The 237,039-nt window shown below is 37.3% G+C and overlaps 18 protein-coding genes, 1 non-coding gene and 2 pseudogenes across 23 annotated transcripts; 13 read left to right on the forward strand and 8 right to left on the reverse strand.

The window, feature by feature from the left end:
* Positions 1–89,709: 89,709 nt before the first annotated feature.
* LOC137749219 (uncharacterized) lies at positions 89,710–94,132 on the reverse strand. Its single transcript, XM_068489330.1, has 4 exons — positions 93,694–94,132; positions 92,771–93,006; positions 91,851–92,586; positions 89,710–91,445 (listed from the first exon to the last, which is right to left on the reverse strand). Exons 2-4 carry the CDS (start codon positions 93,002–93,004, stop codon positions 89,737–89,739), a joined length of 2,679 nt encoding a protein of 892 aa, XP_068345431.1. The 5' UTR covers positions 93,005–93,006; positions 93,694–94,132; the 3' UTR covers positions 89,710–89,736.
* A 4,210-nt stretch (positions 94,133–98,342) lies between these two features.
* LOC137709255 (uncharacterized) lies at positions 98,343–99,112 on the reverse strand (annotated as a pseudogene).
* An 18,102-nt stretch (positions 99,113–117,214) lies between these two features.
* On the reverse strand, positions 117,215–118,484 carry LOC137708423 (uncharacterized). Its single transcript, XM_068447501.1, has 2 exons — positions 118,213–118,484; positions 117,215–118,123 (listed from the first exon to the last, which is right to left on the reverse strand). The coding sequence occupies exons 1-2, from the start codon at positions 118,322–118,324 to the stop codon at positions 117,363–117,365; spliced, it is 873 nt and encodes a 290-aa protein (XP_068303602.1). The 5' UTR covers positions 118,325–118,484; the 3' UTR covers positions 117,215–117,362.
* A 402-nt stretch (positions 118,485–118,886) lies between these two features.
* LOC137708424 (pentatricopeptide repeat-containing protein At3g29230) lies at positions 118,887–121,257 on the reverse strand. Its single transcript, XM_068447502.1, has one exon. It carries the CDS (start codon positions 121,150–121,152, stop codon positions 119,335–119,337), a length of 1,818 nt encoding a protein of 605 aa, XP_068303603.1. The 5' UTR covers positions 121,153–121,257; the 3' UTR covers positions 118,887–119,334.
* Positions 121,258–123,363: 2,106 nt separating this feature from the next.
* LOC137708052 (chorismate mutase 1, chloroplastic-like) lies at positions 123,364–126,776 on the forward strand. Its single transcript, XM_068447031.1, has 6 exons — positions 123,364–123,666; positions 124,636–124,861; positions 124,947–125,033; positions 125,808–125,951; positions 126,120–126,212; positions 126,302–126,776. The coding sequence occupies exons 1-6, from the start codon at positions 123,485–123,487 to the stop codon at positions 126,539–126,541; spliced, it is 972 nt and encodes a 323-aa protein (XP_068303132.1). The 5' UTR covers positions 123,364–123,484; the 3' UTR covers positions 126,542–126,776.
* Positions 126,777–128,696: 1,920 nt separating this feature from the next.
* LOC137708456 (early nodulin-like protein 17) lies at positions 128,697–130,308 on the forward strand. Its single transcript, XM_068447541.1, has 2 exons — positions 128,697–129,012; positions 129,637–130,308. Exons 1-2 carry the CDS (start codon positions 128,838–128,840, stop codon positions 129,972–129,974), a joined length of 513 nt encoding a protein of 170 aa, XP_068303642.1. The 5' UTR covers positions 128,697–128,837; the 3' UTR covers positions 129,975–130,308.
* Positions 130,309–132,596: 2,288 nt separating this feature from the next.
* Positions 132,597–133,990, forward strand: LOC137749313 (early nodulin-like protein 20). Its single transcript, XM_068489406.1, has 2 exons — positions 132,597–132,872; positions 133,535–133,990. Exons 1-2 carry the CDS (start codon positions 132,701–132,703, stop codon positions 133,879–133,881), a joined length of 519 nt encoding a protein of 172 aa, XP_068345507.1. The 5' UTR covers positions 132,597–132,700; the 3' UTR covers positions 133,882–133,990.
* Positions 133,991–136,666: 2,676 nt separating this feature from the next.
* LOC137708594 (uncharacterized) lies at positions 136,667–138,333 on the forward strand (annotated as a pseudogene).
* A 4,606-nt stretch (positions 138,334–142,939) lies between these two features.
* On the forward strand, positions 142,940–146,391 carry LOC137708072 (probable WRKY transcription factor 3). The gene is made up of 4 exons (XM_068447055.1): positions 142,940–143,663; positions 144,387–145,084; positions 145,179–145,337; positions 145,783–146,391. Exons 1-4 carry the CDS (start codon positions 143,211–143,213, stop codon positions 146,063–146,065), a joined length of 1,593 nt encoding a protein of 530 aa, XP_068303156.1. The 5' UTR covers positions 142,940–143,210; the 3' UTR covers positions 146,066–146,391.
* Positions 146,392–149,645: 3,254 nt separating this feature from the next.
* LOC137708111 (cyclin-dependent kinase C-2 C-like) lies at positions 149,646–154,250 on the forward strand. Its single transcript, XM_068447104.1, has 9 exons — positions 149,646–150,450; positions 151,044–151,328; positions 151,417–151,734; positions 151,856–152,083; positions 152,219–152,316; positions 152,495–152,597; positions 152,712–153,128; positions 153,219–153,354; positions 153,456–154,250. Exons 1-9 carry the CDS (start codon positions 149,929–149,931, stop codon positions 153,488–153,490), a joined length of 2,142 nt encoding a protein of 713 aa, XP_068303205.1. The 5' UTR covers positions 149,646–149,928; the 3' UTR covers positions 153,491–154,250.
* Positions 154,251–155,387: 1,137 nt separating this feature from the next.
* Positions 155,388–158,838, reverse strand: LOC137708107 (uncharacterized). Of its 2 annotated transcripts, none has more exons than XM_068447099.1 (10): positions 158,749–158,838; positions 157,931–158,312; positions 157,747–157,830; positions 157,159–157,590; positions 156,932–157,067; positions 156,658–156,820; positions 156,437–156,565; positions 156,143–156,337; positions 155,932–156,054; positions 155,388–155,829 (listed from the first exon to the last, which is right to left on the reverse strand). In XM_068447099.1, the coding sequence occupies exons 2-10, from the start codon at positions 158,229–158,231 to the stop codon at positions 155,716–155,718; spliced, it is 1,677 nt and encodes a 558-aa protein (XP_068303200.1). In that variant the 5' UTR covers positions 158,232–158,312; positions 158,749–158,838; the 3' UTR covers positions 155,388–155,715. The 2 variants fall into 2 exon arrangements, with proteins under 2 accessions (XP_068303200.1, XP_068303201.1); XM_068447100.1 differs by having other exon boundaries at positions 158,745–158,836.
* Positions 158,839–166,561: 7,723 nt separating this feature from the next.
* On the forward strand, positions 166,562–168,568 carry LOC137708437 (uncharacterized). Its single transcript, XM_068447516.1, has 3 exons — positions 166,562–166,775; positions 167,401–167,687; positions 168,223–168,568. The coding sequence occupies exons 2-3, from the start codon at positions 167,423–167,425 to the stop codon at positions 168,300–168,302; spliced, it is 345 nt and encodes a 114-aa protein (XP_068303617.1). The 5' UTR covers positions 166,562–166,775; positions 167,401–167,422; the 3' UTR covers positions 168,303–168,568.
* Positions 168,569–169,600: 1,032 nt separating this feature from the next.
* On the forward strand, positions 169,601–174,465 carry LOC137708215 (SNF1-related protein kinase catalytic subunit alpha KIN10-like). 4 transcript variants are annotated; one of them, XM_068447239.1, is made up of 11 exons: positions 169,601–169,694; positions 170,926–171,124; positions 171,257–171,441; positions 171,519–171,701; positions 171,818–171,949; positions 172,191–172,376; positions 172,813–172,902; positions 172,970–173,053; positions 173,384–173,524; positions 173,649–173,891; positions 174,051–174,465. In XM_068447239.1, exons 2-11 carry the CDS (start codon positions 170,935–170,937, stop codon positions 174,162–174,164), a joined length of 1,548 nt encoding a protein of 515 aa, XP_068303340.1. In that variant the 5' UTR covers positions 169,601–169,694; positions 170,926–170,934; the 3' UTR covers positions 174,165–174,465. The 4 variants fall into 4 exon arrangements, with proteins under 4 accessions (XP_068303340.1, XP_068303342.1, XP_068303339.1 ...); XM_068447241.1 differs by having other exon boundaries at positions 169,648–169,796; XM_068447238.1 differs by having other exon boundaries at positions 169,651–169,808.
* A 971-nt stretch (positions 174,466–175,436) lies between these two features.
* LOC137709256 (ethylene-responsive transcription factor ERN1-like) lies at positions 175,437–176,705 on the reverse strand. The gene has a single exon (XM_068448348.1). It carries the CDS (start codon positions 176,703–176,705, stop codon positions 175,437–175,439), a length of 1,269 nt encoding a protein of 422 aa, XP_068304449.1.
* Positions 176,706–181,959: 5,254 nt separating this feature from the next.
* Positions 181,960–187,811, reverse strand: LOC137707862 (CSC1-like protein HYP1). Its single transcript, XM_068446791.1, has 10 exons — positions 187,394–187,811; positions 187,052–187,210; positions 186,397–186,460; positions 186,081–186,290; positions 185,247–185,435; positions 184,589–184,887; positions 184,231–184,507; positions 183,568–183,843; positions 182,744–182,977; positions 181,960–182,498 (listed from the first exon to the last, which is right to left on the reverse strand). Exons 1-10 carry the CDS (start codon positions 187,675–187,677, stop codon positions 182,340–182,342), a joined length of 2,151 nt encoding a protein of 716 aa, XP_068302892.1. The 5' UTR covers positions 187,678–187,811; the 3' UTR covers positions 181,960–182,339.
* A 1,410-nt stretch (positions 187,812–189,221) lies between these two features.
* Positions 189,222–192,218, forward strand: LOC137708268 (vesicle transport v-SNARE 13-like). The gene is made up of 6 exons (XM_068447309.1): positions 189,222–189,339; positions 189,462–189,573; positions 190,572–190,630; positions 190,721–190,909; positions 191,474–191,644; positions 191,909–192,218. The coding sequence occupies exons 2-6, from the start codon at positions 189,480–189,482 to the stop codon at positions 192,056–192,058; spliced, it is 663 nt and encodes a 220-aa protein (XP_068303410.1). The 5' UTR covers positions 189,222–189,339; positions 189,462–189,479; the 3' UTR covers positions 192,059–192,218.
* An 812-nt stretch (positions 192,219–193,030) lies between these two features.
* LOC137709438 (pentatricopeptide repeat-containing protein At5g15340, mitochondrial) lies at positions 193,031–195,034 on the forward strand. The gene has a single exon (XM_068448527.1). It carries the CDS (start codon positions 193,091–193,093, stop codon positions 194,987–194,989), a length of 1,899 nt encoding a protein of 632 aa, XP_068304628.1. The 5' UTR covers positions 193,031–193,090; the 3' UTR covers positions 194,990–195,034.
* Positions 195,035–195,710: 676 nt separating this feature from the next.
* TRNAA-UGC (transfer RNA alanine (anticodon UGC)) lies at positions 195,711–195,783 on the forward strand. Its single transcript has one exon. It is a non-coding gene; the product is annotated as a tRNA-Ala (tRNA).
* Positions 195,784–199,082: 3,299 nt separating this feature from the next.
* Positions 199,083–202,023, reverse strand: LOC137708400 (pectinesterase 31-like). The gene is made up of 6 exons (XM_068447463.1): positions 201,661–202,023; positions 201,474–201,578; positions 200,774–200,851; positions 200,433–200,620; positions 200,002–200,175; positions 199,083–199,533 (listed from the first exon to the last, which is right to left on the reverse strand). The coding sequence occupies exons 1-6, from the start codon at positions 201,901–201,903 to the stop codon at positions 199,371–199,373; spliced, it is 951 nt and encodes a 316-aa protein (XP_068303564.1). The 5' UTR covers positions 201,904–202,023; the 3' UTR covers positions 199,083–199,370.
* Positions 202,024–203,383: 1,360 nt separating this feature from the next.
* LOC137749350 (uncharacterized protein At5g39570-like) lies at positions 203,384–204,772 on the forward strand. Its single transcript, XM_068489447.1, has 2 exons — positions 203,384–203,818; positions 204,152–204,772. The coding sequence occupies exons 1-2, from the start codon at positions 203,438–203,440 to the stop codon at positions 204,200–204,202; spliced, it is 432 nt and encodes a 143-aa protein (XP_068345548.1). The 5' UTR covers positions 203,384–203,437; the 3' UTR covers positions 204,203–204,772.
* A 363-nt stretch (positions 204,773–205,135) lies between these two features.
* On the forward strand, positions 205,136–207,484 carry LOC137707729 (uncharacterized protein At5g39570-like). The gene is made up of 2 exons (XM_068446639.1): positions 205,136–206,424; positions 207,175–207,484. Exons 1-2 carry the CDS (start codon positions 205,210–205,212, stop codon positions 207,256–207,258), a joined length of 1,299 nt encoding a protein of 432 aa, XP_068302740.1. The 5' UTR covers positions 205,136–205,209; the 3' UTR covers positions 207,259–207,484.
* Positions 207,485–237,039: the final 29,555 nt, after the last annotated feature.

Genomic DNA, 237,039 nt, shown 5'->3' on the forward strand with positions numbered 1-237,039 from the left:
TTGAATTTTGATTTAAACTCTAATCTATTTCCATCTATTGCCACATGTAAGGCAGAGATGAATTGTACTGTTGATGCGCTATTGCCGCATGTGGGGAACAATAATCCAAAAGGAAATATTAGAAACTCTCTTCATGAAAAACTTGAGCTGCTCTGTTTCTTTTCATCTCTGCCACTGTTTGCTTTCTTTGAGATATTCTTCTTTTTATCATCTTTATGTTGGAAAATATTGACCATGTGGATGTTACTTCTATTACAATAAATCACATTAGATAAATATTAGTATATGATAATTTTTATTACCACAATCAATTACATAAAATGAACAAAATAAGATAAAATACTTATCTTTGATATGTAGATAACGCTTTTCGTCGATCCTTGATTAGAACAATATTTTAGGTTAAGACGTGTAAGTTCATTGTCCTTAAGAGTAGATTTCGCCCCTCTAAGACAATATCTCGGTGTAACAGGTTATAGCACCCTACTCTCCAGGATACAACAACCTATGATCCTTGTAAACGTACACTCGCAATACTTGAATCGAGCGAACAACTCGATTCTTCCATTGGTACAAAACAATCGAATAACATATCAACAATTGAAAGAATGAGGGATCCATAGACGAGAAAGGAGAATTGGAGAGAAAGAGAAATAGATGAAAACATAAAAGTGGTCTGCTCCAATTTGCCACAACGTAAGGGGAAGTTTATATAGGACAATGGGTGTTAAATATTAGACATATAATTACTAATTAAATGAGGAGAGTGTTACTATATAATTGTATGATTCCGCATCTAGAATCAGATTGCCTTGTCCTTCGAAGTATTAACCAAATAAACAGTTAGGATTGATTGTAAGAAAGCTTACGAGTGTTGGGGTAGTTAGAAGATAAGAATTAGTTGAGAAGGGCAATATTGTAATTCAGCTCAATCTAGTCTCTATGTAACCATTGTTTTGTTGACTTGGATTTTTATTATGAAATCATTTTTCTGTTAGAACAACATAATTGAAAAGCTCCTCTCTCTCTCTCTCTCATCATTCTCTCTCTTCAATTTCTTCAGTTTCTTCATTCATTAGAATTCATTGATCTTGTACTGTTAATACGAAGGAGTTCAATTCCTCCAAAACATTGAATTCTTTTTTTAACACGCCATATTCCACAGTAGTTTTCTTTATGAAGAGAAAGTCGGTACTATAGTTGTAATTACATTTTTACTGTTTTACTTTTTTTCTTTGGTTGAAATTAGTCCATACTAGTATAGAGCAATCTCCAAACTAACAAGAAGTCTCGGAGTTTTTTTAGTACCAAACGGATTGCTGTATAAATAAACGGATTTGAAAATTAGATTAGATTTTTCCTTTTTTGGCAAAGGAAAAGAGTTGACTTGCCCTGATTAAAAAGAAGTTTAATTAGGTTTTTTTTTTAAGAAGAAGATTACGATATTTCATTCATAGATAATAGAGCATTACAAATACATATCATGCAGAAATCGGCCCCAATATCTTCCAATTCATAAAATAAGGAAAAAAATAACAAGTAAAAGTAATACCCTAAACCTAAACCTAAACCATGGTAGAATTTACTTCAGGAAGCTCATCAGTTTGTTCTTCGGGTTCTGCTGCGAATCGTCGAATGATCATGTTCAGATGCTCTTTCAATTTGCCAAATGTATGAACAACTGATGCAACTACACTTGTATACAACGCTTCAAGGTATTTGCAGGCATACTCAGCTACAACACTCGCAAACCAAACAACCCAAAAGAATACTGCGGCTAGCCCTAAACCTGGCACAAGGATCACCACTTCTAAAATCAAAGTAAGAGTTCCAAAGAGGAGGCTAATCTTATTGATGATTGATTTTGCCAAATCCGAATTAGGGCGAGCTTGGATGTGGAGTATTTTAGAGCCAATTAGTGATCCGCTATAAGCGATTAGCGCAACGATAAGGGACACCATAGTCGGGTAGTCTGTGTCGAACAGAGACACATTGCCGGCTCCCTGCTTCAGTTGGATGAAGACGCCTAGCATGGTGATGAGGGAACACAAATATTTATGCAAAACCTTCGTAGAACTTTCTTCGCTTGTGCTGTTATACATATATAGTTAGCGAGAAAATTAAATGGAATTGCACTAATGAATTATCTAGAATATATTTTGTACTCGTAACTAATAAGAAAATGTAAGAAAGACCACATTTTTGTACCTGTGATTTGAGAAATGATGTGTATATATCACGTGTGGTATAAGTATGAGGTCTCGCTAATATTAATCAAACTAATAAGAAGAATGGGAACGTATGTATGATATAATACAAAAATTAATCAAGCCAATATATCATCTTAAGTACGTAAGCAAGTTGTAAAAATAGCAGCTCCCTGTTACAACTAGCTGCTATTCTTTCAATGTTTGTTAAAAACGAATCGATCTTGACATTCGACGCTCGAAATTTATAAAAAAAAATTCCTAGACTTATCAAGAGCTGAGTTCGATAGATTAATCGCTAATTAATCAGTTCTTTATAGTCTCCCTATCATTCTCCGAAAGAAAAAGAAAAGAAGGCAAGCAAAGTAAACACTTACCCTTCCAGTTCCGGATGTAGAGGAACGCTAATAGCAATGTCTGAGGCACGATCCATCTGCATAGACATGAAAATTCTGTACAGAGGAATACAAAAACGAAATTCAGATCAAAGACTCGTCACACCTTCATACACACACAGAGACACGCAAGAGCTCTGTTTTTTGTTTTTGAAATTCCGGCAAAAGAGAACACTCCAAAACAGAAATTCGCGACGAAGAATAAGGCCAATAGCATCCGTGAAGCTTAAGACAGAACTTAAGATGGGAAGCAGATATTCAAACGGTACCGAGTGAAATGCGAGCTAAAAAAACGCTGCCCTGTTACTTTGGAACTAGACTCACAAAATGAAGGCACAAAGAATAAAAGGGCACTTACTTTTGTGAGGAGACGAGGGTAGAAGAATGGAAGGAGCTCTGTAGAGTGTACGTCGGCTGCAAATGCAAATTACTGAACCAGAAATATGATCTTCTGAAAAAATGCAAGTGGTTGGTGCGGGGATGTTGGGCAAGAAGAGAAGGCCTCTCTGATTATCTTTATAAGGAATGAGAACCAGCGTTTTATCAAAATGCCAACGCCCTTGATACGACACACACGTAAGCCAAAGGTGCAAAGGTGCAAAGTTGCAAAGGAGCAAAGCAGTATTACCGGATTGCCATTGCGCCAATGGCCACGTAAGCCAAATGTGCGTAAGCCAAGGGTGCAAAGGAGCAAAGCAGTATTACCGGATTGCCATTAGTATTACCGGATTCCCATTGCGCCAATGGCCACGTAAGCCAAAGGTGCGTAAGTCAAAGGTGCCAAGGAGCAAAGCAGTATTACGGGATTCCCATTGCGCCAATGGCCACGTAAGCCAAAGGTGCGTAAGTCAAAGGTGCCAAGGAGCAAAGCAGTATTACGGGATTGCCATGTAAAGGTGCTCACGTAATCCGAGCAAAGCAGTATAGGAGCAAAGGAAAGCCAAAGGAAAGTGTCCGCGCAGGACAGCGCTAGGGTTTGACTGACCCACACCCTATATACAATTACGGGACCCACACCCTATATACAATTGCGGGACCCACTCCCTATATCGCATCTGCCCGGATGCCAACCCCCCATTTACAATTGCGGCAAAATGCCAAAGTTCCTAAGTTACCCTGGATACAATCATAGGCTAAGGCGACACAATGGCCTACCATCTACAACACCTCTAGACTGGAAAACTTGACCAGTATTTAAAAAGAATTGTTATTTGCATTATAAACATTTTGAAGTAAATCTCAGTTTACTATTCTCAAATTTCATGGTTTTTAACATTTGGTACATGAAGTTTTTCTCGTCCCAGAGTCATACCTAAAATGTTAATTTTGGGACAGTCTCATACATCCGTTAGTCTGGCTGTTAAGTCTCCCGTTAACTTATGATGTGGCACTCATGTGGACAATGATTGGACGCCACGTGTCATTAAGGGGTCCATGTGGAAATTAAAAATTCAAAAAAAAAAAAAAAAACACTCATCTTCTACCTTCCCCCAATCCCCTCCCTTTCTTTTTTCCTATGCAACCCATACCCTCCATTCTCTCCTCTGCAGCCCCCAACCAACAAGTTTTCGAAAACGAGGAAATGACCGACCAAGAACCCAATGAGCCGACTTCGACGGCGACAGGGATGATCATCGACCATACGTACGAGTTCTCGGCTCCACGCTTCTTCGACTTCATAAAAGACGAGAGCGAAGATGACAGGTGCAAGGTCGAGCTCTGGTTCGATTGCACTCTCGTCTATGCTCCTTCACGTACGTTTACTTCCCTAATGCTTCTTTCTATCTTACTTTTCTTCTATTCCAGTTGTGCTTTATAGCTTTACACCTGTGTGTTTATTTCGTCTTCTTTGTTAGGGTTTCTCTCAGAATTGTTGATTCGGATTTTAAGGCTTTTTGCTTTTCTTCTCTCAATTGTTTAAAATTTCTATAAAATTATTGTATTTTGAGGGTTTTAGTTTTGGTTTCGTGGCCAATATTGTCACAATTCCAAACGTTTCTTGCAATTGAAATAGATTAGGAAGTGATACCACAATCTGGATGCTTGCTCTGCTTTTTGAAGTTTGATTATCAAAATTTTTTACTACGTTGTGTTTGCTCGCAGAAAATTAAGGGTTGATATCTTTTTACTTTGTCTGTTGAGATAAAGAAATAAGACTCTAAGAGAGACCAAGAAAGTTCTCAATTGGGAAACAATCTTAGGCATTTGAGGGAGGGTACGGGCAAAGGAAAGAATAGAGGGAGGGGGTTGGGGGAGGTAAAAGACAGGTGGGTTTTTTTTTTGAATTTTGAATTTCCACGTGGACCCCCTTAATGACACGTGGCGCCCAGTCATTGTCCACATGGGTGCCACGTCATCAGTTAACGGAAGACTTAACAGCCAGATTAACGGATGTATGAGACTGTCCCAAAATTAATACTTTAGATATGACCCTGGGACGAAAAAAACTTCATCTACTAAATGTTGAAAACCATGAAACTTGAAGGTAGTAAACTGATATTTACCCAAAATTTTATTTTGTATTTCAAATTTTCTATAATTAAAAGATTAATCATACAAGTTCATTCAGAATACCGGAAACAAAGTTAAGGATTGTGTACAATTACAACTCCACGGTTTAAAAAAATCTGAGGGGAAGATCCATGCATGTTAGCTTTACTCCGATGGACTTCTGTTTCTATTGAAACTGACCGGGTATGAGCATGCAAATGTCTACTTGGGTCTATGTTGGAAGGTTGCTCAAGGCACATCATAACTCATCAATGTTCAAGTTGCAACTGCAACTCTAGCCCTCATTCTTGGGTAGAGTTACAGCTGCTACTAAACCGTCATTTTTTGTTACCAACTGTCCCTTAATTCTAGGGTTTATGTCTTCTAGTATCTCAGCTCTAGCTTTCTTGTAACTTGCAACTAGGGCTAGCCTTTTTATCTCTTGGTCTCTTTCTTGTTGCTATTTTTTTGTAATTGTTCAATGGATTTTTTACCCAGCTCGGTCTCTCTATAAGAGCCCTCTCTTGTAATACCAATATACAATGAAAAATACAAACAGTTTTGTTAAACTGAATATCAATATGATATCAAAGCAGGAACCATAGGGTCCTATCTCTGCAGTCCGATTCATTCAAAAAAAAAAAAAACTTTGTTTATTCTGTTCTTCATTCACCGTAATGGTAGAAGATCAGGCTTCAAGCCAAGAAGTTATAAGCTCTTTAAACACTCTACCTCGTAGTATAATTCATGGTGAGATCAATCCAAATCAGCATATGTGCTCTGTGTTGCTAAACGAGTTCAATTACCTACCTTAGTCCCGTGCCATTTCTCTTGCTCTAGGTGGAAGATCGAAGCTAGGGTATGTCAATGGAAGCATTGAAACACCTCAACCATCCTCTGTATCGTATGGTGCATGGCATGCAAATGATCAGCTTGTTATGTCCTGGATACTTAATTTAATGGAACCTAAGCTATCTGAGTTCTTCAACTACTCATAATCCTCTCGTATTTTGTGGGAATCTATCAAAGTCTTTTTTTTTTTTTTTTTTTACATTTTCTGCGCAGGTGTTTGCTATGAGCTCACAATCTATCAGGTAAAAGTTATTTGTCAGTTTTCTTTTAGTTTCTCTTGTTGGCACTGATGTGGGAACACGAGTCTTATTGTACCTGATATTTTCCTAATTATCATATTGATTACATACGAATGAAAGTGCATCTGTTTGTATCTGTTGATTTTGCACTGTGTATATCTATTTAAGTCTTTATTGGTTTTTTTTTTGGCACCATATGCTTATGTCTATGCAGATAGAGACACGCAATAATTTTTTAGGCTCACGTTTTTTTGCACTGTGTATACCTATATGATTACTGTTACATTTTTTTTGGTGTCATATGCTTATGTCTATCAGGTAAAAGTATTTTACTCTCAAAGTCCTTTGTTTGGAGGTGCTCAACAAAATGTGAAGTCTTCAAGTGATAATGACCTTGTTATTAGGGGTCTATTTTGTAACATCCCACATCGCCCAGGGGAGTGGATCCTGTAAGCCATATATATGTATTCCCATCTCTACCTAGCGCAAGGTCTTTTGGGAGCTCACTGGCTTCGGGTTCCATGGGAACTCCGAAGTTAAGCAAGTAGCGCGAGAGAGTACTCCTATGGTGGGTGATCCACTGGGAAGTTCCCATGTGAGTTTCCAGAAACAAAACCGTGAGGGCATAGTCAGGGCCCAAAGCGGACAATATCGTGCTACGGTAGTGGAGCGAGCCCGGGATGAGCCTAACCCTGGCCGCGTGTATGCCAACGAGGACGTCGGGCCCCTAAGGGGGTGGATTGTAACATCCCACATCGCCTAGGGGAGTGGATCCTGTAAGTCATATATGTATATTCTCATCTCTACCTAGCGCGAGGCCTTTTGGGAGCTCACTGGCTTCGGGTTCCATGGGAACTCCGAAGTTAAGCGCGCGCGAGGTCACTCCAATGATGGGTGACCCATTGGGAAGTTCTCTTGTGAGTTCCCACAACCAAAACCGTGAGGGCGTAGTCGGGGCCCGAAGTGGACAATATCGTGCTACGGTGGAGTTGGACCTGGGATGTAGTGGGGGCCTGGGCCGGGATGTGACATATTTGGTACTTCGTTGATGGTTTGGTATATAATTCAGTGGTTTTGTTGTTAAAGTGTACAACTTGGAATATTTCAATCTGTAATTTTTCATGTAAATATCATATTGTGGTAAATGTGCAATATTTTTGTTTATTCTGTTATAAATATTTATATATATATATATATATATATATTTCTTAAATTGTTTTTTTATTTGTGAAAAAAAAAATAACGGGCATTGGTTGTGTTCAATTAGTAATCCACAACGGCATAGCATGTGGTGTTAGATCCTAATTTATCTCAGACACAATTCATGGTTATATCGCATTTGACAACGGGCATCGTCTGTGATAAAAACTAAGGTTTTTTTACCTAGTCAATATTTCTAACAGGCATAGTGCCCATGGTAAATGATCTTTTGTCTTATAGTGTGCGTAAGCAAATAAATCAACAATCAATATCACACAAGTGTTGTGGTTTGGCAAGTGGCTATTTACAACAGTAGTGGAAATGTATTGAGTCATTGCATGACGTCGTGAGTTCAAACAGCTAATCTAACAAAAATTTATCGTTCGAAAAAAAAAAAAAAAAAAAAAAGAAAAAAAGAAAAAAGGTGTTGTGGTCTGCGACAAATGGAAACTCAAATCTCCAGTCGCACGCTTCAACTGGAGAACTCCTAGCATGGCGAGGAGAAAGGATCTACGTACCCTCCTCCCTTGTGCTGCTATTTTATAAACAACGTATAGGATTAGGATGTGAAAGTTGCATGGAAATAAGTGGCATTGTGCTAATATTAAATTATTAATGGATAAACAGGGGTTTCTAATTTTCAATTTCTACCATATTTAGTTAATTAAGAATATGAGCTTATTCAAGACCCCTTCTTCGCTCTTCTTCATTCGTCATTTCTTTCATATATTTATATATTTCTTCTCTATTTATTGCATACAAATAATAAAAACGTAACAGTAATCATACATGTACTAATTCAATTCAACAAAAACCTATCTAATGAAGTTAAAATGTCAAAACAACCCACAATCTAAGATTTTAGACTTATTTAGCCTTCAGTTTTCTTGGACTCACTCCAAAATTACAACGGGTTGTAAGCAGAACACATAAACTTCTTTTCCAATTGATAATGAAAGATCAAAAATAAAAAGGGAAAAAAGAGCTTTCCACAAAACTATCAAGAAATATGAAAACAAAATCACAACATACCACATACATAGATGGCGATGTATACGAATAAGGAGCAAACGGCCGGGCTAAAGGAAAGTAAAGGAAAATGTAGTAACGGTTGTTAAAGTTAATACTCTGCTTGTTTGTCCAGTAACCAGTTTGGTAAATTGAATTTTGATTTAAACTCTAATCTATTTCCATGTATTGCCACATGTATGGCAGAGATGAATTGTACTGTTGATGCGCTATTGCCACATGTGGGGAACAATAATCCAAAAGGAAATATTAGAAAGTCTCTTCATGAAAAACTTGAGCTGCTCTGTTTCTTTTCATCTCCGCCACTGTTTGCTTTCTTTGAGATATTCTGCTTTTTATCATCTTTATGTTGGAAAATATGGAAGATGTGGATGTTACTTCTATTACAATAAATCAAGTTAGATAAATATTAGTATATGATAATTTTTATTACCACAATTATTTAAATATTATATAAAAATGGGACCCGCCCTAACAATTTTCTCTCTCTCATCTCTTCTGTCTTCGTCCTTCCCTTTCCTTCGCTTTCCTTCCTTCCTCCATTCTTCACCTTCATCCGCCAAATTTCACTACCCATTTCATCTTTTTCCCAGAAATTCAAATTGGCAATTCAAAAATTCATCACAATTTAAAATCCAAAAAAATCTAGTCTATTGTTTTTCAAAATGTTCAGGCACCTACTTCCTACTCCGTACGATTAATTTCAGTACCCGAGAATCAATCCAATTCCAGTGCTCCAGAAACCACCGGAATACCGAGACCTACATCAACTGGGCCGATCCGTACCAGGACCACCACCACGGAAACCCAATCTCCCCCATTCCTTCCCCCCAAAGCACAGCCGGAGGAGCAGCTGCTGCCGTGTCTTTTGCGCCTTCCTCCTCATCGTCATCATTCTCGTCGACCTCGCCAGCGGCATCTTCTACCTCTACCTCGACCCCCGGATCCCGGCCTTCTACCTCATCTCCTTCCAGATCCCCAAATTTGACCCCGTCCCCAAGCCCGACGGGACCCACCGAGGAAGGGATGGCGGAATCTGGGTTTGAAGATTGAGCGCATGAATGGAGGTCGTGAATGGAAGGTCGGTCTCCTGCCAAACACAAATCTGGGTTTTTTTCTTTCAAACTTTAATTTTTTTTTTCTGGGGAAAAAAAAGAGAGTAGTGGACACTCTTGCGAGAGAGGGGGAGAGAGACAGGTGTAGGGGTGGGTTCCATATTTTTTAAATAAAAAGTTATATACGATTTTATTTATTAATTTATTAATTTATTAATATTTTATTCAATTGGGTGGGGGAAGGACGTTCCGTCTCAAGTCACGTTAGTATTTAACAGAAAAAATTGACAGACAAACTGATGGAGGTTTACCATTGCAATAAATTTGTAAGATAAAGTATGACATTGTTATTTTTAAAACTTGAGATATAAGATTGTGGTTCAGCTTATAGTTGAGGTATTTTTGCGTTATTTACTCAAAAATTTAATACTTGTTACATGACTTCTTCAATAGTACATGACACTTCTGAACGAATCTTCTCAAGATCTCAAATATATAACGAGTTAGACAAACTAATGTAAGAATGTATACGATGAATTTATGCACTTTCTTCCAGATGGATGTTCACATATATATATGTATGAACTCATGATGTATATGCAGCTGTCCATGTGATTTTTAGTGTCCTTCAATTAGATGTTTCATCACATATGAAATCACGGCTATATATTGTTGTTGTCTAAGCACCCTCTTAGCTTTACCCCACATTTCCATGCATTTCAACACCTGCAAAAAGACTTTTCCATACAAGGGCTCTCCACCCCCACAATTTGGAAAGGTGTATAAGACCTGAAAAATTAGCACTAACATAGTTCTACCGCTGAGGTAGATAAAAAATCATACCTGATTTATTGTCATATGTATTGTACCTACTTCCACATATAGTGTAGTAATTTTTATCCCAGTATTTTCTAAACTAATATGCAGGGCAAAACTTTACACAATGAAGGTCAAATACGGTGGCTTGATTCATTAAATGAGGCTTCCTTGAGGTGTTGGTCATCCCAAGCACCACACCACCATTCCTAAGACCACTCTTATTGTTGCAGCTTCACTATTGAAGACAAACACAATACGACTCTATAGATATTGCAGACAAGTCAAATATATAATTGACAAATAATAGTCCATTAGAATTTGGAATGAATAATATGTCTTTCATAACTAATTAAGGAAACAACTCAAGACTGTATGTGTGTGTATTAACTTTATAACGCATATGTTTTCCAATTTGAGTTATTTGATTAAAAAGTGTACCACACAAGGAAAATCAACAAGTTATGCAAAAACTAGCTCACCATGAACCCCATAAATTAAGGGAAATTTCAAGCAAATGTGGGACTTACAAACTTTAGACTGCAAGCTCATATCACGAGGTTGTCTTTAGCACATCACCGCTTTTCAGCATAAGCACGGCAAGATTGTGAGGTACATGACTGATATTATAATAGATTACTAATAAATTGACTATGCTTATTCTCACATAATAAATTACTAATAATTTTAAGTTATAAAAAGAATAAATCGATAACTAATTAAAATAATGTGTCACTTATTTGTAAACTCCATGGAAATGGACTTCAACCCCTTTGGAACTCTCCATATAGCCGACGGCAAGCTAATAGCGTCACCCTTACTACCAGTTTGTCTTATTTGTTTCTTCAACTCTCATTTGAATAAAAACTTTCCATGCTGACATAGTTGTTAGTCTTTTGAGAGAGCTCAACTCATGCACAATAAGAATCACTTGCTCTCACAACAGGAAAAAGAAAAATATTAGTTCATTTATTTGCAGTTCTTCATATGACTGAAGTTGAATTTGAGAGAAGTAATTAACTGAAATAATCAATAATAAAATTAAGTAATATAATCTTGTACTTCTGAGTCGTCTGAGTAAGAGCTAGGAGACTTTTCGAGATAACTAACAAAATCTGGGATGTCATTCAAGTTATATAACTCACGATTACAGTGCAGAAGAAAACTCCACAAATTAGAATATTATAAAAAAAGATATGCAATTATCTGATAACCTTAAACACGTTTAAGATTGGAATGTAATCTAGTAGGTTGGACAATTTAGACAAATATAACCATTGTTATTGAAAACTAAATAAAATTAAAACTGAATTAAATTGCCTGCTAATATCACTTGGATCAAAACTGATGCCAAAAACATTCCTTATTCAAATCTCTACAAGAAACGGTCCAACTAAATTACATTGGTATACTGAAGGCAAGACAATATAGCGGCAACCAAAAAGTTAATATAAAGACCAACGGATGATAAAACATAAATTAATCGAATTATATATTGCTAACCAATGTGACATAGCCATCAGTAAAATCAAAGAGAATAAGGTAACAAGATGGATCTTACTTGTCAAAGTTGCTTTCCTTTCTATCATAATTTTTTGAAGTGTGTATGTGAGAAAAGGTACCACCATAAACTCGCATTTTCGCCAAGAGTTATATCCTTTCCTCTTGAAAGGATTAGAGGAAATGCTCAACCCCTTTCTTTGGTCCATAACAATTCCCAGTGCCTTATGTTACGAGATCATTTACATGATCAGTTACAGTTTCACCTTCTTCTACGAACATCGAAATCTGACCACTATGAATATGTGATTGACGAATGGTGGAAGTAGCAACCAAAAAAATCTACTCTTAAGAATGTTGAAAAATATTGGCGATGTGGATGCTACTTCTTCTACAATAAATCATATTAGATAAATATTAGTATATGATAATTTTCATTGTCACAATCAATTACATAAAATGAACAAAATAAGATAAAAAACTTATCTTTGATAGGTAGAGAACGCTCTTTGTTGATCCTTGATTTAAACAATATTTTAGGTTAAGGAGTGTAAGTTCACTATCCTTAAGAGTAGATTTTGCCCCTCTAAGACAATGTCTCAGTGTAACAGGTTATGACGCCCTACTCTTCAAGATACAACAACCTATAATCCTTATAAGCGTACACTCACAATACTTGGATCGAGTGAACAACTCGATTCTTCCATTGGTACAAAACAATTGAATAACACATCAACAATTGAAAGAATGAGGGATCCATAGACGAGAAAGGAGAATTGGAGAGAAAGAGAAATAGATGAAAACATAAAAGTGGTCTGCTCCAATTTGCCACAACGGAAAGGGAAGTTTATATAGGACAATGGGTGTTAAATATTAGACATATAATTACTAAATAAATGAGGAGAGTGTTACTATATAATTGCCCAATAATGGGTTAATCAAGATAGCAACTTCAAGGACAAAATGTGGTTAAAACCCCAACATTATAACCCCTTTAATGCGTCAGTTTTGGTTTGCAGACAAAACTGAAATTAAGATTAAAAGAAATCATTAAGAATGATATTAACATGATCAAAGAGGAGTTGTATTTTGAAATACTCAATAAAAATTCCAACACTTTATATATTGATTTGATAAACATGGAAGATTTTCTAAAACCAACATGGTATTTCTTTTATGAGAGGTTTCCTCTAATCAAGCATTTGTTTATCTGCCTGTGACGCATGATATTTTAATCTACATCTACCATATCTTTGAATTTTTGTTGGGTTTCATTTCTGTCTTAGATTAAATGTATTTATGTGCATGTATCATTTTTTTTTAATCTACTTCTGTCACAGGTTGTTTTTGTGTTTGTCAACGTAATTTACCTCCCTCTATTACAAATTTTATTTTCTACCTATAGAGTAGGCAAAATTTGGGTTTTTTGTGCTTACCCTGTAACGTAGGTATATTAGGAGGAGGATTCTCTCCCCTCCTAATCTCTCTCATCTTCCCTCCCCTCCTACTTAAACAGTTACGAATAAATCACGTCAACATATTATATTGATTTTTTTATAGAGACAATAAGATGAAAAGTAAGGTGTGAAAGGAGGGGAGGGAAGTGGATGAGAATAGAAGGGGAGAGAATCATATTTCGGTATATTATACATGTTGTATTTTAACCCTAAATTAGAGGTATCATTATTCTTTCATCGTTTATAGGTATATACAATATTTCTTTAAAACTATTTTATTTATTTAGAAAAAAAAAGAAAAAAAAAGTAATTTCCTAGATAGGATGGAGAGACTAGTGGGGCCCAAACCCCTTTTTATCCTATATATGGTGGTTGGTGTTAGGTCATCTCTAACTGAAGGGTCTAGAGGGCTAGAGGGCCGAAAATAGCCGAAAATTGTCTCCAACCGAGGGTTAGGCTAAAGGGCTCGTGGACCCACGGGACAAAAAAGGGCTAAAGGGCCAACCGGTTGGCCCACCTCAGCCAGCCCCAGGCTGGACCTGATTTTTCATTATTTATGTCGGTTATATCCGACAGCATTGTAGGGTCTAGTGTCGGTTATAACCAATAGGAATGGTAAGCCACAATTTCAAACACAATGGCTAGCTGACGTCAGCTAGTCGTTATTTTTTATTTTATTTTCTGTTTTTTTAACAAAATTTTTAAATTTTGTTTTTTAAAATTATTATTTTTTTCCTATAACTTTGTAAGACATTAAACAACATTAAATTAAATTAAGTAACATGAAACAACATTAAATAACATTAACCAACATAAAAAAAAAAACATTTAACAACATGAAACTTAAACAACATTTTAAAAAATATTTAACAACATTAAACTTAAACGCCTACTCCATGCTTCTTTTGGCCCAAAGATGTGCAACAAGATCCTGTTGTAGGTACTTATTTGTGGCACGGGAATGTATCATCCTATAGCCTCATGTATTCATTTATAGAGATACTACTAGTTCTTGGGTTGAAGGGCAAATTAGGCCCATCATATATTTTTGCACGAGCCGTTCTTGACCTATTTGGATCCTCTTGGTTGTCATCAGACTCTTCATCAATATACTCATCTCGCTCATCCTCCACAATCATGTTGTGTAATATGATGCAAGACATTATGATGGAGTCCAAATTTTCTCGACTCCACCCTCTTGCCAGTTCCTTGATGATCTTCCACCATACTTGTAGAACACCAAAAACTCTCTCAATATCTTTCCAGTATGCTTCTTGGTGTAAGGTAAAACACTTTTCGACGTCATTTTTAGGGTTTGGAATTGCTTGGACAAGTGTCGCCCACTCTGGGTAGATGCTATCTGCTAAGTAATACCCCATATTGTACTGACAATCGTTGATGTAGTAGTCAAGTTGAGGTGATTTACCTTCCGTCAGGTTATTGAAGAGGGGTGAACGCCCAATAACTGTAATGTCATTTTGGGATCCAGGGACTCCAAAGAAAGCATGTCAGATCCATGTGTCATACGAGGCAACTGTCTTTAACACAATAGTTGGATTTCAAGCAAATGTGGGACTTACAAACCTTAGACTGCAAGCTCGTATCACAAGGTTGTCTTTAGCACATCACTGATTTTCAGCATAAGCACGGCAAGATTGTGAGGTACATGACTGATATTATAATAAATTACTAATAAATTGACTATGCTTATTCTCACATAATAAATTACTAATAATTTTAAATTATAAAAAGAATAAATCGATAACTAATTAAAATAATGTGTCACTTATTTGTAAACTCCATGGAAATGGACTTCAACCCCTTTGGAACTCTCCATATAGCCGACGGCAAGCTAATAGCGTCACCCTTACCACCAGTGTGTCTTATTTGTTTCTTCAACTCTCATTTGAATAAAAACTTTCCATGCTGACATAGTTGTTAGTCTTTTGAGAGAACTCAACTCATGCACAATAAGAATCACTTGCTCTCACAACAGGAAAAACAAAAATATTCGTTCATTTATTTGCAGTTCTTCATATGACTGAAGTTGAATTTGAGAGAAGTAATTAACTGAAATAATCAATAATAAAATTAAGTAATATAATCTTGTACTTCTGAGTCGTCTGAGTAAGAGCTAGGAGACTCTTCGAGATAACTAACAAAATCTGGGATGTCATTCAAGTTATATAACTCACGATTACAGTGCAGAAGAAAACTCCACAAATTAGAATATTATAAAAAAAGATATGCAATTATCTGATAACCTTAAACACGTTTAAGATTGGAATGTAATCTAGTAGGTTGGACAATTTAGACAAATATAACCATTGTTATTGAAAACTAAATAAAATTAAAACTGAATTAAATTGCCTGCTAATATCACTTGGATCAAAACTGATGCCAAAAACATTCCTTATTCAAATATCTACAAGAAACGGTCCAACTAAATTACATTGGTATACTGAAGGCAAGACAATATAGCGGCAACCAAAAAGTTAATATAAAGACCAACGGATGATAAAACATAAATTAATCGAATTATATATTGCTAACCAATGTGACATAGCCATCAGTAAAATTCAAAGAGAATAAGGTAACAGGATGGATCTTACTTGTCAAAGTTACTTTCCTTTCTATCATAATTTTTTGAAGTGTGTATGTGAGAAAAGGTACCCCCATAAACTCGCATTTTCGCCAAGAGTTATATCCTTTCCTCTTGAAAGGATTAGAGGAAATGCTCAACCCCTTTCTTTGGTCCATAACAATTCCCAGTGCCTTATGTTACGAGATCATTTACATGATCAGTTACAGTTTCACCTTCTTCTACGAACATCGAAAGCTGACCACCATGAATATGTGATTGACAAATGGTGGAAGTAGCAACCAAAAAAATCTACTCTTAAGAATGCTGAAAAATATTGGCGATGTGGATGCTACTTCTCCTACAATAAATCACATTAGATAAATATTAGTATATGATAATTTTCATTGTCACAATCAATTACATAAAATGAACAAAATAAGATAAAATACTTATCTTTGATAGGTAGAGAACGCTCTTTGTCGATCCTTGATTAGAACAATATTTTAGGTAAAGGAGTGTAAGTTCACTATCCTTAAGAGTAGATTTCACCCCTCTAAGACAATGTCTCAGTGTAACAGGTTATGACACCCTACTCTCCAAGATACAACAACCTATGATCCTTATAAGTGTACACTCGCAATACTTGGATTGAGTGAACAACTCAATTCTTCCATTGGTACAAAACAATTGAATAACACATCAACAATTGAAAGAATGAAGGATCCATATACGAGAAAGGAGAATTGGAGAGAAAGAGAAATAGATGAAAACATAAAAGTGGTCTGCTCCAATTTGCCACAACGTAAAGGGAAGTTTATATAGGACAATGGGTGTTAAATATTAGACATATAATTACTAATTAAATGAGGAGAGTGTTACTATATAATTGCCCAATAATGGGTTAATCAAGATGGCAACTTCAAGGACAAAATGTGGATAAAACCCCGACATTATAACCCCTTTAATGCGTCAGTTTTGGTTTGCAGACAAAACTGAAATTAAGATTAAAAGAAATCATTAAGAATGATATTAACATGATTAAAGAGGAGTTGTATTTTGAAATACTCAATAAAAAGTACAACACTTTATATATTGATTTGATAAACATGGAAGATTTTCTAAAACCAACATGGTATTTCTTTTATGAGAGGTTTCCTCTAATTAAGCATTTGTTTATCTGCCTGTGACACATGATATTTTAATGGGGCTTTTCAATCTAAGTCCAAAAACATAGGTAGTTTTTTAACTAAGTCCAGTTATCCAATTACATATTTTTATACCAATTTTGCCCTTTTAGATAAAAATATTTAAATTCTTTAATTTTTGTATCATTTATTCAGTTTTTAATTTTGAATATTTAAATACTAACTAAAATATTATCTAGTAACCACCTAATGATGTTTACCTACAAAACCGATATAATTTAGTATCTACCTATTGTATAGGAAGAAAAATACTTTATACCAACAAAACATATGTAATCTACTGCAAAACAAAAATAAACTACCTATTGTATAGGAAGAAAAATGCTTTATACCTACAAGATAGATATAATCTACCAACAAAATAAAAATAAACTACCTATTGTATAGGAAGAAAAATGCTGAACCTTCATGGCAGAACATTAGAATAGAAATATGATATAATATACCTCCATTAAAGGAACAAATACTAAACAAAAAAAAGGAACAAATACTAAGTTTCAGTTTACCCTTATGATACGCACAAAAATATAATAGAGCAAATATAAATGCATGATACTGTATTATTGCTTGCAATTGATACTGTATTGCCGAACGAATATGTAAAAAAATTGTGAAAGCTATGTAAAAACTGAAATTGTCATGAAGGAATTTGGAGGGAGGAACACAAAATATCACCCATGAAAGATGATAGAAGAAAGAGGATGATTGATTCCATGATCCAACAAAGGGAATTGTTTAGAAGAAGGAAAAAAAAGGAGGGATAAAACAGACTGGGGGTTGAGATTTTATTGCTATAACTAATCCTACAATTAAGGGATTAGTTAAACCACAAATAATCATATAATTAAGAAATTTTGAATATTTACTACAATTTATAAGTCTAAGGGATAAATATGGTACAAATTATAAATAAGCTTACGTGGAATATCAATTATTGGACCTATTTCAATGCAGTGGACTAATTATAGTAATGGCTCACAAAATTGGATCTATATCAAATTATCCCTATTTTAATCTACATCTACCATATCTTTGAATTTTTATTGGGTTTCATTTATGTCTTAGATTAAATGTATTTATGTGCTTGTATCATTTTTTTTTAATCTACTTCTGTCACAGGTTGTTTTTGTGTTTGTCAACGTAATTTACCTCCCTTTATTACAAATTTTATTTTCTACCTATAGAGTAGGCAAAATTTGGGTTTTTTGTGCTTACCCTGTAACATAGGTATATTAGGAGGAGGATTCTCTCCCCTCCTAATCTCTCTCCTCTTCCCTCCCCTCCTACTTAAACAGTTACGAATAAGTCACGTCAACATATTATATTGATTTTTTTTCTTTATAGAGACAATAAGATGAAAAGTAAGGTGTGAGAGGAGGGGAGGGAAGTGGATGAGAATAGGAAGGGAGAGAATCATATTTCGGTATATTATACCTGTTGTATTTTAACCCTAAATTAGAGGTATCATTATGCTTTCATCGTTTATAGGTATATACAATATTTCTTTAAAACTATTTTATTTATTTAGAGAGAAAAAAATAAAAAGGTAATTTCCTAGATAGGATGGAGAGACTAGTGGGGCCCAAACCCCTTTTTATCCTACCTATGGTGGTTGGTGTTAGGTCATCTTCAAACGAAGGGTCCAGAGGGCCAGGGGGCCAAAAATAGCCTAAAATTGTCTCCAACAGAGGGTTAGGCCAAATGGCTCGTGGACCCCACGGGACAAAAAAGGGCTAAAGGGCCAACCGGTTGGCCCACTTCGGCTAGCCAGCCAACCAGCCCCAGGCTGGGCCAGATTTTTCATTATTTCTGTTGGTTATATCCGACAGCATTGTAGGGTTTAGTGTCGGTTATAACCAACAGGAATGGTAGGCCACAATTTCAAACAGAACGGCTAGCTAACGTCAGCTAGCCGTTATTTTTTTACAGTTTTTTTTCTTTTCTTTTTTTACAAAATTTTTAAATTTTGTTTTTTAAAATTATATTTTTTTTTCCTATAACTTTGTAAGACATTAAACAACATTAAATTAAATTAAGTAACATGAAACAACATTAAATAACATTAACCAACATAAAAAAAAAAAAAAATTTAACAACATGAAACTTAAACAACATTTTTAAAAATATTTAACAACATAAAACTTAAACGCCTACTTCATGCTTCTTTTGGCCCAAAGATGTGCAACAAGATCCTGTTGTAGGTACTTGTTTGTGGCACGGGAATGTATCATCTTATAGCCTCATGTACTCATTTATAGAGATACTACCAATTCTTGGATTGAAGGGCAAATTAAGCCCATCATATATTTTTGCAAGAGCCCTTCTTGATCTATTTGGATCCTCTTGGTCGTCATCAGACTCTTCATCAATATACTCATCTCGCCCATCCTCCACAATCATGTTGTGTAATATGATGCAGGACATTATGATGGAGTCCAAATTTTCTCAACTCCACCCTCTTGCCAGTTCCTTGATGATCTTCCACCATACTTGTAGAACACCAAAAGCTCTCTCAATATCTTTCCGGTATGCCTCTTGGTGTAAGGTAAAACACTTTTCAGCGTCATTTTTAGGGTTTGGAATTGCTTGGACAAGTGTCGCCCACTTTGGGTAGATGTCATCTGCCAAGTAATATCCCATATTGTATTGACAATCGTTGATGTAGTAGTCAAGTTGAGGTGATTTACCTTTCGTCAGGTTACTAAAGAGGGGTGAACGCCCAAGAACTGAAATGTCATTTTGGGATCCAGGGACTCCAAAGAAAGCATGTCAGATCCATGTGTCATACGAGGCAATCGCCTCTAACACAATAGTTGGCTTTCTCGACCTTTTGCTAAAGCCTCATTCCCATCTGGTGGGACAATTCTTCCAATTCCAATGCATGCAATCTAATGACCCTATCATGCTCGGAAACCCACGGTCTTCATCTTTGCGAAGGAGTCAATCCAGATCTTCTTGATTTGACTTGCGGAGGTACTTGTCTTTGTAAAGCTGAACAATTGTGTCACAGAATTCAATAAAAGTATCAAGGCATGTAGACTTAGACATACCATGGGTTTCATCCATCGAATCAGTTAGGGAGCCATAGGCCATCATTTGGAGTGCAACAGTAACCTTCTGATTAGGTGAAAAACCAGGGCGGCCTGCACTGTCCCGCTTCTGTCGAAAGTATGGATTGACCTGCTAGGCATCACGAAGTAAACACTCGAAGACATGACGCCTTATCCGAAAGTGACGTTTGAAATCCTTTTTTGTGTACACCGAGTTGGGGTTGAAGTAGTTGTTTATCATATTGGCATGCGTCATCACTTTGTTTCGTGGTTTGTAAGAGCAACCAGAAATAGAGCCACCCCATTGAGGTTGTTCCTCAATTGGCTGACACACCATGGCCACAACCATTGTTGTCATATATTGTGTGTTGCATCATGCTTCATCTTCTTCATTAGACTTCTCATCTTCTCGTCTTATCTGCACCAATTTTTCTTCCAGTTTGGAATTGGATGAGGACCCCCAGTTGGAATTCATTCCAAACTTGAATTGAAATAGATTGAATTAAAAGGTGTGTGAATTATAGCCCAATATCCACCCTATTTATAGCCCAAAAAAAAATTCAAATCCAATGGCTAGCTGATGTCAGCATGATTTCACTTAGCCGTTGGATTTGAATTTAAGTTGTAGTTTTTAAATAATAAAATATGTTTGGCCCTTGGTTGGAGATGGTTTTTTGTCAAAAAGCTATGTTTGGCCTATAGCCCTCTGGCCCCTCGGTTGGAGATGATAAGAAATATGGCCCTGCACTGTTCATAAAAGTATTAATTTCTTGGAGGGCCTCGATTGGAGATGGTAAGAAATATGGCCTTGCATTGTTCATTAAAATATTAATTTCTTAGAGGGCCAGATGGCTAAAACGAGCTTTCTGGCTAGCCTTCGGTTAGAGATGGCCTTAAGAATGTGTAGAGGTGGTTCTTGGCATTCGCCTTCGTCAAACAAGGGATTTGTACATTGTATAGGGATTTGGATCCTCTCCAGACCTTAGTGTCCGGAGCTTTCTCATCCATAAATTTAGCCGCTGATTAGTGTGCAAGTCAAATCAGGGCCGTTAGTTGTGTGTGGTGCACCAGGAAAATGAATTAATTGAGACCGTTGGATTCAATTTGTGCAGCCCAGATTTATGAATGAGGAGACTGCGGACACTAAAGTCCAGAGCGGATCCAAATCCCTTGTACAACACGATATATGAATATGATGTGAAAACCAGTTGAGAATCTCCCTTTTAACTATGAGCAGCACTACTGTCACATCCCAGATCGGCTTCGCCATAGCACGATATTGTCCGCTTTGGGCCACGTCCTCACGGTTTTGTTTCTGAGAACTCACAAGCAACTTCCCAATAGGTCACCTTCATGGGATTGCACTCACTCAAACTCGCTTAACTTCGGAGTTCCCACGGAATCCGAAGCCAGTGAACTCCCAAAAGGCCTCGCGTTATATGGAGGTGGGCATGTACATATAAGGTAAATCACCCCATCTCCGTTGATCGATGTGGGATATTGCAATCCACCCCCTTAGAGGTCCGACGACCTCGTCGGCACACTCGCACCACAAGGCAAAATGGCTCTGATACCATTCTATCACATCCCAAATCGGCTTTGCCATAGCACGATATTATTTGCTTTGGGTCACGCCCTCACGATTTTATTTCTAGGAACTCACGAGCAACTTCCCAGTAGGTCACCCATAATGGGATTGCTCTCGCTCAAACTCGCTTAACTTTGGAGTTCCCACAAAATCCAAAGCCAGTGAGCTCCCAAAAGGCCTCGTGCTATATGGAGCTGGGCATGTACATATAAAGCACATCACCCCTCTCCGTTGGTCGATGTGGGATGTTACAATCCACCCCCCTTAGGGGCCCGACGTCCTCGTCGGTACACTCACACCACACGGCAAAGTGGCTCTGATACCATTCTGTCACATCCCAGATCGGCTCTGCCATAGAACGATATTGTCCGATTTGGGTCATGCCCTCACGGTTTTGTTTCTGGGAACTCACGAGCAACTTCCCAGTAGGTCACGCATCATAGGATTGCTCTCGCTCAAACTCGCTTAACTTTGGAGTTCCCACGGAATCTGAAGCTAGTGAGCTCCCAAAAGACCTCATGCTATATGGAGGTGGCCATGTACATATAAGGCACATCACCCCCTCTCCGTTGGTCGATATAGGATGTTACAACTACCCCTTCTTCTTCATCTCATCATGCGTAAGTACATCCTATATCTAGCTTCCTAGCTGTTTTTTATACTTGAAGCTACTCTTACTTTTCGTTATCAGCAAGTACTTTTTAGGTTTACAGTTTTGATACTAGGCTTACTTTTCTAATCATATATTTATAATATATCACAAGCAGAGTTCAATATATTTTCTCTTTAAATTATTATTATTATGGAAAGGAGGGAGAGTTTGAAACTATTATAATGATTTTGGGAAAGAGAGTTTAGAAATTATTACAATAATTTAGGAGAGGGGAGTTTCAAAACTATTACAGTAATTTAGGGGAGGGGGAGTTTCAAACTCGAGACGCATGGGTGAAAACCCAACAACCTATTCAATATAATCTAACTCAACAAAATAAGGAAAAAAAATAACGAGAAAAAATAATACCCCAAAACCTAAACCATGGCAGAAGTTACTTGAGGAAGCTCATTAGTTTGTTCTTCGGGTTCCGTAGCAAAACGTCGGATGATCATGCTCAGACAATCTTTCAATTTACCAAATGTATGAACAATTGATGAAACTGCACTTTCATACAACATTTTGGGGTATTTGCATGCATACTTAGCTACAACCTTCACAAACCAACCAACCCAAAAGAATAGGGCGACTTGCCCTAAACCTAGCACGAGGATCACCACTTCTAAAATCAAGGCAAGAGTTCCAAAGAGGAGGCTAATCTTATTGATCATTGATTCTGCCAAATTCAAGTTAGAGCGAGCTTGGACGTGGAGTATTCTAGAGCCAATTAGTGATCCACCATAAGCGATTAACGTAATGATAAGGGACACCATAGCCGGATAGTCTGTGTCGAACAGAGATTCATTTCTAGGTCCTTGCTTCAGTTGGAGGAAACCGCCTAGCATGGCGCTGAGGGAACATAACACATTTGTATAACGTTCTTCAATTGTGTTGTTATATATATATAGTCAATGAGAAAATTGAATGGAATTGCATTAATGAATTATCTACAATATATATTATAATCTTAACTAATAAGAAAATGCTAGGGAGGCCATATTTTTGTATCATATTTATGTACTAATATGATATGGCAAGTTTGTTTAAAAAAAATGATATAGCAAGCAATGTGTACATACCATGTCAATTAATTAATTTATTTCATTAGATGTTTGGTTGTATACACCACATGCCAATATATCTATAAAGTAATCAAGTTAATATATCATCTAAAATCAACTAATTGAGAACGTATGATATATCTATAAATTAATCAATTCAATATATAATACTAATTGAGAACATATAATATATCTATAAATTAATCAAATTAATATATCATCTGAAATTAACTGATTCAATATGTAAGTTGTAACAGGGTAGGTACCTAGCTAGCTGCTTTTTTCTTCAATGTTTGTTAATAACGAATCGATCTAGAGTTTTAGACATTCGACGCTCTTAATTTCTCAAAAAAAAATGCCTAGACTTTAACAAGAGCTGAGTTGTATAGATTACTCGCTAATTAATCAGTTCTTTTTTGTCTCCCCATCATTTTCCCCAAGTAAAAGGCAAAAGAAAAAAATGCAAGCAAAGTATACACTTACCCTTCCGGTTCTAAACGTTGAGGGAAGCTAACAGCAATCTCTGCGACGCGATCCATCTGAGTGTATATGACACTTTTGTACGCAGAAATACAAAAACAAAATTAAGATCAAAGACTCGTCACACCTTCACACACACAACCGCAAGAGCTCTGTTTTCTCTTTACGAAAAACAAGAGCTCTGTTTTTTGTATTTTTTTTTTGGATTTATTTTAAATCCGGCAAAAGAGAACTCCAAAACAGAAATCCATGTCGAAGAATATGGCCAATGGCGGTCGTCAAGCTTAAGAGAGTACTTAAGATGGCAAGTAAATGGTACGGTGACCGGTGTGGCGGTTAGTGCGATTTGAGATACGCTCACAAAATGAAAGCACAAAGAAAAAAAGGGCACTTACTTTGTGAGCACAGAGGGTGGCGAGAGGGAAATGAATTGCCTAAAGTGAATAGTGTATATTACTAAGCTGAATTGCTCAAGTCAATAATCTATATTGCTACAGGAATAATTAATTATGAATAGTTTCAATACTGCTACAGGAATAGATAGAAGTCGTATTCAGAACGTGTATGAATAGTTTCTAATCAAGCTGAATGAATCGAAAGAAGTCGGACACTTCGTTAGAACAGCATTTTGCGCCAGTGGATCCCAACAGGGGATAATCTTGCTAAACGGAATTGCTCGAAATCCCACCACAGAAATGGAAGTGTCCCACCATAGATATGGAAGTGTCCGACATAAAGTCCTTCATGTCCCTTGCTATACACAAACGACACTTCCCACCATAGAAATGGAAGTGTCCCACATAAAGTCCTTCATGTCCCCTGCTAGAAGTGTCCCACATAAAGTCCCACATGTCCCTTGCTATACAAACGCTTCTAAGGAATGGAAGTGTCCCGCCATAGAAATGGAAATGTCACACCATAGAAATGGAAGTATCCCACCATAGGAAGTGTCCCACATAAAGTCCTTCATGTGCCTTGCTATATACAAACGCTTCTAAGTGAATCTATTTGTCAGAAGAAAGGGTTTTGGCTTGAACAACACTATGAATATGATTCATCAAGCAGCCGGAGCTGGCAACCTTCCTGTGACAGGGAGGAGTAGTACTCCTTCATCTCCATCTCATCATCCGTAAGTACTTCCTATCTAGCTAGCTTCTTAGCTGCTCTTATGTAATTTAAACCACTCCTACTTTTGCTCATGAACAAGTATTTTTGCCCAAGACCACCCACATGTTGTAGTTGTTGTCGAAGAACGTAGCAACAAATCTATCCACATGTAGTAGTTGTTGTCGAAGAACGTAGCAACAAATCTATCTAGCTTCTTAGATGCTCTTATAGACTTGAAACTACTGTTACTTTTGTTCATGAACATGTATTTTTCCCAAGATCTTGTAGTTGTTGTTGTTGCAGAAAGTAGCCTTGTGGCCATGAACTTTTCAACAACATTAATTGGATCTGCGATTATTTTTATTACAAAAATACTTGTCCCTTAGAAAAACACTTTAACATATTTATTACTGTATAAATTTCAGAATCAGACAATTCATTTTTTTAACCATCATATAATGATCATTTTTACAAAAAATCAATCAAATTAGAAATCTTGAAATGATGCATATAAATGATAAAACAATCTGCATATAAATGATAAAACAATCTTCAGTTTATTTATTTATTTATTTTTATATAGATGATCCTTAAATGATAATTAAAAAAATAAACGATTTTGATTATAAAATTCATGGCAAAAATATGTTAATCTCAAAAGATAGATACGATGATGCATCACTCATACTTTGTAAACCCCACACATTTGATGCGTGGTAGAGTACATAGATAGGCGTAACCAAACTTCCACTCACACTTTATCACCACATCAAGCTTAGATTTTTGTCTGAGAAGGGCTTGAAATGTGGAATTACGAAGTATTTTCAACAAAACAAAATGTTTAATTATAAAGAATAAGTACAACTTTTTTTCTTTCTCGAAAACAAGTGGAAAGTTCCAAACTTGCCATTTGCTTTCTTCAGTCAATGTTATTTTAACATACAATGTTAACGCACAACTTAAGTACGTTCCCACGTATAATAATAGTATGACTTTACCTCTATTTTTGTACAAGGAAGGCCATCACTATATCTAAGCTGCAGGCATGCTTTAATTATTAGTTGTTTCTATTATTTAAATTATTTGTCAAAGTCTCAAATTGGAAAAGATTTCATTTCTAATATCACAAATGCCTATTATGATAAAACATAATACTTAGTAATATATGCTTAAGTTAGAATCATGTCGATGACATTAATGGTGAACTATGTTGCGCCTAAAATGTTTATCACCTATATCTAGAAGGAAAATGCTTATAACCCAATATAATTTTCTAACCATATATTTGTAATATAGCACAAGCGAGGCTGGGGAACATTATCGTCAAAGTTCTTCAAAGGCATTGCACAAGCGTATTATCTTTGCCATCCCCACGCTAGCCGGGTTTATCCAGCTTAGGTACGGAGCTGGTGCTGCAGTATATCTGTTGTCCACGGAATACGACACGTTAGTGGCTTTGATTGTTGCTATTGTGGTTTACATCATTTCATGGGCACTGGCTGTCAAGATATTCCCAGCTCATGAAAATCCAGATTTGTCTGAGTTCATGGATAAGATTAGCCTCTCGTCTGGAATACTTGCCATAACCTTAGAATTGTTGATCATCGTTCCAGCTCTGGGGTGGTTCGCCATGGCAGCATGGAGCATTTGCCTTGTGATTGCAGTAACAAAGTCCTACCATGAAATTGCAGATGTTTTGAAAAGTTTGTATCAGACAGCACTTGAACAGCTTCTTCAGGTGTTTGAGAATCTGAAAGAGTTGTTCATGAATATTTGTGCAGGTGCAGGAATTGTTGCATCCGGAATGGTTGACAAACTGAAAGAGTTCTTCATGAATATTGGTGGAAGTGCAGAAGCTATTGCGTCCGGAATGTTCGACAAATTGAAAGAGTTGGTTATGGGATCCGACCAGCTGAATGGTGCAAGTGCAAGTGCAGGAGATGTTGAAATAACATCCGCAGCAGTCTAGGAGAAGATAAGTAAGCTACCTTCGAAAATTTTCCACGTAGGGACCCACTCCTTAATAAAAATAAAAATAATAAATAGGAAGTGTTCGTGAAACCAACATGGAAGACAAAATACTTTCCCCGTATTATCTCCTTAGACTTTTCTTTCTCATTTCATGTCAAATTTCAGTTTTCTTTACCAATTGAGGCCCTCATCTACTATTGTAATATATGTATATGTAGTATCTACAACATACATTACTTAACATAGTTAACCTGTGATGACGGTAAAAGAAAAAATTGAGATACAAATTAAGAGCAGAAGAAAAAGAAAAAGAATAATTAATTATTATATTTAATTCTAAAACTGAGTAAAAGATAAAAATATAATATAAAAGCTGATGTGGATAATGGACCTAGTCCAACAAACCCCAGTGACTCACAAAATGTTACTTATGTCAAGTAAAACTTTATTAAATGTTTTAGTGTTTTTTTTACTAAAATGAAAACTCAAACAATTATTTTGTAATTACGTTTCTACATGTTAGAATAGAGGGTCCATATCAACATTTGAATCCATTAGGCAAAGGGGAAGAGACAACTTTTTTCTTGTACTACAAGTAATATAAAGAAAGACAATTTTGGAAATTCGATTATCTTCAAAAGAATTCTTTTGGGTGAAATAGAAATAAAAAGTTGTAACTAGACAACAAAACATAATTGGACTCACTTAAAAGGTAGTCACGAATTTGCACAGTGGGGGCCAAACATAATTGGACTCACTTTTCGGTTTTCCAAAACAAGGTAGAAAGGAAGGGGAGACTAGTGGGGGCCAAACCCCACTATGGTTTCTTTTTTTTTTTCCTTTTTTTATGAGCAGTGTGTTGGTGTCAAGTTATGATTGGTGGAATTTTCTCCTAAAGGTGGACGGATTCATTTCTATTGTTTTAAATTGTACTAATGATCTCTCAACTTTAATCAAATTAGAGTAATGATCTCTCAACTAAAAATCTATTACCATTGGTTCCTCAACTCATCAAAATGTGTAGCTTTGGTCATTTTCATCAACTTCATCAGAATTTTGTCAAAATGAGTTATGTTAGAATGATCATTGCTACAATTGGAATCCCTCAACTCATCAAAACGTGTAACCATGGTCATTTTCGTCAACTTCGTCAGAATTTTATCAAAATGAGTTATGTTGGAAGGACCATTGCTATAATTGAATTAAAATTAAGGGACCATTGCTCTAATTGGGTTAAAGTTGAGGGACTATTTCTCCTATTGGATTAAAGTTAAGGGACCAATGGTAATGTATTTTTAGTTGAGGGACCATAGTTGCACGTTTTGATGAGTTAAAGAACCATAGATGCACATTTTAATAAGTTGAATGACTAATGGTAATGAATTTTTAGTTGAGGGACTATTGCTCCAATTGAATTAAAATTAAGGGATCATTGCTACAATTACTCTTTCTTTTTTGGTTTGCATTGCAATGTAAATACTTGTTAATAGAATCTTGTTTGTCTGGAAGGGCTTTGTACCTTGTACAACACGATATATGAATACGATGATTCAACCAGTTAAGCATCTTCCTATAGCCATGAGTAGTACTACCCCTTTTCTCCATCTCATCATGCGTAAGTACATCCATATCTAGCTTCCTAGCTGCTCTTCTACAATTGAAACTACTCTTGATTACAAGGGAAGAAACATAAAAGAATATCTACCCTAATCATATCCTAATTACAAATCCCTAAACAGACAACTAAACTAATTACAAAACGTCAACTCTCTCCAACAACATGCATGCTTCACCTGGAGGACGACTACTAGCATGGAGAGGAGAAAGGATATACGTACATGTGTGTACTGCCAGTAGAGAATTGTACTGGCCACCCTCCTTCCCGAGTGGTGCTGTATTATAAACAACATATGGGATTAGGATGTGAAAATTACATGGAAATAAGTGGCACTGTGCTAATATTAATGAATAACAGTAGTTCCTAATTTTCAATTTCTCATATCTAGTTAATGACATGTGTCATCAACCGTTAGAATATCCGCCCACAACCTACTTGCTAATTAAGAATATGAGCTTATTCAAGACCCTTTCTTCACTCTTCTTCATTCATCATTTCTTATATTTTATCTAGTTATTGCAAACTGATAATAAAAAAAAATATTGTTATTAGCACTCCAAAAATTACATTTGGCACTCCAAACTTTCTATAATTATAAAGAAAAATACACTTGTGAGAAGTATAGAATAAGATTTTTAGAATCATAATAACAATTTCCATAATAAAAACGTAACAGTAATCATATGGGTACTAATTCAATTCCACAAAAGCCTTTCTAATCAAGTTAAAATGTCAAAACATGCCCACAATCCAAGATTTTAGGCTACTTCGCCTATAGTTTTCTTGGACTCACTCCAAAATTAACAACGGGTTCTAAGCATAATGCATAAACTTCTTTCCTAGCTGATATTGAAAGAACAAAAATGAAAAGGAAAAAAGAGCTTTCCACAAAACTATCAAGAAATGTGAGAGCAAAATCACAATATACATACATACGTGGCGAAGCATATGAAAAAGGAGTGAACGGCCGGGCAAAAGGAAAGAAAAGGAAAATGTACTAACAGTTGTTAGTACTCTGCGGCCTTTTTGTATGTCTAATTTGGTAACTTGAATTTTGATTTAAACTCTAATCTATTGCCACATGTATGGCAGAGATGAATTGTAATGTTGCCGTGCTATGGCAGAGAAGAAAGGAAACAGAGCATCTGAAGTTTTTCAACATGGTACATATTGATTTGATAAACACGGAAGATGTTCAAATACCAACACGGTATTTCTTTTATGAAATGTTTTTCTATCTTCAATCCTTAGAGTAAAACTTAAAATTTTTAACTTAAAAAATTTAGGTTTTAACCCAGAAACTTTGCTCCAACCTTTTTAGTCTAAAATTTTAGCCCAGATTATTAAATAATAAATTTAGGCTAATTTTTGTAAATTAACTTAAAAAAAAATATTATGTACACTATCCTAAATTAATTTTATGAATATGTTAAACTAAAAATATTTAAATTCTGATAAATATTGAAAAAGTACTAAACCAATATCATGAAACTCATGAAACACAATGGAAGAATATGAAACACAAGATAGATATGTACAAATAATTTTTTATTATTATTTTAGCCGTTGGAGTTAAATTTGAATCGTTAGATCTTTTTTTCTACCGTTGAATTTGATCATATTAGATTTCAACCATTGGATTTCATGAATTTATAAATATAAAATATAAATAAATAAAAAAAAGAAGTTTGAATAGGGACCGTTAGATCAACTAACGGTCCATTTAATCAAAGTTTTAGAGACCCAAAATCTCGAGAAATTTGGAAAGGGGTGTGCTATTCACACACCTTTTTTTACTTTATACACACCCTCTTAATTTGCAGCCATCGGATCGACTGAATTAAAGAAGATCAAAGGACAGAAATTAACAAATGGTGTGAGAAGTAAAAAGAGGTGTATGAATACCACACCCCTTTGGAAATATAACCATTTTGAGAACCACCTAATGAAACATAGCCTATGTTTTTCATTTGTTATAAAATTAACCAAAATTGAAGTGAAAAAGACTTAATTACCTTATGTAAAACTCTCTCTCCTCCTATCTCTATTGTTTGTCTCCTACGCTCCAAGTTGAAGAAAGAGAAAGCATTCCTTTTTGCAGAAGAATCTCCCAAATCCAATCCAGCAGAACACTTTCTCATTTCCTTGTCCTAAATTGAATTCCTTAAAGGAGGAAGACAATAATATCAAATATTATATAATTTAGATTATGATAATCTATTAGTAATCAGTGCATTTAGTGTATCCAGCTCTGGATTATAGCATGTATTGCTCTTCCTCTCCGGATACAGGTAGGTACTGGATCATTCGATTTTCAAATTGTGACCGTAATCCTATCGTTTTCTTGCATTTTCTCGGTAGCCAACCAGTCAACATTTCTTTTCCGTGCATGCAGATTCTCAGCAACCAACCGATTGAAGGTTTCAATTCGAAATCCATCGAGGGATTGAGATTGAGATTAGCATTGAGGAATCAGGTGTGTCAAAGACAATAGAAGAGGTGGAGAACGAGAGTTTAACTTGAGGGTAATTAAGTCATTTTCAATTCAATTTTGGTTAAATTTATAACAAATAGAAAACATAGGCTATATTTCATTAGGTGGTTTTCAAAATGGTTATATTTTCAAAATTCCCAAAATCTCTGAGCTTTGAAATTTTTAGAGAGAGAGAGAGAGAGGGCCACTCAAAATCTCTGAGCTCTGAGAGTTTTAGAAACCCAAAATCTCTTAGCTTTGAGAGTTATAGAGAGAGAAATGGAGGAAGGAGAGAGAGAGAGAGAGTTTTCGAATTTTTTGTAGTGTAGAAATTTGGAGAGTAAACCACCCAAAATCTCTGACCTCCGAGAGTTTTAGAGAGAGAGAAAAGGAGGGAAGAAGTTTGCACTACAAGACAGCACCACATCAAACACGATTGATTTACCATGGCCATAAAAGGCATGTTGTAAATAAATTGTTTTAATAATGGCTACAAAATGGACCGTGGTCTTACCCATTCGCTTTCGCGGACGATTTCTCTGACCCCAAACTATTCATTTCTCTCTCCAAAATCTCGCTCCACCCTACAACTTCTTCGCCTTGTTTGCATACATTATTCGAAGCCTAATTTTTTTTTTTTTATAAATTTTCTGGGCGTCTCCGGTATTCACTACGAGCTCGCGATCTATCAAGTAAAAGTTATCTGTCAGTTTTCGTTTAGTTTCTCTTGTTGATTTGTTGATATGGGAATACGAGTCTTATTTTGCTTGATACTTTCCTAATTAGCATATTGATTACTTTTTCAGTTTTTGTTGTTGATTTACTATAAATTGGTAAGAAAATAAATATTGTTTGTTTGATATAGGAATGATAGTGCATCTGTTTGTATCTGTTGATTTTTTTTTTTTTTTGAAACTTTTGTATCCGTTGATTTTGCGCTACTAATTTTGCACCGCATGCTCTTGTTGAGGTTAATTAATTTTCTATATCTATACAAGTCTTTATTCGTTATTGTTTTGATGTCATATGCTTGTCTATGCAGATAGAGAGAGACAACAATTTTTGAGGCTCACGCATTAGAGGCAATATTTCACTCTCAAAGTCCTTTGTTTGGAGGTGTTCAACGGAATGTGAAGTCTTCAAGTGACAATGTCCTTGTTATTGAAGGCCTATTTGATGCCTTATGGATAGTTTGGTATTTCTTTGTAAAACTAGGTGATTTTGTTGTTGAAGTGTACAACTTGTAATATTTCAACCTCTAATTTTTCATGTAAATATTATATTGTGGTAAATGTGTGTTTTTTTAATTATTATTTTGTATGTATATATATTTCTTAAATTGTTTTTTTTTTATTTGTGGAAAAAAAAATTTATAACAAGCATTGGCTGTGTATGATGTATGTATATATTTTTCATGTAAATAATATATTGTGGTAAATGTGCAATTTTTTTGGTCATTAGTATATAAATATCTAAACATATATATATAAGGGGTATTAGCTTTGTTCAATTAGTAATCCACAACGGTCATGGCATATGGTGTTAGATCCCAATTTTATCTTGGACATAATTTGTGATTACATCACAGCTAACAACGGGCATCATCCCTAATAAAATTGAGGTTTTTACTACGTCCATATTCCTAGCAGGCACAGTGCCTATGATAAATGAGCTTTTGTCTTATAGTGTGCCTAAGTGAATAAATCGACAATCAACATCATGCCAATGTTATGGTCTGTGACAAATGGAGACGGCAAATCTCCGGTCACATGTTTCAGTTGGAGGAGAACTACTAGTCTACTAGCATGGCGAGAAGAATTTTACCGACCACCTTCCTCCCACCCTAGTGTTGCTGTATTATAAACAACATATAGGATTATGATGTGAAAATTACATGGAAATAAGTGGCATTGTACTAATATTAATGAATAACAGGGGTTCCTAATTAAGAACCTGAGTCATCAACCGTTTGAATATCTTCCTACAACCTGCTAATTAATTAAGAACAGGAGCTTATCCAAGACCCTATTTCTTCGTTTTTCTTCATTCTTCATTTCTTTCATATATCTGCATATTTTTACTCTAATTATTACACACAAATATTAAAAATGAATAGTAATCAAACGGGCATAATTCAATTCCACAAAAGCCTATCTAATCAAGTTAAAATGTCAAAACACCCACAATCTAAGATTTTAGGCTTATTTTGCCTTCCGTTTACTTAGACTCGCTCCAAAATTAATGACGATTTCTAAACAAAGCGCAGAAACCTTTTTTTCCAGCTGATTTTGGAAGACAACAATGAAGAGGGAAAAAGAGCTTTCCACAAAGCTATCAAGAAATTATGAAAACATACATACATACATGGCGAAGAAGTATATGAAAAAGGAGCAAACGGCCGGGCAAAAGGAAAGAACACGAAAATGTAGTGACAGCTGTTACTCTGCTGTCATTTTGTATGTCTAATTTGGTAATTTGAATTTGGATTTACTCTAATCTATTGCCATATGTATGGCAGAGATGAAGAGATATTCGACGCTCTTAATTTCCCAATAAAAGCCTAGAGTTATCAAGAGCTGAGTTGTACAGATTACTTTAGGGGTGAGTTCAAAAAATCGAAAATCGAAAAAAAGGGGACCAAACATCCGAAATCGAAAAATCAAAAAAAGAAAAAAAAAAGAACCAAAATAGAAAAAATCAAACCGAACCGAACCTTTATTGGTTCAGTTTCAATTATGGAGGTTCGAAAACTGAACCGAATCAAATCCCTTTACATTTTATGAGTGTAGGCCCATGATGTTTCTTTTGTGAAACTTTGTTGCCAAGTTTGAAACTAAGCCTAAGGCTTTTTCAAGGAGCATACTTGGTTCAATTAGGGAGGATATTCCATTGGTTATAGATGAAAGTTTTGGAAGGTTTTGAAACTTGGAAGAGTTTCTCTATTTGTTTGCTTTTTGAATGGATACGGTGATCATTTTTTCAATTGAGGTTGTTGATAGCATAGGATTGGTTTCTATGATCTTGTATATGTACAACTACCTTCCCACTTTCCTACTTTCTCCACTTTCTTATTATTAGTCTACCAATGTAAGCATCTTTTCTAAATTTCATATTAAAAAAAGATCAAGTTTTATAAATAAAATTAAAAAATTGAAACCATACTGAAACCGAATCGAATAAAACCAAACCAAAAAGAAATCGAACCGAAAAAAACGAAAGAAAATCATACCGAACTTAATGAAACCGAACATACCCCTAGATTTGTTATTAGTTAGAGGCTATTTTGATCCAAGTCCAAAAATTTGAGCCGTTGTTGAATTTAGTCCAATTTTTTTTTTCAATTAAGTTTTTAAATTTATGCATCTTTACTCAAAATTTTAATTTGAATATAAAATTTTGACCACTTTCATGGAAAATAGCTTAAAAAAAATTATATGATAAATTAATCCACCTACAACAAGATTAGTTAACAAAGTTAACCTATGATGGCAGTAGAAGAAAAAATTGAGATACGAATTAGCAGCAGGAAAAATGAGAAACAATATTTAATTCTAAAATTAAGTAAAAAATAAAAAATATAATTAAAAAAACTGATGTGGATAATGGACCTAGTCCAACAAACGGGACTAAACCCAATAATGACTCACAAAATTGGACTTATATCAAGTTTATTCTATTAAATGTTTTAGTGTTTTTTTCTAGTTTGCTAAACTGAAAATCCAAACAATTATTTTGTATTACGTTTCTACATGTTAGAATAGATCATCAATATAAACAGGATGAGGCACTTTTTTCTTATACTACAAGTAATATAAAGAGAGAGAGTTGATGAGAAGGTGCGTGTTGTAGAATATCAGCAAATGAGAAAATGCGTGTTGCAGAATATCTCAAAAATGCTTTTATCTTTTACCTTTTATTGGAAAAAGAAAAATGCTTTTATATTTTACCTTTTATTGGAAAAAGAAAGGAGAGGCTTTGTACCTTGTACAACACGATATATGAATATAAAATGGTCGGTTTGCTTTGGATTTAAACCCTCGTTAATAGATTCTTATTCGTCCGGAAAAGCTTTTGCCGTTGTACAACACGATATATGAATAATTGAATATGACGATTCAACCAGTTGAGACTCTTCCTATAGCTATGAGCAGTAATACCCCCTCTTCACCTCATCATGCGTAAGTACATCCTATATATAGCTTCCTAGCTGCTCTTCTATACTTGAAACTACTCCTACTTTTAGTCATGAACAAGTACAAATTAGATAAAAAATTTACGAGTAAAAATAATACCCCAAGCCTATACCCAAATTTAAACCTTGGTAGAAGTTACTTGAGGAAGCTCATTAGTTTGTTCTTTGGGTTTCGTTGCGAAACGTCGGATAATCATGTTCAGATAGTCTCTTAATTTGCCAAATGAATGAACAACTGATGCAACTGCATTTTTATACAACGTTTTGAGGTATTCGTAGGTGTACTCAACTACAATCTTCACAAACCAAACAACCCAGAAGAATCCGACAACTAGCCCCAAACCTGGTACAAGGATCACCACTTCTAAAATCAAGGCAAGAGTTCCAAGGAGGAGGCTAATCTTATTGATGATTGATTCTGCCAAATCCGAATTAGGGCGAGCTTGCACATGAAGTATTATAGAGCCAATTAGTGATCCGATGTAAGCAATTAGCGTAACGATTAGGGACACCATAACCGGGTAGTCCGTATTGAACAAAGACTCATTTCTGACTCCTTGCTTCAGTTGGAGGAAACCACCTAGCATGGCGATGAGGGAACATATATATTTATGCACCTTTGTAGAACGTTCACTTGTGCTGTTTTAAAGACAATGAGAAAATTAAATGGAATTGCATTAATGAATCATCTACAATATATATTGTAATCTCAACTAATGCTAGGGTGACCATATTTTTGTATCACATACTAATATGATGTGACAGTGATGTGTACATACCACGTCAATTAATGAATTTATCTCATTTGATGTTTGTTATACACATCACATGTCAATATATCTGTAAATTAATCAAGTCAATATATCATCTGAAATCAACTAATTGAGAGCGTATGATACATCTATAAATTAATCAAGTCAATATATCATCTTTAATCAACTAATTAAGAACGTATAATATATTATAATCTAATCAAGCCAATATATCATCTCAAATCAATTGATTAAGTAGGTAAGTTGTAACATGGCACCTAACAAGCTGCCATTTTCTTCAATGTTAATAATGAATCGACCTAGTCATTTGACGCTCTTAATTTCTCAAAAAAATTGCCTAGAGTTATCAAGAGCTGAGTTGTACAGATTAGTTGCTAATTAATCAGTTCTTTATGGTCTTCCCATCATTTTCCCACGTAAAAGTCTAAAAAAAAAAAAAAAAAAAAAAAAGGCAAGCAGAGTAAACACTTACCCTTCCAGTTCCGAACGTAGAGGGACGCTAACAGCAATCTCTGCGACACGATCCATATGTGTATATATGAAACTTCTGTACAGAGGAACACAAAAACAAAATTCAGATCAAACACTCGTCACACCTTCACACACACACACACACACACACACACAGACGCAAGAGCTCTGTTTTCTCTTTTTGAAAGACGAGAGCTCTGTTTTTTTTTTTGTTCTTTTTGTTTTTGAAATTCCGGCAAAGGAGAACACTCCAAAACAGAAATTGGCGACGAAGAATACGGCCAATAGCGGCCGTCAAGCTTAAGACAGTACTTAAGATGGCAAGCAGATATTCAAATGGTAACGAGTGAAATGCGAGCTAAAAAACGCTGTTACTTCAGAACTGCACACACAAAATGAAAGCACAAAGAACAAAGGGGACTTACTTTTGTGAACCAGAAATATGATCTTGTGAGTGAAGCAATGCAACTGGGTGTTGTGCGGCGGTGATGTTGGGCAGAAGAGTAGGCGGCCTGTCATTATATATAGACATGGTGGTGTATGAATGGGAAGTAGGACTACATCTTCGAAACATCATTTTCCCAGAGTGAATATTTTGAACATTGTTTTAATATTGTTTTTCCATCGAACGCCCAGGCCAGAGTGAAATAATATTTAACATTGTTTTAATATTGTTTTTCCGTCAAAAGGCCAGGCCAGAGTGAATATTATTTAACATTGTTTTAATATTGTTTTTCCGTCAAATGTTCAGGTGAGTATTTTTATTCTTCTTGTTTTTTTTAATATTGTGAATACTATTTAACATTGTTTTAATATTGTTTTTCCGTCAAATGTTCAGGTGAGTATTTTTATTCTTCTTGTTTTTTTTAATATTGTGAATACTATTTAACATTGTTTTAATATTGTTTTTCCGTCCAAAGTCCAGGCCAGAGTGAATACTATTTAACATTTGTTTTAATATTGTTTTTCCGTCAAATGTCCGGATGAATATTTTTATTCTTCTTTTTCCGCCTATATTGGGGCGAGAATGTGGTCCCTACACCCCTGACAAACACAAACCATCCTATATGACATGAATGTGGTCCCTACACCCCTGACAAATATACAAACCATCCGAAATGACAGGAGTATCCGCCTAAAAGTGAAAATTGTGGTGTAGTGAAGCGAATAAAATATTGGACACCATTGGTAGAACGACATGATTACCCCCTCCAATAAGAAGATAGGCCAATCCCAAGGAGGAGGATTATCTCTTCCTTTTATTCTCATCTCCTTCCCTCCTTTTCTTTTATATATTATTTTTTATCTTATTATTTCTATAAAAAAATTAATATAAAATGTTCACGTAGTTAAACTGTAATCCTTCAAATAAGAGAGGAGGGAAGATAATAGAAATTAAGAGGAGAGAGAATCCTCCTTCCAAATCGCAAATGCACCTTCAGAGTTCAGACCACCTGATTTTAGTTGTGTAAAGTTTTCATAGAAAAAAATAATAATAAAAATCCGGTTGTTTGTCAATATTATTATTTTATACTGACTAATGAGAAAAATAGTGTGAATCCAAGACGCAATGAAATTAAGGAGAGATTTTTCAATACAATCGAACACGGAGTGTTACATCACATGTCATTATCAAATAGTGGGTTATCTGTGCTAAAAAGTTAATAACTTAAAAATAAAATTTTCAACCACTTGTATAAAAACACATAGTGTACCATCCGTTTTAGTTACAATGAAAAATTTCTCGAATTTAAGAGGATTATCATAACTGTCAGGGCAATCCTCGACTTGCTTTCTTATTTGTTAATAGTTAATGTTAAGAGTATTTTTTTTTTCTAGTTTACTAAAATGAATACCCAAACAATTATTTTGTAATTACGTTTCTACATGTTAGAATAGAGAGGGCCAACACTAACACTTGCATCCATTACGCAAATGGGAAGAGGCACTTTTTTCTTGTACTAGAAGTAATATAAAGTGATAAGCAGCTTCAAAGAATGAGAATGAGAATACGTCTTTGTGATAAGCAGCTTCAAAGAATGAGAATACTACTTTTGCTTTTACCTTTTTCTCACTAGTTTTGAATCTTTTGATGATCGAGTTACAGCGTCTTTTAAAATGAAAATTGAAATGTCTTTTTCTCTTTATGAAAACAAGACTATATCTGAACAATTAATTTAAATTACTGGCGTTAGATAATAAGAGCAAAAGATGAGAACACGCAAAAACAGTAAGGAAGATGTTGTGGGTACAGTAAGATTAAAATTCATGGTACATCAGATGATGTTGTGGGTAAAAGGTAAGAATAAAATTCATGGTGTTTGAAAATTAACATTCGTGATTAAAAATACTATGATTTGGTAATGACACTATCACGTTACAAGTAGATTTTATGTTTTTGTGTGTAGATATTGTTCATCTTTTGTTTTGAATCAATGTATAAAAACTTATCATCATTATTTGATCATGATAGTTTGAAAAAAAAAAAAAATGTAACCTACGCCATACAATTAAAAGTTAACGTAATTTTCGTTTATACATTTATCAAACACATTGGAAAAGGGCCCGCAGCCGTGATAAATAAAAGGTTAGTATAAGGAAAGAAAATTGATGAGAAGCTTCGTGTTGTAGAATATCAGCAAATGAGAATGTGTATGTTGCAGAATATCAAAGACTTTGGACCTTTATCTAACAATCATTATTAATAATAATAAAAAAAAAAGGCTTTTCAGTTTTCTGCACCGCATTCGGCTCCGTAAAACATTATTAATATAATAAAAATGCTTTTTGGTTTGCTTTGGATTTAAACGCTCGTTAATAGATTCTTATTCGTCTGGAAGAGCTTTTACCTTAAACAACACGATATATGAATAATTGAATATAATGATACAACCAGTTGAGACTCTTCTTGTATCTATGAGCAGTACTACCCCTTCTTCTTCATCTCATCATGCGTAAGTACATCCATATCTAGCTTCCTAGCTGCTCTTCTATACCTGAAACTACTCCTACTTTTGGTCGTGAACAAGTACAAATAAGATAAAAAATTAACGAGTAAAAAATAATAACCCAAATCTAAACCGTGGCAGCAGTTATTTGAGGAAGCTCATCAGTTTCTTCTTTGGGTTTTGTTGTGAAATGTCGGATGATCATGTTCAAAAAGTCTTTCAATTTTCCAAATGTATGAAGAACTGATGCAACTGCATTTTCATCCAACGTTTTGAGGTATTCGCAGGCGTACTCAACAACAACCTTCACAAACCAAACAACCCAAAAGAATCCGGCGACTAGCCCTAACCCTGGCACAAGGATCACCACTTCTAAAATCAAGACAAGAATTCCAAGGAGGAGGCTAATCTTATTGATGATTGATTCTGCCAAATATGAATTAGGGCGAGCTTGCACGTGGAGTATTCTAGAGCCAATTAGCGATCCGATATAAGCAGTTAGCGCAATGATTAGGGACACCATAGCCGGGAAGTTTGTGTTGAACAAAGACTCATTTTTGGCTCCCTACTTCAATTGGAGGAAACCGCCTAGCATGGCGATGAAGGAACATATATATTTATGCACCTTTGTAGAACGTTCTTCACTTGTGCTGTTATACATATATAGTTAATGAGAAAATTAAATAGAATTACATTAATGAATTATCTACAATATATAATAATTTGATATGGCAAATGAGGTGTACATAGCACGTTAATTTATGAATTTATCTCTTTAGATATTGGTTGTATACACCACATACCAATATAGCTATAAATTAATCAAGTTAATATATCTTCTAAAATCAACCAAGTGAGATTTTGTGATATATATTTACATGCCCTTTAAGGGAAGGGATCCCCATTTTTCAAAAAAATTGAGTACACCCTCTTGACCATTAGATTTGACTTTAATGAAATTCTATGGTTGAGATTAAATCATAGGCCACAGAATCTCAACTACAATATTTCATTAAAGCCAAAGCTAACGGTCAAGAGAATGTCCCCATTTTTTTTGAAAAATGAGGATCATTTCACTATATATATATATATATATATATATATATATATATATATATCTATATCTATAAATTAATCAAGCCAATATATCATCTGAAATCAACTAATTAAGTTGGTATGTTGTAACAGGGTACCTAGCTAGCTGCTATTTTCTTCAATGTATGTTAATAACGAATCGATCTAGAGTTCTAGACATTCCACGCTCTTAATTTCTCAAAAAAATGCTAGAGTTATCAAAAGTTGAGTTTTATAGATTAATTGCGAAGTAATCATTTCTTTTTGGTCTCCCCGTCATTTTTGCCAAGTTAAGGGCAGGCAAAAAAATAAAAAAAAAAAAAAAATTACAAGCAGAGTATACACTTACCCTTCCAGTTCGAAATCTAGAGGGACGCTAATGGCAATGTCTGGGACACGGTTCATCTGCGTATATATAACACTTCTGAGCAGAGGAATACAAAAACAAAATTCAAATCGAAGACTCGTCACGCCTTCACACACACAAACGCGAGAGCTCTGTTTTCTCTTTTCGAACACCGAGAGCTCTATTTTTTGTTTTGTTCTGTTTAAATTCTGGCAAAAGAGAAACTCCAGAACAGATTTGTGGCCAAGAATATGGCCAATCGGCGTATATAGAAGAGAAGACCGTCTCTGATTTATATTTATAGGCGTAGGAAGGATACAACTTGGCGGACATGGTCCCCTCCTTCTGCCATCTGTGATTGCAACTTGGCGGACATTGGCCCCTCCTTCTGCCATCCCCGCCTTCTATGATTTATATTTATATTTATAGGCGTAGGAAGGATACTGACTTGGCGGACATTCCCGCCTTCTGCTAGGTGTTCATCCGTGATTGGTCAGCCCATTTTATATTTTATATTTATATTTATAGGCGTTGGAAGGAAACGACTTGGCGGACATCCCCGCCTTCTGCTAGGTGTTCATCCGTGATTGGTCAGCCCATCTTTGATTTAGATTTATATTTATATTTATATTTATATTTATAGGCGTAGAAAGGGATACAACTTGGTTGCAGAAAAAGCAGCAGCAGCACCTTTTGCTAGGTGTTCATCTGTGATTAGCCAGCGCTGCTGATTTTTCAGCAAGCAAGGTCTGTTCGCGTTGAAATAGGCGCGTTGCGGGGAATCGTGGACTCATCACCACACAGATCATCTTGTTGTGACACGAAGCCCAGCGGCATCCGAATCATAGAGCATCTTATTGTTAACTTTTACTTTTCATTAATTCCTTCAAATATTTGCTCTCAAGCAAGATTATTGACAGGGAGATTATAATTACACTCTAAATTAATTTCACTATACCTTTTTAATTTTTTAATATTTTTCTATCAAGTGTTATTGATGTGTAAAAAATATTAAAAAATTAAAATGGTATGAGAAAGTATTTTGGAGTATGTGAATATAATCTTTCTTATTGAAATTAAAGCTCAAAGAGTATTATTGAGATTGAAAGACATTTTCCACAATGAATCCCTCTTTCTTCTATTCTATTGATTAAAACTTTATTTCTTTGCAATTTTTTGTCAAGATCTTTAGGTTTTAATGAACGTTATTATTTTAATAATATTTTTTTTTTCAAGATCCTCAGGTTTTAATGGGAATGGTGTATGAATAGGAAGTAGGACTACTTCTTCGAAACTCCTGGCTAGACTACAAACCATCCCAAATGACACGCGTATCCACTAAAAGTGAAAATTGTGGCTACAATGCAGTGAATATTGGACATTGCATTTTATTTGTGTAAAGTTTCCATTAAATTTAAAAAAATATAAAAAAAAATTCAGACAATTTTTCATTTTTATGACATTGTGGTTGTTGTTTAAATATTTTTTAATTTCTTGTTTGTTTGTTTTTTTTTTTTTTTGAAATAAGTACAATATTCCATTAATGAGAAAGAAATCATACAAGCAAAGAGGATAGGGTGCTAGTAATGAGCATCGATAAAAATCTTGTCGGGATTTTCAAACCGGTTCAAGGGAAAAAAGCGTCACGCACCTCTAAATTAAATAATACTACTATTCTCAAAAAGTAAATAAAAAATTACATCATATGGCTCTTCAATCCTTGCAATTTGATCATCCAAAGATAAGCCCAATCTCGCAAGCCGATGTGCCACCTTGTTTGTCTCACGTCCACCAAAAGTGGCCTTCCAACTCTGTAGAGACTTCAACATTTGTCTTGCATCATTCAAAACATTACCAAATGTACCATTGCATCATTTGTCTTGTTTGTTTTTATTACAAACAATTATTATTTTATACTACGAGAAGAATAATGTGAATCCGAGATGCAATGAATTTAAGAGGAATATCCTCGACTTCCTTTCTTATTTGTTATTAGTTAATGTTAGAGTGTTTTTTTTTTCCTAGTACACTAAAATGGAAACCCGAACAATTCTTTTGTAATTACATTTCTAAATGTTGGAATAGAGGATGAATATATTAACTTTTGCATCCATTATGCATATGGGAAGAGGCATTTTTTTCTTTTACTACAAGTAATATATAGAGAGAGAGTTGAGGAGGTGGTGTGCAGAGCTGGCCCTAAGGGTAGCCGGAGTAGGCGCCCGCCTAGGGTCCCCACTTCAAAAGGGCCCCCAATTTTTAGGCAGAGTTAGGTGGGTCTGGACGAGGATGGACAGGAGCTACACATGCTTATATATAAAAGCCGAAATTTGGAAATCTTTTGTTGCAGGGTCGACCTCGTGTGAGGAAGAAGACAACCCTATTTCCAACATCATTTTAATTGCACGATTTTACTTAAGATGGTCCCACCATCTTTTTTTATATCTGCACGTTTTATCCCCTTAAATAGGCCCCACCATCTTATTTTTACTTTTTTTCTTCTCTCTTAAATATCACTTTTATGTTATTTTTATGGGGTTTTATTACCCTATTTTAAGATCACACCACATATATCATTATTATGTATCTAAAGGGCTAAAACTCTCACCTTTTTGAAAAATTACATTATTAAATGTTCAAATTAATTAGTTTATATAATATATAATAAATTATTCAATTCCGTTTCGTCCACCTAGGCGCGTATACGAAAATTACTATCCTCTTCACACTAGTAATTTTCCTAGTTGTAAGATGTTGTCTCTGTAATCCAACCATTAATTCATTTATTGAATGTAATAAGTCACATTGTAATAGTAGAAAAATGATTGGAATTTGGCGTACCAGGTAGGGACTTCTCTTTCGGTTTGAATTGGTTGAAAAATTAGATTATGTAAACTTAATAAGTGCATTTGCATCTAAAAATACGAGACGGGTAATATACTAATATTTGAGTAATGTTTGTATATTTTTTTTCTTTTGATATTAATTTTTAATGATATTTGATGTAGAAATAGACTTTTCATGTATTTAGTGAATTATTTTTTACACATATCAATGTACAAAGAATCGAAAGTTAGAGAACTCTAGGGCCCCATTTCAAAGGCTCGCCTAGGGCCCCCAAATTCTCAGGGCCAGCCCTGGCGGTGTGTGGTTATGGCTGGAAACAAAACTGCTTTGATCCATAACTTGGACCTGGAATTTGAAAACCAAAAGAAAGTTACTGTGTATGTTTGTCTTATACTTTACAATCTGCTTGTGACGAAATGAAGAGGAGAGTAGATGCAACATTCTCTGTATGAGTTCAGACTTTCACCGAACTGAGATGCCGGTGACGTGCGTGAATGAAAGAGTTTCAGAGAAATGGATGCAAAAATCAACATTAGGTACTGGACTTCTTCCTAACTTTGTGGTTAAGCGCACCAGCATGGATACCCATTGTTCTGGGCTCGAAGGCTCATGCAGTTTATGTTACACTCCCTCAGTTCAACAAATTCTTATGTAAACTTATTTTGATTAATCATACAAGTTCACTCAGAATACCGGAAACCAAATTAAGGATGACTCAATTTGGCATAACTTGTGTACAATTACAACTCCACGGCTTAAAAAATCCGGGGGAAGATCCATGCACGTTAGCTCTACTCCCATGCACTTCTATATCTCTATGGAAAGGACCGCTCTCCATGTTTAGTTTTGAGGAACAGGAGAATTATCAATCGGATATCTTTGCCGTCGTGGACGCCTTGTCCTCGTACCCCAACAGGTTAAGTTTCTCTCCTCAGGTCCCTGCAGCTCCTAGGCCACATTAGTAGATGGAACTTCCCAAACGCTTCCTCCCCCTTCCCCTACTACCCTTACCGGAATTTCTTTGGGACAAACCTGACTGCCAACTCCCACCAGATTGAACAATCTTCTTCTAGGCTTCTTCACTCTGGAATCCGAAGATTCGTGGTCCTTCATCCCTACTCTACTTTGGCTGGGGACCCCGCTGTTTTGCAGGGTTTTTCCAATAGAATCGCAAGGAGAGTGGCTGATACAAGTACTCGATGTAGATTGTCTACCATAAATGGACCAACTCTTTCTGTCGTCTCCAGTTGGAAAGCCGGATGATGAGAAAGTTGATTATGACCCTGCTACCTTTTGATGTTTGAGCAGCTCTATGCTTTTGATGTCGTTCATCAGGTCCTTTTGCCTTTCATAAAGACGATGGAGTTCATTGAGCTGAATAAGAAAATCACAGACAAGGGCAAAGGCATTATACTACTGGCTAACGAATTTGAGCACTCAAAGTTAAACACTTTCTTACCAATATAAAACCGTTATTCAATCTTTCTAAATACTACCATAAGATCTATGACCATTACTACACTTTAGAACTAAATAGATGTTGGTTCTAGAATATACACCTGATGCCTGAAAATTGTCTCCTGCTTCAGAACAGTTTGCATCAGTTGCTCCTTATCGCGTCCGTGAAATCCATCAATAACTGGCCCTGTCAAGAACACTTCGTATTGCTGCCCATTCTTAAAGTTTGTGTTCTCGTGGAGTAGGGACCAGCTCCCATGGCCGACATTGCTGCTTAGATTCTGTATGGAACAATATCCCAGGAAATACATCTTCGACTGCACTTCAGTTCCCATTCCTGCAATTAACCCGAGAAGCATTAGCAAAATTCAACGTAGATATAGTGAGAATTCAACTTAGCTTCAGTACTGTCAACACAACCAGCAGAACCACATCATCAGATTGCACACTGAAACTCGACGCAACTCACTAGTTCCGAAATCTTTACTCACCAGATAGAGTAAATCAGAAAGAATCCGCGAAATGCCTAGCTTTTAACACATAATTTCAAAGTTGCATTTCATTTTCTAGTGATTATCATTAATCCTGGCTCCACTTTAGCACATTTCAACCTACTGTTCCTTTCCCGTCCATGATCCATCCAAGATTCTCGTCAAATAACGCGGCTGAATTTTCTCGGAAGGAAAGAATTTACTATCTTAAGATACAAGCAACTCCAAGTTACCATTTGAAATTTGCGTTATGACTGTTCATCTTACAGATTAAGAAATAAACAGTGTCCAAAATCTAAGCCTTGATTGAAAAACAGCAGAACCAAAGATATAAAATTATATATACATACATACATATAATTATATATAAAGTCAAATATACAAAGAAATTTATAAAAGAAACAGATTACAAATAACTAAATTTAAAATTTGAAAAATTGAAAATTAAAACAGAAAATTGACAATTGAAAATTACCTCATATGGTTAATAATCTTCCACAAGGCTTTCTCAGGATTGCCCTACAAATTCACCAAAATTTCCAACGACCCACAAACTAATCCAACTCCATCAAAATTCACAGCCGCAATACAAAACAGCTGCAACAAAAGTTGGTCCTTCTGTTAAACAATCAGAGGAAAAAAAAAACTGAGATTACCCCAAACACAGAAAGATCTTTCCTTTTTAATTCCCTCACACTCAGAGAACCCATAAACCAACAACAACAAATGACTTGTTCAAGAACGACTATAATTTGTCAACTTGTGGTCTGCACATTTAATCTAATATTATGCCCCCCACTCTCTTTCTTCTTCTATGGCTTTTGCTCCAATGATTTTTTCCCACTTATAACATTACTTTTTTTTATGGGTTTTTGAGGAAATGTGAGATAAAGAAATATATTCTCTCGGTCACTCGATGACCAACGAATACATGATTATTCATTTTTGTATCTGATATAAAGGGTAGAAATATTCATTTAAGCTTTTTATTTAAATTGGTTTTTGAGATTGTCATAAATTTAAGATTAATAAGAGTAGTCTGAGATTGTTCACCGTTAATTATTTTGGTCTTTCAATTTAAGCGAGATTTTCTATGGAAGAATCAAAATGATTGACGATAAACAATCTAATAGACTACTTCTATCAATTTTAAATTTCAATGACTAAAGTAAGGAGTTCTGACAATCTTAAAAACTATTTTAGTTGAAAAACTTAAATAATATATTTTTAAATTTTTTAATCTTAATTTTTAATATTAAATTCTTCGTCAGATGATTATACATCTTTGGTTAGATCAAGTTACTGAGAGAACGAGACTCCTCAAAGACAAAATCATTTTTTAATTATATTAACTTTTGTTTTTTCAACATTTTCTAGATTCTCTCCACCTTCCATGCTTTTTGGGTGCAAGTATATTTATATTCAGAAAGTACTTAAAAAGATGGAGACAACTGGGTTCACTGAAGCAACAACCTAACAGTTTCCGAAAGTGGCTGATTCCATACAATCATTCGATCTGCGTCGGAGTGTGTTTCCACGCGAGTGATCGTGTTCCGCCACGTAACCCAACCGTGACGTTTGATGTCTGACGTGATCGTGTGTCTGTTCCACTTGCGTTGAAAGGAGCGTGGCTCCATTGTCTTTTGCTTCAGACTTACCGAATATGAGAGAGAAATTTGAAAAGTGCAGCCATTTTTGTATTAAATTTTTGTTTGCATTTTTGCACCCAATTTAAATTTTTGATTGCTTTTTTGGATTTTGCTTTTGTTTTTGTCCAAATCTTATCGGTCAACTCAAAGACTCAAATTCTTTTGGAAAATTAATTTAATTTCATTCTTAATATTCAAATATATTTGCACTTTGTTGTTTTTTCTGTGCACAATATTACTACAAATTGATATGTTAACTATCATGCTAATCAACAAATTACAATTTTTTTAGTACAACGACGCATTTTACACTAAGAGAATGAGGAATTCGGCTAAACCATACAATGAGCAACCTAATTTAGTATCGAATTCGTCATCCACCAAATTCGAACATAAGGCCTCTCACTTACAAGTGAAGAGAAATATAAATATACCATCATACTAAGTGGCAACAAATCACAATGTTACATGTACTACATTAGTCATTAATTCAAATTATTGACCAGCATTGTGGCAAACAAATCTTATGTACTCATTTTGTGTGTCGCCTTTCTGTGGCCTCTATTATTGATTGACACGTGTTAAGTTTATGATAATAAAGTTAAGAGGGTTAAGTTTATTACATGTGTCAATCAATGATAGAAATCATAGAGAGACCACATACAAATGAGTGCAAAACATTCCATCTCATCGTCGTGCATCCGATAAGAGTCGTATGTGCAGGCAAGAGTTTGAAAGTAATGAACTTGTAATGCGGTAAGATTGAACAATTATGGAATTTAGAGCTTAAATACAAAGTCCAAATTACCAATGGAAATAAATACGAAATAAGATAACTAGACCCTTACCATCTCTGAGAGCATTTGTTGATCACTCTTTTTGGATTTCATTCTTTGAATGCAGATCACCAACTCTTCCTTCCTTCCCCGTTTGCGGGTTTTCAGGGAATTTCTTTGCAAAAGGCCACACATCTTTGTACGCATTTGCAGATAAAACCTGCCTTTTTATCTCCTCTTTGGAGCTTGGGTGATTGCCAGACATAACGACAGAAGTTGAAGCAGACACTTTGTCTATCTGAACAGGTTCATTCAGATCAGCCAAACCATTGCTTCTTACTAAATGCAAACCAGAACTTGACACACTATTGTTACAACCAGATTTGTCTGTTCCCAACCCCCAACCTCCTTCTGGTTCTTCTTCATCACCGAGGTATTCATCGGCTGGGAGTTCAAGATTGAACAATCTCCTTTGAGGCTTCTTCCCTCTGGAATCCAAAGATTCGTGGTCCTTCATCCATACTCTACTTTGGCTGGGGACGCTGCTGTTTTGCATGGTTTTCCCAAAAGAATCACAAGGAGAGTGGCTGATACAAGTACTCGATGTAGATTGTTTACCAAAAATATACGAACTCTTTCTGTCGTCTCCAGTTGGAAAGCCAGATGATGAAAAAGTTAATTGTGACCCTGCTACCTTTTGATGTTTGAGCAGCTCTTTGCTTTTGATGTCGTTCATCAGGTCCTTTTGCCTTTCGTAAAGACGATGGAGTTCATTGAGCTGAATAAGAAAATCACAGACAAAGGCAAATGCATTATACTATTGGCTAACGAATTTGAGCACTCAATGTTCGACACTTTCTTACCAATATAAAACCGTTATTCAATCTTTCTAAGTACTACGAAAATATCTGTGACCATTACTACACTTTAGAACTCAATAGATATAGGTTTATAGAATATACACCTGATTCCTGAAAATTGACTCATGCTTCAGAATAGTTTGCTTCAGTTGTTCCTTATCGCATCCTTGAAGTCCATCAATAACTGGCCTTTGTCAAGAACACTTCGTATTGTTGCCCATTCTTCAGGTTTATGTTCTCGTGGAGTAGGAACCAGCTCCCATGGCCGACATTGCTGCTTAGATTTTGTATGGAACAATATCCCGGGAAATACATCTTCGACTGCACTTCAGTTCCCATTCCTGCAATTAACCCGAGAAGCATTAGAAAAATTCAACTTAGATATAGTGAGAATTCTACTTAGCCTCAGTACTGTCAACACAATCAGCAGAACCACATCATCAGATTGCACGCTGAAACTCGACGCGACTCACTAGTTTCGAAATCTTTACTCACCAGATAGAGTAAATCAGCAAGAACCCGCGAAATGCCTAGCTTTTAACACGTAATTTCAAAGTTGCATTTCATTTTCTAGTGATTATCATTAATCCTAGCTCCACATTAGCACATTTCAACCCAATGTTCCTTTCCTGTCCATGATCCAACCCAGATTCTCATCAAAACATGCGGCCGAATTTTTTCGAAACGAAAGAATTTACTATCTTAAGATACAAGCAACTCCAAGTTACCATTCGAAAATTGAAATATGACTGTTCATCTTACGGATTAAGAAATAAACAGAGTCCAAAATCTAAGCCTAGATTGAAAAACAGCAAAACCAAAGATATAAAATATACATACATACATACATACATACATATATAATTATATAGAGAGTCAAATATACAAAGAAATTTATAAAAGAAACAGATTACAGATAAATTACAAATTAATCTGCAGACTAAATCTATTTTTTGGTGAAGAAGAAATAAAAAAATTCCATATAATTATTTATTTATTATTTTTTTTTTTTGTGAACATTCCTTATAATTAATTTAGTACCCTTTAAATCTATTTTTCTTAAGTAAAATTAAATGAATTGAATAATTTTTAATGTTAAATATTTTTTCATTAGTGGTTTGGCCATGTGGCATAGGATGACAACCACGTCAACAGCCAATGAAGTTTCTTAGATGCCCTTATGTGCTTGAAACCTCTATTACTTTTGGTTATGAACAAGTGCTTTTGCCCTTGTAGTTGTTGTTGTTGTTGCGGAAAGTTGCCACAAATCTATCTAGCTTCACTTTTGGTCATGAACTACTATTACTTTTGGTCATAGATGCTCTTATATATATACTTGAAACAACTATTACTTTTGGTCATGAACTAGCAAAATACTCGCATTGGATCTGCAACTACTTTTGGTCAGAGCCACAAAGTAGCCATAAGACCTTGTGGTTGTTGCACTAGCAAAATAGCCTTTGTGGTTATAAAATTTTCTAACATTGGGTCTGCAACTATTCTGATTACAAAAATACTCGCATCCAATCTACTAGGAAAATACTTGCAATTAACATATTTAACACCGTATATAATGATTATAATAAAAACAATCTCCAGAAATGATGCATATAAATGATTAAAAACAATCTCCAGAGATGTCCTTAAATAATAATTAAGAAGATGAACTGATTTCAATATAATTTTCTAACCGTACATTTATGATATAGCACAAGCGAGGCTGAGGAACATTATCGTCAAAGTTCTTTAAAGGAATTGCACTGGTGTATTGTCTCTGGCATGACCGTTCTAGCCCTGCCTATCCAGCTCAGGAACAACAGAGTTGGAGCTCTAGTATATCTGTTTTATATGGAATACGTCACGATGGTGGCGTTTCTGGTTCTTATGGTTTACCTCGGTTCATTGGCAGTAAAGATACTCCAAGCTCGTAAAAATCCAGATTTGTCTGATTTCATGGATAAGATTAGCCTCTCGTCTGGAACACTTGCCATAACCTTATAATTGTTCATCTTCGTTCCAGCTTTTGGGTGGTTCACCTTCGCAGGATGGAGCATTTGCCTTGTGATTGCAGTAACAAAGTCCTACCGCGAAATTGCAGATGTTTTGAAAAGTTTGTATCAGAAAGCACTTGAACAGCTTCTTCAGGTGTTTGACAAATTGAAAGAGTTGTTCATGAATATTGGTGCAAGTGCAGGAGTTGTTGCAACTGGAATGTTTGACAAATTGAAAGAGTTTTTCATGAATATTGGTGCAAGTGCACGAGCTATTGCATCCGGAATGTTTGACAGATTGGAAGAGTCGGTTATGGGATCCGATCAGCCGAATGGTGCAAGTGCAAGTGCAAGTGCAGGAGATGTTGAAATAACATCCGCACCAGTGTAGAAGAAGATAAGTAAGCTACCTTCGCATACCTTCCATGTAGGGACCCACTCCTTAAAATAAAAAATAAAAAAAGAATTGTTATTGACACTCAAAAATTCTTATTTAACACTCCAAACTTTCTATATTTAGAAAGAAAAATACAATTGTGAGGAGTGTCAAATGTGATTTTTAGAGTGCTAATAATAATAGTTTCCAAAAAATAAATAGGAAATGTTCGTGAAACAAACATGGAAGACAAAATATTTTCCTTATCCATAAATAAATCACAAGGGCAGACATTACCAAATGTATGTGGGTATTTTATCTACTAGACCACGTATTCAGGCAAAGACACGAATGTTTAGCACAGCGAAAATCCAATTACTGGGCTCAACAAATTCAACGCTCAAGCATAGTGTCATTTGAAGGTGATACCGATCAAGTTCAGTGCCCTAACATAGTGCAATTTGGTGAAGACAGTAGCAATCATGTTTAACACCTCAACATAGTCCCATTTGGAGAAGGCAATAGTAGTCAAGTTCCAAGAACAATGCGCTTAACTCATATAAGGCAACTTGCTCGGTCGAATTGGACACACTGGATTGTGAATTGTCAAACAGTTAAGTAACATATGAAAGTCATGTTAATAATAAAAATTCATGCGGAATATTTCATACGGGTACCATTTATGTGTACGTTCTGAGTTACAAATATTTTCCTTTTGTTTGGTCAATTTATTTGGCAAAGAGTGAATATTAGATATCCATGCTTTTGTTGCACTTGGAGGCAACTTTGAGTAACAGGGGTTTAGGACTCCCAGCATACGGCATATAGTGTTTTTCCCATTCATATATTGTGTATGCATAACAATATTTTTACTACGAAACACTTTGTTGAAATGGAAGACAAACACTTCGTACATGTTCAGGTCTAAGACTTCTATATTATTGTCTAAGTGGGAAAGTGCTTTTTTGTGAGGGTAACTGAACCATACTAATGTAGGATGAAAATTGAAAGCCATTAGCCATAAAGGATTGGTTAGGATTTTTAATGGAAAAGACATTTAGCTAAATTTCACGTACACTTTCTCAAGAACAATGCCCTTTGCCAATGAAGATCTATAAATATAAATGAAACCCCAAATGTTGAAATCTAGAACGAAGTTACCTTTACATTGTCAATGATTGATGACCAAACAAAAATCCCAAACTTTGGTCTTTAGAAAATTCATTATCTCCCTACTATGGACTGCAAGTCCGGAAGTTGAACACATGGATTGTGGGGTTTCAAATGTACTGTACCTTTATGACCAAATCCTGCAACGAGAACATCGTTCCTGCAAGCATTGACAATAATCAGTATAGCCCAAAAAAATCTAAAACACCAAATGCAGCATTTAATGTAAAATTACGAAATATTGAGCCACGTCATTTCTTTATCTCAACCATTACTCTATCTAAACCCGAAATTTGTAGAAAAAGTATCGAAATAACATGGATGTAATTTACCTTTATGACCAAATGTGGCAATCAGAACGTGGTCTTGCAAGCGGCCACAATAATCAGTACAACACAAAAAAATAAATAAATAAATAAATAAATAAATAAAATTAAAATACCAAAAGCAGCATTTAACATAAATGCCAAATTCTGGCAACACATTTTTTCTCTACTAAACTCACATTTTCCTGAATCTAGTTCAAACGATCATCATTTAGCTTCAATACCACTGCCTTTTGTCAAGGACAATGGCCTCTGCTTGGAAAGATCCAGAAAATCGTATGTTTGACTCATTTTCAAAACGAACAAATTTAAATAGGCATTTCAGGAAAGACATAGGGTAACATGATTGGTTCATTGTACCTTATAAAATCTTCATGCATATGTTGTTTGCTTCTTTCTATAATTTTGATAATAATCTGCATTGCACATACACAAAGATGATCACAAATAGGTAGCGTAGGACCATCATGTCTGGAGCTGCAATGAATCAAATAAAGGCTATGCATCAGAGCCTGCTATATCACTTTCAAAACAACTTTGCACGTAAGAACAAATTAAACCCCGTATGTAAGTGCAAGTGTTCAAATAATTTACTTGTTGAAAATTCAAGTGTCCCTTGATTTTCTCGGGAACCAAACACACCACCATCGATGGACTAAATAACAACGTGCATCTTCAAATTCAAGAAAAAAAATTCCGAAAGAGAGAAAGAAAGGGATAGAGTAGTACAAACCTGAGAACGTGCCCTAATCTTCTGGATTCACTCAACGAACTCATGTATAGGTAGAAAGCTCGTTATGAGATGATCAACTTTCTCGCTTGGGCCGAGACCAAATTCTGTCAGGATTGGGCGGAATCGGCAAAACTCCGCCAGAAAACCGTCACTCTTCTAGGCTACAATGTTCGAGCACAGTCAATTTTGAGGAGTGGGTGTTATATCAGATAGAAGAGTGTTCTGATACGAATCTATAGGCTCCGGCCTTGCGTGATTTCGTTACCGTATGAAAAAGTTATGATCAAATGGAGATTTTGGAGTGAAGAAGAAATAAGGAGGAGGAGAAGAAGAACAGCTGCTGACCTGCACGCAGGGAGGAAAGAAAAGGAGTGGTTTGGCATTTTATATGACAAAATTATAAAATAAAATAAAAATATTCATGACAAAACTACCCTTTTATTATTTTATGCATTCTTTTTTTTCTTCTTTTGAATTCTTTTGGTTAAGGGGCATTTGCGTCCTATTATTTTGGTGAAGCCGTGACCCCAGATTGGGGCTCCCGGCTTTATAGCAGGCAGGAAAGAAAATGAGCCGTTTGGCATTTTTATGACAAAATTATAAAATAAAATAAAAATTTTCATGACAAAATTACACTTACATTATTTTATGAATTCTCTTTTGCTGCTTTTGAATTCTTTTGGTTGAGGGGCTTTTGCGTCCTATTCTTTTTAGTGAAGCCATAACCCCAAATTGGAGCTTCGGGCTTTATATATAAAGATATTCTTCTTTTTATCATCTTTATGTATTTATTTGATAAACACGGAAGATTTTCTAATACCAACATCGTATTTCATTTATGAAAGGTTTCTCTAATTAACCATGTTTATCTACCTATGACACAAGATATTTTAATCTACATCTACTGTATCTTTGAATTTTTGTTGGGTTTCATTTACGTCTTAGATTAAATGTATTTATGTGCTTGTACCATTTTTTTTTTAATCTACTTCTATCACAAGTTGTTTTTGTGTTTGTCATTGTAATTTACCTCCCTCTATTACAAATTTTATTTTCTACCTATAGAGTAGGCAAAATTTAGGTTTTTTGTGTTTGTCCTATAACGTAGGTATATTAGGAGTAGAATTATCTCCCCTCCTAATCTCCTTCTCTCTCTCTTTCTATTTAAACGGTTACAATTAAGTCACATTAATATGTTAAATTGATTTTTTTATAAAGATAATAAGATGGAAAAGTAAGGTGTGAGCGGAGGGGAGAGAAGTAGATAGGAATAGGGAGAGAAAGATTCCTACTTCGGTATATTATACCTGTTGCATTTTAATCCTAAATTGGAGGTATCATATATGCTTTCATCGTTTATAGGTGTATACAATATTTTTTTAAAACTATTTTATTTTATTTTGAAAAAAAAATAATTTCCTAGATAGGATTGAGAGACTAGTGGGGCCCAAATCCCTTTTTAGCCTATATAGAGGTGTTGGTGGAATTCCAGGACGGATTTTGCATCTTGGCATTCGCCTCCGTCAAACAAGGGCTATTTGTACTTTGTATAGCATGATATATGAATATGACGATTCAACCAATTGAAAATCTTCATGTACCTTCGTCTCATCATGCGTAAGCACATCCATATCTAGCTTCCTAGCTGCTCTTCTATACTTGAAACTACTACATTTGGTTATGAACAAGTATTTTTTAGGTTTACAGTTTTGATACTAGTCGTACTTTTCTAATCATATATTTATAATATATCACAAACAGAGTTCAATATATTCTCTCTTTAAATTATTATTATTAAGAAGGGGAATGAGAGTTTGAAACTATTACAATGATTTGGGAGGCGGAGTTTCGAAATTATTACAATTATTTTGGAGATGAGAGTTTCAAAACTATTACAGTAATTTAGGGGAGGGGAGTTCCAAACCCGAGATGCATGGGTGAAAACTCAACAACCTATTCAATATAATCTAAGTCAACAAAATAAGGGGAAAAAATAACGAGTAAAAATAATACCCCAAAACCTAAACCATGGTAGAAGTTACTTGAGGAAGCTCATTAGTTTGTTCTTCGGGTTCCATAGCGAAACGTCGGATGATCATGTTCAAACAGTCTTTCAATTTGCCAAATGTAAGAACAACTGATGAAACTGCACTTTCATACAACGTTTTGAGGTATTTGTAGGCATACTTAGCTACAACCTTCACAAACCAACCAACCCAGAAGAATAGGGCTACTTGCCCTAAACCTGGCACGAGGATCACCACTTCTAAAATCAAGGCAAGAGTTCCAAGGAGGAGGCTAATCTTATTGATCATTGATTTTGCCAAATCAGAATTAGGGCGAGCTTGGACGTGGAGTATTCTACAGCCAATTAGTGATCCACCATAACCGATTAGTGTAACAGTAAGGGACACTATAGCCGGGTAGTCTGTGTCGAACAAAGATTCATTTCTAGCTCCCTGCTTTAGTTGGAGAAAACCGCCTATCATGGCGATGAGGGAACATAAAACCTTTGTAGAATGTTCTTCAATTGCGCTGTTATACATATATAGTCAATGAGAAAATTAACTGGAATTGCATTAATGAATTATCTACAATTTGTATTATAATCTTAACTAATAAGAAAATGTTAGGGAAATCATATTTTTGTATCATATTTATGCACTAATATGATATGGCAAGTTTGTTAAAAAAAATGATATAGCAAGCGATGTGTACATACCACGTCAATTAATGAATTTATTTCATTGGATGTTTGGTTGTATACACCATATGCCAATACATTTATAAAGTAATCAAGTCAATATATCATCTGAAATTAACTAATTAAATATGTAGTAACAGGGTAAGTACCAGCTAGCTGCTATTTTCTTCAATGTTTGTTAATAACAAATCTATCTAGAGTTCTAGACATTCGACGCTCTTAATTTCTCAAAAAAAAAAAATGCCTGGACTTATCAAGAGCTTTGTATAGATTACTTGCTAATTAATCAGTTTTTTTTTTTTTTTTTGTCTCCCCATCATTTTCCCCAAGTAAAAGGCAAAAAAAAAAAAAAAAAAAAAAGTGCAAGCAATACACTTACCCTTCTAGTTCTGAATGTTGAGGGACGCTAACAGCAATCTCTGCGACGCGATCCATCTGAGTATATATGACACTTCTGTACGCAGAAATACAAAAACAAAATTAAGATCGAAGACTCGCCAACCTTAACACTCACAGCCACAAGAGGTCTGTTTTCTCTTTACAACAAACAGAGCTCTTTTTTTTGTTTTTTGTTTTTTTTTATTTATTTTAAATCCGGCAAAAGCGAACTCCAAAACAGAAATCCACGACAAAGAATATGGCCGATGGCGGTCGTCAAGCTTAAAAGAGTACTTAAGATGGCAAGCAGATATTCAAATGGTAAGGTAACCGGTGCGGCAGTTAGTGCGATTTGAGATACACTCACAAAATGAAAGCACAAAGAAAAAAAGGGCACTTACTTTTGTGAGCACAGACAGTGGCGAGGGGGGAAACACGCCTAGGAGAATGGAAGGAGCTCTGCAGAGTGTAAGTCGTCTTCAAATGCAAATTACTGAACCAGATATGTGGTCTTGTCAATGCTTGTCTCTCATTATAAATGATTATGAATAGTTTCTAATCGAGCTAAATGAATGGAAAGAAGTCGGTCACTTCTTCGAAAAGCATTTTGCCACAGCGGGTCCGAACAGGGCATTTTGCCACAGCATTTTGTGTTGGCTTTTATATACAGAGATACTGCTACAGTAAATTGTATGAAAATGAGAAGTCTTGCGTGTATATTGCCACAAAAACACGCATGATGTATATTGCATATTGCTAAAGACATGAATAGTGTATATTGCTCAAGTCAATAATCTATATTGCTAAAGTGTATGCTTTTATATATAAAGATTCTGCTACAGTAAATTGTATGAAAATGAGAAGTCTTACGTGTATGTTGCCAAAAAACATGAATAGTGTATATTGCTAAAGACATGAATAGTGTATATTGCTAAAGACATGAATAGTGTATATTGCTCAAGTCAATAATCTATATTGCTAAAGTGAATTGTGTAAAGTAAATTGTTTGAAGTGAATTGTCTATAAGTGAATTGTGTATATTGCCACAAAAACATGCATGGTGTATATTGCATATTGCTAAAGACATGAATAGTGTATATTGCTCAAGTCAATAATCTATATTGCTAAAGTGCATGCTTTTATATATAGAGATTCTGCTACAGTAAATTGTATGAAAATGAGAAGTCTTACGTGTATGTTGCCAAAAAACATGAATAGTATATATTGCTAAAGACATGAATAGTGTATATTGCTCAAGTCAATAATCTATATTGCTAAGGTGCAGGCTTTTATATATAAAAATACTGCTACAGTAAATTGTATGAAAATGAGAAGTCTTACATGCATGTTGCCAAAAAACCATGAATGGTGTATATCGCTAAAGACATGAATAGTGTATATTGCTAAAGTGAATAATCTATATTGCTCAAGTCAATAATCTATATTGCTAAAGTGACTATGTTGCTAAAGTGAATACATTGAAAATATTGTTAAAGTGAATAATCTATATTGCTCAAGTCAATAATCTATATTGCTAAAGTGAATTGTGTAAAGTAAATTGTTTAAAGTGAATTGTCTATAAGTGAATTGTGTATATTGCTAAGCTGAATTGCTCAAGTCAATAATCTATATTGCTAAAGTGAATTATGTAAAGTAAATTGTTTAAAGTGAATTGTCTATAAGTGAATTGTGTATATTGCTAAGCTGAATTGCTCAAGCCAATAATCTATATTGCTAAAGTGAATTGCCGATAAGTGAATAGTGATATTGCTAAGCTGAATTGCTCAAGTCAATAATCTATATTGCTAAACTGAATTGTGTAAAGTGAATTGCCGATAAGTGAATAGTGATATTGCTAAGCTAAATTGCTCAAGTCAATAATCTATATTGCTAAACTGAATTGTCTATAAGTGAATAGTGTATATTGCTAAGCTGAATTGCTCAAGTCAATAATTTATATTGCTAAACTGAATTGCCTAAAGTGAATAGTGTATATTGCTAATGTGAATTGGAACTATTTTTCAATTTTATGACATGGTGGTCCTGATCTAAATATTTTTTTTATTTCTTGTTTATTTTTTATTACAAACGATATTATTATTGTATATTAGACTAAGAAGAAAAATAATGGTTCCAAGATGCAATGAATTTAAGAGGAATATCCTAACCGTCAGGACAATCCTCGACTTGCTTTATTATTTCTCATTAGTTAATGTTAGCATGTTTTTTCTAGTTTACTAAAATGAAAAGCCGAACATTTACTTTATAATTATGTTTCTACATGTTAGAATAGAGGGTCAATATTAACATTTGCATCCATTATGCAAATGGGAAGAGGCGCTTTTTTCTTGTACTACAAGTAATATAAAGCGAAAGAATTGGCGAGAAGGTATGTGTTACAGAATATTAGCAAATATTATGGTTGGAAACAAAATTTATTTGATCCATAACTTGGACCCGGAATTTGAAAACCAAAAAGAAAGTTATTGTGTATCGTTTCTCTTTTACTTTACAATCTCGTGACAAAATGGAGAGGCGAGTAAAATGCAACATTTTCTGTATGAGTTTAGACTATCACCGAATTGAGACGCCGGTAGTGCACGTGAATGAAAGAGTTTCAGAGAAGAACGGATGCAAAAATCAACGTTAAGTATCGGCCTTCTTCCTAGCGTTACGGTTAAGTGCAGCAGCATGGATACCTCATGGTTCTGGGTTCGAAGGATCCTGCAGTTTATGGTACACTCTCTCAGTTCAACAAATTCTTCTGTAAACTTATTTTGATTAATCTTACAAGTTCACTCAGAATACGGGAAACCAAATTAAGGATTGTCTACAATTACAACTCCACGGCTTAAAAACTCCGAGGGAAGATCCATGCATGTTAGCTCTACTCCGATGCACTTCAGTGTCTCTATGGAAAGGACCTCTCCATGTGTTTTTTGAGGAACAGGAGAATTATCAATCGGCTATCTATGCTGTGGAGGACGCCTTGTCCTCTTACCCCAACAGGTTAAATTTCTCTCCTCAGGTCCCTGCAGCTCCTCGCATTTTGGTTGCTCAATCTAGGGCTAGCAAACTTCAGCCACATTAGTAGACGGCGCGGAAGGGTCCATACGTTTCCTCCCCCTTCCCTTACCATCCTCACCAGAATTTCTTTCTGACAAACTTGATTGCCAACTCCCACTAAATTCCCTAATCAACCCTTCAATTATTTGAAGATCATCAATCACCTCATTTTTTGACAAAGAAGCAAGACCGGGAAGTACATCACTCCGGAAATCCTTCCGTTGCCTCCCCCTCCTCGATTGGCCTCTTCGTGGCCGTTTTGACAATGTCGCTTCTTCTGTGAGGCTGTCTGAATTTGGAGGTGCTCTTCTTTGGTTTCCACCAAATTTAATGTCATGTGCTCAAAGAAATCCATGTCAACGGTTAAAGCCTCTTCATCACAGGAAGTTTGCTTAACCTCTTTTGCATTTCCATTGTCAAGATTTCCATCATGTGAAGAAATTAATTCTGCAAACCAAAGAAGGGGGTCGTTTTCTGAAGCTTCCAGATTGCGACAAGTTGCTTTTTCCTGCATATCGGGAGCTTGGGATGATGAGATGGCAACTAGAGCCTCGGCTGCAACTCTGATAAGGCCCTCATGAGGTGAGTCAAGAGGTTCCTTACGTCTTCTTTCAGTGGAATCTTCCCCATATATATTTGTTTCAACTATCACAGGTGCCTCCAAATCTGTCACAATTTCTGTCATCGTAACTGGGGAAGCAGCAGTCGTTTCGGTTTCTTCTTCAGTGAAACATCTATTTAAATCTATTTGGTGTCTTGGACCAGAATTCTCATTTGAAAATCCCTTGTCTAGAACCAGACCGTCTGCCTTCAGTTGCTCTCTACACGTGCGTCTGCTTTCAATTTCTTTGGAAGATTTCCCATTGCAAAGTGGCACCACTTCAAGTCAATGCAATCTTCCTTCTCGACTTTCTTGGTTCCTCAGCCCATTGAGCGAAATTATATTTTGTTCACAAGCTACTCCATGCAGATATTTATTAGTAGGAACATCATTCACATCAATTGCAGGTTTGACATCCACTCCGTAACCTAAACTTGAATGGTTCCCTTGGCGGGCATGGCTCATTGAGGGGTGACAAGCCTGTAATTCATTGGCCTTCAACTTAGCACGGAAGAAAAAACCGCTTTGGTGTGACACTCCGCCTTTCAGACTGCAAGTTGACGGTATTGAATTACAGTCTAGAAGCAATCTGTCCTTGGTAACTTCACGGCTTTGTGGCATCATGAGTGAAGCGCTATTAGATTGTGTGGAGGTATTAACGGAAGTGCTTACTTGAATTGATGTTAAGTTCTGGCTCAAGCTACTTGGAGGTATTGTCCAATTAGGAGATGACTCGGAAATGGCTGCATCAGATTGCGAAGTCATAGCAGATGAACTTACATCGCTTTCAGAGGTTTCTATACCAGAAAGTGTCCTCTTTATTCGTTTCTCCGTTTTATTCTGACCAGAAGTGAAAACCTTCGCAGGAGGATCACAGGGTATCCTAGCTTCGTTTTCTGATGATTCACATGGCTTATTAAAATCTTGAAGACCAAACTTTCCGCCAGAAGAGCTTCTTAGTTGCTCTGAAAAAAAGCATATCAATCCGTTAGTCCAAAATGAAGAGAAATGCAACCCTTTGTAAGATTTTCCAATCTTGAGCTTTATTAGCAGTAAAGTAAACGATGGCGGAAACATAATTAACTACTTGTTTGGTTGTGTTGGTAAATGGTAAGAAAATCACCAGGGATATATTCATGTAGTCTAATTATGAAATAGCTAAGAGAGTTTCTTCTCTAAAAATGAATTCTAGAGACAGATTTCTCGCCCGACCGCCCCCTTCCCTTTTGTAGATATAATGACCAGCGTGCATCGCATAAGAGTCGATGAAACTTCAAATATCAATTTTTAATTCAAAATTTATAATAACCTACATAGAAATGTATTATTGCATTAATTTCAGGGACTTCAATAAAAAACCGAAAACAAACAAAGTTTCAATCAAAGAATGTTGATGAATAGGGACCACATCCAAAATCACCCTTATATTTAATTCTAAAATTGAGTTTTGCCAAAAAAAAAAAATCTAAAATTGAGTAAAAGATAAAAATACAATAAGAAAAGCTGATGCGTGTAATGAACCTAATCCAACAAGCAGAACTAAACCCAATAATGACTCACAAAATAGGACTTATATCAAGTCTACTCTATTAAATGTTTTAGTGTCTTTTCTAGTTTACTAAAATGAAAACCCAAACAATTATTTTGTAATTAGGCTGTTACATGTCAGAATAGATGGTCAATATTAGCGATTGAATCCATTATGCAAATGGGAATAGGCGCTTTTTTCTTTCTTTATTGTACTACAAGTAATATAAATAGAGTGAATTGATGAGAAGGTGCGTGTTGTAGAATATCAGCAAATGAGAAGGCACATGTTGCAGAATATCAGTTTTTTTTTTTCATTCTTCTTCCTGTTGCTTAATGGAAGAATTATATAGATCTTCCTCACCTTTTTTTTTTTTTTTTTTCATTTTCCTTTCGTCTTCTTTCTCCTTCGTTTTGTTCTAAAACTTTTTCTTGTAATTTATTGCACCATGAATTTTATTTTATTTTTATTTTTATTTTTTATTTTTTATTTTTTTGTGGTTTGCTACTTCTCTTTTTGTTTTTTTTTTTACTTGACGCATCATCTTTTTTTTGTGTGTTTTCTTCAGTTTTTCCCTCATGGATCATCTACCTGTGATGTAGGTCTCCTAAAGTTTTTTTTTTTCTTTTATGAAAGGTTTCCTCTAATTAAGCATGTTATTTATCTACCTATGACACATGATATTTTAATCTATCTCTACCATATATTTGAGTTTTTGTTGAGTATCATTTATGTTGTAGATTAAATGATTTATTTAATTGTACTCCATCTTTTTTTTTTTTTAAATATACTTATGTCCCAGGTTCTTTTTGTGTTTGCCAATCTACCTCACTCTATTACAAATTTTATTTTCTACCTATAGAGTTGGCAAATATTGAGTTTTTTTTGTGTTTGCGCTATATAATGTAGGTATATTATACATGTATTTTAACCCTAAAATGGAGGTATCGTACATGTTTTCATCGTTTTCTGCTACATGTAATGTTGTTTTATAGGTATATACAACATTTTTTAAATATTTTATTTTATTTCGAAAAAAATAAATTTCATAGATAACTGTAAGTTTGAATCTGTTTAAATATTTAAAATTTAAAATTACGTAAATGGTGCATTTAGGAATTCGATTATCTCTATTCATTAGTGTGAAATAGGCATAAAAAGTTGTAATTGGACTCGCTTAAAAAGTAGCCTACAAGTTTGGACCTCTATCCAACAGCTTTTAAGTTTTCCAAACAAGGGAGAGAACAAAGAGAGACTGGTGGGGGCCAAACCCTAATATGTTTTATTTTTCTTATTTGAGTAATAGTAAAGAGATTAAATTTGTAAACAAAATTTCATAAATTAAATAATATGGAAGTTTATGGTTGGATTATTACTTAAGCGTTGATTAACTTGCTCATTTTCAATTTGTGATACATTATTTAGTTTGCAAATTTTGTATACAAATTTAATTAGTGGCATTATTATTATTTTTTTTTTGTTTTATAAACGATGTGTTGATGTCAAGTCATGTTTAGTGGAATCCAACCGATGAATTTTTCTCCTAAAAGGTGGACCGATCCATTTTCTGCCACCGCATTCCCCTCCATCAAATACAATATAGTAATAATAATCTCAGGGACACTTATATTGTTTCCTTCTTTTGGTTTGCTTTGCAATATAAACACTTGTGAATAGAATCTTATTTGTCTGGAAGGGCTTCGTACCGTGTACAACCTGATATATGAATGTGATGATTCAACCAGTTGAGAATCTTCCTTCAACTATGAGCAATGCTACCCCTTATTCTTCATCTCATCATGTGTAATTACATCCATATCTAGCTTCCTAGCTGCTCTTATACAATTGAAATTACTCCTACTTTTGGTCATGAACAAGTGAAAATAAGATAAAAAATAACGAGTAAAAATAATACCCCACACCTAATCCTAAATTTAAACCTTGGTAGAAGTTATTTGAGGAAGCTCATCAGTTTGTTCTTTGGGTTCCGTTGCGAAACGTCGGATGGTCATGTTCAGATAGTCTTTTAATTTACCAAATGTATGAACAACTGATGCAACCGTTTTTTCATACAACGTTTTGAGGTATTCGCAAGCGTACTCAACTACAACCTTCACAAACCAAACAACCCAGAAAAATCCGGCGACAAGCCCTAAACCTGGTACAAGGATGACCACTTCTAAAATCAAAGCAAGAGTTCCAAGGAGGAGACTAATCTTATTGATGAATGATTCTGCCAAATCCAAATGAGGGCGAGCTCGCACGTGGAGTATTCTAGAGCCAATTAGTGATCCGATGTAAGCAATTAGTGCAACGATTAGGGACACCATAGCTGGGTAGTCTGTGTTGAACAGGGACTCATCTCTAGCTCCTTGCTTCAATTGGAAGAAACCGCCTAGTATGGCGATGAGGGAACATATGTATTTATGCACCTTTGTAGAACGTTCTTCGCTTGTGCTGTTATACATATATAGTTAATGAGAAAATTAAATAGAATCTCATTAATGAATTATCTACAAATATATAATAATATGATACGACATTAGGGAACATGTGTACATACCATGTCAATTAATAAATTTATCTCATTAGATGTTGATTGTATACATCACATGCCAATATAGCTATAAATTAATCAAGCCAACATATCATCTAAAATGAACTAATTGAGAACGTATGATATATCTATAAATTAATCAAGTCAACATGTCTTCTAAAATTAACTAATTGATAAAGTATGATATACCTATAAATTAAAAATAAAAATACAAGCAGAGTATACACAGTACACTTACCCTTCCCGTTCGAGGCGTAGAGGGACGTTAACGGCAATGTGTGGGACACGATTCATCTGCGTATATCTGATACTTCTATACAGCGGAATACAAAAACAAAATTCAGATCGAAGACTCGCCACACCTTCACACACACACAGAGACGCAGAAATACACTTACCCTTCCAGTTCGAAACGTAGAGGGACGCTAACGGCAATCTCTGGGACACGATTCATCTGCGAATATATGATACTTCTGTACAGTGGAATACAAAAACAAAATTCAGATCGAAGACTCGTCACACCTCCACACACACAGACGCAAGAGCTCTGTTTTCTCTTTTAGAAAACAGAGAGCTCTATTTTTTGTTTGGTTCTGTTTAAATTCCGGCAAAAGAGAAACTCCAAAACAGATTTGCGATGAAGAATATGGTCAATATGGGCCGTCAAGCTTAAGACAGTACTTAAGATGGCAAGCAGATATCAAATGGACGGTCCGGTGGTGAGTGCGATTTGAGATACACTCACAAATTGAAAGCACAAAAAATGGGCACCTACTTTTGTGAGGACAAAAGGGTAGAAGAATGGAAGGAGCTCTGTAGAGTGTACGTCGTCTCCAAATGCAAATGCAAATTATTGAACCAGAAATATGATTTTGTGAGTGAAAAAATGCAGCTCCGCGTTGCCGGGAGTTGTGCCGGAGAGAAGACTCTTCTCAATTCTATTTATCGACGAAAAAAAGGATTGCCCTGATTGGTGACTCACCATTTCCCTTCTCCCTGATTGGTGAAGACAACCAAAATGCTTTTTCTAATTGCCGTCCTTTCTCTCCCCGTTGTCTCCTCTCTGATTGAAGGGGATCCGGTGCTCCTCCTCTTTCCCCTTTCCCATCCTTTCTCTCCTTGGTCACTCAGCACTCTCCCTGCTGCTAGGTGTTCATCTGTGATTGGTCAGCGCTGCTAATTTTTCAGCAAGCAAGTTCTGTTCACTTAGAAATAGGCGCGTTGCGGGGACTTGTGGACCCATCACCACAGATCATCTTGTTGTAACATTAAGCCCAGCGGAAACCGCATCATAGAGCATCTTATTGTTAACTTTTACTTTTCATTAATTCCTTCAAATATGATTATTGACAAGGAGATTATAATTACACACTTCAGATTACTTTCACCGTATTTTTTTAATTTTTTAATATTTTTCTATCAAATGCTATTGATGTGTAGAAAATATTAAATAATTAAAATGGTATGAGGAAGTAATTTGATGTGTGTGAATATAATCTTTCTTATTGAAATTAAAGCTCAAAGAGTATTATTGCGTTTGAAAGACATTTTCCACTATGGATCCCTCTTTCTTCTATTCTACTGATTAAAACTTTATTTCTTTGTAATTTTTGGTCAAGATCTTAAGGTTTTTTTAAGGTCCTCAGGTCTACTTCGAAACCTCAGGTCAATTTTGGTGTGAAATTGAGTTTCAACATAAGCAAAGAAGGTTTTAAGGGCAATTTGTGTCTCGTGTTTGTGCCGCATTAAGAAAACCCATGTGAAACGAGAAAAATCATCAACGATAGTTAAGAAATAGTAAGCACCACTAAGGGAGGCAGTCTTATGAGGACCCCAAATGTCACAATGCAAAAGTTCAAAACACATAGAAGTTGAAATGGAGCTACGACTAAAAGGTTGGCGAGCTTGTTTCGCCAACGGACAAACATGGCAACTATGACTCGAATCAAAAGGGAAATTTAAGGTTTTATTTGCTAAATATTGTAAATGCCCTAGACGGCGGTGCCAAAGATCAGTGGAAACAGTGATGTGGTGGCATGAAGGTTGGCTTTTGCAGAGTGGAAGTGGAAGCCAACGCCACAAGGTAATATAGATTGTCCCGTCGCTTACCAACACCAATCGTCACCTTCAAAATCAGGTCCTGTAAAATGCACCAAGAGGGAAAAAAAGTCACTGAATAATGTAACCCATCTGTAACTTTTCCAACAGATAACAAATTAACTTGGAAAGAAGTCACGCATAGAACATCTTTCAATTGTAGTAAATCACTTAATTGAATGTTGCCAATCGAAGTAATAGAAGCCTTCTCTCCGCTAGGCAGTGAGACAGGCGGCAAAGAAATATTTTTAATGGAGTTTGTCAATAAACTAGGTGAGCGAGTCATGTGATCCGTTGCTCTGCTGTCGATTATCCATCGACCGAGAACAAGCGGTGACAAACTTGATTGTTGAGAGGTGAAAGCGGCGGCATGGGCTTGTGATCGATTATTCTTAGCTGGTGGGCCATCATTCTTGGAATTCAATACAGAAAAGATGTCTTCATATTGTTTTTTCGGACAGGTTAGGCACAGCAGCTTGAAGATCCTTGATGGTGGGCGTAGAAGTAACGTGGTTGGCTGAAGGACCTCCACGAGAGAAGCTGCTACCACCACCACTTTGTTTGGAGTTGCGTGTCTTGTTAGGATTGTGACGAGGATGATCCGGTGGGTAACCATTTTTCTGCCAGCAAGTCTCGACTGTGTAATACTTAGCATCGCAGTAAGAGCAATGAAGAGGAGGTCGACTATTGTTGCTGTTCTGCGATGACTGTTGTTGTTGCTTGTTGCTATTACGATGGCGAACCGCATGGCTGCTGGTTCAGTCAGGTTGCGGGTAGTGCCCAACTCCCGTTGTTTTTCTTCTTGAATGATTGAGGAATATGCTTGTCTAACAGAAGGGAGTGGATTCATCAACAAGATTTGTCCATGAATAGCACTGTAAGACTCATTCAATCCCACGAGGAATTGCATAAGTCTGTTGACTTCATTTTGTGCTCCACAAGTGCAGGTTGTTGAAGAACTATAGGATGCCAACTCATCCCAAAGCCCCATCAATTTGGTGTAATAAGCAGCCACAGATTGTTGTCCTTGGTTGAGAGAGGCAATCTCTCTTTGAAGCTGAAAAATTCGTAGAGCATTGCTCTGAGAAAATCGTTCCCGAAGATCTTCCCAAACTTCATAGGCTGTCTTCAAGTAAAGAATCGAGTCCAAAATGTTAGATTCAATGGAGTTGATGATCCAAGCAAGAAGCATGTTATTGCATCTCTGCCATGCAGCGTGTTCATCGAGTTGCTTTGTTTCAGACGGCATTTTCACTTTGCCGTTAATAAAACCATTTTGTTCTTGGCACTCAAGGAGATTTCCATAGCCCGGCACCAAGTGTTGTAGTTGTCCCCATTCAATTTTTTTGAGACTATAATCAAACCAGGATGGTCTGAAGGATGAAGAAAATAAGGGTCGGCAAAATTCTCGCCATCGCCCTTCTTGATAATGGTGTTGTCGCTGTCACCCATGGAGAAGGAAGACAACGAAAAAGAGGAAGTCTGATGCTTCTGGTTACGGCAGAGAGAGCTAGGGTTTGAAACCTGCTCTAGATACCATGAGAAAAAATGTATTTGGCCAGAATAAGTCTTTCATTGATAGAATACTGAATATATACAATAGCTTCCTTGTACAATAAGAAGACCTACAATCTAGGAATACATCAATGGAAAGTATCAAATACAAATCAATCATATAATTCCTTCCTATCTAATTACATTGACTTTCTAACAGGATGGCATGACAACCTTTTGTATATCGTTTCGTGGCCAATAACCTCCCACGCCAAGTGTGATACAGACACTGCTTTTCCCCTTCACTCAAAACCCAGACTCCGTTCATCTCTGCCCTCCCTCTACTCTTATCTCCTCATTCGACAAAACATGGACACCGTCATCTCCAATTTGGCATTACCATCCACATGTTGGTTCACTTTTAACCAATCTAGTTAAATTTATTGGTTCACTTACTAGTGCCTGATTGAAAGAGCTCTTCGTAATGTTGACCACAAGTTGGCCAAGGATTTGAAAATTAGATTAGAAATTTCTTTTGTTTTTTGGCAAACAAAGAGAGTGACTTGCACTAATTAAAAAGGTAGACAATACGAAAATCAATTCATATAAATTTGCATAGCAATACTTTAACACTATCTATTTAACTCAATAAGTTTCATAGTAATAGACTCCACATGGAGCTAGCAAGAAAAAGCAGCACAAGAAATGAAACAGCAAAACGGAGCACAAAATGCAGTCGTGCATGAAAGAGCTAATCAATTAGGATGTGGTTGCTTGAATTTTCTTTCACATAATACCACTTCGCACTTAACTATTCATATGCTGAGTTCAATATAGTCCAACTCAACAAAATAACGAGAAAAATAACGAGTAAAAGAAATACCCCAAACCTAAACCGTGGTTACTTGAGAAAGCTCATCAATTTGTTCTTCGGGTTCCGTTGCGAAATGTCGAATGATCATGTTCAAATAGTCTTTCAATTTGCCAAATGTACAAACAACTAATGCAATTGCATTTTCATACAATGTTTTGAGGTACTCGAAGGCGTAGTCATTTCGTACAACTTTCACAAACCAAACAACCCAAAGCAATCCGGCTACTAGCCCTAAAACTGGCACAAGGATCACCACTTCTAAAACCACAGCAAGAGTTCCAAGGAGGAGGCTAATCTTACTGATGATTGATTCTGCCAAACACGAATTAGGGCCTCTAAAGCCAATTAGTGATCCGCCATAAGCGAGTATGGCAACGATAAGAGACACCATAGTCGGGTAGTTTGTATCGAACAGAGACTCGTTTTTGGCTCCCTGCTTCAATTGGATGAAGATGCCTAGCATGGTGATGAGGGAAGAGATATATCTATGCAATACCATTGTAGAACATTCTTCATCGCTTGCGCTGTTATATATATAGTTAAAGAGAAAATTAAATGGAATTGGAATATCTAGAAATTAATCAAGTCAATATATCAACTAAAATCAACCAAGTACACAAGCAATAGTAAGTTGTAACAGGGTACCTATCTAGCTACTATTTTCTTAAATGATTGTTATAATGAATCGATCTAGACATTCGATGCTCTTAATTGTCAAAAAAATTGCCTAGACTTATCAAGAGCTGAGTTCTTGATAAATTAACCGCTAATCAATCAGTTATTTTCTTCATTTTTAGGTTAGACACGAGGGAATGGAATCTTGGAACCCACACTCTCTCACTAATTGGGGCAGTATCCCCCCCATAACTTAATAAGCTATTTCGGTACGTACAACACCTGAACCAATTTCATTTCCAACACAACATCGTTTAAAACAAGTTAAGTGTTGTTTTGGATGCCCGCTTCCCCCATGGCCTCATCGCACAATAATATGGATTTATCGTTATTCAATCAAGTCGGGCTACATTCACTGCGTATATATGACATAAATATGTGCCATTAAATGTGATATCCTAACATTTTCTCCAAATAAAAGGCGAGGAAAAAAAAAAAAGGGGGAGCAGAGTGTACGCTTACCCTTCCAGTTCCGAATGTCGAGGGGCGCTAACAGCAACCGGGACACGATCCATCTGTGTATATATGACACCTGTACAGAGGAAAACAAACACAAAATCCAGATCGTCAGGTCGAAAACTCGTCACACCTTCACACAGACGCAAGAGCTCTGTTTTATCTTTCCGAAAAACAAGAGCTCTGTTTTCTTTTTCTTTTTCTTTTTTTTTTTAATTTCCAGCGAAAGAGAACTCCAAAACAGAAATAGAGACGAAGAATATGGTCAATAGCAGCCGTCAAGCTTAAGACAGTACTTAAGATGGCAGGCAGATATTCAAATGCTACCGTAACCGGTCCGGTGGTCAATGCGAGCAAAAAAAGCCGGTCAGCTTTGAGCTACTCACAAAATGAAAGCACAAAAAACAATAAAAAACAGCACTTACTTTAATGAGCACACAACGGTAGAACAATGGAAGGAGGTCTGGACAGTGTGAGTCGCTTGAAATGCAAATTGTGGATCAGAAAGCCGTCTCTGTTTATACTTGTAGAGCTTCAGAGCAGGACTTGCAAACTATTTGCTCTCCTCAGGACTGAGAAAAGGTCCCACCCGAAAAGCTTTTTCTAAGTGAGGATCTATTTGCTTGCTCCCCTCAGGATCTGTTTGCTCTCCTCAGGACCTAGAAAGGTCCCACCCGAAAAACTCGCTTAGAGTTTGGCAGTTTATACTTGTAGAGCTTCAGAGCAGGACTTGCAAACTATTTGCTCGCCTCAGGACTGTGAAAAGGTCCCACCCGAAAAGCTTTTTCTAAGTGAGGATCTATTTGCTTGCTCCCCTCAGGATCTATTTGCTCTCCTCAGGACCTAGAAAGGTCCCACCCGAAAAACTCTTTCACTTACAGTTCAGAGCAGGACTTGCAAACCGTATGTGGATGGTAGCGTAAAGTCGGGGAGAGGAGGGCAAATAGAAAAAGCATTTTGGGTGAGGACCAATCGGGAGAAGGGAGAGGGTGAGTGACCAATCAGAGAGAAGAGAAAGGACGGGAAAGGAGAAAGAGGAGTAGCGCCGGCATTACCCTGAGTGTCCAATCCGGTGCTACTCCTCTTTCTCCTTTCCCCTCCCTTCTCTCCTCTCGGTGCCAACGATCCGTGAACTTCGCAAGACTAGCATCCTTGTCTTTAAGCTCTAGAACCCGAAGGCCGAGACGTGTTCCTTCCTCGGCCGTAGTCGCAAGATCAAGAAGTCAGCAATGCGCTAAACGCAACATCAACACATTTTACTCCCCGGCCGAGCTTGGCTGACAAGTTGGCACGCCCCGCACACAACCGAATGACGTAGTTAGCTTATTAATTACTCGGCCTACGCACCACGTAGGCTTGGTAGTTTTTAGGGTCAACAATTTTTCTCATATATTTTCTCTCTCTAGCACAAAAAATACATTAGAAAAGTAAATTATGTTAACTGCCAACTCTTTTCGCAGAAATTAGGATGTCATTGCTTGAATTTTCTTTCACATATTACCACTTTGCACTTAACTATTCATAAGCTGAGTTCAATATAGTCCAACTCAAAAAAATAACACGTAAAAATAATACCCCAAACCTAAACCTAAACCGTGGTAGAAGTTACTTAAGGAAGCTCATTAGTTTGTTTTTCGGATTTCATTGTGAAATATCGGATGATCATGTTCAGATGCTCTTTTAATTTGTCAAATGTATGAACAACTGATGCAACTACACTTTAATATAATGTTTCGAGATATTCGCAGGCGTACTCAGCTACAACGTTCACAAACCAAACAGCCCAAAAGAATATAGCGACTAGGCCTAAACCTGGCTCATGGCAAGAGTTCCAAAGAAGAGACTAATCTTATTCACAAACCTCATTCTAGTGAATGTTGGCTCAAGGGAAAAGTGGAATGCCACAAGTGTACGGATTCGAGCATATGCAAAAAGATTGCACCTACAAGGATAATCAGTTACAAGGAAGCACAAAGTGAAATGCCATAAATGTAATTGACCCGTTATCCAACCCATTAGCCGCATATTTATGTGCCGCTGAAGAACTCTGTCGAACTGACCAACTCTAAAATACCCAACAAGAATTGTATTCCAAAGAGCGATGCAGAAAGGCTAATCATAATAAAAATGATTCCTTACAATTTCTCGAATCTTATGTCTCCTCATTTTCTTACTCATCTAGTGTCTACCCTCCTCATCCTTCTTCTTCCGCTCCGTCCTTTATCAGTTTTTTTTTTTCATCTTCCTATTGCTTAATGGAAGGATTACATAGATCTTCCTCACCTTTTTGTTTTCTTTTTTCTTTATCCCTTCCTTTCGTCTTCTTTCTCCTTCGTTTTGTTCCAAAACATTTTCTTAATTAGAATTTATTGCATCATGAAATCTTTTTTTTTTTGTGGTTTGCTACTTATATTTTAGTTTTTTCACTTCATGGATCATCTTTTTATTTTTTATTTTTTATTTTTTTTATGTTTTCGTCATTCCACATCGACCGTATCTCTAAGAAAAAAAAAGTTTAAATATCATAACCTCACTCCAACTTAACCGAGGTCTTTTGTGATAAATCTCCACACCTGTCGTACTGTGCAGATGATAATTAACAAGGGTTTGAAGTGGGCTCATCTACCTGTGACGTAGGTCTCCTAAATTTTTTTTTTCTTTTATGAAAGGTTTCCTGTAACTAAGCATGTTGTTTATCTACCTATATACGAGACATGATAATCTACCTCTACCATATATTTGAGTTTTTGTTAGGTGTCATTTATGTCGTAGATTAAATGTATTTATCTATTTGTACCTTTTTTTTTAATCTACCTCTATCACATTATTTTTTATGTTTGCCAACGTAATCTACCTACCTCTATTACAAATTTTATTTTCTAAACTATAGAGTAGGCTTGACCCAAAAAAAACTTTAGAGTAGGCAAATATTGGGTTTTTGGTGTTTGCCCTATAACGGAGGTATATTATACTTGCTGTATTTTAACCCGAAAGTTGAGGTATCATATATGCTTTCATCGTTTTCTGTTACATGTATTGTTGTTTTATATGTCAACATTTCTTTATAACTATTTTATTTTATTTCGAAAAAAAATTAATTCCTTAGATAATCGTAAGTTTGAACCTGTTTAAAATTTAAAATTATGTAACTACTAACTAATACGTTATTTAGTGGGTTAGCAATTACTTTAGAATTTGAACTACTTTAGCACAAAGAAAAAAAGCTGCTACGTATAGAACTACACTAAAAAAACGCGGTTCCTTTTAAGCTACAAAGGAAAAAAAAAAAAGAAAAAAAGAAAGGTTACTTGTGTGAGGAGACAAGGGTAGATGAATGGAAGGAGCTCTGTAGAGTGTATGTCGTCTTGAAATGCCAATTACTGAACCAGAAATATGATCTTCTGAATGAAAAAATGCAACTGGCTGCTGCGGTGATGTTGGGCAGAAGAGGAAGTAGGATATTTATATACCGCTGATATTTATCCCGCTGCAGGAATAGGAAGTAAGATTTTGGTAGAAGACACTTCTCCGAAACAGCATTTGGCCATAGTCGATCGTGGGCCCAGCATCTACAATGTCTCTTTTCTTTCTAAAAAAAGGTATTAAGGCAAATCATTCCTTACAATGTCTCGAATCTTATCTCCTCCTCCATCATCTTCCTATTGCTTAATGGAAGAATTATATAGATCCCTCAACTTTTGTCTAAACTCTAACGTTCGTTGTTTACTGATTTTTTTCAAGAGCTCTTCCCTTTCTGTCTAAAGTTCTTTTTCTTGTCAAGTAAACTTTGCCAAATGGTTCTTGCATCAACTCACGGATGGTTGTGGGGAGTGGCTTTTATATGTGCGGATTAAAACTTGGTTAAGTTAGAATTAAATCCTTGGTTAAGTTAATGTGCAACTGGGCGGTGGCGCCCGCGGACTCTGCTGAGTCGAAGAAGATTGTTTCCTTTCGTTTTACTGGAGTCTGGAGAAGACGATGTTGGATGATGGACCCTTGGGTAGAATGACATGATCATCCCCCTCCAACCAGAATATGACATGATTATCCCTCATATTGACCATACCAATGCATCTTCATAATCCAGACCTTGTGATGATTTTATGTGAAGTTTCCAAAAAAGGAAAAAAGTAAAAGATTCAAGCTATTTGTCAAATTTATGACATGGTGGTTCTTGATTTTATTTTTTATTTTATTTTTTTTGTTTGTTCTTTTACAAATGATATTATTATTCTATACTAAATTAATGAGAAGAATAGTGTGAATTTAAAATGCAATGGATTGAAGAGGAATGTTCTAACCGTTAGGGCAATCCTCAACTTGTTTTCTTATTTGTTATTAGTTAGAGGCTATTTTGATCTGGTCCAAAAATTTGAGCTGTTGTTGAATTTAGTCCAATTTTTTTTTTTTTAATTTATGCAGCTTTACTCAAAATTTTAATTTGAATATAAAAATCTAACCACTTTCACGGAAACTAGCTTAAAGAAAATTTATATGATAAATAAAATTAAACCACCTTTCATCCATGAAAATAATTCAAAGAAATTTCATCTTCCACACATTTATAAATCCATACTAGTATTATATTGATACATAATATATATATATATATGTAGTACCTACAACATAGATTAGTTAACACAGTTAACCTGTGATGGCAATAAAAGAAAAAATTGAGATACGAATTAGGAGCATGAAAAAGGAGAAACAATATTTAATTCTAAAATTGAGCAAAAGATAAAAATACAATAAGAAAAGTTGATGTGTATAATGGACCTAATCCAACAAACAGGACTAAACCTAATAATGACTCACAAATAGGACTTATATCAAGTCTACTCTATTAAATGTTTTAGTGTTTTTTCTAGTTTACTAAAATGAAAATCCAAAAACAATTATTTTTAATTCCGCTGCTACATGTCAGAATAAAGGGTCAATATTAGCGATTGAATCCATTATGCAAATGGAAAGAGGCGCTTTTTTCTTTTTTTTTTCTTGTACTACAAGTAATATAAATATAGTGAATTGAGCTTTCTTTTTTTTTTTTTTTTTTTTTTTTTGCATTCATCTACCTATTGCTTAATGGAAGAATTATATAGACCTTCCTCACCTTTTTTTTTGTTTTCATTTTTCTTTATACTTTCCTTTCGTCTTCTTTCTCCTTCGTTTTGTTCTAAAACTTTCTTTTTTTGTAATTTCTTGCATCATGAAATCTTTTTTTTTTTTTTTTTTTTTTTTGTGGTTTGCTACTTATCTTTTTGTTTTCTTTTTTACTTGACGCATCATCTGTTTTTTTTGTGTTTTCTTCAGTTTTTCCCTCCTGGATCATCTACCTGTGATGTAGGTCTCCTAAAGTTTTTTTTTCTTTTATGAAAGGTTTCTTCTAATTAAGCATGTTATTTATCTACCTATGACACATGATATTTTAATCTATCTCTACCATATCTTTGAGTTTTTGTTGAGTATCATTTATGTAGTAGATTAAATGTAATTATTTAATTGTACTCCATCTTTTTTTTAAATATACTTCTGTCACAGGTTTTTTTGTGTTTGCCAATCTACCTCGCTCTATTACAAATTTTATTTTCTACCTATAGAGTTGGCAAATATTGAGTTTTTTTGTATTTGCCCTATATAGTAGGTATATTATACATGTATTTTAAACCTAAAATGGAGGTATCATACATGCTTTCATCGTTTTCTATTACATGTAATGTTGTTTTATAGGTATATACAACATTTTTTAAAAATATTTTATTTTATTTCGAAAAAAATAAATTTCATGGATAACTGTAAGTTTGAATCTGTTTAAATATTTAAAATTTAAAATTATGCAACTGATGTATTTAGGAATTCGATTATCTCTGTTCATTAGGGTAAAATAGGCATAAAAAGTAGTAATTGGACAACAGAACGTAATTGGACTCACCTAACAAGCAGCCTAAAATTTTGGGAAAGAGATGGTCTCCGGATCTTTCCCTCCAAAGTCCGAAGATCAAGTGATTCGGGCCTTTAAATTTTGATCAAACGGCCAAAAACAGATAAGTTAGCTAAAACTTTTAAAAGTTATAATTATTTTTAACCGTTTGATCAATTTTTAAAGGCCTGAATCATTTGATCCCTGGCTTTGGACAGAAAGATCCGGAGATGATGTATTTTCAAAATTTTGTACCTCTATTTTTTTTTATTTATCAAAGACTTTGGACCTCTATCTACCAATCATCATTAATAAAAGGGGTTTTTGATATGGGTCTAATTTTATAAGCCTGTTTTGAATGAAATCCACTAATATTACATAAGCATAAGTGGGGCCTAGTAAGTACAACAATCATTCATGTCAGCAATTAAAATGCACATAATTTACAAACAAAATTACAACAATTGCCATTAAATGGGTTATCAAGTCTCTTGCAGATGAATTACAACCCAAATTAATCTCATTGTTTATTCAAAACCTTATCCTCCTATCTTTCAAATTGCTTTGTGTATCCAGCTGAATCCAAATTTGAATTCTAAATCCGTATGAAGTTATGAAAGCTATAAATTTTCTCCCAGTATATGATGAAAACAGAATAGGCGAATATCTGATTCAGGTTTCCTGGTATACCTGGAGAACATGTATTGCATCTTCTCAGAAGATTTCAGTTTCGTACATGGTCATCTGGTTTTGTTTTTCTAATTTTTTGGTTTGGTGATTTGGGCTTTGTTTTTGCAGTGTTCGTTACCTGGATAACAGGTATTACACTCCCTCGATTTCAATACCAGTATTTGATAACAGGTGCTATTGTATCTTTGCTCTAATTTCTTCTTCTTTTTTTTTTTTTCACTTGAATTGTTTGAGATTTTAGAGTTTGACGACGGGTATGAATTGGTGGCCAATGTTTACGACGTGTTAGTGAAGGCTTGTACTAGTTTGAAATCGATTAGGGGGGTTAAGAGGGTTTATAATTACATTATGAGTAATGGGTTTGAGTTGGATCAGTATACGAAAAACAGTGTGCTGCTTATGCATGTGAAATGTGGGATGATGATTGGTTCAATTTGTTTCTCTAGTGTTTTGGTATGTTGCTTTGGCTTTTTACTTTTGTGGTGTTTGATAACTAGATTACAGGTACTACAGTTCATCTCTTAATAATTGGTGTTTCAGTATTTGGAACTTTAATAATTGGTAGTTTAAATTGATCCGTCGTTTAATAATTGGTAGTTCAGATTGGTAGTTCAGATTGTTATTTAGTATGTTTTGGAATAATCATGCTTATAGCAAACTTTGTATTGCTTGTAGCCAAAGATGTTTTGCATGGAGAGAAAAAAAAAAAAAGAAAAAAAAAGATAAGACTGGAGTACAAGTCTGACCTTTTAAAGTTTCGTCATGTTATGGAAGAAATGAGACTTAGTGTGACAAATGCGCATCTTGAGTTAATGAATCGTACACCATTCGGGAGGTTGTTCAAAGCGTACCACAAGAACTTGATCATTGATGGTGTTTGCAGGAAATGTGATGCGAATATTGTGTCTATATTGAAGTGCTACGACCCAGTATAAAAAGCATTTGTTTTTTTGAATAAAAAGAGAAAGAAGCATATCAATGATAAATGATAGAAAGGGATTAGGGGGATTAGGATAAAGTCTTCATGTAAAAATTCGCACAGCAAACAACAATAAAGGAGAAAACAATTATAATATACCTGACTTGAAAATTAAATGGCATTCAATTTGTTGTGTTTTAGTCCTTTGGTAGACGAAGAAGGTTAAGTATCACCAAACAACGATGTAAAAACACGATGTAAAAACACGATGATAAAATCTCAGGGACACTTATATTGTTTCCTTTTTTGGTTTGCTTTGCAATATAAACGGTTGTTAATAGAATCTTATTTGTCTGGAAAGGCTTTGTACCTTGTACAACACAATATATGAATGTGATGATTCAATCAGTTGAGAATCTTCCTTCAACTATGAGCAGTACTACCCCTTCTTCTTCATCTCATCATGCGTAATTACATCCATATCTAGCTTCCTAGCTGCTCTTATACACTTGAAACTGCTCCTACTTTTGGTCATGTACAAGTAAAAATAAGATAAAAAAATAACGAGTAAAAATAATACCCCACATCTAAACCTAAATTTAAACCGTGGTAGAAGTTATTTGAGGAAGCTCATTAGTTTGTTCTTTGGGTTCCATTGCAAAACGTCAGATGGTCATGTTCAGATAGTCTTTTAATTTACCAAATGTATGAACAACTGATGTAACCGCTTTTTCATACAACGCTTTGAGGTATTCCCAGGTATACTCAACTACAACCTTCACAAACCAAACAACCCAGAAAAATCCGACGACCAGCCCTAAACCTGGTACAAGGATCACCACTTCTAAAATCAAGGCAAGAGTTCCAAGAAGGAGACTAATCTTATTGATGAATGATTCTGCCAAATCCAAATGAGGGCGAGCTCGCACGTGGAGTATTCTAGAGCCAATTAGTGATCCGATATAAGCAATTAGTGCAACGATTAGGGACACCATAGCTGGGTAGTCAGTGTTGAACAGGGACTCGTCTCTGGCTCCCTGCTTCAATTGGAGGAAACCGCCTAGTATGGCGATGAGGGAACATATGTATTTATCCACCTTTGTAGAACGTTCTTCGCTTGTGCTGTTATACATATATAGTTAATGAGAAAATTAAATAGAATTTCATTAATGAATTATCTACAAATATATAATGATATGATATGGCATTAGGGAACATGTGTACATACCACGTCAATTAATGAATTTATCTCATTAGATGTTGGTTGTATACATCACATGCCAATATAGTTATAAATTAATCAAGCCAACATATCATCTAAAATGAACTAATTGAAAACGTATGATATATCTATAAATTAATCAAGTCAACATATCTTGTAAATTCAACTAATTGAGAAAGTATGATATACCTATATATTAATCAAGCCAATATATCATTTGAAATCAACTAATTAAGTAGGTGAGTTGTAACAAGGTACCTAGCTAGCTGCTATTTTCTTCCATGTTTGTTAATAACGAATCGATCTAGAGTTCTAGACATTTGACGCTCTTAATTTCTCAAAATAATGCCTATAGTAATCAAAAGCTGATTTTTACATATTAATTGCTATTTAATCAGTTCTTTTTGGTCTCCCCATCATTTTTGCCAAGTAAAAGGCAAAAAAATAAAAATAAAAATACGAGCAGAGTATACACAGTGCACTTACCCTTCCAGTTCGAGACGTAGAGGGACGTTAACGGCAATGTGTGGGACACGATTCATCTGCGTATATATGATACTTCTGTACAGAGGAATACAAAAACAAAATTCAGATCGAAGACTCGTCAGTCGTCACACCTTCACACACACACACAGACGCAGAAATACACTTACCCTTCCAATTCGAAACGTAGAGGGATGCTAACGGCAATCTCTGGGACACGATTCATCTGCGTATATATTATACTTCTGCCAATATGGGCCGTCAAGCTTAAGACAATACTTAAGATGGCAGCTTACTATTGAATCAGAAATATGATTTTGTGAGCGAAAAAATGCAGCTCCGCTTTGCCGGGAGTTGTGCCGGAGAGGAGACTCTTCTCAATTCTATTTATAGACGAAAAAACTGAAGGATTGCGCTGATTGGTCCTGACCCAAAATGCTTTTTCTAATTGCCCTCCTTTCCCTTCCCTTTGTCTCCTCTCTGATTGGAGGGGATCCGGTGCTTCTCCTCTTTCTTCTTTCCCCTCCTTTCTCTCCTCTCTGATTGGTCACTCAGCCTCTCCCTGCTGCTAGGTGTTCATCTGTGATTGGTCAGCGCTGCTGATTTTTCAGCAAGCAAGTTCTGTTGGCGTAGAAATAGGCGCGTTGCGGGGAGTTGTGGACCCATCACCGATTCACCATAGATCATCTTGTTGTAAGTTGTAACATTAACCCCAGAGGCATCCGACAGCATCTTATTGTCAACTTTTACTTTTCGTTAATTCCTTCAAATATGATTCTTGACTGGAAAATTATAATTACACACTCCAAATTGCTTTCACCGTATTTTTTAAATTTTTTTAATATTTTTTTATCAAGTATTATTGATGTGTAGAAAATATTAAATAATTAAAATAGTATGAAAAAGTAATTTAAGGTGTGTGAATATAATCTCTCTTATTGAAATTAAAGCTCAAAGAGTATTATTGATATTGAAAGACATTTTCCACTATGGATCCCTCTTTCTTCTGGTCTATGGATTAAAACTTTATTTCTTTGTACTTTTTGGTCAAGATCTTTTAGTTTTAATGAACGTTATTATTTTAATAATAAATTTTTTTCAAGATCCTCAGGTTTTAATGGTAATGGTGTATGAATAGGAACTTAGGAAGTAGACGGTAAGTAGTCCAGTTTTAATGGTAATAGTGTATGAATAGGAAGTAAGACTACTTCGAAACCCCTGGCAATTCTAAATGTTGGAAGAGAGGATGAATGTATTAACTTTTGCATCCATTATGCATGATGCATATGGGAATAGGCGCTTTTTTTCTTGTACCAGAAGTGTTGTAAAGAGAGAGGGTTGACGAGATGGTATATCCATTATGCATGATGCATATGGGAAGAGACAAGTGTTGTAAAGAGAGAGGGTTGACGAGATGGTATATCCATTATGCATGATGCATATGGGAAGAGACAAGTGTTGTAAAGAGAGAGGGTTGACGAGATGGTATATCCATTATGCATGATGCATATGGGAAGAGGCGCTTTTTTTCTTGTACCACAAGTGATGTAAAAAGAGAGGGTTGACGAGATGGTATATCCATTATGCATGATGCATATGGGAAGAGGCGCTTTTTTTCTTGTACCACAAGTGATGTAAAAAGAGAGGGTTGACGAGATGGTATATCCATTATGCATGATGCATATGGGAAGAGGCGCTTTTTTTCTTGTACCACAAGTGATGTAAAGAGAGAGGGTTGACGAGATGGTATGTGGTACAGAATATCAGTAAATATCATGGCTGGAAACAGAACTTTTTTGATCCATAACTTGGACCTGGAAACAAACCATGGACTAGCGATAGACAACGGTTATGGCAGACGGATAATTGCGGTTATTTACGCATAACCGTTTATGTTTATACCCGCATAACCGTTTACCAGTTGGGTAATTACCCAAATGGTTATACTCATACTCATAACCGTTTATAAATGATTAACCATACCCATAACCGTATACGCATTTAACCGTAACCATTTAATACCCGTTTACCCATTTACCCTTTTTAACCCGTTTATCTTCTTTTTTTTTTTTTACCATTACCCCTTTTTCACCCGTCTACATGTTTTTTAACAACTTGAAATTTAGAAAAAAAATTGTCATAATTTTTTTTTTTTTTTTGATAATTAAACACCGTTATAGGTAACATTCATCATACATTTCCGTATTTTATTTTTTTAAGTCCTTATACCATTGAAATAATAGTTTACGAACGATATTTTTAACTGTTATCAATGAAGGTAATATAATATTTGCTAAGTATTCTTGGGTTACGAAAACTGTTTAGAAGATGGTATTCTTGGGTTATTTTACCCATAATGTAAAGTATTAACATAATATATATAATGAGCTACATTATATTATAATTAGCTATAAAAACCATGCACCATAGTCAATAGCATTGATTTAAGTTTTGTCCGATAAAGAACATGGTTAGGAAAAGGATTACACTTATTGACCGTGAATCATGTCTTTTCGGCAACAATCAAAAGATGCAACATTCAAATTGAAGAGATGTGATTGTTGGGTTAATAACACAACTTCCCATCCCCTGTCAAACAGCAGCATATATATATATATTTAAATATTCAATATTACATATATAAAATAAATAGGTAAACGGTTATCCGTTTATAACCACGGTTAATACCCATAACCATCCATTTAAATTTCACGGGTAAACGGTTATACCCATAACCGTTTATTTATCTAAACGGTTACTCATAACCGTAACTGTAAAGTTTAAATGGACGGGTAACCGCGGTTACCCACAACCGCGGGTATTTTGCCTATCCCTACCACGGACATTTAAAGTTTCATGGTAAATAAATTAGTTTAACAACGGGCATAAATAGATCCGTTGTTGAAGTGGTTAAAATAACAACGTTCGTTTAAAGCCTGCTGTAGTTTAGCTAAATAAATCACGAGGCAAGTCTGTGATTGCAAAAAAATTAACTAACAGCTCCTTTTTAAATCTACAACGGGCTTTAATTGTTATGCTTATAATTTCAATTTTTTTATTTTTTAATCAATCAATATAATAATTTAGATCTTTATCGAACCTTATCTACGATTTTCAGATCAGACGCCGCCAACCACCAGGTCTCTCTCTCCCAGTCGCATATGTCGACGATTTCTCCGACCCCAAACTACTAATTTCTATCTCCAAAATCTCACTCCCTGTACATTTTCTTTGCCTTGTTTGCATATACTATGTGAACCCTAATTTTTCTTTTTCTTTGGTGTTATGATCTGGAATGACTTCGATCACAATTACTAAGAAAGGACCAAAATGTAATTAGTGAGATAGATTTGGGGGTCATTTTCCTATTTGTAGTTGTAAGGGAGTTTGTTTACAGGTTTTCTGTTGTATTGGGTTACTATATAACCATTTGTGTTTCTTTGAGTAAGGCATATATACAATTTTACAAAACCAATTCTGTTCAGAGTTCTCTTCGACTTCTCCCGCCCTTTCTGTTCTTGCAAGCAGGTTTAGATTTGAGCCTTGCTAGGGCTTGGTGCTAACATTGGTATCAGCCTCTGATCCTGGTTCCCTTCCGCGCATGCCCCGTGCTACTACCACCAATCGTATCTCTGTGATGGACGGCCGAGTTGCTGAGCTCGAGAATTCCATGGCGTCGCTCAAAGCTTCTGTCGATGCTTCCATGGTTTCTCTTCCTTCCTTAATTGACAATGCGGTCGCTGCTACTCTCGACACTAAATTGCAGATCTATTTCGAGCAATTCCGTCGTGAGCTGCACTTTCGTCCGGGCAGTAGTGGTCCTCCTGTGCCTATGGCTCCTGATTGTTCTGATCATCGTGCCTTTGCATCGGATCTACGACCTCCGAGTCCGAATCGTTTTGGAGGTGATCATCCGCCGCGGCCCCCCTGGACCCAGCGCATTGAGTTTCCTCGCTTTGTCGATGGAGATGATCCGATTGCTTAGATCTACAAAGCCGAGCAATTCTTTTCTTACTACAACACTCCATCTGATTCTCGAGTGCTTACTGCTTCCTTCCATTTCGATGGTGAAGTGTTGCAGTGGTTTAAGTGGCGCGATTGTTTGCGTACTACACCAACCTGGGAGGAGTTCACTCATGCTTTGTGCTTAGAATTTGGACCACTCGAATTTGAGGACACAGCGGAGACACTTTTTAAGCTGCGCCATACAGGTACTTTGAAGGATTACATCTCTGAATTTAGGCGTTTGGCTACTCGTACTTCTGATATTAGTCCTGTGTTGCTTAAGAGTTGTTTTATGGGTGGTTTAAAAAAAGAGCTGAGGTTCGATGTTAAATTGCTTAAACCTGCTACTATCCATGATGCAATTGCCATTGCAGTTCAACTAGATGCGAAATTTACTGAGTTTAAGAGTAGTCAGGTTAAACCTTCTCCTGTGTTGAAACATCAGTTGGTCTCTGCCCCTACTCCTCCTCCAGTGCCCTCACGCCCTGGTAATCTGCCAGTTAAGCGATTATCCCTTGAGGAAGTTCAAAGGAAGAGGGAGCGAGGAGAGTGTTGGTTTTGTTCCGATAAGTGGACACGGGGGCATAAATGTGGATTAAAGCAACTTCTTATGTTAGATCTATTGGATGGTGTGGATGAATGTCTTACTGAGGAGATGCCAGAGAATTCGGAGTTGTATCACATGGCACTTAGTGAATGCGCTTTTTATGGTACCACTGCGAGCCAAACACTGCAAACAATGAAGGTCGAGGGTCTGTTGCAAGGCCATTCTGTCAAGATTCTTTTGGATTCTGGGAGTACTCACAATTTTGTGGATTCCAAGCTTTTGAAACAATGGGGATTTCCAGTTCAATCTACAAGGCCTTTCGAAGTTATGATTGCAGATGGGGGTAAGGTACAAGGGTCAGGGTGTTGTAAGGATATGCCTTTGTCGTTGGGGGGTTACCAGTGTGCAGTGGACCTTTATGCTTTGCCATTGGGAGGATGTGATGCAGTGCTCGGTGTACAATGGCTGTCTTCTGTGAGTCCAGTTCTGTGGGATTTCCAACTTTTAACCATGGAATTTTCGAAGGGGGCTCAGAAGTTTAAGTTGTTTCATAGTCCTCCAACAGTTCCATTCATTCAGGAACTTCCATTGCATAACGTTGATAAGGAACTTAACAGTTCTAATCTGGGTTTATGTCTTTATTCTCTGGACACTACTTAGTTGGGGACTAGTACTCTCAACCCTTCACAGTTGCAGGAATTACAAGCATTGTTGGACGAATTTGAGGATATTTTTGAGCTACCTACTAAACTGCCACCATCTAGGTCACTGGATCACTCTATTCCTTTAGCTCCGGGTGCTAAACCACCCAACTTGAGACCTTATCACTATGGACCTCTTCAAAAAACAGAAATTGAGAAGGCTGTGCAGGAGCTTTTGGATGCCGGATTTATCAGGGCTAGCCATAGCCCCTTTTCTTTCCCTGTACTTTTAGTCAAGAAGAAGGAGGGCACATGGAGAATGTGCATTGACTATAGAGAATTGAATGCACTTACAATTAAAGATAAGTATCCAATTCCCCTTATTGATGACTTGTTGGATGAATTACATGGTTCCAAGTATTTTTCTAAGCTAGATTTGCGATCTGGATATCATCAAATTCTGATGAAACCTGAGGATGTAGGCAAGACAGCATTTAGAACCCACGAAGGTCACTATGAGTTCTTGGTGATGCCTTTTGGGCTCACTAATGCCCCTGCCACATTTCAAAATGTGATGAATGATCTGTTTAAACCATTTCTCAGGAAGTTTGTGCTTGTCTTCTTTGGTGATATACTCATCTATAGCACCTCTTGGCAGCACCACTTGGTTCATTTGAAGGAAGTACTAACTGTGCTTCACAAAAATCAGCTCTACCTCAAAAAATCTAAGTGCTCTTTTGGTCAAAGCAGTGTTGAGTATCTGGGCCATATAGTGTCTCAGGATGGGGTGGCTGCAGATCCCTCAAAGCTCAAAGTCATTCAGCAGTGGCCTCAACCCAAAAATGTCAAGGAGTTAAGGGGATTTTTGGGGCTTACTGGCTATTATAGCAAATTTATTCCCGGTTATGGGAAGGTCTGTCAACCTTTGTACAATTTGACCAAAAAAGAGGGATTTGCTTGGAATGAGTCAGCTAGTGAAGCTTTTGGACAGCTTAAGAGCATTATGTCTTCACCACAGGTCTTAGCACTTCCTGATTTTTCTCAAACATTTGTAGTCGAGTGTGATGCTTCTGGAAATGGTATAGGTGCTGTCTTGCAACAAAATCACAGGCCTATTGCATTTTTCAGTCAAGCACTGGGGCCTAGAAACCAGGCGTTATCGACTTATGAGAGGGAGCTTATTGCCATAGTTCATGTCATACGCAAATGGCAGAATTATTTGCAAGGGAGACACTTTGTTATCAAAACTGACCATAGCAGTTTGAAGTATTTCTTGGGGCAACGAACTAACACTCAGTTCCAACAAAAATGGGTGGCTAAGCTTCTCGGGTTTGATTATGAAATTCAGTATCGAAGTGGGAAGGAAAACACTGTGGCAGATTCTTTATCCCGAATTCCAGACCATCAGGAAATTGTTGAAGGGGACAGTATGGAATTAGCTGCCATATCTTATCCATATTTTGGATGGATGGATGACTTGAGAAGGTATAATGAGAGTGATACTTGGATCATGGACAAAATTAAGGAGGTGACTGAGTACAAACTTAAAGGCACCACCAATCCTGCTTTAGCTAAATATTCTATTGATAATGGATTTTTATGCTACAAGAAGAGGGTAGTAATTAGTCCAACTTCTCAGTGGAGAATCAAACTCATGGAAGAGCATCATTGTAAACCAGCAGCAGGTCATCAAGGGGTAGCTAAAACTTATCAACGAATTAAGAAGGGGTTTTATTGGCAGGGAATGAAAGGGGATATAAGGAAGTTCATTGCTGAATGTGCCATATGTCAACAAAACAAGTTTGAAACCATTGCACCCCCTGGATTGCTTCAACCCTTACCTCTGCCACAAAGGGTGTAGTCTGATATTAGCATGGATTTTATAGTTGGATTGCCTAACTGCAAGGGAAAATCAGTTATCATGGTGATTGTGGACAGGCTTTCAAAGTACAGCCACTTTATTGCACTTGCTCATCCTTACAATGCTTCTATAGTTGCTCAACTATTCATAGAACATGTTTTCCGATTGCATGGTATGCCTAACTCCATTGTGAGTGATAGAGATCCAGTGTTTGTAAGTGCTTTTTGGAAGGAACTCTTTAGACTCCAAGGTTCCAAACTTTGTATGAGTTCTGGATATCATCCGCAAACTGATGGGCAGACAGAGGTAATGAATCGATGTTTGGAGACCTACTTAAGGTGCTTTGTTGGAGGACAGCCGAGGAAATGGGTTCAATGGTTGCCATGGGCAGAATGGTGTTTTAATACTGCATACCATACTTCTTCCAAGTATACTCCATTTGAAGTGGTGTATGGTTTTTCCCCACCTTACATTACCCCACATGAGGTGGGTTCTACCAAAGTCGCTTCTGTGGAACAATGCATGATCGAAAGAGATGGGTTGCTGGCAGTGTTAAAGACTAATTTGCAGCTAGCTCAAAATCGCATGAAAGTGCAGGCAGATAAGAAAAGGACTGAGAGACACTTTAATGTTGGAGATATGGTGTATTTGAAGTTGGTGTCCTATCAACTGCACTCATTGGTGAATCATAGTTATCATAAATTACAACCACGGTTCTATGGTCCTTATGCAGTTATTGAGAAGGTTGGTGTTGTAGCATACAAGTTGAAACTTCCTGAGGGGTCCAAAATCCATCCTGTGTTTCATGTGAGCTGTCTCAAAAAACAGGTTGGACACAATGCGATTCCCCAGATTGAACTGCCTTTGGTGTCTGAGGATGGCTTGTTTCAGGACATACCTGCAACAATTCTGTCGATGAGGATGTATAAAAAGGGAAGTGTGGCTGGAGTTCAACTCCTAGTGCAATGGCAGGGTAAGGAAGCTGCAGATGCCACCTGGGAAGACTTTGATGAGTTCCAGAAACGATTTCCAGATTTTGTAGTTTAACCTTGAGGACAAGGTTGTTCTGAAGGGGAAGGCATTGTTATGATCTGGAATGACTTCGATCACAATTACTAAGAAAGGACCAAATGTAATAAGTGAGATAGATTTGGGGGTCATTTTCCTATTTGTAGTTGTAAGGGAGTTTGTTTACAGGTTTTCTGTTGTACTGGGTTACTATATAACCATTTGTGTTTCTTTGAGTAAGGCATATATACAATTTTACAAAACCAATTCTGTTCAGAGTTCTCTTCGACTTCTCCCGCCCTTTCTGTTCTTGCAAGCAGGTTTAGGTTTGAGCCTTGCTAGGGCTTGGTGCTAACATTTGGGCATCTCAGGTGCTCCCAATACTGGATCTTCGTCTTCTTCTCCAACTAGAGAGCATGAGATTTCGCCGGCGTATGTCTCGGTGGATGAGATTTCAGAGGCGATGGCGGCTTTGGCACAATCGCCGTTGTCAGTCGAAATGGGAATCGATCTCCGAGATCGATTGAATTATGGGCGGCGAATTGATGGCGGAAAGAGGATTCATCTAGCCTAGCTTCTCTTGGATAACACTGTCAGCTCACTATCTCAGAACACACTCTAAGCTCTTCTCGATCTATCAGGTCAAAGTTATTTTTCTTAATTTTTTAGTTTATCCTCTTGTTTGATATTTTCCTATTATCGTATTGATTTATTCATAATGTTTCTGTTCCAGAAATTGGTCTGTGATTTTATAAATTGGTATAAAGAACAACATTTGGTTATGTATCATGATTAAAATTCTTGGGTTTTTTTTTTCCTCAGGTTCAGTAGTAATTACTAGTTGTTTTGTTTGTTTTACAACTCTTTTTTACTGTTTCATTAGCTAGGAAGAATCAAATGGGTTCCAATTAATTGACTAATCAATTTACTAAGAGTAATTTCAACTGGGACTTTAATCTTACTGTTGGTGGATGGAAATCCATGCCAAATAGCGTATATGTATGTCTGCATGATTGTGTTTGGCCAAGCTCAATGCTTTTGTGATGAGATGTTTCAATTCTCTACATTGTTTCAAGTATTGAATCCCCATAGGAGATCTCTGGATTCAACGTTGGACATGTCAATTTTTCTTTCAGGAAACATCCTGAGATGAAATTCTGATGTTTGAGAATTTTAATATAAATTTTGAGTGATGTTTCATTCTTAAGCTTTGCAGTTTCCAGTTATATTTGCACAAAAGACTTGCAGACAGGGTAAACATTTGATATTAATTTTTGGGCTAATGATTGATTTGGTTTATTGCATTGGTTTGGTTAATCGTATATAGTATATATTTGCAAAAATATATGTAGTGGCTCTATTCAGTAGGTTCATAATCGAATCATGTGTTTATTTACTTAAAGTGCTTCCCGTATTATAATTTGTCAAGAGTTCAATTGCCAAGGAATACATTCATAGAAAGGTTTAGAGGCAGAAATTGTACATAAAACGCTAGTTTTAGAGGTAGTGCGGTTGAGAAGAATATCTAGAAACTTGATGATTGTAAGTAAGTTCTTGGCTGCATTTGCTCCATTCTCTGCATATGCAATGCTAATTTTGCACTACATGCTCTTGTTGGAGTTAATTTTGTACATCTGTGCAAGTCTTTACCGATTAATTTTTTTCTTCATGTGTGGACTGTTGGAGACTATGCAGATGCTTATGTCCATGCAGATAGAGAGACAACAATTGATGAGGCTCAAGCATTAGTTGCAGTATTTCACTCTCGAAGTCCTTTAATTGGAGGTGTTCAAAGAAATGTAAAGTCTTCACGTGACAATGTTCTGTTTGGTACCCCTCATGGATAGTTTCTTATTTCTCAGTATAACTCATTGGTTCTATGGTTGCCTTTAGTGTACAGCTTGTAATATTTCAGTATGTGATTTTATGTAAAATTATTATATTGTAGTAAATGTGCAATTTTCTATATATATATATTTCTTTTTTTTTTTTTTTTGGAATTTTATTATAACGGGCGTTGGCTATTGTTAATGTATAATCCACAACGGCTATAGCCTGTGGTGTTAACCCATGGTAGAAATCAAGACTTTCTATCACATCCAGATTACTAACGGGCATCATGTCCGTGGTGGATTCTAATCTACCACGGGTATTCACCGTGGTTGATGAGCTTTTTTTCTTCTAGTGGAATGGATGCAAAAATCAACGTTAAGTACTGGACTTCCTCCTAACCTTGTGATTAAGCGCACCAGCATGGATACCCATTGTTCCGGGCTCGAAGGCTCGTGCGGTTTATGTTACACTCTCAGTTCAACAAATTCTTATGTAAACTTATTTTGATTAATCGTACAAGTACACTCAGAATACCGGAAACCAAATTAAGGATGACTCAATTTGGCATAATTTGTGTACAATTACAACTCCACGGCTTAAAAAATCCGAGGGAAGATCCATGCAATCCGATGCACTTCTGTTATTCTATGGAAAGGACCGCTCTCCATGTTTAGGTTTGAGGAACAGGAGAATTATCAATGGGATATCTTTGCCGTGGTGGGCGCCTTGTCCTCTTACCCCGACAGGTGAAGTTTCTCTCCTCAGGTCCCTGCAGCTCGCATTTTGGTTGCTCAATCTGGGGCCGGCTAACTTCAGCCACACTAGTAGATGGAGCAGTAGTTCCCATACGCTTCCTCCCCCTTCCCCTACCACCCTTACCGGAATTTCTATGTGACAAACTTGACTGCCAACTCCCACCAGATTCCCTAATCAACCCTTCAATTATTTGAAGATCATCAGTCACCTCATTTTGTGACAAAGAAGCAAGACCGGGAAGTACATCTCTCCCGAAGTCCTTCCTTTGCCTCCCCCTCCTCGATTTGCCTCTTTGTGGCCGTTTTGACAATGTCCCTTCCTCTATGAGGTTGTCTGAATTTGGAGGCACATAGCATGGCTGCTCTTCTTTGGTTTCCACCAAATTTAATGTCATGTGCTCAAAATAATCCATGTCAACGGGAAAAGCCTCTTCATCACAGGAAGTTGGCTTAACCTCTGCCGCATTTCCGTTGTCAAGATTTCCATCATGTGAAGAAATTACTTCTGCAAACCAAAGAAGGGAGTCGTTTTCCAAAGCTTCCAGATTGCAACAAGTGGCATTTTCCTGCATCTTGGGAGCTTGAGATGATGAGATGGCAACTAGAGCCTCGGCTGCAACTCTGATAAGGCCCTCATTAGGTGAGTCAAGAAGTTCCTTACGTCTTCTTTCAGTGGAATCTTCCCCATATATATTTGTTTCAACTACCACCGGTGCCTCCAAATCTATCACAGTTTCTGTCCTCATAATTGAGGAAGCGGCAGTCGTATCAGTTTCTTCTTCGGTTAAACATCTATTTAAATCTATTTGGTGTCTTGAACCAGAATTCTCATTTGAAAATCCCTTGTCTAGAATCAGACTGTCTGCTTTCAGTTGCTCTCTACATATGCGTCTGCTTTCAATTTCTTTGGAAGATTCGCCATCACAAAGTGGCACTGCTTCAGGCCAATGCAATCTTCCTTGTCGGCTTTCTTGGTTCCTCAGCCCATTCAGAGAAATTATATTTTGTTCACAAGCTCCTTCATGCAGATATTTATTAGAAGGAACATCATTCACATCAATAGCAGGTTTGACATCCACCCGGTGACCTGACGCTGAATGGTTCCCTTGGCAGGCAAGGCTCATTGAGGGGTGACAAGCCTGTAATTCATTGGCCTCCAACTTAGCGCGGAAGAAAAAACCGCTTTGGTGTGACACTTCGTCTTTCAGACTGGGAGTTGACGGTATTGAATTACAGTCTAGAAGCAATCTGTCCTTGGTAACTTCACGGCTTTGTGGCATCATGAGTGAAGCGCTATTAGATTGTGTGGAGGTATTAATGGAAGTGCTTACTTGAATCGATGTTAAGTTCTGGCTTAAGCTACTTGGAGGTATTGTCCAATTGGGAGATGACTCGGAAATGGCTGCATCAGATTGGGAAGTCATAGCAGATGAACTTATATCGCTTTCAGAGATTTCTATACCAAAAAGTGTCCTCTTTATTCGTTTCTCCGTTTTATTCTGATCAAAAGTGAAAACCTTCGCAGGAGGATCACAGGGTATCCTAGCTTCGTTTTCTGATGATTCACATGGCTTATTAAAATCTTGAAGACCAAACTTTCCGCCAGAAGAATTTCTTGTTTGCTCTGAAAAAAAGCATATCAATCCGTTAGTCCAAAATGAATAGAACTGCAACCCTTTGTAAGATTTTCCAATCTTGAGCTTTATTAGCAGTAAAGTAAAGGATGGAGGAAACATGATTAACTACTTGTTTGGTGATGTCGGTAAATGGTAAGAAATTCACCAGGGACATATTCATGTAGTCTAATTATGAAATAGCTAAGAGAGTTTCTTCTCTAAAAATGAATTCTAGAGACAGACTCCTCGCCTGACCAGCGTGCATCTGATAAGAGCCGTATGTGCAGGCAAGAATTTGAAAGTAATGAAACTTGTAATGCGGTAAGATTGAACAGTTATGGAATTTAGATCTTAAATACAAAATCCGAATTACCAACGGAAATAAACACAAAATAAGATAACTAGACCCTTACCATCTCTGAGAGCATTTGTTGACCACTCTTTTTGGATTTCATTCTTTAAATGCAGATCACCAACTCTTCCATCCTTCCCCGTTTGTGGGTTTTCAGGGAATTTCTTTGCAAAAGGCCACATAACTTTGTACGCATTTGCAGATAAAACCTGCCTTTCTATCTCCTCTTTGGAGCTCGGTTGGTTGCCAGACATTATTACAGAAGTTGAAGCAGACACTTTGTCTATCTGAATAGGTTCATTCAGATCAGCCAAACCAATGCTTCTTACTAAATGCAAACCAGAGCTCGACACACTATTGTTATAGCCAGATTTGTCAGTTCCCGACCCCAAACCTCGTTCTGGTTCTTCTTCATCACTGAGGTATTCATCGGCTGGAAGTTCAAGATTGAACAATCTTCTTCGAGGCTTCTTCACTCTGGAATCCAAAGATTCATGGTCCTTCATCCCTACTCTACTCTGGCTGGGGAGACTGCTGTTTCGCAGGGTTTTTCCAATAGAATCACAAGGAGATTGGCTGATACAAGTACTCAATGTAGATTGTCTACCATAACTGGAATCCACCAAGGGTAAATTAGAAATATGCCAACTCTTTCTGTCGTCTCCAGTCGGAAAGCTGGATGATGAGACAGTTGATTGTGATATCCCTGCTACTTTTTTATGTTTGAGAAGCTCTTTGCTTTTGATTTCGTTCATCAGGTCCTTTTGCCTTTCGTAGAGACGATGGAGTTCATTGAGCTGAATAAGAAATCACAGACAAAGGCAAAGGCATTATACTATTGGCTAACGAATTTGAGCACTCAAAGTTCGACACTTTCCTACCAATATAAAACCGCTATTCAATCTTTCTAAATACTACGATAAGTTCTATGACCATTACTACACCTTAGAACTCAACAGATATAGGTTCTAGAATATACACCTGATGCCTGAAAATTGTCTCATGCTTCAGAATAGTTTGCCTCAGTTGCTCCTTATCATGTTCGTGAAATCCATCAATAACTGGCCTTGTCAAGAACACTTCGTATTGTTGCCCATTGTTCAAGTTTCTGTTCTCGTGGAGTAGGGACCAGCTCCCATGGCCGACATTGCTGCTTAGATTCTGTATGGAACAATATCCCGGCAAATACATCTTCGACTGCACTTTAGTTCCCATTCCTGCAATTAACCCGAGAAGCATTAGCAAAATTCAACTTAGAAACAGTGAGAATTCAACTTAGCCTCGGTACTGTCAACACAATCAGCAGAACCACATCATCAGATTGCAAACAGAAACTCGCTCACTAGTTCCGAAAATTTTCAGTCGTATTTCACATCAGAAACTAAATAACTAAGAAAGCAGAAATCTTTACTCAGCAGATAGAGTAAACCAGCAAGAACTCGCGAAATGCCTAGCTTTTAACACATAATTCAAAGTTGCATTTCATTTTCTAGTGATTATCATTAATCCGAGCTCCACGTTAGCATATTTCAACCCAATGTTCCTTTCCTGTCCATGATCCATCCAAGATTCTGGTCAAAAACGAGGCCGAATTTTCTCGAAAGGAAAGAATTTACAATCGTAAGTTACAAGCAACTCTTAAGTTACGATTCGAAATTTGAGTTATGACCGTTCATCTTACGGATTAAGAAATAAACAGAGTCCAAAATCTAAGCCTTGATTGAAAAACAGCAGAACCAAAGATATTAAATTATATATACATACATACATACATATATAATTATATATAGAGTCAAATATACAAAGAAATTTATAGAAGAAACAGATTACAGATAACTAAATTACAAATTAATCTGCAGACTAAATTAAAAAATTGAAAATTAAAACAGAAAATTGAAAATTACCTCATATGGTTAATAATCTTCCACAAGGCCTTCTCAGGATTGCCCTACAAATTCACCAAAATTTCCGACGACCCACAAACCAATCCAACTCCATCAAACTTCACAGCCGCAATACAAAACAGCAGCAACAAAAGTAGGTACTTCTGTTCTGAACTAACATTAGACAATCAGGAAAAAGAGAAAGAAAAAAAAAACTGAGATTACTGTCACAGAGCAAATCAGATCTGCTGCTGGAGCAGAATCTGATGAGAAAATCAGAGAAAGATGTTTCCTTTTCAATTTCCCATATCCCAAACACAGAAAGATCTTTCCTTTTTAATTCCCCCACACTCAGAGAACCCAGGAACTAACAACAACAAATGACTTGTTCAAGAACAACAATGACTTTAATTTGTCAACTTGTGGTCTGCACATTTATTCTAATATTATGCCCCCCACCCTCTTTCTTCTTCTATGGCTTTTGCTCCAATGATTTTTTCCCACTTTTAATATTACTTTTTTTATTATGGGTTTTTGAGGAAATGTGAGATAAAGAAATATATTCTCTCGGTCACCCATGACCAACGAATACATGATTATTTATTTTTGAATTTGATATAAAAGGTACAAACATTCATTTAAGTTTTTTATTTAAATTGGTTTTTGAGATTGATATAGATTTAAAATTAATAATAGTATTTCGAGATTATTCACCGTCAATTATTTATATCTTTCAATTTAAGCGAGATTTTTCATAGAATGATCAAAATAATTGACAATGGATAATTTAATAAATTATTTCTATTGATTTTAAATTTTAAAGACAAAAATAAAAAGTTCTGATAATCTTAAAAATTATTTTAGTTGAAAAACTTAAATAATATATTTTTAATTTTTTAATCTCAATTTTTAATATTAAATTCTTCGTCAGATGATAATACATCTTCGATTAGACCAAATTATGAGAGAACGAGACTCGTCAAAGACATGATCATTTTTTTAATTATATTAAATTTTGCTTTTTCAACATTTTCTGGATTCTCTCCACCTTCCATGCTTTTTGGGTGCAATTACATATATATTCAGAAGCTACTTTAAAAGATGGAGACAACTGGGTTCACTGAAGCAACAACCTAACAGTTTCCGAAAGTGGCCGATCCCATAGAATCTCCGAGTGTGTTATCCACGCGAGTGATCGTGTTCCGCCACGTAATCAACCGTGACGTTTGATGTCTGACGTGGTCGTGTGTCTGTTCCACTTGCGTTGAAAGGAGCGTGGCTCCATTGTCATTTGCTTCAGACTTAACAAATATGAGAGAGAAATTTGAAAAGTGCAGCTTTTTGTATTAAATTTTTATTTGCATTTTTCCACACAATTTAAAATTTTGATTGCTTTTTTGGATTTTGCTTTTGTTTTTTTGTTTTTTTGGTCCAAATCTGATTGGTCAACTGGAAGACTCAAGGCTCAAATTCTTTTGGAAATTTAATTTTAATTTCATCCTTAATATTCAAATATATTTGCATTTTGATTTTTTTTTTTGTGCACAATATTACTACAAATTGACATATTAAATACCATGCTGGTCAACAAATCACAATGTTACATCTACTAATTTAGTCATTAATTCAAATTATGTCACATCCTGGCCCCGACCCCCACCACATATCAGGTTCGACTTCACCGTAGCACGATATTGTCCGTTTTGGGTCCCGACCACGCCCTCACGATTTTGTGTCTGGGCACTCACACGAGAACTTCCCAGTGGGTCACCCATCCTGAGATTGCTCTTGCACGAACTCGCTTAACTTCAGAACTCCGAAGCTAGTGAACTCCCAAAATGCCTCATACTAAATGGAGGTGGGAATGTATATATAAGGCTTAGATGATCCACTCCCCTGGGCGATGTGGGATGTTACAAATTACCATCCTCGTTAGGGCTGGGTTTGGTTCAAAACGATTCAGTATTTTGCCAAACCCGAAATTTCAGTTCGGTTCAATTTTTTGCTTTTTTTGGATTTCGGTCTTTTTTCGATTCGGTTTTTTCTGGTTCTGTTTCGGGCCGATTTGGTTTTTTTTTTTCTTTTTTCTTTTTTGCTTTTTTTTTCCTTCAATAGCCAAAAACAAAAAAATCCTTAAAAAACAAAACTTCCAATGGAATCAAAGACAATGACAATAAAGGAAAAACACTAATTAGTCCAAATTTCCAATAAATGCAATGAGAAATGGAGCACCCAAACTCCACAGGAAAAGCATTAATTAGTCCATAAACTAACAGAAACAAGCAACAGACAGCTAAAGGTGAGTAAAGGCTAAATGAAAACTTACAACAGACACCCAATGGGGTTTGGTCTAGTGGATAAAAGCAGGCTAGGCCACAAGTTGGGCACTTCTTCTGTGTACCATCCTTAGGGAGGTCAGGGGTTCGATCATCCGCTTGTAAAAAAACCTCTTGAGGAGAGTTTTCCGTAAAAACAGCGATCCGACTCGGAGTGGTAGCCCATTACTATCATTTTTTTACCAAAAAAAAAACTTACAACAGACGAAAAAAGAGTGTGCCAATACTCAGCACATTGGCATCCAAACCAGAAGCAATGCCTTTAGCTACCCAAGAAACCAGTTTTGACGATCCAAGCATCTTTAGAATGGTCGGGTGTATAGCATATTGAGTGCCCAAATCACTTGTAAAATCAACGAGACCAAAATCATAGATCTGTCCTGTAATACACCTTCTGACCAATTGATATTCAGCCTTCACAAAGTTAAGATAACCCATAAGAAGAGAGTTCCAAAAATGAACATATGGGATCAAATGGGCACTACGAATAAAATACGACATGTGTTTTAACAAAAACTAGAAAGAAAACATACCGGATAATGCTGAACATCACAAATTCCATCAAAAATCTGCAGTTACATTTAAAGTTATTACAGAGTACAAACATTGAAATAAAATGAGAAAACTTACCCCAAATCCAAAAATCAACTTATCAGTGCCAAATACACTACTCACAAAACTTACCCCAAAAACCTTGTACATACAAGCTTTTGTACCAGCAAAAAGAGCCACAAAGACTATAGAACATGGCATAACCCTTAGCTCATGCATAACCAAAATATATAAATAAATAACAGGACACTCCATAGAGTAAACTTCAAAATTCGAATGGGATGGGATTTTACACCATATGAGACTTCAGTTCTTTCTCGCCATTAGGCGAGTAATACACATGCACACATAACTAACCACACAATCGTTGGCCCGGGAATCGGATCATAGCTCCGTATTAAATATATGCATCAAAATCTAAAGAAGCAATGAATAAGAAATTGGCAAGCTGGGAAGCAAGTTGACCTCAACCAGCCCATTGAGAATAACAAAGGCGAACGACATGGCCTTTTTGGGATAGAATCTACACAAAATCTCATCACCATAGCAGAAAAATAAGCTCAAAATGCAGCAAAATTGAATAAAACTCCAATCTTTAAGCACATCCATGAATCATAAACCAAATATCCAAATACAAGCAAATCCATGAACGATTCAGCACAAAAAGAATTCTAAAAATACGTCTCATGCATGTTACGTTATGTTTGGGTGGTGAGCAAATGCGAGAGAAGTGAGAGTGTGAGACTAACCTTTTGCTATCAAGACTCAAAACAGCAAGAAGAATCTGACGGTGAGTTGCGAGAAATTGAGAGTAAGAAGGGTCACGCCGTTGCAGGTCGCATGGGATTCAAGATTGAGAGAGACAAAGAGTTTGAGAGAGACTAAGAGTGATTGAAGTTGAAGATCGAGAGAGAGCGAGAGAGAGAGAAAGAGGATGAGGCTCAGGCTACGCGAAGGCCTCGGGGTTATTGGCTTGGGGGGGGGAGGGTAAAACGACACCGTTTCTAGAATATGATTATTAATTAATAAATAACTACAAAACAATGTCGTTTGAAGAATTTCGGTTCGGTTCGGTTTTTTCGGCTTTGGTTCGGTTTTCAGTTTTTTCCAACCCACCCCTAATCCTCGTGGCAATCAAATTTTATGTACTCATTTTGTGTGTGGTCTTTATGTGGCCTCTATTATTGATTGATACATTTTAACTTTATGACAACAAAGTTAAAAGAGTTAAGTATTCACACGTGTCAATGAATGATAGAAGTCACATAGTAACCACATACAAAATGAGTGCAGAAAATTTCATCTCATCATCATGAGTTCTTAACCATAGAACTTGTGGAAACGTAGAACTTAGTTTAACCATTTATCCAATCGGTCATTTTAAAAGAGAAGTTGACATTATAACCTTAATTTATAAATTAGGAGAACAAAATAATTTGAATGGATGATTATTGTCATGAATTTCTTTTTAATATTCTCGCAGATTTAAACATTACAATTAGGCTATACTAAGGTTCTCCTTTGAAAAATAAGAATCATACTTTATTATTTTTAGATTGTTTTTTGATAATTGAATACGCAGGACCACGCTTAGCATGACAATTTGCATTGTTCATTAAGTAAATAGGGTGAGATCTATAATAAGATTCATACTTCTTATTAGTCAACACTTGTCAATTATCTACATGACTGTTATATACGTAAGCGACTGATACTAGCATTCTTGAACACAAACGACAAAGTGAAGATACAAACACAAACTCTAATATCCGACGACCACAAACGGATTTCACCGGACCTTCCGACAACCCATAAGCCCAAGGACCTTCTCCCAAAGGCCAACACTTCCCACACTCCTCAAATCAATCACACTTGGGCTACAAGCTACCACAGTCCAATAACCAGATCTTATTTCATCCTTCAACTGCTCTTTCTCCCACCCACAATACCCATAAAAAAAAACCTAAACTCCCCGAGCCCAACCATATTCCTCTTCACCATCTCAGCTGCACACCCTACACTTTCCTTTGTCCCATAGTACAACCCCTTCATCACCTCATCAAAAACTCCACTCGTCCCAACTACATCATCACCCCCTTTGGGCCTCACTAAGAACAAACCCTCCTCCAACAGCCCGCCGAAGAACAACGGCCGGTCCAAGAACGTGCCCGCCACTTCCAGAGTGGTCGATCACGTTTCCTTGATCAACATGAGGGATGGCCGGTTGAGTATGATGCCCGACGATCCCAATGGCCCAGTACCAGAATGACCGTCCTTTCGAATATGTGGACCCCGTCGAGCTTTTCGGTTACAAGGAGTAGGCAGCCCTTTTCAGGCTCGTGGATTGCGTGAGCCCATTTGTCACCAACGGTGAGGGGCTTAGGTTGATCCACCTGAGTGTCAAGATCAAGTGAGGAAGTTGAAGTGGGCTCTTTTGGCCTTGATTTCTCTGCAACTACCAGTCTTGCTCTGAATGATCGCCAATCTGCATCAATGGAAGGTTTGTGATCACCGTTGGATGGCGTTGATGACTCCCCGCGGCTACCTATCATTCGACAGAAACCCCGTTAGAATATGCAAGAAGAGCATGGGATTTTTCCCTGCTTGAAACAAAAAGGCAATGCAACAACTTACATGTTATTGAAGATGGAATCCCAACTTTTTTGGATTGAAATTGAGTGAAATTTCTGTTGGAAGAAGTAACAGTGTTGGTGAAGGGATTTGAGGCAAGAAAACAAGCTTCCATTGATGAACTTTTGACGGTCGATCAAAGCTTCACATATGGCAAGAAAAAAAGAGCAGATCATACACTCATATATAAGCTAATAATATATGTAAAGACTGAATGAGTGAGAATAAATGTGCACCCTCTTCACTCTCTTCCATAGTACTAAGTGACTTATCTCTTCACTTTGTTTATTTCCTTATCTCCTCTTATCTCTAAGTCCTTATCTACTCTCTTCTATGATAGTTTTCTCTCTATTCTCTCTCTTCACTCTTTTCCGTCTTTCTTTCATCCCTTCTCTCCATCTTTCTCTCTCATAAATCCTCACAAAAACGAAAAATTAAAAATTATACAGTACCATTGCCGAATATTTTCAAGTGTCTATTTTGCAAACAAAATAAACATCAATACTAGCAGAACTTGCGTTTCCTATCCGAAATCGAAATCGCCCAACCAAATGAAACAGCAACATATTTCTTCACCAATCAGTGATAGCTTCTCAGCAAGTCCCAAGTGGTTATTGAAACCCTATGAGTTTGCCACCGGAAACTCATACAGGAAATAAGACACTGGGATGAGTCTAACAGCTCTCAAAACTTAATATAGAATAGTGATCACTATATCAAGTTTTCATTTCATTTAATTTTGTTCATTTCTCCCTCCTTCCTCCCACAATCTCCTCTCATCCCTCTCCCTTATTTATTTTTCTCATATATTTTCTATCTCTAACACAAGAAATATATCGGAAAAGTAAATTAAGTTAATTACCAACACTTTTCACGAAAATTAGGATTTCATTGATTAAATCTTCTTTCTCACATATTACCACTTCGCACTTAACTAATCATAAGCAGAGTTCAATATAGTCCAACTCACAAAAAAAAAAAAAAAAAAAAAAAAAAAGGGAAAAAATAATGAGTAAAAATATATAATACCCCAAACCTAAACCTAAACCGTGGTAGAAGTTAGGAAGCTCATCAGTTTGTTCTTCTAGTTTCATTGCGAAACGTCGAATGATCATGTTCAGATGCTCTTTCAATTTTCCAAATGTATGAACAATTGATGTAATTGCACTTTTATACAATGTTTTGAGGTATTCGCTAGCGTACTCAGCTACAATGTTCACAAGCCAAACAACCCAGAAGAATAGGGCGACTAGCCCTAAACCTAGCACAAAGATCACCACTTCTAAAATCACGACAAGAGTTCCAAAGAGAAGGCTAATCTTATTGATGATTGATTCTGCCAAATCCAAATTAGGGCGAGCTTGAACATGGAATATTTTGGAGTCAATTAGTGATCCGCCATAAGCAATTAGCGCAATGATAAGCGACACAATAGTTGAGTAGTTTGTGTCAAACATGGACTCATTTTTTATTCCCTGCTTTAGTTGGATGAAGATGCCTAGCATGGTGATGAGGGAAGAGATATTTTTATGTAATACATTTGTAGAACGTTCTTGACTTGTGCTGCTATACATGGTTAATGAGAAAATTAAATGGAATTACATTAATGAATTGTCCATAATATCTAATTTAATCTTAACTAATAAGAAAATGTTAAGGAGACTACATTTATGTACCATCTGACGTGCTAAGTGATGTGTACATATCACATCAATTAATGAATTTATCTCATTGGATGTTGATTGTAAGCATCACATGCTACTGAATATGTGATTTCTTATTCTAACTAATAACAAGAATGAGAACGTATGATATATCTAGAAATCAATCAAGCCAATATATCCTCTGAAATGAACTAATTGAGAACTATGATGTATCTATACGTTAATCAAGTCAATATATCATTCAAAATCAACTAATTGTGAACATATGATATATCTATAGATTAATCAAGCCAATATATCATTTGAAATCAACTAATCAAATAGGTAAGTTAGTTACACCTAAATACTTTCTTGTTTATTATTCACCAAAAATTTACAATATACACACATAGAAACCTTACAAGAAAAACTATAAACACAAAATATTTCTTCCTAATAAAGGACTCCTACTATCTATTCTTAAGGACTCTCAAGTTAACAGTAACAGGGTACCTAGATAGTTGCTATTTTCTTCAATGCCTAAACTTTTGAAGAGCTGAGTTCTTTATAGATTAATTTCTAATTAATCAGTTTTAATTATACAAGGTAAGTGTTCTTTTGGATGCCTACTCGTCCCATGGCCTCTTCCACATTGAGTTGTATTTTCGTAACTCGGTGTTCTCATGATGTGGCAAATGATTTGTACTAATGTGGTACAAAAATGTAATCTTCTAACATATTTTCCAAATAAAAAGGCAAAAAAAAAAAAAAAAAAAAAAAAAAAAAAAGCAAACAAAGTATACAGTTACCCTTCCTGTTTCGGACGTATAGGGACGCTAACAACAATGTCTGGGCCACGATCCATCTGATGCATAGAGGAATACAAAAACAAAATTCAGATCGAAAACTCATCATACCTTCACAACCACACAGACGCAAGTGCCCTAATTTCTGTTTTTTTTTTTTTTTTTTTTTTCCTTTTCTATATTTCCAGCAAAAGAGAACTTGGGGACGAAGGATATGGCCAATTGCGGCCGTCAACTTAAGATGGCGATCAGATAGTCAAGTAACAATGGTATAACTCAAGTTTAACCAAAGTTTTTGTGACCTCCATTGCACTGATTTGTATGCAGAGAGCTCTTCCCTTCTTGTTCTAATGATCTTGTCCTTGTTAAGTAAACTTGCCAAATGATTTTTGCCTCAAATTCTCGGATGGTGTGGGGAGCGGCTTCTACAGGTGCGGCTTACAGTCGAATTAAACCTTGGTTTAGTTAGAATTAAGGCCTCGGTTAAATAAGAATTTAACCTTGGTTAAGTTAATGAGCAACAGGTCGGTGGCGCCCGCTGACTATGCTGAGTCTAAAAAATTGTTTCCTTGGAGTAGACTATGTAGGATGATGGACCCTGTGGTTGGGCAGAATAACAAGATTAACCCGTCCAACCAGAATATGACATGATTCCCTCATGTGGACCAATTCCAATGCAGCTATATAGTCCAGAAACCTCTGATTTTATTTGTGTTTAAAAAAATAAAATAAAATAAAATAAAAGTTTCAGGCTATTTGTCAATTTTATGACATCGTGGTTCTTGATTTAAATATTTTTTTTATTTCTTGTTTGTTTTTTGCTACAAACGACAATATTATGTTATACTAGTATACTAAATTATAGAGAAATAATGTGAATTCCAGATGTAATAGATTGAAGAGGAATGTCCTCGTTGTTAAAGAATCAATACTAATTTTTGTAACTATGTTTTTACACTACAATGTCAATATTAATGTTTGCATGCATTATGCAAATGGCGAAAAGTGCATTTTTCTAGTCCTTCAAGTACTATAAAAATTGAGAATTGATGAGAAGGTGTGTGTTACAGAATATCAGCAAATGTTGTGGCCGGAAACAAATTTATTTGATGAATACACCCCAAAAGTTAAAATCATAAACTGCTTCAGAGACTTACCAATGAGTTTCTCACAACGTCAATGGCAGCCGCCTTTCCTTTAACCATGCATGGTGCCCTCATCCAAGGGAATGTATGCCGTTTCTTTGCATGGGTCAAACAAGTTGTACTTGTCACTCTTGCTGAAAATGTTTTGCAAACCACCAACATATATACACAGCTGCGAGAAGAGGAGTAATTCCAAGGCTTGCATTGGAGGTGTAATCTTCGCAGCAACTTTCCTCCATCCATACGTTTCTAATATAACTTGACTGAGCAACATCATTGTGAACATTGCTATAATGCTTTTCCGGTGACAACTGAGAGTCGCTCATAAAAGAACCTATTTGGCTTTGATCTGCTGAGCAAGGATTTGCAGTATAGAATCGAAACGACGTTATTTTTCCAAGCTAAATTCTTTAATTTGGCTTTGATCATCTAAACTAAGAATTGAAACTCATAGGACAATGATCAAGCAAACACGGAATAAGTGAAGTTCATGTGATGTGTATGTAATGAAGAGTGTATGTATGAGAAAATATGTGATGTACTAATGTATATTAAGACAAATTATAATCGAAGAAGTAGATATGAAGTGTAATCAGTATGTAATATGTATTCAACAATACTTGGAGTGTGAATAAAACAACCTTTTCTTTTTCGTTTTCTTATTTTTTTTGTCAGAACCCTTTTTGTTTTTGGTTGGAGGGATTTGAGTGTGAGGTGGGGAAACAGGGTGAGAGGGTTTTATGTGCACATGTAAGCAATTGGGCACGAGTTTTGCACTCATGAACATGTCAATATATCCAAGAGAGAACAGAAAAGTGTCCCCTAATATAGAAATAATGGACCCCCTACATTTAGAATTAGACAAAACTAGTAAGAGCCCACACGATGCTGTGTGATTGAAAACCATATGGAAATTTTGTGTATAGCACTATTTACGTACAAAAATACTTGATCTAGTTGGAGCCTTTGGAGTAAGAGTTGTGTCTGATATTTCCTTTGCTGCAACATCACTTGTATAAATGTAAAAGAGGAAAATAAAAGTCTTACTAAAGATTGAGTAGCGTGGAACTTCGAATAATGAAAAACTATGAACTTGATACGAATAAATTTGAGATAAAGATATACATACAGTATTTTGGGACACGTGAAAATGATTTCGGAATTGTTTGAAGTTGCTTAGATTTTCGGAGAGATGATAAGGGCACGGTCGAAATTTGAGTCAAAATCTGATACATTCTCTATGGAGCGTTTGTGTCATCACTAAGGTGTAAAATAGAGGACAATTGAAGGCATTAATAAACACTTAAAATGCAAAGATTAAAATTAAAGGCATTAGATAGATGTAAAATACACTCAGCATTTATACGTAAGTAATAATACCAACTTGCTTTGAAATTTGGATCAACTTTATGGTTTTCATGCATAATTTCAACGATCGGATTCCAGTGATGATGAGGGGTATCGATTTGACGCCTCCGAAGTGATCGCATTTCACAGTGGGCCCCACTCTCAAATTATCCTCACACTAATTGTGGGATGCTTTTGTGTAATTTCCTCGTATTGCATTAAGCCCCCTCTTAACCTTGAATTTTAGCTCCGGATGCATAGATAATGTGGTTTGCTTGAACCTTGAAATTTGGGCCAATTCTCTGGTTATCATGCTCAGTTTCATGATTAATGTAGTAATGTTATGTTCGATTCTTGTCAAAGGTAAATTTAAATAACATTGTTATGATCAGCCAAGTATGAGGTTGTTCACTCTCTTATTTTCTTAGTCTAGATAACATCGTTTGTTTAAAAATAAATTACAAGCAAATTTGATGCTTATGATCTCAATGTCATTTTTTTGTGACTCAATTAATCTTTTTTTTATTAAAATGTTACATTCCAAAACGAAAGAAGATCTTTCAATTATCTCCATATTTTGTGTAATTTCTTCATATTGCATTAAGCCCCCATCTTAACCTTGAGTTTTAGCTCCGGGTGCATAGATAATTAGATATTGTGATTTGTTTCAACTTTGAAATTTGGGTCAACTTTTTGGTTATCACACGTAATTTCAACCATTGGTTCCTTATTAACGTTGCTGACGAACATCGGTTCCTTAGTAACCCTACAAATGGGACCCACCCACTACCACTTACAGGGAATAGGATTCTCTTCTCTGAGTTCAGGATCCTTCTAACCTACTTACATGGACTGTTGGATTTTGATCTAACGGTTAAAATTATTATAACTTTTAAATAAGCTCCTTATTTGTAACCGTTGGATCAAAATCCAATGACACGTGTTGTTGGGTTAAAAGGATCTTGATCTCCTGCTTAGGAGAGGATCCGATTCCCACGTACAGAGTTACAGGTACGTACTCACTTTTGGCTCTGAATCTTCCAATATAATGGAAAATGTATCCTCAGATATCATTGGCGGTCCGAAGCCTTTTGACTCTGAATCATCCAATGGAAAATGTGTCATTGGCGGTCCGAAGCAATATTTTAGGTTCCTGTCAGAAGGTAATCATCGTAACCCTGTCAGAAATTATATATACACGCTAACCAGAGTCTATTTCTGTGGAGAAATGGCTTTGTACAACACTGAGAGTATCATGATTCAAGCAGCTGGCAACCGACCTGCAGTGACTGCGAGCAGTAGCACCCCTTCATCTTTATCATCTCGCCATGCGTAAGTACATCCTCTATATCTAGCTTCTTAGCTGCTCTAACATACGTTAAACTACTACTGCATCTTGTCACATGAACAAGTGTTTTTGCAATCACACCTCTTCATGTTGTTTTAGAAAGTAGCCTTTGTGGCCATGAACTTTCCAATGACATTGGATCTGCTACTATTTAGATTTCAAAATTACTTATATCCACTCTATCAGAGTTATACTTGCAATTAACATATTTGTCACGTAAAAATTTTAAGATTAGAATAATTCACTTTTTAATCATTATATAATAATTATCTTTATAAAAATATTAATTAAATCGAAAATCTTAAAATGATGCATATAAATGATTAAAAACAAAGAAAAACTAACGCAAAGTTCTCAAAAACTTTAGTTTTTAATTAAAATGACAAAATAAATGTGTAAGTAAATAGTACTAGGAGTGACTTTTTAAGGTAAAAATATCATTAACGTTAAAAATGAACTGTACCGAGAGTGTTTCATTAAGATTCCCCAAAAACAATCCCCCGTTTTTATTTTTTATTTTTTTTAGAGACGGTCTTTAAATAATAATTATAAAATGAACAATTTTAATTATAAAATTCGTGGTAAAAACAGGTTCTCATGAGATAGATTAAGATGATGCACCTTATGGAGTTGATGAAAGTATTGTCCTTTAGATTAAACTCCACATATTAGATGTGTGGTAGAGTACGTAGGTGCAACCAGAGCTTTCACTTTGTCACCGCATCGAGCTTAGAATTTTGTCTAAGAGGGCTTGAAATGGGATTACATAATATTTCCAACAAAAGAAAATGTAGAACTATAAAGAATAAGTACAATTTTTTATCTTTGGCAAAAAATATGTAGAAAGTTCCAAACTTTGAGTATTTGATTTGTTGAATCAATGTTATTTAGACGTAAAATATTAACACACTGTAAATAGCTTTTTGATCGAATAGTATGACTTACCTCTATTTTTGTACAAGTGAGGTCATCATTAATCCACGCTGCATGCATGCTTTTAATTATAGAAAAACTAATGAAAAAGACTTGAAAACCTTGAGTTTTAACAAAAATGACAAAATAAATGGTAAAGTGAATAGTATCATGATTGACTTTTTAGTGTAAAAATGTGATTTTTCGTTAAAGTAAACAGTACCGAAAGCTTTTCGTTAAAATTCCCTTTAATTATTGGTTGTTCCTATTCTTTAAACAAAAATGTTATTCTATCATTTATTTGTACCTATTTGTATCATCTATCTGGTAGAGATAGGATCCACATGCGTTGTCAAATCCTACTTTTATTAGAGAGATAATATAAATGATGGTATAAATAAATGATAAGTATAACATTTACTCTAAAATTATATGTTAGAGTCTCACATTGAAAATATGAGAGATTTCAATTCTAAATCACTGAAGCCTTCTATGATAAAATTTAAAACCTAGTAATAGGTGCTTAAATTTGGACCGTATTGATGATGCTTGTGGTTAAACATGATACGCCTAAAACGTTTATCACTATAGACCTAGAAGAAAAATGCTTATAACCCAATATAATTTTCTAACCATATATTTATAATATAGCACAAGCGAGGCTGGGGAACATTATCGTCAAGGTTCTTCAAAGGCATTGCACAAGCGTATTATCTTTGCCATCCCCACGCTAGCCGGGTTTATCCAGCTTAGGTACGGAGCTGGAGCTGCAGTGTATCTGTTGTCCACGGAATACGGCGTGTTAGTGGCTTTGATTGTTGCTATTGTGGTTTACATCAGTTCATGGGCACTGGCAGTCAAGATATTCCCAGCTCGTGAAAATCCAGATTTATCTGAGTTCATGGATAAGATTAGCCTCTCGTCTGGAACACTTGCCATAACCTTAGAATTGTTGATCATCGTTCCAGCTTTGGGGTGGTTCGCCATCGCAGCATGGAGCATTTGCCTTGTGATTGCAGTAACAAAGTCCTACCATGAAATTGCAGATGTTTTGAAAAGTTTGTATCAGAGAGCACTTGAACAGCTTCTTCAGGTGTTTGACAAACTGAAAGAGTCGTTCATGAATATTGGTGCAAGTGCAGGAGTTGTTGCATCCGGAATGTTTGACAAACTGAAAGAGTTCTTCATGAATATTGGTGCAAGTGCAGAAGTTATTGCATCCGGAATGTTTGACAAATTGAAAGAGTTGGTTATGGGATCCGATCAGCCGAATGGTGCAAGTGCTAGTGCAGGAGATGATGAAATAACATCCGTACGAGTCTAGGAGCTACCGTCGAAAATTTTCCATGTAGGGACCCACTCCTTAATAAAAATAATAAATAGGAAGTGGTCGTGAAACGTGGAAGACAAAATACTTTCCCTGTATTAATTATCTCATCAGACTTTTCTTTCGTCAAATTGGATTTGGACCTCCAGGTCCAGGAGGGGCCAAACCCTAATATGTTTGTTTTTTTCTTTTGTAAATGGTGTGTTGGTTGACATGGTTGGTGGAAATTTTCTGGTAAACGTGGACAGATCCATTTTTATTGTTTCATTTTGAATAAATTGTAGCAATAATTTCTCAATTTTAATCAGAATTTTCTCAAAATGAATTTTATCAGAGGACTATAATCAATATGAAATCTAACATCAAGTTTATTTTAAATTTCAATCTTTTTAAAGGATTAAAATTAAAAAAAACCCCATATTTATATACCTCTGATATTTATCCCGCTGCAGGAATAGGAAGTAGGATTACCACCCTCTATGATATTTATACCGCTGCAGGTATAGGAAGTAGGATTTTGGTAGAATAAACTTCTCCGAAACAGCATTCGGCCTTAGTCGATCGTGGGCCCAGCATCATGTCTCGTTTCTTTATAAAAAGAGGTATTAAGGCAAATCATTCGAATCATACAAAGTTGAAAAAAATTAGAATTCCAAGCCTTGAGAAGAGGCTTCAATAGTTTAAGCTTTGCTTGCAAAACATACATTGAACATCCAAAAGTGGAAAGAAGTTGAAAAAATCTGGGTGGTCCAACCAAACACGTTGAAACCAAAAAGGTGTGGAAAATTGAGCAACGTACTATTGAAAAGAGAATAAAAGTGAATTATGGTCCGAAGGCAAATCATTCCTTACAATTTATCGAATCTTATCTCCTCCTCATTCATCTTCCTATTGTTTAATGGAAGAATTATATGGATCCCTCACCTTTTGTCTAAACTGACATGTCTCAATCTCGATATCTCCTGAACATAGGATAGGCACGTGCTGGCCGACGCGCGATGACGACGAAAGCCATCTATTGAATGCAAATGCTGAGAACAAGGAATAAATAAAACTTATAAATTTAAATATAATGAATATGCATTTAAGGAACGTGTTCAGAGCACATGTCTAATCTATAACACTAAAAGAATTAATATAAAAATTGAATGAACCAGGAATGGGTCCTACACCGAGAGGACTCGATGATGCCGATGCGGAAGTGCCTTGACGCCGGGATCGTACGCCTCGAATCTAAATCTTGAGGGGGCACAAAACAAACCTGAGTGGACCAAGTTGATATATATATATATATATATATATAATACTGAAACAGTTATCAACATACTAACCCCTAAAGTTTTACGAAAACTTAGTATAATATGTAATAGGTTTTCCAAAAACCCTAACATGCCATAAAACCTTTCATGAAACATATGTCGTATATAGTGTGCTAACTAGTGGTATCAGTATCGCCCAAAGGCATATAGAACTCTTCTTCAGAACACTTCTTTCACAAGTATTAATCGCCCACAGGCTTTTACAGCACCTAACCCGAAGGTCAATATAAGTATCAATCGCCCGAAGGCTCCTACAACACCCAACCCGAAAGTCAATATAAGTATTATCGCCCAAAGGCAGAACAGTAACCACTAGATACACATAAAACCATTAAATATAATCTTTCCAAACATAGGTACATATATCTAAAAAACATCTTCATAGTATAAAGTCATCCATCATCTATATTATAAAGAAGTGTGTAAAACATGTTCGAAATAGTATGTCGTCATCCATCAAATATCCTACAAGAACATGGGTTCGATAGAAAATATGGTATTTCAAATATGCTCAGTATAGCATGATAATCAATTTCTCATAAAACGTTTTATAAAACATAATCATTAAATCATGTTTTCATGTATGCATTTCTACTATTAAAACATGCAATTTAAAAAGGGTCCACTTACAGATACTTCATTGCCGAAAAGCCACGTAGACTAACGAAGATGGAAACGCCACAAAGATTGCCCCTAAGCATACAAAGGGTCCAATTAATAAAACTCTTTTCAAACGATTGAATTTTGGAAAACGGACGTCAAAAATGGATTCAGGACATCGAATTAACTTAAGCAGGGTCCCGGGTAAATTTTGAAAAAGTCAACACAAGACTATTCCCTATGAAGTGTTTGGGCCAGTTAGGGTTTAGGGTTTAGTAAGGACTTGGGCTAGGGTTAAATGGGTTAAAAGGTTATAGGGTTGGGATACCCAAAAGGGCTAGGTTCCAAAGGTTCAATTCGGCTGGGCTGGGTCAAAGGCTAGTGGGCTAGCTTCCATGGCCCAATGGCCTGGGGTCATTTGGGTTCTAAAGGGTTTCGGTTAAATAACCGAGCCTAAGGCCTAGTTTGGGTTCTCAAAGGGGCATTTGTTTCACATTCTTAAGTGGGATTGGACTAGCTAGGATTATTGTCCTAAGTTTGGTATGCTTGGGGACTAACTTAAATAAGACTAGTCCGGACTCGTGTGGACTCCGGGCCTCGTTAAATCGTCCAAATTAGTCCGGCGTTGAACCATGAGATTGCTAAGAATGCCTTTCTCACAACGTTGTCTCCTTCGCTGTTCCTCATCTCTCTGTCTCTCCCTCTCCCTCTCCCTCTCTCTCTACTCTCGCGTGTTCTCTCCACTGTTCTCGTTCTCTTACTAATGCTTGCGTCATGTCACTCTCTCCTCACCCTGAACCCAGATCAAGTCATCTCCCTCTCTTTCCTCGTCCTGCTCGATGCCGAGTCGATTTGCACGACCCAACCTCGATGTCAAGCCGATTTGCACGACCCAACCCATATCACGTCCTCTCCTGCTTTCTCCTCATCCTGCTCGAATCAAGGAACACAGCTGCGATTTCGATTTCGATTGAAATTGAATTTTTGATTGTTTGTGTTTTGGGAGCTTTATTGATTCAAATGGAAGAGAAAGATGTGGTTGCAAGTAGTGGAATTTGGATGGAGAGCTTTATTAATTGAAATGAAGGAAAAGTTGTGATTGGAATCTATGGAGTTTGGATGGAAAAAAGGAGAGGGAAGAGAGGTTTTAGGATTGTTATATAACAGGAAAAAGAAATAGAAAAAGAAAAAAATAATTTATTTTATTATTTTTATTATCCTACTTCTTAGTTTGACACTGCACCAAACACTTCACTAAGTTAGTACTACTTAGTCTAGTCTAAGCCAGTCCGGCTTAGTCTCTGAAGCTAGTCCAGTCCGAGATAGTGCGGTACAACAAACGTCCCATAAGGGTTTTAGGATGCGTTCAAAAGGGGTAAAGGATTAGGCTACCCAAAAGGGATGGTTTTTGGCCCACCTGTTTCATGGGTCGCCGAAACCAGAGAGGAAGAAAGTCGGAATCCGGTCGGGGAATTCCCTAGCTCCACTTGGCTTCGTTTTCCATCCAAAACTCATCATATAAATGCCAAAATAAAGCTACGAGGATGGAGATTCGAGTCATACCACTTAAACTCACGGTTGTGGTCGAGAGGTGATCGGAAAAGCCTTTGCAAGTCACGGCACCTCGCCAGAAAACTAGGAATACCTTCCCCGAGTGTTTCTTCGTGGTTTTGTCGTCCAAGAACACAAACATACGATTAGAAATGTATCATGGGAACCAAAGGGAGAGATTTAAAGGGTTTTTGAAGCTCATCTACATCGAAGTAAGTCAGGGAGAAAGTGAACAGTGGACTCCGTTATTGTTGAGCTTTAAGGTCCTCAGTCCGAGGTTCGTGATAGCATGGTCAAAGTGGTGGTGAGTGGTTGTAGTGAAAGGGGGGACGCGGGGAAGAGTGAAGAGCCAGAAGGAGAAGTTTGCGAGAGAGAAAGCTCGGGGGATGTGAGAAGGTGAAAGCTGAAATAAAGAGAAGTGATCTGAGAGATTTGGGGAAGGTGAAACTGCCACGTGGCAGGTAGGGAAGAGAGGAACCGGGGACATAAATCAGGGGGTGGGCCCATTGGGTTCATTAATTATGATCCAAAAACAATTTTTAAATAAAAACCCAAAACTTAGTAAAATTACAAACTAAATTTGGGGAGAGGTTTTACAATCTACCCCCCTTAAATAAAATTTCGTCCCCGAAATTTGAAATAACTTACTACACTGAAAAACTCGAAAATAGGAAGAAGAAAAGAAAAAAAAAATATATATATATATACACACACACACATAGTGAAGAAATAACTTAACTAATCAGTAACGTCTTCCGTAGATGGGTCTAATTGCCCACTTGCTTAATGAACCAAACAAATAAGCTATCAATATCATAGTCTGCAGCCGCAATATCGACAACACATTGTTGTTTGGATAAACAAGTAGTAATTTCCTGAGAGTGCACAATTTCTCATATTGTAAAATTTGATCCTCCGAAAACAAGTTCGCAAAACTCTTATGTCAACCCATGTTGCCTATAGAAACTCTTGTACCATGTCGTAAAAAGTGTAATACCCAAACCCACTGCAGATTTTGTTCCTTGCGTCTCCTCCTTAAAGATTGCTCAAGTTCTAGATCAAATGGAATCAATTTTTGTGCTGCTGATCTAGTTCTGACCATGCACAGATTGTTGTAATCTGCAGTACTGCTGTAATCTGTAAAAATAAAATAAAAACGAAATTAAATTATTATTTTTATGTGTATAGACAGCAATAACTAACTGTAAATCTGATTAGAACGAATTATTTTAAATAATCCCCGGCAGCGGTGCCAATTTCTTGATAGAGATTTTACCACACACGCAAACGGGTTAAAAACTCTTATATTACTTGCAAGAATGACAAGGTTGTTATAGTATAAAATGGTTCTCGCAAGGTCGTTCTCCACAGGAATTATTAAATAATTCAAAACAAACCAAATTCCAATTAATTATTGTAAAGCAGAAAGTTGAGATGATTGGTTTTATAACCTACTTAAATTAAAACGAATTTAATTAATAAAAATAAACTAATATGCAATATTAAAGATGAAAGGAAAAGAAAACTGTTTTGGAAAAATCAAATTAAGAAAGCACTAGGGTTCCACCATCACCTAGCAATCATATGTATTTTTACCAATTACTTATGATTTACACATGCCACTTTGAAGGTTAGGTTTTCCTAATTTATATTCTACTTGGAACCTCCAACGTAGAACGTATATCTAACATGCAACCCGTCCGGACGTTCGGATCAAATCTGAACATGAGAGACTCATTATGTTTTATGAAAACCCTTTGAAAAACCATGCAACCCTTAAGACGTGGTGTTCATCTTACGTGAAATTACAATTATTAATCACAAGAAGCCAGCGTCAATTTCAGGAAACCTTCCGACCAAAATTGCATTAAATTACTTTTCTAAAGATCCTAATGGTGATCAGGCATTAAGACAATTAGATAGTTTTAATCACGGTGATCAATAATTCAAAGTATGCATGCAATCAATCACAAGCAATTAAATAAAAATTACATATTCATGCTAAGGCTCAATGTGACATCCCACATTGTCTAGGGGAGTGATCCTTAAATGTATATTCTCATCCCTACCTAGCATGAGGCCTTTTGGGAACTCACTGGCTTCGAGTTCCGTAGGAACTCCGAAGTTAAGCGAGAAGGGGGCTAGAGCAATCCCATGATGGGTGACCTACTGGGAAGTTGCTCATGAGTTCCCAAAAACAAAACCGTGAGGGAATGGTAAGCCCAAAACGGACAATATCGTGCTACGGTGGTGGAGCGAGCCCGGGAAGGGATCCGCCCTGGGCCGGGATGTGACAATTGGTATCAGAGCCTAACCCTGACCGTGGTGTGCCGACGAGGACGTCGGGCCCCTAAAGGGGGTGGATTGTAAGATCCCACATCGCCCAAGGGAGTGATCCTTAAATGTATATTCCCATCTTTACCTAGCACGAGGCCTTTTGAGAGCTCACTGGCTTCGGGTTCCGTAGGAACTCCGAAGTTAAGCGAGAAGGGGGCTAGAGCAATCCCATGATGGGTGACCCACTGGGAAGTTGCTCGTGAGTTCCCAAAAACAAAACCGTGAGGGAATGGTAAGCCCAAAGCGGACAATATCGTGCTACGGTGGTGGAGCGGGCCCGAGAAGTGATCTGCCCCGGGCCGGGATGTGACAATTTGGTATCAGAGCCTAACCCTGGTCGCGTGTGTGCCGACGAGGACGTCGGACCCCTAAGGGGGGTGGATTGTGACATCCCACATTGCCCAGGGGAGTGATCCTTAAATGTATATTCTCATCCCTACCTAGCACGAGGCCTTTTGGGAGCTCACTGGCTTCGAGTTTCGTAGGAACTCCGAAGTTAAGCGAGAAGGGGGCTAGAGCAATCCCATGATGGATGACCCACTGGGAAGTTGCTCGTGAGTTCCCAAAAACAAAACCGTGAGGGAATGGTAAGCCCAAAGCGGACAATATCGTGCTACGGTGGTGGAGTCGGCCCAAGAAGTGATCTGCCCCGGGCCGGGATGTGACACTCAAGGCTTCGCCCTAGCAAAAGGAATTAGTTACGAATATTCATAATTGAAATCATAGAAAATATTATTAAGAATAAAAGGAATGAAAACACCTTAAAATAGAAAATCTCCAAGAACCTTAGCCAAGTTCTCTGTCTCCTCAGGTAGCATAAAATAAAGCATCCTCCAAAACCTAGAACCGGCCAAAGCCTTTTAATATCTCTCTAAAAACTAGCGCACAAACCCTAACAATCAAGTATTTTATCCCACTAAGAAACTAAATAATAATAAAATAAAATAGAAAATAAAGTCCTAATTAAACTAGGAAAAACTGCACAAAAACTGTTCAGCCACGTTTTAACCTCAAATCTCCTCCAAATCCGGCCTAAGATAGCTTGTTTTAAAGATAAGAACGTCCTGAACACATCTCCAGAAGGCCACGAACCCATCCAAGGTCATCTTGGGCTCCAAAACGCAAGTCAAGCCCAAAACGTCACTATTCCAGCATTGCGCATTGCTCCTTTATTTTATTGCCAGAAAATCATCGCTTGGTAGAAAAATCTGATATTTTGATACGATCAAGCCAGGTGACTCACCACATCCTCCAATTGGAATTACTCCAAAATTCATCCATTTGGCCATGTTTTGCTCCAGAAGAAGTTGAAAATCCTATATTAGAAATACAATTCAAAGTATAAAAATTCTTCCAAATTATTAACCAAAATATACTAAGAATAGGGTAAAATATATAATATAAAATATACTCATGACTAATCAATAAATCACAATGTTACATCTACTAAGTTAGTCATTAATTCAAATTACCATCCTCGTTAGGGCTGAGTTTGGTTCAAAACGGTTCAGTTTTTTCTGGTCTTGTTTCGGACTAGTTTGGTTTTTTTTTCTTTTTTTCTTTTTCCTTCAATAACAAAAAAAAAAAAAAAAAAAAAAAAAAAATCCTTAGAAAACAAAACTTCCAATGGAATCAAAGACAATGACAATAGAGCAAAAACATTAATTAGTCCAAATTTCCAATAAATGCAATGAGAAATGGAGCACCCAAACTCTACAGGAAATGCGTTAGTTAGTCCATAAATTAACAGAAACAAGCAACAGACAGCTAAAGGTGAGTAAAGGCTGAATGAAAACTTACAACAGGGGAAAAAAGAGCGTGCCAATACTCAGCACATTGGCATCTTTAGAACGGTTGGGTGTAGAGCATATTGAGTGCCCAGATCACTTGTAAAATCAAGAGGACTAGAATCATAAATGTGTCCAGTAATACACCTTCTGATCAATCGATGTTCACCAGAATCAAGAATCTGCAGTTACATTTAAAGTTATTACAGAGTACAAACATTGAAATAAAATTAGAAAACTTACCCCAAATCCAGAAATCAACTTCTTAGTGCCAAATACAAAGTCGGGTATCCACTACTTACAAAACTTACCCCAAAAACCTTGTACATACAAGCTTTTATACCAGCAAAAAGAGCCACAAAGACTACAGAACATGGCTTAACCCTTAGCTCCTGCATACCCAAAATATATAAATTAATAATAGGACACTCCATAGAGTAAACTTCGAAATTCGAATGGGATGGGATTTTACACCACATAAGACTTCGGTTCTTCCTCGCCATTAGGCGAGTAATACACATACACACACAACTAACCACAAGTCATTGCCCCGGAAATCAGATCATAGCTCCGTATTAAATATATGCATCAAAATCTAAAGAAGCAATGGATAAGAAATTGGCAAACTGGGAAGCAAGCTGACCTCAACTAGCCCATTGAGAATAACAAAGGCGAACGATATGGCCTTTTCGGGATTGAATCTACACAAAATTTCATCACCAAAGCAGAAAAATAAGCTCGAAATGCAGCGAAATTGAATAAAACTCCAATCTTTAAATCCATCCATGAATCATAAACCAAATATCCAAATACAAGCAAGTCCATGAACGATTCAGCACAAAAAGAATTCTAAAAATACGTCTCATGCATCTTACGTTCTGTTTGGGTGGTGAGCAAATGCGCGAGAAGTGAGAGTGTGAGACTAACCTTTTGCTGTTGAGACTCGAAATGGCAAGAAGAATCTGACGGCGAGTTGTGAGAAATTGAAAGTGAGAAGGGTCGCGCCGTTGCAGGTTGCCCGGGATTCAAGACCGAGCAAGACAAAGAGTTTGAGAGAGACTGAGAGTGATTGAAGTTGAAGACCGAGAGAGAGAGAGAGAGAGAGAGAGAGAGAGAGAGAGAGAGAGAGAAAGAGAGAAAGAGAGAAAGAGAGAAAGAGAGAGAAAGAGAGAAAGACAGAGAGAAGGCTCAGGCTACACGAAGGCCTCAGGGTTACTGGCTTTAGGGTGGTTAAAACGACACCGTTTCTAGAATAGGATTATTAATTAATAAATAACTACAAAACAACGTCGTTTGAAGAACTTCGGTTTGATTTGGTTCAATATATTTGGTTTGGTTTTCGGTATGGTTTTCTTCGGTTTTTTGTTTTTTCCAACCCAACCCTAATCCTGTGGCGATCAAATTTGATGTACTCATTTTGTGTGTGGTCTTTCTGTGACCTCTATTATTGATTGATACGTGTTAACTTTACGACAACAAAGTTAAGAGAGTTAAGTATTCACATGTGTCAATGAATGATAGAAGTCACATAGTAACACATACAAAATGAGTGCAGAAAATTCCATCTCATCATCATGAATTCTTATCCATAGAACTTGTGGAAACGTAGAACTCAGTTTAACTATTTATCCAATTGGTTATTTTTAAAGAGGACTTGACGTTATTACTTTAATTTATAAATTAGGAGAACGAAATAATTTGAATGAATGATTATGGTCATGAGTTTCTTTTTAATATTCTTGCATATGTAAACATTACAATTAGGCTATAATAAAGCTCTGCTTTGAAAAATAAAAATCGTACTTTATTATTTTTAGATTGTGTTTTAATAATTGAATACGCAGGACCATGCTTGGCATGACAATTTGCATTGTTCATTAAGTAAATAGGGTGACATCTGTATAAGATTCATACTTCTTATTAATCAACACTTGTCAATTATGTACATGACTGTTACATATGTGAGCGACTGATACTAGCATTCTTGAACACGAACGACAAATCGAAAATACAACACAAACTCTAGTATCCGACGACCGCAAACAGATTTCACCGAACCTTCCGACGGCCCATAAGCCCAAGGACCTTCTCCCAAAGCCCAACACTTCCCACACTCCTCAAATCAATCACACTTGGGCTACAAGCTGCCACAGTCCAATAACCAGATCTTATTTCATCCTTCAACTGCTCCTTCTCCCACCCACAATACCCATCAAAGAACCTGAACTCCCCAAGCCCAACCATATTCCTCTTCACCATCTCAGCCGCACACCCCACACTTTCCTTTGTCCCATAGTACAACCCCTTCATCACCTCATCAAAAACTCCACTCCTCCCAACTACATCATCACCCCCTTTGGGCCTCACCAAGAACAACCCGTCTTCCAACGGCCCGCCGAAGAACAACGGCCGGTCCGAGAACGTGCCCGCCACGTCCAGAGCGGTCGACCGCGTTTCCTTGATCGACATGAGGGAGGGCCGGTTGAGTATGATGCCCGACGGTCCCAATGGCCCAGTGGACAACACCAGAATGACTGTCCGTTCGAATATGTGGACCCCGTCGAGCTTTTCGGTTGCAAGGAGTAGGCATCCCTTCTCAGGCTCGTGGATTTCGTGAGCCCATTTGTCACCAACAGTGATGGGCTTAGGTTGATCCACCACAGTGTCAAGATCAAGTGAGGAAGTTGAGGTGGGCTCTTTTGACCTTGATTTCTCTGCAGCTACCAGTCTTGCTCTGAATGATCGCCAATCTGCATCAATGGATGGTTTGTGATCATCGTTGGACGGCGTTGATGACTCCCCACGGCTACCTATCATTCGACAGAAACCCCGTTAGAATATGCAAGAAGAGCATGGAATTTTTCCCTGCTTGAAACTAAAAGGCAATAGAACAACTTACATGTTATTGAAGATGGAATCCCAACTCTTTTGGATTGAAGTTGAGTGAAATTTCTGTTGGGAGAAGTAACAGTTTTGATGAAGGAATTTGAGGCAAGAAAACAAGCTTCCATTGATGAACTTTTGACGGTAGATCAAAGCTTCACAGATGGCAAGAAAAAAAGAATAGATCATGCACTGATATATAAGCTAATAATATATGCAAAGACTCAGAGAGTGAGAATAAATGTGCACCACACGGTGGTGTTTAATCCAAATCCCAATCCATGTTGGATGTTACTTCCTAATTTGCAAGCTTTCAAAGTATGGGCCAGTGGATATGACTTTACACATGGCACAAAAGGACAGGGACCTCCTTCTCCTCTGTGGGTAAGGGGCTTTTCTCATCAATCAAACCAATCTGGGTGACGTGTCATACTTGTACCCAGTTGTTTGTTGGGCACTTGCTCACCAAACTTTGAAGCACAATAACTTGTTAGATGTAATTATTTGACAGATGTCACTGTGTCAGTATTCTAAATTAGTAACACACTATCATGTTAAAAAGTTAAAACACATGGCAATTGTTTTTAAGATAAGTTTTTCTTCTGTGAATGAAATAGCTTACAACACAGTAGTTCGATGTACAATTGTTTTTAAGATAACATATTTCATTAAGAAATTCAAGGTTGAGTTACAACTTACAGCATATCAGCAAGAGCGATCCTTTCTCGTCCCTTTTCCGGCTATTTGATCGCGATATTATTTCCTAAATTTGAAATTGATGGCAGAGCGGTGGCAAGCAGTGATATGGATACGGTGCTATACCTGTAGACACTTCCCCAGCTCTCTGCAAGGATTGTACTAGTGTGACACAGTAAGGCAGTAACAAACTTATTATCTCACTGATAAAAATAAATGGCATTGATCACTGTTAGAGGTTAATTCCAATCTACTGATACACATATGCAACAAATTAAACGATTGATCCCCTTCTATTTATCAACAAGTATACAAGTTTATAATCTAAGAACATTGGACAGAAGTTTCTCCTTGGAAATTTTCCTATTAGGAGGCTTGCAGAAGTGTTTCTGGCCAAGTTTAAGTCAGCTGATGCTCACCACATAAATGCCTCTTTCACAATTTATCCACCTATTACATTGCTAATACTCTGCGATGACAGATTCAATTGCTTGAAGTCGATACGAAGTCTGTCAATCATCCCATACACTTCGTCGGATTTAGGGTGTAATTTATCAAAAACTGTAAATTCATGGACCTCGTCGTCCACCTCGATGGAACTAGCCCCGGATGGTTTTTGGACTCCAGTGCTCCTCATTTGCATCCTTACATTGGCAACATTTGCCCAGTCACCAGCTGCAGCATAGATATTTGACAACATGGAAAAGTTTCCCGGTTCAGACGGGTCTAACTTAACTAGGTGATTAAGCACCTCCTCTGCTAGTTCCCGATCATTATGCATCCGACATGCCCCCAAAAGGGTACCCCATATAACAGCATTCGGTTCCATTGGCATGCTATGCACAAGCCTAAAAGCCTCCTGGAGACGCCCACCACGACCCAAAAGGTCAATCATGCAACCATAATGCTCAACTTCAGGTACAATCCCATACTCCTTCTCCATCGTGTTGAAGGCATGAAGACCTTCCTCCACAAATCCTACATGTGTACAGGCACATAAGACCCCAATGAAGGTCACTTTATCCGGAAAAAACCCAGCTTTCACCATTCGAGAGAAAAGCTCAAGAGCCTTCTCGCCATGCCCGTGCATGGCTAACCCTTGGAGCATGGCATTCCAAGACACCAAATCTTTTTTCGCTATCCCATCAAAGACTCTAGATGCTTCATCCAACACACCACACTTGGCATACATGTCAAGCAAAGCATTCGAGACAGGAGTACTACACTTGAACTGATTCCTCTCAATTGAGGCATGAACTTTCCTACCCAATCCAATCAAACCAGACTCTGCACAAGCAGCCAATATACTAATAACAGCACCATTATCAGGCTTCAATCCAGCTTCCTCCATTTGATCATATAGCATAATCGCCTCCTTCGCAAGCCCCTTCTCGGCATAACCAGATATAATAATAGTCCATGGAACCAAGTTCCTGAAGGGCATCCTATCAAACATCATTCTTGCCATACTCATATCCCCAGCTTTGCTATAACCCGAAACCAGAGTCGACCACGAGACAACATTCCTCTGAGGCATTTTCTCAAACAATTCAAAGGCTTCATTCATCTCCCCAGCCTTCACATACCCATCCAATATTGTATTCCAACTAACCGAATCTCTCTCAGGCATTTCTTCGAACAAGCGGCGTGCATCACTCAGCTCCCCAGCTTTTGCCAACCCACCAATCATTGAATTCCAAGACACAGTATCTCTCTCTTCCATCACCACAAACAGCTTCTTCGCCTCGCTAACACCAATCAATCCACACTTTGAATAAGTATCAATGAGCGAATTGGGCACGAAGATATCCAACCCAAATCCAAATTTCTCAATGTGGGCATGAATCATTTGAACTACCGGCAGCCATGGACGGCCCAAACAAGCTTTCAGAAGAAATGGGTAAGTAAAATTATCGGGATAAACCCCATTAATCTGCATATCGAAGAAGGCCGCGAAGGCCTGAGAAGTCTGCGAGTTCTGAATGTGAGCTCTGATAAGAGTGTTGTACAGGTGGACATTTGGGTAATCAATCTGATTGAAAACGTTTACCGCCAGCGCCATCTGCCGGCAGAGGGAGAAAGCGGCGATGAGCTTGGGCGCCGAGTGGATGTCCTGGTGGAGGTCGGCTTTGAGGATTTGGGCGTGGACTTGCTTGATGTGGCTGAGGTTTGTACATCTGTGGAGGTCGGAGAGCTTCTGGTCTAAGATCCGTCGCCGGGAAACCCACGACGGGGATCGAACTGGTACACACATTTGCATGGCGGGAGAGAGAGATTGGAGCAGAAAGTATGGATTTTTTTGTGTTCAGTGTGAAAAAGGCATGGCGGTTATTATGGTTTGTGGGAAGCAGTGGCTAGGACTTGATTTTTTATCTCAGAGAGAGAGAGAGAGAGAGAGAGAGAGAGAGAGATTTGAAGAGGTTGCTGAGTGGACTGACCCAATTTGTAAGAGCTAAAGAAAGGGTGGGCTTTTGCAGCCCAATCTCTAGATCCACTCAATTTTGCTTTGATCCAAACAAATTGATTCTGATTGACGTGATTTAGGTGAATTGATCAGAATAATGAACCCAGTTATTCTCCGGATCTCTAAAAATAAGCCTCTAAGGATCAAATGATTCGGGCTGTTGAAATGTAATCTAATGGTTACAAATAGGGGAGTCCCTCTAAAGTTTTAATAATTATAGTCATTTAATCAAATTTCAACGGTTCAGATCACTTGATCCTTAGGCTCAGATTTTTTGGATCCGAAGAGAATCTGGTTCAGAGTAATGAGCTCAACTCTTTGTCCTCGAGTTATAACTTTTCTTCTAAATATTGCTCAGATAAGAAAAACATTATATTATGATTATACACAGTTTAGGATATGTATATCCTAGTGCCCCAGGGTATATGGCAGTGATTTTCACTTTTTTGTTGGGTGCAATTAAAGATAGATGGGAGAAATCGGTTAAGGTAATTTATACACGTGAATCTAAAATCTGCATATACTTTGGTTAGATGATGCAAATATGAAAATAAAGATCAAGTCAAAATGGGTAGAGGAATACCTAGGAAGACTTTGAAAGAGACTTAAAAAAAAAAACATGGAGTATTTAGAGCTAATGGAAGACTCGGTGCAAAATCGAGCGCATGACGTTCTAGTATTTATATTGCAGACCTTATTTAGTAGGATAAAGCTTGGTTATTGTTGTTTATATTGTTCTTGTTTGCGCTCCTTACTTCCCTTTGTTTATTCAGTTAACAAAAACATAACAAATATGATATACGAGTGCAAATAGACAAAAATGAGAGTGTAAAAATCGTCACCATAATTTTGGTTACTAAATTCCCTTATAGTGATGTCCAAAATATAGGAAAGTTCAATCTTACAAATTTCCTTCTAGAAAAACACTCTTCAATATGTCCTAGTTGCCTTGCCTACTAACCGTTCCACTCAATTATATTCTTTCACCACTAAGTGCTTAAACAAAGCAAACATTAATTCAAATAAAAATAGAAATGTCATGTGATAAGAGTTTAGGAATGAAAGCGGAGATCTCATGGTCGTTTTTGTCTTGTTCTTTTTTCTTAAATAAACCCATGTGACAAAAATTGTTGTCATTCTCAAATTGTTCCTGAAACACATCTAAAATGAAGACCAAACTTAGCAAGTCACTGGGTAGGTGAGAACCATTATTTGTTCCATCCACCTAAGACAACGCTGATAATTATTTAGGGTTCGTTTAGAATTGTTTTTAAAATGGTTGAAAACGGGTTTTGTGAAAGTAATTTTAAGAACCGATTTTTAGTTAAAAATGTAAGTGAATCTTAGAAAAATATTTGAAGAGTTTCCAAGAAGCACATAAATGGTGGTTTTTGCAGAAAGCACTTTAGGTGCTTTTGGCTTGCTTTTAGTCATTTTTAAAAAAACTTCTAAATGAGCCCTTAATTAGTGAGATAACTTCCGCTCACGATGTCACAGTAAATGTATTTTAAGTCAATTTTATGTATAGTTATGCATATTTAATGTGTAACAACATGTAAATAACTTGAAATATCATAATTATAACATATCACATAAGTTCTATAACTATAAAAGGAAAAAATGACATAAATAAATTCACAACCACATGTCGTTTTTATTTAATAATGCACTTCTCCGCAACTCGAACAGAAAGATTGGAACTCAAGTGTCGCACATGCTCACATCCAACAAACCAATCACGACAAAAAGTCTCAGAAAACACAGGAAAAAAAAAAAAGAAATTTTAATAAAGCCTATTAGTACGGTTTATTTTAACGAAAAATCATATTTTTACATTAAAAAAATCAATTTTGATATTATCCACTTTACCCTTTATTTTATCCTTATCATTAAAATTGAAATTTTCAAACTTTATTCATTAGTTTTCATAAAAAATAATGTGCAAGGTCTGCTTTCTGTTCTGTCTTCAGCCTACCAACCAACAATTCAACCTCTATACCAACCCCACTCCTCCCTCCCCCTTCCAACCACCACCATAGTATTTCTCCCAATTCCATAGCTCCATTCTTTCTCCTGATTTCTCAAAGAACCCATCTCTCTCCTCCCCCCCCCCCTCTCTCTCTCATCCATGGAGGCCAAGCTGCTGATGGCCTCCTCTCCTGCCGCTCTTTCAGCTCCCCATGTTTCCAATTCAAGACCCAATTATTTGTTTCCCTTGAAAGCAACGCAATCCAACAGCTTCGCATGCCTCAATTCTTCCTTACCAAAGAAACCAAATTTATCTGTCCAGGCTGCTTCGACTTCCATTGGGTACAAATCCAGCAACCCTTTTGCCTAAACTTGTTGGGTTCTCTGATTTTCTTTGTTTGCCCTTTTATGGATCTGCTGGTTATTCTGCTTTTATGAGAGAGAGATATATATATACATATATTCTGCTTTTGTATTGTTATTTCTGGAAATTGGCATGCTTTTATTTTTCTGTGCAGATAAACTGCATTGATTGATTGGAGTCTCTAATTATTTAATACGCACCAAATAAGATGAGTAAAATTATTAATTTTTTTCCTCAAGTCTAGGAGTAAATAATTGTTCAAAAATATTATTTTGAAACAGAATTTGGGAAAGGCTGCTCCTTTGTGACTGAAAGGTCACAGTGAGTTGTGAAAACAGCTTCTTTGTTAAGGCATAAGGCTGCATACAATAGACGTTTTCCCGAACCCTCACAAAGTGGAGAGCTTTGTTAGCTTGAGATCGCCCCTTAGAATTTAAGTACTTGATTATTTTTGTTATTGTTAGGGAGCTTTTGCTTAATAAATTGATTAATTAGTCAGGCTACTTCAAGTATTCCGATGAATTCAAGTTCAAGTGAATATAGTTTGCTCAAGTTTTCAAGTTGGTTCAGGTACAAGTAATCCAGTTAGTAGAGTGATAACTTAATTGTTTACATTGAAAAAGATGTTTTTGAAAGTACCATGATTTAACTTTTTCTATGACCCCTTTGGGGTAAGAATGCTGGATCCGCCACTGGATGTAACCATGAAAATTCTCAGGAAGTGTTATATATTGCTTCGAATAGTATTTGTAGCTTAGATTGTTGTGATATCTGGCATGTCTTTGCTGTATATATTTTCTGATGTTTTTGCGTAGAAAAGTATGTTCGTTGCCACTCAAATCCATCGTTCATCATAAAAATGCATATTATTGATTACTGGATGGATTAGGAGTCTTGCTTTCAATTTACTATGTCTAGATTCTGATACTAGACTGGCTATTGTGTAGATCATTGGCTACGAAGAAAAGGATGGATGAAACCGATAGTTTGACACTAGAAGGTATAAGACATTCTTTGATCCGGCAGGAGGATAGCATAATTTTTAGCCTTTTAGAGAGAGCTCAATACTGTCATAATTTGCTTACGTATGACCCCAATGCTTTCCCTGTTGAGTGTTTCCACGGCTCCTTGGTAGAACACATTCTTAAAGAAACAGAAAAGCTTCATGGCCAGGTATGTTAAACCGTAATATGGACAATAAGAAAACTCGAAGAAAGGATTGTTCTGGGGTTTCTTATTGACTTTGCATTGTGATTAGGTGGGCAGATTCAGCAGTCCTGATGAGCATCCTTTCTTTCCGGATGACGTACCTGAACCAGTGTTGCCACCTCTGCACTACCCTCAGGTAAATGTAACACACATTAGGAACAATGAAATTGATTATGCCCAAGCTTGTGCTTATCTTTACGGCAGGGCCACATGCAGGCCCGGCACAGCAATGGCCTCCCACATCCTCCATATGGCTGTTTTCACTTATTAAAATTTTAAGAATATATTTAATAGTTTAGAAAATTCTGAAAACATGCGTTTTTTATCCCTCTCCTGCAATGCTGCAAGGGACAAACTATGAGAAACATTTGAAAAGGTCTCATAAATAACTTACTTGAATGGGGCTGATTGTGATCGAGAAAGTTGTGTTGAACATGGAGGTTTTGTTTTCTTTTTTGGCCGATGTGTGAAGCTCAACATGGTCTAAAGCACAGAAAACGGAGTCTTTTCATGTTATTACTTGCTCAAAAGAAAATTATATCTGAAACTATTTAAGAGATAACTCGATCTATAACATTCCTAGATAAACTTAAAATGGTAGTCAATTATGTGTATCCATCTGCAACAAAATATTTATTCAGAAAATTTGATTCTACCAAAAAACTTGGACATTTAAAAATCTAACGCTGATGGGAAACAGTTAAAGAAACAATGTCTTGTAGGTCATAGTTTAACTGAAATCTCACTACAATGAGCTAGCCCTTCCAATAGGAGAGCTATCTTTATCTCCCCGCTTTCTGCATCTGTCCTATTTGTACCACCATTGTTGTGTGGCAGTGGCAATCGTTGTTCTGGTTTTCTGAGTGGCAACCACTTTCATTCTGAATATATATGTCCGACTTGCAAACAGGTACTGCATCCCATTGCCAACTCAATTAATATAAACAGCAAAGTTTGGGAAATGTACTTCAGGGATATTATTCCAAGACTGGTTAAAGAAGGAGATGATGGTAATTACGGTTCAACTGCTGTTTGTGACACAATGTGCTTGCAGGTATTTAAATCCTACCTGATATTATTGTTCTCAACTTCCATTTCTTGTTCGGTTTGGAAGGCGAAATAAGCAATGTCCTTATATAGGTTAATAGATTCAGTAATTATATGTGAGTAGTTTTTTAAGCAGCATTTCTAAATGCTGACGCGGGGTGTCCTATGACGGCAGGCTCTGTCCAAGCGAATCCACTATGGTAAATTTGTTGCGGAGTGCAAGTTTCAGTCCAATCCAAAGTCCTACGAAGCTGCCATTATCGAACAGGTACATGATCTTGAATGGATTTCTCTATCCTCCTGTCATAAGTAGTTTTGGATGTTCCGTGTGCTTAGTCAGTTTTCTTCATTTTTCAGAACAGGGACAAGGTGATGGCTTTGTTGACATTTCCGACGGTTGAGGAGGCAATCATAAAGAGGGTAGAAATGAAGGCCAAAACTTACGGGCAAGAAGTGACATTGTACGAAGGGGAAAAGAAAAGTCCCAACCTCGTGTACAAGATAAAACCGACCTTGGTTGCAGATTTATATGGGGAATGGATCATGCCAATGACCAAGGAAGTTCAAGTTGAATACTTGTTAAGAAGGTTGGACTGAGAGGCAGCTAAACTAGTCTTGAATATCTATTACTATCCACGTACAGAAATTTGTGCTTTCATAAATTGTGCTTATTTTCAAAAGCGTGGGGAGCTGCTTATGCTTTTATCTGTAATTTGCTGGTTGATGTGGATGCTAAGATGGGAGGCAAAGACATGATATTGTTGTATGATTAAAATAAGTACAGGCCCGTTCCGCAGCCTATATGTATAAGTGTTGCAGCCCACTCTAGCTTACTGAATTCTTGAATGTTAGTGCCACCCAGCTAAATTTTTTTCAATATGACAGGTATACGACTCGGTATTGTTTAGAAATTTTTTTTCAAGTTTTCAACCAATTGTACTACTACACTTGGTGCCGGGTCGTGTCCTCGGCATACTGAAAATTTTCTCCCCAATTAGAGACTAGTATTGGTGCTCAAAATTAGTCATAATTCACTTCCCAAAGTGTAAATATTTTCCAAATAGTTTGTAAGTGAAGAGGGCTAGTGAGGTTATGTTTGTAACTGTTTCGGGAAGGTTTAACAATCAAATTCGTGAATGATATATGTGGCGAAAAACTTAAAAACCACTATTATGTATAGAAGCGTTTTATTAAGAAACATTTCTTAGGCAGATGCTTCCAAGTGTTTTGTATTCCTCTTAAAAACACTCGCAATAAATACGTTTATAAATAGAAGTGCTTGCACGTACCTGTTCTCGAGTGGTCAACATTTTCAGATGATGATAACCACTCTTTGAATTATGTCCTTATCGGTAAAATACATGAATAAAACACCCTGTACAGCGAAAGCAGTGAAAAGGCACATGCTTTACAACGTGCCAACGACAACTATCATAACCATATTTCATTTTGTATTTGATTTTGTGATGGTTGCTTTGCATAACTTGAGCTTTGGTCCACAAACTTTAATAAATCTAAAAATGGGCCGGCAACTCCTTCTGGCAGAAAGCATTTGTTGAATATAATTTTCATATTGGGAAACTGAAGAAATACAGGGAATTTTAACGAAATATTCTTGGTAGTGTTCATTTTTAACGAAAATGATATTTTTACTCTAAAAAATCAATTCTAATACTATTTACTTATAACACTTTTTTGTCCTTTTGATTAAAACTCAAAGTTTTCAAGCTCTTTTCATTAATTTTCTTAAAAATATAATATATAAGTTTGGTTTTATTTTTAATAAAAATCGAGACTTTTATAATAAAATTTAATACTTAGCAATGGATAAATAAGTTAAAATAATATCAGAGTAGTTAAGAGTGGATCAATGGCTCGTCTCTCTGACAATATTTACCCATAATATTGTTTACTTTTGGGAAAACTTGTGTGCTTTTAGGTTTACTTATTATTATGAAAATGTCACAATTGCAATTGTATTAACCAAACATTGAAAGACACTATTGATTGAGGTCCTTTTTTTCCCACCCAACCAAATTTAAATGTGTACGCTTTGTGAACCTAACCAAACCTTATACATTGGTCACTAGTAGAAACAATCTTTTTATTTTATTTTTATGCAAGCGGTATTGGGAAAGGGATCGAAGGGGTTTAAATATGCAACGTCGAGTGCAAGGCTTTGAACTACAAATCACTTGTACTAACTTCTACCGTCTTAGTCATGTCGTGTTAGCTGTGTCATTAATCTACATGTTTTAATAGAGTTGTATTACATAATATGTCATGAACTTAAGGTAAGAAACACACGTATTTTAAAATAAGTAAATATAAACACAACACAATTGTGTGGTTCAAAATCACACCGAATTCCTCAACAAGTTTTGCTTCTCATTGTTTGGTTTCTTAAGAAATCTATAACCCACAAGTAACTCTCAGCTGGATTTCACTATTTTGCTCAAGATTTAACTTACAAAGATTGCCTAATTAACTTCAACAGCAGCAAAACAGCACATTCAGACAGGAGAAGCTTGTCCCATTGACCTGGTTTGAACACTGTCATCAACCAACACTTAATCTTAAATTAATTATTTTTAATCACTAAACACTCGATCTTTTATTAATTTATAACAATTAGGTTCTTGCATTTATGAACAGGCACACATAAAAGTGCAAATTTAAGAAATATAATATTTGCATACGGCCATACAGGAACTGAAATTATCTGGATAAATAGCCCATGGTACTTGTAGATCTGGAAACCGAAACCTCATATAAACAAACTACCCCAACTAAACTAAAGGCCCAAAAAGTTCAAAAGCAAAGTGCTTTTTTAGACGGAGCTTTCTAGAGCAACTGCTACTGCTTGTGAGAGAGTGAGAGAGTGAGAGGAGCAATGGAGAAAGAGAGAGCTATAGCGGTGGTGGTGCTTTTGTGCTTGGTGGTGGTGGTGGAACTTCCAGAAGCATCAGCTACGAGATTTATGGTGGGAGGGAAAATGGGTTGGAACAGCAATGTCAACTATACAATTTGGGCTCAGGATAAGCACTTTTACAATGGAGACTGGCTCTGTAAGTTCATCTTTCTTTCTCTTCTCTCAGATCCATTAAGTTTCTGCTTTTTTTTTTTTTTCTGTCAATGCTTATGGTTCTCTGTTAGTTAATTCTCAGCTCAAATTTTCTCTTTTTAGCTCATTTTTTTGGTTGATGTCGCTTTTTATTGTGTTGGACTTAGATCTGAAAATTGCTTAATGGGTTGAGCTTAAAATCTGCTTTTCCATTTTTGTTTGACTAAAGAAAAGCATTTTTACCGTAAGTTTGTTTCTTGATGTGTAAAGCTTAAGTTAAAATTCAATTTTTCCTGCTGAAAATTGCAAGAAAAAGAAGCAAAGATTACAAGTTTGGTTATTCAGATTATATATGGGGTTGCTTTACTTAAGTTTGTTATATGCAGTTTGAATATAATCAGATTACCAATTAAGGAGCTTTTCTGAATTTTGTCTCTTGATGTGTAAAGCTAATGTAAAATCTCAGATCTGCAACTTTTTGTAATTGTTTTCCTCTTTGCTTTTGCTGTGAAGAAAAGCCAATGTTAGTTCAATTTACTTTTCATATTTTAGTGTATCTTTTGGTTAGTTCTACTAAGAAAACCATATATTTTATCCAGTTGGTAAATTGTGTTTCTTTTTCCTTCAGTTTTTGTTTATGACAGGAACCAAATGGATGTTCTAGAGGTGAATCAGACCAACTATGTCTCGTGCAATGCCGAGCATCCCGTTCACAACTGGACCACGGGAGCCGGAAGAGACGTGGTTCCACTGAAAGTGACAAGGCACTACTACTTCATCAGTAGCAAGGGGTTCTGCTATGGTGGCATGAAGATCGCTGTTAAGGTTGAAAACATGCCTCCACCTCCCAAAGCTTCCCCGGTGAAGAGCAAGAGCAGTGTCCTAACACCTACCTTTAGATCCCAGTTTGTTTTGCCTGTGGTTTTCGCCATTGGAGCAATGTGGGACACCTTGGTTCGGCTGTGAAGGCATATGATCCTTAAACTTATTCGCTAAACAGTGAGGATTATCGAAATTCGCTAAACAGTGAGGATTATCAAAATCAAAATTAGACAATTCTCCTAGCTAAGTAAGCTGAGCCATTGATTTGGGAAGCAACTTGAGATTGTCTTCCACCTTACTTGGATTTAATTTTTCTTTTGGTTTTTGGGTTTTGTGATTTGTTGGTGTTGTTTTAGTTTCACCTTGATGGAGTGGAAAGAGGACAGTGGTTGTGATTGAGGAAATTTTTAAGTGTTCTTTTCTTTTCTGGATGATTTTTAATACTTTTTATTTATTGGATTTTCAAATGCGTTGATTACGGAAGTTTGTTGAAATTAATTGTAACTTATTCCCTTCAATCATGGAGCCGGATCCAGCCCTTTAAGCGTGTCGTTTTGGAGACATTTTTCAGTTTGCCTAGAACATGATTTTGTACATCAAATGTAATAATACTATCGGTTGTAAAAAAATTCGTCATTTAAAGCTTCCCACAAGAAGAAAACTTGCATTAAATCCACATCACTGGACCAAAGACGAAAAAGAAGACATGGGTTCTTTGGGCTCATTTGTTCCCATTGCAATTTCCATGTCATATCTAATGGGTGAATTAGGTGCACATGGGGCATTATCCCTTTTGCATGATTTCATTTTGCTCTGTAGAAGTTGGCAGTGTGTCCGTCCTTTTTCTACAAGTCTGACCTCAGTTTTTTTTTTTTTTTTTAATTTTTCTTTTATAGTTCGGACTGCTTAGTAGTACGGAAAATTGATGGTTATCTTAATTGTAAAAATATTATTTTTGGTTACTTGTTAATCTAATGAATATAAAGCTGGACTACCTAGTAGTCTGGAATATTGAAGACTTACCTAAGTTTTTTTTTATACATTAGAGTGGTTCAAAGTATAGTGTTGTTAAGAAAGAATTTTTGTTTACTCATCGTGTGGTTCAGTATTCTAGTAGATAGGATGTTGGGTTTATATTCATGGGTATCGGGTTCGAAATTCTTCCTCCCTTAAATCAATGTAATAGTTTTGCACCTCTCCGTCTTCTTAATAATGGTAATTTCAATTTTTTTTTAAATAGAATTTCTGTTTACTTTCTTTTGTGTTTTTGTGTTAGATTTTTAATTTTTTCTTGCTATCTTTGTTTCTATGTAGGATCAAATTTGCTTTTATTCTTCCTTCTTTTCCTTTATTTGATTTTGCAAGTTTGAGTGGGGTTGTTTTTCTTTCTCAGACACAGACAAGTTCATCCTCTCTCTCTCTCTCTCTCTCTCTCTCTCTCTCTCTCTCTCTCTCTTCATGCTTTATATTACTGCTTTTTAAAAAAAAAAAAAAATTTAGGCAGGCTTTAATTTTTTTACTTTTCTTTAGTTTCTCTCTTCAAATCAAATCAAAATCAAATTTTAAGAATCTGTTCGTTTGCTTTGCAGCAGGTGGCTTGCTTCCCCCCCCCCCCCCCCCCCCCCCCCCCCCCGGGAAGCCTTGTTCTGCACTGAACCAGCTAAAATACCAACACCAAAACACTCCCAAACTTCAGAAATTCTCCTTCTCTTACACTCCGTGGTATCTTATTCTGGAAATTTTGACCGTTAAATTTATGTAATTGTATACGTGACGAAGAACCTAACTCTTTAAAAACTGTGAAATACAATTAAAAACTTCTAAACACTATATAAAATAATTGATAATGTCCTTTCATTTCAAAACCATATTATTCTTCGAATGTGAGCATAAATCTAAGGGCCTTTAGGCCGGCTATTAATTTTGATACAATATTTCATTTGGATTTTTGGAAACCAAAACTTTTGATTTTATTTTAATTAATTATTATTCTTCGAATTTGAGCATAAGTCTGGAAAATGATCCTCTCTGAATTCACATTGTGGGGATCTCTAGCCGTTTATCGTACATCGTGCAACCATTTTTCGTCAGATACTATTTGTGTTTAATTTTAAATAAAAAAAATTCCGTATGGGAAAATGATTATCTCCGCACGATATACGATGAACGACTAAGATGTGAGGATCCCCACAAAATGGATCTGTATGGGATTTAATTCCCATAAGTCTAAAGGTTTTTAGGCCTGCTATTAATTTTGATATGGTAACTTATTTGGATGTTTGAAACCAAAAATTATGATTTTACACTCAAAGTATATTCTCCATGGACTTTCTCTGATTTCATAATTTAACGTTAATTTTTGTTCTAATATTATAAAATATTGTGCAAAAAAAATGAAATGATGAAAAAATTATATGAATAATTACTTATTTGAAAGAATTTCCTTAACATGCAGCATAATAAAAATCTCCTCAAATTCAACCAGTCAGTCAGTCAGTCAGTCAGTCGAGCAAGTGTAACGATTGTAACTGCTCTGAAACATTCTTTGTAGGATGGGAGTTGAGATGACTTGGACCCCACCAATGTCACCAACTTATTTGAAACCAACAATCACCTCACGCCACGTACACAAAGAAACCAAAAAGCCTTCGTGTCTTTCATGCAAGTGTGTAAGTAACCTATCATGTAATTTTGACTCATACCCTCGTGGTTTGAGCTCGAAAAGAAACCCCCCACGTTCCTCTTGAGGCTGATACCATTCGTCCCTTCACCTTCCGAATAAATACCACCACTACCATCATCATTATTTGCCAAACAATTATAAATTAGGGTTTACAGAGAAAGCAGACATTAGTGTGTGAAGTTAAGCGATGCGGATGATGAGTTCGGGAGTGATGGCGGCGGTGGTAATAACGGTGGGGTGGCTAATGGCGTCTGCAACTGCTATTCTGCATAAGGTGGGAGGCAAACAGGGTTGGGATCAGAACGTCAATTACACTAAGTGGGCGGCAAATGAACAGGTTTACGTCGGCGAATGGCTCAGTACGTTTATCATCATCTCTCTCTCACAAAATATATGTGTATTTGACATCTTCTAAAACAATTCTCAACTCAAAATTTTGATAAATTATACCGAGAAGGAAGAGCCTTGGCGCAGCCAATGGCGGAGCCATGTTAAGAGCTACCTGGGCTATAACCTAGGTAGCTTTCCGTAAAAAATGAATATTTTACATGTAATTTTTTTTGATTTTCGAATGTAGTTCATTTTATATTTAGTCATTAATCTTAATTCTCTTGGTTTAACCATATAAAATTATATAATACAATTTACAAATCATCTCTTTTTGTTACATCATTTTTTCATATCTTCTTGTACATGTACAAGTTTGGATTTATTTGAATTTTAATACGTATTTGTTTAATAACGAAAAGTCTCGGCTCACCTTGTGAAATTTTCCTAAGCTAGAGCATACTCTGAAGGTATTAAGTTTTTTTGTTTATAAAGATTTAAATCTTTATGCTAGACCATCCGATGAAAATTTCCTAGCTTCACCATTGGGCGCAACCAAAGAGTTGTTCATTTGTAAAGCAAAGATAAAATTACATAATTGGAAACAGTTTTGTTGGCATGAGGTTGTACTTTTTTTGCTTTAGTTGTGCATTAGAAATTACTGACTTTGAGCAAACATTGCTTTGTTTTCAAGTATTCGACTTTGACAAGAGGTACTACAATGTTCTGGAGGTGAACAAGACGAGCTACGAGAACTGCAATGATCAAGGCTTCATAAAGAACATAACCCGGGGAGGGCGAGATGTGTATCAACTCACAGAGGCAAGGCTGTATTACTTCCTCTCCGGCGGAGGTTACTGCTGGCATGGCATGAAACTTTATCTGATTGTCCACGATGGACTCCCACCTGCTCCGGAACTCGCTCCAGCACTTGCTCCGGCTACAAGTGTTGCTTCTCCTCCAAATTCACTAACCTCCTCCGCCGCTGAGATGTTGTTTCTATCCATTGCGCTTTGCTTAGCTTTAATGTGGACGCTCTAGCTAGTTAGTTATATATAAAAGCGAATTATATGTGGTGATGATCGGGATCTTCTGTATGTTATATTGGGTGCAAGATTATGCAAGGCATTTAATTGTAGCCGTGAATTGAATGAAATTCTTGAACTTTCATGCCCAGATTAAACTCCAATTTGCAATTTTTTTGGTGTTCTTTATCCCTTACGAATTTCTAAGCTTGCCCAATACTTGGCATGATTTTTTTTTTTTTTTCCCTCTAGCAAGAACCATTGCTAATGGGTTCTCCTGATTAACAAGACTTCGCTGAGATCTTTGAGCGTTGAAAATTTATGGCTGAGAGAGAAAGAGAGAGAAAGCGATGTATCATGTAGTATTATTTTGTTCTACTTTGTTTGAGGGAGGGAGAGAGAGAGAGAGAGACAGCAGCAGCAGCAGCAGAGACTGGGTGGCGAGAGATTATTTGGGGTACAGTATTTGACTACTCAAATATTTGTTATCGATTTATATAATTTCGTGTTTATAATTAGAATTGTTCATATTATAAATCATTCTAAGATTACCTTTGCAAAAAATCAATTAAAACTAAGGTCGTTTAATTATCAACTACTTAAAAACAAATGAACGGTATTGGTAAAAGCATTACGAACCGTCTACGTATTTGCTAAAATAGATTAACTAAACGACCTTAGTTTTAATTTATTTTTTGCAGAGATGATCCTTACAGTGTGATTCATAGTATGAATGATTCTGATTATAAACATAAAACTCTATGATTAAAACATTAAAAGTTTTGAGTAGCCAAGTATTATTCTTATTTGGAGACGAGATCCCCTCCGGATCTCTCCCACCAAATCCTAGGGATCCGGAGATTCGAACCCTTGAAATTTGATCCAACGGCTACAATTATTATAACTTTTAGAGGGCCCCTTGTTTGTAACCATTTGATCAAATTTTAAGAATCCGGATCCCTAAGATTTGGTGGGAGAGATCCAAAGATGATCTCTTCCCGATTATTTGGGGGTTTTGAAACAGAAAAAACATTAACAAACAACTCATTAAACATGTTGGGTAAGAGAATTATTTCAGTATGTCGGAAACAAATCACGGTACATCAATTGTTAATATAATTTGATTCGAATTTATTTTAATTTTCAAACAATTTTTTATTATACTTATGTACTGTACGATCCGACATATTGAAAAATCTTTCATTTGGTAAAATCTCTCCTTCGGTACATTATGAACCATTTAATAAGTTGTAATGGATAATGAGTTGTAGTGAATTGAGATTTTAAAATATTTTAAAACAGTTATAAATCCACTGAGTTTAACATATACGTGAATTTTTGGTGAAATCATTAAAAAATTTAGGGGCTGAGGCCTGATTCTATCAAGCCTCAAAAACATTATAAAATTCCTCTAAATCCATCAAATTTTTTTATTATTAAAATACTTTAAAATTCAATCATAATTGAATACATTTGGAGTTTTATGAACTACTTCAAACGTGAATACATTTTAATTTTCTTAGAATTTTATAAAACTTTTTAAAAATCTATACCTGTAAACTTCCATTGAATACATATAGATTTATAAGCTCATTTAAAATCTCTCTTCCAAATTTATGTCGTGTTTTACCCATTTACTTTGTTTCTCCTTGGACATATTTCACAAGATAAATGTATTATCATTGCGTTCGAAATTGAAAGTTGACTCCATCGTTTAACTAATTTTAAGGAAACTAATAAAAAAATTTTGAAAATTTTGAGTTTTAACGATAAGAACAAAATAAATGGTAAAATAAATAGTACCAGGATTGATTTTTTAGTGTAAACATATAATTTTTTGTTAAAGTAAATATTACCGAAAACTTTTCATTAAAATTCCCAAATGTTTATTGCTTTGATTTGAAGGGGGCTTTAGCCTAGTAGTTTTAGGGTAAAAAAAGCATGGGCCTTGAAAACCCATTTTTGAGATAAGATGACAAAACAGAGCAGCTTCTTCTGCTCTATTCTGCTCTGAGCTCTTCACAGTTTGCTTTCATGGCTTCCACTTACTGCTGCTCACTTTCACTCCCTCCCATCCCCAACCCACCAAACCTCAACAAAATCCAACTCCTACCCACCAACCTTTACACGACGAACCCGTTTTCTCGCTCCATTTCTACAATTCGGAGCCCCGGAATCCGAGCTTCCAACTCGTCGTCTTCCACCGCAGTACAAGATGAAGCTCGAAAGCCCAGCGAGGAAGCAATGAGCATCGACAATCTTTGCCGCTTTGTTAACCTCACCGTGGGAAATTGGCAAGGTTCCTTCTTTGTAAGTAACTGGTTTGGTCTCTAAAATTTGGGATGTGTTTGGTTGCTGAGAAAACGCAGGAAAAAAATTAGAATTTAAATGGGATTTTGTTTTATGTTTCGTTTGTAAAGACTGCAAAATTTTCAACTTTCTGAGCAAAACGCATGTAAATCTTGTTGAGTTAATGAAGATTGAATTTTTATTCCTGCATTTTCTGGACAGCCAAACAGATTATGTATGTTCAGATAATAGGAATCATATGGGTTCTGGTGATTGATTAGTCCAGGTTATTAATTAGTTTGAGTGATATTTTAGCAATTTGATACTGTTGGGAATCTGTTGCATAAAGTGAATACAAAGCTTGCAGCTAGCTCTTATGGGGAAGCTGAACTCATCAGTCTCATTCAAACGTAAGCTTCAGATAAGCAAAAAGTTTAAGATTGGTTGAAATGAAATTTGTGTATTGAATATTAGTGAGCATGGTTAGTTTGTTCTGATGGTTTAATGATATCATGCTTTGCAGATTATATATTAAACAAGCTCCATCAAGCAATTCATTTTCTGAATTAGATGACGAGGTGGAGTGGGCGGAGTACAAAATTAAAGAAATGAACATGTTCACGGTGGACAAGTATCAGCAGGTGAGGTTTTCAGAGTGTTTGGGGATTGGATCTATAGCTTAGAAACTAGTTTTGTGATGAATTGTTTTCCGTTGAACATCCGTTGTGATTAGTCTGCAGATTGGCTTCTTCCCCAATGAGAAAGCATTTTCGCTAAGGTACCAGACGGCTGGCATGTTAGAAACAGTGCTGAGACAGGGCGTTCTTGGGGAAGATGACACCGGTGAAGAATCACCAAAGTGAGTGGTTCCTCTGTCAGATGACGCTCTTTATGATTCACCGATGTAACTATACACAATGAGAGTATAGTACTTAGTGTAATAACATGTTTCTTGTCCATTGGTGTGATGAATTAAGGTGCATTTCGTCAATATGTTTTTTATTGAGCTTCTTGTTTCTATACCTTATTATATGTTGATCTCTGTCCTCTTCAATTTTTGTTCATCGTGTAGAAATCTAAAGCTTCCTTCCCGTCGTCCTGCTATTGTATGTGAAAGTTGTCTGCATTCACTAGAGAAAGATATGTGAGTAAGAGCTTTCCACATCATGGACCCAAAAGGCATTATCGAAATGATTCTCATCTTCCTGGAGGAAAGAGGAGATGGGGCAGTTCTTCCTCCTGCCCTCGACAATAACATGGTATGTATCACAAAGAAGGCTTGTATAAACGAAATTTTGATTTTTATAGTTACGTATTTGTTTTTAGGTGTGATGCATATAATTAAGTTTCCTTGAATGGTCTCAGGAAAAGACAGACAGGATTGTGCCATTTCTTGGTACGTGGAAAGGTCACTCCGTAACAAAACGAAGTGGTGTTTATGGATCAACAATGGCTGAAGCTGATATAGTAGCAACACTTGAGATGGATGATAACGGCCACGTTATTCAGGTATCTTCCACTCGAAGAAAATCCCTCTTGAGAGAACATGGGACGAAAAATCAAAATGTCTCATTGAGTCTTTTCTTCCTCGTTTCATTTCTCATCATTCATAAATTATGTCAGGGCATCACTTCCACCTCCGCTGCGGGTGATGTCACAACTAGTGTGCCTTGGACGGGGATCAAGTCGGACAGCTTGATTACTTTCAACGGAGGTTACCAGATGACTCTATTGCCTGGAGGCATGTACGTGGGATGCCCGTGCGATGTAGGAAACAATGTTGCAGAATCATTGTCGTTCCATTTGGAGTTCTGTTGGCTTGAGGGTCCTGGCAAGAGACAGAGACTGGTTCGCACTTACGATGTTGAAGGTCAGGCCGTCTCCACAACTTACTTCTACGAGACTAAAATGTGATCACTCCATCTCCACCGTAGAGACATACCTTTTGAAAGGGCGATGGATTCTTCCATCGATGGTTTTGCACCGTTCTTTAGAACCCCCATTTGAGGTGCCAATTTGTATTTGCCTGAAGCCTTGAAGTAGTTGAAGAGTCGAAAGTCTTGAGACAATTTTTGTACGTCATTTTACCATTAAAAGGTAAATTTTTTTAGAAAAAAGGTGAAATTGTCTATGAATCTTTCCGAAGATGTCAATTCCTAATGGAAAATTACATTAGTTTATGGCTCGTTTGGAAGTGCTTTTAAAATGACTGAAAATGCTTGTAAAGAAAATATTTTTGGTTCTAAAAGTACTTAGTGTTTTTTTTTTTTTTTAATATAGGATTTACTAGTATTTTGATAAAGAATTGGTTCCAAAAACATTTTCACTAAAAGTGTTTCCAACCATTTAAAAACACTTTCAAACAAACTCTATATTATTGGGACATTGCTTGGCTCATTCCCTGCAAAGAGTCGTTCCTCCTTCCTATAAATCAGAGCTTAACATATATACATAAACATCCCATAAAAATCACAGAAAGGAAAATCTCTATTCGCATGTCAAACTATCATTAGATGGAAAGTAGGAGCTCCTATTTTTAGAAGGAATCAAGTATTATCCTCGTCGTTAAATTTTTTATTTTTTTTAAAGGAAAAGAAAAGTGAAAATTGGGGATAAACAACTTTGATTTTGTGCAACCAGAAATAAATATTTCTTCACAAAAATTAGTACATGTTGACAATATGCAGCTTGTGTTGGGGACTTCATGTTGTAATTCACTCACTGATATGATGAAGCACAACTTGGTTGAAAATCTTGATGAATGCAACTACAAGTCCCACCTTTTGCCCCCAACCACCAAAAGTATGAAAATCCAAGATCCCCACCAAAGATTAATGCAACTACTCCAAGTCCCACCTTTCTGCTTCTATTATTGGTATGGGAGTGTACAGCTGCCATACTTTATACTTCGGAGGAGGATTCTCTACCCTCCTATTCTCATTCTCTTCCATCCTCTCTTCTCATATATTCTTTTTGTCTTATTATCTATATATAAAAAAAAAAAATCAATATGAGATGTTGACGTGGCTTAACCGTGACCGTTCAAATAGGAGGGCATGGAAGGGTAGAGAGATTAAGAGGGTAGAGGATCTTCCTCCTTATACTTCCGGGTTATTTTATAAGATCTTCTCTGTAAAAAAATCAATTAAAATTAAAGTCGTTTAGTTATCGAACTGTATAAAAATAGATACATGAAATTGACAAAAGCATTACGAACTATCTATGCATTTGCTATAATAAATTGACTAAACGATTTCAGTTTTTATTCTTTTTTTTTTTTTTTTTTTTTTTTTGCAAATATGATATTTACATAGTAATTCATAATATAAACGGTTATGATTATAAGCACAAAACTCTGTGATTCGAACTCAAAAAGTTTTGAGTAGGAGTTTTTACTCGTCCTTAAGTAGCCAAACATTGTTCATATGTGACATATATAGAACTGCAAACTCAATTATGCATTGTCATGCTAATGTGAGTTGTGGGTTCCTTTGCACCTAAGTTCAAGTTCTTCTTTTCATAATTAGAATTGCAAACTCGATTATACACCATCATGTAGTTTAAATTTTTTTAAATGGGATTTTTGTACTCTCATTTTCACCTCTTGCACTTCTCTTTTTATAGCTATTGAATTTCATAGATCAAAGAAAAATCAAGAAACCAAATGAATCTGAGGAGTGTAGAAGGCCAAAAGAGAGTATGGCAATACTACTAGCGTGGCATTCGATGTATGCGAAAGTTCATCTCCACGACGAATATGATTTATTTTCGCTATTTCAAGCGGATATTCTACTTTACCTACCCAAAAAGTATCATACTCGGACGTATAAAATAGGGCATTTCCGCTCTAACCTAACTAACCAACGATACTAAGAGTTGATAGATCCATTCACATAAAACCCTTCCAATGTGGACTAATTTCCATACATGATACGTGTGGTGTGAATTTATAAAACATAGCAAGCAAACTCCAGCTGTTTTTAAATTGACATTTTTTTTCAAATTTTAATTCATGTTCATAGCTTACGTACGTCAACAAGTTTAAGCATCCACATTCCACACGTAGTTGTATTTATTAACAAAATATTTTTTTTATCAAATTATTAAAATATTAATTTCGAATTTCGAATTTTCTTCAATATATATGACTACCAGAATGTTCTTTGCGGCAGCGCTTCATTTTAATCTTCTCGGTTGAAAAAATCAAAAAATGTTTTGAAAATTATTAAATTATACGTGTAAAAATATATATAATTAAAAAATGGAATGCTACAGCATGTATTACTTTTACTATTTTCTTTTTTAATTTTTTTAATTGGAAATGTCGAAAAGTCAGAACACATTGCCCGTTGCTTGCATAGGCTGCCAAAATAAAATGATTGTGGTGGCCGCACATAAACAATAACTAAAGAAAAGAAAAGAAAAGTAAGGGTGGTGATAAATGATAAATACAAACTTAAAATATGGTTTTGGAGATTTTTTTGTTTAGAAGAATAATTAAACTGAAAAAGACACATCTAAAAAAATTAAATTTGGAGAAATATCTTTTTTTTTTTTTTAACAATCGAATTGTTAGTTTTTAGAATGAAGGACTTCTACAATCGAATTTGCACAAAATGCATTAATACAATTAATTTTCGCCGTTGCGTTAAAACGTGGTCTACTACAAAAATATCTGTTCATCTGACATTCTTTTCTGATTTTGGATAATAGAAGCATTGGGTCCCATCACAATTGATGGTGATAACCAAATCAGAGTGGGCTTCGTCTATCGTGGTTCCTCCTGTCGCTCCACGTCATAAAGCTGAGTGTTATGTCATCTCTAAACGAAGGGTGGCCATAAGACTCGTTTTAACCCTCTAGCCTTCCAAGATATTAATATTTTAATGAACAGTACATGACCATATTTGCCTCCATCTCCAATCGAAGGCCAAATGGCCATAGGACTCGTTTTAGCCCTATCACAAAAAATCGTCTCCAACCGAAGGTCAAAGGGCCATAGGGCTAAACATAATTTATTATTTAAAAACTACAACTTAAATTCAAATCCAACGGCTAAGTGACGTCAGCATGATTTTTATGTTTTTAAATGTTTTTTTTTATGTTGTATAATTTTTATGTTGGTTAATGTTACTTAATATTGTTTCATATTGTTTAATGTTGTTTCATGTTACTTAATTTAATTTAATGTTGTATAATGGCTTAGGAAGTTATAGGAAAAAAATAGAATTTAAAAAATATATGAAACAAATTTTGTAAAATCGAAGTTATAGGAAAAAAATGGAATTTAAAAAAATATGAAACAAATTTTGTAAAATAGAAGTTATAGAAAAAATATAAAACAAATTTTGTAAAATAGAAGTTATAGAAAAAATATAATTTAGAAAAAAATATAAAACAAATTTTGTAAAATAGAAGTTATAGAAAAAATATAATTTAGAAAAAATATAAAACAAATTTTGTAAAATAGAAGTTATAGAAAAAATATAAAACAAATTTTGTAAAATAGAAGTTATAGGAAGTCATAGGAAAAAAATTGTGTAAAATAAAATAAAATAAAATTGTAAAAAAAAAAAAATTCAAAAATAACGACTAGCTGATGTCAGCTAGCCGTTGCATTTGAAATTTGGCCTGGAATTCCTGTTAGATATTTATATTAAATATATTCCTGTCGGTTATATCCGATAGGAATGCTAGAATTTTTGGCCCACCCCGGGACTGGCTGGCTAGCTGACTAGATTGGGCCAGCTGGTTGGCCCTTTCAGATTCAGTGGGGCCCACGAGCCCTTTGGCATAGCCCTCGGTTAGAGATGGTTTTCGGACTATTTTCGACCCTCTGGCCATCTGGACCATTCGATTGGAGATGGCCTTACATGCCATGTATTTTTGGAAAGAGGAGAGGAGCCACTAGTACTGCGGTTTAGTGATATTTTTCTTCACTTATAAGTGAGAGGTTTTAAGTTCGATTCTTGTCAAAGGCGAATTTGAACCACATTATTGCTAGTTTATTGTAAGGCTAAGCCCACCTCTTTCCCTTAGTGTAAGTAATATCATTTGTTCAAAAAAAAAAAAAAAAAAAGGAAGAGGATTCTTCTCTCCCATTCTCATCTCTCTCTCATTTTCTCTTCTTCTACTTAAACGGTTACGATTAAATCACATCATCATCTTATATTGAATTTTTAATAAAGGCAAAAAAAAAAAAAAAAACAAAAAACAAAAAACAAAAAACAAAAACAAAAGCAAAGTGAGAGGAGAGGGAGAAGGAAGCAAAGGAAAATAAGAGGCGAGATAATCTTATTGTATTGTATGTACAAGTTTGTCACATGATCAAAACCTAGCTAATTAGCGGTCATTTGTTGTTTTTTTTTTTTTTTGATACATGTAAATTTTCTCTTCGTTATAGTTAGTGACGACAAAATGCCTTTTCTCTTTAGATAGAAGCAACATTGGGGAGATCTAAACCCCTAACTCAAATACAAAAATAAATATGCTTAATCACTTGAGTTACAAATATTTTACGATTAAACGAAGATTTAGAAGTGTTTAAGCAAAGTGGTTCCAAGAAGATCAAATTTCGTGCACACCAAATGAGTGTGACTTGCCGTAATTACTGACTTACATATTAATTTTATGACAACAAAATTATAAAATAAAAAAAAAAAAAAAAAAACTTTATAAACAGGTGTCAGTGAGCAATTGAAACCACAGAAAGACTGTCTATTTTGTGTGCAGAAGAAAATTTGATCTCGTGTTAAAGGGCAACGAAAAGATACCAAACATCCGTCTGTCTAAAATTTCACTTTAAAATTTCACTGTTTATTCCGTGGACTTTCCGCTTGAAGTTGAGGATAGCACCGCACGAAACCACCAAGAAAAAACCCAATCGGTTTCTGAGAGCAGAGCACAAAACCAAGCAAACAACTCCACCTGCAGCAGGAAACAACACAGAAAAACAGAGAGTTTTAGAGAGAGAAAAACAGAGGATTCTTGAGAGAGAGAGACAGAGAGAGAAACAGAGGAAAAAGCTGCTTGCTTGATTGCTCGATATTACTATCAATGACCGCCAAAACCCAAGGCTCGAACAGAGTCACAGTTTCAGCCCCGCCGCCGCAGCAGCAGCCGCAAAGACCAGTGATAACACTCCCGCCGCGGCCGTCCGCGGAGGCCTTTTTCAGCGGCGGATCTGGGGCGAGCCCGGGTCCGATGACTCTTGTCTCGAGCTTCTTCGAGACCTACCCTGAGTCGGATTTCAGGTCCTTCTCTCAGCTCCTCGCCGGAGCCATGGGCTCGCCGGTGGGGTCCACAAGGGGGATGAGCTTTTTTAGCGATAACCCAGCTGATGGTTTGGGAAAATCAGGCGGAGGTTCCGAATATGGCGGGGAGGGCAGTTCTGGGTTTAAGCAGAGTAGGCCGATGAGTTTGGCGGTGGCTCGGCCGCCATTGTTTACTGTCCCGCCGGGACTCAGCCCCTCTGGGTTGCTTAACTCGCCTGGCTTCTATTCACCTCAGGTAAATTTTGTTTAATCTCTACGAAATTTACTGTCACTGTTGGGTTGGTAAAAGCTAAAAGCTGCTTTCTTTTGTGTTAAGTATTAAGAAATGATGAATTTCTTCACAAAATTGTATGCAACGGAAGTTTGATTTCTTCAAAAAATATCAATTTTGTTGCCTATTCGATTCACCAAAGTTGTGTAAAGATGTTGCTTTTATAGGCGCAACTATATTAGTGCTTCTTGTGCTTGTGAGTGCTGAAAATATATGGCTTGTTTAGAAGCTCTTTCAAAATGATGAAAGCACTTTTGGGGAAGATGTTTTTGGGTTCTACAAGCACATAAAGTGCTTTTCTAGGTTTCATGTGTCTTTCCAGGTTTCACTTGCATTTTTAGTAAGGATTGATCCCAAAAAGATTTTCACCAAAAGCAGTTTCGGCCATTTTAAAAGTACTTCCAAACAAGCCCATATAGTTTTGATTTTTCAATTGCTAATCATGTTCAGTCTTGTGATGTGGTTATAATTCCTGATTAATGCTTCTTGTGATTGTACTTTTGTTAAAAGCTTCTCAAATCTGGTTAAACATATCAATATATTGATGCGTTCTTGTGACAGACCATATGGAACTAGACTTGTGTTGGTGTTATTCTGTATTGTCTTACATGATACAATATGATTTCCGAAGGTGGGTGACTTGAATTAGCATCCGGTATTCATGTATTTTTCTTCATATCATTGCAGAGTCCATTTGGAATGTCACACCAGCAGGCCTTGGCACAGGTTACTGCTCAAGCTGCATTAGCCCAATCTCGTGTGTACATGCAACCTGATTACCAACCTTCTTCAGTAGCAGCCCCGACAGAGCCACAGGCATGTCAACCATCTTTAATGCCCGAGGAAGCTTCTCGGCAGCTTACATTGCCCTCAACATCTGATACTAAAAGTTCTGTGAGGCAATCCTTGGAGGCATCTCATTCTGATGGGAAATACCAACCTTCATCCACTGATAGGCCTGCAGATGATAGCTACAACTGGCGGAAATATGGGCAGAAGCTGGTTAAGGGCAGTGAATTTCCTCGAAGCTACTACAAGTGCACACATATGAATTGCCCTGTCAAAAAGAAAGTCGAGCGTTCTCCTAGTGGCGAAATAACTGAGATTATCTACAAAGGTCAGCATAACCATGAAGTCCCTCAACCGAGTAAACGCCCAAAAGATGGTGATCTGAATGGGCCTAAGCCTGAAAACGGATTACAAAGAAGGGTAGGAGATTCAAATAGGTTGAGTGAAAATGTGGCTTCTCACTCACAACCTGAAAGGGATAAGGAATCTACTGAAGCTGCTTCTGGACAGTTACCGGGGGGAAGTGACAATGAAGAGTTGGGTGATGGGGAAACTAGAGAAGGGGGAGATGCTGATGAACCAAATGCAAAGAGAAGGTATTTTTCAAGACTATCATTTTGCATAAAATCGTAGTATATTGTTTACCTTTCTTTCTTCTTAATATTAAAGTATCCTTGTAAATGAGCGCAGGAACATAGACGTTGGCGCATCTGAGGTAGCTTTGCCACAGAAGATGGTCACAGAACCAAAAATCATTGTGCAGACAAGGAGTGAGGTTGATCTTCTCGATGATGGCTATAGGTGGCGCAAGTACGGGCAAAAGGTGGTCAAAGGGAATCCTCATCCAAGGTGGTTACTTCCTCCATATAAATATTTCTTATTTTCAGTTTTACGGATCGCATTATATGCAAAGGCAAGCACTCTCTACATTGTTTCTTACATGTTAATACTCACTATTAATGAAGTAATAGGCTTGCATCTTTCTCGGCCGAGTTAAAATGGGCAATAAATTATTCCGAGAATTCTTTGCACATTATTTGTATGATGGAGGTGAAATCAAGAACTATTAGATGATATATAGAGTTGAATTCGGAAAATCTTTAGGGATTGGGATGAATTCAGGATTACTTATGCTCCGATTGATTAAGAAACAACTACTTTCTGATCTTAGAGCGTCACATCCTTAGCGTACATTTAAGCAATATGTGAACAATTTAATTCTAATGTTTTTGTTTCCACTGGAGAAATGATCGTCCTTTTGTGAGCATGTTATCTGATACAAACTTGTTAACAGGAGCTATTACAAATGCACGTTTGCGGGGTGCAATGTCCGTAAGCATGTTGAGAGAGCTTCCACTGACGCTAAAGCTGTCATCACTACATATGAAGGCAAACACAACCATGATGTTCCAGCAGCAAGAAACAGCAGCCACAGCACGGCCAATAATAGTGCATCACAGTTAAAACCACCCGTGTCCGGCGCTCCTCAGCATACCCTACTTAAAGGCAGAGAATATGGAAACAATGATCAGAGACCGGTACTTCTTCAGCTAAAAGAAGAACAAATCGTTGTTTGAAGTGCTTCAGTGAAATACGTTATGTAAGTAAAGGTTAGTAGTCAAGTCCAACAACTAACACGATGCAAAATGAACGAATACGGAGAATAAAGAAAGGAAAGGTTTTTTGAGTGGTGAATGTCACTGTGTGCCATCTTTGTTGATATGCATTGCTGCACATGTAGATGGTTTGTAGGTTTGGCTTCATAAGCCCGACATTATTTGTAAATACGAATGCAGAAATAGGGTTGTATTTGTGTAGAATTACGTCACGCTGAAATGCGAATATAGAAGTATACAACTGATGTATAAATGTGCTTTAAATCTACCCCGCTTTTTTTCAATTATTTCCGTCTACATTTTTTTTTCTTTTTCGTTATATTTCTCACATGTAAGCTCGTGTGCCATTCATGAGAGAGCAAATGTTAGACATCCTGTCACATCCTAGTTTCGATTTCGTCGTAACACGATATTGTTCCCACCCTCCTTAGGGGCCCGACGTTCTCGTCGGCACACTTGTACCGAATGGCAGAGTGGCTCTGATGTTATCCTGTCATATCCTAGTTCTGGCTCCGTCGTAACACGATATTATCCCCACCCCTCTTAGGGGCCCGACGTCCTCATCGGCACACTCGCACCGAACCACAGAGTGGCTCTAATACCATTCTATCACATCCCAGTCCCGGCTTCACCGTAGCACGATATTGTCCGCTTTGGGCCCCGGTCACGCCCTCACAGTTTTGTTTCTAGGAACTCAAACGAGAACTTCCCAGTGGGTCACCCATCATGTGCTTTGGGCCTCGGTCACGCCCTGATACCATTCTATCACATCCTAGTCTCGGCTCCACTGTAGCACGATATTGTCCGCTTTGGGCTCTGGTCACGCCCTCACAGTTTTGTTTCTAGGAACTCAAATGAGAACTTCCCAGTGGGTCACCCATCATGTGCTTTGGGCCTCGGTCACGCCCTCACAATGCACGATATTGTCCGCTTTGGGCCCCGGTCACGCCCTCACAGTTTTGTTTCTGGGAACTCAAACGAGAACTTCGCAGTGGATCACCCATCCTGTGCTTTGGGCCTCAGTCACGACCTGATACCATTCTATCACATCTTAGTCCCGGCTCCACCGTAGCATGATATTGTCCGCTTTGGGCTCCGATCACGCCCTCACAGTTTTGTTTCTGGGAACTCAAATGAGAACTTCCCAGTGGGTCACCCATCCTGTGCTTTGGGCCTCGGTCACGCCCTCACAGTTTTGTTTCTAGGAACGTAGACGAGAACTTCTCAATGGGTCATCCATCCTGGGAATGCTCTTGCACCCATCTTGGGAATGCTCTCGCCCGAACTCATTTAACTTCGGAGTTCTGATGGAATCCGAAATCAGTGAGTTCCCAAAAGGTCTCATGCTATAGGAGGTGAGCATGTACATATAAGGCACATCACCCCCTCTCCGTTGTTAGATGTGGGATGTTACACATCCGTTTCATGAGACAAGTAAAGGTAAGTTCTTAGGCTGTTTTTTGACTGGCACAAAGCCAAGCTACCTGGCTTTTGAGATGTTCATACTTTTTGGTGCGTGCTTTTGCGGGTTGTTTTGTGAGTGGCACAAAAGCAACCAAAACAAGTTGACGCAGGACAACTGATCTGCCGTTTGGGAGATTGTATTTTGACTGCGAAAATACATCCAAGATATTTCTGATAACCTTCTTTTTTTTTTTTTTTTCTTTCTTTGATTGACAATAGGGCGTAAGCCCGAAAGAAAAAAAAAAAGAAAAAATATTACATAAGAATATCACGAGGCCACAAGAAATCATCTACATCTCCAACTAGCAACTGACAACAAGGAGGAGCTAGCTAACAAAAAGCTTAAACCCAAACAATCAAATCATTAGCAACAAAATTCTTTTCATGGAATATATGACGAATTTCACAAAATCAACTATGGCATATAAAAGCACGACAATTCAATGCTAAACTTTTCAGGATGATCATCCACTTTTGCATTTAGAATCAATTGTACTGCAAGTACAGGATCCAATTCCACTATAATTTTTTTAAATCATTTATTCCACGCAAGTTACAACCCAATAAAAACACTCCAAACTTCACCGCATAGAATCTACCTCGACTAAGATTAGCACAAAAAACCGGAGGCCCATGCCCCTGACGAGATTCTGAGGACACCGCCAACACTAATGAAATTGACCACCCCCTTGCGACATCCATCAACATTAAGCTTTACCCATCACTTAGGAGGAGTTTCTCAACAAAGAAAAGCATGTGTTAGAAGGGGATTTATAGAGAAACCATATTCACCTAAACCAATTTTTTAGGGAGAGCAAAATTTTGTTCAAAAATACTTTTGTTTCGCTAGTGCCACAAGAACTAGGAAGTGATACACAAAATAAATCTCCATTCCAAATTGTCCAAGACTAATATTTTGAAAGATATTCTTTTGGAAATATATTAGTACATGCATCAATAAAAATTTGATCAGGAACAGAGACTTTTTCAAACCTTAGCAGTAAAGGAACAATCTCTAAAGCCATGAATAATTGATTCAAAAGCACCATCACATCTGCCACATGAAGAATCCATGGCCACTCCCATCTAACTCGTTGTGCATTGGTCAATAATTTGTCAAGCAACAAGCCAAAGAAAAGAGAACACTTTAGGAGGAAGAAGAAACTTCAAGATAAAGCTCTTTCACCACTTGGTGTTCATATTAGCGTCAAGATTCAACACATAAGCGGATTTCGCACTAAATTACCATCACTAGTTGATCTCCATATACATTTGTCTAATGAACCACCAATACTATCCACATGAATATTGATACTTATGGGTTGGTTTCAATTGTTTGGTAGCCCGTCCAAAATAATAAAAAACTGAAACTCACAATAATTTGAAACAATTATTTATTTGATCAGAAATTTTGCTTAATTTCCCAACTCATAAAATCTAGCACAACTAATAATGTACACCCTGCTTCTGGGTATAATCATACGTAGCTTTGGGACTGTTGGGCAGTTGGCCTGCAACCTCCATCACCATCCTCACCTCCCCATTTCATATAACATCACTCATCCCACAACTCGCTTTCTCTCTCTAAAGTTTCTTAGGCGACATGTTATTGAGACAACTAAACGTGTTTTCTGACAATTCAAAATGTTTATGACTATATTTGTTAGAAAAATGCAAAAACATTTACGTACCATGGAAATATTCTCTAGAGAGGCACCTCGAAAATATTTTCAAGTGCTTTTTTAAAGAACGCTTTCAAGTAAGCACTCGTGTGCGAAAATACTGCTACTAGTTTCTCTCTCTAAACTTTCCTTCTCTCTTCCCCGTCACTGTGCGACCGACAGTCCATTTTCCAACCAGAGACACCAAACACCGTGAAAGCATGAAAGCAACAAACAAACAACGGTTACATTCTTAAATTTCCCACCTTTTCCTCTTTTCCCAAATCACAGACCCCAAAAATAAAAGCAAAACACAAAAACCAGAGAAAAATTATGAAGAAAAACATGGACCCACGTACTCAAATCACTGTCGATAAAAAAAACATTGTAAAAACGATGTTGTTGTTGCTTCCTCTGTTTCCGGACCGTTAGTCACGACATCCTCATAAGGCCCCCGCACATTTCGCAAAAACCGAGGAGGGAGGACGACCGGCTCATTGGGACAGCCACCCAAATATGGCCGCCTCTGTTTTCTCAATTTTTTTTGGCTTCGAGAAAATGACTTCCCTAATGCTGTAGGGGTGCCCTTCCCTTCCCCCTTATCGACCCATCTCCTGATCTCCGCCGTTCGATCCCTCGGCGATCTCCCCCCACATTCTCCGATCGATCGATGCTGGCGGGATTTGGTGGTGGCGATAAATGGGTTGCATCAGCTCCAAGCGAGCGGCTGCCTCGGCGTCTCCTTGTTACGAGTACTCGGCCGCCGTCGCCGGCAATGGCTCCGTCCTCCTCGAGCCCTCTTCGTCCTCCTTAAAAAAGAACAACTCCGCCTCCGCTGCCAATAACAACAACAACGTTAGCCGATCCAAATCCAAACCAAAGTCCAAATCGAACTCTTCGGAATTTAAGAAGAGTGGTAGCAAGAGGGAACCACAGAATCACAATCATCGTCCGGGCGACGTGTCGGAGGATCGGAGCGTCATCGGCGGCAGAGAATCGAAGAAGAGCAGGAAGGAGAAGGAGGGGTCTTATCACAGCCATAATAGTCACAATGGCGGGAAAGGTAGTGCCTTTAGCTTCAGATTGGGTTTTTCAAGTCGTTCTTCTTTGGAGGCTGAGCAAGTCTCCGCCGGCTGGCCCTCTTGGCTCAGCGCCGCCGCCGGCGAGGCCATATACGGGTGGATCCCCCTCAAAGCTGATGCTTATGAGAAGTTGGAAAAGGTACATTTTGATTGATCACCTTCCCATTTTGCAGTAGTTTTAATGACATTATTAATTAATCACTAATAAATGCTAATGCGATGTTTATTACGTATAATAATCACATTTTAGATTCCATCACGCAGATGTTTTCCTTCATCCATGTTGGTTTTGATTTTGTCTGATACGAGCGATATACTATTTTAAACTAATCTAAATCGCGAGGTGATAAATTGAATTCGGAATGAACAAGAGGATCACGTATGCGCTCTTGTCATTATGACTACGCCCACGTCCACACTTTTGGTTTTGATTCTTTAAGTAAAACATATTTGCTTGCTTTCTTCTTTGTTGTGCCACAACTTGAAGTTTGTCGAGAGTGCGAAGTACGAGTGGAAAATGTATCCTCCTATCGAAAAATGTGTTTGTTCTAGTTGAAAGTGCACATCTTTAGTTTGTTTAAATGTGCAAGCCTTCAACAATCTTGTAATGGGATTTTGGTTCTCGATGTAATTCAATGTTAGTTTCCAATGGTTTGACCTACATTGTTCTAGATTTTGAATTTGCTTAGAGTTCATTGATTTTTTACATTAGTTCATTTCAAATGCTTGCAGATTGGACAAGGTACATACAGCAGTGTGTTCCGAGCTAAGGAAGTCGAAACTGGGAGGATTGTTGCACTCAAGAAAGTACGCTTTGACAATTTTCAACCGGAGAGTATTAGGTTTATGGCTAGAGAGATCATGATTCTTCGCAGGCTTGATCATCCGAACATCATGAAACTGGACGGAATAATAACATCTCGATCATCAAATAGCATATACCTTGTATTCGAGTACATGGAGCACGATCTTGCAGGACTTGTAGCTAGTTCCGAGATCAAATTCACCGACATGCAGGTTAGCTTCTTGCCTAACAAGTTTTGCTGAACCGTATGACCATTGCCATACAAGTCAATAAAGTTTGGTTGGTCTTTCTTCCGTGTAGATTAAATGTTACATGAGGCAGCTATTTTCCGCAGTCGAGCACTGTCACTTAAGAGGTATTATGCATCGAGACATCAAAGCCTCAAATATTTTGGTAAACAACGAAGGGATTCTAAAGTTGGGAGATTTTGGATTGGCGAATGTCATTAACTCAAAGAGCAAGCGACCACTGACCAGCCGGGTGGTAACCTTGTGGTACCGTCCTCCTGAACTTTTGATGGGGGCAACTGAGTATGGAGTTTCGGTGGATCTCTGGAGCGTCGGCTGCGTATTTGCAGAACTGTTTCTAGGAAAGACTCTCCTTAAAGGAAGAACTGAGGTGATTACAATGTTAATGTCCAACGCTAAGTTTCCCTGATTATGGATTTTTAATAGTCCTCATTAGCAATATGGGGTTTAGAATTCGAGATGAAGTTAATCGCTCCCCTCTCGTTTTACAGGTCGAACAATTGCACAAAATTTTCAAGCTTTGTGGTTCGCCGCCTGAAGAATACTGGAAAACGTCAAAGCTTCCTCACGCAACTATGTTTAAACCGCAGTACAATTACGAAAGTTCTCTTAAGGAGAGGTGTAAAGAGTTTCCAACTACTGCACTAGACATGTTAGAGAATCTCCTTTCCGTAGAACCTTACAAGCGTGGGACTGCCTCCTCTGCCCTAATGTCCGAGGTAAAATTCCATGAAAATACTCTCAAAACTTGTGATGGCAAAATGCTTTCAGCAGTGTTTGAAGAGACGTTCGTAAGAGTATAAAAATTCTGCCTTTGCTGATTTACTTGTTTATCATGGCCTCTTTTCTTCCAGTACTTCAAAACAAAGCCTTATGCCTGCGATCCGTCACATTTGCCAAAGTATCCTCCTACAAAAGAAATGGATGCTAAAAATCGGGAGGAATCACAAAGGTAAAATTCTTCGTTTAAACTAAGGTTGTAGTTCAGATGTCTGTGGGACTCTGCAGGTGTTTTCCCATTTCTAATTGCGATGTTTACGTAGAAGTGATTTCAAATGTAATACTTGTAGATTAGACCATGCTTTAATGTTTACGTTGGCATAATTAGACGGCTGTATTACATTTTTCAGGAAAAGACCTGGTATTCGAGCACGAGAGACAACAAGGAAGCCAAGGAGAGTCCGTAAGGCCTTGCACGAGTCAAATGGTTCCGCTAAAGTGGCACCAAAAGAGGTCTTTCTCCATCTCTTATTGCTTGCCTGTGCGTGCGTGTGTTTTTGTGTAATGGAAGCTAGAAGCAAGAAGCAAGCTAGTTCTAACCAAGTGATTTATCCTTTGACTGTGCAGGATGGGCAAGACGATCATACTCAATCTGCTCGTAGAATCAATGGTGGTAACCCGTTTATCCCAAAGGCGAAAGGAGGGCTTCTGCGCCGAGAGTCTAATCTAAAACCGCAATTTGATACAGTTTCGGAGAATTGCGAGTTGAATGCATCACAAGGATACAGCACATTGTCTTCCGTACAAATCTCAGCAGCAAGCGGCTTTGCATGGGCAAAAAGGGGAACTGAGGATGGTACTAAATCCGCAGTTTCAGATGGCTCGAAAAGCCAGTTCAGTGCACTCGATGCAAATTTCGCAAAGAGTACATTTGACCTAAAACAAGGATATAGAACTGGCAAGACTGCGATACGAAAGCTTAGAACTTTCGACACGTCTGAACTTATTAGTACAGGAGAGCCAGATGATACAGGAAACGACATGGTAAGGACAGAGAACACAACCGTCTTTGACACAGTTGATCCAGATGCTTTACACTTAATCACTACGACTTATCCTTCAACAATGTTATAGGATTCCGTTGTGGAAGAGAACCGTGCCATTGAGTTTTCCGGACCCCTACTTTCCCAACAATGTGGAATCGACGAACACTTGCGAAGGAACGAAAGCCATATACGCCATGTATCTCGAAGATCAAGGTTCGAAAGAGGTATGCGCGCGAATCTTAATCCAAATGGAGCATAAATTATCGTGTTATTATACATATACCATATGAACTACTTGTTACTTCGCTCATCGCTTATGTTACAGAGGTAGAACACCAGCCTTTAGAGGTGACCATATGAGACAGTGATCCGCAAACTTGGTACAAATAGTTGTATTATACACGACAATGGCAAAGGCGATTACGTGTGATGAATCGAACTTAATTTTCTCAAGAGAAATTATGCAAGAGCAGGCAATGCTTGTTGAATCAAGCCATCAAGTATTTGGAGCTCAGAAGACATTTTTCTCTTGCCACATTATTTCATGAGTCACGTACACTCTGTGCCCTAAACCAAAGAAAATCGAAGTTCCTCATACAAATTTGCGCAACACCACCATCGGGCATTTTTAGCGAACATCTAGGCAACCCCAATCAAATTTTTCACAAAGCCAGAACTGTTTGCCCTTTCCATTTTTCAAGTGCTGCAGATTTTTTTTTCTTGAATTATTTGATGGGCATCATGAAATTTCATTTATTTAAATGCAAATATAGTATTATATTAAAGTCTACAAACAACTATTCTGTTTTATCTGTTTGATTGACGATGTGATGTCTCTAAATTACTCTTGATTCACGCATTGGATATTAAAGCTCGGGTGAAAAACAACATTTGATAATATCCTAACCAACTAACCTAACTCGAGTGCAAAGAAATAGCGAGAATGTAGTAATTAATTGACCTAACTCATGTCAACGGCCCATTTGTCTAATCGAATTGTTTGTTGCTTATAGATCGCTTCTTTGAGTACTATGCTATAGTGCTTTTCATATTATAAAAAATTCAAAATCAAAGCTTGATACCCTTTTGAAAAATTCAAATCAAGAGTGGACAAATTTGTAATTTCGTTGTGGAAACTAAAAAATAGGGGAAATGAAACCAAAACAAAAACAAAAAATCAAAAATCAGAGACCAGGGACAATGAACTCCGATTGAATTAATATAAATCCCAAAATTTTAAAAAAAAAAAAACAAAAAAAAAAGCAAAAATTGAAAGAAACAAATGGTTTTTTTTTATAGAGATTTTAAAAGCAATAAATTAGGTTTATAGATTTTAGAAGCAAGAAAATTGGGGTTTTAGAGAAAAAGGAAGATGTAGGGCAAACAGATCGCTTGTGCTGCAAAAACTGGAGCAGCAGAGCGGCCATGGAGCCCCCAACCGCAACCTCCCCCGGAAGAAAGAAGGCCGGGTTGTTAATGTGCGCCCAACGCACTAACGTGCGCCACGAATAAACCTCTCCCGTGGAATACCACGCCGCCTCTTCCTTAAGAGGGAAGCGCCCGGCCTTGGGCGCCATTTTCTCTCCTCCCTTCCTCCTCCATCATTTTATAGTCAAACCCTAATCACATTTCCCAATATGCCCTCGCTTTTTCAACTCACCGTCAGGTAAATGCTTTTTCTGTTTTACATTTTTTTTGAGAGATTCTAGTTACTTTTTTATTTGCCCTTTATTTATTTTTTTTAATTTTGTATTACGATTTAGTGGGAACTTAGAAGTGAAATGTCTTAACTTCGATTCTCGTTAAATGAAAATTTAAATCACATTATAGCTGTCGTGTTGTGAGGTTGAGTCCACTCCCAACGGGTCGTTTGGAAATACTTTTAAAATAACTGAAAATGCTTTTAGCAAAAATGTTTTTAGGTTCTTAAAGCACTTTAAGTGTTTTTTTTTTCTTCATGATTAACTTGTATTTTTATTAAGTATTAATTCTAAAAACATTTTCATCAAAAACGCTTTTAGCTATTTTGAAATTATTTTCAAACGAGCTCTAAAAAAGTAGACCCCTTCTCTTCCCACTTACTCGACCATCGTCACCCACCCATTTCTTACATCAAATCCATAACCCAACCATGGTTCGGTTTCAACCAATAGCTACAGTTAGAACCAAACCAAACCAAACCAATCCGATCTATAGTATGATTGTAATTTGGACATCAAACTGATCCAAGTTGGATCTGTCCAACATTGTCATCAATTCCATCTAAGTTGTGAACTTGTGATATAAAAGGGACTCGAAGGAGAAGAAGTAATTGCAAACACATTGTTGCTCTGGTATCCAAAGTAATCCGAATATTAAACCTTAGTCCTAATAAATCCTAACTCCTAAACTAGTTTTATCAAGCTAATGCTAATACATACAAGCTACAGAGTTATACAAGACTCACCAGTATATATGTATTTTAACGCTAATTAATCGCGATTATTGAAACGCTACTACAAACGAACATCTCGATCACCAATTTCGCCAGTAATGTCTGTATATCCGAAAGTCTAGATGACGTGCCCTGCATCTCATCCTCTATGTCATTCATCGTCAATGGTCACAAGACTCGGTATTTGGCCGTGATCAACAAAATCAATCTTGTTCAGCCTCATACAACAGAGCACTTCCTCCGGCAGTTCTTCCTGTTTTTGTGCCTACAAAAAGCACGAAAAAAGCGAGTCAGTAACACGAACACAATTTGGAGACAAACCAATGAATATGCCAGCATTAGTGAATGTGACAGGGTTTCTGGTTACCTGGATGGTTAAACCCATGTCCAGCATTCCGTTTTTCAGACGTTCTCTAAAAGATTCAAGACCCTTTCTCGATATGTAGCTGAAGCGATGAATGTCCAGATCGATCTCAAAGTAATTAGGACCCTGCATGTGAGAGTGCTTGATGAAGTCAAACAAACATGGTATTTTTCAGTATTGTAAAACTTAGCAATGTCAAACGTTCGGTGTTTACCTTATAAAAATTGTGCTGAGGACGCGAAAGAACTGGTTTTTCGTTATATGCATTTACAAGCTTCTTTTCAGCAGAACTCAGACCGAGATCCTCAGGATTAACCAACCCAGCCATGATCTTTAGCCTTTCTCTAAAAGGTACAATGGAGTCCTTCGCAAATCCTTTAACCTTTTCCGTTTCATCGTCAACCAGTTTCTGAAACATCACATAGATCAATAGACTGAGCATACCAACAGATAATCCAAACGTTAAGTCCAAGACAATTTCACAAGAGGTAATTCGAAATAAAGTTACCTTGATGCTGTCCTGGAATTGAGGAGAGATGTCTTTCTCAAAATTCTCAGAAACTTTGAAATACATTACGAGACTCATTCCTTCTCCATCACTATCACCAAGGAACATTGCAGCGGGATAAGTAGGCAACTGCAATAATGCAGAAAGCAATACCATAAGAAACAGTTGAGAACAATGTAAATAATAAAACATACCAGCATAAATTTGTTCTCTGAGAGTACCTGTATATTTACAATGAGGAGCGGAGGCACTTTTCCATCGGCTTTTACTTTGGGAAGCTCAAGATGCTGGGCAATGTGATGTATCTTCTTGGGGCATACAAATAGATCAACACCTATTGGAGTATATGGACTGTAGTTTGGAGCAGGTGACTTTCGTTTATCCCTGATCAACAGAAAATATTATTCTCATTAGAGCCAAGAAAACTCGAAAAAAGAGTAACTGGTTTCAAATTCAGTCGAGGTTGGATTTAAGAAAGAAAAACCAAAATCATACTTGAAATAGTTCTCGCCACGGAGTTTAAAAGTTGAGGGTGGAATCTCAGACCAAGATCCTGAAGTCAGCTTTTCCACTCTACAACATGGAATGATATATCCTGGCCTAGGACGATACAGAAACCTTCTTGATTGACCTGCGGATATATATATGATATGTTCAATTACAATCTCAAAATTCTAAGTTTTCTTCCTATTCAAAGACGGTTAAAGTATTTGAATACTTACATTGTTCAATGGCTTCGTCTGCATCACACGATCTCCTCTTGAAAGAAAGCCTGAAAACTGCTGATGGCTTTCTTTGCGCCTGTGGACCCAAACTCTGTGCACTTAAAATCTTATCGTTGAAACTTACAGAAGGTACCAATCGGGGCAAGCCAGATTTAAGCATACTGTCTTGAATTTTTTCATTAGAATCACGTCGATCCTCTCTAAGTCCTTTAAAGCTTCCATAAGAATGATCCTGAATATTCTTCCTCTTGCTACGCAGTTCGTCAGCCTTCCCCATGAACTTATCTGATATACCTCCATCTATTTTCGTATAGCTTTGGTATTCTTCATACTTACACCCGTTATCCACAAAGCGTGCAGATCTTTCGTACTGAACTACTTGGCCACCTGAGATATTCCCAATTGGGTTGCCTCCTAATGGAAAACCATCTGTTGAACAAGGGAAGAAAATTAAAACCAAAACAAAACAAAACCGCTTTCCAATCAAACATGACGAAACCAATGTCTATACTCTGTGCGTGCGTGCGTGCGTGTGTGTGTGTGTGTGTGCATGTGTATAAGTGGTTGTAGGCTGATGGCCAATACCTCCGTGTATACTAATAAATTCATCATCCGAGTCAGACTCCAGAATACTCACTGAATCGAACCAAGCTTCCTCTTGGGATATTACTGCAAGTGATAACTTTCAAAATATGAGATTCAAGAGCTAAAAAGTTGTCAGCATTTTCGGTTGAAAGATGTTGAAATCTGAAGAAAATGGAGCACAAACCATTTGAATCATATTGGTGGTGCCACTGCATTTGGGTGAGTTGGAACGTTGAACTAGAAACCTTAGATCTTCTGCGAGTAGTTGTTGCACCATTCTCAAAGTCCATATGAACAAACTCGCTCACAGAATAATCAGTTACGCGAGCTCCTGCATCGCTGTTTCTCTTCTTGGCACCGCTATTTCTTTTCCTGGTACCATCGGAAGCAGAGCAGGTTATGTTTCCATGGCGTTTGCTGACCCTCTGACGGTGTTTCTTCCGTGATTTAATTGTTCTGGACGGGGTTGACACGCAGCCACCCATCGCAGCTCTTTTAGATCATACAAGTCCAACCACAACGATGTCTTCACAAAGTCGTCCAATTTGTGTTCCTACGTAGAACAACTGAAACAAAACGCATCACAGAAGTATTAGATTTGCATAACTTCTTCACTCTTTAAGGGGGAAGAGGAGAAACTCCAGAATCTGATGAGGCTTGATCAGCATATTTTTTGCTCTTAAACTTCTTACTTACCACTTTAATGTTCTATTAAAGTATGATTAAATTACCTTAGATAACAAGCTATCAAATTAACCATGCCTTACAAATGCTAATATATGTTTTAGGCTCACATATCACTTGAAACAACTGATCTAATCTCAGAATTGCAGCACTAATAATGGCATAAAAAACTTCAAAAAATATATTAAAAATAAAAAGAAACAGAAAGAAGCAAAAGAAGAAGCAAAAGAATATCCTTGCAAAAGGAACCACTGCTAATATCAACCAAAAAGTGCAAATTTCAAAGCACAAATTCTCAAAAGTTGCAGCATTACCTACCCGGAAAACAATCCTGCATCTTTTTTTATGAATTTCAAACTGACAGATGCATACATTTAAGGGGAGAGAGAGAGAGAGAGAGAGAGAGAGAGAGAGCCCTTTGAGTTTCAAGGAAGCTCCAGTTTTAACTTCCAAAGAAGATATTAAAAATGAAAAGGTAGAAGAAACGGCAGGAGACCCCACTTGGGACACTTCCACCGATGTTAAAGAAGACAAATGAATAGGTTTGCAAATTGCAAGCAATCATAAATAAAATGTTAAGATGACGCTTGAGTTATCCGGAATAGTATTCTCTACGTGGGATCTGAATGATCAATCATTTGTTTCTGTTTATTGTATAGTTAGAATTTATTTTGAATTTTTTATTTAAAGTTGAATAGAAATAGTACTTAACAAAGAATAACCGCACAATATATAATAAACGGATATGATTGATTGATCATCCGAATCCCTATAGAGAGGATCCTGATCCGTGTTATTCCATGAGCAAACCTACTTGTCCTTTCAGTTACAGTTAATGAATTTTTAATGTCCAAATATCATAATTGAAATTATTCATTTTTTTTATTATTGTCTAAATTTGTTATATATGAAAAAATTTATTTTTTTCCATATGATTCTTAGATGATGGTAAAGAGAATAATGGTCTTGATTATGATGTTAAAGATTTTTTAATCGTAAATTAAGGACAAGTAGGTTCCAATGAAAGGACGCAAGCATTATTCAAAAGTTGATATTTTTTTTAATGAAAAAGGAAAAGACCGACAATTCGTCCCCATCAAAAAGACAATAAAAGTGTAAAAATGTGATATTTCCTGAAAACCCCAACAAACAAATATGAAATAAATCACAAACAACGCAGAAAATGCAGTTCCAAAAAATTAAGAAAAAACTAAGGCAAGTGCAACATATGGAAAGTGAGAGCCTTTATGGATGAAACTCAAGATTTAAATCTTCCAACAAAAACCCAGAAAATCAACCGCAATCAAATTTGAGGAAAAACAAAATCCAGTGCAGGATATGGGCCAAAAAATAGACAGAGATCGTTAAAAACATCAAGCTTTACCTTGTTGCCGGAATGCTGCAGACTCCCTCTCTCCGAAGCAACAAAAACACGAGAGAGAGAGATTCAGACGGGCGGATGGGTCCGACTCCGACAGTGTCGGATCTGGGTCCGGTATCGGAGCTAGCTGCTTGTCTTCCTTGAAGCTTGGATTAGTTAAATTACAAAAAAAAAAAAAAAAAAAAAAAAAAACCCTTTAAATATCAATGGAAGAACAAGAAGAACAGGAGTTACAATGAGAAGGGTTGGTGGGCGTTGTGAAGTTCGTGTGTATATTGTTGGCCTTGAGTTTAGCAAATTGTGTCCGAGATTTCGGTGGGAGAAAAACAGAGAGATAGAGAGAGAGGGTTGAGGTTGTCAATACTTGTCATCACCTTCAACAAAATCCGGATGTAACAGATTTTTTCCCACTCGTTTTTCTGTTTACAAAGACACCACCTGTCTATTCGTTACCATTTTGGAAAATAGTTTTTTGTTATTTTTTTTTAAATATAAAAATAGGTGAAAAATGCGTTTGACACTGTTTCGTGAAGATATAATAAAAAACGAAAAACACATACACCAATGTTTAGCTTAAGTTTTGTAAAACTTCAAATTGTTATTTCTTCCGTTTTTCAAAAATGGTTTTCAAAATAATATCAGAGTTTGAATAAATAAATAAAAGTTATAAAAAAGACATTATAAAAAAAAGTTAGAGGTTTAATAAATAAAAATTAATGTCGCTGTCACCACTACCTCCTACTACTGTCATCGCCACTACTATATCCTCAACCATCATCACCTTTGTCACCATAGCTACCACCACCTTTACCAACTCATAAACGGCCATAACTGACATCGTCACCATCTTAGCATGACCATCATAACTTGTACCTCCGCTACCATCATGCCCACCAGTAACACCATCATCTTGCACCACAATCACCACCACCTCAACCATCTCCGCCAAATCATCTTCACCTCTCAACTACTATTTTCACAACCATCCCTCATAACCATTGTTAACACAACTACCACCATCGTAGTCGCTGCCGCCACCACCACGATGCCCTCCGCCATCGCCCTCTACCTAGGTATTGCAACCACATATGTCCCACCACCACTAACATCTTTATTCTCACCACTACTCCAACCCCCAGTTTTACCCACACATCCTTACCACCACCTCCACCATTGTACCAAACATAAATTTGTATTATATACATACATACATACATACATATATATATATATATATATATATATATTACATTTGGTATCAGACTTGTTTTGACTGTTTTCAATGTTTTCATTCTCTAAAATCATTTTCGAACTAAACTATCAAACACATTCTCAAATCACAAAAATGAAAACTCATATCATATTTGTTTACAGAACAATTTTTAAAAAAACATTTTGTAAAACGTTACTGAATGGACCCTAAATTTACTAGATATCTTGTTGCTATCCGTCCTAGGAATATATGAATTGTTTTTATTTTCTTGGTTGTTAAAATGTTTAAGCTTATTTCTAAGAATGTGTATTGCTAGGTTCCCACACAAGAGAAACTTATTTAGACCGAAAACGACAGTGTGGCAATCTTTAAGCCACTCACACCTGTATTACAATCCGTTTTTCCATAATCATCATTTATATCTCTAAGCTCATTCCTTTTCATAATTTTCTAATTGTTAGTGGAGTGTTAGTTTAATGATATTAACTTACAAGTGTTTCTAAGTCAAAAGAAATTTGATGATCTCAGCTGTTCATTTTGGTCTAAGCTTATGGGAAACCACAAAATCACGTGTATTAACATGTAGTTAATGATTTTTTTAGATTAACATGTAATTTAACGGCCAGAATCCTAACGTACTCGCTAATGCAAGTAAGTTTCACGTATAATATTAAGCCTAATCTTAATTAGAGAATGTTACAGTAATACAGTGTATAACATTGTTATTTAACAATTGATTATATAATTCAACGTTGCATGAATTGGCATGGGCCACATGGTCACACATGTAAACTCGTGCTATATTAATATGACAATTGGATGTGACCCAAACAAAGAGATTGTCTGCCTGCCGTTTTGCATAATTATGTGGTTTACAGCTTCATCCAGCTGCTTTTGCTTCCCTATTTGTTTTTCTTCTTTGCTCTTTTCTGCCTTCACAGACTCACAAGTCCACAAAATTACACCTGTATTTGGATGCATGCCCTAATGAAAATAGCAACTGCTACCAATGCTTACAAGTTACAATCAGCATCCAAGCAAATTTTACGACACTTGTCATCGATTTTAATTCCCTATATATTTAACCTTTTTATGGCTAAAACTTTTTTACAAGCTATATGGTGGGACTATTCAATATTCATACCATCATTTTTACCTCCCAAACAACCCCTTCAATTTCCGGTCATTAGATTGAATTAATCAAAAAATATCAAAATACATAAATTAACAAAAAACGTGTGAGAAGTAAAAATGAGTACCAAAATTTTTGTTTAAGCTCGAATAATGGATGCCATGTACATCACAATCATGCTAATTAAATAAGTGTTAGATAGAGCAACGTGCATACAATTTCAAATCCTTATTTCGTAACTTATAATAATTTAGAATTTCGTTTTGTTAATAAAAGTATATGAAGAACATTTTCTTTAAACTTTATTAACAACATTTTCTTTAAACTTTGCTATATTATTCTCTCCAATTGTAAACCAATAATACATCAACAAAACTTTTCACCTTTTCCCAATCATGCAAGATTGTCGAAATGGAAATTAAAAATAATAAAAGAAAAACTGAGAGAGAGAGAGAGAGAGAGGGAGAGAACCGAATACCCTCCTAGGCTTAGGAGGTTGAGTCTTCTGAGCAAATTATACAGGTCGTTGAAATTTGATTCAACGGCTGTAATTATTATAATTTTTAGAGGACCTCTTATTTGTAGCCGTTGAATCAAATTTCAACGGTCCGGATCCTTTGCTCAAAAGGCTCAGCCTCCTAAATTTAGAAGGGGGTCCGGTTCCGTGCGGGGGTACTAAATTATATGGTCTTTGAATCCCTTTTGTTAGGCAATATATACTTTATTCCTCACAAAGTCACAATCATATTAATTTTTTATGCACTTCTATAAGCAGTGGAAGTGCTGAATAGCTAGATGGGCTTTTTCTAAAAGCTGTTTTACTATTAGGGTAAGTGCCATTTTTGTTCAATTGTAAACTGAGTGCCATGAACCTAACTTGAATGGAAATCGATGGAGATGGAGACGCAGATATTTGTCACTTTTTTATGAGATTCAACATCAAACACGAAAAAGACAATCTAAAAGCTATACGATGATTCATCTCAGCCGCAGTTAGGAAAAGCAAAAGTTAATTATTTTGAGTGCTAATCAATTCCATCAATAAAAGAAATCTCCACCTATGATTATGATCCTTGTATGGCTTGGTAAGAACTCACCTCATATAATGGCTATCTCTTTTCAACGTGCCGCACTTGGTTTCAGAACATACTTGAAAAGTTCGATTTTCTTTTACTTTCTATAACAATGATCTATCCATGCTTTTCTATGTAAGAAAAGTCTTTTTGTCAATTAATGTGGTTTGAACTACAACGCACCTCAATTATGGATCAAACCACAAGTTTACTTTAATGATTCAACAAGAAACTAAATTCAAATCATGTTAACTACCATGATTTGCTTCTTAATCATATTGTACATATTCGCACTTCTCATATAATGAATAATTGTTGCAACTAATTAGAATAATTTGTTGTTAGAAATGATTCATTATTTGAAATAAAGCAGAACTGCTCCAATAGCTCTTTTACCCTCTTTATTAGTCCCTCTAAAGTCGAACATTATGACGTATTTTATCACTCAACTTTTGAAATAAGAGAGCAGCTTATAAAGTTTGAAGCATGATGGTGACTTGAGGTAGTGGAGTTTGTGAGTGCATGCATGCATTGCTTGCTCCAGTGACAAAAGTGCGTGGGTTAATCCAAGGGTGGTGCTCTCTACCCATTTATTTTTACTTTACATACTTGTTTTGTTAATTTATGTTCTTTGATATTCTTCAATTTATTTGATTTAACGACCAAAATTGAGAATGGTGTGTAAAAGTATAAGATGATGTGGATAGCACATCCCTAAATTAATACTTGATAAGTTGAAAACACAAAACTATTTTGTATCAGACAAGATCTAATTGGAAGATATTTAGAGATATTTGCAGTTTAATATTTGATTATATATAAGTTAAAGCTTAACGAAAAACACTAGCAGTACAGTTTACGATAAAATTTAGACCATAAGTGCTGCAAAATCCTCCCAGGTTGTGGTCTTGAAACTTGCAAGAGATTAGGGTTTAGGACGAGAAACAACATTACAGGCAAAACGACATGAACCTTAAACCTCTCCTATCAATCACTAATATAATTTGGGTATATTATCAATTTCCCCCCTGAACTTGTGACCATTAGCCAATTTCCCCCCTCAACTTTAATTTTGGCCAATTTCCCCCCTGAACTCTCATGATTAGTCAATTTCCCCCCTCAACTTTAATTTAGCCAATTTCCCCCCTCAACTCTTATAATTAGTCAATTTGCACCCTACTGTTAAATTTTTAATTTGATCATAATTAAACAAGTGTGTGTAAGAAACTAAATAAGATGTATGTTAATCATGTTCCTATATCTTTATCCTATTACAAATAGATTAAAATTTAGAATTTTACAATTTATCATAGATAGTATTATTAGTCATAATAAATCAGTATGGAGTAATTTTATTTGATTTTTGACTATACAAAATTGATAACAAAAAGGATTGATGTGTAAATTTTTGTATGTGAATACAATTTTCTTTATAAAAGTGAAAGCTAAGTTCAAGTAAATTGCGGAGAATCGAGCTTTAGTAAAAAAACGGCTAGTCTATTCATAATTTTCGACTCCTTATTAAGAATAACCCATTTTATTGAAATAGGTTTGATCTATGAGTTTAGGATTATTATTTCTTTTTGTTATTATTTCTTCTTCTACATGCTTTAAAATTAAGAAAAGAATAGATGGAAAATTAAAAAAAAAAAAAAATTAACAGTAGGGTGCAAATTGACTAATTTTGAGAGTTGAGGGGGGAAATTGGCCAAATTAAAGTTCAGGGGGGGAATTGACTAATTATGAGAGTTGAGGGGGGAAATTGGCCAAAATTAAAGTTCAGGGGGGAAATTGGCCAATGGTCACAAGTTTAGGGGGGAAATTGATAATATACCCATATAATTTAAAGAAGTGGCTCTCTAAGCAATAAAGTAAATAACAGACGAAGGAAGTAGCGATGACATGCATGCATGTTCACAAGAAAGTGCAGAAAGCACGTGCCCTGCACGCAAATGCACGAGCATATTGCAGAGAAAAAGAAGTTGGATATATACATGCACAATTAATTAGCCTCTTTTTTTTAATAATGCAATAATGTGGGTTTATTAATCAAAGATCATTACCTGCACTGCACATGCATGTCTCCTGCATTATACTGCATTATATAATATGTATGTATATAAATATAAAGCCAGCACCCTAAAACGATGAAGCTTTTAATATATTAAACATGCCCCTTTCTAATTGGAATGACTATATTGAAATAGGACTAGGATTCTCTCATTTCCTCTTTCCATTCCCTTCTCTCACATTCTCTTATTTTGCCTTTCACTTGCTATAAAAAATTAATATAAAATGTTGACGTGACTTAACCGTGACCGTTCAAATAGAAGGGGAGGGAAAAAAAAGGGGAGATGGAGTAGGATTCTCTGAAATATATATCTTCCAGTTTGTTCAAGACATTGCTGGGAAACTTCATGTGTGTTAAAGATGATCTTCCCAGTTCTTTCTTTTGCTGTTTCTTTCTCTATTATAATTCCCCATTGTACCTCTCATGCCTACTAATTTAATTTCCCTCCTTTTCCAGGGTTCAAATACGGACATGCATAGCCAATTATATACGATTCAGTCTTTACGTTTCACATACATTTTGATAAAGTCAACTCATACGAAAGCTATATACCTAGTTGCATTTTTTATTTTTGGTTAAGCTGCCCTAAACTAGCTAGTTGCATTCTGTGTGTTCTAAATGGTTTAGGATTTAGGGTTTAGGTTTAGGAAAATCAACGGTAACAAGATGACCAACCTAATTTTACCTATCATAAGTTGGCATTGATCTCTACTAAACTGGTCACTCTTACAAAATTTGATAATCTCTAGAGATGTCATAAGAGCTAGATGTCTACAACTTATTCCACTAATTGCTAGTTGCCTTTTGATTTATGGGTAATGCTAGGAGACTAAAATTTTAAACCAAATTTGCAAACCAAATGATGTGTTATCAATAGGAAATAAGCACGTTAATCAACACTTAAGTAATAATCTAATAACTAATAACCAGGTTATTTGGTTTGCAAATTTGATCTATCTAACATTATCCTTAAGTTATATGTCAATATTTGATTAATATGTCGATATTTGAATCACACTGTAAAATGATTAGTCACTTTCCTCTTTATTTCCTACTTTCAATCTTGTATCCATCATTTCTTCTATGTATATATGGTTTTATCAAACGGAATTTAAAAGGTGTGTTTTAATTTTTTGAAAAAACAAAAACAAAACAAGAACACTAAATTGTGTGGGCTTGGCTAGGCTTATCTGAATTTTAACCATAGCCCATTTACTAGCTCACTCACCCGAGCCCGTTAACCCAGTTACCCAAATCTTCCCTCCTTCCCGGGTCCCTTCCGCCCTCTTCTTCGAATCTTCTTCCCCACCGTTTACTGATTCACCATAACCCAATTGATCTCCATCCTTTCTGTCAAGTTTTTCGGTTTTTTTTCTTCTCGCCGACTAAGAGGAAAGTTTCAATCTTCTCGTTGTAGAATTTTTGCAGAAAAGCTTCAAGTTTTCAATCGCCGGTTGAAAGGGCAAAAGTCTCAGGTTAGTAGATTCGTTGAATTCTTGCAATTTCAGCATCTGGGTTTGCTTTTTAGGATCCATTTGGGCCCTCCAATGCTTCGTTTTACTATTTCCGTCCTGTTTTTTCAGATGAGTACTTTTGTTGGTTCATTTATTTTTGTGTTTGTGCTTGAATTTTGTATTATAATTAACCTTAATTGACTTTGATCTTCAAACGAATAATTGAACATAATTGTCTTCTGTTCTGCAAATTGTTTATTTTTTGTTTCAGCCAATGAATCTGTGCTTCAAACTGTTTCTCTATGTTTGCGTGCGCTTGTTGTATGCAGAGTTTTGTTTCCTTGTTCGAAGGAGTATACATTATCCTATATGCCATCATATAGATTTCGAAATGATAGTCTTTGATTGGTTGCATTTCTTAATTCCTAGAAAAAAATAGAATCTTATATTGTCAAGTTCCTGTCAAATGGTTTATGGGTTTTCGACGTTTTTTATGCCACCTTAACTGCAGTGTTGTAACTTGAAAATGCTGTTTGAGGTTGTTTTTCATTTTCCCATATGCCTTGTCCGAGGAGGTGGGCCGTTCGTTTTATCCTTAAGGATGTTGTGAGACGGCTTTAGTTATCTGCTCCGTTCTGATCCTCAGGTCTTGTTGAACATCCTTGGTGATGGCATCTAGGCGCAATGTTCGTTACAGCCCTCTTGCTATGGATGATGATGATGTTTATGGAAGCCCCAGTGACCCTCGGTTTGACTATACGCCAAAGTCTTTTGATAAAATCCCGTGGAAATCCATAGTTCTTGCTCTTTTCCTGCTGTCTCTTGGATCATTGCTTCTGTTTCTTTCGTACTTCATTTTCACCGGTCACATGGGAGGGGAGCTGGCTCAAGCCTATGGCCTTTTGGCTCTTGGGGTTCTCACCTTCCTCCCAGGTATCCCTAAAGATATTTCCATTCCGGACTTTAATTTTACGTATCTTTTGTGACAACTTAGAGTTATATGACTGATCGGACTATATATTGAATGCTATATATATATGATTCAATAATTTTGGAGTTTAACATTAATGAATCATTTCAAAGCATTGGAAAATTTGTCTTATCGATTACCTCACCATACGATTAGAGATGAGGAAAACTAAATCATTTGGTTAGAGGAGACGGCACTTGATTCTCAAATCGATAGCCTCATATCAATTCCCTAATTCTTATGTTGAATTTCCTCTATTCTCTTTGGTAGAATGTTGAATTTCTTTAGATGTAACTGTTGGAGCTTAGGAGTAAAGCGTAAACTGTATTTCCGAGTCTGGCAATTGGCTATCTGGAGACGTTTTCTGAAATTCTGTGTGAACTTTGATTGGCTGACTGGTTTCATTTGATTCCAAGTCTTAACTTATGCAAATGCTTCATACATGTTTCAGGTCATCGATTCACCGACTGATTTCTTTATAAATATTGTGACCTGCAGGCTTTTATGAGACACGAATTGCATATTATGCATGGAGAGGTGCAAAAGGATACCGTTTTGCCTCCATTCCGGACTACTAGGGTTCTTTTGCCTTTCCAAATAATGCCTTGCGGTGAGAGACACGGTCATGTAAAATCCATATTGTATAGGACACATGAACAATCCGTATGTAACTTCTTTTCCATTTACTTCTCGTTAAATGACTTGTTGCTATTGAAGCAGTGGCACTCGCACTCATAGTTCATTGTACTGGGATTTTCTCTTCGGCTTGTGGGCTGTAAAACTGTTTATCCAGCCGAAGTTTGTAGTTCATATTAATGTAGCCAAATTATGCCTATTTTTTCAATGTTTTGATTGGAACTGTGAGGATGAAACACCCTAGTTGGGGTGAAAGAAATGTGCGGCCGGCCGGCCGGCCAACGGCTGGAAACTTGGAGCTATGGAGGGGTGAATGAACTGGAAAATGGAGGGTCTGTTTAGTAGATCAGAATCAACGATGTCATCACTGCTATCCTAATCAATGATGTTTTATAGAAATCATCGACGTTATAGTTTATAGAGTTCATAGGAATCCTCACTCGGTTAAAATCTACTCTTTCTGCAATAAAACGTGTGATAAGTGTGACATTTTATTTTATTTAAAACTTTTGCATAGGTTGCAGCTCCCTAAAATTTTTAAGTCCTCATCAATTCATCAATTGGGTCAAATTAAACGATTGTGGCCAACGGAGGGACGTCTTGAGTTCAATTCTTGACACTAGGGAATCATATTAGAGGACATTGAAATGTTTCTGTGAGTCTTTTCACCTCATGTAGAATGAACTGTTGTGGCGAAACCAGCAACTGATCTTCTTTATAAAATAAAAAAAAAAAGACATTTGGTTAAATTATTTTTTAAAAAACTTTTTTACTATAGTTAATGCCGAAAAAAAAACGTTTAAGTTACTTTGAAATTTGATATAAAAATTTATCTACTTTTTTCTTCTTATTTAGAGAATGAATGCGTATGAAATCAACTAAATATCTAATTAATTAAGTTTAACACTTGAAAATTTATAAATTAGATTGATTCGATTCACAACTTCTCGTCTAAAGTAAACATTTCCGCTATCTTCTATTAATTAATAACTTACTAAATTTTTAAGAATTAACAAATTTGTTATTTCGCTTAAACTTAAAACTTCGATTTCATGTCAAAGTAGTTGGCAGAAAAATTTGTAAAAACAGTTGAAAATCCAATGAAGACCAAAAATATGAAACTCCAAAATCAATCATATGAAATCCCCATTTTGCCCCCTCGGAAAGTGACTTTCACGGTTTCACCGTCGTTCCACCGAACTTCGATGGGCGAATCAGTCATTTGAGGAGGAACTAATTAAGATTAGTAAACTTCATTAATACGAGTTGATGTTGATGGTGGCGGAGTGAGTGGAAAGTCGGGAAGCGTAGCGAGAGAGAATAAAGACGAACAGGTAATCCCTTTTTTCGAGTTTCTGGGTCTTTGAGACTGCAATTTCCTCAATCCAATTCGAAGAGACCCTTTACGCCTTGCGTATTTGCGACTTCAATTTCGGGTTTAATTTTCTGTAACTCTCTCCCTCTCTACTTTCTCTCGCTCGTTTTCTGTATTATGTGTTTGTGTTGAATTGCATGAATCTTTGATTGTTTGTATAATTGTCCAATTCTGTGATTTTATTGGTATCGGAGATCTTTTGCAGCTGGGTTTATTGGGTTTCTTTGGAATTAGGCAACCATTGGAAAAATTGGGGGAAAATGTTACAAAATTTGCAAAAATTGGGAATTATTATTATTTATTCTGATTGAAGGTTTTACTGATTGATTTGTGCGAGATTGGGTTTCTGTTTCTAATTTGAAAGTGGGGTTTTTCAATTTCCTTTTTTTTCCCTGCTTATATTCCTCAAAGTTACTGTTACTGTGTCTTGGGATTTTTACATGACTGATGTATCGAAATCGAGGATGGGGGGGCAATTCTAAGATACATAGCTTTTTTATCTTGTGGTGTGTTGGAGTAATGGAAAATTTTTAACTTTTTATGTTGTTTGAGTGTGTGAAATTACAGATCCAATCAAAGTTGCTTACTTTTATCATTTCCTTGGCTATACAAAAACGTTGGAGTGTGAATTTCATCTGTACTTACAAACTTACAGATTAAATGTTTGTTATGAAGTATGTGAAATCAAGTGTGGTGCCTTGCTTTTCCGATCCTGGTGGGGTTTGAGTAATTCTATATGTACACTTGAAGAATCACAAACTGTTAGCTAGAGTAGAGAGCCGGAGTAGAAAGAGAGAAGGGTTTGAAATATGGAACCAGGGGCGATTAGTTGGGACAATTAAACTAAGAATAAAATAGGAACCAGTTGAAAGTGAGGATATGTATCATACAATTCTCGGGTCTTGAATTTATTCTTACTTTTTAAAAATCTATGCGGGTATATTCAATATTTTTTATTTGATCAATGACTAAGAGGTATCTTTCAAAAGTATATATGGACATTACTATGTCACCTTAATCGTCATTATATGGTGGTGCATCTCTTATTAGTTATTACATAAATTCGCTATTGTTTCTCCCCACTAACCATGACCATGAGGATGTCTATGGCTGAGAGATATCTTCTTGGCATGATATTTTGTTGGTGTTATCTCTTGTACATTTATCTGAATGTTCGATTGTGTGTTTAGATTAGGAAAATGGATGGACCTGTTGGCCGTGCTGGCAGCGGTGCAGATACTTATTTACCAAATTACAAGCTCGGAAAGACTCTTGGTATTGGTTCTTTTGGAAAGGTTAAAATTGCAGAGCATGCATTAACTGGACATAAAGTTGCTATCAAGATCCTTAACCGCCGCAAAATAAAGAACATGGAAATGGAAGAGAAAGGTCAGCCCTCTATCTTTGTAAATCGATGGATGAATTTGATTACTTGTCCTTTCTAATTAAGAGTTCTGTCCTGAATTCAGAATTTGGACTTGGTTGTATTATCTTTCCATTTTCCCCTTAAATTTGATGCAGTGAGAAGAGAAATCAAAATATTGAGGTTGTTTATGCATCCTCACATTATACGACTCTATGAGGTCATTGAAACACCATCCGACATTTATGTCGTAATGGAGTATGTGAAGTCGGGGGAGCTCTTTGATTATATAGTAGAGAAGGGTAGGCTGCAGGAAGATGAAGCTCGTAACTTTTTTCAACAGGTGATTTGTCAATTGTCTTGTTGTATTTATTCTACTATTGTTTTGCTTCTTATATGAGTTAATATTTTTTTTGGCAGATAATATCTGGCGTAGAATATTGTCACAGGAATATGGTTGTTCATAGAGATTTAAAGCCCGAAAATTTGCTTCTGGATTCCAAATGCAATGTGAAAATTGCTGACTTTGGTCTGAGCAACATAATGCGTGATGGCCATTTTCTCAAGACAAGTTGTGGCAGCCCGAATTATGCTGCTCCAGAGGTAAAAATATTGCAGTTAGATGTCTTTTAAATTATTTTGAAGTAGTTTGCATACATTATTTTCGTATCTTGGCTTGATTTCTCTTTCCAATGATACATCTGTCTCATCTTTCGTAGGTTATATCTGGCAAGCTGTACGCTGGGCCTGAAGTGGATGTGTGGAGTTGTGGTGTTATACTATATGCTCTTCTTTGTGGCACCCTTCCATTTGATGATGAAAATATTCCAAACTTGTTTAAGAAAATAAAGGTATTGCTAGATCTGGTTCTTTTGTTTACTATAAAATTGATATTTTAGTTTTTATCAGATATATTTTCCTTTTGTTTTCGAATTATATTAAGATCTAATTCTGTTGTGGCTTTTGTGTCCACTGACAATCAAATTTTCCATTCACTATCTATATTAAACAAGCTATAGCATATCATGAATCAAATAGTTATATGCTTGCAGATTAGTTATCTGGCCTAAGCCTACGTCATTTTGTCTTCAGGGTGGGATATACACTCTTCCTAGTCATTTGTCACCTGGTGCAAGAGACTTGATTCCAAGAATGCTCGTAGTTGATCCAATGAAGCGAATGACCATTCCTGAGATTCGAAATCATGCATGGTTCCAGGCTCATCTTCCTCGTTATTTAGCTGTTCCTCCACCAGACACCCTGCAACAAGCAAAAAAGGTTTCCTTGTATCTTCTGTATTGCAGTTATAATAAATGTTCTGGTTTGTTCTTCAAGATGTGCCAAGTGATATTTGCCATGTTGTTTAAATGGAATTGTGAAATATTTTGGTTTTTTGGTCCATAGTTTAATGTAACAAGTGTTAACAATTAGCCGATCCTTGCTCACTGTATTCCATTTTTTTCTCAGTTTTGTATTGGCATGTCCATATTGTGTTTGTATTGCACGTTTTTATTTATGCTGCATAGACCAGTGCATGTGCACAAACAATTTTCAAGATTGCCATCCACAGTGGTTGTTTTTTATGGTCCATTGTCAGTATTTTGGCCTTTTTATTGTTGTGATGTTTACTTCTTTTGGGGAGGACTTGGGATTTTGTCTTTTGGTTACATGATATTATATCATAAGTTCTGAAGTGTCACCCTTCTTTATGCAGATTGATGAGGAAATTCTTCAGGAGGTAGTTAAGATGGGATTTGACAGGAACCATCTGGTTGAGTCTCTTCGTAGTAGAGTACAGAATGAGGTTTGTACGTTAGGAACTCATCCTCTTGATTTTCCAACTGAGACTTACTATCTGCATCATGTTTCAGGGAACAGTTGCATACTATTTGTTATTGGACAACCGTTTCCGTGTATCCAGTGGCTATCTTGGAGCTGAGTTTCAGGAGACTGTGGTATGTGTCATCCGTTTTCGATATTATACCATCAGCTTGGTTAGAAAATAAAATTTTCTCTTTTAAGGCCAAAGACTCAGCCTGTTGGCCATAATCTAACAACATGAAAGAAGAAAGAAGTTAGGGGGAACTTTTACAGCATTTGATACAGGAATATGATAGATTTGTGAACGAACATAATTTAGGCCAAGATTTACGTAACATGATTGGGGCAAATTTATTCAAAAGCTTGAATTGTTTTTATCAAGCTCATCATATAATCTTCTCTGCTGTTCAGTTTCTGTTAAGACTTGGCACAATTCGTGTTTCATTTTTATTGATATGGTCCAGGAATGTGGTTTCAATCGTATGCAGCAAAGTGAGACTGCTGCTTCACCTGTTGGGCACCGCCTTCCTGGATACATGGAGTATCAAGGAATGGGTTTTAAACCACAGTTCCCTGTTGAAAGGAAATGGGCTCTTGGACTTCAGGTTAAATTTCTTTGGCTTTTGGCTAAGTATTATTATTTGGGAGCAACTCTTCTAGACGTTAAATGGAGTGAAGTTCAAACTTTAATATGATTGTTGTTGATCTATTGCTGCCTTTTATTGCCAGTCTCGAGCACATCCTCGTGAAATAATGACAGAAGTCCTTAAAGCTTTACAAGAATTGCGGGTTAGTTGGAAGAAGATAGGACACTACAACATGAAGTGTAGGTGGGTTCTTGACAATCCAGGTCAAAACGAAGGCATGATCGACAACCCTGTGCACGGTAACCATTATTTTGGAGATGAGTCCAGCATCATCGAAAATGATGGTGCTATGAAGATGCCAAATGTGGTCAAGTTTGAAGTGCAGGTAAGAGTTTCTGTTAGATCTCTCCCTAATCCCATACCTTTTCTAGTTCCATTCAGTCATCAATCTACCATTGTCTTTGGTATCAAAGGAGTTCACTGCTCGAGCATCTGTCCAGAACATAATCCTGACATATTTTGCCGCTGTTTTGGGTATTAACAGCTTTTCAAAACTCCGGCGGAGAAGTACCTGCTTGATCTTCAGAGGGTTCAGGGTCCGCAGTTTCTCTTCTTGGATCTTTGTGCTGCTTTCCTTGCCCAACTTCGTGTCCTTTAGAGGTAAAGAGCTAGGCCTTCAACAAGTCCCTTGCGAATCTATCGTGATGCTCGGGAAAAAAAACCTCGCAATTTGTATATAAAATCTGTCCTTCAGTTTGTGCTGCTGTACTTATTTCCGTCGCATTCCCCAGTTTTATATGGGTAATCGTTTTGTTATTGAGCCAGTGTTCAACACTGGCGTAGGCCGAGTTATTTCTAGTTTGGTATTTGAAGTGGGTCTGTCCTGAATTTTCCTCTTTACGAACACAAATTAGTATGAAAGAAAGAACTGACCTCCCTTGGAGAAATGCTTTAACATATCCTTACAATTCAGTGTATTTCAAAGTACTGTAATTTATTTATGCAACGAAAGCATACAGATGCTCCGGTTAGAAAATGCGATAATGAGACAGAGAGTCAAGTCAAAAAGGGTAAAGGAAGACTTGGGAAGATATTGAAAGAAATTTAAAGAAAAGATATAGAGTTATTGGAGCTAATGGAATACTCGGTGTTAAATTGAACGTAGTGGCGTTCTAGAATTTATGCAGCTGACCTTATTTAATGGGATAAAGTTCTGTTATTGTAGTTGTAAATCATTTACCATCATCAGTCAATTCAGGTGAAACGTCTACATCAACTTTTGCCTGCTTGTTATCATCTCTTGTGGTGTGCAAAAGAAACAATCACTTGCACTGCGGTTGTGCTCATCTAGGTGTTAGTTCGACGCATGGATGAAAAGTTCGATATCTAATTATAATTGGTCAATAACAGCTCTCGATAGAGATTTCATCAACTCTTTGAATTGCTTAGTTTTAAAAGGATCTTGCAAATTATTAGTTTGGGTTGTGTTTGTCTAACATGTGTTTTCCCTTTAGCTTATGTCCAATACACACCAAACAAAACCTCAAAATTTCCAAATTATTGAATCAAATATACAACAAAACCTGCTAATTTATTTTATTTGTTATATTTTTTTAAAGAATTATAGGAAATGATTTTTGTACTCCTACACATTGGAATAAAAATAATAAAAAAGGAATTAAGGGGCAAAAACAAGACTAGGTAATGAACACTGAAGGAAAAAATATGAGTTGAGGAAAACATATTCCTTTATTATTACTTCATCGGGTCGAAGTTTGAACCCAAAGTTCGAATTACATAAAATTCACTATTTCTTTGAAATATATTAGAATATCAGAAAATATTGCAAAGAATGGAATTCCAGATTGATGTGTGGAATCAAATTAGAGCATGAATTTGGTAAAAAAAAAAGAAAAAGAAAGAAGAAGAACTAATTAGTTGACAAAAAGCAGATTGGCGGCAGATCAAGTGAGCTCCAGAGTGACAATTCACCATCACCACTCAGAGAAACATCCATTGATGAACCCTGCTCCTCCTGTTTCGAATCATTTCGTTGGTGTTCCCCCGCCGCCCCCACAGTAACAACAACCTCCTCTTCTTTCTTGTTACCGCACGCTCTCTGAAGGTTGCTCAAACACTCAGACACCCCTCTACCTTTCCCATTCCCATTCACCGATCCGATTCTTAACTTCAAGCACTCGGGAATCCCATTGAAGGCGTAGAGAGAAGCCGAAAACTTCCTCTCGTACTTCATTCTCTTCATGGCGGCTCTCAGCATCGAAGGCTCGTCGGTGTAGCTCTCAGCCTCCAGAACCGGCTCCTCTATCTCCTCAGCAATCTCGAAAGGCGATGGAGAGTAGCAGTTTGAGTTGGATGCTCCGATATCATCGACAAACTGGAAGTCTATAACTCCAACTTGATCTCCGTTCATTTCCTCTTCTTGTTCTTGTTCTGGATCAACATCTTCCTCCGATCCTTCTGCTGCGAAATTTGCATCTCCGCAGCTGTAAGTCTGTTGCACCAATTCACTCAAGTTACCGTACTCTATGTGATCAGTTTCCTTGTTAGTTAAGCATGACTCTAAGCTCGATGTCATGTAGTCAATGCTGCTTGCACTGATATGATCAGTGATGATGTCATGATTGTTGCTGCTTGTGATGTAGTAATCTTCGGGATCGTTGAGGAAATCCGTGTATGTTTCAGACAATTCGGTTTTTGCTGCTTGTTCGTGAAGATTGTTATCGTGTTGGTGGTTGATGATAGGGAGAGGAGCAGAAGAAGGAGGAGAGCAAGAGTTGGCGTTGTTTCTTGCTTTCAGCCTCTGGAGGAGGAGGTTTGTGATCTTCGAGGGGAGCGCCGGGGTTGAAGAAGGCAAATGGGAGCAAGGCCAGAAGTTGGTTCGGGTGTTGGCACCGCGAAGCAAGCAGGCAGCCTCATCGTAAGCCCTAGCTGCTTCCTCAGCAGTGTCAAAGGTGCCTAGCCAAACCCTAATTTTTTGAATGGTATCCTTGATCTCGGCCACCCATCTTCCAGAGGGTCTTTGCCGGACACCAACAAAGCGCTTTCGCGCCCTACGTGCTCCGCCTAGCTCGGCGACAGCAGAAGCTTCCTTCACCATCTCATCCCAACCCATGGTTCCCTCACTTGAAGTAGCGCTGTTGTCTTCCACTCCCTCACTAACTTTTCTCTTCCTTGCCATTTCTAGCTACTAGCTATTAAGTTCTTTTGAGTTTATGTTTTGTACTTGCAAGTGATTGATTTAATTGAAGTTGGAGGCTTTGATGCTAATGTGCATATTTATATGCGGGGAATAGGAAGATTTTTTCACAGGATTGAATATGAAATCGTCTTATAGCGTTTGTTTTTATCTCTTTGTTCTTATTAATCTCGGGCAATAAACAATAACCTAATTGAAAGAGACCTGCAACTGTTAAATTTGACCGAGCCAAAGATGCCAATATGATCTCTCTTCTATGCTATCAGTCCAATGATCATCTCTAGAAAAACTCATTTAATTAAGAGATTGCTTAGTCGGGTGTATCAAACAAGTTACCAATTTATCATAAAGACGTTATTTGTTGTCATAACTGTTGATTTGTTTGACACATATGATCGACTAAACGGACTCCAAGTGAAACGAATTTTTTTAGACATAATTCTTCGATGATCATCAAAAGAATGAATTATCCCGATTATCTTATGATCTGATGAAACGATGTCACATTAGTTAAAAATAAACTTTCCTCCTTCGAGAAGGACGAGAAGACTGTTGTTATTTTAAAAATATGTATCACAAAATTAATTATATGGAATTGTGAGCTTGAACTAGTCGTATCTTCTTTTACATGTATTTTATATGTTTAATAAACTATATTTTATAAAATTAGTGAGTTACGTTTTAGCACCAAGGAGATAAAAACATAGAAGTAAAGAAAGGGACTAATTGTACCCTTGTATTGAATATCTGATGAAAACAATTACAAGTGCATCATCAGCATTGAGCAAAACAATTAATCAAATGATGCTGAAGATGGACAACAAATGGAGCCTAATTAGATCAACATATGTTTAGTGAGCTAATTACAATTAGGGGCAGAAGATCCATATCGGTACAGGATAATTATATTAATTAAACCAGCTTAGAAAAAATTACCACCAAATTGATCACCACCCTTATTGAAAGTCATCTAAGGCAACTAGGGGTTTATTTAAGTTCATCTACTAGAGGAATGAATATCTACCAGAAGCATGTGATCTAATATCCTGACAGATAAGGTATTGAGTTTCTACTCATTCGTTCTGAATTTAATACTCCACACTTCCCTAGAAGAAATCCTGAAATGATAGATTAATCAAGGATATGGAGGAAGTCTGGTAGGAGAGAAGACAGAGAAATGCACAAAATGACATACGAAATGAAAATATAAAACTAGAAATGAAAATCTACTTAAAATTGTTTTTAGATTTTTTGTTTCGTACCATTCTATGTACATTTTTCTATATCTTTCCACCACCGTTCTGCTATCCTTGTTCACCCTTCCTTCCCTCGTTGCATTTCCTTTTATTTCTAATAAAAAAAGTGAAAAATAGAAACTAAAAACGAAATGATTATCAAACAACGCATAGAGTCACATTTGAATTTATATACAATAAGATTACCTTAATACAAGGGGATTGCAGCACAAGTGATCGAAAGAATTCATCCTTGCACGCAAGATCACTTATCCAATTCTCATTTTGAGTTCTCCATCCCACAATTTTGCTCGTATAAAAATAATAATACTAACACTAATAATGTATGTGACAATGACATTTTCATGAAGAGTAATGTTAAGTAAACCATTTTTAGACCATAAACAATGTGATGTGTCACAAATAAAAAATAAGCACGTTAATTAACGCTTAAATAATAATATAATCTTCAACAACCATGTCATATGATATACAAAATATGGTTTAAATCGATAGTCTTCTTACCATACCTTTTTCATGAAATACCGACACTAAAGGCTCATTTGGAAGTGTCTTTAACATGATTAAAAATGATTTTGGTAAAATATTTTTGGAATCAATCCTTATTAAAAATACAAGTGAATCTTGTAAAAGTACATGAAGTGCTTCCTACAAGAAGCATCAGTTCTTTGAAGAAGCATTTTAAGTATTTTTAAAATCTAAAATCATTTTTTTTAAAGTACTTTAAATCATTTTAAAAGTATTTTCAAACGATGATTAATTTCTAAATAATAATTTGACGACAGTTCCAATTTGCTCTTCCTATCCCAACCAAAACTAACACAATGGATCCAGATTTTCTCCTAAAGCTAAGGCCACTAGCTTTCTTATGATGGGACAAAAATTAAGGGGCAAACATTCTTAATTTTTTTTTTTTAATCTTGGATGTGACTTGTAGAACAACGCGTTTTATGTCACTTTCATGGCCATATAAGGTCAAAATTTACATTGCCTTGGGTAAATAACCTCACAGTAAATTAACCCTACTAGGCTAATCATTCATGAAAAAAAGTTAAGAAGATCGATTTTTACAAAGCCACCCCTACAAGGAAGCATGTCCAGCCCACTCTAGCACATATTTAATTACAAGATAAGTGTAATTTGAATATATTACTGTATAATCATGTGTTTTTAAACAAAAGTTGTGAACTAAGTCTCAATTTTAATTAGTTTTTTAAAGCTTTGTATAAAGAAACTATATTTTTGTGGCATTTTTAACGGTTTTTTAGCTAAAATGGTTCATAAAATTGACATAACTCTTTACTTTGGTCTTTGAGATTTAAAATCGATAAAATTGATCCTTAAGTTTATCCACCTTAAATCATTTTGGTCTTTCTGTGAAAAATTTCCATCAAATAAGGAAAAATGACAAAAATACCCTCAAATTTTATCAAATCATTTTGACCCATTGTTTATTAATGTCACATCCCGGCCCGGGGGGCACCACTTCCCGGGCCCGCTCCACCACCGTAGCACGATATTGTCCGCTTTGGGCCCCAACCACGCCCTCACGGTTTTGTTTCTGGGAACTCACACGAGAACTTCCCGATGGGTCACCCATCCTGGGAATGCTCTCGCGCGCTACTCGCTTAACTTCGGAGTTCCCATGGAACCCGAAGCCAGTGAGCTCCCAAAAGGCCTCGTGCTAGGTAGGGATGGGAATATACATATAAGGATCACTCCCCTGGGCGATGTGGGATGTCACAATTAAGCTGAGGGTATTTTTATCATTTTAGTTATTTAACAAAGATTTTTCACACAATGACCAAAATGATTGATGTTGGATAAATTCTGTGACAATTTCTATCGATTTTAAATTTCAATGATTAAAATGAGAAATTATGTCAATCTTATAACCATTTTAACTAAAATGTCTTTTTCTACACCATAAGCTTCTTAAAAGCCATGTAAGACATTTCAGAGATGTTATGGGTTCCGAATAACCGTTTACGATCCTACGTTCAAACTTTCCGAAAACATCAAGATTAATAAATTATCATTAAGCCGTTATCAACTTTGTTGGGTTGGTTAGTATTAAGAAGTTAGCAACTTTGTTGGGTTAACGGTTGATTTGACATCTGAGAAAGCACAAATTAGCAAGAACACACCAGTGAAGAAGATTTAAGACAAAAAACAACTATGTAAACACAAAAGAAGAAGCAAAAAAGGGTAATTAAAAAAGATCAGGTAGCAAATCTAACGGATTGTATGGCGGCCATGGACAAAGGAAGAGATGAACAAGTCCGAGGCTGCCGAATCTTTCGATTGTTCACATTTTGAAGTTAACCATGAAACCATTAAAAATTGAAAAATAAAAAGAAATGCTAAAGAGAATCTCTGAAAGTGAGGTTCTCTATGGAGAGATTTTTCATATGTCTGGACATAAAACGGTACATCACGCGTTACTATACAAATGATGAGATACTTGTTTAAAATATTAACAACTTAAAAATAAAACTTCCCTCACTTATATAATGACACATAATGTGTCACTCATGTTTTGGACACAATGAATATTTTCTCCTCTTCATGGACTTTCTGCCACCTCATAGTTTAAAATTAATTTCCGTGCCAACATTATAAACTACTATACAAGAAATATGAGATTGTAGAGAGTTCATAAAAAGTCCGATTTTTTAGAGAGTCTACTTAGCATTTCTCAATAGTAATTACCTAGATTCTTTAAAATCTAGGAAAGTATTTACAATAAATTGGTTACAAGTTTCCAATAGAATTAAATCTGAAGGGATACGCACTATATATACAATAAATTGTATTTATATCTTGGCTTATTGCATCTCTTTTTGTCTGTTTAGTGTCCATGCGGTTTTATTTTTTATTAAAAGTTACATGTGTATTTTTAGGGTGGTGTAATCTACACACCTATTTTTCTTCTCACAAACCTCATTTCATTTCCGGCCGTCGAATCGAATAAATTTATGAAGATCAATGGACAAAAAAATTAACAATGATGTGTAATAAGTAAAAAAATGTGTGAATAGCACTACCTTATTTTTATTGTCTATTTAATCTATTTATTATTAGAAATTATAACCAACTCTATTTTTGCACAATTTACGGACAATATTTATTTTTGTTTTTTTTTTTAGTACATCTTTCTTATCAGTTTAGTGTCCATCCAGTTCTAATTTTTATTGAAACTTACAATCGGCCTTGCTTCTGCACGAGTTACGTCACTATTCCTTTTTTCCCCTTATGAAGAAGAAAAATATAGATTGTACTGCACTTAAGGTTCGTGGTGCTGCCATGTCTGCATGTCATGTCTTCATCACCCTAATTAATTTAAATTACAAAGAACATTATTTAAAGTTAGCATGGAAAGGGTAGTTAATAACATTGCGTCAAGTTAAACCTAAATTTTTTTATCATCCTAACGTTTTCTAAGGGACATTTTGACATTTGACCTAAAAAATAAGGGTACATTTTGACCAAAATATGTTTTCTAAGGAACATGTCAATAGCCCTTTGTTGTTGCTCCACGTGGAGGCCAGAAAACAAGCCAAATGTCAACATCCTTAAGCCTCCAATTTCTAAACTGTAGGCTGTTTCTGGCAGAGGGGACACGGCCCAGAAAATTAAGAAGGAAAAATAAAAGTGTGACATAAATCACATAAATTATAGGTAAGGTTGACAAATGTCAAAGTCTTACGTTAATAATCTGGAAAAATGGAACTGTTCCAATCTTCAACAATGTTGTAGAAGTGGGGTTTTGAGTTGACAAATGGAACATCAGAATCAGCATGTTTTGGGAATTGGTTGCCAAAAGTTAGTTAAGTTAGTTGAGAGTATAAAAAGAAATTTTCTACGTTGGGACACAACTGTAACCAATATCTAAAGCTAATCACATAATGTCGTGCGATATTTCACATCTAAGAATTGGAATATCATTCAACACAAATATTTATGCATGAAAATACACGTTATTCAAACCGCATATATCAATAAAGATGTGAAAGATTACTAATATTACAACGACAATCATTACGATAGTAACAAATGTTTACCATACAACTCTACTTCTCGAAATCAAGGGTTTGTTTGGAAGTGATTTTGGAAAGCCAGGATCACTTCTAGACGAGAGGTGCTTCTCCAAAAAATTCACATGGTTTACAAGCCTAACTGAAAGATCACACTCTTCACATTTTACATGAAAATACAGACTCACCACACACAATCCTACCCACATTTTTAGCCAAAACTTCTGTCCCCGTATTCGCGGCACAAGCTGTTTCGTTCTTCGTTTTTTATTTTCGTAGAGACAGGTAAGTTCGGTTTTATGAAACGAGACAAACCCCTTGCTTCAGACGACGGATTGAAGAAGGGGAGACCTGTATCCATCAGTGCTCCGCGGATGCTGCATTGGCAACAGAGCTGGATCCCTGTAAGCAGTGGTTAACTTTTCATAAAATGCAGAGATTGTGGGATCCTTCTCGTCTTCTCTATCTTTCTTTATCAAACACTGCATCAAAACGCAGTAATGAGGTTCTTATATACATGCCAAATCGTCGGCTGAGATATATATTCCTTAAGTTTTTAATACAAGGAACCATATTAATGATAACCAATTCGATGTCACTGTCAGATATCGATGGTCTGACGAGATAGGGTATATTCAGGGTAAAAACCAGATTTGGAACATTAACTAATTATAATTCCGTTGCAAATGAAATAAACGAAAAGTTGATAGCATTAGTACCGACATACCTCAGCTGGATAGTCTTGGAATATTGGAAGGAATCGTTTGCGGCAGTACTCATTGAAAAGAAGCGTGAGAATCGGAAGAGGAATAATCAAACCGGCCGCTAAGGGGATCTCTTTGAGCCCAAACATTCCAATTGCAATAATGTGCATCAGCACCAAGGAAAAAATTGTTGAATTGTGCACCGTTGGCCAAAATCTTCCACCCGTTTCATACTTGGGTTCATATACATTCAGAAACTGTTCAAAATTGTCAATATATAACATCAGAATAAAAAGAACCAAAACTTGTTAAATACAACAAAATTTACAATAAAACTTCGATCAATGACCAAATATATACTTAGATTGTACAAAAAATGAAGTAATGTCAAAGTGTCAGCCTACTTTTTGAGTATAAGTTAGTAACTCAACTGAATAGGGTCCTCTATGTGCTTCTAAGATCACTAAAACGAATTGCCAAAAATTCAAGACATAACAACGAAGCGAAAAATTGACCTTGCAGAAAGCTTTCCTTGTCTGAGGTTTGACGGTGCAAGAGGAGTTTGGGGTTGCACCAATTTTTTAATTTATTTCTCATTACCCTAGCACCAATATTTAGTCATGACACAACCTACATTTTGGAGTTTCAGTCCGATCCATTTGAAACGCTAATAGTTACTAAGAAGGACCCAATAAGTTGCATTGGGAGTTTTCAAAACATGAAGTTGTATTGTGTCCTTAATACCAACTTCCCACCACCCATGTCCATCTTCTCTCAAAATTAAATTATAGTTGGTTTATTATAGTTAGAAATTAATTTTTATACAATGAGAGAGCATCGAACTAACCTGGTTACGGAAGATTATGTATCCCAGGCAACAGTAAACCACGAGGAACGGGAGAATTAGTGGAGCGAGGAAGAAGTATGTTAATCCGAGGAGTTCAAAAAAGAGAACTTTAGGAATTGCACTGTGGTATGGTACTGAAGGAGCTTCAAATTCATCATCTTTTCCTGAAAATGGTCTCTTTATGATGCTCAAAATCAGGCGAGTCACGCGGAAGAGTTCTGAAGATAGAAGGCTGGTCCATCCAGATGTCACAACATATGCAATGAAGAATGATGCCTGCATCCAAGATAACGAATCTATATAATACCTTCATCATGAATTCGTGATGCAAACAATTGGTTTCAAAAGTTAAAAATATAGCACTTCAACTGAATCTCAAGTTCACCTGACAAATATACGATCATAGAAGTACCACTGGTTTTTTATTGATAACAATTCTTCACATTATCACCAATATTATAATTTGATGATGATCGAGGATAAGTTTTTCAAAAGTTACGGATCAGGAAAAAACTGACCAGGAAGCAAAATTCAAATTTCCGGTCTTAACATTGTACTTTAAACAGTTACACAACGTAATGAAGTTGCAAAAAGCAACTAAAAATTAATATGATTATTCTAGCGAGAGAATGATACATGCTAACATGACGTATGTATTTTTACCTGTGCTGGAACAGCATCAGCAAGTATCCCCGGAATCTTTTTGGGCTCAAGAAAGATTTCGAACCCATAGAGAAGTGTTCCTGATAGTGTATTTGCCAAGAAAACATTCCATATTGTGAACCCCAACATCTTGCTGCATGCACTTTTTTGTATCTGACTGAAAGAGATGTATCCTTCCAAGGAAGACAACATTATCATGACAGGTGGCACAAACGACATGAACAATTGAAGAATAAGACTTGGAAGATATCCTGTTATGACTGCACTGACAACTGTTCTGCAAGTCAAGAAATCGTACAATTCAGCAGACGTCGTAAATAAAAGAGTCAATTAGTAAAACTGATAAATTTCTACTTACAGGTCCAGTACGCTTGTCAGAAACGGGAACCAGGTTTCCAACTGATTAAGATTGGTAAGGCCTTGCACTACTACAACTGGAATGAGGAATAGAACTGTAAGAGCAGTATATGCAACCACCACCACCAGCTTGGAGATCCATCTTTTTATAAAAGATGCAGAAAAGAAGGGCCAGTGGACATCCTGGGGCTCTGGAGCCCTCTCGGTAACCCATTCTATGGGATTTTCTCCTTGCTGAATGTGAAAAGCTACTGCAGCACCAAGCCGGGACTTGAACGACACAAAGGCAGCTGCAACGTCCTATAATTAATATTTTTTGGGCATCATGGAACGAATGCATCAAATTTCATGTTCATATAAATCAAACAATTTCAGAAAAATCTATTGGAACTATGATTTTTTTTTTCCTCTAAAATTCCACCTGTCTTTTACAAGTCAACATGTGGGTATGTTTATTCATACAATTCCTAAAGCTAACATAACAAAAATAATAAGAGGAAGATTGTGCGTTACTCATTTCTATTATATTTCCCAGATACTTTTGTTTCACCTCTCAAGTTAAAAATTTGCTAAATGAAGTCTTAAGCAGAGGAGAACTTCTTTAATACCATTACCAAACAATTACTATCACTCTCTTGAAAAAATAATAGTACATATACCTTTCCTGCCACTGACGTTTGCTCCATTCTCACATTATCTTCTAAATCATCCAATTTCTTTCCATAGTAGTCTAAAGCATCAACTTTGCGTCCAAACAGCCCCCAACAGCCATCACGCCTTAATCTTTGCTGAGTATTAGTTTCTGATCTCAGTCGCATAAGCTTTCTGTATAGTTTCCCTGCCTTACTCTACAAAGAAAAGAAAATGAATTGTTCACATATCTCATTGATAGAGAAATGTTAACTGTTACAGTTTTTGTTCAAATGCTGTCTGGTGTGATTCAGAAACCCAAAAAAATACAAGTATGACGGACACCCAGGCAGTGTGGGATGAAGCAAGTAGAAAGGGACTCTGAAGTGTGACGTTTAATAATCTAAATAGAATACACATAATAATTACAGAAGCACCAAGCAGGGACTAAGAAAACAACCAAAAAATTAACTCGTTCGGGCTTAGCCTGATACTCATTGAAAACTATTTAATTAAGTAATTAAATGTTCCAAAAGCTTAGCCTCGTAAAAACTAAAAAGTCAACCCAATAAAGATGACAGGACTCGAGAACAAATTAAGTCATAAAGATTTCGTTTTTCAGCAAAGAATAATGAAGTATTAAGGGTACATAAACAGTTCTATCATGTCTTTGATTATCTGCCACATTGTCAGGATTATCCAATAAAGAATGCAATCGAGCATAGGCACATGTCAGGATTATAAGTGAAAAACAAATGAGGTCTCACACTTATTTTCCAAAATATTCAAAAATACACTCCCACAATCAATTCTGACCCCTGTCGGTGTGAGGACAAAAGATTAAATCTATAACAGATACTTACAGTGAGTCCTTGGAGTTTGTTAGTTCGACGAACCACTGAATGTGAAAGATAAGTAGAAGGATAATTCTCTGTAAAAAAACTCTCAACAGTCTCACTGCAGCTGCTCCCAGATGATACAGGAACAGAACGAACTACTACCGTAAACTGATTAGGCTGAGGTTTGGATGAATAGAAATGAGCAACTCTTTTCGATGAGATATAGCTATACTCCTGCAGTTATAGTCATGAAGTTAAAATCACAATTGATTATTTCTTTTCGATGAAATGGAAAATTGTGATGGAATAAGCCATGAAAGAGAAACAAAACAAAACTTACATAATAAAGGAGATAACAGACAAATCCGGTGACAATGTATGCTGCACAGAAGTGAACCCATAACCTTGGGAAACCAAAATTAATTATCAGGGTATCTTCAGAATAATTTTACTGTGCTTAATATAAATATAATAAAATGTACTTGAAAATGATGTAGCAACAACAATGAGGAAAACAGAAAACTTCACGTAGACGTACTTGATGAAGTTATTTTGAACAACAAGTGAGGAAGTTATTTAACCGACAGAAGTCCAAATCTCGTCTCCCAGAGAAATTAGAAGACACATCAGAGACCTATATCCAAATGTCAACCTATGTGCACACTTTTTTTGCCTCCTTTAGCTTTTACATGTTCAAGCACAGAGAGAAAGCATACAACTTGGTTACGACCATTGGCAAGGGGAATCCGGTATGTCCTAGGTTTTTCACTTTGAGTGCCTCACTAACTTAAAATGCCATAAATTCGATAGAATTGAATTCCAAAGAACGGGAAATCACTGCATTCGGGGAACAATGTGTAGAAATATGACACTTCAACCCAGTTTAGAACAGGCAACAACCAAAAGAGTATAACAGACACTGTTCAAATACTGCAATTTCATGTCAAGTTAATAACTTTGGTCATCAAAATTTCCCACAATGAACTAATAATTACCATTTCGAGCCGGCATTCACATTCGAAATACTGAAGGAGTCCAATGACGTGCTGGGCAAATCCGAAATATCCAAATCCCGGTTCAGCTGGTCCCCCAGAAAATTTATCGGAAGCAGAACCAAAACCCCAACAATCCCAGCAAACCCAAACACTCTCAAACTGCACCAAAACAAACAAACAAACAAAGCACCCAAAATTAATCTAAACACACCCAGCAAACCCAAACACTCTCAAACTGCATCAAAAGCTCAAAACAAACAAAACCCAACTCAAATATACACCCAAAAATACTCTCAACACACCCAGCAAGCAGCAGATCACCATTTTTCTACCCCCACTAACCTGAAGATAAAAATGCGCATGAAGACGACAGCATCCAAGCTGGTGACGGACAGAAACTCGTCCTCAGAGGGCTGCCACGCCCTCCTCACCCAGCCCGCCGTCGGCAGCAGCCGCTCGAAATTGAACCCGTTGCTCTCCTCCGACGCCCCCTTGGCCGCCAACGAGCGCGGCGAATAGACGCGGAGGTTGCTGGGCTGCTTCTTGAGTACTGAATACAGAGTGAAGAACAAGAGACAGAGGGCGAGATTGATTCCCACCGACGTTAAAAGCGCCGAAACGAGCATTTCTTCCGAGGAAATCGATCGACTTCAAATGGGCAGATTTCAATTTTCGAACTTTGATGGAGGAAAGCATTTGTAGATTAGGATAGTGATGAACTTCGAGCAGAGAGAGCTGTGGGTCAGAGGGAGGGCGAGGGGAGGGTAGGATGGGGATTTTGCGCCTGAGAGTTGTTTGCTGTTCTTCATTACCGACTTCTTTTTTCCTAAATTGACGATTGTACCCCCTGTGTCCACGTTGGCTCCCGCCACGTTGCGCGTTTCTTGCGGATCAGTCCGGAGGGGATTTTGATAGGGAATCCGCGACAGCCAACGAGGGACTGTCATAATAAGGCTTACAAGTCGTTATCCGATGTAATTAAAGGAAATGAAGGAATATGTCGTGAGATTTTGCTTGGCAAACGGATCGATTATTGGGGACGTTATGTGATTGTCGTAGGTCCATCACTTTCATTACATCGATGTGGACTGCCTCATAAAATAGTAATAGAGCTTTTTCAGACATTTGTAATTCGCGGTTTAATTAGACAACACTTTACTTCGAATATAGGAGTTGCTAAGAGTAAAATTTGGGAAAAGGTTTCGGTTGTATGAGAAATACTTCAGGAAGTTGCATGAGGTTGCAATTATTTGATATTGAACTAGTTATTTATGACGTCGAATTTAAGACATTTTACTTAGAATGTGAAAATAAGCATGAGAATATCTCTAGGTCATACAGCTTGTCTGCTAATGACAATACCTTGTGTAATTAACTAGAAAGATATGAAATGTGAAGCGGGTAAAATAGAAAACAACATGTTAATTAGTGAATGAATTTTGGGTTTTATATATATTTAGACATGGTATATTAGGGAATCAAGTTTGAGTTTAAAGTCATTTTCACACTATATTTACTTACTGAAAATAAGAATTGAAATTTTGATACTTCACTTCTATGTATTTACTAAAAAAGTAATTTTCACCTTGAAATCCATAATCAAGTACTTGAAAATTACGAATCAAATCATAAGGGACTAGTTGAAGAAAACTAAAATTTCATCATAAAACTAAACGACAATATAGGGAGGAGTCCAATTAGTTAGAAGCACATGCAAAGTCTCTTATTTTTTAAATGTAAGATTCATACTCTTAACACTTTCTCTCATGTATGACGAATTTTCAAGCCTATCACACAAACAACATAAATTGGGTGACGTGAAACACATGTGACTATTGGACTTTTCATATATAACAACTTATTCTGATACCATGAAAAAAATTCAACATCTACTATAAAACCAATTAGTAATATCACGAGTATCTCAATTAGTTACAGGCACATGCAAAACCCTTTTTTTTTTTTCGATAAGAAATTCATTAACATCCAAATTTAACAAGGAGGTGCACACAATATTAATACACCAACGAACCCTAACCACAGCGTCACAGTTGTAAGCAAGAAGGGCCAAGTGTAGCGACCGAGCATCCAACGGCCAGTGATTTTATCAGAAGGTGCGCACAAAATTAATACACTAGTTGGCTTCCTTTTTCGCGCACATTGCCGTTTCGATCGCTTCGAAAGCAAAGCAACACCACCACCACCACCACCTAGAAGAAACATTCAACACCCGCCACCGCCCTCAGCCGTCGTCTCTGGCGATCCATCTGAATCTCCGATCTCATCAGGTCTCTACCTCCGATTCGATTGATCTCAGATCGTTCAAATTCTTATCATAATCTCCAAATTCGATCAATTTAGGGCTTTATATCTGAATTATTGCTGAAATTGTGTGATGGATTGAATGCAGAGAGAAATTTAGGGAGAGATGAGCAACGTATTTGAAGGGTACGAGCGTAACTACAGTGAGCTCTCCGCCAACCTCACTAAAAAGTGTACGGCAGCTGGTGCTCTCGATGGAGGTCAATTTTTCTCACTTTTCCTTTTTTTTTTTTTTTTTTTTTTTTTTGTGAATTTAATGTATGTGTGTGTAGTTCCCTGTATTTAGATGATTTATTTTGTTTATAATTTTGCTGGTGTAATGGATTTTAAGGATAAAGTTTGAGTCTTTTTGTTGATTTAAGCATGAGGGTGGCATAAACCTGATGGATTATTGTAATGTATGTATTCAATTTGCCTTAATCACGCGAGAACCAAGTTCTCGTTATGATTGGTTGGGATATGTGTATATTGGATCACCGGACTGTTAAGTTTCTAACTGTTACCGCTTTGCCGCAAAGTTATGCTTCTTTGTTTGATGTTGAAAAGTTATTAGTAGCTATAGGCTTAGCGGTCTCAAAAGATGGTGAAAGTCATTAGGCTGGTAAAGCTTCCACCCGCTTGAATTATGCATAATGTGTTAATAATGGTTGTTTTAAAAGTGGACTTCTGCAATTTAGAGGAGAAAACGGGAAAGAAAAGGATTGAAATTACTCGAGGCAATTGGATCAGATCTTGAATTGTGCAGGATGTCTAATTTGAGATTGCGCTCAATTTAGACTCTAAATTTCTTCAACATTTGAATGGCATTGAAATGGATGGAAGAGGAGTTTATTCTGAATTTTTTTGGTTGTTGAATATTGTAGCACAAAACTGAGCGCAATGGTGTTCTAGGATTCATACAGCCAACCCTAGTTAGTGGGATAAGGCTTTGTTGTTGTTGTTGTTGTTGAATATTGTAGCAACACCCGCTGGAAGTTTGTGACTTGAGTATACAGAGGAAATGGTTTTTAAGTCATTCATGCGGTATACATTTACTGAAAACACGTCACCTTCAAATTTCTATACATACGAAAATGATGGACTTAAGATTAATATCCCAAATTGTGCTTGTTGGGGGGTTTTAACATGCTTATTCTCGCTTATCAAGCCAAGTGATACTGACATTTTTGTGAACTATTGCCTCTATTCTAATCTGCAGAACAAAAGAAGCAAAAGATTTCTGAAATAAAGGCTGGAATCGATGATGCAGAATCTTTGGTAATTGATTGAACTATTCTCTTTGGGAGGATTGTTTTCTGTTATTTCATTGTACTTGGTACTGATGTGATGTTTCTTAAAAAATTTCAGATCCGAAAAATGGACCTTGAGGCAAGAAGTTTGCCACCAAATATTAAGGCTGTGCTTCTTGCTAAGTTGAGGGAATATAAGTCGGATCTGAATAATCTGAAAAGCGAAGTTAAAAGACTTGTGTCTGGAAACGCATATGCAACTGCCCGAGATGAGTTGCTGGAATCAGGCATGGCTGATGCTCTGACAGTATGTCTAAATCCTCATAACTTCCTTTTATGTTTCAAATAGTTATTTTAAGATATTAAATGTGATTCATTATTTGGTAGCGAGTTCGTGATGGATCTTGATATGTATTTGGCATGAAACTAGGAGTTCTACTTTTTTGAGGAAGATTTCACTTCGGTGTGCTACTTTAGTTATCTCAATCTAATTCGCTGGGTTGAGCAATAGAATCAGTGAACATGATCAGTTCTGGTTTGACATGATGGTCACTTCACTTGCTAATTTCAAACAAAGATTCTTGAAAGAAGCGTCCTTTAGCATTAATGTATCTCTACTTTTTATTGAGAAGCACAGAAACGATGAAAAGTTGAGTTACTTTGAAAATTGTTCTTCGCTGAGCACTTTCTTTTTTGTCATAATGATTAGCTTTTCCTCTGGTTCTGATAAATGATGATACTAGTGTTTGCTTTCTATGACATAAAATGAGTATCTCATGCCTTCTGCTGAATCTGCTCTAAGTACTCATCCTTTCTTGATATTCTGGATAAATGATTTTACAATACTTACTGACGCGTGAAACTTAAATAGGCATCAGCTGATCAAAGATCAAGGCTAATGATGTCAACCGAGAGATTAAATAAGTCCAGTGACAGAGTTAAGGACAGCAGAAGAACCATGCTGGAAACAGAAGAGCTTGGTGTTTCAATCCTCCAAGATCTGCATTCACAGAGACAATCTCTGTTACATGCTCATACCACGGTAATCACCGTTTCAGGCTCTGTATTAATTTAGGGTTTTTTTAACAAATCTTTCCGCGAGCAAGTTACTTTTCCATCTTTCGCTCTCTTACGTTTAGTGGTGGTATGCACACCTTCTCTTCCTTGAGTAATGTTTAAAAATATACTGATTTCCGTCTGGATTCTGGACATACCACGTTTCCAACATGATTTACTCAACACCTTTCGGGCATGATTTCCTTTAATGGCAGTGCATTTATCTGACTGTTTTTTCCTTCGATTGCAGCTTCATGGAGTGGACGACAACATAGGGAAAAGCAAGAGAGTCCTGACTTCCATGGCGAGGAGGATGAACAGGAACAAGTGGCTTATTATTGCAGTTATCACCTTTCTTGTCATTGCGATCGCTTTGGTCTTGTACTTCAAACTTAAATAAGCCAATACATTTTCTCTTGCTAAGCTTGTGGGTGTTTCGAACGAAACAGATTTTCATTTTTTCCTGATTCTCCTTGTTTTTCGAGTGCAAATTGAGTTTGTCAAGATGGAGATCCTTGATTGTGTAGTAATGGAAACATATTGATACGTTCCAAACATTCTTTTTTTGGTTGTGTAACTTGTGCTTACCATTACCGGACGTGTGCTTTACTCAACTCATGATTTGGATTAGGGCATGTTGCATACAGCTAATTAATCGTAAATCGGAATTTTGGCATTTGAGCTAGACAATACTTCCCACCTTTCCGGTGGAAAAGTGCGACCAGCAGCTCTTTACATTATGTTTGGATAAGGGAAATAAACTTGAAATTTGGATAAAGGTCGAAATTTACAAATTGACATGAATCAATTCCTTTGTTTGGCTTCATAAATATAGAAATTTAGAATTTCTGCATGGAAAAAAACTTGAAATTTGGGACCTTCAATTTCCAAGTTTAAATTCTATGTAAATAGGTGTCATTTCCCAATTGATATGATTGAGAGTTTAAAAATAACAAATTTTATATTCAATTCCATTGTTTTTTTAGGTTAATCAAACAAGAAAATTCACAAATTCTAGAAAATAAAATCTCATTATTTCAATTACCGACGTTTTAAAATTCTTTAATAATCTTAAATTTCTTCATCCAAACATAGTGTAAAGGAAAAAATGGGAGGTCCTAGTTTGATACTTTGAGAATCTGTTTAATGGTAACCACAGATGAAATGTAATTCCTAACTTGCCTCCTCCGTGCACTAAGAGAGTGGAAAACGGTGGTTCGTCACTACTTGCCCCTCTTTTTTAAGGAAATGAGTAAGAAGGAAAGTCATCTTCTTGTAAACGTGCCATCATTTTTTCATATAAACGTGATAATTGGAACTGTTCATTCTTTTTACTGTATAAACGAAACGTGAATAAGAGTCGGTTGTGAACTTATGTGTCCTGTTTGTCCAAAATTCCAAACATAAATTAGCCGGTCTCAGCCTCTCTCATATGAGATGGCCAACCGACACTGCCTTAACATCACTCCCCACCCGCCACCTCCGTTCTCTTTTACGAGGATGCACGCGTCAATCCTCCGTCGACGTCGGAAAGAAGCTCCATGCCGCCATTGTCACCAGCGGCCTCGCCGCCTCACCAGACTCATTCCTTCACAATGCCCTCCTCCATTTCCACGCTGCACACGGCAGTCCGTTCTCTGCACGCAAGCTGTTCGACGAAATTCCCCACTCGCACAAAGACGCTGTGGACTGGACTGTCCTCATGGGCTGCTTTGCCCGCCACGGAATGCTCCAATCTGGGCTTCGTTTGTTCGTCGAAATGAGAAGAGAAGACGTGAAGGTGGACGACGTGGCCATGGCTTGCTTGTTCAATGCGTGTGCTCGGCTGGGCAATGCTGAGGTTGGGGAGCAAGGGCATGGGTTCGTGGTGAAGGTGGGTTGGGATTCTAGTGTCAAGGCCTGCAATGCGGCCATGGATATGTATGTCAAGTGTGGCCAAGTGGGTATGGCGAGACGGCTGTTCAAAGCAACGGGGGAGCGGAGTGTAGTGTCGTGGACTGTGATTTTGGAAGGTGTGGTTAAATTCGAAGGCGTGGGAAATGGGAGAGTGGTGTTTGATCAAATGCCTGAGAGAAATGAGGTTGCTTGGACGATTATGATTGTTGGATATATGAGTATGGGGCTTATTGGCGAAGCTTTTTCGCTTCTTGAAGAAATGGTTTTCGTTTGTGGTTTGGGATTAAATTATGTCACCCTCTGTTCGTTTTTATCGGCATGTGCACAATCGGGAGATAGGGTGACGGGCAGTTGGCTTCATGCTTATGCTTTAAAGACTACGGTGAATGAGATTGACATCATGGTTGGCACATCATTGGTTGATATGTATGCGAAATGTGGTAGAGTAGACACCGCGTTAAAAGTTTTTGAGCAAATGTACCGAAGGAACGAGGTGACATGGAACGCTTTGCTCAGTGGTTTAGCAATGCATGGAAGGGGTAAACTTGTTTTGAATATGTTTCCTCAAATGCTCGAAGAAGCCAAGCCAGACGAATTGACCTTTGTTGCTTTGTTGAGTGCTTGCAGCCACTCGGGCCTTGTTGATCAGGGCCGGCATTACTTTCACAATCTTGAATCTTACGGCGTAACTCCAAAGATAGAACACTATGCCTGTATGGTGGATCTTCTAGGAAGGGCTGGTCATTTGGAAGAGGCTGAAGTCTTGATCAAGCAAATGCCAATGCCTCCGAACGAGGTTGTTTTGGGTTCCCTTCTCGGTTCATGCAGAATCCACGGAAAACTAGAGCTTGGTGAACGCGTGCTGCAAGAACTGGTTCAATTGGATCCCCACAACACAGATTATCACGTCCTGCTTTCAAACATGTATTCTTTAGGAGGAAAGCAGGACAAGGCATACTTACTGAGGCAGGATCTTAAGAATAGGGGTTTAAGAAAGCTCCCCGGAATAAGTTCAATTTATATTGGTGGCCAAGTTCATCAGTTCAGCGCAGGAGATAAGTCACACCCGAAAACAATGGAGATTTACATGAAATTGGATGAGATGATACGAAGATTGAGATTGGCAGGCTACATCCCAAATACCGGTTCTCAAGTTTTCTCCGGCTTTGACAATGGAGACGATGATGCAGATAAGCAGGAGGAGATAGAGCAGGCATTGTTCCGCCACAGCGAAAAGCTGGCAGTCTGTTTTGGGCTTGTAAGCACGAAATCTGGCTCGCCTCTTTACATTTTCAAGAATCTGCGTATATGTGTAGACTGCCATTCGGCCATGAAAATAGTTTCCCATGTGTATAACCGAGAGATTGTGATCAGAGATCGGAATCGATTTCATTGCTTCAAGCAAGGTTCTTGTTCTTGCTCTGATTATTGGTGATATGTAAACAATGCAAGTGGTGATCGATTAGATTTCTTTTTGGCCTATTTTTTAATTTTGAAGGAAACCCTTTTGTTGCTTATGAAAAATAGTGAACGTAACTACCCAGTCTCATCATGAGTGGATTTTTTAATCCTAATGGGAGAAGGGTAATTTGGGTATTGTGAAAACTTCACCCTTTCTCCCTTTATTTTATAAATAAAAGGAAAATTAATGAAAAGCGCTTGAAAACTTTTTAATCCTAATGGGAGAAGGGTAATTTGGGTATTGTGAAAACTTCACCCTTTCTCCCTTTATTTTATAAATAAAAGGAAAATTAATGAAAAGCGCTTGAAAACTTTGAGTTTTATAAAGACAAAATAAAGAGTAAAGTGAATAATACTAGGTTTGACATTTTAGGGTAAAATTATGGTTTTTTATTAAAATGAACAATAGACTTTTCGTTAAAACTCCCGTATATAAAAGATTATATAATGGACAGAAACAAGAGAAGATTGCAGGAGAAACAACAAAAAAGTATCTACTCTATTCATTTAAAAGTTGTCACATGTATATAAGTTAGGTCCGTTGACTAGAATATTGTCCTATTTTGCATCAAATTTTGAATATATATCTCATAAATTAAAGTTGTTTAGAATATCATCTTATACAAATACTTTGCGGATTTTCATATGTGATATTTTTGGATCTAAAACTAATATCCAGCAAAGAATATCAACTAGGGGATGTAGCTCAAATGGTAGAGCGCCCGCTTTGCATGCGGGAGGTACAGGGTTCGATCCCCTGCATCTCCATCTTTGTCTCCTTTTTTTACATTTTTATCTGGGATAATTTTGTATATGAATCAATGAAACCGAAGTCTCGAGTTCAATTCCCGCTCTCCTAATATTGCTTCTTAACTAGTCCCTGATGACGCATTCTCACGAATAACTTCAAATTTTATTATATCTCAAGAAACTTTGACACATAACACATTTAATAATACAATGAATAAAAGACAACCTCTCTGTCTTCATAGTGCTATTTAGACTTAAGTCTTAAGCTTCTCTGTTTTGAAATTGTCATAATCTGCTAGCAACACCGCATCCAACTGCATGTCGTCCATCACCGTCGCCACTAGCTGCTTCAATTGAAAACATTGATTCGGTTACGTAACATGCTTGCCCACAATTCCATCAAACGTGTATAACATCAGGGTTTTGAAGAACTCACCGATTCTGTAATGCTTTGCATGACATTGTCAGGAACCCAAGCGAAGAGAGACAAAACGATGAAGCTCACCGATTCTGTAAGGGCTACATATTATAACCAAAAAAAGTATGTCTTTTTTTCTTTTTGTAGACAAGATGGGAAGTCCAAGGCCCAGCTTAGTACGAACCAGGTTTATCTGAGAATATGGTTCCTTTGATACCTGACTCGTACTTAGCTGGGCCTTGGACTCCCCATCTTGTCTACAAAAAGAAAAAAAGACATACTTTTTTTCATTATAATATGTAGCCCTTTTTGAAGCAGGATCTCGCTCAACTGTAGGTGAGAGGAATCCGTATCGACAACATATCAATAATTATATTATTGTTAATATAACATGAACTATGCACCAATAGTGGATTACTGTTGATATCATCGTTGATATGTATCCATTCCACCTATAGTTGAGCGGGATCCCGGTTACGGAGAGGCTTGTGTGTGTTTGTGCATTATGGATTATCGTGTGCTTAAAATGTCAAGCTCAAGAATCTTGGAGATGTGGTGAGGAACATGATGAGGAGGGTAGTCTTCCCTCATGTATTTGCATCTCAACTTGACGTATAATGCAAGGTAGACAGACAGGAACAAGACTTGCATGGCCGGCATGTGAATTCTCCACTCTTCCTGCAAACACATTCATTTTTACACTAATTGACTATTTAATCAAACGTGCACGCTAATTGGGAAGCCTGCTCCCTTCTCACCGGGGAAAATCTAGCTATCCCGGTAGGATATTTTCTCGTGTATCTTTCACGTGCGAGTACTCCCTCTCTCTCTGTATGTGATCATATCACGTTATGGGGGAGATAGACAAAGGGAAGACACAACCGGTTACAAGGCAAATTCTTTTCTTCTCGTGATTTGTCAATAATTAAATTTCACCCAACTGATAAAAGGATGACAAAGAACTGAGCCGGAGTTCAAATTTGCATAGAAGTTTAGGTTGTTAGAGTAAGATTAACACAAGAAAATAGAACAGTAGGCAGTGCCTACTAGGCACCTCATTTATTTGGGTTTTCGCTATTTCCGGAAAAACCGCTTTAAAAACACGGTGTTCAACCTCCAAGATGAAGCCTGCAAGTTATGCAAGAGCTTGTTTCTGTGAGTTTGATTGTGCTTTGTCTACGTGTGTCACAGAGAGAGAGAGAGAGAGAGAGAGAGAGAGAGAGAGAGAGAGAGAGAGTAAGAGTACCGCAGGAGACTCATTGAAAGGAGACACCCTGTGCTTCGTCTTTGATTTTAACACCGCCTCGGCGTGGCAAATCCTCTCCTGCTTCCTGATCGGCTTACCCTTCAAATTCTCCAGCCTGAAACGCATTCCTCAATCCTCTACCAGGACAGAACAAGAGTTGGCAATGTCCTACAGAAAAAAGACCAGCAGCGGCAGCAAACTCACCCATTTTACTTCACCATACTACGCTTGAGCTTAATTTTTATATCACATTTTTCTTCAAGGTTGGCAGGTGGACCTAGTTGTTTATGGAGCAAGGAAAAAAAAGTTACAGCATCTTCAATCACACTTCCTTAATTACCATGTGCTACTGTTTGTTCTAAATCAGCAAATTTCAGCTCCACACGTTATTACTACATGCAACTGCTTCTGCAAACATAGTTTTAAGTACGTTTTGTTGTGCCTAGGAATGGGATACTAGAACCCTAGTCCAGGCGATGGGACGGACGCCTGTTTTCTAATGAAGAATGGTTTTTCATATCGTTGTTGTCAACAAAGCGTATTGACATGTTATTGATGCATTTGTGACAATATGACTATATATTCATTCTAAACAAGAAAACAAGCATCCTGCACAAAGAATTTTCGAGCATTTCCATTTCGATTGATTAGGAAGATGAGAATATTAATGAACCACTCTACTTGATTAATCTTTTGCACATGAAATAGGGAAGTGATTTCTGCATGTGTGTTTTCTTTCTTTGAATACCTTTGTTTATTTATAGTTTTTGAGATGAATAAATAAAAAGAAAATCTATAAATATAACTAAACATATACAGAAAGAGAAAAAGATCATACGAAAATCATTACCCATGAAACTGACTTGAAAGATTTGAAATGTCAAGTGTGTGACTGTTTATACCAAAACCAAAAAAGAGAACATTAAGTCTCGAGTACAATAGGGGAAGTGCATTTGATGAGGGTGGGTGGGAAGGTGGTTGCATTTGATGGAGATGGATGGGGAGGTGGTTCACTTTCACCAAAACAAGAAAGGGCAGCCCAAAACTTACAAAATACAAAAATATATTACTCCAATTGGATGTATGTGGTGGTGTGATTGGTGATGGTGAAGGGCTTGGACAACACTTCCATGTGTCCTTAGTCACAGCATGTATCACCTTGTGACTAAGTATCTATGGACCAAATTGACTGTTAAATGTTGTCGTTTAAGAGGATGATACTGTTCTTGATTGGTGATTGGTGATTGGTGATGGTGAGGGGCTTTGGACAAGACTTCATGTTCCCTAGCCATAGCATGCATCACCTTGTGTGTAAGTATCTATGGACCAAATTTGACTGTTAAATGATGTCGTTTAAGACGATGATACTATTATTGATTGGTGATTGTGAGGGGCTTGGATGAGACTTCATGTTCCCTAGCAATAGCATGCATCACCTTGTGCCACCTTGCGCGTAAGTATTATGGACACCAAAACTGACTATTAAATGATATCGTTTAAAACAATGATACTGTTATTGACACTCCAAAAAAGTTATCCAACATTCGTCTGTTTTAACAGCTCTGCAAGATAAAGTTCGAGTATCGTCTTTCAAGTTGGGGTCAAATCGGTTGAAGGTCCAAAGGGAAAGGGGTTTTTTCATCACAAGAAAAGTACACACATTAACCATCCAGGTTGCAGGCCAAAGATGAAAACACATAACAGAACAAGTTGATCTATATTATCCTGGACAAACCTAAAAGCCAAATCAAACGAATTCTTCAGCACAAGCAATTACATGTGATACAAAGCTTAAACGCTAAAAGTGACCGTGTAACGCCTCTCGCATCTTGAGAAAACAGGATTTGAAATAGCTATGGTGCATATCTTATTCTTTCGTCGTAAAATGTTTTCAATATACTCGACTATCTTTGTTGGGAATAATTCCCATGTTTTTAACTCCTAGGCAGAATACGGTATTCTTAGGGCCATTCTCTGGGCAAGCCAAGGCCTTCCTGGATCTGGATCAATGAAACGATGCTGGAGGAACTGGTCCGCTTCCTCATCTACCAGTTCTCTTGCCCATGTCACCCGTTTGGATGGGCAACTACCCGGTCCAAAACACCTGAAATTTGCATTCGATGATACAAGCTTATCAAACTCTGCCTCTAGTCATGCACTCGAAAGAAACATTAAACTTACAAACAATAATTAGTATTTCAAGAAGTTGTTATGCACAAGAGCAGATAAACGAAGTCACAAGCTTGAGACGATATTATCTTCAGAAAAAGAAAAGCACGATGAACCCGATCAAAGTAATTTAAACATCTTTCCCATCTCAGTTCTGTGTAATTTTACTTTTAGGTACCCCCACACGAACCATCTAAATGATAAACTAGTTTGGTTTGACAAGTCACAACGTTCCTCCGAAGTTATTCTAGTCCATGTCCATAGTAATGTAATGTGAAAATTTCTTCAGTTAGCTAAATTTTCTATCGCATATTTGACGGCGGTATTCAGCAACAATAACAAATTTACCGAACGGAGGCACTGTAGAATAGAAGTACAATGCAGATGGACTAAATATGTATACCTGTATTCATAAAAGCAAGCAGTTCGTTCATTCTCTGTTTTACCCCAATTATTCCATCCTACATGTCTGATGCATCCATCCATAAATGTATATGCAAAAACGACTCTTCCAAAAGGTCCCCACGGTCGTCCCAGATATGCATATGAAGTCCCTCCATTTCCAGTGATTACACATCTGCAACAATTCAAGAAAACAGGGTTGGTTTTTTAATTAAAAGAAAACAATTCACCAATTGTTCATCAATGAAGTACACAAAAACACAACCAAGCGACTTCTAGAAAATTAATCAATGGAAAAGCAAAACCTAGACAAACTCCTCTAATCATTCACAATCGTCCTATCTTGAGTCAATCAGATAAGTTATAAAACATAGTTTCGAATCAATTGCTTGATTCAACCAAGATGGGTGAAAGGTTAGCGAACTAATGTACCTTAAGAATACATATCCTGTTGTCTCCTGGGAAGATTTCCTGCTTTGGGCAGTTATGAAACCTGCTGACTTGCAGTGGATATGACAATGCTCCAGAAGCGCCGTGCTATTGCCAAAAATGAAGTCCACACTTCCTTCAACATAACAATCTTTCAGATACTGTTTTCCATAATGCAAGTACAGGGTATCCTGCATTAAAATTCGAAGGAACCCACCAATTAGACTGATAACCGCTCTCATTTATCCTCAAATAGCTCGTGATTACCCAGTAAAAACAGTAAAAGTTTGTACCCAACAGGAAATTTAAGAAAATGAACGGACTAATTGGGGCAATGGGTATACCTGCCATCCAAGGAACCTGCAGTTATAGAAGGCACATCGATCAGCTGTTACTCTAATTGCCACAGCTTGACCTGAACCCTACCAAACAAAACAAAGGGAAGAAAAAGTTAAATACATGTTGAGAGTGAATGAAGTTCAAAGAGTGAAAGTGAAGGAAAATTCAAGGGACTTTTGTTTTACTATAAAAGACATAACTTTGTACCATTCCAACAACCTCTAACAACAAAGTTTAAACATTCCCCAACTTCTCTAATTACAAAGACGTTGGCTATCAGTAAAACCGAAAAAAAATAGAAGGACGGACTTTTAGAGCTTCATTTCTCGCATTTTCCATCCATTTCCAAAAGTACACAAATTTGTACAGAAAATGAGATTTTTGTGTTGGCTGAACATTCCAAACCTTTCCCTAATCAAAACAAAAATGAAAAATCTTCTTGTCTTCCGATCACATCATTTCACTTTCCTTCACTCCCAAACAAGATTTCGAAAACCTGCGTCATCTAACGAAACCAGTAACTCCAACATTCATAACACTCCATAGAAAAAAACCAAACCAAACCAAACCAAACCAACACAAACCAACAAGTTCAAAATTTCAACTTCAAACTACAAGTTTCACCATGCTCAATGTACAAAAAAGCAATCAAAAGATGCAAACTTCGAGTAAAAACTAAGTGATGAAAACATAAACAAAGCTAACCTCAGGAGCAGAGTTCTCAAAAGTAATGTTCTCTGCAATAAAATCCTCTCCTTCCACAATAGCACTCCCACACCCGAAAGTCCCAGTCCCAATCACCCGAGGAGCCTACCAAAAACCCACAGCGTCAGCAAAACAATACCCTTCATCCACGTCTCAAAAACCCAACTGACAAAGTGTAGTACCTCACCTGGTGGTGCTCGATTTTGGTGGCGGTGTTGTTCCAGGTGAGCACAGTGAGCTCCGGAGCCAGACCCGCGAGCGTGATGAGGTTCTTCGTCTTGGGCACGTACACCGGCTGCCTGTAGATGCCGGGAGCGACGCGAATCACGGTGCGACGGGTATTGCAGAGTGGGACGGCGTCTATGGCCTCCTGCACCGTCCGGAAGTCGCCGGAGCCGTCCTGCGCGACCCTGAGAACGAGGGCCGCCATTTCTGATGATCTGGGAGGTCTCCGAAGTGGGATTTTCGTTAATGTTTGTGTCTTTTACTTGCGTGCAGTGGCGCTTGAATCGATGGTGGCGGAGATAAGACTCAGAGAATCGGCCCAGGCCGACCGACAGTGACAGTGGCGGAGATTAGACGCAGAGAATCCTCTTAAATGGGCTTTGTCATGAAGCCCAAACTTGAGGCAATTGCAGTGTGAAGGGCCCATGAAAAAAGAACATGTGGCCCAATAATAAAAAAGTTTCCGATATGGAGGTCCGTCAAAGGATATACCTTTCGTCCCTATGGTTCAACTGAGGTTTCACTTTCGTCCGTGTAGTTCAAGACTTGCTCATGCTTAGAAAATTGGCCGAAATGATATTTTTAAGTTTTAATTGTTGAAATGATCAGTATGCGTTTGATATATAATTGTTATGTGTCTAACTCCATCTGTAAGTTTCTACGTAAATTATACCGGTGGTAGCTGTCGGTTAGATGTCACTCGTAAGTTCTTCTAGCTTGAGATTGTGGGTACGTCATAACGTTAATCTTTAGTAGTGAGAATAACCAATCTCCCCTATACTTTGCTACTCCATCGTCGACATGTAATTTATATGTTGTTGATATTCAATTTTAATTACTTCTGTTTGTACCATACTTCACCAATTCCGAAACCACAAAGTATCGATCAACTTCATACCTTTAGGGACCTACTAAAGAATTCATGTTGAGGCATCCTTGCTGAAGCACAAGAGTTTCTCTCCAATGAGGAGGCCAATCACAACACAACACATGTCAACACCAGAATAAAGCCTCTAGAGTTCCACATCGACCCCGGACAAAATCTGGAGATTGTCCTCAACTACAAAAGGAGATCATTCTCCTACAATTAATCCCTAATGTCATTTTTGTATTTAAACTTGTTATAGAACTCACTAGTGATAATTATGTTTGAACCTATATACTGTGTAAACTCTTCACTATTAATGTGTTTGAACCTATATACTGTGTAAACTCTTCACTATTAATGAAAACTCCTCTACCCTTGTGGATGTAGCCCAACTTGGGGTGAACTACGTATATCTTGTGTTATCTTTACCTTTCTACATATTTACCTACAATTAATGACCGGAGCAACCTTGCGAAAGTCACAACCTTAACACTTTACATTGTTCCAAAGTCTTACTAATTCTGTACATTAATATTTAGGATTGTCGGTAAGAGTTGAACCCACGACCATGTGATTAAAAGCCTCATTATTTTGATAACGGTGCAAATAATTAGTAATATCCAATAATTACATGGACAAAATTTAAACAAAACCCTCAAAATAATGCAGACCACAGTAAAAGTCTCCGGTAAACAATGGGAATGAAATAGTGTAAATTCCTGACACGGTATTTTCGCAGGAGAAATTGTCAACCACCATAAATGGAGCATTAACCAATATTTAAGACATACTATTATTCTCGTCGTCATTCGTTAATAACATTTGGAGTTGATCACCATTAGGAAAAGTTAATCTCCTTGATTAAATAATAATGGCGCATTACCGCTCGTACTACTCGGAGAAGGATACCGACGACGACACCGACATATTCGACGAGTACGACCCGACGCCGTACGAGGGGGGATACAACATGGGATTGACGTATGGCCGGCCATTACAGCCTTCGGAGGAGACGTGCTACCATCACTCGTCGGGCTCGGCCTCTGATAATTACGATGAGCCCGAGTTCTCGTCGTACAATGAGCCGTCTGCGTACGACGACGAGGCTTTGGAAGAGGAGTACAGCAGCTACGCCCGACCATCATACGAGGGCGACCAGTTCCGGAAACAGAGAGGAGGGAGTAAAAGCGAGTCTTTTGACGACGAGGAGCGTACTCCTGCAGGCGAAGGTGGCTATGGTCGCAAAAAATTGGTGAGACACTACTCTCATTTTCTTTATTTGGAATCTTACATTATCTGTTCAGTAAACATGCGCGTAAGTTTTATGTGTTTATTGGTCCGTCTTGCACGTGATTAAAGAGATAAACACATTAAAAAACATAAGCATCAAACGTTTTAAAATTTTGGATTAGGTTTGTCGAATGACAAGCACGTATGTTTGTGTTTATTATCGTATTGCATTACTTAAACGGAATGAGAGAAACAACTATGCATGCACATCAAATGACATGCATACAATTATACAAAGTGTTTGTTTAGGTGTTTGTATCTAAATGTTGTGTTGTTAACTGTTGCATGCATGAAGTCTTCGTCGTGGTGGCCGGGATGTTGTACTAGCGACCAAGCAATTCAGTAGCTAACATCCGTCGGGTATTCATATCCTGTTCCATCCTTCTTACTTTGATTTTAAATTTGTCTCAAATTATGATCGTTACAAATGTATGAGGATCCTCTCTGCATCCTCTTTGTGAGGATCCCATGGATCCTTCAATCACATCCGTTCATCGTAGTTTTCATCAGATGCTGTTTATATTCAATTCTAAATAAAAAATTTACAATAATTTCTGACTGCACGATATACGATGAACGTTCGTGATTGGAGGATCCTCGAAATCCTAACAAAGAGGATCCGTAGAGGATCCTCATTCGTTAGAAATGATGTATTGTCTCTACACCCTATGAATTATGTTTTTGTTGTTTTATTCCCTTGAAAAATCACACATGTACAAGTCTTCCTAGTTTGATGAATCGTATAATAAAACTAGTATTCAATTTGAGGAGAGATTATTCGGTACGCCAGACAGAAGCAGAGACACATAAAGCGTCATTCCCGCTTAGAATTTCAAAAGTAAATTAAGTTTTTTATTTCTCAAAATTTTATCAAAAACATGCCATCCATACAATTTAAGACATAGTTTCAGCAATATTTCTCATCGAATAAATACTAATTCAAAAAGTGCACCATGTAATGGTGGCAAAACCACAGATTTAAGCCTTGCTCAACAACTGAGACTGTATTAACCATTTCAGTTAGTACTGTACTAAATATGCCGGTCAAATACGGTATAAGCCCAAAGGGAGGGAAATCCGAAGCATTTTAATGGGCCCACAAAATTGTCTACAACGCCCCACTAAATTTCGGATAAGGATTAATGATTGGTTAAGCCCAAGTTATGTCAATTGGTTTTACAAAATGACAGCCCAATAAAAACCGTACGCGTGTCATTAGCAAGAAGGCAACGACCTGACGCGGTTTTCCAACGGCAAAAAAACCGTCGACAACTATAAATACACATCACCCAGATCGCATCCCCTCATCACTTTTGACAGTCGTACTTCCGAGACCAAAATCCCTGCAAAACGATGCCGTACTACACGCACGCCGAGGATGAAGTCTCCGACTTCGACGAGTACGATCCGACTCCGTACGGTGGCGGATACGACATATACCTGACCTACGGCCGCCCTCTCGACCCGTCCGATGAGTCCTGCCACCCTAACTCATCGCCGTCCGATGATTTCGATTACGATCGTCCCCAGTTCTCATCCTCCTCCGAGCCCGCCGCCTACGCTGACGAGGCTCTCGAAGACGAGTACACTCACTACGCCCGACCCACGCACCGACCCGGACCAGCTGTCGGGTTCAATCCGGGCGGGGGACATCCAGAGGGAGAGTACGAAGGCAGGCCCCAGCCGGCCTATGGGTTCCCGCCTGGCGGGGAGGAGAGGCCCGAATCGGGTTATGGTCGGAAGCCGGAGTATGGACAATCCGGTTCGGAATACGGGTCTGGGTATCAACGAAGGCCGGAATCCGATGAGCCCGGCTCCGAATATGGATCTGGGTATGGTCGGAAGCCGGTGTACGAGGCACCCGAATCGGAGTATGGATCTGGATACGGTCGAAAGCCCGAGTATAAGGCACCGGAACCAGAGTATGGATCTGGGTACGGGAGAAAGCCTGAGTACGAGGCACCGGAGTCCGAATATGGATCTGGGTACGGTCGAAAGCCCGAGTATAAGGCACCGGAACCCGAGTATGGATCTGGGTACGGGAGAAAACCCGAGTACGAGGCACCCGAGTCCGAATATGGATCTGGGTACGGGAGAAAGCCCGAGTTTGAAGCACCGCCAGCTGAATTCGGATCTGGGTATGATCGGAAGCCGAGCTACGGTGAGGAATCTGGTTATGGCGATGAGCCGCCGAGAAAGCCGAGCTATGGTGAGGAAGGCGGTTATGGAGAAGAGCCACCGAGAAGGCCAAGCTATGGGCGGCCCAGTTATGAGACGCCAGAAAGCGAGGAGAGGCCGAGCTATGGGAGGACTGAGTTTGAGAGGCCGGGTTACGGCGAAGAGCCGCCGAGGAGGACCGGCTATGGAGATGAGCCGCCACCCCCGAGGCCAAGCTATGGGAGGCCCGGCTCCGAGGGCCAGGAAAGTGGGGAGTATGAGAAGCCCAGTTATGGGAGGAGCGAGGAGCAGGAGTACCGCCGCCCTGGTGGTTATGAGAGGCGCGGCGACGAAGATTCTGATTCCGAGCGTCCTAAGTACGGTGAAGAAGGTTATGGTCGCAAGAAATACGTGAGAACCTCGCTCTTTTAAATGTCATTTATATGTTCATATTCATGGTATTTATTTTAATCCAAGGCTTATAATGTTGGGTGATGAACTGTTTATAGGATTCGTTTGATGTTTAGGGTTGGATTGGACGACTCATTATATTCAATTTATGTTTAATAAGAAAATGAAAAACTGTTGTCCAACTCGAAGGTACGAGGATGGATTCGTTAAGACTTATCCCTTCCAAATTCCCCGAAATGGTAGGATTAGATTAAGTTTTCGACATGTCTAATCCCCTCACCATACCTTGAAAATTCTACGAGTCATATCGAAAATTAGACACCAAACGATCAAGTTGTCTTCTATATAACACTATCATTAGTGATTTAGATGTATTAGTGTGTTGGTTTGTAATCATATAGCTTCCTTAGTTTGTAAACATACATTTAATCTGTGCACACGTACGAATCATATGAACTTGTCATCTGTTTAAGTCAGTTTCGACAAAATTGGGTGCATTGTTTTGCCTCAACTTTGTTGTTGTTGATCTAGTTTTAGACAATTTAAATCGCATGATGTTTCCAAGCAGTCCCAAAGGCCCCAACGTTTCCTCAATTTTGTTTCGAAAAGCTCGAATCTTTGCAATTCATATAGGTCTTTGATGTATCTGTTTCCTAATCAACTTTACCCTTTTGTAGTCTTTGGTATTTTGCCATCACTGTTGGCTGGCTTGCGTTATTTGCATCTGATTCTCTTATCTGAATATGACAGGGAAATGACGACTCAGATGACGATGAGGAGAAAAAGCAGCGCCGCCACAAGCACCACCATCGCAAGAGCTATGACGATGAGTGATCATAGTACTCGTCGCCTTATTAACGGAGATGCATGCCGTACTTAATTAGCTACTAAATAAAAGGGTTTAGGCATGTTTTCCTCTGAGTGGTATTGTGCTACATGTTTGAGTGAGTGTATTCTAAACATTTAAAGTTCTAAACTGAGGCTATCCGAATTCAAGTGTGTGGTTGTGTGAGCATCGTTGCTTCTGTATAAACATCCTTAAAACCGGATTGGATTGTTATATGCCTTTTGTGTTGTAGTTGTTGAATGATGATGACATCCGTATGTGTTTCGATATTATCCTTGAATTTTATTTTATATCAGTGTTGACCCTAAAAATTACAAAGCCTACGTGGCGCGCAGGCCGAGTAACTAATAAGCTAACTACGTCCTTCGGTTGAATGCGGGGCGTGCCAACTCGTCGGCCGAGCTCGGCCGAGGAGTAAAATTTGTTGATGTCGCTTGGAGCGCGTCGTTGACTTCTGTATCTTGCGATTGCGACCGAGGAAGGAACGCTCTCGGTCTCTGAGTTCTACAGCCTGAAGACAAGGCTGCCAATTCTGCGGAGTTCAATAATCGTTGGAGCCCGATTCGGTCACCGTGATTATATTCGTGAGAGTATAAGCACGTCGAATCGAGACCAAGGTGTATGGGCACAGGTACTCGAACGTGATGTATGTCTTGATGGTAAACGTAGTTCGGCCGTCGGAATGCCGAACCCTGAAACCTACTTGCGAGTATCCAATCATAAAACCACTCGGCGTCCTGTACGCCGAGCAATGCGATTCGTAACACCTAACTATGCCGAGAAAGCTTAGCAAGGTGACCTCTGCCAACAAAGGTTCGAAAACCTTTCTCGACCGAGACTTGGATAGATAATCGGTCGACCTCGACGCAGTGCTGTTTATCCAAACTGAAGGTGCTTCTCGGTCGGCTGATTCTGCGGCAGCAGTGCTGTTTATCCAAACTGAAGGTGCTCGCCGGGCGCTTCCACAGTGCTGTTTATCCAAACTGAAGGTGTGTCGGCAGGAAAAGAAAAGGAAAAAAAAAACTAAAGGTGTTTGAGAGGTTTTGCGCAGGGCAATTGTATGCTGATTCTGAAGATCTTTTTCTGTTGCATGATTTCTTGTATTTATAGTCCCCCATTCCTTGAATCTGACTCCGATTTGGATCGGGAGTCCTTTTCCCAATTCGCCTCTTCCTCGAACAATCCTACTCCTACTGGGATTCTGAATTTTCCTTCTTTTCGGGACTTCATTCCTTGCTGGTCGAGAATCCTAATTGCATCAGGATTTCCTCGACTTTTCTATTTATCCGGATTATCTCTGATGGGATTTGGCCGACCCTGCCAGCTGGCCCGGGCCTTATTATTCGGCCCATAGTATTTATCATCTCCTTGGGCCGAGCACATCCTGCTGCTCGGCCCAGCAATAATATTTCGGGCCCAAACATTGCCCCCTCGCTTCTGAGGTCGCCGACTGTTAGCTCTTGGTCGGGCCTCGACCTTGAAGAAGCGAAAACGTTTATTGCTTTTTTGAACTTAATGACCGTTATTCCTGCGCATTTATGAAGCATGATTGCACTTTTCTTGCTGCCCCCAAAGCGTGGCCACGTGTCGATTCTCCGCCGCTCTTAAAACTTTCAATCGTGGGCCTCGAAACCGTGCGCTAACTGAAACGTCTCATCCTTATTAATGCCTTAAAACTGGCGTCGCACGCAATCGTGCGTCCTGGATTTTCGACTCCTCGATCCCCTCTTCGCAGTTTCCCAAAATATCCGAAATGATTGAGCCTTTCCCGGTTAAACTTCCCCCCAATTTGAACCAGTGCCTTTTGAATCCCAGACGTTTGATATTCATCCTGAAAGGCCTATAAATACCCATATTTCTGCCATTTGCCTTTTACGCTTTCAGAAATTCTAAAATCTCAAATTCCTCATCCTTGTTCGTTCAAATCAAACCTTCCAGTTCTTCTGCAATACCTTCTTTTTCCAGAAACATCACTTCTCCACAAATGGCCTCCTTCATTTCAAAGTTCTCTGATGAGATCAACAAGTGCAAGGATTTCGTCGACCGGAGCGCCGTCAAGACGCTACGATTTGAAGAAGACATGGCCACGACCCACCAAATTCTGGGTCCCCTTTTCAGAGACACAGTGCCGTCGTCTGTCACTAACCTGCTCAAGGAACAGTGCCTAACACCCCTGCTGCAGGGGTTCGACTGGTCGAAATGGACTCTGGCGCGGCCTCAGGGAGCCTGGCCGTCGACTACTGCGGCTTGGGCTGCCTGGGTCGACCGGATGAGCACATTCTTCTCCAAGGAATGGAAGGCTTTGGGTATTTATGATGCCATCATCCTGTCGACCATGGAGGTCGCCATGGATAAGGAGCTGCTTATGGCGGCCCTGAGTCTATGGTGTTCGGCCACCAACACCATGATCCTGCCTTTCGGCCCACTCGGCCCCACAATCCTTGACGTCTCGGCCATCCTTGGGACTTCCCCGACCGGCCTTCCTATTGACGCTGCCCTTTCCGGATACCCTTCTCCTCTCGACCTGAAGGCACTATTCGACGAAAGGGCCGTCGAGACGCTAAGCCGGGACGACCGGGAGCCCTCAAGGGAAGAAGTTCAGAAGCTGCACAAGAATTTCTTCAACTATAACACGCTCATTCTTCACTTCGCCGGCCGAGGCGAAGAAGGTCTTAGGAAGGGAGAGCACGAGGCCTTCCTCTTCTACTGGTACAACAAATTCATCTGTTGTACCAGGTCAAATAAATGCCTGGTGGAGAATATGCCGGTGGCCCAGGCACTGGCTAATGGTCGCTTGCTGGCGCTCAGTCCAGCCATCCTCGCCAACCTCTACCGCTGCCTGGCCGAGGCGACCATTGGCAAGATCGACCCGCACCAGAACGGACCCCTCTGGGTGTTCCAACTCTGGTTGCAGGTCTACTTCTCCACCCTTCGACCGGAGGTTCCTGCCTTCCAGCGAACGGCCGCCCTCGGCCTTCAACTGGCCTCTCGACCAGCGCCACCTCACCGGGCAGCCGAGGTTTTCAAACACTTCCTCAGCCTCGACGTCCTCTCGGATGACGAGTTCTTGGTGTGTCGGCGCCAGGAGTACCCATCCTCGCTTAGACTCCCTACGGCAGCATGGGCCGAATCTGAGGATGCGGGCATCCGCCAGCGCTGGGGGTCGTTTGTCTTGGCTCGCGACCTTCCTCTTGGTTGCGATGCTCGCCGAGCCAGCTGGGAGGTTTATCACCCTCATTTTCTCGCCCGGCAGCTCGGCTATCTTCAAGGCTGTCCAGTCCCCCTGCTCGCCTCTCGGTCGCTCCTAAGTCGGGGACGTCTTACTGGTTCCTCTGAAAGGGAATGCAAGACGTCAGACCAGGAGTTCCAGGAGAAGTGCAAGAAATTTCGGCTTCGGCCGACGGTTCCTGAGTCTTTGGGAACTGACACCTTCGGGGATTGGTGGGAGGAATATACCGGAGACTTCTTCGGCGCCCCGGCCGAAGATCTGGTAAAGAAAATCTTCGGCGATCGGCCCAGATCAGCATCCTCAACTCACCCTAAGGAGTCGGCCCAAGGTAGTATTTCCGTTTCTTTCCTCCTTTTGTTTTATTTCTCGTCCCTGTTATTAATTACTTTGCTCCAGGGGGTCGTGGGTCGAAGGCGGTCGAAGTAGTCGCTGCGGTGCCAAAGGCGAAGAAGCTAGTGCCCAAGAAGGCAATCCTTGTCACCGAGCGATCGGTGCCTTCCAAGCGCCCCCACCGAGAGGCCGAGCCTGCGGAAGAGACCCCTCGCCCTTCTAAACGTGTCAAGAAATTGGCGAAGAAGGGCGACCGGGAAATTCATGTCGTTCCCAGTGATACTACTGGGACGCCTGCTCCCGCCGGCTCTCCATCTGTGCCGGCAACCGCGGCCTCCCCAACCTCGAATCCTCCAGCCGTTTCCCCGGCAGATCCAAACGCCGCACCCGCTCTAGCTTCGGAGTCGGTCGCGGCACCTGAGGCACCCTTGTCTCCACCGGTCGTTTTGGAGGTATAATTCTGATTTCACTTGCTTCCTTAGGTTTCTGATCGTAATGCTAACTGTTCTCTTTTTGTTCAGGATGTCGAGAGCGAGAGTGACGAAGTCCCGCTGCAACGCCGCCGTCGACCAGTCAACTCTCCTCCCGTCCATCCTCCTCCTGTAGTCGAGGTGACCGCTCGACCACGTCCTACTGCGGCGGAACGTGGCAAGAGACCCATGGTCGATCCTGAGGCCACGGCTGAGTCACCGATCCACCCGCAGGACGAAGACCCTCCCATTCCTCCACAGGAAGTCTCTTCGGCCTTTGTAAGTATTGTTTCTTTTGTGTTTTGAGTTTTTTGTGACATTGTTTTTGAAACGATATTAAATGTCAGGTGCCTGAACATTCATTTCACCGGCAATTTTACGCGCCGAGGGGCGTTGTCTATATTTCCTGGCCGCCGTCGTGGCCATCAAATGTAGATAAACTCCATCGGCCGCGTGAATTGCGTAGCGGTCTAAGGCACTGGGCTCGGCCATTAAGCTCCCTGGGTTCGAGCAATGACCCAGAGGGCATGGCCGAAGTCTCCTCTCAGCAGGTCTAAAACAATCCCCTTTTTCTTTATGCACCATATCACGCCTTACTTTCCCTCACATTTTCCTTTTATGCGCACAGCCATCGTGGGAAGTGGAACTTGACGCTCTGCTTCAAAGCACGACCGGGGAGGTCGGCTCCTCTGCAGCTCCGGCCGAATCGGCAGAAGACACGCCCGCCGAAGTCTTCGTGAAGCTGCACGAAGTCCTATCTCTGACTGCTTCCCAAGCTCTCCGGAGCAAGGGCCTTGACTCTGTTGGGGAGTGTCTTAATGACCTTGCCAGCGGTGGTCACCTGAGCCCGGAGGGCATCTCTTTCCTGACCGACCTCCTGGAGCGGACTCGGCAACACTTTCTTATCTTTGAGCGTGCCCTACAGGCCGAGGACGATTTGAAGGTGGCCAAGGTTGCGCATGAGGCTGGCCGAGTAGAGATGGAGGCTTTCAAAGCAAAGAAAGCAAAGCTGACCGAGTTTGATCTCCAGATCTCTGACCTCCAGCGTCAGATTTCTGACCTTCAACGTCAAAGGTCGGCTGCTGCTTCCGAGCTTGAGAAGGATTTCGAGGCTAACAAGTCTCGGCTGACGGCCTTCGCTGCCGGCGCACGGCGTATCCAGCAACTGCAGTGCAACAAGAAAACGCGGCAGGCTGAGATAATTTTGAGCGAGGCGAAGTGGCTGGAGCTGAAAGCTGCCCTTGAGACTTACCTCCCCTCGACCCCTTAGGAGTTCATCATTGTATTTGTACTTGTAATGATTTTCTGTTATCAATACAATGGTCGTTTTGCTATACAATGGTCGTCTTGCTCTCAATACAATGGTCTTACTCTTGCATTTCCCATGTAATTGGATAGTACTTCTTTAAAAACTTTCCATTAATCGGTAATTTGTGAACTGAACCCGTCCGATCTCTTAGATGATATGCCCCCTTGCCGAGGACTTTGTGAACGATGAATGGCCCTTCCCAATTTGGCGACCACTTGCCAAATCTGGGGTCTTTTATTCCAACAGGCAACACAGTTTGCCAAACCAGTTCTCCCTCGCCGAACGTTTTTTGTCTTACACGCTGATTATATGCTCGCTCGGCAATTTTCTTTTGTGCTATCAACAAGTTACCCGCGTCGATTCGACTTTCTTCCAAGTCTTCTAACTCTTGTCGCATCGCTTGACTATATTCAATACTGCACAAATCATTCTGCTCAATTACTCGCAACGAGCTTATACTCAATTCGACTGGTAACATAGCGTCGTGTCCATAAGTCAACGCGTAGGGAGTGGTTCCAGTAGCCGACCGGGGTGAAGTTCGGTATGCCCATAATGCTTCATTTAACTTCAAATGCCACAACCCTGGTTTCTCTTTTACCATTTTTTCAAGGATGCCGATCAACACTTTATTGCTTGCCTCGGCCTGCCCGTTTGCCTGTGGGTAATACGGCGTAGATTGCTCCAGTCGGATATTCAAACTTGCCGCGTATTCCCTAAACCTATCGGCCGTAAATATAGTGCCATTATCAGTTATGATCATTTCTGGCACGCCGAATCTGGTCACAATATTCTCTTCTACGAAGTTGCATACTTCTTTAGCAGTTAATTCGGCGTATGACCTTGCCTCGACCCACTTGGTGAAATAGTCAGTTGCTACCATTATCCACGCGTGTTTCGCTGCCCCTGATGATGGCGTGATTTTGCCAATTACGTCCATTGCCCAACCCCTGAACGGCCAAGGTTTAGTGACCGAGTGTAGTAATTCGGCCGGGGCTCTCTGTACAGGTCCATGAATTTGGCATGGGACGCATCTCCGTGCATATTCGATACAATCTTTTAATATATTGGGCCAGAAATAACCGTGTCGTCGGAGCAACCAACGCATCTTTCGTCCGGACTGATGTGCCCCACAAATTCCTTCATGTACCTCGGCCATTACTTGGGTGGCCTCTTGTGGGCCGAGGCACAATAGTAGTAACCCGTCCTCGCCCTTGCGGTATAACTCATTTTGGTACGACACGTAATTCGTGGCGTGGACCTTCGTTCTTCGGTCATGTTTCCCATTGGGGTTATCGAGGTATCGTAACATCGTCCTTCTCCAATCATCTGGTTCTACTTCGACAGCACATATTTCCACGGGATCTCCTCGTTCTAGTAAGGATGGGAGAGACATTACCCTTGTGCGTATTACGTGTGCGCGCTGGAGAGTTTGCCGATTAATCAAGGCTGGGTATGAGCGCAGACTTGTGACTGCAATTCGGCCTAGCTTGCCCCCCTTGAGTTGTGCTCCGGAGGCGATCTGGGCGAGTTCGTCGGCGTCTGTGTTGTGGAGGCGTGAAATGTGTTCAAATGTGATCCGTTCGAACGACTCGGCCAGGTAGGTGGCGACCATGTGATAGGGCGCTAAAGTACAACTCATGCAACGAAACAGGCCGTTTATCTGGTTAATCACCAGTTCGGAATCACCGAGGACGAGAACGCGGGAGGCCCGTAGATCGTGTAAAACGTGGAGGCCGATAATGAGGGCTTCATATTCGGCCTGATTATTGGTGCAGCTGAAATCCAACTTGAGGGAAAAATACCATCGGCAGTGGTCAGGCGATTGAATTGCAATTCCCACACCCGCCGAGGTCGAAGTGCTGGAACCATCAAAATGCATAGTCCAATGACTATCGCGCGTGGTGATGAAACCGATATCGACGTTGTCTCCCTCAGAACCATAAGGAGAAGGGTGTTGGGCCAAGAAATCGGCGAGAGCTTGCCCCTTGACGGCCTTTTGGGGTACATACTGAAGACTGAACTCGGATAACGCGAGCGTCCATTTCCCGATTCGGCCTTTGACAATAGGCCGAGTGAGCATGTATCGAATTACGTCTGTTTGGGCGATGACCTGCGTTACTGATGGGAGCATGTAATGCCGAAGCTTGGACGCAGCAAAAAACAAAGCTAAGCACAGTTTTTCGACAGGGGAGTAATTGAGCTCTGGTGAATTCAGATTTCGGCTAAGATAAAAGATTGCTTGTTCACGCCCTCCATTGTTGTCTTGAGCGAGGAGACAACCAATGGATTCAGTAGCTGCCGAAATGTATAATTTCAAGGGTTTGTTGCGACATGGTGGAACGAGCACGGGTGGGGTTGAAAGAGCCACCTTGATTTGTGTAAATGCCATTTGATGTTCTTCGCGCCATTCAAATTTGTCGGTATCCTTAAGTTTCAAGAGCGTAGAGAATGCCTTCATCTTACCCGCCGAATTGGCGATGAAGCGACGGAGGAAATTTATCTGCCCGAGTAACGACTGGAGCTGCTTCTTTGTCGTTGGTGGTGGGGCGCTAATGATGGCGCGAGCTTTATTTTCGTCGACTTCGATACCGCGGTGGTGCACTAAAAATCCTAGGAAATTACCGGCCGAAACACCGAAAGCACACTTGGCCGGGTTCATCTTGAGGTTGTTCTTGCGCATGCGAAGGAACGCTTGCCTCAGGTCGTCCAGATGTGTTTGACGACGTTTGGATTTCACGACCACATCATCGATATAAACTTCGACGATTGTACCGATTAAGTCGTGGAAGATCATATGCATGGCTCGTTGGTATGTGGCGCCGGCATTCTTGAGGCCGAAAGGCATGACGACCCATTCATAAGTACCAAGTGCCCCCGGGCATCGGAAAGCCGTCTTGTGGACGTCAGCTTCGGCGATGAAAATCTGGTTATAACCCGCATGACCGTCCATAAAAGAGAGCAGTTCATGATTAGCTGCGGCATCAATTAATAAATCTGAAATCGGCATTGTATACTCGTCCTTGGGAGTAGCCAGATTTAGATTACGGAAATCGATGCAAATGCGAAGGGCACCGCTTTTCTTTAACACGGGGACGATATTGGCCAACCATTCGACATACCGTGCGGTCCTAATAAATCCGGCTTTCAGAAGCCGAACTAATTCTTCCTTAATGCCGAGCTGTACTTCGTTCGAAAATCGTCGAGGAGGCTGTCGAAAAGGTTTACACCCCTCCTTGATGCGTAGCTCATGCTCTACAAGGTTTCGGTCGAGGCCGGGCATTTCATGATAGCTCCACGCAAAGCAATCTTTAAATTCGTGGAGGAACTTCCGTAGTTCGACCTTCATGGACGGTGGGAGTAACGCGCTAATAAACAATGTTCGAGGATCCTCGGCCGTGCCTACGTTAACTTCCTCCAACGGGTCCTTGACTTGAGGCCGATGGTCTTCGAGTTCGGCCGGCGCAGCCTGAACTTTATCGAAAGAAAGAACGGGGCCGTTATCTGCTTCGGCCAGAAATTCGATTAAATTGACGCCCGAGTGCGGTTGCTTGGTAATGGCGTACCAATGGGCCAGCAGACGTTCCATTGTAGATGAAACCGCGGCCTGACGCCTTTCTTGCGTGGTGTGCTCAATCATCGGCGTTGGTGACTAGATCTGCCAAGCCAAGTCTCGCCGAATCCTGTTGGACAGTCTCGGCGCCGACCTCAATTACTTTCTGTACCGAAATTCTCGTCGGCCGCCCATCCTCGTTAAGGCCTTGGAGGGTGATGTAGCCGACGTGATCATCGTAATAGCGAGCCTGAATCATGTTGGTTTCAAATGGCTGGTTATCGGCTGGGTGGACCACGACCGATTTGCCATCCCAAAAGATGAGGACTTGGTAGAGTGATGACGGAATGCAACTGGTTTGGTGGATCCAGTCGCGACCAAGTAATGCGTTATAATCGGTCTTGGAATCAATGACAAAGAAAGCTGTCATATGTTGACGACCGGCAATGCTAACTTCCAACGGAAGTACGCCTTTGGTCTGAGACTTGTCACCGACGAAGCTGCTCATAGTAATCCCTGACGGAATGAGTTCACTATCAGAACGGCGTAAAGCCTTCATGACGGAGATTGGCATAATGTTGACTGTGGCGCCGCAGTCGACGAACACCTTAGAAATGGGGAATCCTTCGATATGAGCCGTGACATACAACGGCTTCAGGTGTTGGAGATTAACCGAAGGGGAGCGGGGAAATAGCTCGGCCAAAGCTGCCGTAAGGTTGTCCCCGCTTCGGTTTTCTCTATCGTCGTCGTTTGCGACGAAGTCTACTTGCGTTGCTTCCTCGGTAACTACGTCCCCGTCCAAGAAATTCGACTGGTGGGTACCTGGCTGGAATTCGGCTGGTAGGACGTGGACCATACTGATCTCCATATGTTCGAGGACCGAGGGACCCATTGGCTCGTGGTCATCGTCGTCTGCAGAACTAGCCTCAGTAGTAGTTGGCGGAACATCCTGAATTAAACTTTTGAGTTCCTCGGTAAGAGCCGGTATCTGAGAAGTAGGAACCAAATCGAATGTGGGTGGGCGATTTCCTTCGACAATGTTGACTGCCGAAGATTCATGTTGATCCTTGGTTACACGGGCTCGTTCTTCATAGGCAATACGGGCGTTCCTCGTGTCTAGATACGTATCCAACCGTGCTATCCGTTGTTCCTCGTCGGCCGTGAGGCCGAAAAGCGATACAGCCGAGAAAACTTCGAAATGATAACGTAAATGCTGGAGGTCTTCAAGCGAGAAGGGTAATTCGGCGGTGTCGATATCTGTATAAGGATCGACCTCAAAACCCAGGACCCGAGCCTCCCGTATATGTTGAAACCGAGCTTTAATGGCTGGATCAGAAGTTTTCTGGATAATTTGCTCGGCATCGGGACAAGTCAGCGCTAAGTCGAGGGCTTCCTGACATGCCTTGGGGAGTCCGTACAAATCATTTGCGGAGTATTTCTTATGAAATTCTCGCATGTATTCCATGGATGCACCGAGGAATGGAGGGTGTAAGTTGCGCCGTATTTTGATAAACGGCTCGCGCGGTGGTAACGGAGACAGTTTCCTTTCGGCCTCTTGTGTAAAGTACTCTAGACGAGCTCTCGTTTCCCCAGGCCGGAGAAGGATCTTAATACGTTTCTCAGCCTCCTCAATGGTGGTTTCGAAATTAGCATCCGCTACTTTCTTGCCTTCGGCTAACTCGGTCATGATAGTCGGGGTTGGCCGTTCGCTACTATCTTCCACGGCCTTTTTTGGTTGCCATTTGTTGGCCGGGCTGCCCTGCGCTTCTCGTCGCCGAGCCATGCAATCTATCCGTTGACGACGACGTTTTTGGGATTTGGACAGCGCCGTATACAAACCTGTCGGAGAATTGTAACTGTACCAGCGTTGATCTGATGTCCTTGGTGGTTTGAAAGTTTTGCGATCAACTGGCGAGCCCGAACTGTTGGCATTGCGCGAATAATAATCCTCATTGTAGAAGGGTGCGGCGAAGTCAAGACGCCGCCTGACCGAGGTCTGTTCTTTCGGCTTTACTTGTGGGCCGAGTCGGTCGAACACTTGACGTCGTGGACCTAATCCCTTTGATGACGCCGTAGGGGCCGTTGGTGGGGTTGAAGATTTCTTCCCAGGTTCAACTATTGTTTTACAATGGTCACATAAAACCTTCGATCCACAAGTTTCGTCGGAATTTGACCTCGTCATCGGCTCATCGGCGGGTCGCACCGATTGTTCCGTTGGTGGTGCATTTGAAAATATATCAAGCTTTAGTCTTGTTTGACCATTCCTTTTACGGATATGCTGCACCGGGACATATTCGGCCTTCCCTTTGTTTCTGGGAAGGTGAGCATCCACCATACCAATCGTTGTGGAAGGGAAAGGATTAACATCGACCGCCATCTTTTCCGGAAATTTCAACTTTCCTTTTTCGATCCAACTTTGAATTGTGTCCCGGAACACAACACAATTATTGGTTGCATGCTTATTAGAATTATGATATTTGCAGTATATCTTTCCTTTTAATTCATCGGCCTTAGGGATAGTATGTCCCGGCCGAAGCTTGATGATTTTTGCTGCCAATAATTGATCGAAAATTGCATCAGCCTTGGTGATATCAAAAGTGTATACTTTTGATGACTTACTCGTTTCCTCGGTGGCCAAACGGGTTTTGGCGTCTTTGGTATTTACTTGCGCCAAGGCCTTGCAAACATAGGGTTTGTCTATTATTATCTCGGCCGCATCCACACTAACATACTGAGGGTCTTCACTTTCGGCCGATGCATAGCTCACCGTGGGGTTCTTATACAACGTCCCCCGGGATGGTGACTTGGATATCTTTTCTTCTCGGAGCAGATACTCATATTGTTCGACGTGTTGAGCAAGTTCGTACATATCTCGAATATTTGCCCCCAGAAACTTCTTTTTGTACTCCACGTCTAATCCGTTAAGGGCGATCCTGACGAACTCCACCTCCGGGAGTGGTACTCGGCACCAATTCCTGGCCGACTTAAACCTTGTTAGGTATTCCATTGGAGATTCGTCAGATGCTTGAGCCATCCTGGCCAACGACGATACGGACATCTCCATCCCTGGCCGATAAAATTGTTCATGGAACTTTTCGACCAACTCTTCCCAACTTTGCACGGAGTTGGGTGGAAGATTAATGTACCAGGCGAAAGCTGAGCCTGTCAGTGAAAAGTTAAACAACCGTAGTTTGTAGAAATCGCTATTGACGTCCCCACACTGCGCTGTGAACCGAGCCACATGTTCTAGTGAGGATAAAGATGATTCTCCGGCGAAGAGGCTGAAATCGGGGATCTTAAATCCTCGTGGGTATTCAAACCTTTCTACATAAGCTGGGTATGGATGGATAAATTTTGGAAACTTCGGCCCTTTCTTCAGGGCCGAGTCAATCATTCTCTGGACTTCGGTGATGTTTACGGAAGCGGCTTCTTCTCCCTGGCTTGGTCCCTCGGCTCTATTTCCTGGTCCTCTTCTTTCCAAGAGGACTGGTTGTGGCCGAGCGGACCCTCTCTCGGCTGGGATGGGCAAATTCGTCGGGAGCTGCCGAGGCTGGCCGACCTGGCCATCTTCGAAGGCTTTACTAACCAGTAGTTCAAGCATTCTGGTCTGTGTATCGCTGTTACTACGTATTGCGTCTAGCAAATCATTCATCTTCTGACCAATCGACTGCTCGACCTGACGATATTGTTCATCTAGTCGTCTCCGAAGGAATGTCCTAGTTGGTGGATCGGAACCTTCCCCACCATCGTCATCACAATCTTCCATAATCCCTTCCACGAACATCCCAGCTGTTTGATTCGGGACTGCGGGGTTGTAAGGTTGCCCGCCGAGACAGACCTCATTCTCTCGGCGTGTTACACTTGTGGCCTCGGGCGGCGCAATTATGATCGGATTTTTTGTAGAGTGCAAATCCTGCCCAAGGCCTTGCACTGGCAAGTCAGTCGTTGACTTTCCCATGGTTGTTTTCTGCTTCGTAGACCGTGTCTCAATGGTCATGAACTCCGAAGGTTTAGCACAAATGGTCCCACCGAGCGTGCCAAAATGTTGACCCTAAAAATTACAAAGCCTACGTGGCGCGCAGGCCGAGTAACTAATAAGCTAACTACGTCCTTCGGTTGAATGCGGGGCGTGCCAACTCGTCGGCCGAGCTCGGCCGAGGAGTAAAATTTGTTGATGTCGCTTGGAGCGCGTCGTTGACTTCTGTATCTTGCGATTGCGACCGAGGAAGGAACGCTCTCGGTCTCTGAGTTCTACAGCCTGAAGACAAGGCTGCCAATTCTGCGGAGTTCAATAATCGTTGGAGCCCGATTCGGTCACCGTGATTATATTCGTGAGAGTATAAGCACGTCGAATCGAGACCAAGGTGTATGGGCACAGGTACTCGAACGTGATGTATGTCTTGATGGTAAACGTAGTTCGGCCGTCGGAATGCCGAACCCTGAAACCTACTTGCGAGTATCCAATCATAAAACCACTCGGCGTCCTGTACGCCGAGCAATGCGATTCGTAACACCTAACTATGCCGAGAAAGCTTAGCAAGGTGACCTCTGCCAACAAAGGTTCGAAAACCTTTCTCGACCGAGACTTGGATAGATAATCGGTCGACCTCGACGCAGTGCTGTTTATCCAAACTGAAGGTGCTTCTCGGTCGGCTGATTCTGCGGCAGCAGTGCTGTTTATCCAAACTGAAGGTGCTCGCCGGGCGCTTCCACAGTGCTGTTTATCCAAACTGAAGGTGTGTCGGCAGGAAAAGAAAAGGAAAAAAAAAACTAAAGGTGTTTGAGAGGTTTTGCGCAGGGCAATTGTATGCTGATTCTGAAGATCTTTTTCTGTTGCATGATTTCTTGTATTTATAGTCCCCCATTCCTTGAATCTGACTCCGATTTGGATCGGGAGTCCTTTTCCCAATTCGCCTCTTCCTCGAACAATCCTACTCCTACTGGGATTCTGAATTTTCCTTCTTTTCGGGACTTCATTCCTTGCTGGTCGAGAATCCTAATTGCATCAGGATTTCCTCGACTTTTCTATTTATCCGGATTATCTCTGATGGGATTTGGCCGACCCTGCCAGCTGGCCCGGGCCTTATTATTCGGCCCATAGTATTTATCATCTCCTTGGGCCGAGCACATCCTGCTGCTCGGCCCAGCAATAATATTTCGGGCCCAAACAATCAGTCAACGATCTTCATTACAAAAATTAATTTGTTTAATTAACTATTAGCCTCTTTTTTAATCACGGATGCTACGTGCTCTTTGAGAAAGGCTCTTTGCACGCATGAAAGCACATTCAGAGAGGTTAATAAAGAATAAAGGAAGAAATACAGCAAGGAACCAAATAGTGTTAAGAAAAAAAATTAAACAATTAATCTATGGCAATAATCTAAAGAGAAACGAAAAATAAAGGAACAAATATAGCAAGGAAAAAAAATTAAACAATTAATCTATGACAATAATCTAAAGAGATCCGAAAAATAAAAGAAGAAATACAGCTAGGAACTAAATAGTGTTAAGAAAAAAAAATTAAACAATTAATCTATGACAATAATCTAAAGAGAACCGAAAAGGTCTTGAAGCATAGCAATCTTTATGCGGTCTCTCATAAGCCAAAAAGCTTTTATGCTTAGATAGAAGTTTGTCCACGTAACATGTAATTCATATTGCATTTCCAAAAGGCAAAAACAGAAGAGTGGAGTAAGGAAAAGAAAATGCAGAAGAATAAGAGAGCCAAAACCAGAACATTTGTGTAACAAATAAAAAAAACCAAAAAAAATTGTCAAACTGTTTTTCATTTTGTACTCCATTGACTTTTTATTTTATTTTTTTTAATTTTTTTTGTTTTTTTTTTTAATGCTTTTCACATAGGTTGAATGAAGTCGACATACGACTACATAAGCTACATATTTGGGCAATAGCAATACACAAACTCATCCAAGCAGAAAACAAATATCATTAATATGAGGAGACAGAGTTGTACAAAATGTACAAAAGTAGCAAATATTTAAGAGAGTCCGAATTGCTTAAAAATTGAGTTTTCATTGCGCACAACACCCAGGAGAAAATTTAATTCGTAAACAATAAATAATGAGGCAAACAATTCAATCAAATACATTGAATCCAATCTCTACGTTAACAATCAACATAAATAATCGATGTCGTTGTAAACCGTTTTAAATGAAAACGAAGAAAGTTATCTTACACAGTTACACACATGGCGACTCATGCCTAATCTATTATTTATTCATCCTGCAAAACATCATGCGAATAATAAAAAACCATTCTCACAGATGACAACAAACAAAATAATAAAGAGACAGACTTGCACCAAACGTACAAATAGGATAAATACACATTAAGGGAAAAACAACCAAGAACAAAAAATGAGACTTTTCAAAACCTGCCGAATAGAATCACCAAGCAATTTCCAGAGCATCAAGTGAGTTTTTGCAATCCTTCCTAAATCTGCAAGGAACACATGCATAACCATATAAGTGCCTAATAAAAACTAAAACCAGTTTTGTCCTCCTTTTTGAACTTTTTTTGTTTTTGGTTGTGAAGAAAACAAAGAACTTTGATAAAAAATTGAAAATCATCAATAAGGTTTCAGTTAAAGTGTATTAGCGGTTAAGGACTGCATCCAAATACGCTCTATCTGAAACTGAAACCTTATTCAACTTAAATATTTAAATTTCGAGAATTGTACATAATTAACTGTTTATAGAAATAAATCATGATAACTTAAACATATTATTATTTAAAAATTAGACGGAAATAGATGAGGTTAAAACCGTCGTTTCCTCGCAAGATGATATTGGATTTATGTCCTTATATTACCTAAGAATTTTTTGTTCGGATTCTCTAAATCTGTATGAGACTGATTGTTTTGATATGTTTCCTATATTACCTGAGAATTTTTATCCAATTGCGATTACAAAAATATGATATATCTGAGTCTTTTTCCACAAAGAAATTCAGCGTTATATTCCAACAAACAATACCACTATGTCTTCGTTCATGAGAAATGTGTTTCTGCTAATAATTCTAGTGTCCTTGTTTCTAACAATGTGTGATGCAGTTCATGTAAGAATGTATAACGATATTGGTCCAGATATACCGTTGACCGTCCACTGCAAATCCAAAAACGATGATCTTGGTACTCATGTGGTTCCCTTTAAAGGTAGCTATGACTTTTCGTTTGGGTTACATCTTTTGGGGCGTACACAATTCTGGTGCAGGTTCGAATGGCTGGCTGTATATCGCTACTTCGACATATACATACAAGATAGAGATGAGGGAGGTTGTGATGAGTGCACTTGGAGAATAGTACCGACGGGTCCATGCAGGTTGAATCCAGAATACAATTCGTATAACATTTGCTATTACTGGAACAAGGATATTCCGACGGCATTTGCTCCTTAATTACGTAATTTTAATTTCTTTGTTGTTATGTGAGATGGATAATGAAACTTGGGTTATGAACTTCATCATTTGGAATAAACAAGAACTTTGGTCATTTTTTTATTTTTTTTATTTTTTAATTTTAATGCTGACGAGCTATGCTCTCTAACTGTCAAATTTTATCTTTTTATTTTATTTTATTTTTTATGAGGAAAAATCCAATTCCCCGAAATGGTAGGGTTAGAAGAGCTTAAGTTTTCGACACGTCTAATCCCCTCGCCATACCTTGAAAATTCTATGAGTCATATCGAAAATTAGACACCAAATGATCAAGTTGTCTTCTATATAACACTATCATTAGTGATTTAGACGTATTAGTTTGTTAGTTCGTAAGCATACAGCTTCCTTAGTTCGCAAACATACATTTAATCTGTTTCCTAATCAACTTTACCCTTCTGTAGTCCTTGGTATTTGCCCATCACTGTTGGCTGGCTTGCGTGGTATATTGGGTTACATGAAAACGATGTCGTTTGGGTTACATCTTTTGGAGCTTACACAATTCTGGTGCAGGTTCGATTGGCTGGCTGTATTTCGCTACTTCGACATATACATACAAGATAGAGATGAGGGAGGTTGCGATTAGTGCACTTGGAGAATAGTACAAACGGGTCCATGCAGGTTGAATCCAGAATACAATTCGTATAACATTTGCTATTACTGGAACAAGGATGTTCCGACGGCATTTGCTACTTAATTACTTAATTTTAATTTCTTTGTTCTTATGAGAGATGGATAATGGAACTTGGATTATGAACTTCATCATTTGGAATAACAAGAACTTTGGTCAATTTTTTTTTTTTAATTTTAATGTTGGCGAGCTATGCTCTCTAACTATCAAATTTTATCTTTTTTTTTTATTTTTATTTTTATGACGACAAATCCAAATTTCTTGAAGTAAGATGGGATTTAATAAATCATTTGCGCTAAACTACTAGTTTTTGATATATAGGATCAAGGGACAAAGATTTTTACAAACATTTTTACACTCTTTTATAACCTTTAGATCTCGTAATATTCAACGGTCTTGATTAAGAGTTATCTAGAGGATTTTAAACATTAAATGAGGTATAAATTTATAATTAAGAAATAAATAAAAATTAAATCTAAGAAAAGAATAAAAACTGAGGAAATAATAAAAATAAAAAGTTCTGCAAACACAAGAAAGAAACGACAATGGCGTTCATCTTGGATGCAAATGCAGAAGCACGACCATCCGAATTGCTTCGTCCAACCGCAACACGTCGAATTCCCATCACTCATGTTGTCAAATTCAGTGTCATTCATTCAATATTGATGGATACAAAATTTTGATATTAAAGCAAATCAAGTATCAGTCTGCTTCAAATCTTTGTTCCTCGCTCTTTCATTAAATTGACAAAACTAAAACCTAAATCAACAACTCTCACTACCTCCCTGAAATTTTTTATACAATTAAATCTGAGTGTGGAATTGAAATAGAATCAAAGAGGTTTTTGGGGTTTTTACCGAAAGATGAGAATGAAGACTCAAAAGACTTTGAAGGTATTTTGCACAAATCAATGGAGGCCTTTGTGCGCAAGGTTTTCTTCCTCTTTTTAATTTTTAATTATTTTTTTCTAGTTTTTATTCTTTATCAGTTTTTTTTCTTTTTCAATGTTAATTATAATTCACATAAGCATCCATGTCATTTAATAATTAAATGATAACCCTTAGGTGTTATGTAATCTAACGGCTTAAAAGGAATGCAAAAAATGTTATATATAGGGTTTAGGATCAAGGGTCAAATATGGGGTATCCCAATATTACATATAAGTTATAAGCACATGCACAGTCCCTCAGTTTCTCGATTTGGGATTCATACTCTCAACACACTCCCTCACATGTGGCGAATTTTCAAGCCAAGCATGTGGACAATGCAAATGGGTTACATGTAGCATGTGTGCCCGTTGTGCTTCACACACAGGACAACATGCTCTGATACTATGAAGAAAGTTGAGGTTCCACCATATAACGAATTAACAATATGCGGAGTAGACTAATTACTTATAACACATGCAAAGTCTCTCATTTTTTTTATGTGAATTCATACTGTTCAACAATTACTTAATAGAAGCGTAGTTAAAAAAATTTATTTATTGACTTATTTATCCTTAATAAATGTTGTATTCCCTAAATAGAATTCTTTGGGCGTCAAGTATTTTATTTCTAGCATATTTCTGTATTCATTGGCAATTATAACTATGTAGAGGCGTGTTTTCTTAAGATGAGACTAAGAGAAATCATTACTTATCACAATATAAAGTTTACTCTAATACATAACTGAAATATTATTTATTTACTTATTTATCATTAATAAATGTTGTCTTTTCTAAATAGAATTCATGGGCGCAAAGTAATTTTTTTGTATATTTTGTAAGCATTGACCATTATAACTATGTGGATATGTGTTTCCTTATTACAATATGATGGTAAAAGAGCTGGTAAAATTAATGAGGAGTATATGTGAAAATGAAATAAATTTGTTTTCAACCCATTAATTACATAATTTTAAGTGATAATGGAATAAACGGGACAAGCAATGAATGGGAAAGAGAAGTAGGGAAATGTAAGAAGAAAAGGTAGCTGGCATTCTCTTTTTCTAAATGTGTATGTGGCTAATAGTGATAAATATGATGGTAAGCAAAACTGTTTCCTTTCTAAATGTGTATGAGCCCTTTTTTTTTTTTTTTTTTTGTTTTTTGTTTTTTTTTTTTTTTTTTTTCATATATGTATTCTCATGTGGCAAAAAATTTTGAGCATTTTTGGGGACAAAACAACCACATTAAATTATTATTTCAGAATTGATATCAAATTGTCACTATAAAAGAAGGATGCATCCAAGTGTTCTTCCACAAAGAAACTTAGTGTTATACTAAACTTCAACCAAACAATATCAGCATGGCTTCGTTTATCAAAAATGTTTTTCTGCTTGTGATTCTAGTGTTGTTCTTAACTATGTGCGACGCTGGAGTCGACTCCACTGTCACAATGACTAATGATTTGGGTGCAGAGTTGACCGTTCACTGTAAATCTGGAGATGATGATCTTGGTTCGCATGTAGTAGCTGTTCAAGGCACCTATGAATTTTCATTTGGTACCCATGTTTTTGGGCGTACACTATTCTTCTGCAACTTCCAGTGGTCGGGAAATTCTCACTACTTCGACATCTACATACAAGACAGAGATTTGCAATGGTGCGTTAAATGTAAATGGAGTATAAGACCAGAGGGTCCGTTCAGGTGGAATCCTTATCAGAAGACATGGGAACCTTTTAAGTGGAACGAGGATCATCCGAAATTAGTTGCTCCTTAATTATTTGATTTTAGTACTATGTGAAATCTGCTCTTCTGCATCTGAAAATAAATAAGAGCTTTGGTTATTTTTAATTGTAATTTTGAGAGCATATAAACGCTCCCCATCCATCAAATTTTGTCTTCTTCTTTATTTCTTTTATTTTTACTTTTTTTTTCTTCAATTTTTATCAGTACCAATCTAAATTTCTCGAATCAAATAAAATAAGATGGGATTTGATTAATCATTTTCATTGGAATAAACAAGAGCTTTGGTCTTTTCTTTTTCTTTTTCTTTTTAAATTTATTTTTTTAATTTTAATGTTGAGGAGCATATTCTCTATCTATCAAATTTATCTTTTCTCAAAGAGTAGATTTTTTTTATTTTTATAAACAGGGGACAACTAGTGGCAAGTTATAATTATCCACAATTCCGGATTTGAGAGGCTATGGGGAATTTCACCATACCCGTAGCCAGAGTCCAGCAAACTCACCAACTCAGAGCATAGAACCCGGGACCTCTCACATTTTTTTGTTTATTGGAGAGCTGCAGTCTATGTTCTTACCACTATGCCACTTGCTGTGGTTCTTAAGAGTAGGTTTCACCCGTCACGTAACAAGTTAGTAAAGCCTAACTCATCATACATTGACCCTCGTAAGTAAGTATACACATAAAATATATAAACCCCACTAAGGGAGGGGAAGGATTTAGATCTACGACGCAGATGGAATGATCTGGACTGTACCAGAGCCACCCAAGTACAAAGGTGGCTCCGCCCTAGATTCTTTGTACTTTGACATATTGCATCTAAATGAATATATATTTGAGTACATAATTCATTTATAGTAATTTGTTTTAGTATTTTTAGGTTATTTAAAATAAATTTGGTACATCAGATTATAATATATTTAGGTACATTGCATTATAAGAAATATTTGCTATAAAATCTATATTTTTGTTGTCTATTTCTTTCTATGGTGCCTTGCAAAGATTATATTGATTCATGTTTTGGGATAGATCTTTACCGCCCGCTGCAAATAGAGCCTTGTTATTTGATCGTGTGAGCTTAGGGTGTTCTAGGGGTTTCTCCCTTTAATGTACTGTTTTTTCTATCAAAAAAAAAAAAAAAAGTTGAAATTCAAATTAAATATTATTTATATCCTCTAGATATGTATGAGACTAATTCTTTTGTGAAGTTTCCTTGTATTAGCTGAGAATTTATATCCAATTGCTACTATAAAAATGATGATATATCCAAGTATTCTTCCAACAAATAAAACTAGTAGGGCTTTGTTGAACAATACTTGCCTCCTCAAAGATGAGTAGGAACTCCTACTCAAAATTCTTAGTATTTTAATCACAGAACTTTGTGCTTATGATCAGAACCGTTCATACTTAGAATCACATTGTAAAGATCATCTCTGCAAAAAATAAATTAAAACTAAAGTTGTTTAGTCAATCTAACAAATACATAGACGGTCCATAATGCATTTACCAATACGCGATCTTTATAGGATGATTTATAATATCAACAGTTTTGATTATAAACACGAAGTTCTATAATTTGACAACGAACAATTTTAAGAAATTTTGAGTATGAGTTCCTACTCATTTTTTAGTAGACAAGTATTATTCGGCTTCGTTCATAAAAAATGTGTTTCTGCTCATAATTATAGTGCTGTTGTTTGTAACTATGCGTGATGCAATTCATGTGAAAATGACTAACGATATTGGCCCAGATATACCATTGACCGTCCATTGCAAATCCAAAGACGACCTTGGCATTCATGTGATTCCATTCAAAGGTGACTATGAATTTTCCTTTGGGACCGGTATTTAGGGTGGTACACAATTCTTCTGCAACTTCGACTGGCTGGCTGTATTTCGCTAGTACGATATATACATGAATCTAGAGATTCTAATGAGGGTGATGATTGCTTTTATAGAATAGTACCAACGGGTCCATGCAGGTTCAATCCAGAATACAGAGCGTATAACATTTGCTTTCTCTGGAACTAGGATGTTCCGAGAGCATTTGCTCCTAAATTACTGAGTATTTTAGTTTCTCTATTGTTATGTGAGATGGATAATGGAACTTAGATTATGATCTTCATCATTTGGAATGAACAAGAGCTTTGGTCATTGTTTTAATTTAAGGAAAACTAATGAAAATGGTTTGTAAACTTTGAGTTTTAATGATAAGAACAAAATAAATGGTAAAGTGAATAGTACCAGGAGTTCTTCATTAAAGTTCCCTTTAATTTAAGGGTTAATCTCATTTTACTACCTTAAAGTTTCTTGGTTTTCAACATTTGGTACATGAATTTTTTTTTTTTCATTCCAGATAATTTTCTTTTAATGTTTTAATTTTAATTTTAAATTTTATTTTTAATATTCATGTGGGCCCATATTGACATGTGGCCCCTAGTCATTGTCCATGTGGGCGCCTCGTCACCAGTTAACGACTAATTTAACAGCAACATTAACGGATGTATAAAATTAGGGAAAACTTGATATAGGTCCATTTTTTTGAGCCAATAGTAGAAATAGTCCAATTTATTAAAATAAGTCCAATTCCTTAAATCTTATTATTTTATTATCAATAATTATCTCTTCAATGATAAGATTTATTATAAAAATAAAATTTCTTCCTAATTATCTCTTTGATTATTAATGTTTTTTTTTGTTTTTTTTTTTGTTCTTTCTTGTTCTTTATCTCGTTTTAAACCCCATTTATAGATTTTAGTTTTTATTTTTATAATCAACCTATATTACAGGTTAATTATATTTATCTACCTATATGACAGATTCTTTTTTATAATCAAGTAAGATTCATATGTTTTGCTTGTAGATATATTATGTTTTTTCTACCTTTTAGTTAGGTTTCATATCTTACTTATAGGTATGATATACATTCATATATTTGTTACTTGAGTTAGGATGTAATGATTTGCTGATAGATTTATGTCAATATATATATATATATATATATATATATATTGTTATAAGATATTAATTATATTTTTTTGGGGTTGAAAATGCATAATATTAGAAGATTTTAATTGATTTTTAATATTTTTAGAAAATATAAAATGAGCATTAAAAATAAATAAATACATAATAATTAGGTAATTGGACTCACTCCTAAAAACCATCTATGTTTTTAGACCTGGATCTAAAAGCCCCATTAATAAAAGACTCCTTATTAAGTTTAACGAAAAACAAAAATAAATAAATTTCTACATAATTAATTAGTTAATTAAAACTGGATAACAAAAATAAAAGGCCTAAATCAATCCATGCCTAGAAATATATTTGAATCAATCCATGCCCAGAAATATATTTTTCAAGTCCACCTCCAACTTACACGTTTTAATTGAAAATCTCTTTCTACTCCAACTTACCAAAAGTCAAGTTCCTTATGTTATCATAAAAATGAATCCAATCAAGGTCTGAGCAAGTGATTTAAATCAATCCATGCCTAGAAATATATTTGAATCAATCCACGCCCAGAAATATATTTTTCAAGTCCGCCTCCAACTTACACGTTTTAACTTAAAATCTCTTTCTACTCCAACTTACCTAAAGTCAAGTTCCTTATGTTATCATAAAAATGAATCCAGTCAAGGTCTGAGCAAGTGATTTCTATTTTTTTTTTTTTTAATAGGGATCCATTTACTTAAAGAACGTATAAATAAATAAATAAATAAATATATATATATATATATATATATATATCAAAACAAGTTTAGCGCAGATGATTTATCAAATCCTATCTTATTTAAAGAAATTGATTTGTCCTCATGAAAAAATAAAAAAAAGGAAAAAAAGAAGATAAAGTTGATAGTTAGACTTAGAGAGCATATGCTCCTCAACATTTAAATTAGGGTTAATCTCAGTTTACTACTCTTAAATTTATTGGTTTCTAACATTTGGTACATAAAGTTTTTTTCATCCCAGAATGGTACGGGAAGTTATAATTTTATGGGGCTTTTAGATCCAGGTCTAAAAACATAGATGGTTTTTAGGAGTGAGTCCAATTACCTAATTATATGTATTTATTTATTTTTAATGCTCATTTTATATTTTCTAAAAATATTAAAAATCAATTAAAATCTTCTAATATTATGCATTTTCAACCCCAAAAAAATATAATTAATATCTTATAACAATATATATATATATATATATATTGACATAAATCTATCAGCAAATCATTATATCCTAACTCAAGTAACAAATATATGAATGTATATCATACCTATAAGTAAGATATGAAACCTAACTAAAAGGTAGAAAAAACATAATATATCTACAAGCAAAACATATGAATCTTACTTGATTATAAAAAAGAATCTGTCATATAGGTAGATAAATATAATTAACCTGTAATATAGGTTGATTATAAAAATAAAAACTAAAATCTATAAATGGGGTTTAAAACGAGATAAAGAACAAGAAAGAACAAAAAAAAAACATTAATAATCAAAGAGATAATTAGGAAGAAATTTTATTTTTATAATAAATCTTATCATTGAAGAGATAATTATTGATAATAAAATAATAAGATTTAAGGAATTGGACTTATTTTAATAAATTGGACTATTTCTACTATTGGCTCAAAAAATTGGACCTATATCAAGTTTTCCCTTTATTTATTAATTTGGTTTAACTAGTGGCAAGTTTTTAGTGAGTGGTAGTGCCACTCAATATAGACTAGTGGTAAGTCGAGCTCCATACAAGTTTTTCTCCTGTTCGGGGAGGTGGAGCCTTGTGCAACCTGACAGCAATGCAAGCTCTCACCTGTACCTCTCTTCTGCAACACCAACACCGGCATCTTCTTCCTCCTCTTCACTTTCATATTCTTCAATTCAAAAACCTCCCAAACACCCCCCCCCCCTCTCCCCAAATACCCTAACTGGATTCACATTGAATCCCCAAGATTCCACTAAAAAGTTACAATGTTTCATCACCACTGATTGAAAGTTCCAGAGAGATCTGAATCGCCCATTTGGTACCCCAAATATTCTTCAAAATCCAACACCCTTTTGAAAACCGAACGCTGCCAACCTCTGATTTTTTGAATCAACAGAGAATGCAGTGAAAAGTATTGAACTTTGAGGGAGAGAGGGACTTGAGAAAAATGAAAGGGAGCCATAAAGATCGAGAGAAAGTGGCTTGGGATCAGATGCGGAGCTCCACAGGGAACGAAATCGTAGGAGACGGAACAAAACCGAAACGAAAGCTCATGCTTGTCAACCCTCAATGGCGCGCCAATTTGGTCACTTAAACGAAAGCCCATGACATCATCTTCCATGACATCAACTTACATGTATATTAGAATTTGTCAACCTAAGAACTAATATAAAAAGTCTCATTTAATAATGACTTTTTATCTAAAATGGTTCATGAGATTTGGATAACTCCTTGTTTTGATCCCTTAAATTTGAAATCGATAGAATTGTTTCCTGAGTTTGCCTATCATCAATCATTTTGGTCATTCCATGAAAAATCTCCATTAAATAAAGATAAAATGACAAAAGTACACTCAATTTTTGTCAAATTATTTTGGCATATTGTTTATTAAATTGAGGGTGGTTTTGTCATTTTAATCTTTATTCAACATAACTATTCATAGAATGATTAAAATGATTGATAGTGGACAATCTCAGGGATCATTTGTATTGATTTCAAGTCTCAGGGACCAAAGTAAGGAGTTATGCAAATTTCAGAGACAATTTTGGTATTTTAATCCAATATTCACAAACACCTCATGAGGTTTAATTGTAACCATGTACATATAAAATGACAGCTATCGAATGCCAATCCTTGGATTTTATTTGTATAGTTTCTATTGCATGACATCATCTTACATGTATATTAAATTTGTCTACCTAAGAACTAAAATAAAAGTACCCAAATGTTCACTTAATAATTTGGTATTTTAATTCAATATTCCCAAACACCTCATGAGTTTATTAGGTTTCACAAAAGCCTCTAGTTTCAAAAATTACACAAAAACCTCTTGAGGTTTCAAAATTGTTCATTATAAGTGTGTTGTTGCTAATGGTTCTAGTTTGTTGTTAAATAAATAAAAAATTCTATGCAGTATAAAGCTTAGCTAAATGTTCAATATAATTTAAGAATGACTCATTAAAATGACTGGAAAGTCTAAGGGGAGTAGGTTGGATACTTTTTGTATATTACATTGACAAAATATCTTTACAATATATACATTATACACAACTAACTCAACTAATCAAGCTTACATCAAAGACCAAAACCGTGATCCACTTTAAGTGGGATTGACCTAGACTATTTGAGATATATATTACACACAATATTTCTTAATATGGTTCCCATGTGATCCCATTAGAGGCACTTGAAAATTTTCATTTAAACCAAGTTTTGTGGGACTAGGCAATTCTGATGCAGGTTCGAATCTCATTACTTCAACATCTATGTACATAAAAGAGATGAATCTGGTGATAGTGGTCTATATTGCAAGATAATGCAATTGGAAGCCTGATTGGATTCATTTTCTATGACAGAATTTAGGTGTTTTTCCTTCTGCTTTTCAGCAGACGTTCACTTGCTTTCTTCTCATATATTACAGCCAATCTAGTAGAAGGATGAAAACATAATTTGTTTGCCAATTTTCCCGTGTAATCCATCATCAACTAGTGCTATTTCACGTTAAGAAATAAAGTTGTAACATTTTTTATCTTCCACAAAGAACTTAATTGCTATGATCTCAGAACTATTGAGAATCAAATGAGTAATGTAAAATCTACAAGCCACACGGCGAAAGTAAAGTTTGAGGAGTTTCGGGATTTTTCATTTTAGAAAAGCAGGAAGAATACCGAGACTACAATGCTTGTTTAATTAAAGCAGCAAAACTTTGGGAGATTGTAGAAATCATGTACCATCAGAATGAGATTGTAGCATAGCGACGAAGTTTACTATAGTGTCTAGTGTTCAGTTGGCATGAATCATAGCCAAAGTATAATACTTACAAGAGTCATGGAGTGAAAGGCAAGATACAATCAAGGTCAGGAAGATTTTCTTGCCTGATTTAAAACAGATTGGCCTCTTTATTAAGTCCTAATCCTAGCTGGAAACTGATATAGCAGTCCAGATACCCTAACTGGATTCACATTGAATCCCCAATATTCCACTAAAAAGTTACAATGTTTCACGAGGGAGAGAGAGACTTGAGAAAAATGAAAGGGAGCCATAAAGATCAAGAGAGTGATTTGGGACCAGATGCTGATCTCCACAGCGAACGAAATCGTAGGAGACGGAACAAAAAGGCTCAGGCTTGTCAACCGTCAATGGCGAGCCAATTTGGTCACTGACACAAACGTCCATGACATCATCTTCTACGACATCAACTTACATGTTCATTAAAATTTGTCAACCTAAGAACTAAAATAAAAGTACCCAATGGTCAAAATATTTTGGTATTTTAATTCAATGACAATTAGCTCATGAGGTTTATTAGGTTTAACAAAATTTCTCTGGCTTCAAAAATTATACGAATACCCCTTGAGGCTTTAAAATTGGTCACCATAAGCAGCGGTGGATGCATGTGTTGACCAAGGTGGCCTGTGAAAACCTTCGAGGACCACCCAACGGTCTAGGTAGGTGATAGAAGAGAGAAGACTACCATGGCTGTGGAGATGTTGTGCAACAAAAACTTTAAATCAAGAAGAAATATCAAATTTTAGACGAAGAGGAACATAGAAATCCACTATGATCTGCTTTTCTTGGACCTTAGTTCAAACGAAGAAGAAAGACTTTCTCTCTCCTTTTTTTCATGTGAGTAGCTCTTTTTTTTAATTGTTGTCCAATCAAGTTGTGCCACTTAGCATTTTAATTAATAAAGTAGTGTGTATTACTCAACCAATATTTTTTATACCATATGTTTTACACCTTTATTATTTTGAAATTTACTATAAGTTCGTACGAGCCACGGAAAATATTTTGCAAAGTACTCGAACTCATAATCACTTGAATATCCATACCATACGATCAAATTCACTAAAATACTAAAGAAAAATTATGATGTTTTTGAATGTTATATGTTAAATAATAAACTTAATTAAAATAATAAATATAAAGTTTTTTTAATGTAAACATATTTATGTGATATATAACAAATTTACTTAAATTCACCTAGTCTACCTAAGTCGTTAGGTCTTAGGCTCAACCCGCTTTCCGACTAGCGTCTAACATACCTTGTTTAGAACCACCCGATTTTAGAATCTTAAATCCGTCACTGATATAAGTGTGTTGCTCCTAATGTTGTAGTTTGTTGTTAAATAAAAAAATTTCTATCCAGTACAAAGCTCAACTAAATGGTCGATATAAATTTAAGAATGATGATCTTGGTGTGTATTAAAATGGCTAAATGAAAAGTCTATGGAAAGTGGCAGGTTGGTTGCTTTTTGTCAATTACATTGACAAAATATACAGTACAATATATACACAACTAACTCGACTAATCAAGCCTACTTCAAAGACTATTTTAGATCAAAATCTTACATATAATATTCTTAATATGGTTCCCATGTGATCCCATTAAGGGCACTAGTAAGTTGTCATTTAAGCCAAGTTTTGGGGCAATTCTGGTGCAGGTTCGAATTGGGATCCGAATCTCATTACTTCAACATTTACGTACATAAAAGAGATGAATCTGGTGATAGGGGTCTATATTGTCCTTAAAATATACTGCAAGATAATACAATTGAAGCCTTATTGGATTCATTTTCTATGACAGAATTTAGATGTTTTTCCTTCTGCTTTTTGGCAGACATTCACTTGCTTTCCCCTCATATACTACAGCCAATTTAGTAAAAGGAAGAAAACAAAATTTGTTTGCCCATTTTCCTGTGTAATCTACAATCGTCATCAGGTAGTGCTATTTCACGTTAAGAAATAAACTTGTAACATTTTATATCTTCCGCAATGAATTTAATTGCTATAATTCCAGACAATTTAGAAGTCGGTAATGTAAAATCAACAAGCCAGCGAAAGTAAAGTTTGAGGAGTTCCGGGATTTTTCATTTTAGAAAAGCATGAAGAATACTTAGACTAAAATGCTTGAGCTTAATTAAAGCAACAAAACCTTGGTAGTTTCATGTACCATCAGAATGAGATTGTAGCATAGCGACGAAGTTTACGATGTTGAGAATGAATCTCATATTGATAAGAGAATAGACTTTGCATGTGCTTATAAGTAGTTGGACTATTCTCTATATTGCTAATTGGTTAATTTTATGGTGGAATCTCAACTTTTTCATACGAGAGTGTCTAGTGTTCAGTTGGCATGAACCGTAGCCAAGTACAACATTTACAAGAGAGATTGGCTTCTTTATTAAGTCCTAAAATCGATCGACTCTTACAAATTACATATCTTTCTCTCCCTCTTGCAAACTGATATAGCATTGATGATGGTGATAATGAAATGACGTTGGTCTCGTGAATCCAGAACCGGATCCCCTTTGGATCCAAATGAACTAAACTTACTCATCAAATGATTTGGGCTCAGTCCCTTTGGGTCCAGAGGGGATCTAGTTCCCGTGAATCCTATGACGTTATCCCCTCCATCAGTCGCATTTAAGCTTTAAGTAAAAATTCATCCATTTGCCGAAGTCTTTTTTAATTGCTCAAGTGTACGTTTCGCCAAGTCTTTTTGTAATTGCTCATTTGCATCTTAATTTCTTGGTAATTTACTAAGTCTTTTTTTAATTAATTGCTCAATTATATGTTTCCAAGTCTTTTTTAATTGCTCATTCGTATATATAAATGATGAAAAGTTCGGCTACTCTATGTGCACATACAAAGGAATTACCAATTAGAAAGTTCATAGCGCTGCTACTGCCGCCTCTTTTGAAGATTTCCCCAACTCAAATTGTGAGTGTAGTAGTTAGACTTACTTTGTTTCTTTTTTTTCTTTTTCTTTGCTTTTTTTCACATATATGCTTGATTGACAAAAATATCGTTGAATAAATAGGCAGATGGCAGCTACAGTTGTTCATACAGTTCTTAACCGTAAGAACTATGATGATTGGAGTAATCAGATTGAGACCTACATGTTGGCCGAAGATCTTT

The sequence above is a fragment of the Pyrus communis genome, chromosome 11, assembly GCF_963583255.1.
Source record: "Pyrus communis chromosome 11, drPyrComm1.1, whole genome shotgun sequence".
In the NCBI taxonomy this organism is placed as follows: Eukaryota; Viridiplantae; Streptophyta; class Magnoliopsida; order Rosales; family Rosaceae; genus Pyrus; species Pyrus communis.

Bases quoted from the DNA above. Each gene is read 5' to 3' on its own strand.
- LOC137708437 (XM_068447516.1), top strand. From the start codon at position 167,423: ATGGCATCTAGGCGCAATGTTCGTTACAGCCCTCTTGCTATGGATGAT. The intron at 167,688-168,222 runs GTATCCCTAAAG...TGTGACCTGCAG, and splicing joins GGTTCTCACCTTCCTCCCAG to GCTTTTATGAGACACGAATT.
- LOC137708111 (XM_068447104.1), top strand. From the start codon at position 149,929: ATGGGTTGCATCAGCTCCAAGCGAGCGGCTGCCTCGGCGTCTCCTTGT. The intron at 150,451-151,043 runs GTACATTTTGAT...AAATGCTTGCAG, and splicing joins CTTATGAGAAGTTGGAAAAG to ATTGGACAAGGTACATACAG. The intron at 153,129-153,218 runs GTAAGGACAGAG...ACAATGTTATAG, and splicing joins ATGATACAGGAAACGACATG to GATTCCGTTGTGGAAGAGAA.
- LOC137708268 (XM_068447309.1), top strand. From the start codon at position 189,480: ATGAGCAACGTATTTGAAGGGTACGAGCGTAACTACAGTGAGCTCTCC. The intron at 189,574-190,571 runs GTCAATTTTTCT...TCTAATCTGCAG, and splicing joins AGCTGGTGCTCTCGATGGAG to AACAAAAGAAGCAAAAGATT. The intron at 190,910-191,473 runs GTATGTCTAAAT...AAACTTAAATAG, and splicing joins GCATGGCTGATGCTCTGACA to GCATCAGCTGATCAAAGATC.
- LOC137708424 (XM_068447502.1), bottom strand. From the start codon at position 121,152: ATGCAAATGTGTGTACCAGTTCGATCCCCGTCGTGGGTTTCCCGGCGA.
- LOC137708052 (XM_068447031.1), top strand. From the start codon at position 123,485: ATGGAGGCCAAGCTGCTGATGGCCTCCTCTCCTGCCGCTCTTTCAGCT. The intron at 123,667-124,635 runs GTACAAATCCAG...GCTATTGTGTAG, and splicing joins GCTGCTTCGACTTCCATTGG to ATCATTGGCTACGAAGAAAA. The intron at 125,034-125,807 runs GTAAATGTAACA...ACTTGCAAACAG, and splicing joins CACCTCTGCACTACCCTCAG to GTACTGCATCCCATTGCCAA.
- LOC137749350 (XM_068489447.1), top strand. From the start codon at position 203,438: ATGGCGCATTACCGCTCGTACTACTCGGAGAAGGATACCGACGACGAC. The intron at 203,819-204,151 runs GTGAGACACTAC...GCATGCATGAAG, and splicing joins GCTATGGTCGCAAAAAATTG to TCTTCGTCGTGGTGGCCGGG.
- LOC137709438 (XM_068448527.1), top strand. From the start codon at position 193,091: ATGAGATGGCCAACCGACACTGCCTTAACATCACTCCCCACCCGCCAC.
- LOC137708400 (XM_068447463.1), bottom strand. From the start codon at position 201,903: ATGGCGGCCCTCGTTCTCAGGGTCGCGCAGGACGGCTCCGGCGACTTC. The intron at 200,176-200,432 runs GTACATTAGTTC...GAATTGTTGCAG, and splicing joins ACAGGATATGTATTCTTAAG to ATGTGTAATCACTGGAAATG. The intron at 199,534-200,001 runs GTATACATATTT...TGCAAATTTCAG, and splicing joins GCTTGCTTTTATGAATACAG to GTGTTTTGGACCGGGTAGTT.
- LOC137707862 (XM_068446791.1), bottom strand. From the start codon at position 187,677: ATGCTCGTTTCGGCGCTTTTAACGTCGGTGGGAATCAATCTCGCCCTC. The intron at 186,461-187,051 runs GTAATTATTAGT...TGGTTTCCCAAG, and splicing joins GTGAATGCCGGCTCGAAATG to GTTATGGGTTCACTTCTGTG. The intron at 185,436-186,080 runs GTAAGTATCTGT...TTTTCTTTGTAG, and splicing joins ACAAACTCCAAGGACTCACT to AGTAAGGCAGGGAAACTATA.
- LOC137749219 (XM_068489330.1), bottom strand. From the start codon at position 93,004: ATGGGAACTAAAGTGCAGTCGAAGATGTATTTGCCGGGATATTGTTCC. The intron at 92,587-92,770 runs GTGTATATTCTA...TTTCTTATTCAG, and splicing joins AGACAATTTTCAGGCATCAG to CTCAATGAACTCCATCGTCT. The intron at 91,446-91,850 runs GTAAGGGTCTAG...GCTTTTTTTCAG, and splicing joins AACAAATGCTCTCAGAGATG to AGCAAACAAGAAATTCTTCT.
- LOC137708215 (XM_068447239.1), top strand. From the start codon at position 170,935: ATGGATGGACCTGTTGGCCGTGCTGGCAGCGGTGCAGATACTTATTTA. The intron at 171,125-171,256 runs GTCAGCCCTCTA...AATTTGATGCAG, and splicing joins CATGGAAATGGAAGAGAAAG to TGAGAAGAGAAATCAAAATA. The intron at 173,892-174,050 runs GTAAGAGTTTCT...GGGTATTAACAG, and splicing joins TGGTCAAGTTTGAAGTGCAG to CTTTTCAAAACTCCGGCGGA.
- LOC137709256 (XM_068448348.1), bottom strand. From the start codon at position 176,705: ATGGCAAGGAAGAGAAAAGTTAGTGAGGGAGTGGAAGACAACAGCGCT.
- LOC137708072 (XM_068447055.1), top strand. From the start codon at position 143,211: ATGACCGCCAAAACCCAAGGCTCGAACAGAGTCACAGTTTCAGCCCCG. The intron at 145,085-145,178 runs GTATTTTTCAAG...AAATGAGCGCAG, and splicing joins GAACCAAATGCAAAGAGAAG to GAACATAGACGTTGGCGCAT. The intron at 145,338-145,782 runs GTGGTTACTTCC...ACTTGTTAACAG, and splicing joins AAAGGGAATCCTCATCCAAG to GAGCTATTACAAATGCACGT.
- LOC137749313 (XM_068489406.1), top strand. From the start codon at position 132,701: ATGCGGATGATGAGTTCGGGAGTGATGGCGGCGGTGGTAATAACGGTG. The intron at 132,873-133,534 runs GTACGTTTATCA...TTTGTTTTCAAG, and splicing joins TTACGTCGGCGAATGGCTCA to TATTCGACTTTGACAAGAGG.
- LOC137708456 (XM_068447541.1), top strand. From the start codon at position 128,838: ATGGAGAAAGAGAGAGCTATAGCGGTGGTGGTGCTTTTGTGCTTGGTG. The intron at 129,013-129,636 runs GTAAGTTCATCT...TTTTTCCTTCAG, and splicing joins TTACAATGGAGACTGGCTCT to TTTTTGTTTATGACAGGAAC.
- LOC137708423 (XM_068447501.1), bottom strand. From the start codon at position 118,324: ATGGAAGCTTGTTTTCTTGCCTCAAATTCCTTCATCAAAACTGTTACT. The intron at 118,124-118,212 runs GTAAGTTGTTCT...GTCGAATGATAG, and splicing joins GATTCCATCTTCAATAACAT to GTAGCCGTGGGGAGTCATCA.
- LOC137708107 (XM_068447099.1), bottom strand. From the start codon at position 158,231: ATGGGTGGCTGCGTGTCAACCCCGTCCAGAACAATTAAATCACGGAAG. The intron at 156,566-156,657 runs GTACTCTCAGAG...GCATTATTGCAG, and splicing joins TCCTCATTGTAAATATACAG to TTGCCTACTTATCCCGCTGC. The intron at 156,055-156,142 runs GTAAACACCGAA...TCTCACATGCAG, and splicing joins CTCAGCACAATTTTTATAAG to GGTCCTAATTACTTTGAGAT.
- LOC137707729 (XM_068446639.1), top strand. From the start codon at position 205,210: ATGCCGTACTACACGCACGCCGAGGATGAAGTCTCCGACTTCGACGAG. The intron at 206,425-207,174 runs GTGAGAACCTCG...TGAATATGACAG, and splicing joins GTTATGGTCGCAAGAAATAC to GGAAATGACGACTCAGATGA.